Raw genomic sequence first — 288,358 nt, 5'->3', positions numbered from 1 at the left:
AGTGCAAACTAATGTGCAGAAGCGAGCAGTGAACATGTTTACACAAACTGCAGTGAGCCACACACTGGATAATCTGTGTATCCAGACAGCAAGTTATTAATGAGATTTCTACCTGAGAGACTTCTGTGATTTGACTACATCTTTATCTTTATTATCTTTATTTCAACTCACAAGAGAAAGTTGACACTAACCAGATTATTTCAATACACTGCCTCTGTGCAATTAAGTATATCTTATCATATAGCAGATGGGGTTGATGTCATTACTCGACCCAGTTCTGAATGTTTTAATGCGTTTTAATTCCGTTATTCTCTTGTCATCTCTTGATTAGAATTGCAAAAACTGATTTTTATCTATAAATCTAGCTGTTCTTATGGAACCAGTATTTACCCAGTCATTAGATGTTAGCACTGGAATGCCTCTTATTGCTTCTAGCTCACCTGCGATTGAAGGTTTGTCACTTCCAGGCATATTAAAAGAACACAAAAAACCAAGGGACAATACGGAGATAGGCAGACTAGTGTGCCATTCAATAAGCTGAATGAGCAGTGCAGTCTGGGAACAGATTGAACTTACATCCCAACCAAAGGCCGTCAGTAGCACTGACTGTCTGCCTTCACCGATGATGCATTCACTGACTGTTGTATCTCCTGGAGCTGTTTAGCATTTTCAGAAAACTGGATAAAACAACTTTCACTGAAAACAGACATGATTTAAATAAGCAAAGTACACTGATTTATGAATTCTAAATCTCTTGTTGATTGCTGGTTGATGAGCTTGACCTCTTCTAAACTGATGTGTTTTGCTCTGCTGCTCATGGACACTTGATGATGCTTTATGTAGACCTAAGATGATTATTATTATTATTATTATTATTATTATTATTATTATTATTATTATTTTAAATCAACTCTTTTGCCATGCTGAGTCACTTTCTCAACTAGCAATCAGTCAGATAACAAATATTTATGATTATAGTGTTTTTTAAAAAAAAAAAAAAATTCTTAGCTAACTTTCAGTGATTTTCTTTTTTTAAAGGAACTGATTTACAAGCGTCTGAAATAATCCGCACCCAGAATTCAAGTGCAAGTTGTATGTAACATCACCCATTTCTGCTCAGAGATATCCACTTCACTTTCTGTAGAAGAGGGGTTTTGTTGAATGAATCAAAACTGAATTGATCCCAGATCTCTAACAGAGATTGAAGAGAGACTCTTGAGCAGCCTGAGAGTCTGGCAAGGCTGATTCTTAAACTTGGCATTACCAAGGAAGAGGGACACACACTACTTGACTCACAATTCATTTTGCTTCTTCTTCTCCCATTCTTTCTCCCCCACTTCTCTTTGCTTACGATCTTGCATTTCCCGCCTATTCCTTCCTTAATTCCCTCGTTATCTTTATCTCCCCCATCTTCCAGCAGGCCCCATGCTGGGCTTTGCTGATGAGGTAAAGTGTGGGGTCCCATCTGGGCAAGATTTAGCTAACATCTGCTAGCTGGCTCCCCTCCCTCTATCGCCCACTGTTACTATAGCTGGCCATTAGATCACATAACAGACATGCAGTGCCATCAGATTCCCACTGTTACACTCTTTTGACACGGATCTCTCCCAGATACTCCCAGACTGTTTTTAGTGCTTTCCATATCCTTTTACAGCTCCCGTTCCCCCCTCCACACACACATGTTTTTCCTTCAGTAATATTATTATATAGTCCCAGTGTTGCAGCTTGTTGTCTCTCCAGTTTGCTGCCATCTTTTCTTTTTTTTCTTTGGACCGCTGGAAGCTGCTTCCCTTGCTCATATAAATACATGTTCTATATGCGATTACTCTTATGACTTTCATGGTATGGAAATAATTACTTAGTCAGCATCCTGCTAATTGTGCATAACGTTTACAGCAGTTGCTCTGTGAAAATATTATGTTTATATTTCAGCTAATATTTGTTTAGTACAGCCATATATTTTATGAAAAGCAGTTTATACACTAAAAGATTAAACAGGATGTTAGTCCTTGTGTTCATAAACAAAACTGATGAGCACTATAATCCGCTGTGGAAAAGGTTAGGGATCGATTATGGTTAAAACAAACAATGTTGACACTTGATAAGAGACTGTGAAAGTCAAAAGCTTTGCTGAGACAGTCATCATTTAAGCATTTTGGATTGCTATAAAAACTGGCACAAAACTTTACATTTTCTGACAGAACAAAACAGTCATTGTTTGTACAACAACAAGGGTTCCTGGCGTAAACATAACTATATAACCTATAGTTAGCTTTAAAGATAGAAAAGTAACCTTGGTACATGCCCAGTAGCAGAAAAAAAAAATCTAAAAGGAAGTAAAGAGGGTTGTTTAATTACCATGACACGCTGGGAGCAACAATGAGCTTGTTTTTATTCAATCTTTACTTAATAGTAAAACTAATTTGGATGTGATCTGGCAAGAAATTGCTTTAAATTTTCTTGTCATACTATAATGAAGCCTATAAAAATATACCAGCTTATCTCATGAACAACTATTAGACACTCCAGCAAGACTCAATATAACAAAAATTAGCCTGTTGTGCAAAGTTTACTGGTGTGTTACTTGATTTCTGGGTTTCAAAGTCTGAAATATTCACAGATTCTTTTCCTCCAAAACAAGAAGAAACAGACGGCGGCATTAATCAGACACCTGCTGCAGATAAATGCTCCTCCGGTGCCAGCCTCTTTTCTCTGGAAATGTGATTAGACAGCAGAGCCTGGGGCTGAGAGAGGAGAAACAGGTCTGTTTACATGTTGACGTTCCGGTGCTCACACCACGCATTTCTTTATAGATATACCATGAGATATATTGTATCCAGACTGTAAAAAGGATTAGATTAGCACAGCAGGATCCACAGCAATGCTTTTAGACCATGGAAAGATGAAGAACTAGCATGGCATGAGGTGTTGGACAAGCCGATTTGTGTGTCTGTTTGTCTCTGTGTTTGACAGGCTGCCGCTGCTACTTTAACCCCCAGCTGTATAATGCTTAGAATGAGTCAGAAACAACAACCACATGCAGTTAAGAGCTGCATTATTTTACCCACTGACAACAATAGTTCTGTTGTTTTGAACTGATTTTAAGGGAATCACTTGAATTAACTGCTACTATATGTTATAAAAGCATACAGCACACACTAGAATTCAGGTGTGAACTTCCATAGTCACAAATTAAGCTCCCCCGCAGAATAATCACAGGTGGTACAGTTTCTGTCTTTAATACTGGGAGCTGTGTTGTCCATGATTTAGTTTGTTGTGCTTTGGATGAGTTTTCATTTGTGTTTTGAAAGGTTTTTTTTTCAGTATCCCCACTGGGTTCCTGGTGTCTCCCTCTTTCTTGTGTTCACTTCTTGTGTTTGTGTCAATATTTGCTGGCTTTTGTTTAATTCCTGTTTTACTTTGCTTTTCTCAAATGTCTTGTTTTAATTGTGCTTCCTGTTTGTTTCCCTCCTGTGTGACTGGCTGCCCTAATTGTTTTCACCTGTGGTTGATTGTCTGCACCTGTACTTTGCTTTCAGCTTTCTCTTATTTGCAAGTTTGTTAGCTCCTCTCCATATATAGTGCTCCCTTTGCAAAATCATCCTGTTCTAATTCTTAGTGACATTCTCCTGTCAGATCCATCTTTTTGGCCGTTTCTTTTGATTTGTGTATTTTATTTATTTTTATACTTCGACAAGTACCCTGCCTCGAATAGTGAGATAAGGGGCCCATCTGAAACGAAGCCTCGAGCAGCTAGGTTGGACTTGTTCTGTATTTAGAAACAAAAGTATTGAACTGAAAAGGGACGCACTTTGTCAAATGGTTAAAAAAATGTCACACACAAAAACAAGAGCTAAAAATTCCCCACACTGGGAAGGGTGAAGACAATCGGGTCGCCCAGCCCTGGCCATGAGGTGTTCCTTATTTATTTTTTAGGGAGTTGGCAACCCTAGTAGGAAGGGAAATATTTAAAATCTTTAACATGTGAATAATTGTTTAGTGGATATTGATGTTCTGATTAAGGGCTACTTTAATTAAAATTTTCTTTTCTCTCCCTACATGAAATAGAACCTTTTTTTCCCCCATTAGTTAACTTTTTTTAATATGCTGTGGAATATTTAGGTCTTACAAACACTTTAATACAAGCACGCCAGGTGTAGGATAAACTCCCAAATCAAATACTAATTAAATTTGAAAATTACCATGTGACTAACTGTACTGCTGGTTCTAATAAAGACTGCTATGATGCTAATATCAGCTGTGGGCTCTGTCTTTTTGAACCTCATACTGATTCTTGCAGTCGTGTTCTCATCAACTTTATTCCCACTGTAAAGTCAAAGGTCGGTCATCAACTTCAAGTCAGAAACTATCTAGGGAACATGATGGAGCGTTTAGTGGCCACAGTACCAGATATTTTCTAAAGGAGGTTTCAGTAGAGAACAAAGCAGGTCTGAAAGTAGACTTGGACCGCAGGTTGCCAGAAAGAACTTCAAATTAAGTTTGATCCGTGGTGTTCTGTCTGCCTGTTGATTTAACAGGCAGTGGTTTGTGACTTTTGGGCTATATGTGAGTCAGCTTGATTTGAAGTTTCAAAGCTCTTGGCATATACAAAAAACCCCAACGTATTAGTAAATACATGGCTCATTCTGCCTCTTCGATTAGCATATTTTTTTCTAGACAGCTATGTAGTCACGTTTTTTTATTTTATTTTATTTTTTTTTTATTTGTTTCTTTGATTTAAACTTGTTTTTCATTTTTGTACTTGTCTGAACCGAAAGTCCCCCCTCTCTCTCTGTCACACACACACACTCACACAATCTTTTGTTACAAAAAGGGTCTAATTACAAACATCAGCTCTTAATGCACTGCGTGGTGTGCCTGTGTGTGTGTGTTAGAGAGAGCTTGAGATTGAGGAAGCTTGAGCACTACAGCAAAATATTTTTTATTCTACAGTCTGCACAGAATTCACCGACTATAACTTTCAAGTGTGAAGTTTACCTATTCAAAAGAACCATCTCTGTCCACTGGATGGTTGGTTATCAAAGATCTGGCTCCAGACTGCACCTCATTAACACAAACTCTTTTCAATCCCTTTTACACCACTCCTCCTCAGATGAATCACTGAATTTTGCTCTTCCTTTCTAATTACCTGTCCACCATTTATTGGTCCGCTCTGCTCTTTTCCTTTTGTATTTCCTCCTTCTTGCTCTTTTTCCCCCCCTGTCCTTTCCAGCTAAATTGCTTCCCATTCTTATCCTAGTCCTTCGTTAGCCTCCCTCAGAGTATCTCTTTCCTCATTTCAGATCTTTGTCACTTTCTTTCCCATCTTCTGCACCCTCCCCCACCCTGGTTTCCACACTCCTGCAATCTACCACAGCTCCACCTAGCTACAAAATCACCACTGGCATCACCGTGTCACATCTCAAACTATTTTCTCCATAGCCATATTTAGTCATCCAAGATCCTTGTATGTTTTTATCCCGTAATTTGTTTTCTCTACCTGCCATTAGTTTCCTGGTCTTTTATATACCAGTTTTGTGTCTTGTGCAACTATTATGATTATTATTTGCAGTCCAAAGGGGAAAGACTACAAATGCCTACAATACGACAAAAGGATTAAATATGACTTCTCACTTTGAGAGCGCCACTAGATCAGACCTAGTTTACCTTTCAACAGGTGAAAACAGTGTCTGCATATTAGCAACTCCAAATGCTGGTGAGATTTAAAGCAGATTTACCTGAAATCTTGTAATTATGTGAAATAGTGTCAGTGCTGCAAATTTGTGAGATGCCTATTGCATTTGTAGAATGATGAAAAAGTGTTTTGAGTCAAAATAAAATTATTCAAATACAGATCAAATGTTAAAGCTTCCAACTTACATGTATACTTGCGTGTAAGTATTGCTACATGAAACGTAGAAAATGTCATCATCAGGCCTCTTTACAGCGCGCCTTCAGCAGTAAGCTCATCTGTGGTTAACTAGCACCATCAGGTTGCGTTATCTTTCATTGTTTGCTAATTGGATTTAGGTGTTGTTAATTGTGTTCAGTGTTCTTTCCGCCCACAGCGGTGCTGGGTGAGGCAAAGAGCTGTGATTACTCACATGCCGTTAATTGTGCTGACGAGCACTGGCGAGCTTTGGTAATGATGGTAAACGCATTTGTCAATTTGTATGTCAGGTAAGTATGTGAAAATTAAAGGGGGTAAGCTGTGCATTTTTGTGTGTGCACAAGCTTGTACATGTAGAAAACCCCTCAAAAACAGCCATTCTTTATTTGTCTTCTCCAATATAATGGTACTCACCCCCCCATGCACTTATATAAAGATAACAGTTATCATTGCATTTTGATTTGTATAATTGTGGCCAGTAGCCCTCATTTGGCTATATGTGCATGGAAACATTTTTATCCAGTGGAAAAAAAACAAAACAAGTGAATACACAAAATTTAATCAGATTTATGAAAAATGCGCTCTGGCTTGTTTTCTTTTATACCATTGTGCATATGTTAGTATGTTGGCCACTTCAGAATCATTCTGAATTGTTGTGCAAATTATCTGCATCATATCATCCGCAAACTGCAAACAATCAACATCCTCAAACAGGACAAAAAGCACATGATCTGTGTAAATAATGACCAAAAGGAAGAAGCAACAAAAAAATAAATAAATAAATAATTCACAGCAGTAGTATCCACCTTGAAGATTTATTGATTCATTAATTCATTTCTTTTCTCACTGTTTTGTGCATGAAATAGTCATATACGATTTACACACTGCTAGTAAATGAGGGCCAAAGAGTCACATGGATTAGCCCTCAACTGATGAGTCAGAGTCTAAAAGTGGAGCATATCTTGAGCTACTTTTTCCTGCTTCAAAAATTAGTGGTATAGTTTCCTTAGGGATTATTAAAGTATTCTGATTGTGTTGCGACATGCAATGTTTTTGAATTGTTTCTTTACCACTTGCAAATGAAAATGTGAAGCTTTTTGTTCCAGTATTTGTACGACATTGGTTCTCCATCCTTTAACCTTTTTCCTGCAAGACACTCCCACTCTCAACTAGTCATCAGCTGCCAATTGATAAGAACCCTTTTTTTTTTTTTAATCACAGTTGAACACAAGAAGTACAGGTAAAGCATAACTTTGGTTAAAATATACAATTTCAGTGCATTAATACATGTTAATGCAACCACCAATCCTTACTGTCTTTTGTCAGGGAACAGCAAAAATGTGTCTTTTTCTTACAGTATCAAGGCTTGGATGACTGGGTGAATTTACTGCCTGTTAGTGATTACTAGTTTTCTGTTTTTTTTTTTAGTGGTCTGTATCCTCATGAATTTAACTAGGTAGAGGATTAGGTGTAAAGAGAGCTGTGAGGAATTATGTAAAACAAAGCTCAAGTGTGGAATTCACCATTCCTATGCCTACATAAGCTAGCCACATGTTGCTGTATAGTTCTTCCCTAACACTACCACACAGTTCAGACTGTAAAGTTTACGTGAATCATTAAATGCATGAATGAATGTTGAACTGATGATCTTTACCAAACCCTGGTGTCTACTGTGTTCTACAGGGTTTTCATATCATATCAAGAAACACGCGTCCCTGACAGTTTGACTACGAGGTCAATTTTACTTCCACTAACATTCATATCTGCACTTTCACAAAAAATGGATCTTGTGATTGTAATGCGTATCATAGCAAGCATGGCTGGGCAGTCTAGAAAATGTTTTGACAGCTTAATTTAGTCAGTCTGTTCTGAGAATGGCACACTGTTTGCATAATATGACATAAACAATTATGATCTTCTATGCTTTGAGCTATGTCAAGCAGCCTCGGTTCATAGAACAGTGTGTGTTATGAGGTTCAGTTTATGCTGACAGTCAGCTAATAATAGCCTCGTCACATATTCAGCATTTGTCAACTCTGAATACTAAAATGAGACGTGGCGTAAAAATAAAAGGTCATTGAATTTAGTGTCAGTGTCAAGAGGTGTGTGTGTGTGTGTGTGTGTGTGTGTGACATAAGTCAAGCTTCTCAAGTCTCTGACAAAGTTTTCTTCAGCAAATCACTCAAAGGCACAATGAATAATCAGTTTCCTTATATATATCCATAATTTATATATATATATATATATATATATATATATATATATATATATATATATATATATATATATATATATATATATATATTAAAAGAAAATTAAGAATATTTATAATATTTTTCTTGTGATTTATGGCTTTTTATCGTGTTATGACAAACCTATTAGCTCACAGTTATGGAGCAAACTTAGCATTCATTTATATTTGTTTTTCTGGCCAGCAGATTAATGTAAGTACATTATCCCCCCTCCTTCTGGTTCTGTTCTTGGTCTCTATCAGCTCACAAGGGATATAACTTGCTCTTTTGCTGTAAAAGGATGCATTATAATTCACCTACTTTTCTGCCTGCTGTGGATGAAGCAGGAGCTAAGACCAAACCAAAACTGTGAAGCTACAGATCAGAAACCCCAAAAAGTGAGCCACAAACATCTGTACCAGCTGAGACACAAAAACAACTAAGAAAGAAAAGAATGACTGCAGGTATTAAATATGTCAAATATCCAGATTAAAAGTAAAATTGTTCACTTACTGCTTAAATAAGCAGTAAGTAAATGCAAACCACATCCTTCCTCCCCCCCCCAGCCGCTTTCTCGAGTAGACTTTAGAGCAAAACAAATAAAACAAAATGCTACATTACAGCTGTCTAATTACTCATTTTAAAAAACACAGCTTCTCAGAATTTACAGGCCACATACAAATAAAATGCAAGTCAAAAATTATTCAGCCAAAAAGGTCAACATCATAGCTATTTTTTAGCCCTATAAAGCCTTTGTGTGTGTGTGTGTGTGTGTGTGTGTGTGTGTGTGTGTGTGTGAGAGAGAGTAGTATAACTAATGCCTGCTGGCACAGGGTAAATCTATGTGGCGGTGATGTTGGTGGTGAGATTGGGGTGTGAGGGATGTAAAGCCACATTTACATCACTTGTAAATGTGGCTGTAAAAATGCACACATTACTTCAGCTCTCTCTTTCTACCACACACACATACACAGTTGAATTTCTATTTTTGTGAGGTCCCTGATCCAAGCCTAATTACTATAGTAAAGGGGAAAAACATTACCGCACATGGAAAAACTTTGAGGCAGTGGTTCTCCAGGGAACACTGTACACAAAATGTCGGTTGGGGAAATTTATTATGAGTGAGTCTGAAAAGCCTGAAATAAGTTAATAAATTAATAAATATGGAGTTGAAAAGAAGTGAGATTATCCAATCTTTCTATCGTGTTCCTCATCCCTGCTTGACTCTAGTGTCTCGAGAGCATAAACACTTCTCAAAGACACCTAAACACATGTTTCTTATTTACCCATTCATGCGTACATACTAGTGGCAGTGAAACTGGTGTGCAACCACTGGGAGGTTCATGGTCTTGCCCAAAGACGCTTCACCACATGCGCTAGCTGAGTATCAGACTGTGATTAGTGGACAACTTTTTGTAACGCTTGAGCTAAGAATTAGAAAGTCATTCGCTGAACTTTGTTGAATTGTACTTTAATCCTTGAAATGGCTGTTACAAAAACCAAAATGATAAGTGGCTAAAAAAATGACTCTTGATAAGATCTTATGGTTGTCATGAAAATGGAAGAGCATAAGCACTCACAGGAAAATGCATAAAGTACACACGCGCACACACAGACACACACACCGTACAGATGGCATTCACTACAAAGGAGTCACATGTGAATCACACACACACACACACACACACACACACACACACACACACACACACACACACACACACACTGACTGTAGTCTATCCTGTTACTCATTCTAATAGCTTTTCTCTGTTCATTATTCATTATGCTGTCTGCTCAACTGTCTTCAGGCTGCTACCTCTTTCCAAACTCGATGTCACGGCTCCCCTGAGCCTGTTTAAGGATGGACTTTTTATCTAGTGTGCCCAATCAATGCTACTTTCAAGTGATTTGAAATAGGTTATGTAAGGCATTCCAAACTGGCTGATGTTTTGGATGTGGGTGGAATTAAAGCAGAACTGTGAAGAAGAGGCCTCAGTCTTTTTACTGGATGACCCGTGCATGATTTGTCATAAAGATAATGAGCACTGACACATATTTTTACATAATCGCATACTGTAATAACAGTTGTTGTCCTAATTTGTAAATTGATTCATTATTTTTTTTATTGCAACTTCGGAGGATTTCATTTTAAAAAACTTTGCACATTTTTAAATTATTTTTTAGAAATAGAGGAAAAAGATACAGGGATAGAAATTGGTGAAAAAGTTTAATTCAAAATCCTATGTAAATACAAAAATTGGGCAAAGGAATAAACAGGAAGCAGCTGCCTGTTATTAGAAAAGTGAGGACTAAGAGACTGGGGCACATGACAGGAAAGGAAAGAAACTCATCTTTGCCACTGGGTGGCTGCAGCTCAGGTGGTAGAGCCGGTCACCTACTGATTGGAAGGTTAGTGGTTCGATTTCTGGCTCCTCCAGTCTGCAAGAGTGTGGGTGTGAATGTGTATGAATGTAGTTAGGAAGAACTCAGTCTAGAGAAAGTGTGTAAATGTGGAATGTTGTATAGAGTACTTTGTGTAATCCAAGAGAGTAGAAAAGTGCTATATAAGAATCAGTCCATTCACTGTGAACAGAGTTTCGTCATGTTACTTTTGCACTGTTTGTTCCGGCACATGATGTTATTACATGGCTTGATTAAGGTACACATTAGGCTGACATCTGGGCCAGCAGTGTGTCTGCAGCTGCCCCATGGCTGCACACACTTTACATATGGCCCACATACCGCTAGGGATGGGTATCGTTTAGGTTTTATCCGATACCAGTACCAAACCGGTACTTTTGAAACGGTGCCGGTGCTTAAATGGTACTCAAACCGGTGCTTAAAGAATGGAGAACACAAAATTGGTCCAAAAACCTCTCATGTTCAGCTGTTTTTTTGTAAAAAGATAACAATGTTAGCCTTTTCTGCAGCTATAGGGCATATATGGTATCACTCTTGGCTGGAAGCAGTGCTTAAACAATGGAAAAAACACAAAAACCTCTCATGTTTAACTGTTTTCCACTTTTTCTTTGGTTATTTTAGCCTTTTTGGCCAGGGTGAAGGGAGTATCTGCCATCAAACAAGAAGACAGCCGCATGTAACTACAACGGTGTTTGCTAGTTCACCTTACATGCGTTAATTTAATAACGTGGTTAGCCTACTCAACGTAAATTACACACGAACAACATTAAGCTACTCACGCAGAGAAGAACGGGTGCTGCTGCCATCATCATCCGTCATCATTTCTGCTACACTGTGTAACAGCAGTCTGGCGAGGAAGGAGCGGCTAGCAGGTCCAGCGTGCATGTGGTGTGGAGGTTAGCCGGATAACTCGAAGCCAGTCAGTTAAATTAAACAACAGACCTTTATTCATTGTCAGCAACATAAGACCATACAAGCCAGGTCTCCACGGCTCCACTCTGTCCGTACATACATGTGTGGGGATCGGTAGTCGCCGGCGCCAGGCCGTTACAATGGTGAGGTCTGTCCTGAGAACAGAACACGAGCAGCATGTAATGGCTGCCACGCTATACTCACACACCCCCTAGGAGACTCCCCCAACTACTACAATAGTAGGGCAACCCCCCCTAGTGGTACATAACACAATAAGTGTTGTTACAACTGGCAGGGCAACGGGCCAGGACTCTCCTCTTCGGGTTTTTGGGGGATGTTGCAAACTCCGGGTCCGATAACAGGCACCACACCCGCTTGTAGATGTGCACGGTGTGAGGGCTCGCAGCAAGCTATCAAATACGGCGCATTTCTCAGCTTTTAAAAAAAACGCTATGCGTCGCCAGGTGTTTCATCGGATTCGAGGTGTTACCTCCTTTGACAGTATCACAGTATCAGCTTAAAGCACTTGTTGCAGGCTGCTGAGTTTGCATCTTTTGCTGTGAAGTACAGCCAGACTTTTGACCGCTTTGCCTTGGGCATTTTTAATCTGTAGCTCTGCCCTAAAAGATTGTACGTACCTGGACCCGCCTACTATCCTCAGAAACGTAAAATGATCGGCTAGAATCTAAAGTGTGTCACAGCTCAGGAAAAAAAGCACTGAAATAAAGCACCGAAATGTGCGCTGCTTGTCGGTCTGGTTACTGCCATCATGGCACCGGATACCAGTACCCATCCCTACATACCGCAAAGAATAACAGCCCTTTAGTGGCCTAGATCAGGTTTGCCAGAGGTGGCCCACACAGGACCACCAGTGTATCTGCCATTTGCCCATGTGTGGGCCACCTCTGGCAAACCTAATTTGGCCACCAAAGGGTCGTCATTCCTTGCGGTATGTGGCCCAGACTGGGGCCATACCAATTTTGCTATGTGGGTGTGTGTTAACTTCCCCTGTGTATTCCCAGTGCTCTTTAGTTTCTTGCTTTGTTACTCTTTGGACTTTTGGATTTTTTTGTTACTATTTATCAGCCACAACAGATTATTTCTGTTTTTTTTTTCAGTGAAAACTGAATAAAAGCTTGAATCTCTTTAATACATTCACAGAATTTTGGAGAGCACTTACACTGGGTAATACGGATAATGTTGGCCATTACAGTGTGGGGGTTTTTGGATCATAAATGGGAAAAAAGCATTGTGTTTGTACTTTCTTCTTATCTTTTGTTGTAATGTCTTTTTCTCTGCTCTTTTCCTCATAAATGTAGACATGTTCTTACGTGGAATAAATTAATAAACTGAAAATGAACAAACTTCTGCCCTTGTTTGAAATATTCAAAATGAACTGAGCTCACGTTCTCTCTCTTCCTTAACTTTTTCCTGAATATCTTCTTCTCAAACCTTTGCAGTCTTCTAATTTTCTTCTATTATCATTAAGAAATTAGAACATGCAAAGGAGCGTGGTGGCAGCAGAGTAACGATGTGCCACAACTGCACACAGTAGGAATGTTATTCCTCACTGGCATGCTCTGGCTAATTAGCCTGATTTGATTGTTAATGCACTGCCAATTAGAGGTGGCAGGCGTCACTATATGGCTCCGCTTGACAGCCCTCATTTAGAGGTGAACGAACAGCTCGGGCGAAATGAGCTCTGGCTGAGAGCAGGCAGCCTGTTACATAGACTGTCTGAATCAGTTATCACCTAGAGGGTGCCTGTGTATATGTGTGTTTGTGTAGTTTGATTAAATCTCTGACTGTCTTTCCTTTTCTGAACATATATACACTTGTGTCCTGTAATGTGTGTGTGAGATATGGTTTATCCTGCCTATCTGTCACCGTGATTATATTGTGTGTGTGTGTGTGTGTGTGTGTGTGTGTGTGTGTGTGTGTGTGCGCGCGCGCGCGCGCGCGCAGGAGTTAAAGACATTAGATGCATGTCATTCTCGACTATAATGCACTTACTGTATATGAGACATTCCTCTCCCTCCTCAAGAAACTTTTAGATGCATTTTTGTTTTGCTTGTCCGTCTCGCCCTAAACCAGTGGTACCAAAACTTTTTTCGCTGGGCCCCCCTTTGTTTTACAAGAAAAATATTCGCCCCCCTCGCGCGCACGCACACACACACAAATACATCCTCCAACCACACACACCCATATTTTGCTCCATTGCGGTTTATTTCACACCTCAAACATTTAGTAAACAATTAAGCAAATACAAGTAATCTGCAATAAATTACAGGTAATAAGGGAATAAACTACTAACTCTTTTACGCTACGTCCACACCTACATGGGTGATTTTGAAAACGCAGCTGTTTCGTCCACACGTAAACGGCGTTTCGAATCACCGAAAACAGAGATTTTTTTAAAACTCCTTTTTTGAGTTTATGTGTGGACGAGGAATACAGAGTTCCTCACGCAACATTAAAGGCATGTGCCTTTTTCCACGTCACGCTATGCGCCACGTTATTGTTTACCTGAGATGAATTGCAGAATGGCAGATAGAGACAAAATACTGTTAATCTGACTATCTTCCGGTTTTACATGCTTACATATACACACAGTTACTGTCCCTCCATTTAGAAAGGCAGAGGCGTCACAGTGTAATTATTTTACGTGTAGTTGTTTTTTTTTCCTGTGTAATAATATTCAACATTGCTATCAATACATTTTTCAAAAAATGCCTCTCTGTGCAAAATGGAATCAAAAACATAAACAGCTGTGGGAACTTTACTGTATAAAGAGCTAACATCTTCAAAATGTCAGGAGTAGTTAGTCATTATGAGAAGTGTTTGTGAACTAAAAATCAAGAATGTGGGATACTGTTTGTCGGTAATTTAAACAGCCCAGCGCTGCTCCCGACGAAGGGAAAACTAATCCTGCAGGGGAGACCTACCTCGGCACTTGTGCAGGTGAAACCAAAGGGAAGATATGCTTCACCATATTTTCTAGATCTTTGGCTTAGAATGAAGTTGGTTTGGAAACATATTCAGCGATGCTTCATCTCCTGCTTTGCGTTTGTATGGGAGCCCCGTGCTAGCAGTGTCCAAGCGTTGTTTTTTTTTCTTTTTTCCTTTTCCATGCCGGCCCCCCCCCTGCAATGGCTCTGCGTCCCCCCCTAGGGGGCGAGCCCCACACTTTGGTAAGGTCTGCCCTAAACTATCATCATCTTCCAGTTTTGATCTTTGAGTTCTACCTGCAAATATAAAAAAGCAACTTGTGTGTGTGTGTGTGTGTGTGTGTGTGTGTGTGTGTGTGTGTGTGTGTAGTTTCATGTAATATGCATCAGTGGTATACTTTTAGATTGTGACATTTTAGGGCAGCTTCTCTAAAATATGAGCGCAGATGTGTTAAAGTTCCTCCCTGTGGTTCAATATTATATCATCAGTCTGTGAAACATGACTTCTGGGATTTGTCTGGCTACTCCCTGAAATATTGCACCCCACTTTGCATTGCAGGCATCTTCTGATTTGCATTGTGATTTGCTATACAAGTGATTTTCAGCAACCGTGATTAAAGATGTAGATGTCAATAAACATGCCAGCACACAGCTGAAAACTGGTTTCTGGTGAGTTACCTGCCACTGTGATAATTTTAAACTCCACTGTAGATATACTTCATACCGTACATTTTAAAATACTTTTAATAGAGCCCAACCTAAAAACAAAATCTATCTGCAGAGTAATAGAAAATGATCAAAGACTGAAACTTTTTTTCATGCACAGAAAAACATGCATCATAACTTTAAGTATATTACAGGTTTGCCACCCAGGAGACGGCAGTGTTTTCACTTGCAAATTAATTTCATTTGCTCTCACTTTCACTTGGTGGTTACGCCTAGAAACCCCAAATTACTTGATTAGAGTGATGTAAAAAATTTGTTGTGTGGTTAAAATTATGATCTATTTACAACATTAGGTAACAACTGTTACCCAATGTGTTTAATTCTGACACTAAGGGGTGTTTTACAAGCGAAGAGCTCGGAGTGGGAGATCCTGTCACTACTGGTTTACCCACTGCATTACAGCACTGACACTAAAGGACACCTTGTGCATATCTGTGAGATGCTAGCAGCTTTGTCAGAATTGAAGTGTTTGAAGCTCTGCGAGTAAGAACCAGCTGATGTTTCTACTGTGAGTGCATTGTGCATGCTAATGAGAACTTATTAGTGTGATGTTGGAAAATGTTTATATTTCCATTTGTCAATGACAAATACCAGTATCTAGATTAGGACACACACCCTACCAGGCACCCATAGCGTAACAAAGCATTTTCATAGTGTGAGCTTGGTATGTGTAAAATGTAACAGGTCGCCTCAATGTGTTTGCATATATGCATATTGTTTTTTTTTAGCACCAGCTGTTTCATAGAGGAAACAAGGGAAAAGATACACACCATTTCAACCTGTGATTCATGGTGCACAGAAGGCACCACATTTGCATTCTCTTGAGATGGCAGGAAATGGCTTATGGAAGCTTTCAGTGTATATGTTATAATGCTGCCTACATGAATTTGAAAGCTTATGTTGCATGATCTCTTTACAGTGGCTAGATGCCATAATGTAAATATCTCCTGGGAAAGAAGGAAGTCTGAAAAACCTTCAGGAAAAAATACTAACCCTCTCACAAAAGGTGAAAGCCATTTAATGCACTCCTCTCTGGATGTGATGGTTTTCTAGTGTCTAGAGTGTGATAAAGCAAACAAAGAGGCATTTCAGAACTTCATTTTTCACAGACCTTGCAAATTTTAAATGTGAACAGTTTTGGTATTTACATTTGTGTAAAATAAACATTGCGTTTGCACTCCGTGGTTGTTACAAAGAGAGACTTTCTGCACTATTATTACCCTTTGTTCTTTGTGTTAAAGAAAAAAAAGAAAGAAATCCACCTCCTTTTTTATAATATAGTAGTCTCCTTTTCGAGGAATGCTGGCTATAAAAATATTTGGCACATGCAGACATTTCATTTCCTTCTGATGAATATCTGAAACTCTTTCTTTTCATCTTTTTTTCCAGATAACATCACCAAATGCACCCTAATCACAAAATCCACATCTTTTTTTGTCCCTGGAAATATGTTCTATTGTAAAAAGCCATGTAGTGATAAATGATGGAAGTTAGAGAATGCCTGAAGATGCGGTTATATGCACTGCAGAAACCTCCATCTTCACTAAATCGAATATAACCACTTTAAATATACCATTTATTCACGTGAATTATGGCAAAGGCCTCCATGGCTCGTATAACATGGCGGCAAAGCCTCTGTGAATTACAGGTGTCTGCCAAGCTGTCTGTATCTGAACAAAACACAGCTAATCAGAACAAACCTGACTCTGCTTGAAGCCTCAACTTCAGGAGGACACTCACGGAGGTTATATGAGCATGTCAGTTGTGTTCTCGGTCCTTCTTTCTCCTCATTACATGTATCACAAGCCCCATGTTATGCAGTATGGATCACAGCCTGTATTTATTGATATTAACTTGGGTAGAGAACTTAACAAAGATACTGAAGTCTTTTTATAATCAAGGATGACTCAAAAAGTGTGGAGCGAGGGACAGATCTAGGAATTTTTGAAGAACCTGCATCTCTTCCTGAAAAAAATTGTAAAAGTAATGTTAAAAAATAAAGTGATTCAAACTATAATAGACGAGGGGCATTGTGTAATAGTATATGGCTCAAAAGCTTTGAAATATGATCATCTTAGGATTAATTTTAGTGTAACACAATTTGATAAAACATACTTTAATTTACTTGAAACAGAGAATATTGTAGGTGCCGTCAAAAGATGTATAACACTAAATTTTCCAGCCCATTCAGTGCAAACAGTGAGAATTGATGGAGGTATTACACAGCAATTATTTATTACGCTAAGTGTATAATGTGTGCCTCAGTCATATTAAAATGTTAGCATTTTGGCAGACATTATAGCTGACAGGTGACATTTTTCCTCTTATCCCTCATTACTATCTCACCTTTACAATCACCTTGGAAACAGACAGAGGCTAACACGTAGCCTTTCCATCAAATGCTCTGTCTTTGATGACAATTTCTGAATGTTTTCTCATTTTTGCAGCTTTCATTTTTCAATTAGAAGTTTCAAAAAGTTCAAACACTCTGCAGCTACAGCTGCTGTTGCTCTGAATAAACTCTGCCGTTCACTGTGTTTGTATTTTAAGCTAAGGGCTACTGAAAACTGATTTTTTTTCCCCCACTTGCAATATGGAAATAAAATTCCATCAAAAACATTGAGCATTTACAAAACTGTGTACTTTTCAAAGATAGTAATCGTCTTTATCAACTCATTAATATGCACAGAGGTGCAGTGTTGCAGTGTTTATACTACCTTACCATTAACTCGTTCACTGCCAGCCATTGGCAGTGAATGAGTTAAACCCATTGACTCATTCACTGCAATTGATGGCTATAGACGTCAATGGCAGTGAATGAGTTAACACTGGAAAGAAGTTCCTAAATATGATATATATCCACACTGTGGGAATCTGTATTTCCGCACTGGTTGGTGTGGGAATACACCAAGTGGTTGCTGGAGGTTGGTGGCTGGTGGTGAATGAGTGTTTGTTAACTACAGGCGACTGTGGCAAACTGTTAGTGATGACAGCAGTTTTAAAGAGGGTTTCATTTTCACTGCATACAACTTTGTGACAAAATTTATCTAACAGCTGCTAGCAACTACTACCCAACCAATGACCAGAGGTTGCCAGGGGCTCATTTACACTGGTGTTACTGAGGTAACTTACTTTTTAAATTCATATGCACAGTAATGTAAAGAACATGAACTTTGACACTGACATTAACTGTCTTTTTTTTCTAATCAGTTCATTCTGTACTTTATTCAGAACCCCAAGCTATAGTGCATACTGGTTTGGTTTCTGTACAGGAACCAAGCTCACTGTGATGCTTTAAAGCTTCTGTGAACAATCTTCTGATGTTTACCAAGAGTTGTGTTTACCTCCTTCTCAGTCCTGAAATGATAAATAGTTTCTCTACATCTCATTTTTCTACAAGTTTTAACTTTATTCCTTTTAAGTATTAGAAAGTGTAGACCACAAATTAGTCTAAGAGTAAAAAAGATGATGCCTCTAACAATATAGACAGAACCCCAGGAACTCTGCCAAAGACAGTGATGTAATATATATAGTAAACTGTCTTTGATAAACCCACAGTGGGGAATATGATTGTAAAGTATGAGAATCGTTTATCCTGCATACCAACTTTTCCTCTGTGTGTGTGTGTGTGTGTGTGTGTGTGTGTGTGTGTGTGTGTGTGTGTGTGTGTGTGCGTGCGTGCTACTGGGTGGCCGTGTAAGCATTAGTCAGACTTGTGTGCACACCTCTGACTAAATTTTGGGTTTGTTCTGCTTGGAGTGGAATCTTTGTTTAACACTGTGTTTGGAGAGGCACTCTAAGAAAGATGAGAAAGAAACTAACAGAGAGAGATAAAAAGAGGCTGGGAGAGAGATAGAATTTAAGAAATATACAAGAGGGGTAGTGAAGCTGGCATCTAATGAGAGTGAGTCAGGGAAGATTCAGTTTGCGACGCAGTGGGGGTGGGGGGCAGCCATGGAGAGACGGAGCATGTTGAACAACAGGGGGCCAGAAATAATTAGCTGACACTGGTGGTTGAATGAAACAGTCTCCTCTGTTCCTCTCACCAAGAGACAAGCACAAGGGAAGTTATCATAACACATGTTTACCACTGTGGCTAGAGGCCCTGCATAAGAAGACTACACAGACAGCATCAGGACAACACTAATTGTCATTTAGGCTAACATTTACCAACATGAGTTCAAATCCCTGGTCGGCATCTTTACCAACGCAACAGCAGGAGGATGGCAGTGACAGTAGCAGAGAGACCTGAGGGAGCCGGAAGAGAAGAGCCAGCCAGGGGTTTCCAGCTAAATTAATAATGATCAGATTTGGTTGTAATCACAGGAAGTGATAAAAAGGATTTGACCTCAAGCAAGTGAAGCTGTGCATGTCAATTACCCCACGTGGAGAGATCAATGCAGGCGGGCGAAAAGAGTGAAGATTTTTGAAGCATGTGTGCATATTTATTTTATAAAACTCTAAATCTTTCTTCTCGGCACACCCAGAAAAGCAACAACAACAAAAAAGAAAGTGGCATAAAAAACACACATGGAAAAAAAAGAGCTTTCTGAAAGAAGAACCTGTTTTGAGAGATTTATTTTATTGGCATGTGTATGACTGATTTTATGGAGCCATGCATCAAAAAGATGTTCCTAGTTTTTTTCCCTTTCCACTTGAAATCTATAAATTCAAAATACTGTCAGCTAAATGTTTCTGCTCCTTTGTCAAGGTAGGCACAGAATCCCTTTGTGCAAAGCACTGCAAGACATGTAAGAGTTTTCTGTGCATAAAAAAAAGAAAACACCACAGAAAAACAAGTCATTCTAATCATTACCCAACATGTCAGAGAGGATAGTGTGTATCCTCTGATAACTGAGAAACTGAGAGAGTCTGGTGTTGTAGGAGGCTCTTAATGATTTACAATGAGACTGTTGAGCTCCGGTTACACAACATAAAATAAGTTATTTTATTTTTAAATGATTATGTTACCTTTGTGGACATATTCACAGCTGCAAGTGTGAAAAGGTTTAACTATTTGTGGTCTGGACAGGCAACAGTATAGTTGTGTATTATAGACAGTATAGCAGGTGGGGCTACTCTCTCTTTTTCCTCTAATGCTCAATAATAACAACAACAACAACAACAACCTTTATTTATAGAGCACATTAAAAGCCTTAGGCATACCAAAGTGCTTTACAAAAAACAATAAAATAATACAGTTAAGAGCATTAATATCAAATATAATAAGAACAGCAGACAATGTTCACAGTAGAAAGCCACTAATAAAATGGACTGCAGCACATAGATTATAGCAGACCCAGTGCCGCATGATAGAGAACACCAAGAATGAAGGAATAGTAAAAAGTTAATGCAATAGGTCGCAGTTAACAGTCAGCATTTAACGGGTAGAGAAGGCAAGTTCAAAAAGATAAGTTTTAAGGCGTGCTTTAAAAGAAAAAATAGAATCAGACTCCCGAATGCCAATCGGGAGGCTGTTCCATAACTCAGGTGCAGCAAAGGCAAATGATCGATCGCCTCTAGATTTCAACCGAGATCTGGGCTGAACTAACAATAACTGCGAGGATGACCTTAAAGCCCTGGCAGGGACATAAGGGTTTAAAAGTTCCTTAAGATAGGTTGGTGCAGTATTATTGATCATTTTAAACGTAAGCAGCAAAATTTTAAATTGAATACGGTATTTGATAGGCAGCCAATGCAGCTCAGCAAGAACCGGAGTAATATGGTCAAACTTCTTGGTTTTAGTTAGAATACGTGCCGCAGCATTCTGAACTGTCTGTAATCTATGTAGAAGGGTAACATGGAGACCAGAATAGAGTGAGTTACAGTAATCTAGTCTTGACGTTACAAAAGCATGAATGAGCTTTTCTAAGTCATTATACGGGATATAGTGTCTGGCCCTGGAGATGAGACGAAGCTGATAAAAACTAGATCTGACAACAGCAGACACCTGTTTATCAAGTTTAAAGGAGCTGTCAAACAAGACACCCAGATTCCTGACAGTATCAGAGAAAGAACTAGTAAGAAAGCCAAAGGCATCTTGAAGTTTGGCGCGAAGGGCATTAAGCTGAGTGCTGTTGGGTGTGTGGGCTACTTGGGCCATTATGCAGCACATCAGCAGAGGATGAAAAGAGTTGGCATGTGGCTATGATGGCAGTCGGATGCATCTCAAAGAACGGGAAAAGTAGCAGTGAGGCTGCCATATGTTTTGATGGTGGAGGCGTGACCACCTGCAAATATCAACTATGCATAGTTGACACAGTACATTGCTTCTACTGTGTTAAGAGTAGTATTAAAACTGTGAATGAGAGATGTCCTGAATGGATGACATGTGTACGGTGAGATAATTAAGGCGGGATTAAATCAAAAGTCAAATTGAATACAAACTCCCAAAGCTGATTTTTTTTTTTTTTTTTACAAAAATAAGCAGATTTTTGAATATGGAACAGAAAAAAATCAAGACTGAACAGAAAAATTTGCCTCTCACTTCAAAAGAAGGCACAATATGTGTAAATGAGCCTCAGTCTATAATATAAAAATCTGTAGCAAGGTGTGTGTTTATCACAGCTGGAACCAATTCCTGTCATTTCAGCCTTGCTGTTATCTACAGAGGAATTTGAATGTGCTCTGCCAGACGAAATAATGATCAGCCTGTGATATTTTAAACATTCTTATTTTAGAGGGTGACAAACAGGATGCTGCGAAGATTTACAAGTGAGAGAGCTTTAACCCTTTAGAGCCGATCGGAGCGGGAACGCTCTGTTATGCGTAACTATTTTTAAATCCCGGTAGCACTGCAACCACGTAAGCTAGCGCAAAAATTTTTTTTGCATATGAAACCGGAGGAGTTGTACTTACATATTGTGCCATCAGCTTGTCCTAGGTCACGGTTTCCTTCCACATAAAGCTTTGCAAAAACTGCATAAAAAGCGCTTGCAGGAACAAAAACATAATATTCCAGAAACACGCTTTGCCGGTCCGATCAGCTGTTCAAAACACTTCCTACGTTGGAATAGACGTCAGCGCGAACTTTTGCATTTCCGCCATTACCTGGCCGAAACCGGAAGTGACGTCATTTTCGCGGAAATGTAGTCTTTTTTGCGATCAGGGCCTCAGGGCCTATACTGCTCTTTTTAAAACTTATCTTTGACTTTATGACTTTCTGTGTCGTTTCTGGGATGCTTAGGACTCATATTGCACTGCTGGAAATAGTTTATTTTGATGCATATGCTGCTTTTTTGCAAATTTGCAGTATAATATTTATTTTCGTTTTTCCTGCAGTGTATAAAAATTGGTGTATTTCAAAAATAAAACTATGAAGACACTCAAAATAAATTTCCTGTGGTGGGAAACTATTTTGTGCAACTTTTTTGTATTTACAGTTTTGAGGGATAAGCCTCTTAAATTTCTCTAACTACAAATATATGTTAAAAAATCAAAAACGATTTTCAATTTTTTTGTAGTTTATTGCACTTTTTTGCAATTTATGTAATTACTATGCACTTAATGAATACATATTATTAAAATCTGGGCTATAATGGTTGTATTGATGTATAGCAACTTGAAATGCTCCCAAAAATGGCTCCACAGCATGTAAAAATATAATATAAGCTCTGGCGGACTTGGTTCTATGGTAGGTCTTAAAGGGTTAAACTGAGCGTAAATAGCACTTTTCCGAAATAAAGTCATCTCTGTCAAATGAATAAGTGAGGGGATTTTCGATTTCGGCATTAATAGCATCAAAATACACAGCCTGAAATGCCAAGAGGGCTAAAGAAGCAAGTTCACACCAGTGACTGATACTCACAGAAGTGCACACACTTGACAGATAATCAAGCACACATATACTGAGATGCTGGTAGTGCAGGTCTTTTTAAGTTAAATTTGTGAGTAACGAATGTCCCACAATGTGTCAAGTATTTACATCCTGCTTATTCTGATGACATGATCTGATGTGAACAAAATAGACACCTCGGAGAAATTCTTTCCTTAATTTCCATCAACTTAACTGAAGAAGCCATATGATAACTTGTGGTAGGATAGTGCTATTCACCTGGATTGGTACTTATGGTTGCTTCCTTTGTGTGTGTGTGTGTCTGACGATGAAACAAACAAGATATTACATGTTAAATTTATAAAATCTTTGGTTAAACCAGCCAATCTAATAACCTAGTGGCTGTAGCCTCATATTTAGCATTCATGCAAACTCCAAATTCTGATTATTTTCAGAGACATTATGGAGGCGATTTTAATCTCAGTGTAACTCTTTTGGAGAATCTGCAACTTTTTTGACAACCCAAAATGTAGTCAATATTTTTGAAAGATGTTCCATAATTTTGTTTTTCACTGCTGCTTTTTTACTGCACTTAAGACTACACTGGGAGTCTCCCATCCTGCATGCCACAGCAGGTAATCATACTGGCTTGACCTCCGTTCATATTGTCTGTTCTCTTAAATAGCAGTAAGATAAAATGGACTAAGAGCTGATATCCATCAGGGAATGGGACCCACAGTGACTTTACTAGACACTGTGGGATCATTAGGGCCTTTAGACTTGATGGGATATTGTGTTTTTATGAGCTCTGTGCAGTAATCCATTAATAGGTCTGACACACCATTAGGCTTTATTGATGTCCAATGCGTGGGCTCACATGAAAACACCATTATTTGTCATGATCAAAGTTTAACGCTGACACACAGTGATTTAATGGCGCTACAGGCTGCTGAGACCCCTGTCTTTAACCTTCAAGGGCATCCAGGTTGATAAGACATGCAAGTTGCACCAGTATACTCATATCTACCAGCTGCTGCCATGGATTATTTAACTTTATATACAACACTTTTTTGGTTTCCTCAAGTGTGGCACTGAAAGTAAATTAGTAATTGTATTTAACAACAGCGAAAATGCATCTGTTGTAGTGAGCAGAGTTACAATGTAGTTCCTCCAGCTGAAGCATTGTCTCTACATTACAGGAGAAATAATTCTCTTCAGGTTTCTCATTGCAGAGGGCCTCATTTATTAAAATGAGCGTACATCTCTTATTTGTTTAGGGTTTTTTTTTGTAATGCTGAGTTTTAACATTTTTTACAACTGTGCAGTATTCTTGCAGAACAACTTGCGTGTGCAGACTTTCTTCACTGCCCTCTAGGGAAATCTAATATGTATTTGCATTCTCTTAGGATTTTGAAAGGGTGTTGTAACATTAATAATTTCTTAAAACATAAAAGAAGAACTGTGGCTGTTTTTGATGTATCATAAGTACTTCTGCCAGATAAGCATTTGAGTGAGTTTAGAAGTGGGTTTGCTGGAAGAGGTTGAAGAAAGGTAATGTATTTGTAGTGATGACATCGTGATGGGTAACCCAGCCAAGTAAGAAACACAAAGGACATCAACTCTACATAAATTTGATTACTATTGAAATAAAACTCATCTGTTGATGATGAGGTGTGATACATTTTGGAAAGCAATTTCAAAATATCACCTGTTCCTAAAAAGCTTAAGGTGATTTTTGAGTTGAGTTTGAGAAAACTCAAAAATGCATCTTTCAATATTATATCAGGCAATATTATATTTTTTCTTCTAAGACAACTTATAAACTTCAACATGACTATTGATAAATGTCACCTAAGTGGTTAGGGTCCTTAGGTTATGTATAAAAAAAAATGTGGAACACAAAAGGTGGAAATTAGTTATCCTGGAAGGATAGCCTGGGGGTCCGGTACAGTCTTTATATCTCAGTCCTGTGACTGGCTTATCTAACTACTCAACAGATTCTACTCAGTTTACAAAGGCAAAGGAGATTCATTCATTTGCTTTTTGTTTCTCAAAGCCTTTCGTGTGTAGTCTATGAACAAATTTATAACAATACAAATCATGTATTTGAAGCGGATGTGGATCAAGGGACGGATTTCTTATGAATGTTTTAAACAAGTCTTTAAATGGAACTAATTAACTGCTGCTAATGATTATTATTGTTCTTATTGGATACAGAATATTGATTGAAAAGATTTTTGCGCTTTGCTTACTTTTGATAAACCCCTAACTCGAATTCAACGGCCAAACAGCACAGAGGACATAAAACACTGCAGACACAGAAGATAGATCTTTTTTTAGGGCCACACTTGCTGGTTGTTATCACTGTTTCTTGTCAAAATTATGATTATGATTTCTTATTTTTTAAAAAGTGCAGTGAGCTCATTTTCTTGGGTTGACAGATCAGGTGACTCTTGTCCTCCACCTGCTACATTTTATTTTATTTTGGTCTTTGTTCAAATACTTTTCTTTTGTTAAGTTTCTGCAATAAATATATTGCAGTCTTGTGTTTTTTATTTTTATTTTTTTTTTATTAAACTGTTGTTCCTACCCAAGACGCTCCTTGGACATTATTGTCTCATTTTCGTCACTCAGAAACACTCTGCACTCACGAATTTTACTTTGATGCCAGCATGCACTATTTAATGCTTGCACAATTCAACAGTATTAGTCAATGAACTGGTATCTATTTAGAACACAAACATGACTCACCAATTAATTTTATCTAACCCTGTGCAATTTTACTCTACTCTATTCATGTCCTCCCAGGATTTTGTGAGGCACGGTTGAATGAAAGATGAGCCTGAAACTTTCAAAAATCTGTTGTCCTCTGCATTTGCAGGTATCTTATAAAGTGAGATACCCACTAACCACCCCTAATCTGTAGAGGAGAGATGTAGTTAGCAGCTTTTCCACATCCCTGTAGCACCTGGCAGCAACCCGTCGGTCTGCTCTCTCTGAGCAGCAGCCCGTGGACAAGAATCGATCAGCTTTCCATCTCCATAGGCTCAACCTCGTTTCCTCATTGTTGCTGTTTCCAGTTTTTTTCTGGAAGCAGCTTAAAAACGTCCCCATGCAGTTGGAATAAGCACACCCTTACTTATGTGTCAGCCCATACTTAAATTACCAAATTACCATTATCAGATCAAAAAAGTGTGACAGCTTATACCAAGCACATGATCACACATATAATTACCTTATAATAATGCAGCAATACTGCTCTGGTGTTGAAGTGGGCTGTTTGTCTTCTGTTAAATCTTTCATGGGTGGGCTTTCTTCTTTCCAAATGGTCTGGGGGAAGGGAAACTGATGGCAGAATCTTCGCAGTGTCTTTGACGTGCACAGTTGTGTCAGGTCGTATTACTGATTAATGCTTTTTTCAAATCAGTCCTGTTTCTTTCTGGGTGCTGAAATAACTTGTGCTCGTCCACAAGGACAAATAAAGGACAGATAAACTAGTTTTATGTAATTTCTTATGAATGACAGGTCATATTTTGCATACATCACCTGCTCGGTTTAATCAGTCACTTAAATTCAGGCAATATGTCTTTCCTATATGATTTTTTTTTCTCGTTATACTGCCCCTGATCTAATCTATTTTGTCACATAAAAAATATAATCATAGAGAAGAAGCTTGATATCAATCACCTGTCTGCAGTCCTGCCAGGTAGTTAAGGGCATCCAAATGACACTGAAGCATGCTGGGACTTGTATGCTCTGTGTGGTTAAGCCCTGTTGCTCAGGGTTAACTTCCAGACACCCCAATGATGAATGACAGTTATCTATTTTTAACGGCTTGATATAGATCCATCAGCTTCCTCTGGAGAGTCCTCCTCAGCATCACTCTCACCTTTGGAGGAGATTTTCCAGGTCGCCAAGCCAAGGTGAAAAACAAAACAATGCACATGAGTGCTCAAATGTAACAGAGAAAACACACTACCGCAGACATGCATGCCTGTGGATGAATTGTGTCATACACAGCTCTACCTCTTTTCTAGTGGACATATGGAAATGTCAGCGCCTCCCACGAGATGTTTGCTAATGTCAGGACATGTGGCTGGCATGGACCTGGGCCACGCATACACTCTGTCCAGCTGTGTTGGGGACTTCTGGCCAACCCTGCATCCCCCCCTGTGTACCCCCCTCTGCCTGCACCCCCAGGAGGGAAACTAATTGTGAGTGTTATTGATTGCCACAGCAGATCTGTGCTGTCCAGCGGGTAAATAAGATGGATGGAGTTGTCAGGTTGTCATCAGGCAAGGTTTTTTGACAGCATGCCTCAGGGCGTGTACAACACAGCCCAGGTTAACTGAGGCATACACAGAGCAGTGAGGCGATGCAGTGCTGCAGCTTTGACTTTGGATAGAAATATGGGGAATGAAAGCTGTCCTCTTTTATTACACAGTGCAGAAATATTTCACAAATTGTGATTCAAAAACTTGCAATTGAGGACCACTGTGACTGAAGGAACCAGCTCAGATCGCAAAAGGGACAAATGCGAAATTTGCTCTGGTGGCATTTGTGCAGGGATTTCATTTCAAAGATTGAGAGATTCAAAGATTTTTCATTGTCAGTTCTTTACATGTATGGGGCATATAGGAGAATCGTAATACTGGTTTTCACTTGTCTTACTGTAAAAAGTAATGAAGAAAAATAAGAGACACTGGGGAAATATGTAAACGTCACACCTTGTATTAGTGCAAGATATAAATAAAATAAATTAATTAATAAATAGAGCAGTTTGTTAGTGGTAATTGGACAGTAGTGGAATGACCAACAACAGCATTTACGACAGTGGTACATTTTTTATAATGTATATATTGTTTTTAAAGTTTTAATGCAGCTATCTCTGATAGTCTACTTTTTAAACAGATTACATTTTTTTAATGTAGAGGAAAAACATTTAGAGGGAAAATGAATTCATAAACATCTGCACCTTCAGTGATTTGCTTACAGGTAAACATTCTGGGATTGAGTAACCAAGAGTAGAACCAAAGGCACGGATTTGACATTACTCGGTCTGTAATCACAGATTTAATGATAAAAGTTGGGTTCATAAACAGGTAAGCAAACAAAGTGATGAAGGTCCAATATCCAAAAACAGTCAAAAACTCCAAAAACGCGCAACCAGATATTTCTACTGTATTGCTAATGATTGAATTATAAGTATGATGACTATGCCTCACCATTTAACACGTTTTTGTGCGTCATTGCAGCAAAATTTAATCGCCTTAATTCTACACTTCAGACTGTAAACCATCAACAAATGTTTTACAGAGCTGTTAACACCATGTATACTTTATTAGCTCATGCACGAATCACCACCACATTACTGATTATACTCCAACAGAATAATGTTACGCACTTTGCATGTGCATCGAGCTTTTAGTGGTATATTAGGATTCATAAGACCTCTCCAAAAGCAAAGAGAACTGAATAAGAATCAGGGCCGTCAGTATTCTTGTGCTGCCTCTCCGCTCACCAGACTTTCCAGATTGTGTGCAAAGTAAACACCGCTCTCGGCGAGGATTGCCTCTAAATGCTGTTGAGGATTTGAGTGATTATAAAGGAAATGAATATAGAGGAAGCAGCGATGCCTTAGTTGACCCTCTCATAATGCAAGCATCCCTTTACCACAAGGCAGTTTTTCTGCTGCATTTAAGCCATTCAGTGGATAATTTTCATTTTTGAGTGATGAAGTAAAGTGGGGGGAGTGACAGAGTGGTGTAGTGGCTAGGAAGAAGGCTCTAGGGTCGAATCTACCCAACGGCCGGGGTTGTCCTACGTGGAGCTTGCATGCTTCCCCCATTCCCACCTGTTCTCCCTCCAGGCAATCCAAAGTCGTGCTTGTTAGGTTAACTGGTGATTCTAAATTGCCTGTAGGTGTGAATGTGAGTGTGAATGGTATTCTGTCTTTTTGTGTTTTCCCTGTAATGGACCAGCAAACTGTCCAGGATGTACCCTTTCACTCACTCCATGACAGCTGGGATAAGCTCCAGCCTGACTGTGACTCTGAACTGGGTAAGCAGTTAAAAAAGTGGATGGCTACATGGAGGTTAGATGGATTAAAGGTGTAGCATGACTTGATCAAGAGGCACAGCAATTAGTGTGTGGGTTTGTGTTGAGAGGCACGTCCAGAAGTTTATATTTTATGGCTCAAATACCAGTGGGAGCAAAGAATGAATGATAATTTTTTTCAAACTTGTCAGTGTACACCTGCCATTTCTCTCTGCATCAAGCTGTCGTCACATTTGTTCTGTGTATCAGTCACCTCACTCTTCAACTGCCTGTATACATTGCTCCTAACTACAGTGGTGCCAAAGAACTTCCCTTGCAGTGCAACCTTATTTTTCTGTCATATCATGTATTAAGTGGATGAGCAGAAAAGGATGGATGGATGGATGGATTAAGCATTAAGCCTCATACACATGCTGTTGTGTGCGCCTTGGGGTGAATGTATTTGTTTTCTGGGACTTACTGACAAGGTAAACTCTGTTTTATCCTCCTGACCCTGTCTGTTCAGTCTGTTTCTTGGGGTTTTCCTTGATCTTCATGATGGTCACATAGCCTGGAAAATACCTGACAAAACCACATGACTAGTGGAACTCTGTGAGCTTCCAGCTGAATCTAATTCAACACAGAAAGCACCTGTTTTAGATTATTTTTGACTGGTATTAACATGCTATAATGATACAATAAAATTTTCTCCATTAGCTCTTTCGTTACATATTTGTCTAAATACCCTGATATTAGTGTTGTTGGACTTGTTTATGGGTGGTGGCATGGTGGTTCACACCGTTGCCTAACAGAAGAGTTTCGCCATGCATGCTCTCTGCATTCTCTCTGAGTACTCCACCTTCTTCCCAGTCCAACCACATGCTTGTTAGGCTAATTGGCAATGCTGGATTTGGTTAAAATAAACCCAAATCAGACTTCCTTAAGTAGGAAGGATGGCAGGAGTCTGTTGCTCTTTCAAACAGGACTTTTAGCTCTGAGCATTCAAAAAATGCTCTTACTAGTACATCAAGGCCCTGGGGCCAAAGGACGCTTCTTGTATATCTCTTTAATCCCAGCAACTTCTGACAAAACAAAGGTATTTGGCAGCCAGGGATGAGAACGTGTTGTGATAACACAAAAGGATATATCAGTTTCTGATATAAACTGACGTGTCCTCCAATAACTGCATTTTGGGACCTTCTTCATGAACAGTATAATGGGCTTTCTTGTTGTTTGGTACCTTTTCCAAACATGAAATTTCCGATGGCATCACAGTAATGCATCATTAATTCACAGGTGTCTGTAAATTCTAGTAAAAAAAATATCGCTGGGCCTGGCTGACGGCATTGTGAGTCACAGTAGCTCAGTGATCAGTGTTAATGGAAAGACTGTGAGACAGCAGGCATTTATGTCACACCAAATGAGAAGCAGCTGTAGACACTTGGGTGAGTTCTTCATCTCGGAAATGTTACACAAGTAAAGGTATTTACATGTTCTCGTCCACCTTCTCTTTTTTGCCTTCTAGAGGGTCTCACATTTCTTTGCTCTGCACGACAGCGGCCCATTTACAGCAGAATGCTTCATTCTGCCTCAACTATCATTGGTGGTGTGACAAAAGAATTGAAAGTCAACAGATTATGTTTACTTCCAGAACAGAGCTTATCAAAGCGTCGTTAGGCTGCTGTGATGCTCCCTTTTTATATTTGCGACTAATGATCCGTGTAATATCTGTCCTCCAACCTCCCCCCCACCCACCCGGATGTGCTGTTTTCCATCAAGGCAAGGCTATTTGGAATACTGTGTGGAGTATAAGTGTGTGTGTGATCTATTTTTCAAACTATATGAATGACCCTTTGAAAGAACTGCACAATTTGGGACACAAGGACGATATCTTTTAAAGCTCAGAAAAGAGCAAAATCCTTACAATGTTGCAGCTTTAAACATTTAGACCCCATTTATACCTACTCTTAACATATGATCTGTACCTAGATTGTCTGATCTATGACATGATAATGAAAAACCTGAAAATATACAAGTATTTACTAATTAAATTGCCTTTAATTTTAAGTTAACCTCTGCAGGTCTGTAACTTTCGACTAATGCTGGATCTGGAAAAGGAACTCTTTTAATCAGATACTCCCATAGCTAAAACATTTCGATGGTGATTTGGTTAAAGTTAAAGAAAATAAAATCACTTAGACTTAGCGCAGCCTAGGCATGCTATAGTATATTATAGCCTTGTATGTTTCTGCTAATAAAAGGGGCTCATGCATATAATAGCCTACAGAAAAATACATCTGACGCGTCTTCCCACACAAATGACACAAAGAAAGATATAAAAAGAGGTGCCAGTCAGTCATCATGAAGATAAAAGTCACATTTTTCCATCTTATACTTTGGATCTTCAGGAAGGTTTGACCTCCTATCTAAATTCTCCTTGACACACTTCCATGCTCTGCATCAACACAGGCTGCTCCTCTGACAGGAGCAGCTGGCCCATGTGAGATGCCGCGTGCTGCGCTCATGTATGTGTGGAGAGGTGGATTAACATGATGGCAGGCTGTACATATGGCAGAGATCAAACAATTAACCTGCTAGTGATTGGCCTTGCCATTAGGGTGCAGTAATTAGAGCTAAGTGGCCCTGAGACCAGACTGGAGTAACAGGAGAGCTTGCTGCAGGGAAGAGTTAGACTCTCAACGTCTGTGCAAGTCTGTGCGACCTCTGGCCTCATGCTTCTTGACACATTTCAGGTTCTGCAGCACTGTTGTTAGGTGCTGGGAATTTCATGTTTTACTCGTGTTTTTCAACACCACTGCACAACTTTTCTTTCTGGACTCATATAAATCCACTATGTAGATATGTTGAGTAAAAATATGTAGATATTGTTTTGCCTGTGATGTATGCTTTGGATCTTTGCACTTAATATCCGAATATACCCTCATACTCTGTTTGTATGTAAGTATTTATCTTACCTTGTAAGTTGTCACTGTGTTCCCGCTCTGATGTTACAGAGACAAATACAACCTGCTTCCCTGCACCGAATAAAGCGATTCTTCATCTGATTCAGGTATCGATTTTGCAGGGCGCTACAAGTGTAGCTATTTTGTTCGAAGTTCTGCATTAGAAAGTCAGTCAATGGGTTGTTTAATCTTATCTAACCCCTGGGACTATAATTGATGGAAGTGTGCTCTTAAACTTAACAGCTTAAAAAGATTTAAGCCCATCCTGTGAAAGGAGCAGGATGTACATAAGTGCAGTGTGTTGCACTGTTTTACTGAATAGATATCGCCTATTTAAAGTGAAACAAGCAGCAAAGTAAGCCTACATCTTCTCAACACACACGATAAGACACTTTGGCATACATGGTCTGGTCGTAGGCATATAACTATTTATGTAAACTCAGGGTATATGCTGTTATCTTTTATCCTCATTTCATTGTTATATCCACATATTTTGATTCGAGTATACTGACAGCTTAAATTCAGTACCAGAGAAAACATGATGTACATTGTTACTTATAATCTACTGACATAAGACAGTCCAAACCACTCATCTCGTTATAAGCAAGATAAATAAGCTATATTATTGCTCACACATTTTGATGTGATTGCTTCAGAGATAAGAAGCTTTAACTGCATCTCAAGGTTTTTACTCAGTGAAAGGAGCAGGTCCAGCTGTCGTGCTTACATCACAAAACATCAAGTGGTCACATTTGGAGATGAATTGTAACCCCCGGTCTACAGAAAAGGTTTCTGGACTTGAATCTAAATGGCCTTCTTGATATTTCTCCAGAGGTCCGCTCACTCCTGGTGGATGACCTTTGAGCTGTTCTCTGTCAATGGTATGATGGGCTTTAGCCTGGCATTCTCTGATAGCTGATTTTGAATGCTTTTAGCCTTCATTCATTCTCATTCCCACTCGCGCTGTCTTTTTTACAAACACCGTTCTCATTAGAAATGCTGATATCATTTTATATCATGTTACAGAAATTACATGCACGGGTTTCATGACGACAGGGAACATCTTTACAAAACTTTATCTCAGTTTTCACATGAAAAGATTTAGCTCCATTTGTACATGTGAAGTTAGTGCACAGAGGTCCCAAAGGTCAAGAACAAATTATCGTGATCAAATTTAGAAGACATGTTTGGATTAGCTCACTTCGAATCAGCCCATCAGCATGTTAGCTGAAAGTTTCAAACTTCTGATCAAAGCGTCTTTGATGTCTTTTTCCAGCAGCAGCATTCAAAAAGACTTTTGTTATTATGTAAAGTTGGCACAGTTATATAGTCTTTGAAAATGACCCTAAGATACCCCCTCCCCAAAGAAAAATGAGGCTGCACTAAACAAATGCAATGTTTAATAAGGTAGAATGATCAAATTAATATTGACCATACTCCAAAATGCTCACTAATTATAAACATATTAGCAATTGAGGAAAACACATTATACCAAACATCTGATCCACCTACTTCATCTACTAGTAGCAATGAGATTTTTATTTTCTTTTGAGAAACGTAATCATGGCATGAAAAGGCTCCATAATTTTCCTCTTTTGGTAAGCAGATTTCATCCAGCGTGGGTACAACTTGATGAAATATGATGGATTAATCCGAGGCTTCCTCTTGTTGATATTCATATAATTCATTCATATAAAAAGTTTCCCCTTATTGTCAGTTTCATGTCAAAAAGAGAGAAAGCCTGAGGAAATGGAGATAAAATAAATATTACAGGATACATTTTGAAGTATAGCTGTGCAAAGAAGATAAAGAAATCTGAAGTGCTTTATTGCTTTTCTGGCAGATTTGATCCAGTAAGAGGCAACAGAGTTATAATGTACAGATATGACAGGCTCGGTGAAACTGACACTTTAAAGCCTGCATTAAAAAATATCCAGAAATCTGAGCTTTCATTCACTCGACCGTCATGCACGTTACATCCACATAATATTTACATCCTTTAAAATTGATAGTAAACAGCTCGTCTCGCTCCCCCATCTGCCAGCACCTTGATAATCCAAGCTGCCTGCTGCCTGTTTGAGGTGTGAGATCCCTGTTTAATCCACAAAGAAAACTCTGTTTACGTTGCTCCTGCGTGTTGAAAGGACACACATTGCCTCTCTCTTTGTTGTTCAATTTTCCAACTGTGTCACTGACCAGCTCTGGAGATTGGATCTCTGTTCTGGTTGTAATTAATTTTTTTTTGTGCTTTTGTATGATGTACATCATCTTTGCTAATGCAAATGACAGTGTAGAGGAATAACACATGCAATCAGTCCTCAAGCCTCAAAGTGGAGAAGTTTTGCAGGACAGGAATTGCCAATTAACAAATGCTAAAATTAATATAGTTTATTGGTAAACCCCAGCTAACAGTAGTGGTTTTAAAATTGCGGGGGAGGTGTTGCATTGAGAGCATTAATCGTGGGGTTTTTTTTTTTTTTGTTTTTACAATTTTAATATTATTTTTCATCATAATAATAGCATTCTAGCTTTTACTAATAAGCCCAAGCTGTGGCTCATGGTAAGTAAACTTGGCTATGATGTCTGTTGGTTTAAATCAAAGCAGTGGATCTGCTGCTAGCATGGCTAAAAAGGTTAAATTACGCCCACACTTCCTGTAAACCCCAAATATTCTCCCTTTAACAGGAAGAGTTCTAAAAAAGGATCGATACACATGCAATACAGAGGAAATTGATTTATTGTGTTTGGCCATATTGATGAGATTTAAGAGAAACATCAGCCTGCAGTATGAGAGTTTATTTTTTAAAACTTTGATTTTGTCTCCCTAATTTAAAAGAGGAAATGCAAGACTGGGGAGGGAGTGAAATAAATTAAGCCTCTATTGTGGAAAAAATAGCAAACCATACTTTGTGTATATAGACACTGAAAAGCAAGGGGTGAGGTCAGGTGGAAGTATTTCTACGATTGTGATGATTTTCCAGCATCCAAACATATTACCACAGATGATTCCTTCAGCCACAAAATGATGGAATTATATCCTGAGATGGCCGCTGCTCGGCTCTGAAATCACGCCGCACCCCGACTCTCCATGCGACAGAGCATTTCAGATACTGGAAACTGTTTGTGGGAATCACTGTAGCATGGGATGACCTTGGGATGGAAGGTATCGCATCATTTCCTCTACAACAATGAGATGGGATGGTTGCTCACCTAAGCTCAGCTGGTGTCCTTCAGCACTCCCTCCTCTACTAGAAACTCCCCCAACCACTGGATGTTTGGCACTCGGAAGTGACCTTTCATCCTGTTTGCCAGCACAATACGGCTGCGGCCCCCAACACAATCAGTGGGCTGCAGCTGCTACACTACAAACTCCCACACCTAAATGTTAATGGTTTGGTAGTTGGAGCACTTCCTGATGGAAGGTCACAGGGCTCAACTAAATATGACCTGCATTAGTGTAGCTTTTTAAAACTATGTTTTAGCATAGCATGCTATTGTTGATATGTAAGGTTAGTGTTTGTTTTGGCTAGTGACAACACTGACAATTAAACCCCAGTGCAGGCCAAAAAAATATACTTTATATACCCCTGTAGTCTGCCGACTTTTAGAACCACCTTTAATCATCGACATGACTTTATCAGTTTCTCAAACTGGACCTTGACTGGCCATTGAAACATTATGATTCTTTGCATTTCAGCAAATCTACATTCTTTTGTAGATTGGCTGCTGTGCTTGGGATTAAGTAAGTGTTACATAACCCTATTTAATCCAAGCTTTAGCTGTCTGACAGATGGTCGGCCGTTTGACTCTATGAGTCAGCGTACAACTGTGATGGCCCAACCCGGTATCACAGGTATAAACGTGTAATAGACACACCAGTCCACAACGTTCATTTTATGCTTTGCTTCTCCAAAAACGTGCAATGGACACGCATGCAGAAGTTTCATTACTGCATGCAGAAATTGCATTACCAGCAGAGGAAGATAATATATTTAAAGCTACAAAGTTGTTAGTGAGCAAAAAAACATTAAGTACATTCAATTAAGCTAGGGTTCCAATATATATGTATATATATATATACGTGTGTGTGTGTGTGTGTGTGTGTGTGTGTGTGTGTGTGTGTGTGTGTGTGTGTGTGTGTTAATAATGTCTGCTGAACACTTGTGTATCATAAAAAATCTCCCTCTGCTGTTACTGCAGCTGCAATTTCTGCATGCGTGTACGTTTTAATCTGCATGCGTGTACGTTTTAATCTGCATGCGTGTACGTTTCCTTCTTTTCATTTCTGAGAATAATTTGAAAGCCATTGCATTCAAACAGATGATTGTAAATACAGTCAAAGTTACTTGTCAACTAATGATAGTGCAGTTACAGTGATAAACATATTCATATTTTAACTGGTTTTCTTTTTGCCAAACTTGATTTTGTCATTAAAAAAATAATGTCAGTACTTACAAAGAGTAGCAAGATTGTGTGTAAGAGCTGGGAAGTCATAGATTTTTGCAACTGACCATCTTACATCTGTATTTCTGGGAGTCCCTTTCTTAAGGTGCAAAATATAGGAAGGAGAATACACTGAAAAAGAACACATCTCAGATTGAACTGAACTGAATTAAACTTAAATATTTGTATGATTGGTTATTTGGTTGCAGTACTGCCCTCTTTCATGTGAGTACAGATAGATTTGGAAAACTTAGATAATCATTGTTGTGACACCACTTAGCTATATTTGAGCTTTCTTGTTTAATGAAGCAAGAATTCTGAGTTTGCTTTGTAGAACGGGCTTCTGTTCTCACAAGCTCTGCCTCTGTAACACTCTTCTAAAATAGAAATAGAAAAAACAAAACAACTTTTCACTTTCTTTTTTCCTCCTCTCGCTCGTTTTAACCCGCACTTCCCCTCTCACGCTTTGTCTCCCTTCTTTGCACCCACCCCTCCTCTTTTTCCCTCCTTGAGGTCATGAACAGTGGTTTTGTTATCTTTTCTCCTCTCATTCCCTGTGAGTCAGTGTTTACTGGCAGCTAAAAAAAAACTCCCCGAGGATCAGTCTCTCACTGGTAATGTTTCACCTGTTGGACTCGTCTCAGGTTCCTATTACCTCAAGGAGTGGCCACAGAGATTTATGTCGACTCTGCAGCTGACACAGGTTTAGAGCTGTGTCGAGAGCCAGCTGGCTGCTTTACTCTGCAAATAAACCCAACCACTGCGGGGAATCGGCACGAGAGGCAGGAGAGCTGGCACGTGAAAGCCTTCCTGAGAGTTCTACTGTCTTGTCATTTATCACAACTAAATGGCTTTAGTTTTAATGTTATTGCTTTCTGGAGATGAGAGTTTCCTCTTTCACTCAAGTTATCCATCAGCAAAGTGACATTGATTGCTGTCATAATTTTGTTTAAAGCAATCATGATTCATGGCTGTCTAAAAGAGAGATTGGTATGAGTGATCTTTTCCCCCCTCTTTTTATATCTTTCAACAAATAGTGTCTAAATAGCAATTACACCAGCTCAGGCTCTCCTTTGAAAGCCCTTTATGTCCATGTGGTTATCTGTTTAAAGTTTTTTTGTTTTTGTTTTTTCAAGTAAAAAGTTCAGATGAATCCACTGTACACTATCTGCCCAGTACCCAATAATCAGTAGATCAAAGTTAGTCACTAGCTTTTAAAGAGTGTTCAGCATGTAAAAGCTTAAGAGCCAGATAATTCTCTCATGTTTAGAAGACCCCGACAAAGCTAAAATGAGGCTTCAATTTCGGACTCATTTGTTAGGTGGTAGAAACACTGACTCCAAACGAAAGCTAATTAGCAGTTTGACTGTGTTAGGCAACTTCTAACTACCGTGTTACATAGCTTTGCAAGTAAATAAGATGAAATTTTGCTTTGTTATGTAGATCCTTTGTCAACAGATGGTTTGAAAATTGAAGCAGATAAGCTTCAGTTCAGATTTAGTTGTGTATCATTCAATTTGCATTGTGTGCTCAAAATGTTCTTTTTAAGAGAAATCAGCAACACACATCATGTATGGGAGCCCACGTGTTGGAGCATCGTCAAGGAAATATAGCTTTATATTTAATAGCTTTTTCTCAGCAAATCAGGAAAAAACAAGACAGAGTACATGTGGTACCCTGTCTCCATTGGTACCAACCAAGGTACTTGGTTGGTTGGAAATAAAGTTTCACTGGCACATTATTTCTTTTTTTTTTTTTAAAGAATGGTTTGCACACATTTTCTTCCTTCTCTGTCAGCAGGGAGTAATAAATAACTTTATCACAGTCTCCAAAAATTGCTAAAATTTTAGTTGCACTCAAAAAAGACCACATTTCCCTGCATTTCTCTCTCTCTCTCCAGCCTGCAACTTTATGGATGACAGTGCACAGCATTCTGCAGCATATGGTATAAACCTATAATACAGCACTGCACCGAGGGCAGGACAGGTGGTAGAAAAACCTTTCACACAGGCCTTTGTAAAATCTCCAATAAAACCCAAATAACCTGTGTTAGATTTAAGAGCCGTCTCGCTTCTGCCGCCCTTTGCTCTTCTTTACTCCCCAAAGGAGAGAACTGAGACATGTAGCTGAAAAACAGGCATTGCTGATTCTGTCTTATAAAGCTACACCCCCAAACTTGTCCTGCCCCCTACCTCTTGATAGGATTGTATCGTGTCTTTGATGGAGGAGGACACAATGAAGTGGTTGCATTCTCATCTGTCTCTGTACTATAAATGCACTGCAGTCTGTTCCTTCATGGAGTGTCCCTATGTAATGATTGGTTTCTTTATGTGACCACACATTCTTGACTATATTTAAACCTCACTGTTTTAGAGACCAATTTTATTATATAGATAAATAAAGGCAAATGAAAAAGAATTATTTAAATTCCCAAAACGAACAACATGCTCTTGATAATTGTCCTTCTAATGGAATGTGAATAAATGAGGTCCGTGTCATTTTTAAATCGAATCTCAAGTGGATTTTAATAGGTTTTTTTTTAATAGAAATCAAATATTATAATGCATATGAAAAAACACAAACAAGGCCACTTTGTTAGGGACACTGGTTGGCTTGCTTGTTAACGCAAACAGTAAGCCAGTAACATGGCAGCGACTTAGTGTAGTTAGGTCGTAGACATAGTATAGATGACCTGTTGCACTTCAAACTGAGCATTAGAACGGAGATTAAAGGTGATTTAAGCGACTTAGTACATGACATTGTTCTTGGTGTCAGATAGGCTGGTCTGAGTATTTCAGAAACTGCTGACTAATTGTGATTTTCCCACACGGCCATCTCTAGGGTTTACAATGAGTGCTCAGAAAAAGAAAAAATATCCAGTGAAGGGCAGTTCTCATGTTGATGCTGGAAGTCAAAGTAGAATGGCTAGTCTTTTTCAAGCTGACTAGAAGGCAACAGTTAGTCAAATTACCACTGATTACAACCGAGGTATGGAGCAGAGCATCTCTGAACTCGCAACACATCGAACCTCGATACAATTGGGCTACAACAGCAGAAAATCACATTCGATGCCACTTTTGTTGACAAAGAACAGGAAACTAAAGCTACAATTCACATGGGCTCACCAAATTTGGACAATAAAATACTAGGAAAACATTTGCTTTTGCTAATGAGTTTCAATTTTTGTTGAAACAATTACATGGCGGGGATATAATTTGGAGCAAAAGACTTGAAAGCATGGATCCATCCTGCTTTATATCAACGATACAGGCTGGTCGCAGTGGTGTATTGTGGGGGATATTTTCTTGATGCACTGCTTAATACCAATGTAAATGATGCATGATACATAATACACAGCCTACCTGAGTATTCTTAGTGCCATGTCCATTTCTTTATGGGGACAGTGTACCTGTGTAAACACTGTAATGCAGATGTCCCACGCCTGTTGGCACACATAGTAGAATACTCAATATGTGATTTGTACTCAAGGGATCTCTGCAACTACAAAGTCTGAAATCCTTCCAGGAACAAAGCCAGGCCTTCCACATAATCCATATAAGGGAATCGGTGCACCTGGTAGCATCATACTGAGCACCTTTTGTGAGTAAGAGATGAAGGTGTCATCTGCTTTTCAGTCCTTCAAAGTGACAGAAGTCTGCCCACCCAGCCATAGAGAGAGGACGGGTCATTTTTCAGGGACAAGCAATCACTGGTATTGTATGAACTCCTTCATTTATAGTATAGTGGACTGACTGCACACCTGCTCCTTCCTTGTAATGGACTGCCATTATAATCTGAGTGACAGTGCTAATCCTTTATTAAATTAACCTATTAAAAGTGATTCATTCATGGAGGGAGGAGGGAGGGAGTGAAAGGTGATTAAGGATGTTTGTTGGGCTGAGTTGACTATGAAATGGCCTTTTTATTTTTTGAAAGATGCAGATCTTGTTCATATTTGCACAAACGTCCCTGTTTTCTGTTTGAAACTGTGAAGCTCAAGGACCTTTTGACAGGATGCCTGCTGCTGAGGGATTGGAGCAGACTGATTACAGCAGGGCCTGGACATGTGATCAGAAAGTTAATAAAAGTGTATCTTAAACTGCTCATCAGTCCTTGGAAAGTATATCTAAAATACTGCATCAGGAGATTATTGCTTATCAAACAGTGGAGGGAAAGGTTATCGTTGTATTGTGGTTTTTCGGTAGTTATCAGCAATGTATCCCAGCATGCTGCAAACATGCAAAGGAGATGGGACAGACATTGTGACATTATACCTAAACATGATGGGTGAAAGCAGCGGAGGCCTTTTCAAGGGGTTTGCAAGTGAGATGGCAGAACTGTGACTAACACGTAACCTTGTTCCAAAATTCAAGGCGAGAAAAGAAACAAACAGGAACATGCAAAAGTGGGGACACAAAGGCGTGTTTTATATAAGCATACACTCTCCCTCTCCTTTTTTTTTCTAGTTTTATGTCACTCCCTATTCTACCTCTTTCAAGGAGGTTTGTCTTTGTTCCTGAAATAGCGATAGAGAACAGTGTGGTGCGAAATCTGAGAAACTGACTTTAGACTTGTTTACCTGCATAAAATATGCAGATAAAAACACTTTTCTGTTAAGATGATATTCAAAATGATCTGTTTTTATGCTTTTTCACGTCCTAATCGCAAACAGCACGACTACTTAAGAAGATTATCCATTATTCAGAGTATTAAAAAGACCCCTGCGTCACAAATAAATGCTTGTAGACTTCGACCCAAATTTTACTGGCATTGTTTTACTTTTAAACAAAAAAGCTGTAAGAAATGAAGTAACTTACCTCCTGAAAACCACAAAATAAAATTAGTACTTAAGAAAGATTTGTTCTTTCATGTTCTGTCTCTGTTTCTATTTAGATACGGGCTACAACTGACACATTTCTGTGGTGTCTTTATTACTTGGCAAATATTTCATGTTTTGAAAGTTGCGATATAATAGCTTGACTTTTGGGATTAATAAAGTATTTTTTTTATCTTATTGCTTTTGGTGTGTAGCCAACTGCCTTATTCTGATTTAGACGATGTTTTGATGATCCTTAGCGATCCTTACCTTCACGATGCAGACGCTCCCTGTTAGCATCAACAACAATTATGAATGCAACGCTTTTTGACACTGGCATTACAGACAAGAAATTATATTTAATTTGGCTCTTTTGACCGTATCTTATAAATGATATTTAACCTCCTAAGACCAAAACTCTTCCACGGCATGCATTTTTAATTTCTCTTTGATATTTGGGCTGATTGGGACCTGATGAACGTAAAAACAAAGAATTACCAGATTTTTGTTTTAACCTAATTATTGTTTCTAAGAAAAATCAGAGCCACATATGAGGATATTTGTTTAAAATTTCGATAGAACAGTAGCAGTATAATGTCCTCGTAAGTGGATATCAGACCCTTGTAGAGCAAAATTGAGTATTTTGGTCTAAATAACCCAAAATACGATGTCCACATAAGTGGACGCCAGGTCCTAGGAGGTTAAAAGATAAGTTAAATCATAATGGCTGCTTCTCATTTTAGAATATGTACGGAGGAAGTGACAACAACTAATGAGGCCTATTGGAGAAACCTATTTCTCTGTGCCAAGCTGGCTCTCATTCAACCATAATGACTAAGATCACATCTACAATATTGATCCAGATCGAGGCTTTAGCAGGACCACCAGTCGTTTATAATCCCTCCCAGACACTGCTGCTGAACTCGCCCTCCTTTCGGTTGAGTCATTTGCCACTCTTGGGATTATATATCCATCAGTAGTATTATGTTGTGATTCTGGTAAAAGGAGTTTTGCGTTCATGTCTATTAAAAATGGTACAAAAAGTAGTGGAACTTCCCAAGTGGATTAAAAATAAAAACATTTAATTGTGTGTAGAACAAAGCATTCACTTCCCTTTTGTTATTTTCTGAGTTTGTAGTATAATGTGCAAATCAAAGCAAAATTGCAATTGGGAAAACACAGTGTACAGCCTTAGTTTTTCCTGCCTAGACAGAGAAAAACGTGTTCTACTATTATTTATCCTAAAAACACAATATTGCCAGACAATAATAACTTTTGTCCTATGACCTTTTGGGGATAACAGTAATTGAATTTTCACATAGTATATTATTTGTTTGAAGCTCTGTATTTTTCTCAGTGATTTCTCTATTGTCTTTAAACAGGATTTATATAATGTATCATTTATTATTATTCAACACCTTCATTTCTGTGCAAAGCAGAGTTCAACCTAAATAAATATTTACTTTTTTAATTAAAGATACAATATTTTGGTTTCTCAAGAGGAAAGATGAAGTGCTGCAGTTTTCTATCCTTTAAAAATACTATTGCATATTAAGTTATTGAACACAAGTTTCTGATTTATTACATTTCTTGCACATATCCACTACTGATCTGTAATTTGTTTTGCCCATTATTAGGTGGTTACTAGGCAACATGATGATGCCGTTATATGGCAAGGTGCTTAAATACTCCAAATATGTTATTTTAGCTTTATTATGTCATAATATGTCAGGTATAATTCAGGTTTAGTGACTATAAAGATGCTGCTGTCATGAAATGAAAATGTATGAGGCTTTTCTAAGCTATCATAAATATAAAAGCTACAACTGGGTCATTTTAGCTTGTTAATGTGTGAAACTGGTCCAAATCATCAAGGACCCGACCTGCCTATGTGCCAGTTTTGGTTGGTCAAATCTTGATCGTACAGAAGTTTTCAGGTAAACAGAGATTTTGTATATCACAGTAAGATATGAAGGCGCACTTTAGTTAAATAAATAAATCACTTGACTGTCACCAAACACATGGCATTAAACAATATTTGGTAACAATGTTCTGATTTTGAATGGACCTGACATTTGTAGCACAACACTGAATAAAGTGACTGGACTTCTCCTCATCCCTTAGTGGACTCGTTGACTATTGCCCTTAATTTTAAACTCTATTATTCCCTTTATCCTTTGCTTTAGCATGTGGCAGAGATTATCCAAATCTTTTAACGAACTGATCATAACTTTTATTTATTTTTCTAATGCTATTATACTTACACTAGTCCTTAATTTTAAGCTACTTCCCTGTGTGTAATCCACAATTTAGTCATGTCACCACTTAAAAACTCTCCAGTGGCCTCTCTCCTCCCCTTCATTACATGCTGCTGTTATGAATAAAAGCGGATTTGACAAGTGAAATAATTAGGAGATCAGAAGTCACAGTCAGTTACATGGAAAAATCAGGTATTGTGAGTATTTTGTTCCTTTCAACACTGTTTTGTGTTATGGTCAGAGCTCATTAGGGCCAATCTTGATCTCACACAAAACCTGCAAAGCCACCAAGGACAGTAAGTCTTTCATCTCTAGAGCCTTTGTAGCTCTACTGTAAGTTTAGATTTTATGTTAACTCAAAAAAGATATATCTAGAGGAAATACTATTGAAACATCTTTATCTGTGTGGATTACTGCCAAACTGTATTAAATAAATAGATTGAATGAACTGCAAACATTGGTTTTATGTGGTTTAAACCTTTTCTCTGAGCGCTTTTCAACAGTAGAGCAGAAAAGGCATCTAAATGTATATATAATACTTCATAATAACAAGTTATTACTCATATACCAAAGAAATGTGAATTAGTGTCGAGTATAAGCAAGTAATGTCCTATATCAACAATGGCTCTAGTTACATAATGTTATATAGGTATGTAATGTTATACTGAAATTTATGAAATTTATGGTAATAAGTGATCATAAACTGAAAACAAATTTGTTCCTGTAATATCATAATCTCAATAGCAATAAAATTGTAATATCCATGTATTTGTATTTTTATATATATATTTTTTAAAGTGGTAGTAACCTTTTAATAATAAAGGAATATTGGTTGATGCATAGTATTACTTGACTCTAATGCTTGAATTCATTCTACAGTATTGCCAAGTATTCTTACAATGTAAATATGATATTTAATGCTGTGCCTAATTATCTGGAAACAACTGTGCAATAACCAAGAATCATGTATAAACTGTAAAATGCAAAAATGCCTTTTTCTGTCTAATTTCATGTTAATAACCTATTACAAATATTGTCAAGTAATGTGACAACTGCCTGTAAACATTGGTTTGGTACTTTCTTTGCAAATAACCATGAATCAGGCCTGAGAAATGCAAAACTACATGTTTCCACTAAATGTTATTATCCCACAACTGAAAACCAATGACCAGAAAAACATTTCTATTGCTGAATGTAAATAAGAATAAATAATAAATAACAAGACCCATAAAGGGAAACAACAAAATAACCGCACGTTAACCATGTGACCATGTGACAGTTCAGCTTACTTACATACAAAGGCCCTATCATGTCTTAAATGTCATACCAAATTATTATTACCAAATCATTTAAATTTAAAATTTACTCAGATATAGCACTATGAAAACAAGATTGCTTGGATATTTATAATTACATTGTAATCACATTGGCTCTCATGATTAAGGGATAACAAATTGTTGTTTTCATTCCACTACTGAAACATTATTACTGAGCTTTAACAGTAAGTGCTACCCACTGAGATTTCCTATGCTTTCCAACCATCATCCTCTGCTTTTTATGCCTATTATTTGTGTTTTCATCATCTGTCATGCTCTGCCCTTGTTGTCTGGGATTACAATCTAACTTTTTTTCTGTGTGTGTACCAAATCCCATCAGGCAGATCGTCCCTATAAGGGAATTATCTTGGCAAATGACCGGAACAACAGATGCCACTTGGACTATAATCATTATAGTGACCCTGATGTGGCAGCTGCCTATAAGGACTGAAAATGGATTTGAGTGGGAAATTCATATTATTAACTAGAGTGGAGTGGTAGCTCCGCAATAAATTTGACTTTGCCCAATAATAACTGATGTAATATATTACAGGTTGTATTTCAGGGATAATATTTAAGTAAAGAGGCCTAAAATATCAGGGAATGATTTATAATTGAAAAAAAAGATTTTGGATTTTGGATGGTTGTTGATCATGTCATTGAAACACACAAAGTTGAATTTCGCAATAAGGCATCAAAAATGCAAATATATTTCATCTACAAGGATTTTGTGGTTTATTATAGGAGTTATTAGGCTCACATTAATTTTTATTAGTTAAGTAGATGAAAGTGAAAACAATCTGCTAGAGTTTAATTATGTTAATGATTTTATAAATAATACAATGTTCTTTATAATTTACAATTATATAGAAAATCATAATATCAGCTGAATGAATGTCTGATAAGTGTCAAAGGGCTGTATGCACCAAAACAGCTAAAAAGGATTATACATGTGAAATGTGATGCTAAAAAAGTTAAATTTGGTATATTTATAAATTAGGGGTGCAACGATACACAAAATTCATGGTTCGGTTCGGTTCGATACTTTGGTGTCACGGTTCGATATTTTTTCGATACAAAAAAATGTTCATGCCTTTTTAATTTGTCATTTATTAAAATTATAAATATATATTTTAACTCAAAAGTACAGTTTTTAAATTTAACCCTAACCCTTGTGCGCGTTTTTTATTTTGACAGCGAATGCGCACCTGCGGACCACTTATGTGCACCCCTGGTTATTTAGCTCGTCATATTGCAGCCACAGAAATTCTTTTGTCCATGAAACCATAAAGCTGCACTTTCTTTTTGCCTTATAGTCTGATTTGTCATAACTTCTCCGTTTTGTGGTAAGCTTTTCTTTGGCTGTCACTTCTTCACCCCGACCTGTCTTATTTGGCTCAGCAGAACTAAAATATATATACTGCTACTTTTACACACGGACTCACATAAGCTCAGCGATTCTCTGCGCGATCAACCTCTCACATGTTTAAGCTTGCTGCGGGAGATTTCACTTGTCATGTTTGCATAGTAAGCTAACGATTAATAAGACTATGTCAGAGGAATTGGTGCACAAATTATCATCACTCACAGATCAGTGCTGTCATTGCAAAGTGAAAGCAAAAAAACAAGCGCAAATTCAAACGCGATTTCAATATGTCACATATTGACAGTGGCTCACCGATGCCAATGACATAATTACCCAGCTACATTTCTGAAAGAATGCAAAAGCATTGACATATATTTTAACTACAATAGCCCGACGGGCAGGGCAGAGAGATTTTTGTAGCCCGACTGGAAAGATCGCTAGCTCCGGGACGTCGGGCTAGCGATTTTGCAAGCCCTGTATCTGATTGAGGAATCACTCATCTTTGGAAAAGAGAGTTTATTACAGAGAAATGTCTCTTTCCAAAATAAAAGCTATACTATCCGCTTCTTCTGGGCTATATTCTCAGCAGCATAAGGAGAATCACGTGCTAACAGCTGTCTAAATGACTGGGCTAAAGTTAGTAGCATGCTTGTTGTTTTTGTCTTTGCACTAGGATGATGTCGGCGTAAATGTGCAGTCATATTCGTTGTGTTCCCACTAGTGCTTTCAGGTTAATCTCGTTGAAATGACCTTAACGCCACAACACGGCAAATCTCCGTTAACGAGCTACCGCCGATCGCCCCGTGCATGGGGCTAGACAGCTAACACGTTAACGAGCTAACTGCGCTAACACACTAGTTCCCACCCATGTAATTGAGCATTGCATGGCACATCCAACATACTGTTTTACTTTAGTCCATGACTCGCTTACCTTCAGGGTCATACGTCACATGAAAACCAAAATAATTCCAAACGCCAGATCTGAATGAGGGTGGGGGAGGTCCATCTTGCAAGGAGAGCTTAACTTCTGTCTCGCTAGCTTGCCCTGCGCTCTTCCTCCTGACTATGCTGTCTGTGTTGAGCGCTCAGTGGATCTGCGCTGGACAGTGCAGCCTAGGCGGAGTAGTCAAACGCAGATTCACTGAGCGCTCAACACAGACAGCATCGTCAGAAGGAAAGTTGATAAAATAAATTACAAATGTTGTATTGTTCGATACATATGCGTACCGAACCGAAAGCACTGTATCGAACGGTTCAATATCGATACGAATATCGTTGCACCCCTATTATAAATACATACCCAAACACATACCCAAGAGGGCATAACCCGAAAACGTACAACCCTCAAATTCATGTTTTCAGACAGTGCTGAGGTGGCCAATTACAAGCTAGAAACACTGCAAGCTAGAAGAAAAATCCTTAAAAGAACAAAGTGACTAATGTTGACTCACAGTCACAAAACCTAGAGATAATAATGCATTTTTCATAAGTACTATGTTTATCATTTGTTACTGCAGACTTGTCCTTAAATGGAAGCTCCCATTACTTTAACAGCACAAGCAAGCAGCTTTCTTTAGAAGAGAAACTTATTGAGGAGATGGGGAGGGTGGGGGGGGGGGGGGGGGGGGATGCTTATATTTCACTTTTTTAGAAATAAAAAAATGAGGTTCATCTATAAATAACTTCCCATGAATAACTAAAAGTGTTTATGTTGTTCCTGTCATTAATAGACAAAAAAAAAAGTTTCACAAAGACACCAAATGGCACAGTAAAAGGGCCAAAAAATGCATGCATATTCAAGAAAATGTGTCCCATTTACTGAAATTACAGCCACTCGGTTTTTTAAACCAAGAGCTACTAAATTAGCAGCTTTTGTCACTGCAGCTGACTAAGCGCTGTCGGCACAACACCACCCCTGTGCCTGCTGAGGTGCTCAAGCCCTGCTGTTTTTGTTGTTCCAAGCAAATATAAACTAAACTTATTTTGGACAATAACATCAGATATTGTATCACGGCCCTTTATCTTTTTGACGCCTTTCACCCTTGCACTTTGAACAGAGTCTGATTAATATCATTATCAGGTGACTGAATATAATCAGTGAAGCTGAAGGTCACTTGAATCGTTTTAAATAATATCCCTGTTACTTGTTTGCAACTTACTATATGCTAAAATCTGTATATGCAATTGCTCGCTTACTGCATGACCATGCGTCATTGCATGAACTAAAAGTACAGCAAGTACTCCAAAGGGTATTGTGGTCACATAGAATAAAATATTGTAAGGAAACGAATGAGGGTATTTGTAAAATAAATTGCTTTGCAAGTGAAAAACTTGTGCATATCTCGGTAAGGATATGTGCAAATGTGTGCTTTAAGCTTGTGTTCCTGCTGCCCTTATACTAACAAGTCTTCCAAGTAGCTCACTCCTGCAGGTGTCAGAAGGAGGCAGGGCAGCACAGCCATCAGTGAGAAATATGGGCTGTAAGCCGGAGCTCTAGCACCATTACCGCCAGCGTCTTACTGCTGCTTTCATCTGTTAGCTCTATCTCAATGGTCATCTGGGGAACCTGGCGGCCGCGCTGCCATCAAATTGGAGCAGGGCAGGAGGAGGAAACAAAGACCATTATACAAGGTGTGTGAATGTGTATGTGTGGGCACAGGCGTGGGACCAAGAGTGAGAAATGTAGTTCTGTGCAAGCGCCGGCGCGTGTTTCTGCGTATGTGGGAGCACAATGCATCTCTGAGCGTGTGCATTAGCACGCACGAGTGCGTGGCAGCATAACAAATCAAAAGCCGTGGTTTGTCCATGAGATGCCTCGTGGCTGGAGGCTACAAAGAGAAGCTAAGGCAGCACTTTGTCTGCTCTGCTTCTCTCTGTCTCTCTCCAGTGGCAAGTTGTTTCATTGAACAATGGTAGTACAGCTGATACACTACAGGTTTGTCTGACCGCTCTATTCAGTAGAATACAGGATGAAGTAAAGTTATTTATGTTTCCGTGTGTTTGTGTAAGATCAGAGGTGTTTCAGCATACACAGAGAGATGTTTTTTTCTCCTTCGGGTACATTAATGTCATTGTTGGTGGAACATGTTGAGTACACAGAGAGCCTCTTCTTGGCTACAAAATGACAACTTAGAAAACAAAATGTTGGAATTTCCTCCCAGTTTCATTTTTCAGAAACTGCAGGGTTCACTTGTTCAGTGTAATTTTTTGTTTGAAGTTGCGACTTGAGACAAGGGCATCATTCACAGTGTTAAAGCGATCTGCTTTTGACATAGTGTTTACACTGCAACGATTTTCTGTCAATGTTTTACCAAAATGTCAACTGAACTGACCAAATAAGCTGATCATATGACGTGATTCAGGCCTTAGTAGGAAATGGTAATTGTGCAGTGACTCAGACATGACAGAATAATGGCAGCCACTGATTTTAAATGGAATGTCTACCTCTCACCCTATGACAGCAGCCCTTAAGTCCAGCACTGAAGCTGTAGTCACAATGCTACTGCTTGTTTTTGTTTGGCATCCACATTATCCCAACATCAAATCAAGCCACCGCATCTTTTCGGATTTTCCAGTTGTTAAAAACTGATAATACATGTATTTAGATAAGCAGGGATTACAGTTTAATGAGCAGTTGAATCTGATAGGCTGGTTGGTGCTATTAGTTAATTTTTACATTTTGAGTGATCGTGTGCTGCATGTAGCCTTATGTTGCTCCCAGTGATGGCATGGAAATGTTTCTTCATTAATACAAAAATAATGACATTTGAAGGTGTGAAGCGTTCATAGTGCAGATGTAAATAAAGTTGCGGTACTTTACTATCTATCTAGCACTATGGAAAGCAGTGAGCATTAACAGATTCTTTTTTGTTTTTGTTTTTTGGTTGATTTTTTAAAAAAAGTTGGAGACCACTTCAAAAGCAACTTTTTAAATAGCTCAACAAATATAAGCAAAAAGAAACTGTATCTTCACACAGTGCCACAATATGTGTGTTCTAACTAAATATACAGTTGCTGCTGAGAGAGTGAGAAAAGAAAATGTTAATATAGGACACAAGAAAAAGGTCAGGGGAGGCAGATGAGAGATTGTTTTCAAAGGTAAGGACTGTTCAGTATGTGATATTTGGCGAAGAGTAATTTTAAATCTTACTGTCCTAATTCATTTCAGAATTCTAAAATCAGATATGGGATCTGTACATGACGTGCTGTTTCATCAAATGTCTTTCAAAACAAACTGAAGCGTACTAATTTTGTAGCACTTTTATATAGTTTAGTGCAGACATCAGTTTATATTTAAGGTGATGATTCAGTGAGCTCGGAGATGATCCTGGATGGCCTGCATTTCTCTCCCATGTTTCCTCACTTTTCCACCCTTTGGTAGAATGTCCGTTTCCCCGGCTTTTTCCTCCACCCATGTTTTACTGTATCTCATCAGCTCATGGTATTTAAGGTGTGTTGTACTAATCTCCGCCAAATCCTTGTCACCATCATGGTGGTAATTAGGTCTCTGTTCTTGTGTTTTCCATTCTGTAACCCTGATTTTCCATTTGCTATCCAGTTAATTGCCTGAAACCTGTCGGTTTCTGCAGTGCTCCTAGATTCCTGTTGTCTTGAGAAGCTTGACGGATACTTCCATTTACCCTTAACTTGGCCCTCCAGCCAGTTGCTGAATCAACAAATAAAAGGACTTACCTGAAACACACCTGCCTGCCTCTATATCTTTATATTTAAAATCTAAATTTAAATGTATAAGTAGGTAAGTCTGTGTATTTTTACATTTAGAAATTGGAGGTCTCATCTACTCTAAATGATCTTGACATGTGCTCAGTGTATGTGTACGAATTGCATCAGTACTGGCAGTGGTGAGCTGGAGGAAAAGCACATAAAGAAGAGATATGGCTCTGTCTCCTGCTGTTTCTGTGTCTGTGGGAACACCTGGGTGAGAGAGACCTTTTAGTGCTGACACATGCCTCAGTGCCTCTAAGGTTGAGGGGAGAAGATATTATGTTTCTGATGTATGACTACTAGTACAAACACTCCTGTCCTGAACAAACGATGACAGAGATAATGATGACTGCTGTAGCTGCTCAGTACCCACATGTGCATCTGAAAGTTTGTCCAGACATGGGTGTAGCTGTGGGTAAAATGCAAATGATGTTCCATTTGCGATGCCACACACGGGTTCTATATGAGCCCCTCCAGGGTTAATTCATATTTGTACCATTTAGGTGTGATTGATTTGCTGCTCAGGGTACGCTTACAGCAGCCTGAGATCGTCTCTGCAGTGCCCAGAGAGCTGTTGGTTTTATGAATAGATCTGGTGTGCATTTGTCAATAATATAGATCAAAACATTTCCACTTCAGTGGCCCAGAGATGGGTTAAGGAATGTGTGTATGTGTGTACTGTATGTGTCTGTCTGTGTCCTCGTGTTTATCATAGAAATGAAGAAGAGGTCCTATATAAAAATGTGTAAACACGTTTTAAATACTTGGAAGTTTATTGTAGGGTCGTTCTTCAGCATTAGAAAGTAGGTGTTTGTGTTTGTCGTGCAGTATTTGAAAAGCAAAATACTCAGAATAGTCTGCTCTACTCTTCATCACAGTGAAGGCAGTATAGAGAGAGCAAGTTATATTTCAAAAATATTGAGGTTAGAGTCAGGCTGCTTTAGTGCTCTTGGGATCTCAGCTAAAGTTTACTAATTAGTTTAAAGAAAGGAAAATATGAAAACCAAAACTTTTACAGGCTGAATGCAGTCAGGTAGTGTCTTATGAGTTGAGGCTGTTCCAAAAGATAGAAACTACCCTAAAAACTGAGATATTCAGAAGCTGCAAAGCAACAAACAAGACATCAACATGAATAATTGTTAATCTTTCTCTTTTAAGTCTATGCAGTATGTACATGATTGCTTTCACTGGATGGTGTTGTGTTGTGGATTGCGTGGATTTGAATCTGTATCCAGTTTATTTACATATGTAAGTTTTAAAATTTGAATTCATGTGGCCTGAGTAGGCTCTTTGGTGTGGCCTGACCAATAAATGTATAAAACTTGTGAATAATTATAATAACTGCATTTAAATGACTACATTGAACACCCTCACAATCTGTTAACCAGCATCATCCATCCAATAAGCAACCAGTATAACAACCAAGAAATGGCACTCTTAGTAAACAACCACACACTTAAAGTATATAGCAATGTCTTGTAGGGCAAATAGCTTTACCTTCTAAACCCAGAGCAACATCCTCCCAAAATATAATACAATATTAAGGCCTTTGCATTTGATTATATTGCTTTTCTGAGAATTTTTGTCTTGCATTTAAAAAGTTACTTCAGTGCTCTTTTTATTGCTACACATGCTAAATACTGCTTCAACTAAGACTGCATCTCCATCTCTACTTGGCCCACATAACAGACTTCCCTCTATGTGCCTCCTTGCCAGTCTTTTTCCCAAATGCCATATGAACATTAAAACACCCCTGAATAACACATGAATCCTTTTGTTTTCCACACATTTGTAAAACGTAATTGATGAGATATGTTACCAAAGAGACACCAAAAAAGACAAAAAATAAACACTTTTCAAATTATTTTGATTCATGACCATGAAAAAAGGCAGAAGGTACTTTAGGGTCATGCTGCCAATTGCAACACTGCCATTTTCCATCTTATCAGACATCATCTGTTACTGCAAGTTGGGCTGCTTTATGGACAATATCTGATAGAGTGAATTACAATTTTTCTTTCTTTCTTTCCTTCTTTGTGCACAGCAACTTGATGACTAAAGCGCCTTTCTTCACTTTCCCCCTATTCCCGCTCTCCCCCTTTTCATTTCTTTCTCTTTGATTCTTATTTTTTTCCAGCCTTCTTTTTTTTTCGTTGTCTTGATAAATGTTACATTGAGCATTAATGTTTTAGTGCCACATGCAATTTTGATGGTGGTGCCACCATTCTCGTGTCTTTTTAGAATACAGTATGTAGACCTTATTGTGCCACGCGCACTTTAATATTCTTCCATTTTTTTCCATCTCAACAAGTCCTCCACTTACATGAAAATGTGTAAAGGGGACCATAGAGATGATGATTACTTTACTTACAAGTGTTTGTTATACTGTCAGCTATGGCACCATAAGGCAGCTTTGCAAAAGATGACATTGACACTTAAGACAACATTTGATTTTTATCATGTTCTTCTATCAAGCACCAGCATTCCTATCATGTGTCACTGTATTAAAAAAAAAAAAAAGTGCAAAGAAGTAGAAGAATGTTGGTTGCTTGCATTTTTTTCTTTGTCATTTTCAACGCCTGAGTTTACACCATAAATTTTAAACAAGATATATTTTAGGTAGTATCTACTTAAGGGTCACCACGGATCAAAAAAGGTAACCGATTCAAGTCCTGTACTTTCATACAAATACAAAAAATCACGGGTATTATTGTACCTGTACACTATGTGAACTTCATAACGTTACCGACATCTTGCATCTAAGGTTGTTTCCAACCCCTGGTTAAAAAAACAGTACGAATAACAACTGAAAACAGTCTTTGAATATTTCACACGACGTCTTTCTCCCCTGCAAGGTATGTGGTCCTCGCGAGTGTCTTAGCACGCACGCAAACACGCACACGCATGCACACAGACACACACAGGTGTCGCTTTCCAATGCGATGGATCTGCAGATGTAGCCTCACCGCATTTGGCGTGCAGCGGCTGACGTCAGGAGGAGAGCGGAGTGAGAGGAGTTGAAATAGGGGCAGAGCTGGAGCGTAGCGCTGAGAGGAAACCAGCCAGAGGAGCCGGAGGATGGCAAGCCGCTGCTGAGAGTTGGGACGCTCTACCCGTCGCTACTAACACAGCTGCTGCTACTATTACACTAGCCCATAATTAATTTGAACCCTTTAAACCCTGTCGAGAGGTGGAGAGGAGAGGAGTGGAACTAAGGAGCGCAGACTGGACGAGTCTCTGCGAGGAAATCTGTGGCATATTTGCACGAATTTCCTTTCTTTTATAATCCGTTTGCCTCGGAATACCACAGGTAAGGTGAAAGGTTTATGTACTAAGGCGGGGTGTGGGGTATCAACTCACTAAAAGGCGCATTTATCTGCCGTTTCTTTCTTCTTTTTTACAAGTTTGGCTGTTTTGGGTGCGTGACACCGCTTTATCCGCACTATTTGCATTAGGGTGAGTGTGAATGAACGGAAACTGTAAAGAGGATGGCAGTGGCGTGCTTTAATGTTGAATTAGTTACAGCTGAGGAGAAATGCATCAATAATACAGAGCTCTAGAATTTACAGCCGGGGAGATGTGTGAGAGGTGCAGCTTTATAGCGCAGGGCGATGTCAGTGACAATCTGTGACAGTTTTTAACTACACTGCCTGCTATGTCGCCTTTTGTCTGGCGCAAAACGGCTTGTGATTAATCATTTCACATGACCACATGCCACCTTTGGTAACCCCACATAACCGTGCAGAGGCCCTACCTGCACGAAAATAACAGGGCAATGTTTGATAAATGGGTCCAGGAGGACTCCTTTGCCCGGATGCGCCAGGTTTGCTCAAGCAGCAGAGGGACTGAAATGATAACACTGTGAGACGCGCACACACACCTCACATCGCTGGGCTCTATGGTACTGATTCTTGGTCCCTGAACCCCCTCAACACACACACACACACACACACACACACACACACACACACACACACACACACACACACACACACACACACACACACACACACTCCCCCTTCTTTCGTCGGCCAATTGCTTTCTTCAGGACGCTGGCAAGACTTTATCTATTAACAACCAGGGTCTTATGGAGCACGCAAAAACTCTTATATGAGTGTAAAGGGCACAGCATCTGAAACACGGCGAGCATTTCTTGTCTGATTGCGTTAAATGAGCTGCTTCGGCGCACTCTCATGGGAAAATCCTATCAGTGTCACCAGAGAGTTGGCACGGTGGAAGCAAAGCCTCCGTGACGGCCAGCGGAGTGGGAAATGAGGATTGGTCGGCGCACACGCTGCCGTAGTATAGCGTATATTGCACCGGAGCTCTCCACGGTGCTGAAAATTCTCCCGCCACTTGCTTCCCTTCTCAGTTCCTTCCACTCGTTTTTTTGTTTCTTTTCTTTTCCTTTTTTTTGCAGTCTCTTTTCGGATTTGTTGGATTCGCTCTCTACTTGGAACCAGATATGCAGCCGACATCAAACGGGTGAATTATGCTCATTCATCACTGTGCTATGTGTACAAATAGGTTTAAAGTCCCAGCCTTTCATTCTTATGCCGGCAAACAACCCATAAAACTATAAACTGAGGCAGGTAGTCTCATACAGAAAGGCATGCAAATATATTGCTCAGAGCGACCGTCAGTCCCACCCCCTGCTCCTAAATGAGAACATTAATAGCAATACTTCTTGCTAGATCTGTTTGCTCTAGAGGCTCCGATCTGTAATTTACTGTTACACATATCGTTTAGGCACAAACCTGTTCATTCTTTGCAGGGATACAAGCAAGCATGTCCCAATGCATACATGCTGACTCCGTGCAGACCTGCTAAAGCTGTAACATATACCACCAAGAAGGCATGAGGACCAGGACGTAACCAGTACTTATCACGGTTATATTAGAACAGCAAGAGTTGGGGGATTAAGGGAGTTAGCTCCGAACTCTGTCAGCGCAATTCTGCAGCTCACCTTGAGGTCAAGTTGAGAAATAATGATGTAGCCAGAATAGTGGCGCAGTCGGGCACATTGTAGTTTGCAATCTGCTATGAAACTTATTAGCTGTCAAACAGAGAGCCATTACAGCGTGGTGTCCAGCAGATTATGGCTGCTTGTTGTTGTTGTTCAGAGACAGCTTTAATAGTCGGATGACTCACGCAGTTACAGTACTGACACTGATGATACACTAGTATACATATGCACATGCACACACAGAATCTGCACTATAACGATTATGTCCTGTGCTCTCCTGCTAACTGCCAGAACCAGCTTAAAGCAGAATGTGTGCATATATACACGTGCTATTATGCAGTGCATGGCAATAGAGGTCAACAATGGCAACAGAGCTCCTACTATGGTTGTGTACCAAGAGCTTTCACACACTTCTACTGGTGTTTTGTATTATATGGTATACAAGGTTTATCCATCCTCTAAGAGTGCATCACAAGCATACAAAATGTAAACTGTAGTCAGCGTCCCGACTCGAAGTTCACACGGCAGGGCTGGATTTGTAGTAATTTTTGGTTTTTTTGCAGTTTCCAGCTTCCGAGCTTGATCGCGGAAAGAAAGAGTTCCAGCAGAGGGAATCCTTGTTGGCAGCAAATACTTTTAAATTGTGAAAATGACCAAAACCTCAGCTTTGTTACTCCAAATGACAATTTTAAGCTGTGCTTAAAAATTACTTTTCCAAATAGAAATCCAGCATATAAATGAGAGATTTGAGTGGTGTGTGATAGTATGCTGATTGGGGACTGTTAAACGGGAAAAAGTCAGTTGGCTTCTCAACAGATTTTGATTATTTAGGTGTGTACAACTGTCTCATAGCAGGCAGCAGCAGACCAAGTTAAAAAAAAACAGTTTTACTTTTTGTTTGATAAGTAACTGTGTTTTAAAATTGGACAGCATTTTGTAGATTTCATTGTTTAATTTGCTTTTTTGATTGTTTGACTGATTAACTGATTCTCTGATTTATTTGCACCTTTTTTGCAGTGAGTAGTCATTTTAATTAACACAGTCACTGCAGGCTCTAAACAATCCACAGTTAAAGAGGCCTGGATGACATTTTTGTGTAACATTTAATTAGGGCAAATTAAATTTTCTTATCACTTATAATTTCCCAGTCGTGAACAGTGATGCTTGGCATCACATCACCTGAAACCCATGCAGAGTTCATCTAATCAGGAGCAGGATTTATTATCGCTACAAAGCAGTCCCCTCAGGTAAACCATACCCACTTGACTCCCTCCATTTCTTTACACTTTGAAACTTTGGTCTGCAAATTTCCCAGAGAAATGTAATGAGCCATGCTTCAAAACAAAGGTAAAAATGCATTATATATGGCGAGTTGTACTCTCCTGGGTTGCTCCATCTGCAAAAACACTCACATTTGGATGCTTCTGACAAGATTCAACTTTTTAAACTCTGGGTCTAACCAGGGCGCTCGAAGTCTCACAGAGAGCTTTAACTGATTAAAATGAGGTCTATGACAGTAAGAATTAATATGAATGACATTGAAACTGAGGTAGGGTTGTAACTTGGTCCATTAGATTCTCTACATTTTTATTTCACATTACTGTGGCCATTGACTCACCTGATAAGTCCACTGTACTCCCCGTAGAGTGCAGGAAATGTGGGCAGCATGGTTCACTTGAAATTCCGATCACTAATGTTGAACTTCTAGAAATGACCTTTACTGCTGCATCCCATATGAACACAGCAGCTGAGCTGAGAGTATCAGCAGCGCAGCTCTGAGCAAATAGTGATTGCCGCCTCCTCTGCTTGAATTGAACTGACCAAAAGAGTCAGAGGAGAGGAAGAAATGCATGGAGGGGTTACAAAAAGGTCACCTAGCATATGTTTTCTGCAGTGAATTTATTCAGCCATCTGCCTGTCCCTTTTATGAAGCCTCCCCACCACCGCCACTATTTAAAACTGTCATATTGAATTTATTTATTTATTTATTTTTACTGAAACTTGATTTGCCATATCACATTTCAACAATGATATGATTCAAGCTGTCTAGGAATTTTACTTCGCTTACTGTAGTAGAGAACTCATTTACTGAATCATTCTGCGTGTCCAGTGGAGTCTGCAGTTTAGCATCATCAACGTCATTAACGATTAGTTATAAATAATAAAACTGCAAAGGGTTCAACATATTGAATGAAGATGACTAGTACTACAACATGAGTTCTAGTTATTCTTCAATCAGCGATAATTACATACAGAAACCAAAGTGCCTCTAAAGTGCCATTCCTGCCACGGGATGTGCTTTTTTTCTGCTTCCACTGTTTTCTGTCACCTGTTTTTCTCCCTCTTTGCTACTGCTGTATAATTAACAGATGCAGTCCTGTTAGCCCAGCAGACCACCCAGTTATGGCACTGCAGAGCCTCCTGATATCCTTTTTGCCCTTACAGCCATGTCATACATCCTGCAAGGATTTATGGATTCAACAAGTCTCCCTCTGTTTGTGTCTTTCAGACACACATGACAAGCAGGATGTGGGCTTTAACACCCAAGGGCTGTAGATCTGTTCACGGAAACTTGTCTAATAAAAAAGCCAAAAGTCAATATTAGAAAAGCAAAGTGGGACAGGAAGAGAATAGTGTATGGCGCCAAAGAAGGAGCCACTATTCATTCTCTTTCTCTCTCCAGTGTCAAGATGGTCTTATTACTACCTAACAGCCTGAAGCTCTGTCTCTTCTATAGAGAAAGAAAGTAGCAAAGAGAGAGCGTCAGACAATAATTAATTTGGAGGCAATGCAAGAGAAGCTGAGTTGATAAGGATATCTCGCGCTAAAGCACGACAACCTGCGCCGTACTCTCTCAGTGGTCCCTGTGCCTTTTCCGGTTGGCTGAAGCATTATTTTTCTGTCTGAGTGTGCATTTTAACACAATCTGAAAAGGGACATGTGGTGCTGTTTCTCTGCAAAATGAATATATTAACTTTTCTATCACCGCTGCCATATGTTTTTGTTACGTGTTTTAATTGCTTTAATGGCATCCTTATTGTTGCTCGTATTATTCGCTCTGCTGTTGGCTGTTTCCACGCTTGTGTTTGTGTCATCTTGTTTGTGCTTGGTGTTAGAGTTTTATTCATCTTTATTTGCCTTCAACAAATTGCTAAGTTTTTAACTTTTACCAGTTTTTAGATTTCACCTTTTATCACACATTCAATGGTTTATACAATCTCCCAAATCGAACAAGCAGCGCTACCTGCTACAGCCTGCAGCTGAAACATAATCAGGCACTCTTGTAAGAACATTGTTTAATAACACCTTGCAATAATAATTGTTGCAATAATAAGTTATTAACTAACTAAACTTTAATCATTTTTCACTGTGTCACACTCCTCCTTCTTTTTCTAAGGTAGTCCTGGAAAACTGGATAACAAAGTAGGGTTTCCAAGTGACGCAGCTCAAACTATAAAAGCTTGCCCAGATAAACTGCTCAGTCTTTCTTTTTCTTTCCACCTGGCAGCAATTGTTTTCTTGACATTATTATTATTTTTGTTGCATTATGTCGAATAATGTCAGATTTTATTCCACTTGCACCCTTTGTTGCATACCTTGAGCTAGTCAATTTGTCACAAATGGGGGGCTTGTCTGCGATATTCAACCCCGTTGGTTAAGGTAGAGAGATGTCATGGTTGGTCAGAGAGGCTGCAATCAAATGATACTTCATCAGTTTCAACTGATTCTTAGAAAGCTTGGTTTGGATTTAGCTGTACAGGGTGGGCCATTTATATGGATACACCGTAATAACATGGGAATGGTTGGTGATATTAATGTCCTGTTTGTGGCACATTAGTATATGTGAGGGGGCAAACTCCTCAAGATGGGTGGTGACTGTGGTGGCCATTTAGAAGTCAGCCATCTTGGATACAGCTTTTGTTTTTTCAATAGGAAGAGGGACATGTGACACATCAAACGTATTTGTAATGTCACAAGAAAAACAATGGTGTGCTTGGTTTCAACGTAACTTTATTCTTTCATGAGTTATTTACAAGTTTCTCTTTGTTCACAGCCATTGACATGTCGAAGAGGTTAACACGTGAGGAGCGGATCGAAATTGTGTTGATATCTGGTGAACGCAGTAACCGGGTCATTGCAGCAGATTTCAATGCAAGACACCCTAGGTTCTCCAGAGGCCTGGTAATGAACTAATCATTTGATTCAAGTGTATTGACAAAGGGTGATATCTAAAACCTGAAAAATAATCCCTATTAGTGCCACCTACTCCAATCAGAGACATTATCAGATGATGATAAAAATCTATAAAGAACAAGAGCTTAATGCTGCGGAAAATCATTAATCTTGGGATTTAGCACACTGTGGCAAAATAAGCATTTGAATTTGAGTTAATTATTTTAGCTCTCAGTGCACTCTTGGTGCCTGTTTTTTTTCTAGCGTGACAGCCACACAAACTTTAAAATGGATACAAAGAACATTAAATGTTACAGTCTAATAGTCTTAAAAAACATGGAAATCACTTTAGTTTGTCAGCAGATCAAAGTCAAATTCATTTTATTGATTCAATGGGTTTTCTTGGTCTGTATTTTGTGTTCTAGTAGCTGCAATTTCATCAGTGTGAAAGTGACTTAGCAGCAGATTAGAATCAAGTACAAAGACATTTATAGATTTTATGCATCACCGGCTGAATACATGTAAATTCCAGTGAAATCGCAATGCACAGTTTGCGCTATTGCAACTTAATTAATTGGTAACTGGTATTATTGGTAAGTTATGGGTCAATAGTTTGCACATAAACCATGTATTTGCCCTGCAGATAATCTGTATTGCACTTAAACCATGCTGCAAATACAGATAATTAGTAAAAAAAAAAAAAAAGAAAAAAAATATGGTGCTTTCAGTCAATTTCAGTCAAATCCCTGAACATAACCTGCTCTTGTCCAGGTAATGTGTTCAGCGTATGTTGTGATTTATTCAGGTAAAATGGAAAACTAATTATAAAACAACAACAAAAAATTGTTTAAGTAATAACACTCAAAAATAGTACATGAAATCAAACAGACTGTTACAAAACTATTGAAAATCAACACTTTCAACACAAACCCAAACAGAAACCCAAACGGAAGAATTTATCACTAACAATCTTACACTCAGATACAGAAAAACCTGGGAGTACAACCATTTGAGCCAATGTAAGTGTAAATAAAAAATATTAATGCATTTTAAAGAGTAGAAGAGTTCAAAGCTGGCAGCATATTTTATAAAGATTTAAATGAGATCAAATTGAGGCAGTTTGATGCAGCTGTAAATTTAGCAGTATGGGCTTGTGACAGAGCCAAAACCTATGGGCCAGCTGTAAGCAGGGAACACCATCATTGCTAAAATAAGCTGAATATTATCAAACAAATAAAAGATTTAATGTTCAAATGTTCCCTTTAGGCCTCCAACTGCTACACTATTAATTAGACCCTTTCTTTCTTAATTAGTTTCACCTTGACTACTGGAGAAGAATTCGTTTTAATTGTGAATCATATGAGCGGATACGACCTGTCAGCTTTTATCTGGTGTGCTGACAACCTCCCATCTTCCTTCCAAAGGGTAGTGTTTCTAACATATTTACATCACAGTCAGTGACTGACCTTACTTTGCATGGCTAGGCTTCTGTATGAATCCATTTTGGGAAACACCACTCAGAGCACCCTGACAGTTATCATATTTCTCATCATCATAAAAAAAGGTGGGGGTGGGGGAGGCTGAAAGTAAGTGTCCCCTGTTCATCTGGAGCGTCTGAAAGATAACTAAGGTTAGAGCGTGTGTGATCCTGATGCATGGCTGCCTGACAGATTGACACGTCTGGTCTCTTCAGAATCTTTTCCAACCGCACAGGAACAAGAATGAAATCTTGACGAGTGAGTCATGTAAACATTTTGGGCAAAGGCGAGTCTCTTGGTAGCTCTATTTCATGCTACATAGACATCTTTCTGAAGAATGGGTTGTTTGAAACCTGAGTGCAGGCAGACAGGCCGGCAGACGCAGGATGATAGCAGAGATTTTACAGAAGAGGAGCTTCAGAGTGAGGCAGCACTCAGAGCATCAGCCTGTGGAGAGGTTTGTTCCAAAATGGGGCATGCATCATGTGGGGGAAAAAATGATTTGTGCTTTCATAACATGATTGACAGGCGATCTTTTTTTTAACATTCTACTTTTGGAGGATAGGCTAGTAGGTTAACCAATATAACTCTTTTCATTAATAATTTCTAAAACTGTATAAATAGAATATCTCAAAATTAAAGCTGTTTAGTGACATGAAACACAAAGAAAGCCAATCCGTCATATGCAAAACATTTTACACGAGGGTGGTGAACTACAGCATGTGCTGTTCAGCATTCGCAGATGTTAATTTTTGTGCCCCTCCCACCCTTTCTTTGTAATCTTTTTTAAATACTCAGCAACTTGCAGGGAGGACTCACGCTGAGTGGGGAATGATTGTCGTTCTGGAACTGCATGTGTCATTTGTAACTGTGACAGCAGACCTACCTGGAGTGGTGCAGAGCTGGGACTGAGAGCAGGAAGGAGAGCTCAGTCTGATCACTTGAATTTGTCTCAGAGCTCAGCTAGGGGCCTTTCCCTGCTGCCATTACAAAGAGCACCAGAGAGACTGCAGGGCTGCATACAATGCTCATTTACATGCCAGTTCTGAATTTGGCTGTGTCTTGGTCTCCTGACAAACATGCCACTTAAGTCATGCTAATTTAGTCAGATTCTAGGGGCATAATAAACCTTTAGCATTGTAAATTTAACTGTACTGAGTACAAAAAAGAGTTTTAACCCTGTGTGGCCCTGGGACCATAAATGGTCCCTTTAGGTTTTCAGTTACAAGCCATTTGCACTGTGTTGAATGGAATATAGCCAAATTCTCTAAAAAAAAGTTTGGCATAATTTCATTTCAAAATTCAAGTCTGACTTCCTTAAATTAGCTTCAGTGGCTAAGCTAACAATACACATCCTCTTAGAGCCCTGGGGACCATTTTTGGTCCCCATTGACTTCCATTATAAACGCTATTTTTCACTGCAGAATTATTACCGTTAATGTCTTGGTGATTACGTATGTTTCCGCTTCGTTTTGGTCTATGAGCCTTAGAGTTGTAATTTTTTTATTTGTCCACCGGGTGGCGCCCTTGCTCCACATTTGATCCCTGCTGGAAAACAGCGGGCTTCTTGGACAGACCTGCGGGAAATGAAGCCTCATTTCCGGCGTGCAGCAGCGGCTTCGCCCGCTGATCGGGCGGGACCATTTTTTGGTCCCTAGGACCATGAGAGGGTGCATTTTTTTTTTTTTTAGTCAACAGGAAATGACGTATTTGTTGTCACGTGGTATCGGACGTGTGGGCTGGAAAAAGCAGTCCCCGGTGATCGTGCCCCGGTGATCGTCGCGACTTACCCCGGCAACATGCACTTATTTCGGCCTAGAGGAGGAGCATTTGCCGCCTGGAGACCATTTTCTGGTCCTGAAAAAAAAAAAAAAAAGGCGATCGAAATGACTGTTGGTGCCAATCTTTAATCCATCTAAAGGCCTAATTATAATAACAAAGAAATATTACTTCAAATGTTTTTTTTGGAAAATATTTAGTTTTTTGTTTTTTGGGGCTAAAAAACGGCGCTCATGTAATAAAACTGGGATTTAAAGGGTTAAAACAACGAAAATATAATTAAAACTTTATATGAATATTTCAGGGAGAAGTAGTTTTAAAAGACTGACCAATTTAAAGTGGAAAAAAATATGAATATATAATCTTTTTATTGCACTTTTGGGGCGGGACCATTTATGGTCCCCAGGGCTCGGAAGGGGTGCATTTTTAAAGGGCCACACAAGAGTTAAGTTATATCTTTGAATCAGTTTAAATGTCACGGTGAGTTGCTTCTTTTTTCCCGTCATAATAACTAAAGTGGGGTTTGTTATTGCAGCTCATGGAGCAGATCTTTCTGGGAGGATGGTGCTATTGTAGAATATTATAGATTCAAAATCACAAACTCATTGATTGTGCTCAGCAAGTCAGGAGTGTTTGAATGTTCAAATGTGATCAGTTACAGCTGCTGTAGATGACCGAACAATAAAGCCAGCGTTATGAAGATGGTTTCATGTTAGCTACTCTCATTTTTGTCAATACACATATTTTTTTATAGTTTACAATGTCAAATGGATACGAGTGAATTTGATTTTACTGGCTAAGTGGGTAGGAACATACAGCCAATGTGACTGGTTGCCAATATTCGTGCTCAAAATTATTAGTGGGAGTAAAATTAAACATAGTAACGCACATTGAAATATGAACTGCTGTTAAACAACAATTTTCAAAAATCTAGTAAGAATGAACCACATCTTATTCTTATAAACATTTCTTTTTCTGTCAACACAGATAACTATGATGAGTTTAACTGACTGAATTATTACTTTTTTCTTTGTCTGGCCAAATTCCAAATACATAAATAGGTTATGATGCATTTAGTCAATAGATAATTTGATCCACCGAAAAAAGCTATAAATGACACAAAAGAAACAAGATGCATGATTCAGAACCAGTCTGATAGAACATTATGCTCTCAAAGATTTATACACGATATTGCTGAAAATATCACCATTAGGCCCAGCCTGACAGTTTAGTTGTGCTCCTAGGAGTAAATGTTTTTGTATTTTCTTACACAGAGACAGAGAGAGAAGTGCTTTTCTGTTATATTTTTAGAAGACTAAAAAACAGTCATTTTGCAACAAAATTTGGACCCAGCTCAATTTCAAAGTTATAATCTTTTGATGTCTGTTCTTGACAAGAGAACAGCTTTAAGATTACTTAAGTGTTTATATTCAAATAAATAGACATCATCTCTCAATATCACTGAAAGAAAAACTGCTGGATGGAGATCCTTCTTGTCCGATATAAGTAGAGTGAGTTCAAAAATCAAAAGTTTGATATTTTTTATGTATGTTTTTTTATCATTTACATGAGATTTTTTCCGTATTTAAGTTGTTAAACAAGTGAGTTCTGAGCTTGAAGTGTTGTATTTAGTCACTTGCAAAATTGTAGTAAAACCTACCGAACAAGACCAAAATATTATTTTTTTAAATTTTATGGCACGGCATTTCATCAATGATTCACTGTCTTCATGACCCCGGAGTACTGAGCCTTTCATACTGTAAGCTTGTGTTTGGGCGTCCACACATACATTAAAAAAAATCTTTGCTGCCTCTCAAACATTTTAAAGCTTTGGGTGAAAATGAATATTTGGCCTTAAAATTTGAGTTCCTGACTTGTTGAACTGGCTACACCTTAAAGGCACATAAGCTGGTGCTTTTCTCCTTGTGTCTCATTTCAAACTGTGGTAGCTGGCAGCTGGACCTTTACTACACAAAAGTCATACACTGTAAAAAAGAAAAAGTTGAGAAAACTTAAAATTTCAAGGCAACATGATGCAAGAGATTTTTGAGTTTTCTCAACTTCTGCCAACTGTAGTTGACTTAACTAATATTTTCATGTTCTGCCAACTTGGATCTACTTGTTCACCTAATTAGGATAATCCTGTAAGTCTAACAAAGAAATTCTGGTTTCAATGCCATGTATTTCTGCCTTCACCAAACAAAGATATTCCTGTTGAATTAACATACAATCATTCCCTCCAAGGCCATGTATTCCTAAATTCACCAAACACAGATATTCTTGTTGAATAATCATACAATTCTTACTCCAGTGAGTTGAAAATTTACCAATATTAATAAAGAAAAATGTATGCTGTTATCGTACTTGAAAAAACACTCAAACAGATATAGAATAAAACAAAGCACAACTGAATGTTATGTAAAAACGTATTTATTTTTTTCAACAGTGCTTTCAGTATATTTCAGAAGGTCATGGGCAGTGGGGTGAATTTCTGTAAAAAAGCAAACAAACAGAAAAAAACGTGTTGCCAGTTTCTTTAGGGTGCTTTGAGCACCCCAGCAGAGACATTAAAATTCCAGAGTCCAGAAAAAAAGAAAAGTGTCCAGCAGCTTAGTCATTCACGTTCACACCCTGACTGTCCTGTAAAAGCTTAACTTAACTATTGCACACTAAATAGGGTAGTGCAACAAACAATTGCCTTTGTACCCAGACATTGACATTTTACATGGGCTCACTATGATGAACTACAGAAGTCAAAAGTTATTAGAAATGTTACCATCAATGAACAGTGAACTATCAGGTAAAATGAACGATTATATAGAGGGAAAGGGGTTGAACTACTGGGTTTTGTTTTGTTTTTTACATGACTCTACAATGCACTTGAACATGTTTAAGAACAAGTTAAACTCATGTCTGGCTTCCCCGTTAACAGTCACAGCAAAAGCTTTGTTTTTAGAGACCTTGTGCGCTGTGAGCATCGAGAGCCACCGAGTTCAAAAAAGATGCCCTGAATTGCTTCAAAGGTAAACTCATCTGCTTTGGATAATCAATGTTGAGGGCATACAGAAGGCCAAAGAGGTATGCCAAGGCAGTAGAGAGGTCTGGAATGTTATGTAGCACGATGTCCCCTTCCAACACAACAGCCTGTTCTCGCACAGACGTATCGGCATCGTCATCTTGCAGGATGGTGAGGATGGCAACTGATGCACCGTTCAACACTGGTTCCAAAATGTCAGTGTCCTGAAGAGAAGAAAAGTAAAATATGAATTATTGAAAGCTAAGAAAAATTAAAGACAAAATACATTTCTAAAGATCTTAACTTTAACCTCTATACCATGATGCTCATTTGACTCATGGAGGTTTTAAAAAGAAAAAGCTTATTTTCCTTTAATTAACGGCACAATATCTTTCACCAACCAACCTTGTGATGAGTTTTGTACAAAAATATTTTCTGCTGTTGAACACCCGCTAACAATGCCCAGGTGCTCCTCAGCAGAAAAAAAAGCAGCGAGAGTTATGACAACTGCAATCCTCACCATAAAATTATCTGGACTGCACTGAGGAAGTGTACATTTCCATTTTGGATTAAATCATCTTTTAAAAACATCTCATAGCAACTAGTTTTTCTTGCATTACTTTTTTGTACTTACTAAGCACTTCAGGAAAACCTGTGTTGCATCCTCTCCGAGGAAAATGGGCAGGCCTCTCAGTGCTGCTGTCTTTTGGTGGGACACAATGTCAGATGTCTAAAGAGTATTCAGTGGAAAACAGACATTTAAATTAGTATAGTAACGTGGTGTACCTACACACAATGCAAAATCAGAACTCTTATAGTAATGAAAATAAAATACAGATCAGGCCCAGCAACATGTAAAACTTAAAAAAACAAAACACCATTTTAACAATTTTACTTTCTTTTTACAAATTAAATAAAATACCGCCAAATAAAAACAAAGTAATGACTGATGACATTCATTTCCATTGATGTGTTTTGGCTGAAGCCAACATTTTTTTCTGTTATGACAAAGGTATACTCTCTTCTAAAAATGTCAGGTAAAGGAGCACTTACCTGTTCATCAAGTTTATCCAAGATGTCTTCCATCTCCTCACCAAGAGCTCCCTTCTTAGACCGGTATAGTTTCAGCAGGCCAGGCACAAATTTGTCCAGGGATGCATTGAACGTCCCCAGGAGGTCTTTGCTTGTGATCCGATGAAATTCTTCAGATATCTAAACAAGACAATAACCAAAATATTGCCATTTATTCAGCACAGAAAATTTCTGGGTAGCTGCCTTGTACAGTCTGCACCATGTTATATGCCTGACTGTGTTATCAACCGCAAAACCTACTTCAAAAATCTCTCATGAATACACATTTTGCACAGGAATAGAAACACCCTCCACAAAAAACAGTATCAATATGCAAATATATATTATGTTCACACTGAAATGTGGAATTTTTGTGGATTTTTACTATTGAGTGTGACCTTGAGAGGTGTGATCGTAATGCTCCAGGTGTTTTAAATACACATACACAGTCTGTGTGAATGCATGGCCAATGTGCACCTTGTCCGTGATGAAGGCGGAAATGTTTCAAAAGAGTCTCTTGACTGGAGCTTGTGAATTTGCAAAATCGGCACTGCATGAACTCCACCCCTGAAACACAAGAGACATAGTCAATTTTGCCAAAAGCACTTTTGCAATGGGATAAAACATCCATATCTAACACACAGAAGGAATCCATAGATGCAGGAGCTGAATGCATCAACAAGCCAAAACCAGAGACATCATGAAAAAAATATGTAAGGAATCATATTAACTTACATATGACCACTTGTCTACTATATCAAGTATATGATTGATAACATACATGACATGTAACATAAATGCAAGCTTGAATTCAAACATTTTTTTGTTACTATGATAAAAAAATGCAATAACTATAGAAAAATTAATACTATCTGTAACACAGTATACATCAGCAACACACAATCATTCCTTTAATATTGTCTCCTTCCCCACTATGTAAAAAGCTCTGAAAATGTAGCAATCTTATAATACAGAGCATGAAGTACAACTTTAATTTGCGTGTGACAATTAACTTACAGTACATTAGGCAATCTTACACCAGCTGACAAACTGTCAAGTCAGCTTTAAACATTACTTTAAAGTAACAGTGCTGCACCGGATAAACGGTGACTATTGAAAAAGTGAAAAAACAATATTAGACAAATATTAGACAATATGCAAGTTACTTATATCACTGTCATATAATTGGCGCACATATCCTACACCGACCCATGAAAGAGTCTCCATGACAACGCGTGCTTGGCCCAGTTTGTTGTCAAGGTTAACATAACGTTTTCATGCAAAGATAACATTGAAACTGGTTACAAAACGGGTAATAAGCTAATAAGTTTTACCATGGCAGAAGTGCTGTAAAAAGCCAGTGTGAGATACCGTCATTTAGTGATGTCTGTCTGAATTTCAGAGTGTTTAACATTAAACATTACTTTTTGCGCTGGCCACTACTCTGAGCTAAAACCTTTTTTTTTTTTTAAATATTAAACTTTATTAAGAAACAGTATACAGAACATGTATACAATCAGAACAAAATTAACATATGCCAGGGGGTGTAATACAAAGAATTACATACATTCAAATAATTTGTAATTACTACAAATGGTAATAGTTTTCATAGCCTTTTTGTTAAGTGATCCACTAATCAATTTTATGTAACATAAAACATCATTATAGTAATGTTTAAAATTAGGTTTTTTGTTACTGTATTTGCATTTGTGAAAATAAAATTTAGCTAAGATAACTAATAAGTTTATTATAAAGTAAACATCTTCTTGTTTTTGCCTTCGAAAGAAACAAAATACAACATTTTCCCATTTCACAGTAAAGTCATTATAGAGATGTCCAGCAATGAATCTACTGAAGTCTTTCTCTGAGCTAAAACCTTCAGAGGCTGCTTGTAGCCCGATTACGACACAGCGGCGCGACGAAGGCTGCCCAAATTCATAGTGGACTCCTCTAAATGCGTCCGAGAAATACGTCCTCCTTATAATAAGCATCTCTTAAAATGTTTGCAATATTGAAACATTTCAATATAATGTAGAAAAAAAACGAGAGAAAAAAGTTACGGATCGGACTCCCCGATCCTTATTGCGCATGTGCAAATTCTATCTGTGGAATTAGTTTTAATATTACTCTTTCTGGGTCACAAAATAAACTTTTAAGATATTTTCAGGCGTTAATGTAGCTGTGTAAATTGCTAATATCTGTTCAGTTTATTAAGACAACATATATTTGCAAAAGTGCTCCGACGCTTTCGGAGACGTCTGTTACCCACCAGCTCGATAGCTAGCCAAGGGGGGGGTCAATTAAGTCACTTAGATAACTTAAAAATGCTATAGTTGGCCTTTTTCAGTGTTTTACTAGTTCCATCCTCCCGGGTCCTCAGGAGGATGCAGCCTAGGCGCTTGTAGAAAATCTTAATAACACATGTAGTTAGCTTACCTGCTAGGGTAAATGGTCGGCAGCTCCAGCACCTGTCCAAAACTGCAGAAGTGAAAATCCTCAATGGTCGAAAAATTGCATTTTACATCCAAATCTAGCCACGATGGTTCAAATTTTCTTAGGAGGTTTTTAGTCTAGAACACATGGTAAACCACTATCACACAGCTCAGGTCTGCTCAAGCTCAGTTGAAAGTCCGTTTGGTTTAGTTCAAACTTGTTCAGACCACATGTGCCAGTCATCTACGGGGTTTCCCACTGGTTCCCAACTTGACTCAGAAACTCTGCTCAAAAGTTGATAATCTTTGTTATGCTGTCTAGAAAATCTTAGTTAGGACAACAATGAAAGAAATTTGTTGGGTAGACAAGCTTTTTTAGGTTGTAAATGGAAAGTTTTATTTCTAAGTCAGTTTAATTTAAAAACTTTAGTGAAATCAACAATTGCTAGTTATCGTTTTTACAGTGTATACTTACAAGTAATATACTTTGCTTATGTTTAAATGTGCATTCATTTTAGCTTCATAAACGTTATTAAACTAAACGCATTATAGCAGCATCACGAAGAAGGCATTAACTACCTGACCACAGGTGTTGTTGATGAAGACTGGAACCAAGATGCAATCAAATAATTATGTTTTCATGATTTCAAGAATAGGTCTTACTTTCTAAAGCAAGTAGTAAAGTAAAAGAGCCACTTGTTTGTAGACTTGATCTTGACTGTGATGAAAAAGATTATTATTAAATGTCCAGAAAGTAAAGCAGTTTTAATTGTAGAAACCACAGCAACAGGTAGGTCTGCGAGACTCTTTGTGCTATAAACAATATCCCTCTGTCACATAAGTTTAGGAAATCCACAAAAGGAAACAGGAACAATGAGATGGGGAAACACTACAGCTGAGATGTGAATAGATGCATTTAACTTTCAGCACCTTAGGTCTGTTTTTGTTGCAAGTCCCTCAGTAAACCAGTCTGATCTGTGCAAAGCTGCCAAAGGCTGCAGCGACTCTAAAGAATGTGTTCCTCTAAGCTTTTTAATATTCTGGTCAAATAATAGCTTCCGCACAGAGTTTCTCCCTCCTGATGAATTTCAAAATGGACCATTCAGTCCATGAGACCGGGGCTCTGTTTGCATTTGTGTGTATGTGCCCGTGTGTGCTCATGTATGAATGTGTGTAGCTGTGTGTGGGCCAATGCCAGGGGGAAAGGCAGCACATTAAGACAGTGACTGGCAGATCTCATTTGGTGTTTAATTTCACAAGGGTGAGCTCTCATCCATGTGGGCCCATTAGCCCCCGGCTAGCTAGCTGAATAATGTTGATGGTCCCTTCATGAGTTGTTTACACTGACAGGACTTGTGTGATTTTGTGTCTATGAGGCAGTGAAAAGTAACAGAGTATCTTTACTCAACTGTCACATAAGAAACTGCGGCAAAGTAATCACAAAACCCCAACATTTGCAACATATTTCACAATGTATAAATTCTTCAAGCTCCAGCCATTGAAAGCGATAATGAAATAAACAACATATTGTTGTTATGCGGCAAATTAAATATATCATGATGTGCTGGTGGTTTTAGTGTTTTATTGAAGTTATGCAGGTTTTCTTCTTGCTGTTATATATTGGTAGTTACATGTCTTGTGTGTCTTAGCCGGTTTTACTACCTGTCTATGTCTTGTTTCAGTGATTGTTTCCACCTGTTTCCCATTACCTCCTCATGTGTCTCCCATGTCAGTTACTGTGTTGTCAATTGACTCTCCTTCTTTGAGCTTATTTGAGTTCTCCCAGTTGTTCTGAGAGTATTTGGTGTCTTCATAATCTTCTTTTACATTCTTTTTATTTTGCCTCATCACTGTTGGACTCTTGCTTTGGTTCCTGCTTTCCTTTTGCTGTGCATTCTGTAATTCCCAGTAAATTCTCATTTTTACATTTTCTTACTGCATGTCTACAGTCTGTTTTTAAAAAAATGATATCTATCTTTGCAATACATCAGAGTAAGTTATTTTTGAATAAACTATGCTGTTACTTAAAGTGCACTTTGCAAGTATATTTCCTTAAAGCTCTATTAATCAATTTTTATATTATCAAGGGATCAAATGAATGTGAAAAGCATAACCCATAGCGACAATGTCAAGCCCTGGAAGATTAATTATCTGATGTTACAGGTCCTGTAATTCTGCAGACCCATTTTATCAGTGTGTTATTTTTTTCCTCATAACCTTCCTTTCATTAACTTATTTAAAGACACAAGTCACTCTTATTGGTGCAAAGAAAGACCCATCAGTCTCGACTTATAGCACACCCCTCTAATCAGTTTCATTATATAATACATTAACCGTTTTGTGTACACTTTGTTTTGCTGCTTGCAAATAGTAAAAAAAAGAAAAAAAAGAAAAGAAAGCAAAAATTAAATGGCCATAAAATTATTACTTTAAAAAGTAAAAGTTAGCTTGGATAAACTTTCAGCCACCATCTCCAGGGCATAACAGGTCAAGGTGAATCACGACTCTCTTCTAAAATTCTGCATTCAAGTCAAGCATCACTGCAGACATTTGACACCATAAACTATTGTACTGCTTGAGATGCATCATGGGTTTTTGTGCCCTTGTTACAGTACAACTGCAAACTTTATGGCCCCCTAAGGGAAATTTGTTTTCACGCTGGTTCAGCAGTAAAACATACAATAAAGCCATATTCTAAAGCATAAGTCCACAATAAAAACAATAAACCTATTACCTAAAAGCACAATTACACACGTAACAAACTGCCATGTCGCACAGTGGAACTATAAAGACACACATCAGCTGATAAGATCCGATGAGAAGTCAATATTTCCCCTCAGGGCAAACGCTACAGGAGGCTGGCACAATACTAAAAACATCAGTGCAGTGCAAGATAAACTCAGTACAATATCTTTGCAATAAATACTCATTGATGAGATAAAAAAGCAGACAGAAAGTCTTTATAAAGCCTGCATTATATTCTATTGTGACTGTGTTGACGATTAGTGTTGTTTATTGAGTCTGGGGTTCACTTTAAGCCAATTGCTATAATATTTTCCCCTCATCTGTAGAATACTGAGTGATTTAATTTGACCTGAAATGCTCTTTAGTTCACTTACTTTTGCAATCAGGGCTAAAGAAGAGGCATAATTTCAAACATAGTTAAATGTTTAAATTATTCAATTCAAATTTTTGTCATTTTTAGATGATTAACAAAAGGAACTACTCATTATTTGAAAGACATTTGAGGCCGTTATGTTTGAATTTGTCAGTATGTATGTGAGTGTGCGCATGTCACAGCAGTGAAACCGATCTTCTGAATTTTTATTTTAAGCTCCCACACCACTCCACCATTTCTTACTTCAGAGGGTTTTCTCTTTGTTGACATCAAAAGATTTTTTATGTACTTTGTAATACACATAATTATTCCCATCAGTGTGGTCTTTGATGTGTACATAGCAGCATTATGCTGTGTGATGTGTGTGCGTGCATGGCGAGTATAATACTTGTTCCACTTGGTCTGTGAGCATACATTAACATAATTTCAGGTATTTGTCTCTGCATGTACTAAATCTATTATCAGACATCTGTAAACATTTTGGAAGCACTGCAATATCAGATAAACACTCAATAAAGACAGAGTTATTCAAATAAAAAGTAAGAATTAGGGCTCACATATTTTTTTTCTGTCTTTGTGCTTTTTGCACAGAGAGGAAAGCTGCATAATTGGTACCGTGAGTTCAACTCATGTGTCTTTATCTCCTCTGGGACAAACAAACTGATATATTATCAAGTAAATAAAGTAATCAAAAATTATTTGCATACAAATTGGATTATGACAGATTAAAATCACAGGTAAGGTGTGAAGATTTGCAGTCAAAGCTACGTAATAAACAGCACAGTTTTGACATTGTTTATTTATTCACGCTGATTAAAGAACATGTTAAAGAGGTTATGTCTCATTTTCACAGTTTTCAACTGCATACTAGACATGTCAACTGTCACGTTCCTGATAAATACAGACACTTGTTAAGAGAACTATTAAACTGTGCTGCACTTATTTCTTGTAACTGCAGTTTGCAGAACAACAGAAAGAGTCTAAGAACTATGTGTGCATTGTACTTTTGCTTTTCACACAGAGAAACACTCATGGGCAGCATGGGTGTTTGGGCTGTGGCTGTGGCCGCTCTGCTGGGAACCTCGGGGTGCTGGCTCGCTGAAGGGCACAAGAGCAGCAGGCGAAGCAGCGGGGATACAGTCAGCGTGTCACGTACCTCCTCCCAGGAACCTCGCGCCATGGTAAATATCCCGTGCATTCTGCACGCACATACACATCAATGCACTAATGTACTGTACTGCGTCCCACTGAGGCCATTACCTTCACTGTCTGTCAAGCTAGAAAAAAACTTGCAGTGATGAACAGTAAATCAATCGTATCAACCTTAAATCAAATCAAGGTTGTAAAGAAAAATGAAGCGAGCCACACAGTCGAATGATAAAAAAAAAGCATGTTTGTTGTAAATCTGAACAGATTTTAAATCCTGTAAAACATTTATTTTATTGTCACTTTCTATCTCCTGCACTATGACTTGCTGATGCGGTTAACTCATTATATACATATCACTCTGCAGATAAGTATAAGAGCATAAAGGACTGATGCATGTGCATAGGATGACCATGGATGACCTTATTTTATATGTACTTATCTACACTGCTGCTATACATCTATATAATCTAGATTTCAGGTTTTTATTGATTAAAATGAATGAGTATACTCAAAGGTAGAGGAAGCTATTGACAATATGTAGGCCTGATAACAACCGATAAAAGCCATTAATGGAATGTTGACATCCAAACTGTGAGAATCTGTTCTTTGTTGTACAGTTACTATAACAGTTAGTGGTACACTAACCACCATCCTACACCTGCCTGCCATTTTCTGTCTACACTTTATATTTAAACCTAGCAATTGTTCATCTAGCCATTTACAACAAATTGGAGATGATTGCTTTAACACCCATGGGCAAGCACTTGAATGAGGTCACTTGGTTGTATCTATCAGGGCTGGTTGCAAAAGAATCATGAGTTAAAAAGGGAAATAGACACCCTTCAGAAAACTGTCTCCTGCCAGGAAGAATGATCCCTTCGATTGATTTGTTTTTTAGATAATAAACATGAAGCCCAAATAGGTTGTCAAAAAGACCTATGCACAGGCAGACAGATGGCCACCACACAGCCCTGTAGACATCCTGGTTCTTTTCAAAATGAATGATGAACACCCCCTGGTCTGTAAGTCTCACTCACTTCGGGCTATGCCAAGTTGGCACTCTGTTGTGGAATGCCATTTTGCCGTGAGGTTCTGTCTCCCAACATCACTTGATGCAAAAAACAAATTCCCAGGCACAGAATCCATCTATCTGGCCAGAACTGGAACTTAAAACGCTGTCAACTGGTGCCAGAATTGAGAGTTGACCGTGAGGTGAATCATGGAAATCCATGATTTCACAATATGCAAGTCTGCATTCTCAAAGCCTCTGGGAAAGAATAAACAGTGTCAGATTTTCACCATAACTCAAATGCCCCCAAAATAATGTAACACTTGCAATAAAGAAGGAGAAGTATGTTTGCTTTGCACCTGATCAACAAAATAATATAAACTAAAAACTTCAGATTAAGCCTTTTGATTTTTGACTCATTGTCAACTTCCTGGATCCTTACATAATAACCAAAAGACTATGCTGACATGTCCATGCCAGGGTCATAGCAGCTTTGGGACATTTACAGTATATTAGCTGTCACAAATGTGTAAGCATATGGAACTTGAGGCTTCTGCAGGTTTCCTTGGGGAACTTTTCCCTGCCATCAAAACATGCTTGGTTAACTCTCCTGTCATTATGCCCAGATGTAATCCAGTGATAGGCACTGACTGGAGTTGGTCTCCAGGTACTGAACAACAGCTGCCCACTGCTTCTTATATTTGCAATGGTTTAAATGAGGAGAATGAATTTGTCTGTCAGGATCTGACAGACAAACACTACAATGGTTAAAAAAAAACAAAGAACATGTTAGTCTAACTTGTCCATATTCGGGCTCAGATGTGAGGTACTATAGAACAGTCTGACTTTGCAAGCACATTATGTACTGTATATGTTATTTATTATTATAAACAGACTTAAATGTGCTGTTTGTGGGTGAATGTTGCCTTTATTTTGCCGTGTGGCTGAGGCTACATCAGTCTTGGTTCTGGATTCTTGTGTTACTACATACTGAAAGACAACACTCGCCAACATGCAATTTTGTAAGCGCAACACTTAACAGGACGGTTATGATTTGGTTTGGGACTGGCCTCTGTATAAAGACCATAGCTGTTAAGTGATTTTACAGCTACCGCAGAAAAAGAGAACCGTGCTCACTGGATTAAGGTTTAGGAGTAAGAAGGTTAGGCTTTGTATGAACAGGAGAAAGGCTGCAGGAAAAAGCAAAAAAAAAAAGAGAATAAAAATACTCTTCTGCTCACAATGTCAGATTCTCTTTTTGTGTTTTAATTTCCAGTTTTCATTTACATTTTGATGATGAATTGAACCCGTAGAGCTTTACTTTTTATTTTGTTGCGGTCCCCAGAGGGTTAGCTCACATTCTGCTCAGGCTGGTTCCTCATAATTTGTACTCAAAGCTGAAGAAAACCTTTCAGGCAGGCACAACATATGCAATGCTTGCCTTTATATGAAGCAATAATAGTATTCTCTACTACAATTACAGTGGTAGGGGATACTGAATGAGCTCGTGAAGCTCAGCACAACCATCTGGTAAAGAACATCAGTCAGTTTGAATGTGTCTGCCTTCTTTAAGACAGATGTCTAACTTGGAAGTCCATCAAAAAGCATAATTCCAGCTTCAGCTTTTTGAGGTTGTTTCCAGTTTCTTCAATTGAAGTGTGCAGCTGCAAATAATTGGATAAAAAAAAAAAGCAAATGCTTGCAACTATTAAAATATTTTAGGTCTGAAACTGTGCAATCTAGGTATTGATTGTGTTGGAGCCTACCTGGCCTGCCGTAGCATAGCATGAGAAAAAGTGATTACTTGTTACATATGTACAGTAAAAATTAGTTTCAATATATATCAGCCTACATATACTACAGTCAAATAGGATAAACCACAAGAAATTTATGTTTCAGTCTCTAAATCAGCAGCTACATTTAAAGATCACTTGTGTTAGTTACATGCACTCAGCACCAGTTGCGTTTTCAGCATTGATTTATCGGTTTTAGTTTGGAGGTTATTTGTGAAAGAAATTGTGGTATATGGCAGTGGAAAATCAATTACTGCACCTATTCTCGTGCACCTTCTATAAGGACTTGATTAGCAACCCTTGATTAGCATATTGATTAATGAGTCCTCCCCATAGGGTTTTTCTTGATATATAAAGAAAATCCAACTTCTAGGAAAGCAGTTGTTTATAATTGCTACTTGAAGCTTGGGGAAATTGTAATAAATGGAAGGGTTGAGAGAGTTGTTCTTGCCAGTGAGTATTGCTGGAACATAAAGCTGCTCCATCTCCATCTGATACTGAGACATGTTGGAATTTGTCAGGCTTTTTTTTCCATTTGAAAATAATCAAAGTTATACCTGTGAACGTATCACCGCTTCATAACGTGTATTGCCAGAGTCTGATTCTTTTTTTCCTTTTTCCTTTGGCTGCACTTCATTAAGCCCGTTAAGTGGCTTGTTGCTGCACTGATGAATTGCTGTTAGATAAGACAAGTCTCTTCTTTCCAAGCAACAAACATCAGGGATCATCTATTGAATGTGGATAGATGAACTCTTGTAGGAGAACAGACAGCGATTCAGCTCTCCTTTCCTGCTCCTCTCCTGGTTCTCTTTGTGTCCTCAGGCAGTATCATCGAAATGTCTTCTCATCAAACTATCTCTGTCTCTGTATATTGAAACCACGATGCTGAGCTGGTCTTCAATAATCACATTCCAGCAAAAAGTTTTGTTGTTGTTTAAAATTAGGAGTTTGAGAGAGATGTATAGAATGAAAGTGGGCGCATTCGTGAAAGATGCCTGGATAGCAACACATTTAAGAGATTGAGGAGAAAGCATATTCAAGTAGACTTCATAACGGGCACTGCTTGGCTTGAATTGCCCTGTTGTTCAAATTGCATTCCCACAAAATGTCAGTTTCTGTGGCGGCAGTGTCAGGTTCTTGTTTCGTGTGGGTGTTTAAATGGCATCCAAGGTGGAAGCATGTTGCATTCGGAGATGTGTTTGCACAGGCAAAATCCTTCTTATTCAGTTTGTACATTTAAACTTTGCAACAAAAAGTACTGAGAAATGCAAATATGAAGCCAACTGTGATACCAATACCATAATATTAGAAGCACAGTTTTTATTTTCAGTCTGCTCACAGTGTCGTGACTGCTCATTTAGTACGAAAAGCTATTGCACAGATAAAAATCCAGCCAGGTGATGCTTTATTTATTCATGTTTGTCAGAGACTCAACACGCCCCCTATTTACTGTAATGTAAATTGAATTCAATTTTATTTATTCACGTCCAAATCACAACATCGGTTTCCTCTTGGTGAATTATACTGTAAAGAGAATAATACAGAGAAAGCAGAGAAACACCAATAATCAGATGACCCTATGAGTAAGCACTTTGGCGACAATAGGAAGGGAAAAATGCCTTTTAACAAGAAGAATGTCCTCCAAGTTTAAATGAGCTTATTTCTGTGTAGCAGAGAGCTGCTGTTAAAAGCATATTAAACGTTCTTTTACATCGCTGGAAAGCAGTTTGTGGAGAAAAGACTGTGTAATTGTGAAAGTGACCGGTGTTATTATTCTTTTTCTAAGTAAACTAGTGCTAGTTTTGTTTTGTTTTCTTAATGAAGAAATCTGTCTCACAGTAAAAGTTTCTGGCCTTTGTGAACAAAGGAGTTGTGTAACATAAAGAAATAAACTTAATCAGTCTTTCTGCACACATACAGCATTTGTTGTTAGAATAATACCCCCTGCTTTTTATTCCTATGGTAGGTTACAATATAAGCTAAGAAGTACTTGAGCTTATATTTTCTCTCACATCAATGCAGCTTGCGTGCTCTCTTTTCCATGGATATGACTTGCTGCTTGGAGGTAGAGATATTAAATCCTCCTCCACCCTCTTCAGATTGTAACAGTGGTGTTTATCATACAGCCATCATTACTGTAACTCTTTTCTCCAGAAAAATGATACTTAGAAAATAATTTGTGTGGCAGTTGCATACTCTGACTCTTTTCTTTCGGGCACTTGGAATTGGTTGAAATTATTTTCTCCAATGGCTAGCATTTATTTAACTAACTGTTTGAGTTCATCACCTGTGAAAACTGCTTTTCTTGGTTATTTGGCTGAGTTTCTTCCCTGGTTTTTCTGCAGTAAACATTTTAGAGGATGCTGCGAACGTGTTACAGAATCCTTTCCTTCATAACAGCACAATGTGTCACTTTTATGAACTTTATCAAGTTACATGGGACTAGCCTAATGAAACATTTTTAGGGGAATGTTGTCTCAAAAGTATCTATAAACTGACCTGGAAGCATATGACAGCAAAGAACTGCTAATGCAAGACTCTACGTGGAATACTCTTAATAATCCCATACTCTAATATTGTCTTATATATGAAAATATTATTTATAGTACATCTTATATAATGCCAGAGACATCTGCGCTATAAGCCATAGGGAATGCAAGTCAAGCAAACAGCCTCAGGCTCGAGATGCTGAAATGTGTTGAATCCTCTGTCTCCCCTATTGTGTGTGTCTTGTGGCATTTTCATAGTCTTATCACATAATCTGCAGGAGTTTCCAGTAAAAATACAGCCATCTAATCAGCCTCTATAACCAAAGGAAAAATGGCAGAGAAAAGCATCAGATCCTCCTTAATTGAAACCCAGTGGGTTTGCCCTATTTGCTCAAATGAAATTCTGGTGGTAGTTATTTACATTTCTCCACCCACTAAAAGCATGCAGTACTCACTATTTATGGCTTTTACTTGGTTTTTACTTTGCACGATCAAATCACAGTAAACGTCATTATCACTAAATTAATTTCCCCCGAAGCTGAATGTATAAAATATGGTGGCAAGCAAGAAGAACCCCGGTGAGCCACTGTAACAAGCGGACAGTATTTTTAGAAAGAAAGACGTAGCCTTTCTTTCACCTCTATGCTTGGTTTGATTCTCTAATCAATTGATCAAACAGCAGCACTCGAGATGATGGAAGGCGGTGCTGATGAGCACACTCAATTTTATCCTGCCATGATGAGGAAGCACGTCTGCAATTAAGATGGACAGATGGCAGAGGGAGGGAAGAGAGAGGGATAGAGATGTAGAGACAGAGGCAGAGGCAATGACAGGAGCTACTAAAACTGCTGCGTTTCTCGTGAGGCTCTCGGTCTCCTGGGAAGCCAAGAAGGCCTCGCAGTTGCACGCAAGTTTTATCACTGAGCCTCATTACCAGTGACATCCACACTGAGGGACGAGAATGCAGAATGTCACAACAATTCAATTGCTGCCTCGTATTGGCTTCTTCAGAAGGGGTTTTTGCATTGGAAGACGTGTTTCCGTTCTATTTTTAAAGCAGCGTGTCGATCTTTTTTTGTTTTACCCACGTACGTGAAATTGCATCTCGAGCCGAGGTACAATTCATGCACCTTGCGCTGTAAACACCAGCGATCGGTTATTAAAAAGCACGAAGCGCACACTATAATGCTGACAACTAAAAGCACGCCCATAGTTTGCACGTACGGGTCAGCTCGATTGCATCTAAAAGCAAAATTTGAAAAAAAGTATGATGTTTTTGAGCTCGACCATTTCACACGCCAAATGGTTTCCATTTATGCCATCATTAATTCATGGTTACCCGCTTTTCTTTTTACTTTTACATATTTCTGTTCTCATTTGTGTTGCATGGCACCTAATGCTTTCATTGCTTTTGACATCCGTTTAAATATTAGGCCGTAATATTGTCACAGATGTTCTTTTCTACCACTGCCATTGCTCAGTTATGCTACAGGATAATTTTCCTCTCCTCCAACATGTTCAGCACCTGGTTTGCTTAACTTTGAAATTTGATTTTTATGTACCTCAAAGCTGAACATAATTGCTCCTAATTTCATCATCCAAACGCTAGTTTAGCATATTTGGAATGCCATGAATGAAGGTGATGAGACTAACTTAAAAGTGCATCTAAATATCAGATTCACTGATAGAACTGGGAAATAAATCACAGTTTATCCTGCTGGTATCGACTGTTCAACATCCGGATAAACATTCCACTACAATATGGTGACACCTGCCTTCTAACAGCCTGCTGGCAAGTCTGTTTCCAATTAGGGTGATTAAATTGACTCTGGTACCCAGTTTAGTGAAAGTCCTCTCGTCTTTCTGTTGTCATCTTTCAAGCATTTTCTCTCATTCCCACTCTGACTCTCCTTTCATTCTCTTTCCATCTGTTCACCTTTGTTTTCTGCCCTCATCTTTCACTTAGCCTAGAAAAGAAAAGAAGGCATGGTAACGAATGGTCTGCAAAAAGCTGCAGAAAGGGCTGTTTTTGTCTCACTCCTCCAAGCCTGTAATAACCAGTTTTGTGTGTGTTCTCTGTTTGCAGGAGAAGGGGAAAGCAGACGGGAACATTGATCAATGTGAGTACACTTACTGTGTTCAAACCAAACAGCATTTTTCAAAATATGCCATGTTGTGCTCCATTACAAAATCTTTTTTTTCTTCTTCTTCTGTTATTCTGACATACACTTTAGTTTTCTGATTACTAGGAAATGCTGCTGGAAAGTAATTCAAATCTAAATGCCTCCCATAAAATGAACCATGCAGTCAGTTTTGGGCAAAGCTATGATAATGATGTAACTGTGACATATATTGCTCCACTGTACTATACTGAAGTGTTTGAAAGCATGGCAGATTTGCATTTTTGAAAGCGTTTCAGTTGTTGTGTTTATCAAGAGATTATTTAGCAACTAGCTGAGGGCCTGACAAGCATTAGCTTACAGAATTTGGGGAAAGAAAAGCATAGTTCAAATAAAGGAAGACTTTTAATAATCATAATAATAAACTTGACTGCACTATGTATTGCCTTCCTTCGTGAACTCTAACAAATAGAAAGTAGAAGCACCTGAAGTCACTCATTCAAAATGACACCCTGTCAGTAAGCTAAAAAATATAGTTGTCAGGTTAATAATTATGGCTGCCAACCCACTTTATTCTCCTGTCAGAAATGAGTAAGTAATGTTTTGTGACTTGTGTGCTGCTTTACAATGAAGTAATTGCTCAGTTAGCCATACAAAGATCATTTACATTTTTGACCTTCCCTGTAAGCTTGGCTGTTGAGTTTTAGTAGAAGTACGGTTGAGATTTTTTCATGGGCATCAGGTCTGGCTAATCTGTTAATCTGCCAAAACCATTATTTTGATCCTAAATCAATATTTGATAGTACTAGTTATCAGCCTGTATGTTTGTGATTAGTGAAGCTTGTCTTTAAGTAACCCTTCGCGTTTACCCGGCAGCAGTTTTTGTTTTTTAACCAGTGGACTAGTTCTGCACAGCTGTTCTATCAAACTAATTAAACACAATCAATACATTTTTATGTTTGCAATGCTACTGATGATTAAAGAGTGCCACGAGATAGTTTCATCCCTCGGTACAGGTAGTGAACAAGTTGTTGCAGAGACCTCAGATTTATTTTCTGGCAGTCTGCAGTGTTTATTTTACATTGCCTTTTTTCAGTGCTTTACTCTCTGTTTACTCAGTCCATTTGAGTTGCTGGCTGAGTTGTTGTGAAAGGTGTTGTTTGACACGTAGCTGCAATGCTCATGAAGATGAAGTCTTTTTGTGTGCGTGCGTGCGTGCTTGTGTGTGTGTTACAAATGGCCCAAGCATTCACACATGATATTCTGTGCTATTGGAGTCATGGCAGTGAGATTGAGCAGTTTGTATGGAAGTTACTGTAAAGGCAATATTTCCTGGCTGACTGCTTCCTATCTGACAAGCGACTTCATCTGTAAGCATTAGGCCCATTATGATATGCAGTCTGGTTGCTGTCTCAGTTATCTGTGCCTGCTTCTATTCAACCTAAACGTGACCCAGAGGATTTTCTTCGTATTTATCTTCCACCAAAGATGTTTATTAGCTGATTTCTTTTTTTCCCCCTTGAACACTATATTATGTGGCTAAAAATGACAGGCGATTCCATATGCTGTACCTCTCATCACAGATGTTCATGTTGACATATAGAAAGCACATATTGAAAAGCAGAGGCCCACGCTGATGGCTCATTAAAAAACAAACAGTAAGGTGGTTCTAGACAAAGTTAAACATATTTCAAGCTTTAGAAGTTTAGCGTTAATTGAATGAATGTGCAGAATAGTGTATAAACCCATCCATACGTCCATCCATTTCCTTAACTGCTTATCCAGTTCAGGGTCCAAGGGGCGGTGGAGCCTATCCCAGCAGTCATAGGGTAAACAGTGGGGTGTACCCTGGACAGTTGGTTGCAGGGCACATATAAACCCATATTGGCAGAAAACGTATTTGGTATTGTCAGTGGTAGACATTTGTTCAAACACAAGTAAGAGAAATGAGACAACTGCAGACCGACTCAGAGAGTAATTAGAAAACGTGCGCACGGGTGAATGTCTCTCTGAGAAGACAGACACACCGAGCACAGGCTCGCTGCTTTATTTATAAGGCAAAAATGGGTTACATAGTACTTCCTCTTTTAACAGTCAGGGAAGAGGTTAAACATTAAATCAGCTTATCTGATCTTTCACACACTGGGATTAAAATACTGAAGTATATCATGCTTATCTGACATCACAGACATTATAGGAAAGAATGCATCATTATATCATGCTGTCAAAACATCTCAAACATTTCAGACACTTAAGTAAGGAATGCATTATGTTCTCTTTAACAATAAACTTGGTTAGCTGATTCTTCAACAATAGGCTTGGTTATGTGAAAATATATGAACACACGAAATATAAGGCACACTTGGTTAGAATATAAGGCCTACTTGATTATATTGTATTATAGAGATTTGGTTATAGTGTATAATGTAGAAAATCTCTTAACAGGTATGCAGTGGCAGGAAATTGATGGGAGCACCGGAGGATGAAAGTAATTGATTGAAGATTGTGATAATTTGTTACCAGTGCCCAGTGGTTGACTGCGGTCTCTCTCTCTCCTGAATCAAATAAATTAAATATTTACTCCTCAACAAGGTCACTTTTTAATGCTTCTAAATGAAAAACATACAAATAATTAGGATTGCATTGCATGTATTTGCTCTTGTACATTTGTACATTCAGTTATATTCACTTTTATGTGACTTATCAAAATAAAAATGGAGTTGGAGGGATTAGGGGCCTGTTTTTGACATATGTGATTGAATTAAATAGTGCCGAGAGTCAATTGGAACATTTGTAGTAGAGTGTTAGTTGTGCTCATTGATCTGATGAAGACATTATGCAAATGTATGCATTTTCTTTTCTGGATTGGCCACATCCTAGAACTGCTACTAGGTTTTGAATTAGTATGAGTGCAAGAGGCAAGCTTAAAGACATTCAGTCAGTCAGTCATGATGTACGAAACATCGGTGCCAGTTTTCTGAATGAAAGGGATGAACAGATGTTTTTGCTACAGGCAATATTGCATATGTATTTGTAGGAGTGTCCCTAACACAGTGTCAAATTTTGGGAGGAAAGTATTTAAAAAAAATCATACAAGCATGATTTACTAAGGCTTGCAGTAGGTAATTTACTTGCATCATTCATTCAAAGCTGAAAAAAAAGATGTTTTATTTTGCACCTGATGATAGTTGCTGCTGCAAGTGTAAATTTAGTTAGAATGCAGGGAAAGGTGTTGTCACTGTTGGGGATGGATTGCTCAAATCTATGAGCATGATGTGAAAATTTTAGCTCAGTCCAAGCCCTGGGTATATTTCTGGTCCTCTGGAATACTGGTATTTTGATGAAACAGAGCAGAACTCACTTTAACTGAGCGGAGTCGGAATTAGCAAGAGAAAGACGTGCCTTGCGCTGGGTATTACATCCAGCCAAGTTATGTTTTCCTACAACAAGCTGGTGGCTTTGCTGTGTTTTAGTCACATTTCTACACAGAGCTCATTAAACAATGGTAAAAGTCTGCATATCTTCCACAGTCTTGCATGCGGAAAGAATACCATTCATGTTCATTTTCACTTCTCAGAGGTATTGGATCTGTTACATACCATATTGAAATGTCAAAATACAGCAACTAATGGTACTCATAAGAAGTGGGTTAGATTTTTATCTGAATGTTGCAATGTGCAATAAACTTTAATGAATCCCTTCAACATCACATGGAATGCAGGAAAAAAAAAAATCAAGAATACTGAGTAGATTTACACACGAGGCACAGTAACAGTAACTTCACTAATATTCATATGGGTCAGCCTTTGAAGGTGAATAATGTGTATTTTCTTCTTCTGCACAGTTCAGATGTCACATAAAGACTTAGTTTGTAATATTTTGTTACCTACCTATCATACCTTCTCTGGATCCATAATGAGGTGTTATATTTATGCAGACACTGACTCTCAGACCCCACACAGTCCTCAGCCTCTTCTTAGTTTGCCTCTTTATAAAAATTTCTCCTTTGGCTGCCTCAGGTTGTTCTAAAAGCACAAACAGAGGGTAATGTTTATTTTTTTTATTTTTTTTGTAGTGCTCTTGTTAGATTGCATTGGTCGTTACTGAAATCAACTGCTGGGTTTTGTTTATAAATTAGTGCACTGTTAGTAGATTACCGGAAAACTTTAAATGCATTAGCAGATTTCTGCATTTATGGCCTCGTGTTAGTTTGCCCATCTTTGTAAATTAGGCCTATGTTGCTTAATTGGAGTTTTTGTGGGCAGGAGATTAGATTTTAGCTCTTTTCTGGTTGGTCAGTTTTTACTTTTTGGCTCATTGTAGTAGGAATACTCCCTTGTAGGACAAAATTGTTGTCTTCTGATACATTCTAATTCTTCTTCAGTTTGTTTGCAAGATAACCAGTTATTTAGCTGAATACATTAACATCCAGACACTTAATTTGTTATACCAACTTTTCACAATGAAACAGGTTGTCAACCCTTTGTGTATAAACCTACCTGATACTGTAAATACTGTAAACTTTTATTATATCTGTTTTAAGATGTTGTGGTAACCTTAACAAAACATTACTGGCTTGTCACTACTGGTCTGACTAAAGTGACCCTATCCATGACTCACACTAGCTAGGTAGTTAGCTCACAGTAGCTACAGTAGTTAGCAAAACCCTTTGCTTGATGATAAAGAATTGGTAAATTAATGTCCGCCAGAGCAGATTATACTTAGTGACTAGGGGCAGTGTTTACTTTAAATTGATTTATTGTCGAGGCCCAACACAGTCAGCACTGGCCACCACCATCAGATTGATTGTTTATTTGTTTTCAATGTAGCTCAGTAATTCCTGGTCTTTCCTTTCTGTATCTCACTCTGTTTCTCTCCCCCCCTGCAAAGAAAAAAAAAACATGCCAAATTCTTAAGAATCGCTCTAAAGTTCACTAATTGTTAGTAGGGATAAATTGGTCTTTGTACCTAACACAATGTTGTCAAGGTTAGAGATTCTTCAAATAAGCTGACAATAGGAGTAGGGATGGGTATCGTTTAGGTTTTATCCGATACCGGTGCCAAAACGGTACTTTTGAAATGGTGCCGGTGCTTAAACGGTGCTCGAGCCGGTGCTTAAAGAATAAAAAAACACAAACTTCGTGGAAAAACCTCTTGTGTTTTTATTTTTCCCAGTAATTTATTTTAAGCAAAATTATAACAAAGTTAGCCTTTTCTGTCAATAAAACATAACATCTTTGGTTGGAACCAGTGCTTAAACAATTGAAAACACAAACTTTGTCATGAAACCTGTGATGTTTAGCAGTTTGTTTTGCAAGAAGATAATCATATTAGCCTTTTATGGAGCTATACGGCATCGCGCTTGGCTGATGGCATGCCCAGCACAAGAGAAAACTCTTTCAGAAGGCGTTGATGAGGCTGGGACACAAGTATTTTTCTGATAGGGCAGATAAATTGGGGAGTGTATCCCTCTTACCCCACTACCAGGCCACAGGGTCTTGTCCAGAGGTAATTCCTGGTAGTCTTTTGTATATTTGAAACTCCTTCTGTACCTGCTCTGTGACTGAGGGGACTCTACCCGCTTGAGAAGCAGCCTGTTGAAGCTCTGTCTTCATCCTCAAACAGCTTTTCTAAGGGTGACTTCTGGACTTTACTTAGCTGAAAAACAACAAAAAAAGATGTGTGAGGTTTGCAAAATAAATAAAGATCACTTTTAGAATGTAGTGGTTGTGTTAGAAAAAAATCTGAAATTACATATTTTTCTGGTTTGTCCATGTCAGCATCATCCACCTCGCTGTGTGCTTTGGGGTCCTCAGTGGGAGGCTATGGACACACAGATAGTAAAAGAGCATTCCTTCAACATAGAAACTACATCATGATGCAGAAGGACAAGATTGTACACACACAATGAAAATACCTGCACAACTGCTGCTGTGGCATTTGCAACTGCTGCCTTCTCCAACCTGTCCCAGATGTCAGTAGCTGCCTCACCACCTAGCCTGCCTTTAAAACGTGGGTCCATCATCGTGGCCTCCTTCAGAAATTTCTGAAGGTTTTCATCCTTTAAGTAAAACAAGATATAACATAGGAGCTGATAATGAAAAAAGGTAACCCTATTTTTCATGCGCATTGACGTTGTCTGCAAATACAGTATATGATATCTTTTCTGCAGACTACCCCAGAATTTCTTTTATTGAAGAGGTGAAAACACTGTCTTCATCACATCGTCTGAAATGTGCCTCCAGCTTGGCCAGGATGGGGATGATTTGGCTGCATGTGGGTGACTTGTCACTTGAGACACACATGGTTGACGTGTACAGGACTTGCATGCACTTAATAAACTCCTCTGCCTTGATTAAATCAGTGTGCGTGAACCTTTCTAGCCTGTTGAAAAATATTCACAATGTTAAAGGTAACTGACGTAATTTAGCTCTTGCAAGTGATGCTCATGTCATTCACTTACTTGTCCTTCTCAATAGGCTTCCTCAGCTGTTGATCCAGAGCAACTGCCTGGATTGCATCAAACTGCTCCATAAATCTCTCCACCATTAGGAAAAGAGAATTCCAGCGCGTCTTAACGTCAAGAATTACATTATGTTCTGGCAAATCTAAAGCACAGATAGACACAAACATATTTTAAATTACTATAACAAAGGTAATATGAATAACAATACTTCTTAATATGTAACTTCATGCGCTACTTACTCAGGATTCGCTGCTTTTCTCTGAGCTCAAGAATGAACGTTTGAGCCACACCACAACTGAACGGATTTTGGCACACCAGGTGGAAACTGCAGGAATGTCATACACCTTTTGTGCGGCCAGGTTGAGGGCATGAGCAAAGCATCTCATTTTTTTCAAAGCAACATCCATGTTGCAGGCATTGTCTACAGTGGCAGCAATTATTTTCCCTCCCAAGTGAAATTGCTCCACAACGCTTGATATTTCTTTAGCGACAACTGGACCAGTTTGTGACTCATAAACTGCTTCAGTGCTAAGCACATTCTGCTTCATTTTGCCTTTGTAGATGTAGTGAACAGTCACTGTGAGGAAATGGTCCTGAGCAATACTGCTCCATCCATCACAGGTGATAGCGACCTTGTTAACCTGTGCCAAATTCTGGATGAGGTTGCTTTTCTCCACGCAATACCAAGCAGGTATAAGTGTGTTGGATTGATCATTCCTGGATGGGGGCTGATACCTTGGATTAAGGGGAGAGGACATCTCCCTGAATTAAAAAAACAAAAACAAATTTATAAAAAGAAAGTGTTTTTGACTTGAAATTTAATTCTTTTTTTCAGATAAAATAAATAAAACATATAAACCAGCTCCCAGAATAAACAGAAAATGCATTTGAATTTTCGTTAATTTTTTTTCTTCCAGATAAAAAATAAAAACATATAGCTCACCTTTTTATTCAAATATAGTTTACTTATAATATTTAGAGAAGACTTACAAAGCTAAGCAGCTATGAACATATTAACCTTTACAGTATTATAAAGTCTATTTTTTATGTCAGAGTAATACATCATTTTTCACCTGAATGATGGTGACTCCACCGTTGAAAATGGATGGAGATCTTTGACTATAAATTTTGTCACTGCCCTATGAATTTTGTCCACTTTTTCTTTCGTCATTTTAGCCTTTTTGGCCAGGGTGAAGGGAGTATCTGCCATCAAACAAGAAGACAGCCACATGTAACTATGAGGCTAAGATACTCACCCAGAGAAGAACAGGCGCTGCTGCCATCATCAGTTATCATTTCTGCTACACTGGCAGGGCTAGGGGCCAGACTCTCCTCTTCGGGTTCTTGGATGTTACTAACTCAGAGAACAGGCACAAAACCCGCAGTAGATGTGCTCGGTGTGATGTCTTGCTGCAAGTTATCAAATTCGGGGCATTTCTCGGCTTTTAAAAAAACGCTATGCGACGCCATGTGTTTCATTAGATTTGAGATGTTACCTCCTTTGCACATTATTACCTTTAAGCACTTGTTGCAGGCTGCTGAGTTTATATCTTTTGCTGTGAAGTACAGCCACACTCTCGAGCACTTCGCCTTCGCCATTTTAGCTCTGCTCTAAAAAAAACCCGTACGTACCTGGGCCCGCCTACTATCCTTGGAAAGGAAGTGATTGGCTAGATTTTTCATGGGAAAAAAGCACCGAAATGAAGCACCGAATTGTGCGCTGCTTTTCGGTCTGGTTACTACCGCTTATGTCAGAACCGGTTCCACAATGGCACCGGACACCGGTACCAATCCCTAAATAGGAGGCATTCAAGGAACCTGCGCAGTAAGGACAATGATAAGTTAATGCTATGATATTGCTGGGTTAACAAAGCTGCAAGTTAATATTGAGTGTTTGGGTGATCCTCATTCATTTTAATTGTCACTGAAAGTTTGTTCAGTTAGTCCAGATTAGTACTGGAATACACTAAATTACACAAGTTATTAAGACTATGGATGTATGGACAGCAGAATTTCAAGCAAGGAATAAAAAGCCAAACAAATAAACTACATTATCAGCTTAGTTTTGGGGAAAATGCAATTTAACATTTAGTAAAATTGCATTTTTCAGTTTAGTTGTGCGGGAACATAATTTTCGAGGTGTAAAAAGTCATAAAATAGTCACCTGAGGAAGCAGTAAAAAACTCAAAGAAGTCAGCAGACATATTGTGGCTTTTTTCTGCACAGGGTGTGCTGATTTTCCTCTTGAGACTAATTATCTTCTGCACTTCTGTTTGCTAAACTAGATCAGCTGTCGAAATCAGGCAATTACATTTAATTTTCTTTTTTTGCTCTCCTTTTCTTTGGATGATGATCAACAGAGCTCCTTGGGATTGCCTTCTTTTCACTATTGACAGGTTGTTTCTTTCATTTTTGATTTTTCATTATATAAGTTTACCCCCACCCCCAACACTACTACCTGCCCCCCCTTGTCTACTTCACATCATTTGATGTAATCTTCGGCCCTCTTTTTCCATCCATATACCCCTACACTTGCAAACCTGTTTGTTTGGAGTCTACATACCTCATGTTCAGACAGTGGCATTAATCAAATTGGCCCAGTTGTACAGCTGAAACACAGATGTTACTAGCTTTTGTGCAAAGCTTTTGTATGTGAAGAATTTCACAAAGTTTAGACACAAATTCTCAGTAAATTCCATTTTTACTGGTTGGTGATGCAGAAACCATCCCTGGTCAAAATGTCACTGCCTGGGAAATATGTTATTCTGTGTTCTTTTCACCGAATGTTGTTTTTGCCAGTGGGATCCATATGGGGGAAAAATTGAATATTGCCCATTTATCTTCCCAGGGAATGGTGATTTAATTTGGTCTTGAGTGCTTAATTTATGAACCTTTCCAAAGGCCTAATCAGAGTTTGTTACCGTCACAAATTAAACAATGGGAAGAGGCAAAGTAAGTTAAGCAGTCCTGTGGTTCATTTAGATTGTAATTGGGTGAGAATTAGATGGGACAAGGTTGACAGAGAGACTCCCTAATAAGCAGCAAATGACTGGGGAGGAAGTTGGGAGGAGAAAAAGTGAAAAGGGAGTGGAGGAAGCCCAGAGAAGGAGAAATGTGGGAGGGGTGGTAAAGCAAAATATGTGTTCAAAGTCATCTTCTACGTTAACAGAGTCAAGTAATCTGTAGCTTTTGGTTTAATACAACAAAACGACATGAGAGGATTTTAGCTTTGTGTTATAATTAAAACAACAGATGTGCCATTAATTCTTTGAATACCTTGAAACAATAAGATGATCAGATTTTGAGTCTGTGTTGGTGAGAGGAAAAAAAAGAGTGGTTTTAAAAAAAAAGGCCTAGGAGATTTTTTTTTTCTTACTGTTAAAAAAATTGTTGGAATGTCTGATTTAAAATTTAAGCAAATTCTTTCATCATTGTGGTCTCAAAAAGCTGTAATAGAAGTTTTTTTTTTTTTCGTATACGTCATACACACATTGCTTGAGACTTGTTCACCAATCACCAGTCGTAGGGGAAAAATGTGTATTTCCTTATTCCCTGGCTGGTTGGTGCGGTTCCTAGAGGTTTCTGGCTGTCTCTTGTTAAAATGGGTTGCAAAGAAGGTGCTGTACCCAAAACCTCTTTATTATTGCTTTAGTTGCTAGCAGAGCAGTAGTAAGACATAAAAGACATAAAGGTGCCAGATATTCACCTTCAAAGTAAACACTGTACTTCAGCACTGCAGCCAACACTTTTCAAAAGGTGTAACTTTCATTTTGAACCCAAAGCGTCTCCATTTCAGGGCTGTTTTCACAGTCTTAATATACCGCTAAGAGAGTAGCTGCTTGCTTGCGGATAAGTCTGGTTGCTCTTTAGTAGAGGTTCCCTAGTGCATTACTAAAGATGTATTTATGAGGACATGAGCTTAAGCACTTGTTAACAGACATGTTTGATATTTAATATATAGAGTCAGCAATCAATTAGTGCCTATGTCTTGTGAAGAAGGTAAATCTAACTGATGTAATTAAAGACTGCTGTTGATGAGGTTAGATATGACTGTTGTCCAGTTATTAACAGAATATCTAGTATATTTAAAAGCAGAATGGACGATATAAGCCTTATTGTCATGTGTTTTGCACTGTTGAACTAATTAATAGAAGTTACAGGTGGCAATACCCGGCAAAGTGAGTAGGAGTAGTGATAGAATTTGGTTAGCCATGAAGTATAATGCATGAGCAGGGCAGAATAAATGACAACGTTATATTCAAAGTTGACAAGAAAACCATTAAATCGCTGGAAAAACAAACCCTGCCCTCACAGAGTCTATGTAAAACTCAGAGCATTATTTTCACACAAACCTTCACATGATAACTAATATGAAACAAATAGTAATTTAACCTGTGATTGTACTGGGAAATTGTATGTGTGATGAGTTGGGTATGCAGGTGGTCAGTGCTAACAAAGATAGGACACGCAAACCAATACCAGCATGTATACAGAAACCAGTTTGGTTTAAGCTTTAAAAAAAAAATTTTTATATGTCTAATATTTAAAAGTTTTAAAAAATGTTGTGTCACACCAAAAATGGTTTTATATTTTTCAGGCCTTGTTGGACATTAAGAAAGTATTTACTTCTTTAATATTGTCTTTTCTATGAATTAACCCTAAGAAAAATATTGCCCTACCATATGTTGTTTGACACAAGAAATCATTTAAAATGCATTGAAATGCTATCCTCAGGTAGACTACACTCAGTGAGCGTTCCTACCTAATGAGAATATCCAAAAAGAATAATTTAATGTTGTAAGTTCACTGAGTTACATCGTAAATCTCTGTGAAATATGATTTCATTAAGCTGTAGAAGCAATAAAGATTACCGTGCGAAGAGTCATTGAAGGCTTAATCAAATCAATCAAACGAAACAGGCATTGCTAAAATCACACCCACCTTTATAGACTTCGATACAAATTTAGAATATCTTCAAGTAACGTTATGAGTCATAAATCTCACAATTTTTGAATGGTCATGAGTTTAAATTTGATTGGTTAGGAATCTACTTTCCGATACGATTAGCAGCTGACCAAAGTTTCACACTGTGATAATTTTTACCAAAAAGATTTAAAGCCAAAGACAAAAGGTGGATTGTAGTGCCATGTTGAGCGCCTGCAGATACTGCTGAAGGGCTTACGGAGGGCACACAGCCTCTCCAGAGGCTAAGACGGACTGACAGTGGCACTCTGAATAACACTTACTATGACTAGGGCATGCAGGCTGCTTGGATACATGCATGCACACATACACAAGCCAGATTGCAGACAGAGCCTAAAAACTGTCATGTGGAAAAAGATGTACCAGGAGAATTGGCAGGCATAGGTTTTTGTTTAGGGGCTTTTCTCTGACTTTCTTTAATCTTAAATGAGCTTGAGTTGTATTATTGTAATGTTTTCCTATTTAGTAAAATACACATCCAGCTTGATACCTTTTTGCTTGCTCTAACGTTAGAATAAACAGCTATTTATTTATTATTTCAGCAGAAATTTGGTTTTACTCATTCAATTTTTGTGTAACACTAAAGTGTCCCAGCATAGTTACTGTTTTTTTTTTTCTCCAGTTGCTTGTTTTATCCTATGCATTAATTATCAGTTGATCAATCACTAATTGTTTGTGGACAACACATTTCACTTGCAAAAGTATCTGTTAAACAAATAGTTTATTTCTTCTGGTTAAGAGTTATCCTCACTGGGTCCACAATTAGTGCATTTAGTATTATGTGTAATCGAATACTGTCTTTCTCATACTGTTTGTGCTCTACATTTTTCTCAGTGGAGGTCTACTCCTGGATGATACTTGCTGCTGCTGTGTGATTGTAAGCATCACTGCAAAAACTTCACATCTATTCTTTACCTTCATCCGTCTGATTTTTACTGCCTTACACATCAACCACGGACGGCTTTATGAGCTGAGAACAAAAATGATTGCTTTTGAATTCAGATTATATGCCTCTGTGAGTAGCTCTCTTTTCCTGTCTTTCTCCTTCTGTCTTCCTTACCTCCAAAGCACGCACACACACACATTTGTGTTATAATACTGTTTGTTTTTTTTTAATATTTTTAATGTAAAAACTATACACACATCTGCATATATTCTCTTAACTTGGATCTCAATGAGCAAGCTATTCAGAAAGACTTTGGTGAGGACAAGGTGTATTTGCATACCCCTAGGGAAGTAGAAATATTAATAAGACTCTGTCAGGTCACATTTCTCTGACTGAGTAAACACATTAATGCTTAAATAGTTTCATATCCCAACATCATTCCCAGATGTACACTGTGTGTCAATTAGAGATTATTCATTTGTGAGAGATACTATTGATTTGTTAGAATCTACCTTATGAAGTTGTTTCAGACTGGTAATTTTAGGGATAATTAGTCAAGTCAGTCTTATTTATATAGCAAATTTAAAGCAACAACCAAAAGTAGCTGAAATAAATACAGTAGAGACGAAAAGCAAAGCAAAAATTACAGTAATGATTAAAAAATGTGATAAATGAATAAAATAGTGTAAAACCCTGGGATAAAATTACAAAGAGAATCAAATAAAGTAAGTACATAAATAAAATGTAGCAATAGAAACAACACTCAAAATAAAAGAGTGGTAAGAAAATCTGTCCTTGACAAAACCACGAGGCATCACAGACTTCACTAAAAGTCAATGAAAAATATGCAGGTCTTTAAAATTGATTTGAAATTGTCAGTTGTTGGGCAGGTTTTTATGTGGCATGGCAGACTATTCCAGAGTCGAACATGGTAACAGCAAAGGCCCAGTCACCTTTCGTTTGTAGGTGAGAAGTTGGCTTTGAGAGAAGTTGTTGGGAGGATTAACTCGGTGACCTGGAGGCAAACAATTGAGTTACATTTTGGAGTTTATTCACAGAGGGCTTTGAAAACAAATAATACATTTTTAAACTCAGTTCTGTATTGCACAGGTGGACTGTGCGCTTGATCTAAAACAGGAATGATGTGTTGCTTTTTCTTCTTTGTTAGACGTCTTGCTTCTGGGTTTTGAACCATCTGCAATCGAAAATCAAAGAAGTATAATTGGATTTAATGTCATTATTTTCTAGCACGAGTCCAATTCTCACTGCACCAAAACTGTAGAATCAAATCTCTACTAAGGTATCATAAAGACTTTAAGGAAATCTTTTCAAAACAATACTATGATTACTGCAGGACAATGTTATTACTGCCAGTAACCTTGGCATTTCAAAAGATACAAAGTTGTTCAAGTTGGACTTACATCTGGTGACAAAGAGGGTATTTACTCATTTTGTGTGTGGTTGTTTCTGACACAACAGAGTTTGCACGAATCCCTCAGTGGAAAAAGTAACACTGAGTTCATTACCCCACTGCTGCATTACTGTCAGATTGGTGAATATGAGTCAGGATGATAAATGAGTGCTATGATAGCTCCAGCAAAGACTGCATGTCATTGTGGTGACCATGTTGTTGACAGTAAAATGTGCAGTCAATGAGTCATGAGGACAGTTGCTACTAGGGAGAAAGTATCATTTGTTCAATCAACAGGCTCAGGGGAAGGCCAACACCACCTCGAAAACCTTCTGCTCTCTGTGAAGTCATAGATTTCAATAAGTTTTCTGTAAATAATCTGCAGATGCTTTTTTTTAATAAGTATTTGGTTCTGCAACTTGCTTGCATAAAGGCACTTTCCATGGTGAAGGGGGATGGAGTTGGGGAGGGTGCCACAAAAAACAAAATTAGGTGCCAGGTATCAACACCACTGGGATACAATAGTTTTCTAATGATGATGAGCATCTGATATGCACTATAGCGTTGTTACTACAACATAGCATAAGAAAGACAGTACACATTTTCAAAGCGCTGATGAAATCCTTAGAAAAGTCTATGATCTGAGACTTTTGGCATTTTGGGTTGTCTATAGAAAGTCTCCACACAATTCAGGCCATTTGCTGCACCGATCGTTGTCGCCACTATTTGTCACGGCGGGGTGCGCCGATGTGTATGGAAACAGGACCCAAAAGCAGATGATGATGAGGAGTAGTAAGTTTAAACAGAAAAGTGATCCTTTATTGAGATGACGGCAGGGAAAACCAAGAAACCAAAGCAAACTGTCAAAACACTACGAAACAAAACACTAAGAGGTACTAAGACCAAAAACTATAACTATAACTGTGGAGAACATAAACAGGCAAAGACGAAAACTAAGGCTAAGGTCAAAATAACAGACGACCCGACAATAGCATGCAGAAAACAAAGGGCTTAAATACATACAAGAGGTGATCAGGGGAAGTGGAGACACATGGGGGAACAGCTGACTGACATAAACCTAAATGACAGGACCAGGAGAGGAAAGCTAAATACAATGAACAAAGAACACATGACACTGTCAGAATAAAACAGGAAACACTAAAACTAAACATGACAACACAAACTTAACAGACCTAATACGTGATGAATAATACAAAACCCCAAAACATCGAAAACCCAGGAACAATAACCAATAACTGCCCAAACTAAAGGCAAATAGGAAATAACACAAAACCTAATCACATATCAAAAATGAGAAAAATACAAAAAGAACTCAGAGCGCTGGGTCGGAGACCCAGCCTGTGACACTATTTCACATCTGAGAGATCATTATTTGAGAACTCTTATATATCCTTAAACGAACAACATATCTATTTTTTTCCCTCTGCTGTCTCGATTAATATACCTTCAAACTCACTGACTGTCTGGAAAACTGGCATAAGGCATGTGGTATGATTCACTTCACTGTGTTCATGCTTATGCAGTTAACTGCTCTCAAGTGTGCCAGCAGAGGACAACCTCATCTGATGAGGAAGGCCACAAGATGTGACTGAAAACTTTCAAACTGCTAAGTGGATCTTGTGACTATGTCAAACTGCTATTTCAAGGTCTAGAATGAATCTTCAAGCTCAGAGAAAATGACAGCGTGAAGTGGCGACATTTCCTGGCCACCTTTCAAGCCTACGCTAAAGGACAGAAATGCCACTCCAACACTGGATGGTGTGTTACTACCCTCCTGGCAGATTTGTCTCTACAAGACAGCTTTAACACATATAGGCATATGTTGTACAGAGGCTACAGGAGCAGCCAAAAGAGCTAAATGTACCTGAAAAACCTGGGCTTGGCAGATTTATCTAATAACTTATTGTCGTACAGTATCATAGCACCCTTTATGCCTCATTTGCAAGCTTGAATCCCATCTGTGACATGTATTTTCACACTCAGTTTTCAGAAGTCTCCTACCTTTGGTTTCATTGTTGTTGTTAAAAGATGATTTGTCACTTTGGAAGAAAGCTCTTCAAATTACAGAAAAACAAATTTCAGGCAAAGGTTGGAAAGCTCGGGGCACAGATGAAATAAATGAGACAACATTAAAATACTGAGTCTATAAGGAATCAAGGTGGCAATCACATCAGTGCACTTTGCCAGGGTACAATGAGATGAAAATGAATCAAATTGGCTTGAATCGAATTTAGAAAACGTTTTAATAAGGCATTTGTATTTCCTACATAATTTTCTAGATATGACAAGCAATTACCATTGTCCGGGTTTTGGCAGCGTGAGCGAGTGGGCTCTGCCAGGATTCTGCCTTTGAGGGTGTGCTTTTAGAATTGAATATGCAATTTGAGATTTCTCTGAAGCTCTTTGTCCACATCCACTCCTTTTTTGTTAGCGACAAGAAAGCACATAAAAGCGCTGCAGCTGCTGTGACAGACATTGTGATCTCAACAAACTGCTATATAGCCATGTCCCAGTGAGAAAAGTCTCCAGAAATAACCTCATAGGCTCACCAAATCATCTGATCATTGTCATAGTGACTGTATATATACAGAAATCTATTTTTAAAACTTGTTGTGATCTCAGGAGCCTTTGGAAATGCATGAAGATTAATACGAATCCTGTCATCGATGTGATTTTAAAAAAACAAGTCAGCGAGGGGAATGGCACCCATGGCTCGGCAGGTGGGTTGTTCTCAGGAATATTTGCTCCTTACTTTGAAGTTAAGTCAGTGAATAATTTATTATTCAACAAATTTAAATGTAAAACGGTTTGGCAAGCCAGTTATCAAGAGAGAGCAGTACAACAGCTGCAATAATGGTAAACCTAACAATCGGTTTCCTTTTTTTCTATTTATAAGACCTGAAGGTTAAGGTGGGGTCAAAGGGGGACTAGAATCATGCATATGTAATGCAATAAGGTCATGGGTTCTGATAGAATGGCAGAGAGAGGTCATTTTTTGGTATATTGTTAGCATTGATTAATTACTTGAGATACTATCAAGGTTTCCTTCATAATTACAACTCTCGGCCTATCAGGTGGGTAGACTCGAATCATTAGTCTTCCAGGGAATCCTCATTTCAACTTTTATACCAAAGTTCAGATTTATCATTCACAGTCATGTTTTGAAGGCTGGACATTAATAACAGTCCGTGTACAGCTGCTTCTTCCTCCATCTCACATGCCCCATTAAAGTTATATAAATTTACATTTTCTGCCATCACAATAATTTCCTGCAGATTTTCCCTGTAGCTGCTGTGCAAGACAGCCAGTTTCTTTGTTGGTGAGTGCAGTCCAGGTATTGCGTGTAATTAACACATTTAGGTTTTGCTTCCCTTGCTCTGTATCCATAATCCTATAGCTGCAGATGCTGTACTCTTATCTATTTTTTCTGCCACCATTGTGACAGGGGCTTGCTGTAATACCTTGCAATACCATGAGTGATTGTTAATCTGGCTGAATTTCTTTTATGTTTTGTGTTGCAGTGCACTTTTTGATAGATTGAGGAGCCCCATCTTTTGCATATTATGTATTTTCCCCTACAAGTTTCAGTGCTATAACAACACCCTGGAAATATAAGCATGTCTACTGCGGCTCCAAAAGTAAGCTCAAAACATACTCAAAAATATAGGAATTTAATAGCTTTAATAAAAGGAAAAAAGGGGTTTATATTCTGAGGAAATGCAAACAAAATCAAACTTGGAAACAGTATATTTAAAAAAAAAATAAAAAAAACACATGAAGAAAGACTGTTTGGACACCCAGCAGTGGCTTCACTAAATATCACATTCACATGTTTATTATTTAGCTTGCTGAACTGGGAAATGTCTGGGCGTGAAATCAATCAGTTACTGTAATAGCTGTGGTGAAGGTTCCCTCCATGTTTCAGCCAGCAAAGCTTTTAATTCATCCACAGAACAGTCTGACATTTTTTTTTTTCCCCTCCATGGCATCCCATATGTGCACTTTGGGATTTAGGTCAGAGCTCTGGGACGACACTTTTGATTTTCTATGATAAAAATATTCTTTCAGTGGGCATCTGGCAATCTTTTTTTTTTTTTTCGTTGATTACTTTAATTTCCTATGTCCACTTGACATTAACAAATTTTACCATTTTACCAAGTTTACCATCATTACTGTAAGAAAAATTCCAAACATTCCTATGTAGTGTAGGTCGTCCTGCTGTCTGGTTGAAATTCTCTCCCTTTTCTTTTTTTCTTTGACTTTCACAAACTTTCTATCATCAGAGTCATGTAGGTTTATTTTGGCCTCATCTGAAAAAAAGCTCTTCTCCTGTGCATGTTCTTTTGCAAATTTAATCGCATCTGCCTCTTTGAGCTTGTAAATGTTTTCTGCTGTATCATTCCCCCTCCCTGCCCATACGAGCTGTTCCTATTTCAAATGGTTTGAACTCATTTGTATATTTTAGTCTTTGCTGAACTTAGGAGGGAACTCTGCAGCTGTGTTTTGTTTTTTCCAGGAGTTTACTTATGGACTTCACTTTGATGGATGATCTTCCTGGTCTGTGTGCTGTTTCCATGTTTGAACGGCAGACATGTTTTTGAAAGTATGCTCAGCTGCAGTAGATGAAGAATTTATTTTCTAGTGAGAAAAAAGCTGATATATTGCATAGTAGAAGCTGCTGTGTGTCATTATCAGAGTTATATGGATGTCGCTTGAGATTAATATTGTCACATTGATGATCCAGCTAATATTATTGACTGACTAGTGGTACACAAATGTGCAAAGTGTTCATTAGTAAGAATAATGTCATTAGTGCTTGTATCCTGGGATTGAGCATTGACTGAGGCATTTTGTTTTTGTATGTACATACTATATTTCTGTGTGTGTGTGGGGGGGCAGACAAAGGTTTTAGTCTCATTGCCACAGTGTATAAAATCAAGCTGCTATGCAGTCTCTCCTGCTGTCATTTCAAACTTCATACTTTCCCACTGCTGTAGGACAGGTTTGTCAGCCCCTAGCATTCCCCCGCTGGCCTGGGGCCCCACTTGGCCTTTCTTGCCTGGTGGCAGGGGGCGCCTCTGGTTACTGATGCTATGCTATTTCTGATCTACTGTAAATACACATTATATTGTTAATATAACAAAAATCACATAACGACTGTAACTGGTGTTACAGTAAGTGCATGACCTGGGTTCCACATATAAAAGGCACGGAGTTTCACTTAACTCATTCATCGTTGCGAATTGATAACAAGCTAAGATCACATAATCGGTACATTTGTCTTCTAATCTGTAAACTTAAAATTACCCTGTCCCATATTTTAGCAATTCAGAGAACGTTTTTGTCTAATTTGGAATAAGGAAACATTATAAATAAATGTGAAAAGTTAAAATTAATGATCGTTTTCATCTGCTTTCTCAAGATTATAGACAAGAGCCATTTCTATTCAAGACAAAAAAATATAAAGAGGACTGATTCATCTGTTTTGTTTTCAAAAGGAGTTTAGGATTATTCCAGTAGCCAGTCACATATTGGTGTGCTGTTGCTCATGCATGGCATTTAGGGATTTTTTTTTTTTTTTTTTTTTTTTTTTTTTTTTTTTTTAAAACTTGAGTAAGAACAAGGGAATTCAACTGAGAAATAACAATCTGGCACCACCGTGTGTGTGTGTGTGTGTGTGTGTGTGTGTGTGTGTATATGACCTGTAAAATTCTTACAATTTTCTTTACAGCTATCAACAAGAGGGAGAGAAAGAAGCAATCTCACTTAAGAATAAGATATCTCTCACATCTCAGATGTTCTCTCAGGGAATAGGTATGGTCTCCACTCATATTCAGGAAAGGCATTTCATATTCAAACACAAATGGAGCAATTTGTGCAAATAGCATGCGTAATACTGGGGCAGACTCCAAGGTATGTGAGCGATGGCTCGGCCCTGGAGAAGAGGCTCTTCACCCTAAATGCATCAGTGACGAAACCCCGGGCCCATGGAAATAGGGCAGAGAATGAATTAGGGTGTCATTGGTTAAGGACATCAGTGAGAAGAAAGAGATAAAGACAGAGCGAGAGCTTCGTAATGAAATTGCTACTTGCCATACTAAGTAGGAGCACCAAGTATACTGTGAAATCAGATCGAGCCGGCTGCGGCTAACATGGTTGTTTTGACGTGTTGGAATGAGCTGTCTCTCAGTGAGCGAAGTGATAATTCAGCTGTCATTCTGAGGGGGAAGCAATGATAAATTTCTCAGATGGTTGAAAGAGGGCAGGGATCAGAGTAATCGACTAACTATGCTTTCTTCTTACGCTAATTAAAGAGGAATTAATGACAGACTCACACCTTCCAGCCATCTACCCGCAGTTTATGTTAACTTTTTTTCTTTTTTAAAGGAGCAGTGGCTTATTAAAAATCTTTTGTTGGCTTGAAAGGTTTTGTTTAAAATAAAGATTTTTTTTTAAATTAATTAATTCAGTAAATGTTCAAACTGTGTCCAGGAAATTTCTTTAAAGTTACACTGTAAACTAGTGCAAATCGCACACTTACATTTTCCAAGTCTCTGAAGATATACCCAGTCAGATATTTCAGCCGCACTGTTTTCTGATTATTAATGGACAAAAGATTCTTCATTCGCATAATGTTTGAATAATTGACTTTCGCATGCATTTATGGTATTCAAATTAATGGTAATCAAAGTGGGGATTTTCTTCTGGCACTTAATGTTGTGAGAACCTCCGATTTATCAGATTCTAGCAGAACATTTTTAACGATGTTCCTTGATGATTGTGTAGTTCAGCTCTTGTGTGTTGCATCAGTAATGTAATGAAAACCGGCAAGGGTACAGAGGCATAGTGTAATTTGCACCTACAAGAAATGGACAGTGTAATGACGACTGTGGAAATCAAACTCATACAAGGTTTTGCCCACGCAAGAAAATCCTGATTATATAAACTTTCATTATTCAGAGTAGGTTTTGCAGAACTCTGACCTTAATCAAAGTTTATCATCATTTTCAATTACCTTCAATGATAAGATATGCATTCATGGTAGTGTCAGCAAATGTAGAAAATCAACTTCTCGCGTTGCTATTGCAGCCTTTTTTTTTTTTCTACTTTCAGCTCTTTCCCTATGATTTGCCTTTCTCTCTCCATCTTTTGAACTGTCAGGGTTTTTAAAATGATTTTTTTAGGGACTTATTGTGAAGATCTGTGCTGATATCACTTCCAGATTGTCTGGTTGCTGATATTTCTTTTGTTGATTGTGCTGGTTTCATTTTGTGCCACTGGAAACAAAGAGGTCTTTTTTTATGAAACAAAATTAAAAATAGCAGTTTTAGCTTTCAGCTCTGTAGCAAACAGGACAGAAATTATGTGGCACAACAGAAAAACACTGGCTACTTCCATTAATTAGATTTTATTGGCTGGATATGCACTCACCAAACACTTTATTAGCTACACTTTGCTCATATCGGGTTGGACCTTCAGAACTGCTTTCGTTATTTGTAACACTGATTTAATGAGGTGCCAAAAACCTATCTCAGTGATTTTGGTCCATATTGACATGATGGTGTCACAAAGTTGCTGCAGATTTCCTCACTGCATATCTGTGACGTGAGTCTCCCATTCCATCACCCTCCAAAGGCGCTCTTTTGGACCGAGATTTGGTGACTATGGAGGCCATTTGAGTCATGTTCAAGGCAATTATCTGATGTTGTTTGATATGATTTGAGGTTTGTGACATGATAAATTATCCTGCAGCCATCAGAGGATTGTTACACTTTGGTTATAAAAGGATGGCTATGACAGCACCAATACTCAGATAAGCTATGGCTTTGAAATTATACTTACTCAGTACTAAGAGGTCCAAAGTGTCCCAAGAAAATATCCCTCACATCATTAAACCACAATCACTATTGTGAAACAGTGCTACAAGGTCAGAAATAGCCATGCTTTCATGTTGTTTACCCAAAGTCAGGTTTTTTCCAATCCTCTGTTGGCCAATTTTGGTGAATCCTTGTAAATAGTAGCCTCAGTTTCCTGTTCTTTGCTGACAGGAGTGGAAAACTGTGATGCTGCTATTGTAACCCATCTACTACTTGTTTTAATGTGTTATGTGTTCAGAGATGTTCTTCTGCAGACCTTGACTTTTAATGAATTCTTATTTGAATTACTGTCACCTTTCTATAAGCTCGAAGCAGTTTGGCCATTCTTGACTGACCTCTGGCATCAACAAGGCATTTTCAGAGACCTGCTGCTCACTGGATTTTTCCCACCCCATTCTTTACAAACCGTAGAAATGGAAAATCCCGGTAGCAGCCCCACAGTCGCACATTCAGAGTCACTTGAATTACCTTTCCTCCTCCTTCCTTGACTTTTTGTTTCTTTTTCAGATGCTCAGTTTGACCTTTAACATTTCACCTTGACCATGTTTACATGCCTAAACATTAGGTTCCTGTTATCTGACTGGATGACTTGCGTTAACAAGTGATGAACAGCTGTACATAATAAAGTGACCATATCGAGGTATCCTGAGTGTGTACATACATTACAACTAGATGATCATTCTGAAGGTATTTAATTCAAAATGACTACCCCTGTTTTTTTTCCTAACATCAACAGTAACAGCTCAGCTTTACACATAGTTTAGCATGAAATCCTTTATGTACTCAGCATGTGTCGGCCTTGTTATTTCACTCTTTATTTTATGGTATTTGATAATTGCGAATGCCCCCATTGAGAAATTGAAGTGATCTTTGGGGAAGCGCTGATGACACTTTTTGTCAATCAAAAGTACAAATTTTTAAATTTGGGTACCTGTCGATAATACTGATTAGTGAAGAAAATACATTCCCAGAAAACTCTGAAAATGTCATCTCATTTTTTGTCAAATGTAGTTCACTTGGGGACAGTGACAAAATAACAGTATAACAATATTTGTTGCTGCTCCTGATCTGTTATGCAGCTTAGGTGGATGAGGTTTCATTAGTTTTGGTGGCGTGGCTCTGGTATGCTGAGGAGATGCAGGCAAAAGCTTCCCTGCTTCTGTAATTTTACAATCCATGTTTTGTCTCTGGACATTTACTCTTGTTTCTTCAATGCTGGCTGCAAACTTGATCCATTATATTTCTTGTTGCCAGCATTAGTGAACTTCTTTTAAAAGTTTAGCAGACCATAGTTTTTATTATTAATTCTCTAATAAGAGAAGTATACTGCAGACATTGCTTGTTATTCACCTATCAGCTGAAACAGTAGGAGGTAGGCTTAAGGCAAATACTGGTGTTGGTAGTCATGCATCCCTAATAACCCTTTTTTTTTTAACATCTGGAATTGACACTTCCACAAATAAAATATAAAAATAAAACTATAATGGTGATGAAAACAACATGAAACATTAAAAATTGTTACCTAAAATCTATTGTCGAATACCTCCCACTCAAAGTCTGACACATTTGATGCAGTTGTTTGTTCCCCCTCAGTCATTTTCAAGCTTACAAAGGTTCATCTCAAAAGACTACTGTAACTGACTGTTTGCAATGATTTTTAAAATACGCTGATATGAAACACCGAGACTACAAATCCATGCTTTAAATGTGAGTATAACAGATATTCAAAACACTCAGCATTTATTCACAGATATCAAAGAATGAGAGAGAGGGTTTGCAGGGTCAGGTCACACACCTGGCATGCTTCCTCATCCTGATAACGTTCAGCCTTTTTAATCCTGATTAGCGCTCCCTTTGAGGATCACAATGGCTGTTTGGCTTCTATACGTGTCATGTCTCTGCCTTTAGGTGCTTGAAACACCTTTTATTTTTTTTATTTTTTTTACTTATCAAAATTTGAACAACAGCAGGAAAAAGACACACCAGGACTTTGTTACAGCTCTTATTAGATAAAAGCAAAAGATTATAAAATGTCCTGTATGCCTGAACTTTGCTTAGATGCTTTAGATGAAGACTTCCTCACACTCAAAAAACACTTTGTCTTAAACTGTTTACCCTCTTTTTGTCTCAGACTTTGACTAATGTTTTGTTTCATTATTTAGCCTGTTTTTAGAAATGTTAACCTGTATAAAGCTACGATGTTTAGCCTCATGACAATAAATTACTTTTAGGAAATATGAAATATTTAAACTCCTGACTGATTAGACTTTGGGTTGCAGTCTTTTTGCTCTTTGTAAAAGGTTTAAGGATCCTGGAAAATTTGATTTCTTTTTACCATCCGCATGTGTACGCGAGTGTGCATGCTTGTGTACGTGTCTGTGTGTGTCCTTTGCCCAGCTGTTTGGAAAATGATGTCAACAGACATTACTGATGAATGGAAAACCATGCTGGAGAACTGCAATGTGTCTCTTACTTAGTTTTATAGACTACTGGTTTCTGTTTTATTTGTCTTTAACAGGCTTGTGCAGTCATCACTAGTAGTCAAAGTAGAAACAAATATAATTTATCCTCTGCTGTACTGCAGTTAAGGAGGTAACCACACTCACTTAAGCCATAGATCATTGCTCTAATTTCTGATCCATGTGCACTATGGCGTCTTTCTTCAGGAAATGAAGATTTTATTGGCAGCCTTTCACTAAGTGTGGCAGCTAAGTGAAAAGCACATCAAATACAACAATTTATAAAAGATCTTAAATGCAAAAAGGCAAAAACAAAAAACTGGAATTATTTCAACCCTAGAATCTAAGTAATTTGTCAATGTGCTTTGGTCGCAGCAGATGGCCATGGTAGCCCATAGTTTGCATATAACTGCGGACTTGTCTAAAAACCCTCACTTACTCTATATCTTACTTACTCTCTGAATCAAATGATTAGTTCATTTCCAGGCCTCTGGAGAGCTTCAAGACAAGGTGAGGAGGTAATTTAGCCATTTAAATCAGCTGTGTTTAAGGATGCATCTAAAACCTTCAGGAAACTGGTCGTTGAGGCCTGGAGTTCCCCCACACCCGATTTACATCATCCGCACAAACTGGTGACACCGACCAAAGCAATCACAAAGAGTTTTATTGCAGTGTATATACCTTTTTTTTTTTTTTTCTTCTTAGCTACTTCAGCAACCTCAAGCAACCAGTGGTCCACTGCAATTGTCCCTCATGATCAGTGGTTGCCAGACATATGCTGATAAATTTCCAAGCCTGTGTAACTTGGGCCTAATTATTTGGAATTTTGATATATTTTTTTCAACTCATGTAGATCTTATCAGGGCTGGTGATGAGATCAGATCATGAAAGCAGTCAGCAGTTTCAGCATCTTATGTTGGGACTCGGGGCACAAATGCACTGATTGTATATTGATAGACTATTTACACGTTCCTTTCAGAGCAAGTGTGCCTTTCTGGTTATTGTCCAGCCTTTGTAGAACAATCTCCACAACTTAACAGGATTAGTTTGTTTTTTGACATTCATTGATGATGGCTTTCTGTCACCACAGACTCACAAAAACCCTTCAGTTCAAAAGAAATACTGGTTTCTACAGGCTATGTTCCATCCAACGTGTGAGAGAGTCAAATTACTTAATAATCCCTCCTTTTTCCTGCACTGGGAAAACACATTAAATTTTGTCCTATTAAATCAGACAGCCAAAATGCATTTGAAGTAATTCATTTGCATCAATCTGAACTTGTATCAACTTGAAGCAATAACATTGCCGCTCTGCAAAATAGAAGCTCTTTTGCTCATGGATGAGACTAATTAATGCCTGCTGTGTTCTCATCATTCTCCTTCCCCATTCATTTGGCATATTAGGCAAAATGCTCTGAGAAATGTAATTACATTCATGTATCATTAATAGCGTATCTCAGTGTTATTTCGGAGAACAGAGAATTATGGAGTTGTGCCCCACTGCATGTTTCACAAAAAGGATTGCAGAAAAGTAACATTATCTTTCAATAAAGTTATAAATACTTCAAATATTTGCCTATAGAAATACGATAGTAGTGTACTAAGCCCTGGAAGATTATGGAATAAAATTTGTCATCTTCTATTATTTGCATTTAGTAAAAAGAAAACCTTTTTTATTATAGGAAAGCCATTCTTATCAAGGATTACCGGATATGTCTACATTCAGATCTGTGCTGTCGTCATACTTGGTATTCATGAGGCTTTTTAGCCTCACTATACAAACAGTAACCTGTGGTCGCTAGTATGGAATTGCATGTCTTCCATCTGAGTCGTGGCAATTCATTATTTTTGAAAGGAATACCAATGTAGAAACACATTTGAATACAGTTCTTTCTTTCTCTTTGCAACAGCACACTTTTTAAGTGTGAGGTTTTCTCAAGGTGGATCTTGAAATTAAATAATTACCAAGTTTTGAATAAAGAACAGCATATCTAACCCTGAAAAATAAATAAATAAAGGATTATAAGGCTGCCAGAGAAAACTATATCAAGTTGACTTTTCTAACAGCTACTTAAATCACATAAGTCGCAAACTACAGCAAACAAATTCAACTTATTGTTTGAGTGCCTTCAAACAGCTTGGTTCTCCTTCTAGCATAAGTTAAGGGAGTTCCAGTGAAATGCTGATGCGTGATGTTATGTGATCTGTCCGGTGGATACATCAGAAATGTCAATACAAAACTTCAACATGTAAATATTGTGCCAGCTGAAAATCTCCAGTTTCACACACAATTGTAAAAATGCTATTGAAACAGAAGAACAGAGCAGTAATGGGGACATATAGTGATGCACGTTCCAAGTTATTCCAAAGGTGTTACACTGATGTTTAGAAATCAATGTGGTTTGCCTTCTTCTTTTGAAATGCATTAAACTAATCTATTTATATAAAGATCTGGGATTCCACTGTTAAACTCTCTTACTAAAGTTAAAGGCCTGCACTTGCTGTTGTTCAAAGGTGAATGTACACTCAAAATCTCCCTCAAGAACAATTAAGGCTATCAACACTTGGTTAAAAAAATCTGTTAATGACTCTTTTAATTTAGTTAAATTATGTAATTAAAAAACACAGAGGGTCAGCACATTTGAATCCATGACATGACTCCATTAGCGTAAGTGCACTTTTAAAAACCCGTTGCTTGGTTTAGTGTTGATTGTGGCGGCCTGGCTGCAGATGAGAAAAAAGAATAGCTCACTGCTTGCTTCAGCTCTATCGCTAAGCTGTATTGATCTCTATTGGATTTGGTCCATAACATACTCTCACCTAACTCTGAGGTTAACCCCCAAAGGCGCCTTAAAGACTCTCTGAAGTTTATAGTGACTCTTCCAGGCGAGGAGAATGAATGAAGTATGGTTCCTTCAGCGCCCAAAGGTAACTTCAGCCTAGCTCGATCACAGTGCACTACTTCCAAAGCACTGACTCCCATTTTTTTTCATTACTCTTCATAAGGCTTATGTGGGGGGTTTAGAGGTAATCAAACTGATAGAGGAGAGATAGGGGATAAGTGTAATTTTTAAAATTTTAATTTATTTTTTTCCCCCCGTCAGCCGTACACACACTCACTGTCGCCATACACACTCTATACCCCCTGGCCCAGACAACAATAACCCCAGATGGGCAATCAGCCCCCAGACCCAACTAAATGAAGTTGTGGAGAGAAAATGGTAACAAACGGCCTAAAATCTTGGAAGAAAGTTTTGTGTGTGTGTGTGTGTGTGTGTGTGTGTGTGTGTGACTAATTCTGAATGAAGCTACGTCAGACTAGGAACAGGTCCTTGCATCACTCTACGATCTCTTTGGGGAACTGCTGCATGATTTTCTACTATGGGGCGACCGTGGCTCAGGGGGTTGGGAAGCGTATCTGTAACCGGAAGGTGGCCGGTTTGATCCCCGGGCTCTCTGTCCTGGTCGTTGTGTCCTTGGGCAAGACACTTTACCCTACCGCCTACTGGCATTGGCCAGAGGGGCCGATGGCGCGATATGGCAGCCTCGCTTCTGTCAGTCTGCCCCAGGGCAGCTGTGGCTACAACCGTAGCTTGCCTCCACCAGTGTGTGAATGCGAGAGTGAATGAATAGTGGCATTGTAAAGCGCTTTGGGTGCCTTGAAAAGCGCTATATAAATCCAATCCATTATTATTATTATTATTATTATTATTATTATTACTATATTTGAGCATTGAACGCATTTTCTTACTATAGGTCTTATTCTGTAGTGCCGTGTAGCCCTTGTGTGACAAGATTCACACAAGGGCTTTTTCTGTCACTAACATTCATGCACACTCAGTCAGAAAGGTGTCAGGGGCGATGTTGGTTTCAGCATCTTGCCCAAGGATACTTTGACATGCAGACCAGGAGAGCCAGGGATTAAACCTTCAAGCTTTGGATTCATAGACAATCCGATTAATACTACTAAAACCCACTCTATCTCCAACTTCAACAACTCCCTACCATAGTAGTGGAAGAAAGGTGGCACTCCTTGCGGTACTTACAGAAGTCTGTTTATTCAAACATATATACAAATGGGAGCCAGTCCAGACCAAGGCAAAAATCTGTTACAATGCCCTTTTATGAGGTTTGTGAACCATTACAGCTCCCAGACAGATATACCTGACACCCCACTGCTCTTAATTCATTCCTTCATCCCTTAAGAATTTAGTGTGTAGAGAATACAAGCATAATTTCCATTCCTTAAATTCCCTCCCAGTGTTTGTTTTTCCCTCTTCATGATCAGAATGGTAGTTCCTGATTAAGCCATAAAAACTGGCAACCACTTTGATAACCAGGTGGAAGTGGGGTCCTTGCTAAATTTCTGGTATCTATGCACCTTACTTGTGCTTCTTTATAGAAATGTTACTGTGGCTTTCACATGAACTTTGGTAGGTGACCTAAATTAAATTTATATGCATTCATACAAAGACAATCTCGTTTTTTGCCCATTTCCTTACTGGGATCAGTGCCCTGAGAGCTCAGTCATCACAGGGACCACTGTTGCTGTCACCCTCAACATCTTCACTCACCCTTCTCTTGAGCTTGTGTTCCTTCTTCCTGATGTTGCTATCACTCTATATAGTTAGATGTATCTATGCAGCCATTTTGCTCTGGTCGATCACCACTACTATAACCAGTTGATTGGCCAACACCAGTTTGTTTGTCTGTATCTGGATGTTGCACATATATGCCCATATAAAGACAGAGAGAAAGAGACAGCTACAAAAGGTCAACCATGGGCACCGATGATTTAGAGGCTGAAGCCAGACTTGCAGCTGGATTTCTCGCTGGATTCTTGCACAAGTATGCTTACCTTTGAGGCCCTGCAGTGTTGCTAAGTCCTGCTGTGCCATGCTGAACTATGATGGGTAGAGCAGGGAGATGCCTGTGCAGTCAGACTACTCACGCCTGGAGAGGAGCCAGAGACCAGTCACTGCTCTGCAGCTACAGTTAATGGAGTGGCACGCAGCACAGAAAGAGACGTATGCCGCAAAGTGTTTGTTTGCACACTCATGCTGCCTCCATGTGCCTGTTGTAACACACATACCTATGCACACACACGCTATGCCTCAGGCTCTCACCACTGGCATTGATCAGCGCAGCAAGAGTTCTGTTAGACTGCGGAGTCATCAATGTTAATTTAACTTTTGAGTGTGTTAAAATCAAGAGCCTGCTAGTGTTTATATAATTCCACATCTGTCAGAGATATGCAAATGCTCCAATAAAGGTTCCAATAAAAATAACAGCTTCAGAACCAAATGAGCTTCATGAACAAAAAGACAAACTTCCACTGAATCTGCAACAATTATGAGTGATTGCGACAATAGAATCAGCACTGAATAATGTGCAAAATACAATGTTTTATATTATCACAGATGGTGGATGGAGGAGGACACATGACAACAAGCGCAGCTATCGTCTCCCTTTCCTCCTCTGTATATGCATGGCTGGAATCCAACTGTGAATGAACACTGAACTCAGCTAGAGTTGATAGATGCCATTTTTCTTGGCAAGCAATCGTACCTGTGCCAGTATTTCTTGTCCCTTTTATTCTTGCTCTCTCTCACTACCTCTCAAGAGAAATCAGTTAGCTTGATAAGTGATATATATTTAGCCTTGATAGCAGCTGGAGAGTGCATGCACAGCATAGAAATGCAGGTAAGTATCAGGAGAGTGGACAATTTAAGCGCATCAGGGAATTCAGGCATTGTTTTCATTAATTGCTTTTGTTGTCACTGTCACTGTCCCTCGCCCACTCTTTCAGAGTTACTCTTATTCTGTCTGCCACTAACTCACTCTCATCCAAGTTCCTCTCCTCAGTTCTGGCATGAAGGACATATATGAGGCTGACTGCTGTTACCACTTCTCTGAAACATCCCCTGTGTGGAAAATATGAGTGGAAACGTGTTTTCACTCTCAGTATGTTCCCCCCCCCTTCCTGCGTTAAGAGGGAGAATATGTTTGAGGTCAAGGAAGGCATCTCGGCTACCTTGATTTCTGAGTGGAGCTGATTGGCTAGCTTCACCTCTAATCAGCGGCAATCATAAGGTTTGATTAAAGATGTTGGATTGCCTGTAATGACGGTAAAATCTTGATGACAGAGGGTCTGATAATAATAATAACCAGGGTACTGGTGATGATGCACAACTGGTGGCTCACCTCTGATCATCTGAAATGCTTGGTGGTACCAAACTGTTGCAGAAGGTTTTTATTTGCTTCAGTGCAGCCAATTGAACTTGAAGCCACAGAATCACCATTTTCCAAAGAAAGCGGTACTTTACAATAGCATCAAGTCCCTGAATCAAAAGTAAAAGAATGAGAGAAATTGAAGGGGTTTGTGTGAACTACTTGCAGTGTAATGCACTGGATTCACATTGAATGATTCAAATTCAATCTGTTGTCATATCATGTATTGATGTTTTCACAAAAATATGCATAAGAATGTTCTCACTTTGCAAAGAAAATAAGTTTGCAAGAAAAATTACTGTCAGATTTATGAAATGTGCAATTTGGGCAATTTTGCTCTTGCCATGTAGCTGGCAGTAAATCACACATTCTAAATTGATAGGTGTATACCAAGTATTTGCAATCAGCATATTGTAGCTCTCTTGCTTCCACTTGTACAGAATAATGTTTTCCTTCAGGAGTATCAAGAAAAAACACTGAAGTTGTCATAAGAGAAAGAGAGAGGGAGAAAAATGCTGAACATTAACAATAAAATGTCCAGTAAACTCTCAGAAAGTAAAAAGTAAAAAAGCAGCCAAACAATATCCTTTCCCTTGTTTGTATCAGTAAGGCCTAACAATTTTCAGTTTGATCAACAGTACAAGGACTGATATGTTGCATGCAGAACTGCCTATCAACACTGCTTATATATATATATATATATATATATATATATATACACACACACACACACACACACACACACACCCCGTAAATGTCGGGCTATAAGCCGCTACTTTTTGCACAAGCTTTGAACCCTGCGGCTTTTAGTCAGGTGCGGCTTTTCTATGGATTTTCCATGATTTTTGTGATATCGTAAGACGATTTGTTTTGTTTGTTCCGCTGTTGTACGGCACTACGTTGCCTGGCGGAAGGATCAAGGTTCAAGAGTGGTATGTTAGTCACATGTCCGTCCGCCAGGCAACGTAGTGCCGTACGAAGTAGCGCGAAAAACAAACTTCAAAGTAGCGCTACGCATTCAGCGGGAGGCGTGGATGATGAGCGGCGATAAACTTGCGAAAAGCAAGTTATGCCCAACTCCACCGGTGGATTCTGACATCGTGGAAAAGTGCGAAAACATCCACGATCACCAACGGATTTTGAAGGGCTGGACTGCTGCATGATGGAGAGGAGGACACCGCCACGGCCCTTCTGAGGGTGTTCGACTCTGACACTGACAACGAGGATTTCTTTGGTTTTGAAAGTGACAACGAAGGAGAGAAGCGGAGAGTGGATGACGAAGCCATCCTGAGCCTGTTCGTTTCCGACATTGGAGAAGAGGACTTTGGTGGTTTTAGAGTGCAGGAAGAAGAGAAAGATGGTGAATGACTGACTTTTCTTCTCCGTGTCACTTCACCTGAGCCTAAAAGGTAGTCCGAATCTATTTTTCTGGTGTGCTGTAGGTTACTGTTATGTACTACATGTGCAAATATGTACCCATAACTTGTTTTTCAAAATATTAATAAAAGTGATGTCTCCAAACAGCCATCTCTTTCCTGACAATTCCCTTTGTGCATATTCTCTTACATATGATAAGTCAACATTGAAACACCTGCGGCTTTTAGTCAGGTGCGGCTAATGTATGTACAAAACAGGATTTTCCCCTGATTTTAGCTTGTGCGGCTAATATTCAGGTGCGCTTTGTAGTCCGGGAAATACGGTATATATATCTCTATATCGATAGATATATATATATATATATATATATATATATATATATATATATATATATATAGATAGATAGATAGATAGATAGATAGATATCTCAACACTGCTTATATATATATATATATATAAGCAGTGTTGAGATATCTATCTATCTATCTATCTATCTATCTATCTATCTGCTGGAGCGAGTGGCTCCAGCAGGTCCAGCGAGTGGCTCCAGCAGATCCCGGGAACAACATCTGAGATCTCTGTCCAGAAGAGCGCAGTCCTGGGAACAGCTAAGATACTGCGCAGGACCCTCAAGCTCCCAGGCCTCTGGTAGAGGACCCGAGCTTGAAGGATAAACCGCCCGCAGGGGCGTGCTGGGTGTTTTTTATTTATTTATTTATATATGTTCGTTGTCTCATCCTGGACTGTGGTGCATCCTGGACTCATCCTGGACTGTGGTGCTGACACTCACCAGTCCCCGGCCCCCTTCCTTCCGCTTAGCGTACAGCCTCAGGGTGCTGGACTTGGGGTGAAACCCTCCATGCATGGTAAGGAGCTTTCTTGTCTTTATGTCAGTGGCTTCTATCTCCTCCTTTGGCCAGCCTATTACCCCAGCAGGGTACCTGATCACGGGCAGGGCCCGGATCTTGTTCTTACCATTCAGCTGACTCCTCAGGACTTGCCTGACCCTCTGCAGGTACTTGGTGGTTGCAGCCTTTCTAGCGGCCTCTTCATGGTTCCCATTTGCCTGCAATGTTGCCTTCTGGTAGTTCAATCCCCTCAGTTCTGACTACCTTCCCTCTCTTTGTTACCATCCGACTACACTTCTCCAGTCCAGTCCATTCCAATGTCATTGCTGTAGTATAGCCTGGTAGTGTGGATCAGTGAATCGATGTCTCGTTCACTCTTGGCATACAGCTTGATGTCATCCATGTACAGGAGGTGGCTGACAACTGCTCCGTTCCGTAGTCGGTATCCGTAGCCAGTCTTGTTAATGATCTCACTGAGGGGGTTCAGGCCTATGCAGAACAGCAGTGGGGACAGAGCATCTACTTGGTAGATCCCGCACTTGATGGTGACTTGTGCTATGGGCTTGGAGTTGGCCTCTAGTGTTGTACGCCACATCCCCATTGAGTTCCTGATGAAGGCTCTTAGGGTCCCATTGATCTTGTACAATTCTAGGCATTCCAGTATCCAGCTGTGGGGCATTGAGTCATAGGCCTTCTTGTAATCAATCCAGGCAGTGCACAGGTTGGTCAGTCTGGTCTTGCAGTCTCAGCTGACTGTTCTGTCTACCAGTAGCTGGTGTTTTGCGCCTCTGGTATTCTTGCCAATTCCTTTCTGTGTCCCACTCATGTATTGACCCATGTGCCTGTTCATCTTAGCCGATATGATGCCTGACAGGAGCTTCCATGTAGTACTGAGGCAGGTTATTGGTCGGTAGTTGGAGGGGACTGGTCCCTTCTTGGGGTCCTTGGGGATCAGGACCGTCCGACCTTCGGTTAGCTGTGTGCTTCCTGAAGTCCACAATAATCTCCACTGTCTTCTGGGCATTCAGCACCAGGTTGTTGTGGCTGCACCACACGCTTCTTGCGACCCTGTTGACTATTTTGAATGAAACGCTTGATTGTTCGATGATCACGCTTCAGAAGCTTTGCAATTTTGAGACTGCTGCATCCCTCTGTAAGATATCTCACTATTTTTGACTTTTCTGAGCCAGTCAAGTCCTTCTTTTGACCCATTTTGCCAAAGGAAAGGACGTTGCCTAATAATTCTGCACACCTGATATAGGGTGTTGATGTCATTAGACCACACCCCTTCTCATTACAGAGATGCACATCACCTAATATGCTTAATTGGTAGTAGGCTTTCGAGCCTATACAGCTTGGAGTAAGACAACATGCATGAAGAGGATGATGTGGACAAAATACTCATTTGCCTAATAATTCTGCACTCCGTGTGTGTGTGTGTGTGTGTGTGTGTGTGTGTGTGTGTGTGTGTGTGTGTGTGTGTGTGTATGTGTGTATGTATGTACAGTGGGGCAAAAAAGTATTTAGTCAGCCACCGATTGTGCAAGTTCCCCCACCTAAAATGATGACAGAGGTCAGTAATTTGCACCAGAGGTACACTTCAACTGTGAGAGACAGAATGTGAAAAAAAAAATCCATGAATCCACATGGTAGGATTTGTAAAGAATTTATTCGTAAATCAGGGTGGAAAATAAGTATTTGGTCAATAACAAAAATACAACTCAATACTTTGTAACATAACCTTTGTTGGCAATAACAAAGGTCAAACGTTTACTATAGGTCTTTACCAGGTTTGCACACACAGTAGCTGGTATTTTGGCCCATTCCTCCATGCAGATCTTCTCGAGAGCAGTGATGTTTTGGGGCTGTCGCCGAGCAACACGGACTTTCAACTCCCGCCACAGATTTTCTATGGGGTTGAGGTGTGGAGACTGGCTAGGCCACTCCAGGACTTTCAAATGCTTCTTACGGAGCCACTCTTTTGTTGCCCGGGCGGTGTGTTTTGGATCATTGTCATGTTGGAAGACCCAGCCTCGTTTCATCTTCAAAGTTCTCACTGATGGAAGGAGGTTTTGGCTCAAAATCTCACGATACATGGCCCCATTCATTCTGTCCTTAACACGGATCAGTCGTCCTGTCCCCTTGGCAGAAAAACAGCCCCATAGCATGATGTTTCCACCCCCATGCTTCACAGTAGGTATGGTGTTCTTGGGATGCAACTCAGTATTCTTCTTCCTCCAAACACGACGAGTTGAGTTTATACCAAAAAGTTCTACTTTGGTTTCATCTGACCACATGACATTCTCCCAATCCTCTGCTGTATCATCCATGTGCTCTCTGGCAAACTTCAGACGGGCCTGGACATCCACTGGCTTCAGCAGCGGAACACGTCTGGCACTGCGGGATTTGATTCCCTGCCGTTGTAGTGTGTTACTGATGGTGACCTTTGTTACTTTGGTCCCAGCTCTCTGCAGGTCATTCACCAGGTCCCCCCGTGTGGTTCTGGGATCTTTGCTCACCGTTCTCATGATCATTTTGACCCCACGGGATGAGATCTTGCGTGGAGCCCCAGATCGAGGGAGATTATCAGTGGTCCTGTATGTCTTCCATTTTCTGATGATTGCTCCCACAGTTGATTTTTTCACACCAAGCTGCTTGCCTATTGTAGATTCACTCTTCCCAGTCTGATGCAGGTCTACAATACTTTTCCTGGTGTCCTTCGAAAGCTCTTTGGTCTTGGCCATGGCGGAGTTTGGAGTCTGACTGTTTGAGGCTGTGGACAGGTGTCTTTTATACAGATGATGAGTTCAAACAAGTGCCATTCATACAGGTAACGAGTAGGGGACAGAAAAGCTTCTTACAGAAGACGTTACAGGTCTGTGAGAGCCAGAGATTTTCCTTGTTTGAGGTGACCAAATACTTATTTTCCACCCTAATTTACGAATAAATTCTTTACAAATCCTACCATGTGGATTCATGGATTTTTTTTTCACATTCTGTCTCTCACAGTTGAAGTGTACCTCTGGTGCAAATTACTGACCTCTGTCATCATTTTAGGTGGGGGAACTTGCACAATCGGTGGCTGACTAAATACTTTTTTGCCCCACTGTATATGTATATGTATGTATGTATGTATGTATGTATGTGTGTGTATATATGTGTGTATATATATATATATATATATATATATATAATGTTCATGCCTTTTTAATTTGTCATTTATTAAAATTATAAATATATATTTTAACTCAAAAGTACAGTTTTTTAATTTAACCCTAACCCTTGTGCGTGTTTTTTATTTTGACAGCGAATAGGCACCTGCGGACCACTTATGTGCAGCCCTGGTTATTTAGCTCGTCATATTGCAGCCACAGAAATTCTTTTGTCCATGAAACCATAAAGCTGCACTTTCTTTTTGCCTCATAGTCTGATTTGTCATAACTTCTCCGTTTTGTGGTAAGCTTTTCTTTGGCTGTCACTTCTTCACCCTGACCTGTCTTATTTGGCTCAGCAGAACTAAAATATATATCTGTCTGTGAAGGTTCTCAGTCATCCAGGTCATCGTAGTCAAATATATATCCTGCTGCTTTTACACACGCACTCACATAAGCTCAGCGATTCTCTGCGCGATCAACCTCTCACATGTTTAAGCTTGCTGCGGGAGATTTCACTTGTCATGTTTGCATAGTAAGCTAACGATTAATAAGACGATGTCAGAGGAATTGGTGCACAAATTATCATCACTCACAGATCAGTGCTGTCGCTCTCTATACACAGTTCACACGATTGCAAAGTGAAAGCAAAAAAACAAGCGCAAATTCAAATGCGATTTCAATATGTCACATATTGACAGTGGCTCACCGATGCCAATGACATAATTACCCAGCTACATTTCTGAAAGAATGCAAAAGCATTGACATATATTTTTCCTTCCTACAATAGCCCGACGGGCAGGGAAGAGATAGATTTTGGTAGCCCGACTGAAAAAAATCGCTAGCCCCGGGACGTCGGGCTAGCGATATTGCGAGCCCTGTATCTTATTGAGGAATCACTCATCTTTGGAAAAGAGAGTTTATTACAGAGAAATGTCTCTTTCCAAAATAAAAGCTATACTATCCGCTTCTTCTGGGCTATATTCTCAGCAGCATAAGGAGAATCACGTGCTAACAGCTGTCTAAATGACTCGGCTAAAGTTAGTAGCATGCTTGTTGTTTTTGTCTTTGCACTAGGATGATGTCGGCGTAAATGTGCAGTCATATTCGTTGTGTTCCCACTAGTGCTTTCAGGTTAATCTCGTTGAAATGACCTTAACGCCACAACACGGCAAATCTCCGTTAACGAGCTACCGCCGATCGCCCCGTGCATGGGGCTAGACGGCCAACACGTTAACGAGCTAACTGCGCTAACACACTAGTTCCCACCCATGTAATTGAGCATTGCATGGCACATCCAACATACTGTTTTACTTTAGTCCATGACTCGCTTACCTTCAGGGTCATACGTCACATGAAAACCAAAATAATTCCAAACGCCAGATCTGAATGAGGGTGGGGGAGGGTGGGGGAGGTGCCCTGCGCTCTTCCTTCTGACTATGCTGTCTGTGTTGAGCGCTCAGTGGATCTGCGCTCGACTGCACTGTCGAGCGCAGATCCACTGAGCGCTCAACACAGACAGCATCGTCAGAAGGAAAGTTGATAAAATAAATTACAAATATTGTATTGTTCGATACATATGCGTACCGAACCGAAAGCACTGTATCGAACGGTTCAATATCGATACGAATATCGTTGCACCCTATATATATATATATATATATATATATATATATATATATATATAAATAAAATGAAAAGTTTACTGTAAGTCAATCAGTGTTTTCTTTGCCTCGGCTGCAGTATTTCTTGTGCTTTACACTACTGAACTTCTTTTTACACAGCCCCAGTGTGGTTCAGTCAGTAATTTAAATTGATAATGTTGACAATGTTTGGCTTCACTGGTGCTTCAGACTGGCCTGTTTCTTTGTCTATAATCAATTATACTGCTGATCATACTTGTATTTCCAGCTCTTCTGTATGTGTTTGCACAGCATTTTTTTACTATTGGGTTTCATATCAGGTGTGCAGCTAGCCATGGCGTGTAATGAAAAAAGAATTTGCTAAAACAAGCACTCGAAATGAACACTCCGAATACTGACTATACCCGACCATATAATGTATCAGTTGTTGAATAAAATGTCATTCCATATTGGTACATTAAAATATCAAGGAAAAGGGAGATGCGCTGTATTCATTTCCCTTGTATTGTGTTACAGTCGGCTACCTCATACCTAGTTATCAGTTGGATGCTCTTTCATATTTCACACAGTTTAGGAATGCCAAACATCCCATTTTTCAGAGATGTGGTTGTAATAACAGAGCACACTTCATTGTTTTAATATGTTGCTCACTATTAAATGCACTATATGTTAGGAGTAAAAGGGTTAAAACAGCTGAGCTCAAAGAGTCGAGGAAGCAAACATACTCCCTACTGTGTTGTGCTGTGCAGTTTAATTGGCTACATCAATAGATATGGAAAGATGTGCTTTCACTCTATGGGGCCAAACCTGGCCTTGGTTTTTGAAGTCAGTGCACAAGAGACATTGGCTGTAATGCCACCTCATAGGATAACACAAAGTGAATTTGTTTGTTTTCTAACAACAGTGAATTGCAAAGATCTAATGTACATATGACTGTATATTCAAGTACATATTGCAAGTACATATTGCAATATTTATGGATTGCAATTGTTTTATAAACACAAGAGGGTCTCATCTTTACATCCCTGCCACTCCTGGAACTAGCTTGCTAATAGAGGTGTCAATAGGAGATTTTAGAGAACAGACATGCAGCAAATGTAAACACGAGTACACAAGGGCGATTATATGAAGGAGACACATCATGAGAGCCGTGAAATCGAAGGATTGCATCATCACTTTATCTGAAAGCAGCGACACCACTGGTATGTGAGCCACAGTTACAAGTTCTGTGGTGAAATACAGTTTGACTCTGTAGGCATTGTGCAAACAGAGGCAGAGAGGGCATGAACAGAAACTAAGAATAACCTTTACTGGGAAAACTAGCAAAACAGACCTGAGACCTGAAGACAGGAAGGGAGAAACACAGGGCTTATATACACAGTGGAGTAATCGAATAGGAGACGGGAGGGAAACACAGCTGGGAGAAATCAGGGCTAACGAGACTAGGGAAGCAAAACTAGACACATTCACATAAGACATGGACCTTCAAAGTAAAACTGGAAATACACGACAGAGACTCGGACTAGACACTGAACTTAACAGACAGACACTATGACATCATGGACAGACAGAGGGAACACAGAGAAGTGAGACCAGGGCAGGCAGAGAACAGAAACCTAACAAATGGCAGATCTTAACGAAAGACATAACCAGAATAAACCAGAACATAGAATATTACAGGGAAATACAAAACACTGAGTCATCAGACTCAGGACCATGACAGTTTCAGTTGATAAGTTTATATTTAAAATGGGAACAAAAAAAAAATACCCAGCAACAAAATATCATAATCAAATATAATCAAACTGTCTATAGTAGTTTGTCTTTAATCTGCCTCTAACTCTTTCTTGCAGGATGTGAAAATGGCTATTCAAAGCATGTCATCACTCACAGGTGTCCTTGAGCAACACATTGCAGTCTGCCGGCCTCAGGCTTACTGCTCCCAGATGCCCTTGCTATCTTTTACTCCTGCAGTAAGAAATGTGAATTTAACCTTCTCACAGGGGTAAAAATCACATATCCCTCTGAAAATCTGATTACATAGAGTTTAATATGGTAATTTATGTGCAACGCCAATACTCCAGCACCGACCTTATTCGTTATTGTTTATCTCACATATGGCACCAAATGGACCACTCGTCTACAAAGTATAAGACTGATTTAAAAGAGAAATTGGGCTTAAAGCAATCCAAGTGTAGTATGTTAAATAGGTGTGCGGTGATCAGACTGATTAGACACATCAAGACACACTCACTGATCTTTCCCCCTGGTGGTTTTAAAGAATAATCACAGCTAATCAGTACAAGTGATTATTCCTCCTAATTAAAAAGTAATCTCGATGTTCTTCTTAGGCTATTTGATCAAATTTTGTAAAGGGACTCTTTTACTGGGCCTATGAGCCATGTACACCATTTTTCATTACTACACAGTCACACCGAACGAACCATTTCCACAGTTTCAACTTTACTCCTTAAAAACTGTTTGCTGGTACTAGTAAATAAAATAGGTATACTTACCTAGAATTACAAAGCAGAATTGATATATAGAAGCAAACAATACTTAAATAGAATATACAAAAACTTAAAAATAACATTTGTAAATTCCAGAAAATATAGAAGGCAAAATATAATATGGAGCTATGGCTCTACTGTCTTGTTGTTATTCATAAGCCAGTCCTCACAATATTACAGGCAAGTGCAAATATTGCTTCAGGAAAGTGCAACTCTGTTTTTCAGATTCATGTGAATGCATGTTCATGCAAGACATGGTTACCTTTTTTGCACTTCACTGATAAATTCATTTGTCCATTAGTGTTTATGAAATCTTAATTACTAGATAAGCAAGCAATGCATTTCAAGACACTAAATTACCTGAACATTGCTATCATGTAAAATCCTGTGTTTACAGCATCAATGTATCTGAGCTGTGTTTTGAGGATTTAAAAGGTGTAAAAACCCAAATCAATGTGATGTATGTGTGTCAGTTTCTTCAGTGTGTGGTTCAACGGACTGCTTTACCTGGCATTTAGAAATTGACAAACACCCTTTGACATTTTGCCCCTGTCATCATCATCAAGACAAAGTTTATGGGTAGAGGGTTGTTTTTGTTTTTTACAGAGTATATGAGGTGCAAAAGCATATTGAGGTGGTCTTAGATGTGAAAAGGCAGCAGCACTGCAAAGCTTCACCCAGGGGAAAAAGCCCTGAGGGTGATAACATCGACTTTTATCACTAGTTGTATGGTTGACTGCATCCTATATTGTTCAGGGACAAGCAGACCCATCCATCTCCATTGGCTTTCATACAGTAGGCAGCTCTATGGATCAGGGAAAGAGTATCAGCGTGAAATGTCAGGGTGATTTGGTTGGCCATTTACCTTTTTTGAGAACTGCTGTTGTTATTGTAGGCTCTCTCTTGCTGCCCCCTTTCTCTATAATTATATTGTTAAAATACCTCGGGCGAGAATGTTGTATTCTACAGACAGAAAAACACATGGTGGAGAGGAAGAAAAACTGCATTGAAAAGATCATTTATGAGCTTCTTTGGTTGATATTTTTGGGTAATACTGTTCTTAAGGTGTACACTTATAAGCAACTTAAAGATTTCTGTGTTCCTCACCTTTGCTATTTTTCAGAAGTTTTTGAAGGTCCACTGTTAGTTTTGATAAGACGTAGTGTCAATCACTAATATTAGGTGTTAATGTTAATAATATTAATCAGTAATAAAAAGACAAAAGGCATATTTTGTAGTCCACTCCAGCTTCTAATTTTCTGATCGACTTCTGTCTTACTAATGTATAGATAAATATGCAAATTAATAAGTGGTAAATAAAACTTTCTTTAAGGAAGCACTGCCATTTCACTGCTGTCCTTATATATTTCCTACACATACCATCATTTTTAAATTAGTTCAACTTGACTTGGAGTCACACACTAGACAACACAAAACTGGTTATTTCCCTGGAACAAGACACTGTATAAATTAAATTTGTTTAGGCGATGCTCAACGCTAAATTGGCAGTGGGAAACGAGAGCACAAATATCTGTTATTTTTATGCTACTTAACATACCTCTTTTATTCAAATCAGCATTTGGCAGCTCCACATAATTCTCACAGAACAATGAAGTCTTAATAATCATAGCATGTGCTATAATGAGTAATGGAACAGTCATGTTTGTCACATAGCTACAACTGCAGAGAATAACAGTGTGATATTTGAAAGGCTTCCTATTCCTGCCAGTTACTTTGATACACTACACACAACACGAAAAAATCTTTGGCACATATTTCAGAAACATTTTAAATGTATTGTCAAAAAGTGGAACGGAATAGGTCGGTGAAGAAATTTAGTGATGGAAACGTGTAGCACAGAGGGCACAATTTAAACATTTTTAGGGGCGATTAATGTTTCCAAAAGGTAGCATGTTCAGCCAGCTGTAGGATGTTTCGTAATTAGCCGGTGACTTCAGCATTAAAGCAATTTCATCCGCGAGTAAGATCCTTGACTGGTGGAAATCGCACATGCATTAGTTAACAGCGAGCCTGCTTGGACACATGCATGCATGGAGGCCCTATTGCATCAATCACATTCTAGCCAAAGTTTTTAATAGGAAGCAGAATGGCTTAATAAATAACACAAGTCAAGCGTATACTGTTACTAATGATCTTTAGATTAGCCATTATGAGGTGCAGAAGTGCTGGCAGTCACATAATTATTCTCTGTGGATGTCTGCACCATTGTACCACAAAGAAACAAGTCAGTCAGCAAAAGAAATGATACTGTTGGAGAGAGGAGTTATCAGCATGTGTGTGTGTGTGTGTGTGTGTGTGTACACTCCATGTTCAGTAATCAAACATGTTCAGTTATATGTTCCTGCATGTGCATGGCGTTGTAGGTATAAAGCTGCAGAGAAAGATTTATGTGTAGGTGTTTTGATGCAATTAGGTAATAGAATTTTGTGTATCTGCAAGGGGCTCCTTTAAATAAAACAGGCATAATTATGCATGTGTAGTTTATGAATTTTCTGCAGTGTTACAATAACATTGTGTAGCTTTGCTGAGGAGAATGACACAGGAGCAAACAGTAGCTATGGATCTGTTTATGGTCTGTTTCTTTTGTGTATAGCAAACTGCTCCCTGTGTGGTCCCACAGCACAGGCTTACAGCGGAGTGGGTGATATTTATTGAATTCATTAATTTAACAACATGAAATATGCTTAAATTACAAGTCAATACTTGCGCTTCCTTTATCGCTTTGTCTAAAACAACACAAGCACTATCAGTATGAAACACTTCTTTCTGATGATGATGAAATAAGAGAGATAAAAGGTAGTCTGCAGTGATATGGAAATAGTTTGGGTTTTACAAAGTCTTGGATTAAAGAGACTGCTGGGCTGTGTATAATTCATGAAAAATTTGTTCCAACTAAAAACCAGAGACGCATGTGTTTAGTGCAGGGAGCTCAGATGCTACCTCCAAGCTCACTGAGCAAAGTCACAATAAAAAAGCAGCTGTGTTATTTATTAGTGGTGTCACTGTTCATGTCCTTTTCAATAAGACAAGGTATTTTTAAGTAAGCCTACAAGCTCATACAGGTGAGCTTGAAGAAAATACTATAAATGTCTGTGAAGGTTCTCAGTCATTCAGGTCATCGTAGTCAAAGGAGCTTGCAAAGAAAAGCGTCTGGACTTCTTTAAGTTACTTGAAGACGTTTCACCTCTCATCCGAGAAGCTTCTTCAGTTCTAAGGTCAAATGGTGGAGAGTCCCAGATATAAATCTAGTGGGAGTATCCCACTAGGTTAAGAAGTGGGATACTAGCTGAAGAAGCTTCTCGGATGAGAGGTGAAACGTCTTCAAGTAACTTAAAGAAGTCCAGACGCTTTTCTTTGCAAGCTCCTTTAAAATACTATAAAGACATTTGCTTAAGTCTTCATTTTGGTCACTAATATGACTTCAGAAGATGCCATTTTTAACATTTGAATTGCCATTACTGTGCACTTAGCTTTACCAATGTAGAACAGTGAAAATGGTCCTGCACCTCTACCACAGATCCTGCTACCTTTAGAACTCCCAGGAAAAAATTCTCTAATACATAGTTTCCCAACCTTTTGGCGCCACAGCACATATTTCACATTAGAAAAATCAGCACACCACCAAACAAAAACGTTACAAAAAGCATATAGATAATTTTTTCCCTGCACATCAGGTATAGTGGAATTGGCTCAGTTTGTCCCCATTGTACCATTTTTGCTTTCTTCTGACCACTACTCATGCTAGGGCCTTCATCTGGGTCAGAATTTTCTCCAGGACCCAGGTGACATTGACTACTTTTTCTTTTTAAATATTTATCTATTGCTATTATGCATTGCGTTCTCGCAATGCACTGTGATGACTGTGTAATGACTCTGTGTTTTCTTCTTTGTCTTTTTCTGTTTTACTTGGAGTTGGCAACCGATTTAAATAGAGCAAGAAGTTGTACTTCCCTCTAGTGGAAGAGAATGTAAATATTCTGCCCGTTACTCACGCCGGTCGCTTAGAGTACTAATCAGGTTGAACCAAATAATCTTCCATGGCACACCTGATCATTTCTCATAGCACATACAGTGATTGGGAAACACTGCTCTAATATACCTAAAGTATATTTATGGCAAACACTAAAATGTTAAAAACAGGTACCGCTTTGGAGGTTTGAAACTGTAAATGAATTTTCATGTGAACTGTGCACACCATTACCAGTTTCATTCTGATTAAACTGATCGGACAGAAGAATGACCGCTTCTAGTAGCAGCTAGCACAACATATTTGTTGATTGATTGAAAACTACATAGACTAAAGGGACATATCACAAAAATAATGATATAATTGGAAGTTGAACATGATTTCTGCTGCCATTGTGGGTAATCCCCCAAAAATCTATGCTCAGTTTAGCTCCACAGTAAGATGGATGATACTGAACAAACTGTTTTTATGTTTACATAGTTCAACACATTTTTTTTCTTCTTCTTCTTCTTCTTCTTCTTCTTCTTCTTCTTCTTCTTCTTCTTCTTCTTCTTCTTCTTCTTCTTCTTCTTCTTCTTCTTCTTCTTCTTCTTCTTCTTCTTCTTCTTCTTCTTCTTCTTCTTCTTCTTCTTCTTCTTCTTCTTCTTCTTCCTCCTCCATCATAGAGGATATAATAACATTAACAATATTGCTCACCTTTCTGAAGTTCTTGTGGTCTGATAAGTTAAAACAAAATTACAGTAACTATTTTTCCTTTTAGTCTTGCTGCAGTAGATTGTTTTAATTGTCAGCTCCACCCGCTTTAAAATGAAAACTGTAACAATCAATTAACAGCTATAATTCTTTTAACTCCGCATTTCAATTGATTATCTTGTCGCTGATTTTATTTAAAGCACTGAGTCATTTCTCATCTCCAGGAGTGATCTCTCTATCATGCTGCTAGTGTTGTCAAGTGATGATGAAGAGAGAGAAAATAATTAAAGTCTTTTTGCATGCACATGTGCATTTCAGTGCATTTTTGTTGGAGTAGAGAAAGGTGGAAAATGAATGGGGGAAAACAGTGACAATTGTTTGTTTGTTTGTTGACAAGAAAGGAGACGTTGTGTAAAGATGCAGAAATAATAGCAAAGGGTCATATGAATTGCGAATGAGACTCTAGACAGTGAAGGGGAGGAATAGAGAAAAAGGACATTATTAAACATGAGATTGTTTTGTTTATTCCAGTTTTCCATTTTCTTTAACCCGTCTACTCTCCTCTGAGAGTCCTGTCCCAGAGACTCGTGCTATCTTTCTGTGTGTTTCTGCATTCCTTTTGTTTATCAGTACCTGTGTATCTGGCTACATCTATGTTTTTGGGCAGATTGTATACTGTCAGCAGGCTGCTAACAAAAACCGACGGTTACATATTACACTTATCCTTGTATCACTTCACTAGCTTCCAGTGAATTTTAGCATCCACTTTAAAATTCTGTTAACATATAAACCTGTACATAAACAGACCCCTACTTATACAGTAGAGCTTCCAAGGCCTTATCAATGGAGCCAGCTTCCCTGATCGGCCAACCAGGGTTTCCTAACACTCCCTCGCTCTGATTTTAAAACCATAGGTCATCGTGCTTTTGAAGTTTTTGCACCCAAACTGAGGAGCAGCATTCCTCTGTGAATTAATTGTTAATAATTTTTATATGTTAGGGTTTCCTTAATCTTTTCTCCTTCATTTTTGGCCATACAGTGGGGCAAAAAAGTATTTAGTCAGCCACCGATTGTGCAAGTTCCCCCACCTAAAATGATGACAGAGGTCAGTAATTTGCACCAGAGGTACACTTCAACTGTGAGAGACAGAATGTGAAAAAAAAATCCATGAATCCACATGGTAGGATTTGTAAAGTATTTATTCGTAAATCAGGGTGGAAAATAAGTATTTGGTCAATAACAAAAATACAACTCAATACTTTGTAACATAACCTTTGTTGGCAATAACAGAGGTCAAACGTTTACTATAGGTCTTTACCAGGTTTGCACACACAGTAGCTGGTATTTTGGCCCATTCCTCCATGCAGATCTTCTTGAGAGCAGTGATGTTTTGGGGCTGTCGCCGAGCAACACGGACTCTCAACTCCCGCCACAGATTTTCTATGGGGTTGAGGTCTGGAGACTGGCTAGGCCACTCCAGGACTTTCAAATGCTTCTTACGGAGCCACTCCTTTGTTGCCCGGGCGGTGTGTTTTGGATCATTGTCATGTTGGAAGACCCAGCCTCGTTTCATCTTCAAAGTTCTCACTGATGGAAGGAGGTTTTGGCTCAAAATCTCACGATACATGGCCCCATTCATTCTGTCCTTAACACGGATCAGTCGTCCTGTCCCCTTGGCAGAAAAACAGCCCCATAGCATGATGTTTCCACCCCCATGCTTCACAGTAGGTATGGTGTTCTTGGGATGCAACTCAGTATTCTTCTTTCTCCAAACACGACGAGTTGAGTTTATACCAAAAAGTTCTACTTTGGTTTCATCTGACCACATGACATTCTCCCAATCCTCTGCTGTATCATCCATGTGCTCTCTGGCAAACTTCAGACGGGCCTGGACATGCACTGGCTTCAGCAGCGGAACACGTCTGGCACTGCGGGATTTGATTCCCTGCCGTTGTAGTGTGTTACTGATGGTGACCTTTGTTACTTTGGTCCCAGCTCTCTGCAGGTCATTCACCAGGTCCCCCCGTGTGGTTCTGGGATCTTTGCTCACCGTTCTCATGATCATTTTGACCCCACGGGATGAGATCTTGCGTGGAGCCCCAGATCGAGGGAGATTATCAGTGGTCTTGTATGTCTTCCATTTTCTGATGATTGCTCCCACAGTTGATTTTTTCACACCAAGCTGCTTGCCTATTGTAGATTCACTCTTCCCAGTCTGGTGCAGGTCTACAATACTTTTCCTGGTGTCCTTCGAAAGCTCTTTGGTCTTGGCCATGGCGGAGTTTGGAGTCTGACTGTTTGAGGCTGTGGACAGGTGTCTTTTATACAGATGATGAGTTCAAACAAGTGCCATTCATACAGGTAACGAGTGGGGGACAGAAAAGCTTCTTACAGAAGACGTTACAGGTCTGTGAGAGCCAGAGATTTTCCTTGTTTGAGGTGACCAAATACTTATTTTCCACCCTAATTTACGAATAAATTCTTTACAAATCCTACCATGTGAATTCATGGATTTTTTTTTTCACATTCTGTCTCTCACAGTTGAAGTGTACCTCTGGTGCAAATTACTGACCTCTGTCATCATTTTAAGTGGGGGAACTTGCACAATCGGTGGCTGACTAAATACTTTTTTGCCCCACTGTAGTTTGTAACCATTTGCATGTACATGTGTATGTTGCAATGAATGTCTGAATGTATTAACATGTACTCTTAACTCTGTGTTTGAAAGAAGTGCTATACAAATAAAGTTAGTATTTGTAGCAGTATTACTATCATTATTATTATTATTTCTTTATATTTGATTTGTAAGAGAATTCCAAAATTCATATCATCTGACTTTCAGTTAAACTTCGTTTCCCAGATATCCTTTGATCACCAAAAAGAAGACCTCTTAAGCTGAAAGCATTGAAAGAAACACAAGTAGGGAAATTCATCTACTGCTTTCAGTTGTAAATGGTTTCTAAAAGTTCCATCAGTGTTGAGTTTTTGCAACATTATTTAATATGACTAAATAGTTAAAGTTAAGCTAATAGAATATTTTTTTGTTTGTTTATAATGTTGTTTTTAGAGCCACTTTCTAACGTTGGACTGCATTTCGCTCATGATTTGAGACTGCATTATGATGCTAAGAAATACTGATAACCTTGAATACTGGAAACCCAATTGTATCCCGCTGAGAAACCAACTGCACATGAATCAGACTAGATTGCAGTGTTCTGAACAGAAAGTGGACTTTTCATTAATATAACTGATTGGGTAAATTAGATTTATTTTTTTCGTGTTCAGCATTCCCCTCCACTCCAGTTCCCACCATCATGTTCCATAATTCAATTAAAAACCTGTCTGGGATAACACAATAAAACCATTGAGATCATTCCCATTGTGGTCCTTGTGGTCCATAATTAACATCCCTATCTCCTGCCTGGTCTGTTCAAAGGGAGTTAAGGGCAAAAGAAGGCCACGGGAACTCCATAAAAATGCAAATCTCAGTCACCTGCTTAATGCAAATCACTACATGGGGAACTTAAATCTGCTTTGATTTAAACGTCCTCATGCAAAATCATATTCTTTATTACAAGTGATATAGTTTGGCTTATTAAGAGAAAAAAATGCCCTTTTTTGTTACAGAGATGACACGTCTTCTGTTATTGAAGGTGTATTTCATTTCCAGTACTGATGCTTTCTTTTTAATGCAGACAAGACCAAAGAAGGCTGGCTGTAATGAACAGATAAGCACTGTACCAAATACCATCACCACAACAAGAAGATTTGTTAGTTTTGTTTATTCAAATGATACCAGAAATAATGGAAACAATCTCAGTTTCCCTTAAAAGTTTGGATTTGGATTCAAGGATTGCATTTAACCCTTGTGTGGTGTTCATGTTCTTGTGATTCTGTCATTGTTTAATTTTAAATGTTTCAAGCGTTAAAAATTCATGCAAAAGGACTTAATATTTGTTTGCTTTCCTGATTCAAAACAATTCAGCCCACATGCATTGGTGGTATTTGGTATTTACCTTCATGTGTGTGTGTGTGTGTGTGTGTGTGTGTGTGTGTGTGTGTGTGTGTGTGTGTGTTTCTCATTGAATTGATGTTAAACTTCGCTAAACTTCATTAGAAACTGAACAGATTCATGTATTGTTCAGCCCTGTTGAAAAAATGCAGGGCAGCACAGCAAGAAGGTCCTAGGTTATTTGCATTAAATTTAATGGTATTTCTAAACTGACTTTAGGTCTGAATGACTGTCTGTATCGGTGTAGCACCCCTTGCACAAATATAGGCGGGTCTATATTTGTCCCCACACGTGAAGGGAGAGTTTTACTGTATGTGCTGCGTATACGTGTATACTGTATACTGTAACTTTGTGCCTGAATTTGAATCCGTCCCAGACTTTTTCCCCATGTCATTTCCCTGTACTCTCTTCCCACCTTCCCGTCTGCACTGTCCGATCAAATAAAGAAAGAAAGACTCATATTCTGAAAATTCTTCCTTTTCATCATCTTCCAAATCTTCTCTCTCATCTAAAGTCAGTATGTTTCTCTGAGCAGTGAATATTCTTGCCATCTTAATCGATAAGCAGCCACAAAGGCAAAGCTATTTATTTGCTGTGTCCCACCCTGTAATTGCAGCTGGGACAGAATGTGTGTAAAGTCGTTGAAAAGATATGTTATGTGTTCTTCACAAAAAATGAGACAAACTAAAAGAGTGAGGTTGCTGGTTTTTTTTTTCTTTGTTTAAACTCATTTGGAAAACATGATTTAGCATTTCAATATTTGTCTGGTGACAGTTTTGTAGAGTCGAAGATGTCTTGGGTGTAAATAAAGTCCTTGTAGTGGATTGTGTTGGTCTGCGAACTCAAAGCACATACATATAGAGGATTTCCTTCTTTTTATTCTGCACCATAGTCTTTATCGGCCTCGTACACTTCTTACACACTTATTACTCTCAGACTCATCTGTCCAGTTTGGCTCTATACTATGATGGCTGACTGTATTCCCAGTAGGCTAGTCACCCAGCTGGGCTGCCAATATACACTATGGCAGCATCCAGCTGTCCAGCTTTTCTCCATGCCAGTTGGGTCTCAGTTGAGACCTAGAATGGTTGATGACTCACCACCACTTTCTTTCCGATTTTCCACCCGTCAATCCTTTTTTTCAGCGTAATGGAGCTAATGTCCAACCTCCCAGACAGCCAGCGGAGAGACTCGGGCCTTATGCAAACTTTATGATTGCGGAGACTGTTGTCTCCTCTGCACGTTGTAGAAATGATGCGTCGTTTGGCGCTGCACTTATTCTAACCCTGATTTCTACTGAATTATTGATAACCAACAAGGTCAGGGTTGGCTTTTAGTGCTCCCCTGTGGGGCAGCGTTGGGCTTAACACTGCATCTGCCCTCATAATATCATCACCAACCCAGACGGTCTGGAGCACACTCTCAAAAGCAGTTAGACCTCCACGTTACATAGTACTAGGATTCCAAATAAATTATTTCAGTAATTTTAACAAAAATTTAGTTCTTGAGATCTTTCGGTAGTGATGAGAAAGTCTTCAGCTCATGTGTTTCAGAAAATGTAGAAAAAGGACACAATCGAGAGGATAAATAGAGGGACAGATTAGAACCCAACCAAATGCAAAGATGCAAGCATGAAGTCGAACTGATCAGATGATTCCCAACTGCATGAAACTTTTGTTTAAGCCATAAGACATCCTTACAAGCGCATCTTTGTTTTTCCTGTGCGATTGCTTATATTATTGCCACTTTAGCTGATACAAAGCATTAATTTAAATAGACTTTTTTTTTTAAACTGAATTTGACTTATAGCATCTTTACCACTTTGGATTTTACCTTGATGCTTCATTTGAGGTTTCCAGTAGGTGCGGTTTTTTTTTTTTTTAACTTCACAGTTTAGAATCACTGTTTTGTCAAGTATGAAGGAATGATTTGTTGACTTGAGAGATTAACGAGAGTATTTGTGTGGGCGTACATTTGTGAATTCATCTATTTGCGCTAACATTCTGTTAAGTTCCAGCTTTATTGCAAAAATATTTTCTTTTTCTTGCCTTGTACTTTTTAATACTGAAGTATGAGCCGAGTAACATTTGTTATATGTGCATTTTTTAAGTGGAAATTCACATTCAGAAGCATACACAGGTCTTTTACAGCCCAATTTGTGTTATGCATGCACTCAGACAACAGCTCAAACAAGAAAGCATTCGCACAAAAGATCCATTAAGATTGTGCATGAATTTTAAATAAACACACTCTATTACACTTTTTGCATGACTGTACAGGATGTCTTTGTGGTTCTTTTGTCTGAACTTGCGTTTTTCTGAGTGTGTGTGTGTGTGTGTGTGTGTGTGTGTGTGTGTGTGTGTGTGTGTGTGTGTGTGTGTGTGTGTGTGTGTGTGTGTTCCTGCATACGAGTCATTTTCTCCATTGCTCTCCTCATAAGATATTTACATGGCCATCTATTATGGATTGTGATCTGATTGAAGCTGAGTGTTCCCATCTTGGCCTCTCTGTGAACTCACCAGCAAGCGCCGGGTTTTATTTATTTTATTTTTTGAAACTGTGTTCATTCTAATTTTGGTCTCCAAAGAATAACAAAGCACGAGTTAAGGACATTTGGTTTTATAATTATTTCAGATGTAAACTTTCAGGGCTACTTTGTTCATCTTGTGGTGAACTTGACACACACTGTGCAGTGCTCTGGTGAGAAGACCTTGGGTCTTGGCAATCATGTAAGTGCTACTTCAGTACTAACCAATTTGAGGGCGGTTGAGGGATATCAAGCGCAGGACAATCACCCAGCTCCTTAATACTTCAGATCCCAATCCAGCTGAGCGACAAGCCACAACACGTCTGGTTCATGGAAGCTCCTTCCAGCAACCACCGGGACCCAAAGGATCTACTGCTAGTGTCCCACAACCAGTGCTCATGTTCATGTACCAACAAGTTAGATTTGCTTTGGCAGACAGAAGGGGACCTACATAATATTAGGCAACTGGTTTTAATTTTCTTGTCTGCACAATTTGGCACAAGCACAACTGAAAACAACTGCTATATTTTTAATTTTATAGTGCACAATGCATGAACTCAGTTCCACTCTTGAGAGCAGATGTTTAAATCGGCACAAACAATGCCTACAGCATTCTTACTAAGAACAAGTGACAGGGAGCGTTCTTCTTGTTTTAACGGTGTTCTCTGTTTCAAATTTAACATCTAAATCTAAATGCAACTTGGAACCGAATATCCACATCTCCAGGCTAGAGACACATTTGTGGCCTCGTGTAAACACGCTGGCAGCTCCAACAAGCACTAAATCACTAACCCTGTCCACACTGGTCTAGATCCACCTCTCTTCCTTTTCAAAATTTCTGTCTCTCTTACTCTTAATTCTGCTGTCCCCACTCGCTGTTTCTTTTTGTCACCGCATTGTGCCTCATAAATCTCACACAGAAACACACGCTGACCGCTCAGTGGTGGTCCCTCAGATGCTTGGACTCCATTCATTTTACCAGCTGCCCTCCAGCCACCCCTCCCCTATGCTGCTTTCTCCTTGTCCGATTTCCTCAGCTCTCGCTATGCTTTCTCCGTATTTACTTCGCCCTCTCCTCTGTTCCTCCCACCTTCACACCTCGCCTGCTCATGTCTGTCACCCTCTTGCATTATCTTTCGTTCCTCCTGCTCTCAACTTTTGGGTCTATTTAATGATTTGTAATTCACCTCAGCCTCACTCTTCTCCGGTTTTCTTCCACTTTTCATTATCTTTTATCTGCGCTGCAGATTGTTCCAAAAATATGTCTTCTCTCTCTGTCCTCATCATTTTGCTCCACCCAATTTACTTCTTCTCAGTTATATGTATATGCAGAATGCTGTTGTGTTTTTAATACATCAAATAAAGTTTACAGTAAAGTATCTGGAACGAGAGACCATTGTGATACTGCTGAACCAATTGTTCCTTATAAATATATATTAGTGCTGTCAGCGTTAATCTCGTTAAAATGACGTTAACGCCATAACCGCATTAACACGGCGCATCTCAGTTAGCGAGATCTGCCCATGTGTGGGGCTAATGCATTAACGAGCTACGCACGGTGCGATCCGCGCTAACTCGTAATGGAGATTTGCCGCACCATAATATTTTTTTTCTAGGGCTCATAATCCATGTAGGTACAGTTGTGCCAAAGATGTGTAGTTAAGAAGTAAAATTAATACATAATAATAACTTAAGCAATGAGCTGTCGAGCAGTTTGTGAAAGGTGAGTAAAAAATATTCTTCTTCTTTTAAATTCCAGTCCAGTAATGATGAGAAAATTAAGATTGCATGTAAAATACCATATCAGACAATGTTCTGATCTGATCTGCACCTCCAAAAGTTAATTTGATTAAATTCTGTCAAGTTTTGAGATAACCAAGTGAACTCATAATGGAACAAAGTATTAATTCCTAAATTAGGAACAGTAATAACCAAAGCATACATCACATATTTTAATTTAGAAAGAAGTAAAAAGGTCTGCTGAGAATATGAAGCTAACTTGATTCAAGTTGCAGGTAACTGGTCCAAATCAATGAGTCAAGGAGTCACTTTACATCTCTCGGTAATCAACCGTTTTCCCTTTTTTTTCCGTTCCATTTCTCAGCGTACTCTTTCTCTGGCCCTTGCTCTCCTCCCACCTCCCGGCTCACCTTCTTTGTTCACTGCTCCTTTTTTTTTTGTTCTCCTGTCCTGCTGTCTCCCTTCCATTTTGGAGTGATGACAGCCAGCTGTCACTACCACACCAGCTCTTCTGACCACAGAGCAAACCCGACAGCAGCACTGATGACATTGCCCACTGAACGTCTCTCTCTGGGCAGTGCTTGGACCTATTTTAGATGCCAATTTCTTTTTGTTTTCTTTTATTTATTCATTAGATTCCTGTTCTTGCTTTTTTTTTCTGTTTATTCATCTCAGTGCCAGACTTGTCCTTTGCTTCTTTTTTTTCTTACATATATTTTTTTATTCCCTCTTGATTCAATCCCAAATATCAGACTGTTTTCTCCATGATGCCTCTTGGGTACCTTGAGGCAAACCATCATTTAAACATTAGACCTGTCAGTTGTATAAGAAGGAATAAGTGTTGATGTATTATTCAATACTTCTAATTCTGGTCTGTTCCGTTTGTGGTTCTGTTTTTACCTGCATGGCTCAGCAGTTATTTCAGCAGGTGTGTACTGAGGTTACTGGTGGTCATGAATGCGAATGCACTCCTCAAAAACATCACCTGTGAATATCACTGTAATCGCGCATTTTAATGTTTAGACTCTAATGGCATAATAGTTCTCAAAATTCTCTGAAAAAAATCAATTACATTATTTTTTTAACAAATGGAAAACATCCAAAAATGTCCAACTGGCTCTAATTACTGTATATTTATATAATATAAAACATTCACATGATACATTTATGCTTTGAAATCCATTTCATTGTTTATATATTCCAATGTTAAAAAATGTTCTAGTCTATCCTTACATGCTGAAGAAGAAGAAAAGAAGAAGAGTCCACACAAGCACAGAAAACATTACACATGGCACAAAGGAAGAAGATCGCAGCTCGTGTAGCTGTTGCGATAGCTCAGCCCCGATAAGAAAGGCAGTACATGTCAGGTGATAACCGATTCACAAAAGGCTGTACACAAAAGATGCTATCGTGCTTTTCAAACCACGGGAGGAAATGCTTCCAATTTAGCAAAGCACCTAAAAGACTGGCATCCAGATCTGTTCAAAGAACTGAAGGTGAATGAACAACATACAAGAAATTATACATGTTAGGTTATCCTAAACTCCACATTGCCAATTTGTTTAACCTCCTAGGACCTGGCGTCCACATATGTGGACATCACATTTTGGGTTATTTATTCTAAAATAATCAATTTTGCTCTACAAGGGCCTGATATCCACTTACGAGGACATTATACTGCTACTCTTCTATCGAAATTTTAAACAAATATCCTCATATGTGGCTCTCATTTTTCTTAAAAAAAAAAATCAGGTAAAAAAAAAAAATCAGGTGATTCTTTGTTTTTACATTCGTCGGGTCCCAATATGCCCAAATATCAAAGAGAAATTAAAAATGCATGTCGTGGAAGAGTGTTCGGAGGTTAAGACAGCTGGCAATCTTCATTTAGCTGCTCCTTATAGGGGTCACCACAGCCGATCACCCGCTTCCATCTCCCTATCCCCATTACTGTACGTCCTGCTTCACTACTATGAATCTACCCTGAGGTCTTCCTCTTTGTCTCCTGCCTGGCATTTCCATATTCAGCATCCTTTGTCCAGCATAAACACTGTCTATCCTGCATATGTCCAACTCTTTCAGCCTTGCCTCTCTAACTTTGGTTTCAAACCACTCAACCTGAGCTGTCTCTCTGATGTAGTCATTTCAGATGCTGTCCATCCTGGTCACCCCGATGAAAACGTATTTTCATTTCCGCCACCGCCGGCTTCACTGCCTGTCTTTTTGCTAGTGTCACCATCTCCACGCTATACATCATAGCAGGTCTCGCTACCATCTTGTAAACCCTCCCTTTCACTCTTGCTGCTATACTTCAGTCACACATCACGCCTGACACTCCACCCACTCCAATCTGCCTGCACTCTCTTTTTCACGCACTTTCAGTTGCTTTGGATGTATTTGAGGTATTTCAACTTATCTACCTTGACTATCTCTACTCCTTGCATCTTTGTTTGAGGCAGTAGGTACCTTCACACCCACCTTCAATTTATAAAAGAATACAGATACATTTCTTTGTAGTTCTCTGTGTTCTTCACTTTCCACAATGCTCACATTATTATTGGACTTTTTTTTTTTGTTACTTCGCAAATGCTGTTTCATAGTTTTACTTTAAGTGAATGGCTTTTTGACATACTCTGCTTTTTTTCTTCTGTTTTTTAGCTTTTGGTGGTAATTTACCTTAAATCTACTTGCCCAGCAAGAGCTGCTTTTATAAAGTGAGTTTTTTCCATAACAAACACCATGACTCAGTTGGCAGAAGCAAGTGCCCTCGCATGGCCCTTACTGTCGAAAGGCTTTGAGAGCTCTGCTTTTAAAACTTTAGCTTTCCACTCTGACGTTGCAGTGCACTTTTTAAACCATATTTTATGTTTCATAGTGAGACTTTAAAGCCTGTATACCGTTACAGATCCCCCGAGCATTTGGAAAGGCTTTTATCTTTATGTTGATTCCTCGATTTTAGTCTTGTAGGTTTGTCTTTAGCATCTTCCAACTTCTGTATCTCTCCCTCTCTTCTCGTTCTCATTCTTCTCCATTTGTGTATCAACTTCATTGTTGGAACTACAAAAACACATCTCTGTGATTTTTGTTTTATTCACATTTGAAGAAACCTTCTCTGTGAGCTCTTTTATAATCTAACAACATTAAATTATATATATATATATATATATATATATATATATATATATATATATATATATATATAGGTCCCTCATCCTATTCAGGGTATAACCTGGAAGTCCCGAGGTCAAAATGGGAGATGCCCCCAAGGGTGGTGGAGAATGACCGAGCTAAGATCCTGTGGGACTTCCAGATACAGACGGACAAAATGGTGGTGGCTAACCAACCGGACATAGTGGTGGTAGACAAACAGAAGAAGACGACCATAGTGATCGATGTAGCGGTTCCGAATGACAGCAATATCAGGAAGAAGGAACACGAGAAGCTGGAGAAATACCAAGGGCTCAGAGAAGAGCTCGAGAGGATGTGGAGGGTGAAGGTAACAGTGGTCCCCGTGGTAATCGGAGCACTAGGTGCGGTGACTCCCAAGATAGGCGAGTGGCTCCAGCAGATCCCGGGAACAACATCGGAGATCTCTGTCCAGAAGAGCGCAGTCCTGGGAACAGCTAAGATACTGCGCAGGACCCTCAAGCTCCCAGGCCTCTGGTAGAGGATCCGAGCTTGAAGGATAAAACCGCCCGCAGGGGCGTGCTGGGTGTTTTTTTTTATATATATATATATATATATATATATATATATATATATATATGACTAGTTGAATAAATTCTTGAAAAGCAAATGGATCGCTCTCTCTCTCTGACAGTTAAACATTCATACATACGTATCATATTAGTGTATACACAATGCAATCACAACACATTCTTGAAGAGTGTTTAAGAGTGTAAAGCTGCAGGTAATTGAATGTTCATTGTGTCAATTCAGTAAACATATTTTCAACGAATTACAATTGCAAGGTAACTGCAAACAAGCAAGCCCTGCTTGTTCATATGCTGTCAGGTATATTGTAACTACAGCCCAATACCATTAACATCAGATTAATGCTGCCTCTGTAAATGTGTGGGAAAGCCTGCCACGCTTCCCAGCCACTAGTTTCCTCTTGTCATTTTTATTATGTTGCCTTTACTCGTCAGTGCACTCTAGCTGCATCTGCACTATGGTAACTTTGATGTAAACTGCAATTTCTTCATTGCATTACAATCTTGTTGTCAGAAGTACAACTGTATCTCCAGCCTCAGTGATAAACACTTCAACTTTTTTGTGCGTTTGAGTGAGAAACACATTTGGAAATAAATGAAAAAGAAACACCGGAGCCAGTTGGTAGTGTTAGCTGAAAATAATTTTTTTATTCTATTTATGTAAATAAAAAGGCTTGAGAAAGTCAATAGAGAACATATTGGATCTGTACCTGCACATATGTTTTACACTGATTCTACATGCGTATATCCTGCACTCCATCTGTAGCCATATTTAAGTGCAGAGCTTGAGATAACGTGAAGAGAAAGCTCCTGTCAAGCAGGACTTTCATTACCTGGGGGACGCTCGGTGATTTGTAATAATATTGTAGCCCTTTTGAGTCTTTCTTGTATGACAAGCCAATAGTCCCCTTGATAAGATTAATTTTATTCAAATGCTGGTTGTGCATTGCACAGTTTCTGTAGCGTAGTGGTTATCGCATTTGAATCACATGTGAAAGGTCCCTGGTTTGAAACACATGGCTTTTGTCTGGGGAAAAAACACATGGTTTTATCTATATCCTTTGTATTCTTTTGTACATATTATATTTTGTATCATTTCTTAAGATGCTTTTTTAAAATATATACACAAATAAACAGCGTAATTTCCCAGCCCAATGTTCATGTGAAAAATATTTTAGTTGGCACTTCTAAAGTTGAGTTGCATTTGAAATGCTTCGAGCTTGTTAAGCGTCACATAAGTAAAGCTGCTGCGTACTACTTCAAATTCAAAGAATTTTGCATTATTAGTATTTCACTTATTTATGACTCAAATAACTTGAAATCTAGAAATGCTTTTGAATGCTGATACATTTCTACTGCTGTGCAGTAATGCTTGCAGGAATATCACTGACTTTTATTAAAAAAGTATAATTATTAATGACTTCGCTACAATTTCAACATAAGCAAAGCCACCCAGGGGCCAGACTGGAGCCTTTGGCGAAACAGTTCTGTCCCGTATGCTTAAAAACAATAATAGTTTTAATCTCCAAGCATCATCTATGTACCCACAATGTCACTCATTTTATTCCTCTGTGCTTTGAATTGTTTTCAGAAATTTTCTGTTAAAAATAGATCTGTCGCCCTGGCTCTTTTCTTCAGTATAATCAACACAAATATATTACTTTTATATTACTTCCATCCCACATAGACTGTAAATGCACAATAGGGCACAGGATTTGTATTATAAACTACAGGCTCTATATAAATGCTTTGGCAAATACTTTCTTTAAAGAGATATACAGTATGTGACTGTAAACATCAGATATTATTGTTGGTACATTGTTGGTTAGATTTGGAGTTTTTGTTTGATGTGGTCTTAAATGAAAGCCATGTTTAACATCCATCCATCCATCCATCCATCCATCCTTCCATCCTTCCTTCCTTCCTTCCTTCCTTCCTCTGTCACTTATTCAGGTCTGGGTCACAGGGATAGTAGTCTAAGCAGCAAGCTGAGACTCAGTCACACCCCCCCTAGCTACCTCTTTCAAGGGACACTGAGCCATATCCAGTGTGTCCTAGGGCTGCCCTGGGGTCTCCCTGCAGGACATACCTGAAACCCTTCACTAGGTTGAACAAAGTCGGCATCCTAGTAAGATGCCCTAACCACCTCACCTGGTTCTTTTTTCCCTTTTACACTTTAAAGAATTTTGCAATAAATTACTTCTTTGCAATGTGGTTTTATGCCTTTTTACCTGTGGAAAGCCAGGGTGAAATACCAAATTTAAAGACGGTAATTACAAACCTCATTAGTACATCTTTAATGCTCAACTGAATTATCTACTGAACTATGCTGCAGTGCTTTATAACACCGAATAAAAAGAATGAATTCTTTATAAGCCCAGCCCGCTGATATTTCATTGTTCTTCGTTAAGAATCTTGCTCTGGCCAGAAATGTTCTACCTTCAACACAGCGGATTTAATGACAACAGTGTAACTGTATAAAAAGAGCATTAAGCAGGGAAAGCCCAATACACAGTGCACCTTTGTGCCTCAACTTTGCAGCCTCTTGCCCCGCAGGGGTTATTAGTCATCTTGGCTATAGTAGCAAAGCCGTCGTGGGTGCTGGGTCTCTGTGCTCCCGGAGCCCTGCAGTGAGGGAGGTGTAGGTGTGGTGTCAGCAGAAAATACAGTATTTATTGTAGAGAGATGTATAAATAGAGAGATAAATGCTAAGAGGTGAGAGTGAGATGAGGCTGAAGATGGATCAAAGGGATTAAGATGCTGATGATGATAAAAGGATGGAGTGTACATGGGAAAGCTATACAGCTATAACTAACTGTATTTTTAATAATGGACATATATTTAAATACAATGTGAGGGCACAGCAAATTTCACACATACGTGTACATGTGCTGGCACACAAACTCTGCCTTTTTTTTACTAGAAGACTGAGATTATTCTCCCCACACTTACATGCCTGCTCAGACCAACTGCAGAAAAAAAACCTGCATTTGAGAGCTTATTTCATCCTTGGCCATGTTGGCATTAATGTGGAAATATAAGTGTGGCAGCTGAAGAGGACTGATGCGCAAGACCTATATTGCTGTAGTTGTAGGTGCAGCAGTGGGAGTGCTGCTGTAAATAATATAGCAGACTGTGTGAATCTGCTTCACTGAGTCTCAGATCAATCAATGAGAACTCTCTGGACCTTTTGGTGTACTTTTTTTTTTAACAACAGACACATGCAGACATGTAAAACACTCACATATCCTTATATCAGCCCTCGGGATGTTGGAACAGATGGTGTGCAGGTAGTAGTTGTTGTCAGTTGTTTTCATGAACAAAGCGTGACACTCGGCTAGTTTGTATTCAATGTAGATTGCTGCTGTGTGAATTTTTAAAACTATATGAATATGGATGCAAAACCAGATTTTTACATACAACCTAACACATAATTTAATGAGGTTCTGAATTCAGTTAAGGCATTTCATTACAACAGGGCAATATTTGTCAGTAGAATTGGAAAAAGATATAGTCGCTCTCATTGTAAGTGTAATTAGCGTTTATAACCCAGTATGTAGAATTGTAGTGATGCTGAATATATGAATTAAAATAAATTGATATCCCAAACAATCATTCTAATTGGTATTTTCTAGATATCTTTAGAATTAATTATTAAGGGATGGCCACTGGGTGCATCAGAAACTTATCCCTTCACAAAAAAGCCTTTCCTCACTCATAAAAGTTTTTTTTTATATCCCATGGGAAGGCAGCCCACAGGGTGGGAAAGAGATACCTGCCATACCATAACGAATGTGACAATGAGATTGACGGCTACCTAGCGTGAATTCCTGCTCACTCTGGTCTCACAGTAGTTTTCCTGTGCTGTAAGACATTCTCTCACATGGCTCACTAGCTATTTATGTCCTTATGCATTTGTCAGTTACTTTGTGTTTATTTTTCTGCATTCATTTTCATGCACTGTGGGTAGTCACTATCCATTTCTCCCAGACAAAACATGTGCCGGCCTTAGTTGAAAACTGGCTATTTTATCATATATGCGCTGTTTGATGAATTTGTTTAAGAGTATGTGTGGAAACTGTGGCTTCAGCCCCCACTGTGATGCTGAAAATGGCTCAATGAATACAAAAAAAACCCCATGAATTATCCAGGAGTAAAAGAAAAAAAAGTTTCAGACAGAAGAGCAGAAAAGCTAATCAAGTTTTAACATCAGCTGCATAAGAATGCAAGCAAATTGTCACTCAAATGGGTAATTTTTTCACCTGCCCCCCAAACTACCCACAATTATCTAAAAAAGAAGAATATTTCTCAACTACCTGATATGTTGAGGATCATGTACGACCAAATGTACAAGCAGCAGCAGGCGCCTGGCTCTTGAAGGTCTCTCTTTCAAGAGATCTGAGGTCCTTAATGGAGCAGGTGCACGTACAAGGGAATTACAAGATCAATAAAGACCTATCAGCTGAACTAGCCACACAAGTCTTGTGACATTTCCTCCCAGGATCATATTGAATATACTTGTCTGTGGAGGGCAAGTCAGCCTGCTCCCTGTGCTGTTATTGTCTGTCATAAAAACATATCACTCAATTATAATATCACTTTGCTTTATTTCCCTGAAACATACCTATGCAGTCTACTAATATGAGAGACAGACAATTATTGGAGCTTATTTCCATCACTGAAAAAAAATGTTGTTGTTGTTTTTGTTTTGTTTTTTTTAATTCAATTAATATCAACAGTTGCCTCAAAGTGCTCTCTATTGCAGCGGTCCCCAACCTTTTTTGTGCCACGGACTGGTTTATTCCCGACAATATTTTCACGGACCGGCCTTTAAGGTGTCGCGGATAAATATAACAAAATAAAACTATTACCGGTACCGAGAAAAATAAAATTTATTCATAACACACATGAAAAGACCAAGGAAAACAGAGTTAACGATAAAAACGATAACAAAATAACGCTGAAAACCGATAAAAACCCTGAAAACCATACATTTCACACCTGAGCCTCAACTCTCGCGGCCCGGTACCAAACGACTCACGGGCCGGTACCGGTCCGAGGCCCGGGGGTTGGGGACCGCTGCTCTATTGTAAAGTAAAGACCCTAAAATAATATAGAGAGTGGGAAGGAAAAACTCCCTTTTAACAGGAAGAAAATCTCCAAATTCCGAGAAAATAACTTGAAATTTAAAGTTAGCACTGCCAATCATTAAACTCTGTGAAGGTATGTAATTTCTGGTAGCATCAGCATCAGCTGCTGGTTTTAGAAATGATGAAATCCTTGTGTCACTAGCTGAAAATAACTCAAAATTGTGACATAATAACTTTTTTCTCCCAGTGGTATAAATAAGCTCAAATACAAGAAATGTAGTCCTGTACTGCTGAAGTAATAGCCCACTAGCAGTTTCTCATCTATGTTGTCACTGTAGAAATGTCTTCTATATGCTTAGCCACCTTATACATGTAGTATATTTCAATTTTCCAAAAAGAAATGTCATTCGGCAGAGGAGGATGTCCACACTCTCCACAAGATAGCAACTTGTCAATCACACGGTAGCCACGTCCTAAAGTATACCATGCATTATTCAGTGTTACTCTAATTAGGACCATCATTTTTTTTAACTGTAATAACTGGCTAATTAGAAAAGTGATTAATTAGGTATTAAATTAAGTGAGAGTCAGTCCCATTTTCTGCAGTCAATGGAACTGCCCCCTGCTGGAAAAAAAAACAAAACACAGGTTTAAGACATATCTAGGCTCGTTTCAGTTTTCTACCCCTCCGGTTATGGTCATCTTTTATATACTGTCTATGACTAAAGAAGCTACTTACATGTCTCCCAGCATATCATAAGCGACCTCAGAAGAAGTGACCAGAACATCTTTTTGCGTAATTAGTTTTAAATCTTGCAGCAATCTCTAAAAATAAACTAAAAATAGGGGACGAACAAGAGAAACACTGAGTTGGGGTGTGATAAGTAAGCACCCTTAATCACGGCGTCCTTTAGTTTCATCATCAGCCATGCCTCTTCAGAAATCACAGGAAGTTTCTCCTCCATTAGTGTTTTGGGATGCCACAGATGTATTCAGGGTTCATTTTTTAATCTTGGATGACCTTGTCTAAGGAGCTTGGAAAGAGTTGCTTGAAGACGTTTCACCTCTCATCCAAGAAGCTTCTTCAGTTCTAAGGTCAAAAGGTGGAGAGTCTTTTGAGAGTTTTAGACTACGATGACGTGGATGACTGAGAACCTTCACAGACATCTTGGATGACCTTGTAAAAAAATATGCTATCAAAGTTTCCTGATACAAGTTTATGAACACGGAAAAGCCTATAACTCTTAGCCTCTACTTTTATGTAACTGCAGTTTAAAGCAGGCTGCTGTGCGCTGCATCATGGATAGCAGATTTGATTTATGCTGAGGGTTGTTAACTCCTCTTAAAAGTTTGTTGGAAAAGGTCTTTATGCTTACGTTTGTTGGAACCGGTCTTTAAAGAAGCCTTTTAATGAACGTCCACTTCTAGCTTCATAGATTTAGATTTATAGTTTTAGCACTCAAATAGCAACCACATGATATTGTTTAACTGGCACATTAGTCATAATTGTAGCCTCTAGTTTTCTTTGTGTTCATATGGTGATGCTGTCTTTGCGTTTGGGAGGTGGCTACATGCATTTAAGCCTCATTTTGTTGCTGTGTAACATTTAAGTTCAAGTGCCATACCTCTCTTTCAAATGTGGAGATCGCCAAGGTAATGACTAACCTGCCATTTAGAAAGAGGTCATGGAGGTAATGGAAGATTTGTACCATTTAATAGAGAACAATGGCTTTGACAGTGAGTGTAAATTAACTGTAATTATTATCGAAAGTTACTTCGATTAGAGGTTTTTACTGCAGTTGTTTCATTGTCAGTCTCAGACACGAGGGTTTTTCAGTCTGTGTCAGTCTTTGGTCCTTTCTGAATTATCTCAACAGCTATTAGAAGGATTACCATGAAAATGATCCATGTTTGCCTAACGTGAAATGGAATTACAACATTAATAACAACATAGATTTAAACGATTCCCATCACTAGGGCAAATTTGTCCTTTGTCTATTCTTCTTCTCTGTGAGAAAGATAGAGAAGCAAAAGCTGATATTCAGCCTAGACAGGAAGGCTTGATCCTTTAATTAGCTTGTCGCATGTGAATTGAAACTGGGTTATTTGAACTTTTAGTTATATGAAACGAGACAATATGAAATAAAATGTCAAAAGATTAATCAATACTGAAGTCAGTCGCTTGTTGCAACCATGTAATGTCATTCTTGTAGTAAAACAAACCAAAAAAAAAAGCTTTTATCTAAAAATATGTCTCAAGATTTAGACATTTGCAGTTAGATAAAAAATATCTGCCATATTGTTTACAAACTACAGCAATAATTATTGGTAATAATCTGTCTTTGAATTTACATAGTTGTTACTGTTTAATGTCAGCATTTGTTAGAGTTTTATCGAGATTTAGTCCTGATTGTCTGAAGAGATGATTAACATGTTATATCATTACCTGAGAGCAAGTCTGCCAATTTCTGTGCTATTAAAGGCTGTTTCCTCAAAACATGTTTGGGAAAATGGGGCTTAGTCTAATTTTGGATGCTCTCTTGCTGCTGAGTTTTGGGGGCAATATTTAAATCCAGCCTGAATATTGAGGCATCAAAGTGCTGTTGCTGACATTTGGTGTCATGAACAGTTTTGTTCCTGGATGACTTTATGCTTATTATAAATAAATAAGACATAATAATACAATATGGATTACTTAAAGCAGACAGTGGTCATTTAGATTAATTATTCTTTTTAGACATTTGTCCTTGTTATTCTGTTTATTTATTTGATTTTCAGTGTATTTATTTATATATTTTTTTTCTTGACCTCATTGTTTGTTGATGTCTCCTTTTGATATGAAACAGTTTTTGTTCTGATAAAAACACCACGAGGTTTAAATGAAACTGTCGATCAACCTCATCTACACTGTGTTGCTGCCACAGGCTAAAGACGGACGAGTCGCTAACATATCTAAGGGGACAAATTTCCCTGGCTGATCGACCAGATCTCAACCCCAGGCTTGTGTGGCTGTGCAGAGTGGAGGCGAAATTTATTTTCAGTTAATGCGCAAGAACCTGTTCAAAAACTACACTTTTCAGACACAGTTCTGGGAGATGCTTCACCTGAGATTCTCAGTCTGTGTCTGTGGTTGGTTTTTCATGTGCTGTGTCTAATATTTAAAATTATCAATACTGAAGGTGGGACAGTAAAGACAACACCCAATCGCAGGAAACACTTCATATCTTAAAAATAGGTTGTTTTTAACCTTTTGACAGTCTATTTTTTTTTTTATTTCATTTCTGTTTTACCATAAGATTTGTGATCTTGTAGAATTTTATGGAGTCTGATGTGGAAGCTGGATGAATCAGTCCTCTTGTCAAGTGTAGTATTACCCCTAGGCCAAAGGACAAATTTAGAGCTTAATGGGGGAGGAAGGCAACAAAAGATGCGCCTTGAATATCCATGTAATCTAAACAAAATTTCCCTCTGCTTGTTTGCATTCTACTTTCTGTACTAAAACAAGAAACATCATTTTTGGTACAGTGCAGTTAAACTGACAGGTTTGTGCTTATCTGTGAGTATCTCACCTAACACCGAGGGCCGCTGCTGTCCATTGATATTCCAGCTTGGTGTGCATGTCAGAATAGCTTTGTCCAACTGTGCAGAACAGGGGAGACAGTGTTTGACGGCGCGTCTCAATATTTAATTATCTACAGCTGCTTCAGAGCAAACAGATTGATCTGTAGGATCAGCAGATGTGACTGTACATTTCCTGGACGGCACAACTCAAATAAACAAGTGCTCCATCCACATGCCCTTTACATGCACATGTATGCTACACTCATGTAACACTTGAATTAAAAAGACGGCGGCACTTTAGTGGCTCGATCACAAAACGGAAGCTGTCTGCTGGCAGGGAAAAAAGAGAAAACTCTTTGTGTCTGTATGGGTTTGTGACTGCAGCATATTTCCATGGATCAAGGTGGTTTATGACATTGTAGTGCTGCAGGCAGTGAGTCCCACATCAGCAGGGCAAATATTCTTCTAGTCTAATTACTAAGAAGCTCTTACAGTGTCCCTCTGTCTCTCCAAGGAGAAAGTATCAAAAAACAACAAACTAGCCTCTGTGGAGCTGGATTAAATACAAAATAAAGTTTATTGTGATTGCCTTTAAATGTTAAAGGAATTTAAAGAGCTTGAGAGTCTAGCCTCAGGTATAAATAAATTGAGGCATATTTAGTTGCTAAATAGAGCGAGGGCTTAGACAGAAGTACTTTGCTTCCAGAGTGAAGTGACATATTCTGACTTTCTCTTTCTGTGTGTGTGTGTGTGTGTGTGTGTGTGTGCGCGCACTCGCTGTGTTCTTTATGCTAGTGCGCTCTGCACACACATTATATACCTCACTGTGGATTCAAATTACCAATAGCTTTTTCAAAATGATTCAGTAAGGGCTGAGACTGACAAGATTGTAGCTTTTCCCGACAAATGAAAAGGCAGTCAGTCATGCTGTGCTTCCAGTTATGCTCTCATCCACTTAGGCTTGCATAAAAGGGGAATAAAGGAGGAAACTTATGTTGGATTATCATAAAATGTCAGGGAGATAAGCCAAAATAGTCTTACCACCGCATCCCAGTCGCTTATGTTCCTATGTAATTATCAGCAGTGCTTCTCGTAAAACATGCACAGGAAATCTGTAATTATAGTGGACAATGTCTGGTTTCAGTTTCTCTGAGGCCCAGTTTAGAAAGATATTGACAAAGAGAAAGTGAGGAAACAGAGACACATACACATGCAGTGAAATAGAGGGGGGGAGGGAAAGGAGGATGAAGAATAATCAACAAAAAACTGCAGTGACAGGATAGAAAGGCTTGAAGCAGTATGGTCAGCATGGTATTGTCTTGGCACCATAAAAAAGCTTCGTCTTGTAAGAGCCATTTATATGTACTGTGCCAGCGGCTTAAACAGGAAGGATTATCAAATGACATTTTTAGCCTCTTAAGCAAGCCACAATTGCAACCAGCGTGGTCCAAAAGAGAGTGAGACAAAAGAACTTATGGTGAGGATGAATGCGAGTGCTACGAATTAGCTAAATGTCAGACAGCTTGCGTATTGTAAATGTAACTTTTGGGCACTATTGTTTCTGTTGTTTGAACGGCAGCTGTTCATGTACTCTGTTCTCTGAACAAAATGGGAAAAGAAGAAAGAGGACGGAAGGGGAGAGAGCTAGGGGAAGATGAAGAAGGAAGAACCAGCGCCAGTGGATAACAGCCACTGGATGTTTGTTGCTAAGCATTTAATCTCTCATGCTTGGAGAATACAAACGATCTTGTAATCGTCCCCGACCTTGACATGAACAGCAAGGTCGCAGGGGAGCTGGGATATTTTGCATTTCCCACAGATGCTTTGCCGAGACACGCAGAACAATTAGTAAACTGGATATTGAGTCTCTCTTCACTCTCTCCATCCCCCTCACACTCCCATCGGGGTAGTTACCTGGCACGCCCCCAAGCCGCGACTTAGTTTGAATCCCAATACTTAATTATGATAAAGAAGTAGTCAAAGTAATGTCAGGTCAGGCTGCACCTACCTGTGGGCTGTGCTTAACTGCCAATATCGAATATGCTTATTACTGATTACTCCACCAGTTATTTTCTATTAATTGATTCCAGGTTTAGACAAGAATATGTCAAATGGACAGAAAAAGGTGGTCACACATTTCAAAATCCTAAACTGCTACTATCACAGTAGTTACTGTGATTTATTTGTTCTGTTAATCATTATTTTTGTTCACATAAGGTTTAGTAATTTCAGCAGCATTTGTGTGTGTTCGTATTTGACCATGTTCCAGTGTTTGCAAGCACAGAAGCTGGATATTAGACAGTGACTATAGAGTGTATGTTTGTTTACATACTAACACCTAAAAGTGAGTAGGAGGGTGCCGGTGTGTTAATGTATGTGTTTGTGTGTGTGTGTGAGCTTGTGTTCCTCTGTGCATTGGCCCCCAAATCTCCTTAATGCAATTAAGGGACTTTTGTCCTCCGACAACAGCGTATTACCTCTATTATTGAATATGCTGAGAGTTGAGATATGATTATACTGGAGGCAAATTCAATTTCTCTTTTCAGCAGTTTGAATATAAGAGCGTGGACTGGGTTCTTTTAAGTTAAGCCAGTATGGTTTTTAGCCTTATTCAAGAGAGGGATAATAAAGTTGACCCCTTCTCAGCATCCCTGACTCAACCTCAAAACTGCATGAACACATGTCGTTTATTGTTTGCCCTGGTTTCCATGGCAAATAAGAGAGCTTGTTGACTTCAAAGGTAAACAAGAGGCACAAAATGCTTGCAATTTTAATAGGAGAAACAGCAGGATCAATTAGGGCTTTTAAAGCTTTGCTTTAACGCCAAAACTTCATTTTTGTGAGCGCTTAGAACAGTGATTTAACTGATAAAAACGCCCGCCGTAGGCCTGTAATGGCTGCGGGACTCCTAATCTCCTACCACTTCTTGACATTTTTATATTTTAACAGAAACCAAAAGGATGGTTCAGAAGTTCTTATCTTATGCTGATCTCCATAAACTGTGCTTTTGGATATGCAAAATCTGTTAGTACCAGTAGACAAAATGGAATTTCAGATTCATCTGCATTCACAGGCACTGACTAGCTGTCAGAACAAGTTTTGGCTTGAATGTCTCCTGCCTACACTGGAAGTCCTATAATGTTCTTAGAGGCTAATTCTGCCATGTAGTTTCCCTCTGTGGTTTTCCAAATTGTTCTAATGGTGAATGAAGCGGTCTCCATATAAAATAATAACTCAACTCATATGGTAGGGATATTTGGATCTGTCCTAAAGTGGTTCACCTAATTTCTGGTTGATAGAACACTTTTAGTTTCAGTGGGAAACGTCTGGTCAGATGTAGTAAAAAATTTCATGCGGAGTCCCACAAGGATTGGTTTTAAGCCCCTTGTTATTTTCATTATATATCCTTCCTTTAGGCCGTATCATTAGCGGTTTCATAATTATTTCCTAACATCTGTATGCAGATGTACATCTCCTTTAAACCTTGGGAATTCGACAAATTATCCACTCTAATGGACTGTCTTAAGGAAATTGAACAATTTTTTGCAGCTGAACGCAGACAAGGCTGAGTGTTTAATTCTTGCTCCAGAGAGTATCAAGCCCCAAATTTGTTAATTGGTCCTTTCTCAGCCTCGACAAAAGCTACTGCTCAGAATCTTGGAATAATTTTTGATCAATCTCTGTCTTTTGATGCTCATATCAAGTCTCTGACCCGCTCCTGCTTTTTTCATTTAAGAAATATTGCTAAACTTAGGACTATTGTCACCAAAGGTGAAATGGAGATGCTTGTCCATGCCTTCATCTCCTCCTAGTTATTGTAACACACTCTTTTCCTGTCTGTCTAAGGCTTCCTTAAATTGCTTTCAAGCGGTCCAAGTAATAAATTCTCCCATATCACTCCCATGTTAAAATCCTTGCAGTGGCTTCCGGTTGGGTACAGATATCAGTTTAAAATCCTCACTTTTACATTTATGTCTTTACGAGGAGAGGCCCCCACCTATATCACTGAGCTTCTTCAGCCCTACTCTCCAAACCGAATCCTTAGATCCACTGATAGTGGTCTTCTGACTATTCCACGGACCCATTTGAAAATGAAAGGGGATCACGCTTTTCAAACCCTAGCTCCAATACGGTGGAACAGTTTACTTCCCCCGCTACACACCATTGACTCTGTGGCTTCTTTTAAAACATGGCTTAAAACACATCTGTTTAGAAAGGCATTTGGGTAATGTTCATGTGTAATATGTTGTTTTGTTTGTTTTATATTCCCATGTGAAGCACTTTTTAATAGCTTCTTGTTTTAAAAAGTGGTTTATAAATAAATTTTATTTATTTACTTAATTACTCAAAAAATCAAGTCTCATCTATATCAAATGTTTTACTCATTTTTGTTGTAAAATGCTTTTATTTTCAAATAAAACTACAGAATGAATTTTTATCATCTTGCAGATAAACCCTAAAGTTAAGCCTCTGCCAATGAATTCAACACTGTGGGTGCTTGCGTAGGAGAGTTTCATGTTTGCCTATAATTAATTGGGCGCTCTCACGACCGCATGAAAAAACATGTAAACTCTAGGAGGGATCTGGCATTTTTATGTTTAATATATTCCCCTGGCATTTGCCAGATGAGGTTGTGAGGCAGCAAATTCCTTGCTTGTACCTTTTAGAGAATCTCGTTTTCACTGTAATAACCCCACGGAGCATGGGCCAGAGGTCAGGCTCACAGAATCAGGAAACATCAATCCAAGGTGGAGCATCTGGCTGAATCAGCAGCTTTTTGACTTCCTTTAAGTGCAGATAGATTAAATCAGTGAGAAGAAGAAGAAGCAAGGTGCCCTAGGCAGTGAGTGGTTACAGTGGTGATGGCTGTGTGCATTTGTCCCTGCACATGTGTGTAGGTCAGGAGATGACACAAGGAGTTGTTATAATGAAGAGGGTGAGTAGTGAGTGCATTTGTGTTAATAGGCAACAAAATAGCTAAGGCAGAATGTGGAAACTCTACTTACATTTTCAGTGCCCTTATATGCTCAAACACACCTTGGTATGTTTGTATGCACATGTGCTCGTGTATGTGCAAATGATTACTGAGAGGTGTTAATAAGGGCAGCCTGCAGTTTGAGCTGTAGAGAGTTAGACTGGGTTTAAAAAAAGGTTTATCCTCGTTAGCACCGTGTGATAATTGCCATCACGTTTGGAGGTGTTTGTCATTGGTTTACGGTTTTTCTAATTTTGGTGCCTACTGTATGATCCATGCAAATGTGTTTTCCTTAATACATATTTGATTAGTTTTATTCTGCACCACATATGTAATAATTTTTTTTAAATGAGAATTAATGTCTTTTTTATTTTGTTTTGATTCATTTATTTGAAAACATATTTGATTATCTAAGTTCCTCAGAATCTCACACTACATGAGAACTGTCCTTGAATTTTGGCCATGTTATTTTTAAGCAGCAAAAATCTATGAGAAAGCAATACTCATGTCTTTGTCTGTCTGTGCTGGAGAGACAAATCTATTTCATTTTTGCTTTTTGTAAATTCAGCTGATCTCTATCTCTGCCCTTGTAACTCTTTCCGATTTATATACGCAAGTAAAAATTGCCTAAGTTTCCCCCTCTCATACGATTTTATGAAGGCATACACTCTGGCTTTCTTTCTTGATATAAAAGCCCTTTTCTCTCTTGCTCTTCCAGCCCTATCTGATCCGGATGGAGACCCCTGTCGGAGGACCTACTGTGGACGGGGTCGACAATGTGTGCTAATGGCAGAAACTGGCCGCGCAGAGTGCGTTTGCCAGGAAAAATGCCGGCCCTCCTTTGTGCCGGTGTGCGGCTCAGACGGCAGATTCTATGAGAACCACTGTGAGGTTTACCGCACCGCCTGCCTGGAAAGAAGACGGATCTACGTGGTACACAGCAAGGACTGTTTCTTTAAAGGTACAGATTTAGTGCTACACTGCTACACTGACACTGCAGAGGGCTGCCACACACTGTTAAAAAAATGACTGAAGTTATATATTTGAAGTTATATTTATAAAAAAAAAAAGTCTATTTAACTTGGATATTCTATTATAATTAATCAAAATAAATTACAAAGGCATTTAGGATGAAGAAGATATAGAGGAAATATGTGTGCCCATGCTGTGATACTGCAGCTGTTTGTCAAAATTATTTTCCCCCCAAAGTTTGATAACAAACAAACTAACAGCTTGCTGCATGTATTTGTTTTTCAGGGATATTTCAATTTTACGTCAGTCTTTTTCACATATTTCACCATCTGTTGTTGCTTAAAAAGTCTTAAAGTATTAGGTTTTGTGTGTACCTTTGGAACAGTGGGTTCTTTGTTTTTTGCAATAATTTGCCTTATCCAAAGTAACAAATAAGAAGGTCACAAAAAGTGTATTTGATATAAAAATTAATGTGGGTGTTTAATGAGTCAAAATGTTATGTGATACTCTGTAACACCTTGTGTTAAATACACTTTGATTAAGTAGTTACAAAAACATTTCTATATAAAGTCATTCATAGTTTTCATATTAATTGAAGATGTGTGATGCGTGTGAGTTTGGAAACTTAACAGTCCCATGTTATAGAATGTGTGAACAAGTTAATGAGCCTCCCATGTCGCAGCGCTGTGCCTTCCAGGTTTCAGCTCAAAGAACCGCACATCTTTGTTTCCAACTCGCCTCAGCACAAAGCTAGTTTTTTAGCTTTGGTAACTCTCTGAAGCTTTCAATCCAGCTGTGCTGCTACTTCCTACAACTCTCTTAGCCTGCGCTCACTCAGTTAAAGGAAGTGCAGCTGATCAGGCATCTCTCTCTTCACACTGAGTGATCATTTCTCATGTCAATATAGCCGAAACGCCCACCTGCTGTTTTTAACTTATGTCAGGATTTTAGCAGTGCATAGATAAAAGAAAAAAAATAGTTTAAATTAACAGGTTACTATGTATTATTGCATATGAAAATATTGTGAAAAACTTTTTTTTATTTCAAGTTCATTGCACATTAAGTGAAATATGTTGTCGTTTTTTTTTATTTTATTTTAGTTTTAAAGATCATTATTAGAACACATCAAAAACAAAAATCTGGTATCTCAAATTATTAGAATATTTTATTTTCAGTTTCAGTAAATGAGTTAAATGTAATCTATAGGGTTAAATACCATGGTATTGTCGACTTGTTCAGTACACGCAACAACAATGACAACTGATTTGGGTCCAGATGACGATACCCTCCACAAGCCACAGAAGGTCACTGCTGAAAAGGCTGGCTCTTTGCAGAGCGCTGGATCGAAGCATATTAAATGAAAGTTGAGAGCAAGGATAAATTGTGATAGGAAAAGGTGCCCAAGCAGCAGAGATGGCTTTCCAAGAAGATTCAAATTAAGAACATGTGGCGCTTCACAAGGACTGGACCGAGGTGCACTAACATCATCAGGAAAGTGGCCTCAACTGTCCCTAATATTACGACACTAATCCATAGAGAAGGAGGAAAAGGGAGGAAAAGAACTTTTGATCAATGGTCCAAAGTCCTCTTATCACATGAAAGTAAATTCTGTCTTTCTAGGTCCTAGAGTCAGCAGAGGCACAGAATCGAAGTCCAGGCTGAATTTCCCACAGTCTGTGGTGATTTGGTTTGCCATGTCATCAGCTAGTGTTGGTCCGCTGTGTTTTATCAAGTCCAAAGTCAACGCGGAAATCTACCAGGATATTTTAGACTACTTCATGCTTCCATCTGCTGCAGATTTCCCTTTTCCAGGATGACTTAAGGCCTGCTCACAGTGCTGAAACTGCTACCAAGTTACCTGACCAGAGCCTCTTTTGATTAATTTTAGGAAATACCCTAATGATGAGAGATACTAGATTTCTGATTTTCATTAGCTGCCATAAACATCAAAATTAAATATTACACCTTACGCAATGAATAGAGAATATAAGTTGTTGGGGTTTTTTTTAATTTTAATTAACTCTCTCCAGGCACACCCACTTCCCCATATTCAGTGGTTATTTTGCTCAAAGTCCTTTCTGTGGTCTCTGGTTGCCACAACACTTCCAGTGTGAAAACTCTGGTCTACGTTATCATCATCAACAAAGTCTCACAATAATACAGACTCAGAGACTTGGACTGGAATATACATTTATAACTGAAAGCCTCTGTTTTAGATATATATATATAGAGAGAGATATACATGTATGAATAATACATTTTCCTGCTGACCCCATCCTCACCAGTGCATTGCTTAGCTTTCACGGCAATTCATTAAATGATGGTCGGCACTTCAGCTGCCATTTATTGAAGGTAATACGCCGATAAGGAATAAGTACTTTGGACGACCCCACTTTAAAAGCTGAATTAACCCTTAAAGACGCTTGTGTTCATTATTGCTGCCAACAACTGAACATTTGTCGTACTTTGCTTTCTTGTCCCTTCACACTTAAATTGGAAGAAGCAAGCAATTATGATGATTTTAGCTCTACTGCTGTTGGCTTTTAAAGTCTGTTGAGATTAAGTGAAATCAAGTGAAATTATTACATGGGCATATTATTTTTTTCCTTTCACCTGGCTTTTTTGTGTAATTTCCATTGTTTTCCACTGCTTACACAACAACAAAAACACTGTTTCACAGCCTCTGTATCTTTGATGTCTCACTACATCACTGTGTATGGCACATGTTTGATCCCTTTTGCAAGTGAAAATTGCCCTCAAATGATATTCTAATACCCGTGAGGGGTACATATGAACAGTCTGAAGGCTACGCTTAGGTTTTAACTTTGATTTGATGTTGAAACATTTAAACAAAAATCGTCGCATTGACAAGCAAAGCAACTGTTTTGTAGCATGTTGCCAGCTGTCAAGTTCCAGTCACAAACATCAATCACTGTGAAAATTGTGCCGGTTTCTGTCAGCCACCGATTCAGTTGAGATGAAAGGACGAAATCATCTGTAGTTTGGCGCTGAAGGCTGTGGCTCGGGGTCGAGTTTTTCTGGGAAACAATAGCGATGCACTTACACTGGGACAAGGACAGTAGGCATTTTCATCAGGTGCTTATTCATCTCTTCTGTCTGGTCGACTTGGTTAATCATGCTCCTTTCACTACAAGTCAGCTTACTTATTAGGCAGTTGGCCCTAATCACAAAGACTGGCCTCTAAATCATTTATAATTGCACCCTAAAAACTAATTTGATGATCAATCTAATTGTGGAACTTTAACTGAGTTTTGAGTCAGAAGGAAACCAGTGTTGAGCAGTGCAAACATATCATTAACAGGTTTATTTTGCAGCAAATCCTTTCATAATTCTAAATTTTATATGCATTCAATTAGATTATGAAAATGGCCATCCAAACATTTTTCCATAGACGTTTATGCATTATGTGCACATGCACTGACTCAGTCTGTTCCTTCTTTCTCCTCACTACATATCCATGCACTCACAAATCACCACAAGGTTACCTGGGATCACTGGTTCCCTATTGTAAATCGTTTAAATCTTCACTCTTGACTATCTCTCATTAGCAAAATCGCACTCTCAGCATGAACAGTCTGTATTATTATCCAAAGGCAGCCCACTCACTTTATTATGACTTCGATTTAAAGGTAACGGGGCTGCAAACCTGGTGGCATAGCCTCTTTTTTCCCAGTTTTCCAGGTCAGACTAGTATTAAGCATGTTTTATACTCCCTCGGGGCGCTAATGTTAAAATAGAAAGCAAAGCTATAGTTATTTTTGAGCGCATGATTTCATGTCAACGCAGCACAGAAACACAGACGCACAATAACTCACACAAACATGGCAGCACTTTCAGGAATATCACATTAGGGAGGCAAGGATTCCTTCCAGACATTACCATGCATAGCTAATCCACATTAGGGGCGTTCAGTTGGCACATTAAGCTTAAACTTGATGTCTGAATGCAACCCAGCAGGAGATTGGAAAATTGTGGAAATCGGTCAGATGTTATGGGAATCATGTGTGTGTCTGTACATGTGAAGTCAATATTGCACATGACATACAAAGAAAACATTAGAAGGCACGTCTCTCAGTGGTGTGCTACAGCCATTATTCATAATCACTATTTGTACAGAGCACTGGAAAGAAGCATCCCTGGCGTTGATCAATAACGCTTGAAAACAGCAACACATCCTGTTCTGGTTTGAAGCTCTGCGTCGCATCTCCAGCTGCAGAATGAGACACAATTGACCATTTTCCTCCATTTCTGTCAGGATTTCACTCGGCAACTACCCCAGTCCTCAACGGTTAATGACAATAGGATAAGACAACAATATTATACAGAAGTACGATAATAGTAATATGTGTCTTTCAAATAAAAATGAATAGAGAAAAAAAAAAGATGAAGCTGCAAATGTGCTCATACGCCCCCCCCCCCCCCCCCCCCACTCAGAGAGTGAGTAAGACACAAATGGATCTCTGGGGACCCCAGAGCAATGTTTTAAGCCACTGACTTTTTTTTTTTTTCACAGAATAGGGTGGGGGTATGGGGGGTGGGGGGGGGGTGAATTTGCTTTCAAATATGATAAACCTAAAAGCTCAGCTGTGAAAGCCTATTTCTTTCAGCTCAGGGCTAGGGTCAAAGTCACAGTGTCAAATATAGCAAGTAGTTATGCCAGCTTTCGTCTCGTCATATTTGCATGACTGTGATTTTCTCCGCAGAGCTGGTCCAAAGCTCTTCACTTTGGAAAGGGAAAAAATAACTGACCTTTCCTTACTGCCTTCCACTTACAGAGCTCATTTTGTTTATGCATTAAGCTTTTAATAGGTCTGCATGCATAACCAATGGCATCCGCTGCTACAATTACACATGTTACTTTAAGCTAAAGTGGAGAAAAACACACGCAAACACACACTGACACACACACACACACACACACACAAAAGAAACCAAATAATTAAACAGATTTTTTTTTTCATTTTATTTATGAGACTTTTACTAGAGTTTCCCAGTTCATCTGCAGTTGCCTGTTTCAGTCACTTACCTGAAATTTGTCATGACTTTAATGAGATTTTACCTTTGTACTCTTTAAAAAGTTTTGTTGTTTTATGTTTGGGGGTACAATTGTATCTTGTAACATCAGAAGTTTCTATGAGCTTCAGAGAAAAAGTTGACTTTTTTCAAGGAGAGAGGTCAACTCTCAACTCTCCTTTGGTTTTATGTTTTTAATTAAATTTTTATCTTATTTTTTCCTCGGACAGTGGGGAAAATCAAGGGAGAATGTTTAATAGCTCAAACTACTGTATACCTGTTGTGGCAAACAGAGTTGCACAGGTGAAGGAGTTTACCACTCGGCTATCTGAGGGTACCCAGATATTCTCTTTGATGCAGCTTGAAGGAGGCTGCAGCTTGCTTCTGGCTTGATACTCAAAAGTGTGTGGTAAAGGATTTGACTTTTTTGACAGACGGCAAAGGTGATTTCAGGGCAGGAAAAAAAAGGATAATAAATGTCTGGATGGGGTTTTTTGTTCTCCCCACTTCTTTCTTTCTTCTCAGCTGATGATTTAATACATATTGGCTAAAAAAAATGTGTATTTGTATAATAACATTAGAATAACAATGGGATTATAAAATGCCACACTCTGAAGTGAATTGATAACTGTTACATACCAGTAAAAGGGACACAACAATGTTTAAACCAAAACCCTATAAAGAGATTTTCATTCTTTCACCTTTTTTATGATAACTTTAATTCTGTTTTCACTGCAGCACTTCTAAGATTAGTCTGAGCTCACTTCAGCTATCCATTTCACAAAGACCCCGCTATAAAATTACCACGGAAACCACAAATGTCTAACGTACACAAGGGAAAGTCAGTTTGTCTGCTCAAGTACGGCAAATAGATAATCGGCTTCAAAGTCAAAACTTGCTTGACGCCAAATGGCTTTAGAAAGGGCAAACTGTCAATTAAAAAGATTGATGTACCTGAAGCACTCAAACTTAATAACCTATTTAGATTCAAATTACTAAAAGTACCAGAAGTCATAAAACAGGTTTTCAGTCTGTCATCTGTTTTTTTTTACTTTTTTTTTTTTACTTTTTCTTTTTATAACCATGTGATAAATTACACTCTTGTCAAGTGATTGATCTAATAAAAATGATAACACCTTTTAATAGAGTGGCAGTGCCACTCTTTCGCTGATTTTATTTTCAGAATGAACTACATATAGTAGTGCATCAGAGACAGCTCACCTTAGTTTTCCCTGTGTTTTAGATATCTGTTTATTTATTTTTGGCTAATTTGGAAAAAGGAGATTACTTTGAGACAGAAATGTTGAAATCTGGAAGTGATTATTAAAATAAAATTACACTTGGCATTCACTTAATTCTTTTATTAAGTGCATGATGTATAAATTCAATTACATTTAAAGATTTTTAAAATCTCATTAGCTTTAGAAATCCCTGAATTTCTGAAACAGGCACCAGAAGCACAACATGTTTTCTCTTTCTTCTCCTGTGATGAGTGCTGGACAGAGAGTCGGCTCTTTTCTGACCTTGCCTTTGATTATGGCCCTTTCCCTCTGAAACGATCCGAAAAAGAACTAACACACTTGATTCATCGCTTTCATCTTCCTGATGAGTAGGAAGCTTCTAGAAAAGGCAGTCCAAAGAGACATCTGTTTTCACCAGGTTGTGTATGCCACTCCACAGGGAGGTCTTTAATGTACCTGGTTTGACCACTCTATTATGGACAAGTGTCATTCTGGTGATTCTAAGTTGTGATCCCGCTGACTCTTAGATCAGACGAGCAATGTGGTAGCTTTCAGACTGAAATTAGTGTTGAGTCTCCACTGGGTCTTAGTCTCCACTGGGTCCACTAAGCCAGGCGGTTCATAACATTAGTTGCCAGCCCTCACTTGAAATTCCTTGTGGGGAGCCCTGACCCCCCCCCCCCCCCACCCCCACCCCATCCTCTCCAGACTGGACACCAGCCAGGTTAAAGTTGATTGCAGAGCTGCAATGATTAATTGATTGGCTGACTGGTCAAAAATTAATTTGCAGCCATTGTGATAATAAACTGCTAGTTTGAGTCACTTATCAAGCAGAGGGGAAAAAAAGGCAGACATCCTCATTTCACCTTTTGAAGACATCAGTACTGAAAATAGTTCTTCAGTTGCTTTAACTAGCCACTTAAATAAAGATTCTCATAAGGGTGCTGATTGATTGATATTTTAGCAATCATCAGTCTTCTTGAGATTCACAAGCTGTTGCCAAATTTCACAAAAAAATGACAGCTACAGTGTTCTTGATATAATGAATTGCTTTGTCTTTTCCTCTCTCCAACCTCCCTTTTAGCCATCTATCAACTACCCGTGTTTGCGGTGTCTCTAACTTTTAGAGCTGCCTCAACCACTCTGATTACTCTTCATCATTCGGGCTCATTCAGTGGCAGCTGTGGTTATTGCATTAGCCATCAAAAGCTTCCCCCGTTTGTCTTTGTACTCCCTCTCTCTCCCTGCAGCCCATGGCAGCACCCTGCCTCCACCGTCCATCTTATTGCTTGCTAACCCTCTACCCCTTCCTGTGACTGCTGCTATCAACTTAGTCACGCAAACACACAGTAGTTTGATCATTCTCACAAGAAGGATCAACTTAACTTGAGCTCCAGGGCTGCGTCTTTAGTTTTATACATTAATCAAGATTATATAGGGTTAAAATTTAATGCCATTAAAGATGAAAAACCAAGTGTAATTGCGGGATGTTCATGACATCTTGTTTTTGTCTTGCTTTCTTTCTGCAAACTCTTTGTTGGATTTAAATTAATATAATTTTCTTTGGTTTATTAAAAAATGGCCAAACAATTGCTGTATAGTAATATCCCATAATGAAATGTACTTATGAGCAATTTGTTGCTATGTCACTAAAGCAGGCTGGAATCTAGAAATTATGTATTGCTGATTCTGATACTAACTCTCCAAGGTTTGTTTTTCTTTGTACATCCATACACTTTGTTTAAACTGCTTATCCAATTCAGTCCCTGTGTGGGTGTGGAGCTGGCCTTCCTTATCGTCACAGGTAGAGCGCACTCCACGCAGAACACCAGCAGGTTCGAGCAATGAACCTTTGTGCTGGGAGGCAACAGTACTGACCACTGTCCCACTTTTCCTCCAACAGTATGTTTGTACTGTCATTAATGACTGACCTACTTGGGTGGTGTGAGCTAATCAGTTCATTGAATACATTTTATATTCATTCCACTGAACCCTATCAACCTACATCGATCAATTCTACATTACAAGGGCACATTTTAGAAACCCAAACTCTTTAACTGAACTGCTCCAGCAGGGATGTAAAATTGTCCATGTCACATAACAAAAGCTAGTCTGGGCTATGTGTAAAACATCCATTCACATACACAAAAACACAAACTATCACCAGCAGGGGTTGCTTTGGCAGGACTTTATTTTAGTTATGGTTTGCTTTTACATGTATATCAGCCAAATTATATCAGCCTTATGTCATCTTGTGCAAACACTTTTTCGTCATTTTGTCTTTTCGCTGCTGCATTCATTCACCTCATTTAGTTGGTCAACAGTCTCCCCTGCGAACAAAGGAGGTGTCTTTTGACCACTGGTTTACCCCAATGTACTGGTGTAGGGGTAATACCATCGACACTCAACCAATGCTGTCTGATATTCCATAAAACCTTCATGGTGAATCAGGCTACACCTGCTGTGGTTAATTGGGTATCTTCCTGTAATTCAAGAGATTTCTGTCTGTCTGTGCTTTTGTTGCTTTGTCGGCCAACACCTGTGACATGATCAAGAGTTTAGCAACCAAATTTGGCACACAGATCTTAGGCACCTGAAGGTTCTTATCTATATCAGGATATCAACAGGTTGCCAAGCAACCACCTGTTAAGCATCTTTTTTTGTTAAGCAACTTTTAAGCATCTGTGACATCATATCCTGCATCCTGTCTTTTTCATTTCACAGCTCCAACATCCGCTTTATAGCCACAAAAGTGTAATTTTGAGTGATATTACATATAGGGGATATTATATTGTCTTCACGATGTCTAGCAACAGACTAAAAAACATGAATGGTACCATTTTCATTTCATGGCTATTAGCTCCAATAGGCCAAATAATACTGTAGTGTAGGTATGTATTAGTACTAGTAAATAATTGTAGTAAATAATGGCTTTTCATATTATATATGCCAATTTAAAAACTAAACCCAAAACTATCATTGTTTTGTTTCATTAGTTAACAAACATAATGACAAACTCAAAGAAAATTCTTTATCTGATATTCCAATAATTTTCTGTTGCAAGTTACAATTATTTTTGCCTAAACAGTCGTTTGGATGAATATGTCTTGTTTTTGTTCCTGTATTTTGTGTTAATTTTGCATTTGTTTTAATGGCAAAATCAGCTAAATTAGTACTAAATGTTCATTATAACATTATAACATTCTTTCATTAGTTTTAATCATTATTGATTTTTTTTTATTATTTTTGCTTTATTACAAGCTTCATCTTTAATGTTTAGTAGATGCTCAGGTTTTTTTTGTTTGTTTGTTTGTTTGCTTGGTGGATTGTTTTTTGGTTTTGGCTTTTTATTTTTCACCTCTCTTATGTAGATGCCTACTCATCCTTTTACGTGGACTCTCTCTCTCTCTGAAACACACACACACACACACACACACACACACACACACACACACACGAAAATGACGGTACACGCTTCTGTCATGACAAAAAAAAAAAAGCAAAAAGCAAAATAATCTCTTATGAAAGAGAATGTTTATTCATGCCTAAGAGATTTTGACATGCTTGTCACAACACTGCCATTGCCTCTCACTTTGCCTTTTCTGTGGTGCGCTATACTCCACAGCACCACAATGGACCTCTTAAATCACTTGCCTGGCTTTAGCTGCAGACGTGTGCTGCTCAGCCTGGCACATGCAGTATGGATATATTGATAATTTAAATCCGAGTTGGGAGTAAACAAATTGTGATGGGCATCACAATTTGAAATTCTTTTTTTTTTTTCTTTTTTACTGCTTCTCACCATAGATGTATAACACACACACACACACACACACACACACACACACACACACACACACACACACACACACGCACACAGCTTTTCCCTCATTTTGCCTTGTTGAAGTAATTAAAAAATCCCTAATGTGGGTTTTGTTCAGGGAAAGCCATTTTGGCATTCTGTCTACATCTTGTAGCATTAACAGGTGGCACTGCATCATTTTTGGAGCTCATCATCGACATGGTCTGTTTTTATTACTGTTCCTAACACAACTTTTTAAGAGCTGTTGGCAAATGGCTCTGAACAACTGAGAAATTAGAAAGTGACAAATGAATTCATTTGGCCCATCCCCTTCAATTCAGCAATCCTTTCATCAGTTTAATGGCTGTATAAATGGAAAACACATATGGCTGCCAGTGTTTCTAGCCCCAAACTTTGAAACTTGTCTGATCTGTTTTTGATGAAGTCTCGTTTCATTTACTAACAAGTGAGATGAATATCTTTTGCTCCAGTTTAGACATCATTTTAATGTCTGTATGATAATTAAATATCAGTTTAATTCAAATAACTCTTCCTAGCAATATAGTGCCATTCATAGTACACACACACTGCTCTCTTTCTGTGTCCATGCAGATCTATTTCATTCCCCCTTAAACAGCCTGCCCTCCCCACTCTTCCTCATAGACCACTTTCCTCTTCTCTATCGTTCACCCTCGTTTTTTTTTTCTTGTCATGCCCCCAATATAGTGCAGATGGGGATTTGAGTGACTCTGTCAAGCTTTTAACTGCGTTCCCGGTCTGTGTTAAATTGGTTCAGAGCTTAAGTAGAGTGTGAGCCTGGAAAATAAAAAAATAAAAATACAAGAATCACCTCGAGGCAAAGTGACCCTGGGAAGAAAAAAAAATCATATACACTCTTCATTCTTGACAAACACAAACACTCGCACACACAAACACAAACACATACAGAGACATAAACTAGGAGTGTAAAATGGATGTGTGGCTTGGTTCACTCCTAATCCATTGCAGTGAGTGCAAAGATCTTTACCTTCACGTGGAAGTATTTGTAGCTGCTTCACACAATAGGACAAGGTCGTCGGCGTGCCATAAAATTAATCTGGTGGGCGCAATGCTATCACGTGATGGATAATCTGATTAGACTTAAAGTATTTGATCACTTCTGTGGACAAGTTAGCTCAGATAACTGTCTGGGGACTGAACTATAATGGTTCTTAACTCGATTAAGATATATTGTTACATGAATTTATATAAATTTCAGTATTATTGGTGGTTAACACATTCACTTTACACGCACAAGAGCTCTAATTTGAAACCATGAGGACACAAACATAAACACAGAGAGTCACAAGTGTACTTCGATTGCCGGTCCCAAGCCCAGATAAACGTGAGGATTGCATGAGGAAGAGCATTCAGTGTCAAATCGAACATGCGGCTCTATCGCTGTGGTGATCCACTGGGAAATAAGGGCGCAGACAAAAGTGCGCCAATTATCACCAGACTACTTACGTTTGTGCACAAGAAAATTGCAAGCTTTTGTTTTTTTACAGAACCACTTCAGGCAAAGAGACCCTAGAAAATTTATAATGTTAAAAATAAGAGTATCATGTAATGAGAGCAGCAGTTTCATAATCAATGCAATCCCAAAGATAAAACTTCATCCAGTCTCACAATTTTTTTATGCACTTTGTAATCATTTCCTGATTTGGACTGTAATAATGACAACTTACAATCAGCATTTTTAGTGCAGCGTGTGACTCATTTTCCTACTTGCTCCTGTGCTCAGATGTAGGTTATCACATATTTACGGTTACGTTTTCTCAAGTTCACATCAGTTCTTTCTACTTGAATGATGCACACAAATGCACAAAAAGTGTTAATGAATTATTTTTTGTTTACTACTTTCTAAATCTAAAAGAATACAGGTGCACATTTCATCCTTTTTTGGAGGATGCACTTGCTTTTAACAGAGTTTTTACAGGAGGTCCTGTTACAGATTTTTAAGCATCTGGACAGCGATCTTGCTGGAAAGAGATGACTGAACAGTGCCTCCACTGCCTTGTAACACGAGTTGTCAGATTATATACTTCCACCCTGCCAGTTGAACAGTTTGACCAGAGGGCAAAGAACGAGCCCAGATTGACAACTAGCGCAGCTCAGTGTGCTGCACCAACTGATTTGCCAGCTCTCGAGATGACTGAATGATCAACTGAATGACTGCCCAGCTTCTAGCACAGCCCTCTATTTCACCAAGACACTCAAGCTACTTGCCCTTTGAGTACTATTCTCAATGCAAAGACTGAAAATGTGCTCCCTTAAAAAAGGAAGAAGTTATATCTCAGAATCGTTCCTTTAAAAACAAAAAAAGAGTTCTGCAACGCATGTAATCCCAAAATATTTGAATAGTTAAGATTTCATTGATTTGTTCATTTAGTTTGAAATAAAAGTAAATGAAATATTTCAAGTGGACTTAACCTGGTACATGTAATATATAATATTACTGGTATTTTCAGTGTTTGAGCCAGTTGTTAATTTAAATATAATGTGTAATATAGGTGACGCTTAATAGTAAACAACTGCATTTAATTTGTAGTGATCCATCTACATGCAAGCCTTCCACCGAAACAACCTAAGAGATTATATTTAACAAAAGCCTCTTTTTTTGGATTTTGCTGCATTGAATAAACATCTGTTCTGTTTTGCTGACACCCAAATTTGTGATAAAAATAAATAAATAAACATACTGTTTTGAAAGCAAGGTGGCCTCGCATGCCGTTCTCCTTTGGGAGCAGCAAGCTTTCCACCCGTACATTTTTCATGGTCATTTCATCCGATCAACAAAAGTAGCTTGTGTTACCCTGATTTATTGAGTGACACTGTGCCCTTGGTGCTCATTATTAGCATCTCAGTACCACGGGGCCTATTTGCATCATTGACTCACCATTCTACCATAAGTCGCTGACTATGGAGAGTGCTCTAATTCTAAGATCCAAAGGGAGTAACAACCCCAGCAGCTGCCTCGGGAAAGTTATCAGTCCGTGTTATTGTTTTCAAGCTCATCCCACAAGATTTCCTCAGAGAACCGGAGCAGTATGGATGGATGCTGCTGACCTTTTTGTTTTAGTGCCTATGTTACAGGTGTCACTGCTGCTGGCAGGGAATAATAGTATTCTTTTGAGGTGATACTCCATCTGGTTACAGTCCCACTGCTGTGTCAATACCTGATGGGATGATGAATAGCCCTTCTGCTGATAAAGAGGTTGTTAATTCATATCCGATGTAGGCTTGGTTAGCACGGGGGGTCTAGCCTAGGGACCCTTACTGGATACAGAAGCTCTGATCAGCCGTCGAACCCCCAACCTGAAGTTCCAAAGGTGTGTGATTGCATCCCATTTTAAATCATCTTTCACATCTCTTTAATTCCTTTTAGATATATAATTTGTTTTGTGAATCGCCCAGCATGTCTTGCAGCAGATATACTGGGTAATTGTGTTTCCCTTTAAGTTATAAATCTGACTTTTATCAATCAAGAATGTTGCAAAAATTTTAAATTTGTTTGTTTTTTAGTGTGTTAATTGAGATAAAAGACAAAACATGCAGGTCTGGCAGCGAGGGCCGGAATATTTCAGTTGCATATTACTTGTGCACAATGCTGGTGGCTTTGTGGATGCAGCATTTGTGAAAAATGTCTGTGCAGAGTGAAAGAAAACTCTGATGAGCTTCAAGATGCTTCTACTATTTGCTGCAAGCTCTTGAATCCTGATGCGCAGCAGATTATATACCAGATAATGAATGTAAGAACAAAAATACATAATTGGAGTATAAATACTGTATATTTTGTAGTTATTTGTAAGTTCAGTGTTTCTTTCTTGGTTTAGCAAGCTTTTAAACCTTAACTTGGAACGAATAAATACATAAACAAATAAATAAATACATAGTTTTGCTTTTATAAAAATCCTAAAAGGATAAAATTCAAGCTCCTAGAACTAATGATTATACTGACCTTTATGTTCAAATGTCTTTGCGCGTTTCCAGTATGTTGTCCAGGTGCAACCTAATTTGGAAGAAAAAAAACTGCAAACCTCATCTCCTACTCAGGTTTTCCATTTTGTTTAGTAGGAACACATCATGCCTAAAACCTGTGCTGTGATTTAAATAGAGAGTATTCCACTGGTATAAATAAAATACACAACCCCTGAAATTCTCGATGCACTCCCAAATCCACAGATTTCCTCACAGCTTTCTCTTATTATTTCAAGTCAGCACAGTTCACAGTTGATTATCTATTTTGCTGAGTGTCAACAACAGCAGCACTTCATTTAAAGTCTAAGGGATAGAGAGAATTTATCTTCCAAATCAAATCAATTATGCAAACTGAAAGAATACATTCTTGAATAAAATAGTGTTACTACAAAAAGTGGGGGAGGATTAAAAACATGTATTTTTGCTGAGAAGGCCTGCTTCAGACATGACTCTGCTGCTTCTTCATTCACCGTGAAGAATCTAGATCTTTCATATTCTTTATATGACATTAGATATTTAGTCTGTGGGTGATTGAATTGTCAGAGCCTCATTCATTATCATGCAAAACAGTTGCATTATTCAATTGTACTGCGTGGTAATGTGAGATCTTCTCAGTGATGGCTATCAGTTCATATCAATTAGTCACTGCACTCCAATGGAATTACTTACAGCTGGGTGGAAGAGGAGGACTGCTTATTACTCATGACACTAATTCTGCAGTTTGTTTGTTTCCCTCCTTTCACCGCTCGCTCACTCGCAGTCATTTTCTACATTTTAAACATTTGTCTGAGCTCCTGATTAGAAGGTCCATGTCACGCTAAAGGCCACTTCATAAAACATTTGTCTGCTCAAGTGGTCCACACGTGACGCTAGTGTGACAAATGACTGTCTAATCACTGAACTCCTATTCCACATAGTTCACTGCTAAATAATTTGTTTGCGCAGACCCTTGTTTAGGATTTAACACAGCTCCACTTGCTTATCCCTTCAGAGTGTGCGTGTATGTGTGGAATTAATAGCTAAATTAACATTATTTCCCTTCCTCGAAGACAGGGCCTACTTCTAGTGCTGCAAGCTAGTTGCGATCCTCAGTTTTAATGAAGAACACCTCTAGTGTTCCATTTCAATTCAATTCAAAACAAGGAGGTCCTGTTACAGATTAAACAGAAATGCAATGTATTGACTAGAACATAATATAGAGTTAAGTTCATGAGTTATGAATGTATGAGTTACAAATATTTGCAGTGCTTCCCCTTATGCCATATTTTGTTTCCCATCATGCTGTTTAATTTTTTCCATTGTTTGTTGTTACCTCATGCAATGATGGCAGTTCCCCTGGCAGACGATAACAGCGACTCTACGGGAACACTTCAGATGTTTTAATGGTCCTGTTATCTTGTTAGATGTAGTTATTTGGATTGTGGCCGAACCTGGCGCCTGCTACCTTATCTGTGCAAAAACGCAGGGTGTTATTGTTCTGTGTGTAAGCTTAGGTTCACAGGCAGAGAGGCTGATAATTGAAATCCTGAGTGGCAGGTCACTTTCATGGTAAACAAACACTTCATACTTGAGCTTCAGTAATTGCTTTTGAAGAGTGGCTCCCGTGTTATGCTGGAGAAAAATATATATATTCACGACTTGCAAAATTACACACACGCTGAACACACATAGAAAACAAATCCACACGCAGCTCTTTCCTGCAGGATCATTTGCCATGGAACAATGCACTAGTGGTTGGCCTGGGAGCTTCAATGACAGGGCAAATACACTCTTCCTTCCCTAACTAACATGCACACTGGATTCTGGGCCCCAGAGCTCAAAAAGTGACTTCCATCTCTGCCCTCTTTTCTAGCGCAACCTGCGCAATGGAGCAACCACCCCTGCAGCTACACCCGTGTCTCTCTCAGCTTCTTCATTCACGTGTCCCCAGAGCTGCAACCTAGCTCTCCAAGCCCTCCACTCATTCCTCTTCTTTTCCCCCTGCTCTTCTCCTTTATACTCCTCTCTTTCCACTCTTTCCTCCTTCTGTCCTCACCAGTTATTCGCTCATCCACTTCACTCTCCATCCCCAAGGCTCCATTCTGCTCATCCATGTCCTTCTCTTTGCTTTTCTATAAATTTGCTCAACTCTTCTTCTCTCTTTTATACCCATCCATCCAATCTCCCTGTTTTCTCTCTGTGCTTTTGGTTTTATTTTAATAGACCAAACCTCAGTGGATAGTGTTCTGAATCACATTTTCAGCCTGTCTTCAACCTGTGCCTTTTTAATCAGGCCTTGATCTAACATTACTGATTCTGAGCTTTTCCTTCAAGAAATGTTTGTATTACTAAAATTTAATTCTGCCTCAAGTGATGTCTATTCCTCTGACTTTTCCTCTTGTGTAGGTCTCTAGTCTACTGATGATATTCTTTTATACTTTTTATATGATTTCTGCTCTGTACTTTCATGCACAGTCCTTCTCCTTTCCTCATCCTTCCTATTTCCTTTCTTCATTTTGTATTCTTAAACCTCTTAAACCTTAAATTCTTAAACATCCTGTTTGGTATTTTTAAGCTAAACAGTGATACATAATGTGTTCTATGATATAAGTTACATGTTACATTGGACATCTTTTATTTGTGACTTAAAGTGAGCAGAATGAGAGCAAAATCTAGTATTGTACTTTCTCAGTGTTTTTCACAAATCCATCCCTAAAATATCGCTCTTTCTATCACTGCTTTCACAAGAACCTGTGTGTGTGTGTGTGTGTGTGTGTGTGTGTGTGTGTGTGTGTGTGTGTGTGTGTGTGTGTCGGGGGGGGCTGGTTTGCAGGCTTTGATGGAGTTCTATTAGGGTAGATATGGCAGCTTTCTGGAAGAAAATAGTGTATATTTAATTCAACATTCAAATAAAGAAACACATTATTTATCCCCAAGGGGGCAATTAAAAGGACGGAGAGCATCAAACATGCACAAAAATAAAAATAAAGTCAATATACTGTAAATATATGCTGTAAATGTAAACCAATTTAACCATTTTATATTGACATATCAAAATATATTGATATAAACAGGAAACTATTCAATTCAGCTTTTAAAAAAGGCTGATTTACTACCCAGCACTAACCTCAGCTTGCATTTACTTATGTATTTATTTTTTGTTACTGACACCTTGAAGGGAAGCCCACTTAATGGCTGTCCTCTGTTAAATCCCAATCCGTCCTCCAACCAGCCTGCAATAATCTGTCTAACACAAAGAGACACTCCATCCTTTGGGGTAGTGTTTCAGGCCACTGCGCTGCTTCTCCAAATAGTCACAGCTGCAGAGAAGTATAGTATTGACATTAACCTGAAATATCATTGTTTGAGTAGTGAATTGAGTTAATATACTGTGAATGAGTACGGCTAAGATGTCTTATTGAACATGAGCAGATTTGGACTAGCGCGCACTGACTAGAACTAAGCATTTGCTGCAGGGCCTCGAGAGACTACATAATGCATGGATAATAATATACGTTACAAAACCATTTTTATGGGTTTAAACGGAATCATTTTTTATATGGATTAAAGTGCACTAGGTTTTAAAAAGTACATAAACCACCACATCTGCAGAAGTGAACATATGCTGTGATGCAGTAGATAACATTTCAGCCACTCCTCAAAAAGTATAATTTTACTGAGCTGCTGCCAGATAGTGGATAGGGTATCATTAGCCCTAGTTATGGATTCAGTGTCACACATTTGAACCTGCCAATGTCAACAATGCCAAATGGGTGCAAGATGACCTAAATAAGATAGCTATATCGTTAATTAGCTGTTTTTACCCAGCGTGGTTTCTTTTTTCCTCTTTCTTTTTTGCGTACACACTACTTATTTAATCTTACTGGACTTATTTTAAGGTGTAGTAATTAAACCTTTAAGACCTACCATAGAACCAAGTCCGCCAGAGCTTATATTTTTACATGCTGTAGTGCCATTTTTGGGAGCATTTCAACTTGCTATACATCAATACAACCATTATAGCCGAAATTTTAATAATATGTATGCATTAAGTGCATAGTAATTACATTAATTGCAAAAAGAGTGCAATAAACTACAAGAAAATTTAAAATCGTTTTTGTTTTTTTTAACATATATTTCTTGTCAGAGAAATTAAAGAGGCTTATCCCTCAAAACTGTAAATACAAAAAAGTTGCACAAAATAGTTTCCCACCACAGGAAATTTATTTTGAATGTCTTCATAGTTTTATTTTTGAAATACATCAATTTTTATATACTGCAGGAAAAACAAAAATAAATATTATAGTGCAAATTTGCAAATAAACAGCATGCGCATCAAAATAAACTATTTCCAGCAGTGCAATTTGACTTCTAAGCATCCCAGAAACGACACAGAAAGTCATAAAGTCAAACATAACTTTTAAAAACATTAGTATAGGCTTACAAAGCCCTGATGGTAAAAAAAAACTACATTTCCGCGAATATGACGTCACTTCCGGTTTCAGGCAGGCAATGGCGGATGTGCGATAATTGATCTATTCCAGCATAGGAAGTGTTACGAACAGCTGATCGGATCGGCAAAGCATGTTTCTGGAATATTATGTTTTTGTTGCTGCAAGTGCTTTTTATGCAATTTTTGCAAAGCTATATGTGGAAGGAAACCGTGACCTAGGGCAAGCTGATGGCATAAGATGTAAGTACAACTCCTCCGGTTTCATATGCAAAAGAAATTATTGCGCTAGCTTATGTGGTTGCAGTGCTACCGGGATTTAAAAATAGTTATGCAAAACAGAGCATGCCGGCTCTGACCGGCTTTAAAGGGTTAATACCCCTAAATAAGTTCAGTAATTATTACACCCCAAGTAGCATAATGTGTTTTTTTTTTTTTTTTTAAGTTTCTTTGACAGCGCTGGGGCTTCATACTCTCAGTATGATCTTTTAAGGCAATAATCCGGCCTGCACGCCCCACAGTAGTTCTTTAAAGCAGTCAGCAGGGAAGATGTGCCCCTGACTGAATGCACAAGGTGCTTAATTACTCAAACAGGTGCTTGCTACTCAGGCAGGATTGATGCTTCAGGAGCACTCAATTAATTGAAGCCCATTATCAATAACAGGTTGTGAATCATCCCTTAGATCTTCTGATTTAATTTTTGCAACACACTGGGATCAACAGTGTTAATTAGAGATTTACAGGAAAGTAGGGACATCAGAAATAAATGTGAGTATCTGGTGTGATTAATTTATCACATATTCTCAAAACAACGACTCGGTGCACTTTTCCTTGTCCCTGGTTGAAGCTTAAATGAGCAATTCATATCATATTAAGAGGTACTAAACTCCATGGCTCTCTTGAGATGGTATACACATGACAGACAATAGCAGATATTAGCAGGTATGAAAAAAATGAGGTGATAATGTCCTTTGTTTTAAAGCTAATTACGTGTTTACACTGACCTTCTGTGGGATAGGTTAATATAAAATGATGTGCACACACAGGAACTTGGAGCCAGCATAGACAGCCTTGTATTTGCATTCACAAATTTGCACAAAAACACACAACTACACACATTTTTCTAATGCGATTACCTCAGCAGACGTTTATAGACTCAGTTAATCTAACAGCAGGAGCGGTTCACCTTTCCATATATTTGTGTTTAATTCCAATTAAACCTGGGCTGTGGACAAACTAATTTTCTAAACCAATTACTCTGGAAGCAGATAAAATACATACGCAACCTTTGGACATTTTCACCGAGAAATTCTTTAACAAAAATAAAACCCAGATATAAAAATCTCCTGGTAAACCAAACCTCCTGGTAACATGTCTGCAATAAACAACTGCTGACAGTTGTCAGATTTATATGTGTAGGAGGTGCAGCTCTGCCTGACAGCCTGCAAGTCAGTCTTTCTTAGGCTAAACAGATAACAGAGGTAAAACGAAATGCCCTCCGGGCCCTATATCAGTAACTATTCAATATGGCTTAGTAGATACAGCTGTTGCAGGAGAGCCTTTGCAGCTGTTCTAACAGGTTCTGTTGGGTTCCTCCAGTTTGAATCTGGTGAAATCTACACAAGAGTGCTTCTAGACATAGTGTGTATAGTTGTGTGAAAAAGTCTTGAGTCAGCCCTCATTTCTTTCTATTTTGCTTGTAAAATGGGGAAATAGGTGCAGCATTTTATTGAAAAGTGCAAACATACATGGAAATACAGCATAGTGTGGAGGATGTCATAAGGCCTTGAGGCAATCAGATGTAAAACACAATATTTATGAGTGTTTTAATTTGTAAATTGGTCATATTTGACCCGAACACGACAGAAAGGTTAAGACAAAAAATGAGCTTTTACAAAGTGAATATTCCATATGTCCATCTGTATTCTGCATCACAGACTGGACTTTCTTAGACACGCGTTCTTGCAGTTTTTCTATCCAGGTGTGCTTTTACTGCAATGGGAGTGTGTTTGTTGTCAGTATTGTAATACTGAAACATGCCATTCGGACACTTTCCAGATGGTAACGCTTTATGGGTCAGTATCTCGTGCTACTTTTCCGAGTTCATAATTCCATCAGATTGGAAAAGATCCCCAACATCACTGACTAAAATACAGCCCCGGCCCACGACCTCTCCCCTACATACAGTATAGGTGACAATTTGAATGAAAGAAATCAAATTTGGATTCGTCACTCATGAGACAAGTTGCCACTGATTTGCAGACCAGTTTTAATGTATTTTTGGCATACTGTACCTCAGCCTTTTCCCCCCTTTCCTTTCCTTAAGAATGGCTTCTCGACACCACGCTTCCACTAAGAAGATTTCTGATGAGATTTCAGCGAACAGTAGATGGATCCATTGAAGCGTCAGATACATCTCTCAGGTCTTGTGTCAGGATGAATTCATACTGTAGATTCAGTGACAAGTAGATTAACAAGCTAAACAAAATTTCTCTTAAAAAATACAAGGACTGAATTGGAAATTAGTGGAAAAGTAGCCAATGGCCAAAGAAAAAACTTTGAAATGCCTTCAGAAATCGTACAGAGGTGACTCAAGACGTTTGCACTTTACTGCATTTAAATTTAAATTTCTTTTGATTTACATAGATTTCTCACTATTTTGTCATATAATCAACTTAAAATACGGACAAAAGCTTTAATATAAAGATGGTTTTGTATATAAGATTCTCACTTTGCTTTACTTTTGGAATGCATTCAGTGTTAAGATTTAGTTCTGCAGTCACTTCAGTCAACAATGTTTAATCCTCTACACACAACCACTCTGAAACATGGCTAACATGAGAAAATATTGTAGCATAAATGACTTTTAATGCCATTCTAAAACCTGGCAGTATCACATGAAAACAATTTTACCTCATATGCTGATTGTACCGGAGCCCTGGATCAACTCACATTTGTTATCAAGACTTGTTTAAAATTTCAATGAATTCACTGAACATACTATTTGTACACAATTCAGTATTTTGGGGTCTTTACAGTTTTATTAACCAATTTATTTGGGGAAAGGCTATGACTTTTTTCAGATTTCAAGACACTGATTTTTTTAAGACACACCTTCAGAATCCTAACTCCTAACCTATCACCACCCCTGGAGAGGACCCGCAGAGCCCCTTTAGCTACAATCCTTTGATCTACAAAGCCAAGAGCATCCTGAAGCAGTGCCTTTCCCTGCCATTGGACTCCTTCTGGAGAAGCCTAACCTCATGGTGCAGCTCCCCTGCTGGTGTGAACCATAGATCTGCTGGATGGTAGATCCAGGGCTTTCACCTCAAGGGATAAAGGCGGATATTAATGTGGACACAAGTCCTCACATGTGGGTTTTTATGTTTTTCAGTGTTCTAATATTTTGTGTTAAGGAAAGGACTATTGCAAAATGTATGTGGCCTTTTTGAAAAAAAAAATGCTGTATTTAACCTTTAAGCGAAGTGCAGTTTAACAGAAATGTGTGCCAGAGAGTAAGCTCGCTCACAGTGTCTGACAAATTTATAACAATAGATCCTTCAAATAAACACAGACTCTATCAAGCTCATATCCTAGCTGAGTCAAAATAATAACTCTCTGTAATTACTACATCTGGTTTTGTAGATACCTTTTAATAGAAGCAATAAAATTGACCTCTCCTTGTGAATATATAACAAAGTGGTAATGTTCTTTTTTTACTATGTTTTTTTTTTTTTTTTTTTTTTTTTTTTGCTGTGGGAACAGCTGTAAATGAGAAGAAAGAAACACTTTCTGGAGTGCATAAGAGAAAAAACTATCTGGTGTAGAGTTGAAAGAATGACAGCAAACCCCATTTATCCTATAAACACATAAAAATATGTATTCCTATATCTGTGTTGTGAGATATATTTATTTGTCTTTTCTAATGGAGCCATTGCTATGTTCAGAGACTGGTGCACTGCAGTCACAAAAAACCTTTGTGTTTACATGGTTGCTTACAGTATCAGGGGCAATGACTCTTCCATGACTATCCATTTAAAAACAACAACAAAAGAAACAAACAAATAAACAAAAACTACATGAAGAATAAAGGTTTTGTCCTTTTCCACCTTCAGGCTACAAGACTGGTATTGGGTGTCTGAGTCTTGAAGTACGGAAAGATCGACATGAGAATTTAATCCCTTCAACAGAGAAAATTTCACGGCCTTTGCTGGTGCAGTGCTATGTTTCTTCCATGTAGATCAATACAATTATAAATAATCTCTGACAGGAATGTGAAATATGAAATAATGTTCAAGATAGGCCAAATGTTCCTGAATTATTGTATTCTGGCTTTTACTTTTGATACGAAACCATCTGCCTGAAGTTGTATTTATATTATTAATCTAAAAGAATACATTATTGTCCATTCATGTGTGCTTAAAGTCACACTAGCCAGTAGATAACAGAATCCTAGCAGGCACTACACTTATTTTGTAGTCATGTGAAAAAGTTTTAACATATTTGTATTCAGTCGTGTAAAAAGCAGTAAATACATTCTTACTGCTTCAACAGAATTATCATTCTGTTATGTCACTGTCACAGCTAAACAAATGCACTTGATTAAATGATCGTCAGCAGGAGCAGAAGTTTTGCCCATTTGCTAGTCTGGAGCATTTAGTGCCAAAATCGTCCCAGGAGTGGACGTCCACCTTATAGCATTCAGCTGAAAAAGAAAAGAATCAGGTGTTGAAATGGCCCAGTCATAGCCCAGACCTCTACCTGATTGAAATGCTGTGGTAGGGCCTTAAGGGAGCTATGCATAAATGAAATCCTGCAATTCTCAGATATGTTAATATCATTTTATGTGAAGTTAATAACCTTACAAAAATATGGTCACAAAACAACAAACAAGTTGTAATGACAATATATATATATTTTTTTTACAATTCATAAAAAAAAACAAGCACAAACGCTCTTATGTCAGTGGGGACGTCCTCGCATTTCTTTACTCCATTACCCTCCCCAAAGCCTCAATTACCGCAAAAGGTCAAACTTGTCATTATGTAAAGAATGTTAATTTCCCCTCTGAAATGGCAAATTATTGTATGAAACAACGTCTTTAAAATACCAGTTTACTAAGGTCACAAGAGGAAGGGAAAGAAAGATAACATAGCAAGAGAGTAACTGTGCAGAGCATTTATGACACGTCAGAGAAATCTACCCCATTTCTGCAGTATAGATCAAATAGACTATATTCAGACTCTGGAACTTAAAGAATTTCGTGGTACGCCAAATACAAAATGGAAAAGAAAAAATGGGTGATGGGTGAAAGAAAAATAAAGAACGGGTCACATTACATCGACAACGGTGCACTTTGCAGCGCTCTGTTTTCCCACGACTTTGTGGTTCTCAAATTAGGGCAACACTTTTTCGTATGTGGAATCAGCAATCCTATCTCTCCAGGAGTCCAGTGATTTGAGTTTTATCTGTCAGTCAGCCACTTTGTAGCCTGTCATTAAAAACTGCTTTGGAGGATTTGTGAGTGATCAGTGAGTGTTAAATATAGAAAAGAAAAAAAGGTAACCATTTGCAAGTCTTTGTCATGCAGTGTCTTTGGATCACTTTAAAATATTTGGTACATTTTTTAAAATTAAGTTCAAACGCTCATGAATAACCACTCATCAGCCATTCTTTACTACTGTATCTGTCTGTTCTTCACTCTGGAAAGGGCACTGTGAACCCACATTGCAATGGTCCACTTCATAAATACTCTCAGGGCCACCAATGAAATGCTTCTTGTCACACAAAACCTGTGAGAGAATAGTAAGCTCACCACAGAGGTAGCCTTACAATAATGTTGAGACCAAATAATGTGTAGTCTCTGGGTGTCTCTTATCTTCTTGGATATATGTTTTATTATCTTAACCTAAGTTAACCTTTAACCCAGGCCTCTGTTTTAATGACAGCTCTACCAACCAATCAGATGGCATTTTATTTCAGCTAGTTTCATTCAGGCATTGGGAGAAACCAGCTCTGCTAGACCGTCACCACATGAACACACCATGTTTGTGGCTCTAGCCATGTCCTGCATGAAATTGTACCCTTAACTACCTACACCCATGTGGTTGTGTGTGTGTGTGTGTGTGTGTGTGTGTGTGTGTGTGTGTGTGTGTGTGTGTGTGTGTGTGTGTGCATGTGCATGCATGTATGTGTGCATGCAACAATTTACATGTACAGCCTCATTATAGCAGTTGATGAATAGATTTCCGCTTGGTCGGAGGAGGAGGCTGTGGAGGTTCCCGCCTGAGGATTTTAGACACAGTCTCTCAGAGCTCCAGATACTTCCTAAGGTATCTGGTGATGGTCTCTGACTATGCAAACACTGTTCATCATGATATGCCTGCTGGCAAGCTGATAGAGCACTGGGGTAATATTTGGAAAGAGGTATTCTGGACAGTCTTTGCTTTGTATAAGTGTGTGTGTGTGTGTGTGTGTGTGTGTGTGTGTGTGTGTGTGTGTGTGTGTGTGTGTGTGTGCGTGCGTGTGTCCTAGAGGGCTGCTGTATTGGTTGCATTGCTGTGTTGTTTAGCCAATACTTACCCTCAAGATGCATCATATATAAACTCATACTTACAGTGTAACAAAGTACCTTGAAGCAACTGTCGGTGTAATTTTGTGCTTTATAGGTAAAACTGAATTCAATTATTTTAGTATGTTGATTAGCACCAATGCAATCGTTGTAATTTAAATTATAAAAGTTTCCTTCCTCTATATTTATGACAAGAAACCAAACAGTAAGCTGTCAGGTAAACATGAGTGACATCAAATTACAAATCGCAATGTGGATCCTGCAAGTAATAACGAAGGTTTATATAGCAAAGTCATTATGGAATAAGAATGCAGCTTAATTAATAAATTGTAACAAAGACATAATGAGGTATAATAAAAATCTCAACATTTTTTATTTTAATTTTAGGCTTTAGAAACAAACACCCATCTGAGTTGGCTATCCTGTTTTTCATGCTAATTCTCCACATTCACAATCTGAATTTTAAATATTTGAAACTGGGGCTCACAGAATAACCAATTCTCCACATAATGTTATTTCTTCAGGTCATAGTTCTGATATTCAGGACAACTAAATTATTTAGTTTCTTATAAATTAATGCTGAAAATCTGCCAAACATGTTAATTTTTTTCACAGTTTTTAAGGCCTATTATTATTTGAATTTTAAGGATATTCTTATTCAGACACTGAGACCATTGAAACAAAGATGTTAGAGGGTTTTTTCCTCTTTTTTTTCTCCAGAGGAGGGCTCTCAACCTCTCAATTCTCTCTGGACATTGCATCAAAAACACCTTGTTCAGGTGGATACTTTTTGAAGGTTGCTGTATCTTAATATTCCCCCCATTATTCCCCTATCTAAAGTCTGTGCTTTCAATGAACAGCACAACAGTGGTTGTGTTATAGGATAGCAGCTGGCTCTCCACATGATGAAAACACTGAGACATGGCTTTGATGTGCTAAACCTCTGTTTCTTTGTGTTTCAGGTGGGTCGTGAGTTGGTGTGTGTTTGTGTGTTCACTAGCTACTGAAATCCCAGTGCTCCATTTTGTTGGTATTGTTATGTCTGGGATTGAATCATATTATTTCTTATTAATGCAAATGACTTTCTTTTGTATGAGAGACATGTCTCTTCCTTCCAGTCTCACTTTCTGCAGTTTTGATTTCCACATTATAGCCAATGTGATATTTAAAAGACTTATAATTAGTGCCTGAGGAAAATTCATTATGTAGTTACAGGGTACAGTAATCAGTTTGCTTTTAGAGTCATATTTCTTCTCGTGAGTGATGTTTTGAAATATAACATACTTTTATACATCAAATAATAATTTTAAGGAATGTCAGCTCTGAATAATCCAGTTGTCCTCCTTAAACTACATGTATTTGTCCTGACTGTAAGAAGTTAGTCATAAGCAAAAATGTTTCTGCTGTAATAGTTAAACTCTAGAATTCTCTATATGTTAATATTGTCCTCAGTTTTTGGTGTTTTGCAAGCCTTGTCAGCTAGTTGTGCTCGAGATTTATTGCCTGTATTTGGTTTAGATTGAAACAAGAAAAAAGCCTGCAGTTCACAGTGATTCACTACCATCATTGGGTGTCAACCCAATTTCAAATGGCAATGACTTTACCTCTCTAAACTTACCAAAATAAAGAAAATCACCCAATTAAATATGCTCTTAAGTTAGTCTGAAAAGCAAATAATGCTGCTTGTTGATGGTTATGGTTATTGTGTTGAACCAATTCCAGGACTCGGGAGAAAAAAGTTGAACAAAAGACAAGCATTTTTTAGTGCTAAGTTCAAAGAAAACAATGTTCCAAGATCCAGGAATAAGCAGAGAACAAAGCCAGGGAATGAAACAATCTAGGAAACACTTACAAAGAACTTGGAAACATGCAATTCAGAAAGTACAGGGAAGCCAGAGCTAGGGAACACACAGCTATGTAAACCTGACATGCAAAATAAAGAGGAAGAGGAAACCGATGAGAACCAAAATACAGCTAAAGACAATCAGGAAATTAGTGAGAGCAAGGGCAGGAAGAAAAGCTGCACCATGATATAAAGGGAATCTAAACCTATTAAAAGAAAGAAAGTGGACAGAGAAGAAGGTAGACGAAGATGAGAGATGTGGAGACAAAAATGAGGAAATACTAAAAAGACACGCGGAGATGACACAGAAGGAGGAAGCAAAAGTCATCATTAACTAAAGCTGAGAATTGAAGGCATAAATAACAAGGATAATGAATTAACTTAAAGAACCTTTTCAAAGCATCAAAGAATAAACAAGACTTGTTAGAACTTGTTGAAGAATTAACCAGAAACTGAATCCAAAGTTTATCTGAAATTCAAAAGTAGAAAGAGTCCTGAACACAAAACCTCAAAACCAAAAAGTCCTGGCTGTCACATCACTCACGTCTGAAAAGATCTTTAAACTCCATTAAAAGTGTAGACTCATGTTCACCTTCTCCACTGCACACTCACAAAGCAGCTCACCTCTCCATCACATCCTTGAGCTACATTGTATCTTTTGGTCCCTTTGAACTCAAGTCATTCTTTTACATTACCATTTTTTTTTTCTTTTATTAGTTGATCATTATGTGGTCAGATAAATTAAGTCAGGTTAAGTTTTTCAGTTAAAGGTTGTCTGCACTTTCAGTGAACTAAATAAAAAAGCTTGATGTACTGAATGCTTCACTCGGTATAAAGTCTGTAGGTAAATGCGAATAGCAGAGAGACATAGCAAACTCCAATCTAAAAGAAGACTGACACAGAACTCACAAAGTAATGTGTAATTAAACGAAAATAATGAAATGAAAAACCTACTTTCAGCTGCTTCTTTGTCTCAAGGGGTCACCACTGCGGGTGGGGTTGCATGTTTGATTTATCAGAGTTTTATGCTCAATGTCCTTCCTGACAGTGGCGTGTCTAGAAAATTTTTGTTGGGGGGGCCAGGTAGGGGCACAGATTTGGAGAAGGGTGGCAGATGTAATTGGCAGATAATGTTTAAAAAAAAATTCTACCAACCGTTAACCATGATTCAATAACCCTGTAAACCTAATAACCGAATGCACTTTTAACTCTTATTACAATGAGATTTTAACCACTATGGTGCACAGTTTTTAGATACTGCGTTGATAAAGTACAAGAGATACAATCAGTGCTCTGTCAGTGTTTACTCAGCATTCAAGGACGGCAATATTTGCATAGTATTTTTACTGACATATAGTGCACATATGTTTTGGGCAAAAACATTTTTGAATATTAAAATACGAACATTTGTAACAAACAATTGACAAATTAGCCAATGCCAATGCAAAACTTTATCTGCCTGTTAAAAAAAGAAGATAATCTTTTCACAAACTGGTGTTTGATTTTGAAACAGGAAAAAGTGGGGAAACAACTGAAAATACTAATATTTGAATAAAACCTGAAAGCAAGTAAATACTTTCTATGCTGCCTTATGGTAAACTTTGGTAATATTGAGAACAACACTGGCTGATGATGAAATACAGTCAGCTGGCATGGTGACACTGCCAGTATTAACCTGCAGGGCTGGACTGGGACAGAAAATCGGGCATTTTGACTACAGACCGACCCACCAGGTATTAAAGCCATAAAGACTTTGAATGAAAACAAACCCTGTTGTGACAGTGATGTACAGTCTTGTTGGTATATGTATGATTTCTATACATTTTACGTCAGATAAAAACTTTGGTTGTAAGATTTAGATAATTGTTTAATAAAAGCTAAATATTTTAAATGAGAATAAGAAAGAAAAGTATTTCTTTGTGCCCTCCTCTCCCTGTTAATGCCCTACCTGCCCCCCTGGAAACACTTTGCTAGATCCACACCTGCACAGTTACCAGCTGTCAGCTGCTTAGAAAAGGATCCTGGTGTTATTTGTCTCTCAGAAACAGTTCATAACTTCAACTCATCCATGTGACCTAAAAGGTAAACCTGTTTCTCCATCACCTGTTCAGCTCTGATGATTCAGTAAGGACATCTCCTGGTTTCATCTTCATGTTTCCCTCTCACCACATATCCAAACCGATATCATGACCAGCAGCTTTACAGCTGTGGCTCCAGCAAACATCAGCTGATACTAGAAATTAATATTAAATAAATTCTAACAACAGCTGATCAAGCTTAAACGTGCTGCTGTTGTTTAGCGCGACATCTGCTGGTTTCCTCTTTCTGGCGCAAAGTGGGCGATAAATAAACAAGAGAGAAAAGCCGATCAGCTGATCATTGATCAGTTTCATGATTGAAGTAGCAACAGGAGAGGCAGGGGAGAGAATGAGAGAAGAAGAGGCAGCTGTGCAGCGTAAAGACAGAATAACTCCAGCTTTGTGCCTTTTTCCATTCTAGCTAAAGTCCAGGACAAACTGCGTCTCTTCTCAGCTCAATACGAAACGTGTAATATTTTCTCTGAATGAGGGACTATTCCATTTTTTTAAGGAGCCGTTGGCAACTCTACTAACTAACCTTATGAATAAAATAAAGTTCACTATCAGTAACATCATAGCACCCACCCAGCTGTATATAAACTCCGTCAAGCTGGCTAGAACGCAGTACGAGTTATTGCAACTGACAGTAAAAAGTCAGCACAATGAAAATAAACTCCACCTAAACTTGGTTTATATCTGACCCAGATAGACTGCAGGTCATAACTTCTTACCTGAAGTTCAGTTCACCTGACACTCGGACTGGCGGCTGCCTCGGGGCTCTCCTCCTGCCTCCCCTTCCCTCATCCACCTGCTGGCCTCTGTGGAAGCCCCGCCATAGCCACCACCAAACAACTGAGTTATTTTTACACATTCACCAGCATCTGGCCAATCCACCACCTCTCATTGTTCATGCCGTTACAAAAAAAATAAAACAAGTCACTGGGGATATGCCCGGTATGCCTGATGGCCAGTCCAGCTATGTTAACCTGCAACCAAATCTGCAGCTCCATACAGCAATGTTACGACTTAGATTATATCTTATAACTCATAACTCTTATGTTAGCTGCCCTCAGTAGCCTACTGTCTGAAATATTCCACGGCTGCAATAATTCTTTAAGTGTTATTTTTTCCTTGGTATTCTAATTTCACCAAAGTTTACTAAACTCAACAAACTTAATATTACTTACCGGGACATTTATTCTGTCTTCATTTTCTTTCACCGAAAAATTGTTTCCTGCAGTGCTGTCTTTCGTGCTTGGCTCTCCTACCTTTGCTAACGTGATGCACATAGCGCAGAAGCCGATGCTGCATTCACTTACACTCGGATATCTGAGCGTCACCGTGAAAACATAATCGGACATTTGATATTTGATTGAATTTTATTGTTTTGCCTTCGGGGTGGCACCTGGGGTGGCCAGTCTGGTTGGGGGGGTGGCCTGTGCCCCCCCAGGCCACCCCGCTGGACACGCCATTGCTTCCTGAACAAGCCCAAAGGGAATTTGTGCAAAACAAAACTGTAATAATATAATATGTAAAGTGGTACTTTTTAATCTTTCACTCAATATGGTTCATAGTCTATTGGTTTAATAGAGGTTACTTTCCCAGAATCACTTATGAACGGACAGTTACTGTGTTCTGCAGATGCCAAATGCACAATAGTGTTAACTGTCAAAAAGGTGTCTATTTGTCTCCTTTATTCGTAGAATTATTGCTACCTGAAAGTTTTTCCTTGGCTAACAGATTCCCTTTTTTTTCTTTAATAGCTGACAGTCAATCTGCATATATTCATTGCAATTATATGGTAATTTCAGAGGGAAGCCTTGCATTCATAAATACCGCTCATCAATCATACAGAGACATTTAAATTTTAGATACTAGCACTGTTGAAGAACATGCGGCTTAGTTATAAAGTGCATTTCTTTCTACACATGCATGGATTAAACTGAGAAGTCACAAGCAGTAGGCTATAGAGACTTTTGTTGAAAAAACATATTTACTAGTCTAGATTGTTTTATCTGACACATTCAATTTTCAGTCCAAAGACTGACCCAAGAAAAAAGCTATTTCCCTGTACTTTGTTTAGACTGATACAATCGCTACAGTCATTTGGTGTCACCAACTTCAAATGGCATGCTTTTACTTTCCTTAAAGTTACCAAAATGAATGAAATTTGAATTGTCCAAGAAAGTGTGCTCTTTAGGTCAGTCTGAAAAGCAAATCATTTTATTTTAGTTGTTAATGATTTATGGTTGTTGTGTTGGCACCATCTAATTTTAGTTCTGGCAATGCTAGCATCAGTACAAAAGCCTGCTGTCACACCACCCAGTCCCCAGTTGTGAAATGAACTTGAAACTCAGGCAAAACTGCAGAGTCACACTCAATCCTCCAATATAAGCAAAAAAAAACTTTTGCAAATTCTATTTCAGAAGAAGTATCTGCACCTAAACACACAATTATTAATTTCCTGTGAGTGACTTTCCTTCTCATTATTTTCTTAACTCTTTTCATTGACTAGGTGAGGGGAAAGGGTTCTTAAATAACGAAACATTAACTGAAGAAATAGAAACGGTGGTCAATAGAGGTTCAAGGAAGATATTTTTTCTTAGCATGAGGTTAAGTACCAGTTTTTCCTGAAGTTGACTTGATTTTTGAAGTTGTGTTGGTTGACCTTTTTATCACTCAGCATAATTTACTTTAAAATATTTGGGTATTTAATTAGGTATAGATATGTTCTCAGAACCAGAAGTACAAGCAATGCCTGAATAGAGTCATCAATCAATCAGAAAGAAACAAAGTGAAATCACTTTCAGAACAACACTCTGTTGTTTAATAACATGACAAAGACTTTGAAAGACAGCTTTGAAAAACCAGGCAAGTTCAACAAGTGCAGCTTCCCTCAGACATTTTCAGATTAGGATATATGAGAAATTAGCAGGCTGTGCTAAGCTAAAAGAATAATTGGATCACTTTTTTTATATATATGAATTTATATGTGGATATTGGCAGTGAATACACAACATTACTTATAATGATACCGCAAATAAATTTGTTAATACCACAAAGTTTTATTTTTCGTAGTGGGCTTTTATTAGCTAAATTAGCTAAGCTAAGCTCAACAAACACTTTGCCGATATCTCTCTAGAGTTTTTTGTTTGTTTGTTTTTTATTAATGAAGTCTGAGTATTGTATTTTAGTGGTTTGTACTTCAACTGTGGTTCTTAAGCTCAAGACACAATAAGCCTCTAAACATGTAGCTGGACTTCTTGAGGAAAGAGCAAACAATTAACCCAAGATTGATGTCAGTTTCCCTAACAAAGTGGCATTGAAACTGTTTACCTGGGCTGCAAATTAAATCTTGTGCATGCAAACTTGAAGCATTTAGAATGGATCACCAGGTGCCCAGACATCTGTGAGATTCCCTTAAGGGTTAGAGTTAGTGTGCATGAGACTCCATTTGTGTGTTGGTTTATTTGCATGCAAGCTGAACACACATATAAATTTGAATGTGTGACTCTGTGTAGAGTGATTTGTGTGTGAGTGAGTAACTTGCATTATTTACAAGGAGCCGCAGAGAACGGTTCTGTCATCAGCCTCCCAGCACTAAAGCACACGTGGAATGTCGACAAAGAGCAACAGGATGAAGAAATAGGGCTGGAGGCAGGGAGGTGTTGTTTGAGATGCAGGAAGTAAGTGAGGACTGAACAGAAAAAAGACATATTCAGAGTGTCTCTCCTCCTGATTAAATCATGAAGTGGCAGCTCAGCAGTTGCAGGCAAATGCCCAATCACAGACAAGCACTGCAGCACTCGAAGGAGAAAGAAATCACATGCGCTTTAGCAGGGGAAATTACAAGTGGGTGGGAGACAGATAAATAGAAAGATGCTGTGAAAGGAATGTGTGTGTTTTTATTGGTCTGATTTCCAACAGTCTCTCATCTAGTAAAGTGCCACTCTATCAAAAGCAAACAAATAAAAGCTAATTTATTTTCTCTCATCTCGCACACATCCCAAAAACTGTAAACACTGTCGTACATTTGCATTTTGACTACACATTTATTAAAAGTCAATTTATTCTGGTTTTTATTGTCTTGCACTGAAGTCATTGGAGGCGATCTTTACTTTTTCTTGTGATAATTAAACTGTGGCGAAGTGGGGGAAAAAAGATTGTGTATCTATTTTATTATTGGGAGACATCCAAAATAATGTTTATCAAGCAAACTGGTATAGCAGAAGATGATGCTGAAAAGGGGTGAATGCACAGTTAATGTAATGTCTGTATTTCTGCATGTGTAATGCATGGTCAATTTTTCTTTTTAACCTTTATTTAGCATTACACTCTCCCTTGGGAACTGTTTGGTGCAATCTCAGTTGAATCCACTAAATAGCTCCAGTGGAACAGGTGGATGGATAAATGCCTTACTCAAGGACACCTTGAAAGCATTGGTTAAAGATAGTGTGACTATTACACTTTATGTCCTGCTTCTGGACAATGTTTCCTGCTCTGCCCAGGGAATTTAAACTGAAAAACATTCTTGTGACAATCTTGTACTCTCTTCTACTCTCTGTATCTTACGCGTAACACACATGAACCAAACAAGTTTATCCTCCCTTTGTAACTTTTGTTTGGAGCTAAAAAATTACAGCAGGTGCTTATAGGTTCAGTGCTTGATCCCCCTAAAAGCAAACTGCCCTTGTTGATGCCTTCAAGGACACTATAGAATCAGAGAGTTGTATTTCTGCTGCAGAACAGCAAACTGTGTTGCAGTTTGTCATTGTATTTGATTCTTCAGCTTTTAGTTTGTCAAGTGTCCTTGAACGTTTCAACAGTGATTTCAAAAAGATGAAGCTGAAAAAAAGAGTAAAGGCAATATGCTGTTATTAGAGTTGTCTGTATGAATGTGCTGTTTACACCAGTCTGCACTGCAATGAACTAAAATGGAGTGGTTGTGTGGAAGATAAGGCACTAAAAACTTTATTGAAACTAAGATTTTTGATGGGAGCTACATAAAAAACACATGAATTGTAGCCTGTTGTGTTTTTACAGATGTTTTCATAAGGCCACATTGTATCACACATCAGAGTCATTTAGGCTGTTTCAGATTGTTGCCTCGGGCCTTGGTCTGGAAACTCATTAAGTGTCGTCACAGACTAGCCAATCGCTGGCATTCAGTCTGGTGTTGCATTTTCGATACCTCAGATTGCTTGGAACCCTGGCCAAGTAGGCACTAAAAAAGTACCTGGTACCAGCTGCTACCACCTACAGCACTGCTCGACTGCTAAAAATCTAGTCGAGCCATGCCAAGTCGACCCAAGTAGACACTAGTCGAAAAGGGCTATAAAATTCTCCACTCCTCATGGTGTCCGCAGCTAAGATGAGATAAAGACCGTACCCTAGTATAGGCTAATAAGAATCCACCAGTCTTCTAAGAGGAGTTTGTACATCAGTCAGCACAGTTTCCTCAGTCCTGTTTCCAACTCTCTCAGCTTTACATGTTCCACCGTGTTCACTTTTGTTCATATTTATTGAATGTTGGTGTGGAGGATACAGCACTATTTAACCCTGAACTGGCAGAATATTGCTTAAAATTCTGGACATGCTATGTTTCAACAATGTTTTGTTTTTTTCTTTCTTCTGTTCATAAAGCTTGTCCCTCTTAATCATAATCTTTTTAGCCATGATAGCTGTCTCTACTTGTACTGTCCACCAGTCTATCATGGATTCTTCCAAATAAAATGTAGTCTAATAAGCCACTTGTGGTAGTTCTCATGCAAGTATTCAGAAATGAGAGATTATCACCTGAATCAGAGAGAAAATGCCATTTATTGATCTGAAAATGTTAAAGAGTAAGGCCTTGTTTTTACACAAGTCCTGTGTATTTATGCATCAGTAAACCTATTATAAGATAGTGCTAACCCTGATTGTTCTACATGCTACACGACTTAACTGAAGCAGCGCAGACTCTAATAAGTTTGTGATAGTGGGTGTTTTTACAGTGCTTTCCTTTATGTACAACTGTTAACACGTGCACTTATCAGAGAGGCTTCTCAGCAGGAACCAAAATTGATATGCAACAAAATTACACATCTGACTTCCCATCTCCAGTGAAACGTGGTTCACAAGGCAGAGTACTGCCAATTAAGTTTTAACTGGTGTCAGCAAGATTTCCAGTGATCTTGGGCAATAAGATTTTCTTACTTTGTTGAACTCAGAAACTTTTTTTCCCACTTTCATTGCCACATATTACAAGTTCTTACTCTTATTTCTTTAAGTATTAAGTCCTTCCAACTGTGAACTCCACTGCTTTGATTTATCTAGCATACTAAAATATCTTTCCTCTTTCTAAAGCACCTTAAATCTGTTTGAAAAGGCAGGAATAATTTCCTAAATCTGACACAACATTAATATCATTAACCAAAGATTAGATACACAGCAGAAAAAAATATCCTGTGTTATCGTGCCATTTGGTTCAACCTAATTAAGTGAAGGAATGAACATTTATTTTTGAGCAAATGCCAAGATAATTTGATTAGAGCTGCAGAGAACACTGTGAGTACTGAGTGTAAGATAATCTATAAATGTCTGTCTGTGCAGGATATGAAATTAGATCAAATTGGCAGCATTATTTTTAGGTATCTAATTAAAGCGTATCAAGATAGCTGTTGATTAATTATAAGGGAAACAAAATGCACCGACATTTTTCTTTCTAATAACTTCAGATAACAATGGCATGAGAGGTAGAAGTGTATTCACATGATAAAATGTGAGAAAAATGCCTTTATGTAAGAGTTGTGCGCAAAAGATCCAAGTATACATCCTACACAGATATAATATATTAGTCAAAAAACAAATACAAATAAGGCACAAAGCGTTTCATGCCTTAAAATGCAGCTAATGTGTGACTCGTTAAAGCTTTTGGTTAGATAATTATTAATATGCACTTCTGTCTCCCACCCCTAAAGACAATGGCAGTTAATCCATTGTTTGGTCTTGTAATTGCTTGGATTTTCTTGCTGCATTATTCTTTAATTGTTCCCTGTCAGTTGATTATTCTACATGATGAGAAAGCTCCAGATACCAAAGAGTTTGCCGTAACCGCCCATCATGCCTTGGTACACTGGCACCAAAGCAACTCCTTAGAGCAATGCAATGGCAGATCTAGAAAATTTTTACATGAGGGTAGGGCTGTTCGATATCGGATGACGATATAAAAACGTCTATCGTTTAATTTTATGCTATCGTTTGTTTCGTGGTGTCGCAAAATAAACTGTTTACGGCAATATTTTTTTATCCTTTTGATGGTCACTATATTAATTTCTTCTTTCTCTCTTTCTCTTATATTTTATATAACCACACTACCCCTGTTTTATGCGTTGTTGTTAGCAACAACGACGGTAACACCATCGCGTGTCCGCTTGTTTATGTTCCACATAAACCTTTCACAATAAAGCTCAAGATCCTGTTGAGACTTTTCAAAATAAACGTGAAAGAGCAGGTTATTTACAGATGAGAAGTAAAAAAGAGCTGCCCGAGATTCACATAATTTCCAGAAAATGTGACATTTTCATCGGGATGATAGAATTCTTATATCGGGATATGAGATTTTGTTCATATCGCACAGCCCTACATGAGGGGGCAAAGGAGGGGGACGAAGTCTAGGCAGGGTGAAACATAACTCCTCAGTATGTGAAAATCCCCTATATGTAAATGGAGTCAACGAAATATCCACCATAACACTGTAACCTGGGTTGCATTCAGCGGTTGAGAGGAGGCGGCAGAAACACTCAGCAGGACAGTCAAAAACTCACGACCACACTTGTACTGGGAATTCCACAGTGCTTGTCCTTTAATAAACACGCTCTTCACCAACCTTACAAGGCTCGATTGAACGGCTGCTGTCTTATCATACATGAAGCGAGCAGTGTTCATACAATCTGCAACATTACTTTGAGTTAGGGAGGTAAAGATATGAGGTCCATCGCAGTCCATCTGTCCATGTGCAAGCACGTTTCTCTCACACTCAGAGAACAGTGGCACATACATTAACTTAGGTTGTCTTAAAGAGACACCACATAACCGTGACTTTTACAACACTTTAAAACTAACGATTATATCATTATCTCTTCTAAGAAAACAAAGGCAAGGTGATTTTTTACAAGCTTTCAAGTAAAAATCTTTGCTCACACATTTAAAGTACAATATACCTGAAATTAACATGAACTTAAGGCAACTAATGTATATCACATTAATAAATCAGAAATAAATCACACTGTGCACTTATTATTTATAATTAAATTATAACAAATTTTAGTTGTAGTATTAAATCAATGTAGCTGATTCATGTGCAATGATTATTTTTATAATCATTTTCAGTTAAACTAGCAATCTAAATTAATTGAATCTCCGTGGATTAATTGCTTCATCAGCATTACACGTTTTAAAAAAACTGTGAACCTGAGTTCAAGGATACATCCTTGGTTAATTCCGCTTTAGTAACATACCATCCACCTATCCTTTCTCGTCCGCCTATCCTTATCAGGGTCATGGGGAGACTGGAGCCTATCCCAGCTACCACCAAGTGAGAGGCAGGGTGCACCCTGGACAGGTCGCTAGTCTGACACAGGGCTATATTATCTTAAAACTCATACTCATATTCTAATTAATTATGTGAGTTATTTATTACTTAAGTATCACGGTACATGAATCTCAATAAAATAGATTTTTGACATTTTGCATTTTTTGTATGGATTAAACAAACAAGTTGTAACAAGGGAATTGGTAAGTTTTAGTGGCACTGGCAAACAAATGTTGAGACACAAGCTGATTCCTTATTTTTCAGGTCTCTGTGTAAAGTTAGTCAGTTGCTGCTAGAAGCTACACATCCTGTATACAGATATTATCTATTTATTATTTTATTATCAGTTTTCTCATCCGTTGATGGCCAGACAATGTAAATATTTATGTACTTAAGACATAGCTTAACAAATCAAGAAAATTTGAACATTTGGAACATGTACTCATCTAATGTCAGAATATAAAAATTATTTACACCTTTTAAATCGCAGCAGTCTTGATATGACTGAATTTAATTACTTTCTTTTTGCTGGTGTTTTTTAAAGAGACTGAGCTTAACCACCATAAATCATTGTGCACTGGGGCTTTGGTAATTAAAGAAAGCACAGTGATGAACTGTGTTTCTCTTATGCTCTCAAATTCGTCATTGCTACACGTGGGAGTAGTCCAGGGTACACTGAGACACAGAGTACTGTACTATGCAGTACTGTACATGTGACCAACTGGCCTAAATGTGCTTCATATTCATATATGAATAGGTTCTCCCAGTTAATACTCCCATGCTTTTTTGTGTGTTTCTTGTCAGTAGCTCAAAATGACTCAAGTCTCTTTTATACAAGAAACACATTCTTAACATAATTCCTTCACATATACATTTATTAATTCAGTCACTCCCACACTGAAAGTTTAGGTGGCTCTTATACTGTTTGGAGCTCGTTTCTAACTTTCACTTGCTGGTTTACTTACTTACTTGTCTTCCTCAAACCCATTTGCCTTTTTTATATTCAGTGTGAAAGCAAACTATTGAGTTTTTATGGTTACTTTATTTAAATAGTCAGTCTTATCCCACTAAACATTGAATGTCGAATAGACACAAAGGTCATGTATATATTGGGTCTGTCGGTCCATGGCCAATGGACAAAGTAGGTCCACAATTTGGACGTCCAACTATGACCCAGCCTGGACGTCAATATGACGTGACTTTACGCAGTGGGATATGACTAATAACTTCCAGTATGACTGCCTACAAAGGCCAATTTCGTAAACAGATCTTAACCACGTAGCTCTTTGCCTCTCATTCACTCCTTAAATATATTATAATGTATTCTGTGAAGGGGAGGAAAAAAAATCACATGACTTGAGTAGAGCAGAAATGTATTTGAGAGCTGCAAGACGTGACATAAAGTAAATCAACACATGGGAGCTCAGAGGCAGCTCATTCTGTTGTGGATATGGCGCCTTGGCCCAGCATCTAGAGGGCCAAAAAGCCAATGGGTATTTAAATAGCTGTGGATCACAGGCTTTGAAACATATCATTCCAGCTGACAATCTGCCGGCTGAAAGACCAGCTGCCCACCGTTTTCATGTCATGTCACAAAGCCGTTCATCTCCGTTCATCTCTTTTATACTCCATGGATCCATGAGGAGCACAGTTAAGAAATTTAAGAAAACTAAAAGTCACCATTTTAGCTGCTATTCTCTAAGGAGACAGAGTTGAAACAGGCTACATGTTTCTAACTGCCCTGTCCAGTAATAAATTTACTCTTTGGTCATTTCCATAAATAGTTTGGTGTCCAAAAGGTCTGAATAACTCTGTCCATCCAGGTCACCTCATTGTTATTGGTTAACTACATAAAACATGTTTCTTTTTTCCCCTGTTTGGTTTTGAAAGCTTCTCCCCAATGGTAGCAGATGAGTGTAACCCAGATATCCTTACATAATGAACCAAGGAGGCAGTGTGCAAACAGGAAACCCAAATCAACAGACCCATAGAGGGAAATACAGTATATGTGTTATTTGTTTGTGTTTTGTTAATTTCCTCCTTCATTAGTTCTGTTTTGTGCTTAATGGCCTACTGTGCCACTATTTCAACCTGCTAGCAGAGAAGAGAACACCAGTTGTAAACCTCTAATGAGTCCGTATCGGTCCACTTCCACTGCCAGTGTACCTTGGGGCAAACAGCTTTGTCAAATGCATCGACCTCTTGTTCTGTTTGATGTATTTCATCGCCTTCTAAAACATAGAATATTACGGTCAAAACAATATGTCATTACCCAGAAATTTCCCAGAATATGATTAAAATGATTTGAAGAAACTCAATTTCCTAATGTTCCAGTAGGCATGGTTACTAAATTCATAAATACAAGGCATCTTAACAAGCAAAACCTTACCCAAATGATAGGCAGTATGCTCTGTTGCTAAACATTTCCTAGTGTTCAGCTCTTTGTACTGTTTTTGTACAAATGTACAATCCAAACCGTTTCTACTCTTGGTGCTTCAGATTAAAAACTTAAATATACCTACAAGTTCCTCTATTGTAACGGACTTGTAGGTAATCCAATACACTACTCACGTCTTTGTTAGCGATTCTGTTTTTCAATAAAACAAATCAATTTAACAGGATTTGGGAACTTTTGGTTAAATATGACATGCAAGGACTGTCCCACAGTGAGCTGAAAGAACTGAAGGTGACAAACTCTCGACTGTGTATAGTAACACCTCCAAATAGCATATCTGTGAAGTGCAGCATGGCTCAGCAACTTGCAGCCTTTTGTCCCATGATCATCACTTTTATATGTTCAAGTGCATAGTGTGAAGGATGTCATAAGGCCTTGATGCAATCAGATGTAAAACACAATATTTATGAGTATTTTAAGTTCTGAATCAGTCAGATTTGACCCGACAAGACAGGAAGGTTGTTGCCAGTTCTTAATTGTTGCCATTTATTTTGAGTTCTTAAAACATCATCAAACATTAATTTCCAAAAGTGGATATTTTAGGGAGAAAGATGAAATGTGAAATGATGAACATTTTGTTGGTATAAACTATAAATCATGATTTTATTAAATGATTGGACAGGATTGGAGTCAGGATTGGATTCAGGGCAAATATCACACCGAATTGTTTTATTATAGTACTTATTAGTACTATGGCAAGGTAAAGGTATATTTGCTGGGATTAGCCAAAAAAACAAAAGTCTTCTGAAGTTAAAAAAAAAGTGGCTACAGTCTTTTTTTCTGTGACTTTTATTGTGGAAGCCAGTCACTGAAATGCTGAACAATATCTAACCTACAGCATTTGTTTTTCAGTGGAGTATGCAATCAGCTGTGCCCAATGACCCAGCAACGAACTTAAAGACTGAAAAGAGGGGACAAAATATCTTTATGTACCAAATTACTGTATAGTAATTATTGAGAGGAAAATAAATGCCCATGTTATGAACTGATTGCACTGTCTCTCATTAGCTCAGGGGAAAACATACTCATTATAATTGAGGGCTGTCATAAAAGTTGAAATGAGCTCTCCATGTTTGCTTCATTTGATGGTAATGAAAATGCTATAGCTATTGCATGACTGTAGAGGCTCAAATATTGCTAACCAATTCATCTAGCCTCTTGGGAAAACAATGCTTATACAATGACTTTTTATTAAAATTAAAGGCACATATTTCCTTTTTTTTGTTCGAAATGTCTAAAGCAATTAATTCAAAATAATAACCTTAAATAGTCCGTATTTTAAACAAAGAGCTAGGTTTAAAAAGAAAAAGTCTGATAAAGTACAACTATACACTGTTTTATAGTTCGTTGTCATGATTGCACTTTTAGCAGCAGTTGATGTCTAGCGCTGAAGCTGCTACGTTTACACGGAAAAAGAAAAGACAGAATCTCCTGTCAAGAGACTCCCACACGAAATACTTCAGCCTTTACCACTGCAGGAAAGTTATGACCTAAAGAGGAAAAAAAGAAGAACGAAAGATGAAGTCTTCTCAAGGCATATACATGCACAGACAGAAATTAGATGAAAGGAAAACTTAGATAAAAGGGATGAACCTTTTTTCTCGTTCACTGAAGCAAAAGAATAAAAGAAGTGTTCTCACTGTACATCCGTGTCTCACTCTTGTTCTTTCCTGTTGTTTTTTAAATGTCAGTATAATCCGGCATTGATCTACACATGCATGTGGAAAATTACTCACACCTGCCAACTACATAGTTGATGAAACTTAGAAGGCACGATACATCCTCATTGCCATTAGACATTTGAAGTCTTTTTTCATACTCAGTGCTACTTCTGAGTGTTGAGTTGGCCTTGAAAGTTGTAAGTTTCCTATAGTTTTATCTGCATGCACCACTCACTTTGCTTTATGTAGTGCGTTTCTTTCTTACCTGCTAACTAAGTATTCTTAACTGTGCAAGAAATGCTTTGCAATCTTTAATTTTAATGACTTGGTAAAGACATCCAGTGATGTTATGGTGCTTGGTAGCATTAATAAAATCAGACCTGCTTGCTTTGTCTGTAAAGATCGAAAAAGACGGCCCAGTGTTATTACTGCCACAAAACTTAGGCCATGTCCACACTAATACGTTTTTGTTTTGTAACTTTGTAATTTTGCGTTATTCGCAGCAACAACTCCACCTCATTGTTAGTCCATCCACTCAGTGCTTTTCCTCAACCTTTCGCCGCGATATTTCAACGAGCCGGAAAGTTAGAAAACAGCTGACAGAAATGAGGCAGGTCAAATCGTCTTGCCTTTCACGCATGCACAGTACTGGATCGTAAGCGTTTTCGGCCGTTTCAATGTGGACGCACAACTCTGTGAAAACGACTGAAAGCGATAGTGTGGACGTGGAGCGTTTTCAGACGAAAACGCAGTTTTCAAATTTGTGTGGACTTAGCCTTAGAGAGCCTTAAGATTAAAAATCAAGATTCTAATCATTAGCATGTATAGAGGACATACACACAGGAACTACTTTCACTTTCTTCTCTACAACTTAAATGTAGTCATAAAACAGTAATGGAGATCTTGAGAACCAAGAGTTTGTTTACTTAGCAGCTTTCAACTTTCTACCTCCCACTTTTTCTTTCATTCAGTCTCGTAAAAACTCTCGCCTCAAGGTCACTGCAGTATTTGGGGAGGGTAATGTTAGTTCAGGGTTGTCTGTTGTCAGTGGGGTTCACTTCGGCCACATATACCCACAGGCAGCCATTTCCTCCGGTCCCCCCCTCATTCAGGCAATTTAAAATCTGTATACTCATGGGATCATCAGGCAGCAGCTTGCAGGCCTCAGCAAGGGCTATGAAAGGGCTTGAGATTACTGTAACTTACACTGCAGGTGTGGGTGATAGAGGAGGATGGATGGTAAAAATGTAATCAACGCCTAAGCTTGTTCCTAGTCGCAGTCTATTAGCATGAGCAAGGGCTTAGTAATTATTTTCGTGGACTAAATCCGCCCCGCTAGGACTGAGGGTGTAAGTGCAACTGTATTTATAGTCTCTTTGTGCCATTGAGGATGTGAATATTCTTTGTGCTGTTGCTGTTCTCTATGTGTTACATGATAATTATGTATAGAAATATTCTTGTCAGATAAGTTATAGGCAGCTTATAGCCAATCTCCAAAGCAGGAAAACATACAGTAAAGTACTTATTGAGCACGCCAACATGTCTAATTGTTACCTGTTATTAATTCTGAAAAGTTACCATTACAAATGCAATTTTGCAAATCCAAAGGTATCCAGCTGCCTCACACCTATCTGAGTGTTTCCGTAGAGAAACCTGTGACTATAATGACTTGTTTTTATTAGTAGATTACAGACTTGCTCATTAAATCTCTTTACTTGTGATCAGATAATTAACACTGCTCTTGATAAATTGTGGTCATCATTATTGACTGGCTTCACCTGTAGTTACTGTATATTGTTAGTAGAGTGCCAAAATAAATCTTCCACTCACTTTGCTGCCTTTTTGCAAAAGAGGCATTTGCATTTTCAACATTGTCCCTGCTTAGTAAATCTGACCCCAAATTGGGTCTAAGTTGATCAGGAAATCACAGTGGAAACTGTGATGACAGTTTTGGTGTTTATCCAACTATTTGCTCAGGTGGCACCTAAAAAACAAAACACATATCGTTACAGCGACATTATCTCACACACACACACACACACACACACACACACACACACACACACACACACACACACACACACACACACACACACACACACACACACAAATAATAAAAGGAAAACTGTTAACTGAGTCTGCTTGGGATGGAAAATCATCACTAACGTTGTTGCTTATTCAAATACATCCATGTCAAGCAACTTCCTGCAAGGAGTGACTCATTTAAAAGAAAATGAAATCCTACCACTTGTAGACTATGAAGACACTAAATGATCTCTGAGTTTCCAGTCTTACCCAAGGCACAGAATGGATGAAAGTCATGAAAGAAGAGTCAGAGTTATCATAATAAGAGTTGTTCTATTATTTCACTCATGATGATTCAGCTGTTAGCTCTCTGCTGCTTTAAAACGAACTCTCCCAGCAGCTGCTGCCATTGTGAACAATATGCAGCATTCAGTATGAAGCCTTATGAATTCCAAACTATCTAACAAAACAACCAAAGTCATTAGTAAAGAATTTGTGTATCCACATTAATATTTCCATCGACACAATAACTGAAAAATCATCAAAACCAACAACCTGCATATCTGAATAAAAAAAGCACCTCTATGCACTTCACTTTGTTAATTGACTAATTAGAATTGTCTCACAACCTTGATTTCAGAAAGAAAATAACAATAAAGCCGTACCTGCTGCTGCACTTTAACGGGGACTCAGCGGGCTTTTTCTAAACACTAATTATTAGAATAAAAGCAGCAAGAAAAGCAATAATGAGAACAATTACTTTTCTACGCTTTTACGTGTTTCGCAACAAAAACAAAGCCAACGGGGAGACGGTTGTTGGACCCGTATACTGAACTTTGCATGTGCCTGTTAGTCATACCGTGGTGGAGGGGGCTGGGTGGTGTTTGGTAAGTGATATAGAGCTGGTGTGCATAATGCTGATGTGCAGTTTGAGAAGCCAGTTCCAGATGACAGGCTTGCAGACAGGCAGGCAGGGACTGAATGCTACTGTACTATTTCTCCTTTACCGCTTCGCCAATAACTTTGGTGTTGCAATGGGTTTCTCATTTAGTAGGTGCCAAGCTGCACAGGCTCTGATAAGACTTCCTGAGCACACACTGATCCACTCTGCTAAATGTATGGTGAGGCAAACTGACAGCTTCCCCGTACTCAGGAAATCTAGAAGCATCATTTTAAATCACTGCAAGTTATGTATTAGCTAAGAAATGTAGGAAGGACTTTAAATGTTAAATCATCGCTTTTTACTGATTTGATACTGGATTATTGCTCACGCTGTCAATAACTTCTCAAGAACAGTCCCATATGGGTTATTAATTCTCAAATCAACAAGATCCGTGGTATGTGATTCATGGTGAGCTGTGACAGCCTACAGCTGATGCTATCAGCTCACTCCTCCAGTCCCTAATCGTATTCAAACAGACAGTGAGGTCTTCATAACTTGACAGCTCACACTCTTACTCTGCTGATCATTCATGCTGCTGTGTTGCTATTGACCCAGGTTGCTGCAAATTCCCTGCACCTCCTGTAACTCCTCCTGCTGCTGTGTCTAGATAGATGCAGAGGGAGCTGCTGCCGAATAATTACTGGTGTTGTGCCATGATTTCATACTGAAGGAGTTTTATTTTAAAATGGGATCCATGGGAGGGTTTCAGGGTGACCAAAAAGAACACAAAGGCTTGTCTCAGATTTGCCAAAAAAACATCTTGATGATTCCCAAACTTTTGGGAAAATAATTTGTGGACTAAAGAGATAAACCTTTTTAGAACGTTTGAGTCCCATTGCATCTTGGATGACACTAACAAAGCATTTCATAAAAAGAGCATCATACAAGTTAAATATGGTGTTGGTAGTGATGGCCTGTGTCCGCCATCAGTTCATATCCTGAAGCTCAAGCACCTCTGAATGTGTCAAAAAAATACACATATGAATAAATAATCCAGACATAAATCGAAATGAGATGCTTTGACATGACCTTAAATAGGCTGTTCGTTCTCGAAAACCCTCCAATTTGGCTTAATTAAAACAGTTCTGCAAAAAAGACTGGGCCAAAATTCCTCCACAGTGATGTGAAAGCCAGTTTTCACAAATGCCTGATTGAAATTCTTGCTGCCAAGAGTGTCACAACGAGTTATTAGGTTTTGGAGTACTTTTTTGAATATGGCCAAGTAGGTTTTGTACTTACACAAGTTATCTTCATCTAATATTGAGTTTGTTTTAATGATCTGAATCAGCGGTCCCCAACCCCTGGGTCATGGACTGATACCGGTCCTTGAGCTGTTTGGTACCAGGCTGCAAGAGTTGAGGCTCGAGTGACATTTATGGTTTTCAGGGTTTTTAGCGTTATTTTTGAAATCGTTTTTAGCGTTAACTCTGGTTTTACTGGGTCTTTTTCCGTGTGTTATGAATAAATCTTCTTTTTTGGCACCGGTACTGGTTTTATTTTGGTATATTTATCCACGACACCGTAAAGTCCAGTCCATGAAAATGTTGTCAGACATAAAACAGTCTGTAGGTTGGGGACCACTGATCTGAAGCATCTAAGTATGATAGATATGGGAAAAAAAAAAAAAAAAAAAAACTAAGAAAGCAAGAAGGAAGAAAATATTTTTTCACAGTATTGGTGACCACAGTGTTGGTCATAAAAAAGAGGAAAAATAGAGTACGTTTAAATTAAAAAATAAATAAATATTAAAAATACTGTTTGATGCTCATTAAAATGGAGAATGTTAAAGGTTTAAGAGTTTAAGTGTAGAACTGCCACAGAAGAAATTCTAGACAGACTACGGAGCTCACACTAAGCCGATTTAAACAGCTGCCAATAGCGATTATGCAATATGAGACTCTCCTATGACTTGTGTCACCCCCTCTGAGATTGGCTCTGCTCTTGTAGACCTTTCTGCCCTCAGGAGCAAAGAGTGTCCATCATACCCGTAATTATCTGGAAGGGAGGTCCATCACTATTGCATATTAGCAGCACACAGACGGCATGGCAGTAAATAATCCCATCATTTCACCCAGAGGAGGTCAGGCAGACATAAATTTAACACAGAGCAGTTTTACATCCTGGAGGGCATTGTAGGGAGGTTTCATCATCAGAAGGATTGATGTCTTGGATTTCCCCTCCCTCCCTCCCGCTGCCTTTCAGCCAAAGCCAAGAACTCATCCAATGAGTACAGGAGTAATTTTTTGGTTTCTTTGATTAATGTACATCTGAATTGCACTCAGTTTTAGGACTGCTTTGGACCATTTTAATTTCTCAACTGGAATTCTACACAAAATGTTTTGTCAAGCAACTCTTGACAGCAGACCAGCAATGACTCAGTTCTTATGCCTGAGATGCTCAGCACTTAAGAATTGTATAAGCTTTCATGGCATTTATGGGCTCAATTTGTATTTCAAGAGTTTTCTTCTTTTTATAAAATGAAGACAGCAAGAAAGCTTGATTCTTCTAATTGTAATTCCTTCAAACGTGATATACTGTTGTATTGTGTTTGTGTAATTACAAGCAAAGTGCTTCTACAAAGCTTTTGAAATACTTAAGTAATTGAAAATTAAGAGAAAAATGCAGAAGACCAACAAATGCAGTTGCAAAATATATAGTGACTTTTCTGAGAAAGTCATTGAGTTTCCTTAGGAAACCTATACAATGAAAAGCATTGTACTGAAACGTTGTACTGAAATGCAGTACTGTACAAAAGTCTTGAAATGAGCCACACCTTATTTCTTTATTTTGCATTTAAGGTGCCAGATTGGGTTTTGTTTGTTTGTTTTAAGTGCTTTTGAGCAATAGTTCTCCAGGCTGTCTCAAGTTTTTCTTTGGACTCTGGCTGCCTTTTCACAAATTTTCAGTCCAGTCCTTGTACATGATCATTTTCAGAACAATGTTTAGTTTATTTTAGTTTCCTTGTTCTTAGCAAAGGACCAGTTTTAAACTGTATCTTTAGTCACTTTGTTACTAGCAGCTTCTCTTAAAAAACTGAACAAAAAAAACCCCAACATTTTTATCCTAATTTCTTTAATTGAATCGATGAAAAATGCCAACGTTTGACAGGGATAAAATAGTTGAAAAACACATTTTTCCACCACTGTCCACAAGGTGTATAGAGTGTCATTTAAAAAATGAGGAAGCTGGAAGTGGGCAACGAAACAGGAAGAGATGCAGCTGGCCATATGACTTGGTCTGTCTGGTGGAACCTCATCAGAAATGGTCTAAGTTGAAGCGTGACTGCCACCAAGCCATTTTTAAGAAAGGAAAACAACAATACAACAACTGGACCGGAAATCAGTGACAACAAGTTTTATGTAGGGATTAATCCAAATTTGAGGTTTTTTGGTTCAAATATTCAATATGTACGGCGGAGGTCAGAAAAGAGGTACAACAGTATCTACAGTATCATCATATCAGTATCTACTGTAAAACACAGTGGAGGCCATGTCATGGATTGGTGCTGAATTTCAGCCTTTGGCGTTGGGATCTTGTCAAAACTAATGGAAATATAAATCCTGAAAACTATTCAGATTTTGATCCATCTACAACACTGGAAAATATATGATTGGGAACAGCTTCATATTTCACTATGTCGAGGATTTCAAACACACTGCCAGAGCAGTAATAGCATGCTTGGATAGAAAGAGACACTGTGGGACACTGTCATTCATGGATTGGCCTCCCCAGAGCCCAGACCTGAACGTTCATCTTACGAATCATCTTAAGAGAGCAGAACTAAAGGCAGCTAACATCCAACAAGGAGCTCTGAATGTCCTTCATGAAGTCTGAAGAACTATTCCTGAAGACTATTTAATGAAACTAAAGGACAGCTTGCCTATGAGAATTTAGGCTGTGTTAAAGAATAAAGGTGATGATGGCTGTGGTCATATTGACGTTCCAGTTTCTTCTTACTGTATTTCCATGTTTCCATATTTCAGTAAATCATTGAACCTATTTCCAATTTTCCTTACAAAAGGAAATAAGTGGTGACTCAAGATTTCTTTTAACAATACTGTATTTTGTTACACTCTCTTGCTGCCCCCTTCCATCACATTTTTTTTTGTGCCTTTTAGAGTTATCACATCTTTAAATATCCATGACATTTTGTCCTCTAATGCAGCGCTTTCAAATTCCCTTTTGAAAGAGAATTTCTTCCTTGGCTCTTTGTCTCTCTGTTTGTTTTCCCCTGCTTGACATTTATAAAGTAAGCGCTTGGAGGATGCTGTGAACAGTAGAGAGTAGCTCCGTCTCCGGGACATTGAGCGTCCATGGTGCGAGCAGCTTCGGATCACTCACTTAAGCAGCTAACATTTCAAATGGACAATAAAGAGAGTCCTGGTCCCTCTAGAACAATAAAACAGTGTTAGAGTCAGGGGTGGATGCACTGTAATACAGACAGATATTTCTCTGCCACAGCTGCAGCTGCTGTGCTCAGCAGAAGGGGAAAGGCTGAATCAAAGGACGCTCACTACACCAAAGAAAGGGAGCACGATTCACTCCAGCATTCAAGTTTACTTCAGGTGTAACATTAATTTTCTCTCCATGTATCAAAGGTGTATTTATACAGGGAGTGCAGAATTATTAGGCAAATGAGTATTTTGTCCACATCATCCTCTTCATGCATGTTGTCTTACTCCAAGCTGTATAGGCTCGAAAGCCTACTACCAATTAAGCATATTAGGTGATGTGCATCTCTGTAATGAGAAGGGGTGTGGTCTAATGACATCAACACCCTATATCAGGTGTGCAGAATTATTAGGCAACGTCCTTTCCTTTGGCAAAATGGGTCAAAAGAAGGACTTGACAGGCTCAGAAAAGTCAAAAATAGTGAGATATCTTGCAGAGGGATGCAGCAGTCTCAAAATTGCAAAGCTTCTGAAGCGTGATCATCGAACAATCAAGCGTTTCATTCAAAATAGTCAACAGGGTCGCAAGAAGCGTGTGGAAAAACCAAGGCGCAAAATAACTGCCCATGAACTGAGAAAAGTCAAGCGTGCAGCTGCCAAGATGCCACTTGCCACCAGTTTGGCCATATTTCAGAGCTGCAACATCACTGGAGTGCCCAAGAGCACAAGGTGTGCAATACTCAGAGACATGGCCAAGGTAAGAAAGGCTGAAAGACGACCACCACTGAACAAGACACACAAGCTGAAATGTCAAGACTGGGCCAAGAAATATCTCAAGACTGGTTTTTCTAAGGTTTTATGGACTGATGAAATGAGAGTGAGTCTTGATGGGCCAGATGGATGGGCCCGTGGCTGGATTGGTAAAGGGCAGAGAGCTCCAGTCCGACTCAGACGCCAGCAAGGTGGAGGTGGAGTACTGGTTTGGGCTGGTATCATCAAAGATGAGCTTGTGGGGTCTTTTCGGGTTGAGGATGGAGTCAAGCTCAACTCCCAGTCCTACTGCCAGTTTCTGGAAGACACCTTCTTCAAGCAGTGGTACAGGAAGAAGTCTGCATCCTTCAAGAAAAACATGATTTTCATGCAGGACAATGCTCCATCACACGCGTCCAAGTACTCCACAGCGTGGCTGGCAAGAAAGGGTATAAAAGAAGAAAAACTAATGACATGGCCTCCTTGTTCACCTGATCTGAACCCCATTGAGAACCTGTGGTCCATCATCAAATGTGAGATTTACAAGGAGGGACAACAGTACACCTCTCTGAACAGTGTCTGGGAGGCTGTGGTTGCTGCTGCACGCAATGTTGATGGTGAACAGATCAAAACACTGACAGAATCCATGGATGGCAGGCTTTTGAGTGTCCTTGCAAAGAAAGGTGGCTATATTGGTCACTGATTTGTTTTTGTTTTGTTTTTGAATGTCAGAAATGTATATTTGTGAATGTGGAGATGTTATATTGGTTTCACTGGTAAAAATAAATAATTGAAATGGGTATATATTTGTTTTTTGTTAAGTTGCCTAATAATTATGCACAGTAATAGTCACCTGCACACACAGATATCCCCCTAAAATAGCTAAAACTAAAAACAAACAAAAAACTACTTCCAAAAACATTCAGCTTTGATATTAATGAGTTTTCTGCACTCCCTGTAGTGGGAAAGAGCTCATTAGTTCTTTAAAATAATCAGAATTTAATTATCATCTTTCAGTTAAGAAGCACTGGCACAAAATCTAATATAACACTCAATCTTTTTAACATGTGCAGCAGCAGAAATAACATTGTTTAATACTTTTGTTTCTCCCTGTATATGTACTCAGGGGACCACAGTAAGTCTGAGCAAAGATAGGATTGTTCTTACTGTATATGACAAGATGTAAATCAGCTTGGTGGGGGATGTGTGTGTTAATTTATTTCTGTCCTTCCAGCACAGGGATAAGAATGACAGTTAGGTGATGATCCCTCATGTCTGAGCCATCTCACGCCTCATTCCCCTTGAAGGAATAACATTGAACAGGGATTTACCCAAGACCTTGACTTGACTGCCTGCATGCAGAGAAGAGTGTGCATTGTCTTTCTTTTTTTGTACAGCTGTGCGAGTCTTTGGTTTGTAATAAGTAGGAGGGTCACCAGCCTTAAGGGTGTGCGTGTGTTTCTCTGGCTTCATCTTTGCCAGTTTTATGTGCGACGCATGACGCGGTCCTTCCAGAAATAAACAGGAGATAACTGAGATTTATTGGTTTGATTATTTTCTATAACTTACTGTTTTTCAAACTGACCTCTTCCACCAAGCGTGACTGCTTGATAGATGTGCTTGATTAACAGAATTGAGTACTACAAATTAGAGGCCACAGTAACCTCAAGTTCCAGTTTCATAACTTCATATGTTATCACTAGCTCCGGTACGCAATTCATCAAAGCAGGAATGACCCCCAAACTGTTGTTCCAACAAGCTCCAAATTATCTTTTAAATTTTTTTTTTATGATGCACTGGACATCAAGAGCCACAAGAGCAAACATTCCCAAATGTATACTCAAGCTTGACTGAGGTTTATTTACTACCATGTTTAGTCATGTGTTGCGGTCATTCATCCTTAATCAGTTTTCAGGTTCAGGTATTATATTATGTTATGTTAAGCTTTTTTCTGTTTTTCTTCACTAAACAAAAAAGAAAGCCTTTCTCTTTCTCTTGCGGAAGAGACTTCATTGACAACAGAAACCTTCATTTTGTATTCATACAAATAGAAATATGCTCTTCTTTAATATGCACCTTAACACTGCAGAACACTGTGCTTTTCCTGCAGCCCAGTCGAACCTGTGTTAACTTTGCTGCAGTGACTGCTGGGCTAACAAATGTAGACATGCTTTGGCAGTGCTATGCCCTGCTGTGGGTTTGACATCAAAAGGAGACGCTGGGAATAAACTTCTGAGTCTATTAAGCCCATCATGTCCCTTAATTTTGCATTTGTTAGCATTCGTGGCTGTTGAGTTGTCGGAGGACATTAGGCGGTGAGATCCATCTCTATATACTCTCAGAGGGGGATCTCCTGCTCTGCAATAACTGGGGATGGATGTCATATTCAGATTTAGTTATATAAAAATTTTAAAACATTTTTTACTGTGCTTCTGACTTGCAAGTAGCCCTTACTTGACCTTACCTTCTCATAGCATACTGCCAACAGATAAAGTCACGTGATACACAACCAAAGGAGGGTCACAAAAATAGCAAAATAACAACATGATCTTATTTTTTGTCTGTTCTTTACTCCAAACGTTTCTCACAGCAGACGAATAAACACAGGTTGCATGATTTCTTTGTGGTTTCTAAGTTTTTGTTGCACATCATCATTAAACAGAACCTTGCTGAGAATTAAAAAAGGCCTGGTTTAAAGCATGAGCTTTAATCCCTTAGAAAAGCAGTACAAGAAGCTTGAGAGGGTCTAAATGGGAATGTGTACCTATTGTTTTCACTTGGATTCAAGGATTACTTGTAATTAGTTGGACCCCTGCACAGAAAAGCTGTCAGACAAATTATGCAAACAAAAAACGAATTTTTTTTTAAATGAGTGAACACTCAAGGACACATGTACGGATGTACGAACAGACACATTATCTGTCCCATTTGCCTTCCTTTCCTCTCCTCCCACTCGGAAACACGCAAACACATTAAATCCAATTTGAAGCTACAATCCAAAGGCTTCGGCTTGTGCAATTGAGGTTAATCAAATGTCTTTTTTTCCCCCCCATATTTGTGTTCGTTCTTCTAGGCAATGCATGCACCATGTCAGAGTACAACAAGCTGAAGAGCATGCTGCTGGATATGCAACCAAAAGCGCTTAAGGCTGGGGAGCAAAATCAGAAGAGAGACATGGAGGAGAAGAGAGCGCTGGTGGACACCATGTTTAAATACCTGGATGCGAACCAGGATGGCCGACTGATCAGTGATGAACTGGAAAAGGTGAGTGTCAAATGAATCAACACAGCTGTGTGAAAGAAGAGATAAATGGCTGGGAGTGTTTTGTTTGCCATAAGTGTTTGTAACAGTTTTTGTTTGTGGACTTGTCTCCAACAAGTATTTCCAGTTTAAATGTATCACTGTGCAAATTTACAAAAAGAAAAAGAAAATGCTGGCAGATTTTTTTAAATAACGTTTTTGTTTTTTTTTTAATTCTATTAAATTATATATAATGTGATCCTTTAAATAGAAGCCTGTATTGCTTACAGTGGGTAATTAGTCAACCACATTTTTATCTTCATCTACACCAATGATCAAGACAGTGTGATCAAGTTATAAGTGAGAGTGGCTGGAACATTTAGTCATCTTGCTTAACAATAAGAAAAGCTGTCTTCCCACCCGGGGCTGATGGGAAAAATTTGGCATTGATATTTGACTCAATTAAATTACCGTGAGTGTCATCTGGTATCTTGAATTGGGCATCAGAGATGTGTGTTAATTAGACTCCACCTAGCCAGTTCTATGATATCAGTGACTGCCATTGTGCCAATATGCAGTAAACCATGTTAGCCATAGTTGACATCAGACTGGAGCAGGAACAGATGTTTATATGTGCATTTTAAATTTGCTGTTGCTCTTTATTATTATGTGGGCATCCAAAGACAAAGGTTGCATGATGCCAAAGGAATATAAACTCAGTACGGGTTAAAATGAATTCTCAAAAGTGCTTCAGCTCTTTCCAAGCTCTTTAGACTTCAGTAATTATTCTCATGTTATCTCACTGTGGCTTTATATTGCAACCAGAGTGTTGTCCAAGTTTAGAATTTCAGTGACTTCTGCCTTTTGTGACAGATCTGTATTGAGGGAATTATTAATGCTGATATATGTCCACATGAAATCTTTAGATTGGACACTCACATCCTGAGGAATTCATAAATTCAGTTTCGCAGAGATAATGCTTTTAAGAATCAAAGATGAATCCCAGTCATCCCTCCAGACTGTCTCCAGTTTTGGATCTGTCTATTGTCACAGATGGTCTTGGAGGGTAAAATCCTGTCCTTAGGTTTGAAATATTTAATTCAAATGCCTAAGGACAGAGTTATCTGTGACAGGAAAAACATGGCTGCAGTCAGCTGCAGGCTGGCTTATGAAAAAAAAAAAGTTTGGTATATCCATTATTATGCCATGTGACATGTCCAGAACCATATAAAATCAGCTGGAGATAAATGCTAAGCTGGAATAGCTTGGAATGGCAGTTTACTTTTTTCCATTAGATCTTGACCTAAAAACATATTTTACAGGAAATTTATTATTATTATTATTATTATTATTATTATTATTATTATTATTATTATTATTATTATTATTATTATTGTATCGAACTGTACCTTGATATATTAAAGCAAATATTGACTTGCTCTTCTCTTACAAGGGTCTCAGCTCACAGATTTTAGAAAAATAAAGCCAAAATAACTAAATAAATAAATAGAATAACCACATAAGGATTCAATTTCCAGAATTTACTGTCCAGGCGTTTTTGTTGTTGCTGTTATAATAAATTCTAAGCACATAAATATTGGCACTAACTAAAAAGATTAGGTGAGGTGTCCTACATAAATGCTACATAAGCAGTCTAGCTTTCTAGCATGGGCCAGCATCTGATAAATATAGAGTTACACTGAGAAGCATTTTTATTCTCTTATTTCTAGAGAAGAAACAACTTTTACAGAATAAGCGAGGCTGAGTTTTTTGTTTAACTTCCTAAAAACTGCTAAACATCACCCACTCAAAGATGGTTCCCCTGAGAGTGAAGTACTGCTACTACTGCAAAAGAGGACTCATAAATGACAGCGAATGGATGTGAGAGTGGTGAGTCTTCCCAGGGGAACATCTTTGAATTAACTCAGGTGCAGCATGCAAGAGTAGCAGGACCAGATACTCTTAAAAAGGAAAGGCAATCAGTATAGCACTAACATGACGGATTACATATTTAATCCACTACCTTTAATGAGAATGGAAGTACACTCAGGAGTTGTGAGTCTGATTCTCTTGTATATAGTACATTTGGTATTTAATTATGATGAGAGACAGCTGAACAGTGCTGTTTTGTTTTGTTTTTTAAATATGGAAAAAGTGGCAATTTCTCTCCTCATAGCACAGCAAAGTCAAAATAAAATCTTCATTAAAAAAGGCTCTATTAGAGGTTTAATCACTAATATATCACTTTTATAAAAGTAATAACCAGTGAATGTAAAAAGTATTGTTTTAATTAAATAGAGGATTCTGTGATTTTCCCCTTCAGTATTTGAAACTAGGCTATTAAAGTGATACAGAAAAGTTCAATTTGTACAGTATCTTTCCTTCTGAGTATGAATAATGTGGTTCTTTCTTACTACACATAGCTTAGGATCATAAAAAGATGTAGGCAAGAGAGAAACAATAAATAAAGCCTATAATAAGATATAGGACTATGGCACCTGTGTATAGATGTTTCCTTTTGATGACTGAATGGATGTATTCTGTGTTGTGTGTGTGTATATGTGTTAGATCTCCATGAAAGAGCACCTGGAGGACAGCCTGCTGGAGTGCACCATGCAAGACCTGCTACGCTATGACGACTACAACAACGATGGCCATCTCAGCCTCCACGAGTTCTACACAGCTTTCCGTAAATATTTTTCTATCCTTTTTTTTCCCCTTACAAAAAATGCACAGTTAATCTGTTAAAATATGTACGTATAATACTAACATATAGCGACATAAGCCATTTATTTGTTAAAAAAGATGGCACAAAAAATATGTGTAAGGTACGGGTGACGTACTTACTGTTGGTACATTTTAGAATTTCACAACATCACAATTCAATCAGCCTCTCCACAGCAGTTCTGAGGATAAAAGATTTCCTGGAACAGATAAATTGATAATTGCATCTGGAATCATCTGGAAGAGCTATAATAGCCTTTGGGGTTTAGGCTGAGTGGCAGCTGAGAGCATGCAGGTTCCACTTTATTAGGACCAAAAATCACAACTCCGTCACTAATGTTGCTATAGCACCGGCATGAAAATTGCTAGACACAGAGGCAACCTGCTGCAAATCTTGTTCTCAAACTCGCTATCTAATTTGATCATTGTCTTATCTTGCGTGTAAGTTCAAACTGTATTGAACTATGCTGCAAAATGGTAATAAAGTTGATGAATCCAGCAGCTAGTTATGGCAGGTGGCCATTTCCAAAGCTTTACCTTTGGCTTGTGCGGGTCCATTAAGCTCCACCATTAATTTAGCCCCTTAATGACTGGTTTAAGTGGAAGTCATCCTGCTATTATTTGGTTACAGTCCTTTCACCTTCCAGATGGGCAGTGAAAAGCCATTGCATGGTATTTATCTACCTACAGGTTTGCCTGCAGCATTTTAGGCCAGGTTAGTCAATGCATTTTATGTTTGACAAGCGGCTGAAGAAGTGGGCAGGGACCAATAACACAAGCTATTGATCAGATGACACTCAAGGTTAAGTGTTGGGCTGCAGAAAGGCAACACCGAGGGGGAGCAATTATGTTTGAGTGGCACATCTGGTGTTCTGGATAATGTTGATGGTGTTAAATTGTGTGTGTTTGCATGTTTGTGTATGCGTGTGTTTCTGCGATGCAGTCCGAGGTCTCATTAGTGTGGGTAGTGTGGGAAACCAAAAAGCCAGGAATCACAGGTGTGTTTAACAGGGTGGGCATTTACAATATGGACGCAAGTTTGGAAAAATGAAAAATTAACCTAAATGATGTGAGAAGGATTTTTTCCCCGCATTGATTTTCTTCCATGCAGCCAAATGCTTGATCTCAGGGCGAACATTTTAAATACAAGCCTTAGTCATGTTTTGGGGATCATATACCTCAAAGCACTAGGTTAGAAGGCATATTCAGGAGTCTTTCTTTGGTTTTCATGGTTCTCTCTGTTGGTGCTTTTCTTCTATTCTGTAGCTTTGATGTAAAAATCACAACCCTTTGGCCATTTTCCAAGAAGCCAACTCGAGCTTCACTATTATTCCCACAGTCTCTGAACTTGTTCTGTTATGAAACACAGTGTGTTTTTCTATTATTTTTATTATTTTGCCCCTCCATGTTGCCTTTGCCTTATTTAATGTATAAACCAAGCAAGTAAACCACCATTCAAAGCTCTGTCCTGCTGTCAGATATTTTTTTTTTCCACCACAAATTGAATAGAGGGCAATATGTGCTTTGCTAATACTCCTTAGATGATTACATTCTTATTGATTTTACCCTTGTACTCGACCTTTTTACAATCCCAGCAAGGTTCTTTGTGACCTATTTTTTACTTTTCTTAACTGTCATTGCGTCCTGTGTTAAGTGGCTCCCACTTAAACACCTATTTTTGTCTCCAAGGGCATAGATTTAGAATTAAAATCAAAGAATAACACTGATTAGATTTACTGATGCGTTGTCAGAAATGAGAAGCAGCAATCACATCTATATTTGTATCATAGATAGTGCTCTTATCCAAACAGCACAAACATGGTGCAAAACCTACTGAGGTGCATCATATGAAAAGGCAGCAAAAGATACAAACCAAGAACTCAGGTAGGCAGAAAACGCAATTAGGGACAACCGCACTTTCCAGTATTTCCAGTGGTTGTCACCTGCACAGATTTAACATAGGTCATTTAACAGTTTTGAATACAAAAATGATGAATAGCTTATATTTTGCCCCAAATAAGCAGTCAGCCTGCGACATTTGTGGATTTTTGGTCTTTGGTCTGTTGAGATAGACACTGCGACTGATCAGCAGTTTCTTGTAAACCAGGTGTTTAATCATTCACGAACATACTACAGTTGACTATTTATTAATTTTACATTAATGCTGAACCACAATAACTCAGTTTGATTCATAAAGTTAACAAAGATAGATAAACGAAAAATGTTTTTTGTATCTGCAAGTTGTGAAATTTTAAGAGCAAGCAGTGAAATCCAAAACTAGATATATATTAAAACATACCGAAGTGAAAGTGGTCTGTCTCATAAGCACTTCATCTTTGAATCTATCCTGTAATTTACTGCATTGTGTGGAAGCTAGCTTTACTCTGTGTCACTAGAATCTGCAGTTTTTGTCTTCTTGATTATTGTGTCCATGTCCCGTTAATTTCAGTTGCCTGTGCATGGACATTTGACAGAACAATGTCCAGCGCTGGTCAAGATACCCATTGCTTTTCTCTGAAATCACTTACAATTTGCATATTATTACTCATGGTACCTTCAAACACATCTCTTTTATTGCTTATTTTGCAGTTCACACCATTAATTCAGAGGTTTTGCTCAGAAGAGCCAGAAAAAGAATGACCTCTTGTTCTGCTTTACTGAATAATCAACATTCTCTTTCCCATAGAGCATATTGCGGGACAGAGATAACAGCATAATGGCTTTAAATTATCTCTGTAGCCTCCTAATGGTTTAGGGTTTCAACAGGGTTCTGTTTCCCAACATTTATTACAGTGTCAACATTCTGTAGGAGTCGGTTGCTTGTACACGTGACCTTTGTGTCCAAATTAAAACCACTGTAATTACACAATAATAAATGTGCAGGAACGTGCCTCGTGGACTGTGTCAGTGATGCGCGTGCCAAGGTGATTCACATTACCTAAATGTTCGGTAAAAGACAACACAGTGCATTAGAATTGAAACTGCTAAGTGAGCAGGCTTATTGAGAGATATCTGTAGCCTGCAGATGTAATATATGTGGACGCACAAGGTCAGAGCTCCTGTGAGGATACATGTGTAGTATATAGAGCTGCCCTGGGGTGAGACGTGGACTGCATGCGCATTATGGCGAGTAACCTTTTGCAAATGTGGAGACTGGGATATCTATGCTGCAATTTTAATTGTGCCATTTCAAGCTATTGTGGTTTTCAGTATAGGTTATGTCGTACATGGAGTCAGTAAACTGCATGCTTTTTAACTGAAAGGTAGAACACACTAGTGTGATATGATAACGTGTGGATTCTCTACGTTCCTATTCATTTTAGAAATTTACAATATAGTGCAACCTTTGTGAATTGCGTAATAATAATTATTAATAATAAATATATCTAGTATTTTTTCATCAAAGGCTGTGTTATTTAAAGCTGAAACTCTCAGAATATCATGACAATCCTCCAATTTGAATTTGCGTTAATAGATGAAAACTTAAAAAGCAGGAATTTTGGAGGTCCTTCAGTCTGTGCACAGAAGAGCATTCAAACAGCAGAGAAAGATAAACAGTAATGGACAGGAACATGCCTCTGCTCCTTTTTCAGCTGTTTGTTTATTTTAAGTCTTCATGACTGACTCTCAGTCATCAAAACAACAGGAGTGGACCAGAGGACTGATAGGAAAGTGATGCAATGTGTGAAGGAAACAGCAATGCAGCAGCTGAAAGACAGCAAGATGTTTTAAAAGAAAAGATGAGAAGTGCTGACACTGATATCTCAGAGGTTTGTGACTATATTGTACCTGATCAGAGGAGTAGCCTAAACTTCATCTTGCTTTTTCTGTTTGTTTGGTTGGGGGTTTTTTTTTGGTTTTCTTTACAATAGAAAATGCTGGAGGCATGTTGGTATGTAGTGCATGCCAAGGTTGCCGAAGCTGAAGGTCATGTAACTGTATATTTACAGAGCCATTAGTCATTGAGGGACAGTGCAACGAACCACTGGTTCCTTTTTTTTTTTTTTTTTTTTTGCGAAAGTACACAGCTGGAAAGCTTCTAATTAGGTCCAGGTTGGTTTTCTGTGGTTCATATTGCTTCTCCATGTTTCTCCCACATGCAGTTCTTTCCCTTTAAGCATTTACTCAACTGTGAGTATTTGTTTTCCGTGACGCCAACTAAGAGTGGAATTATGCTGTGATGCTGGGCTGCACTGGCAGGGCCACTCAGCGGCTCTGACTAATTAATCAAAGGAGAGAAGTTGAGACAGAGAGGTAAAAAGAGAGTGAGAAAGAGGAGGATGGCATAAAAAAGAAGGGAGGGGAGAGAGCATCATATGGGGAATTGGCTATTCTGAGAAGGCTAGTGGAGGAACGATAGTGGAAAGTGGTACTGGTGAAAAAAGAGAGACAAAGGGGGAGAAAGCTCCTCTTTGTCGCCGCTGGGACAAATAAGAGAAAGTGAAAACAGAGGTAAGAAAATGATTTGGTTGCAATTGAATATGTAAGAGACTTAGAACAGCCTTGCTAAATAAATGCAGGTTAATAGGTTGAAGAAGGAACTTTGTACAACCTTAGCAGGTGTATTTTGGTGAATTGCACATGTGAAATATGTGTGACCCCATTAAGGGTGATGTATGAATTTATCTGTATTCATTTATAAAATGGCAAAGCCCTGAAAAATGACCCATGGAATTGTGTTTGTATCCCACTTTGTGTGAAGCTTGCATTAGATAGATAGATAACGAAAAAAAATGATTTAATGTTAGCGCAGCAAATGTGAAAGGGAGGTTAACCCCAAGAGTTTAATTAAACCTAACACATCTCAACGCGGCTGAATAAGAACAGAGTTTCATGTATCTCAAGGTTATCAGATTCTTTATTTAATCTGTTCATTTTCAGCTGAATCAATACATTTTGTTTGCTCTTAATCTGCACAAATGATCTCGCTGAGATCGGATGTCAGTTTTACACGTTGAGCCTGTTGTTCTCTGACAGCCGTGTGAGTGAGCGACCTCCAGCTAAGCTGTCAACAGCAAAGTGACTTTGAAGTGAAGGTCTTGGAATAGTCTTCAGCACCCACACACTCAAAATTACATCAGTCTTTCCTCTGCTTTTTATTGTGTTTTTGGCCATTTTGTTTGCACCATGTCCTTCTCCACTTCAGTTCTACTTACAAATTCCTCTTACCTAGTTCACATTGCAGCCTTGTAGCAGTTAGTGAAATAATCGTGAAATGTAATCTATTGATTCGTGTTCCTGGACATGATTTTCCCCTTTTTTGTGCACAACATCTGTCATGGAGTCTGAGGGAAGTTCGATTCGTGTCCATGGACACAAGGTTAAGTGTTTCCAATTTTAAAAAGCTAAAACATTCACATTAGGACTTTAGGGGCCTGGTGGAGGCGTAAGTCAGTCACCACTTGCACAAGAGACTGCAGATCAAATCCCACACAGGATTTTTTTTTTACACTTTCTTTTGGTGCATTTACACTTTAACTGCATTTTCCATCCCCGTTTTCTGTTCACTTATTTTTTGGATAGATTTTGGCAACAGACGTGTGCAGTTAGGCTTAGTGAAAGATCAAGGTTCAAATGCAATGTTAAGTTTTACTTTTTTACTTGCCTGGGTTACACATTCTCTCAAAGGGGTCTTAAAGGATACCTACACTTTTGTTATTTCCTTTCCTTTCATTTCCTTTCATTTCTCCTGGCCAGTGTCTGATACCTCGTTACTGCTCACTGAACCTTTAAAGCTAATTGCCAGTGTGTATAAGGGCCTTTTTGGTGACTTCCAAGTGTGCCGTTTCTATTTCTGGGTAATTACCCAGTGTCAGGTAGCTGCAGTAACAGGTAAGAGACAGTTGAGATCTTGGTTCTACTTTTTATGTGTTGCACTGAGAGAGATCTGTTTTGAAGATTGCTGTGGCTTAACTTTGCATCAGTAGCAGCTTGCATCTTAATTAGATCCAAGATAGTCCAAAAGTGAAATGCTAAAAGACACACAAAGTATGACTAGACGGGGTGGAGGTGTGTGCATGTGTTTGGGTGTGGGTGGCTGGCTGAGTGGGTGTTTGTGGGGGATAGCATCTTGTGGGCCTTAGTTGTAGCATGTTACTTGGATCTTTCAAATCACTGTTGCTGCACATGTTAAAATACATTTATCCTAGTTATATTTAATAGTATATTTATATAAAACTATATTACTATAATAACACTATATTTAATACTGCTAACCCATAACCATAGGCATTCACATAACCACATGTAAATATGCATTTCATATACACCGAGAGACCCACAGTCTTTACAGCCAGTGGTCATCCAGCAGTGTTCCGAATACAATAGCGAGAGATGCCCAGTTAGTTGCCATGGCAACTGTGGTTGTCTGTTTAATCTCCAAGTCATTTATTTAGTGCAACACTTACCCACTGCAGCTAATTCCCAGGAGGAGAGGAGGAGAGAGGAGGGGAAACATAAAGTCAAAGAGGAAACAAGCAGAGAGAAACATAAAGCCAGAGGAAGGTAGAGTAAAGTAAGCAATTTGAACCCTGCGCACGATCAACAATTAAGGATTAAACGTGTGCGGTGTGAGATACAGGACTGCATTATCCCCAGGTGCAAACGCTGCACACAGGTGGACATCTTAAGCACATACCAGAGACGAATAGATGAGCCGAGGAAAAGGCAACAGTGAAACATAAAAGAATATTCTGATGGAGTCTGTTGAGGCTCCTTTATACAAAAACAGCACACTGTGTGCATCTAAACACAAAAATAATAATACGTGAGTGATGTCCCCCATGAATAACTAGAGGCAGTGGGCCATCAGTTTATTTTATGGTATTATAAATACACTTAATGTGCACAGCATCTGAGGCACTGTGAAGCACTCTTCAGTGAAATTCTCAACTGAGACATTCATGCTTTGTAAACATCTGCCAGACTTGACATAAATACTGTCTGTGCAGTGCTTTGATAGAAACACTGATTGTTGTACCTGTAAGTAAAATGTAACTTTGACTTTGATGGAGTGGTTTTAGAGTTACTGGAGGGTTGTTTACCTGCAGTTGATGAAGTGTGATGGACTTGTCTTTTACTCCTGGTGATATTCACTTTCTCTTGTTTTCCTATCCCAATCGCCAAATAATGAAATAAATTAGCAAGCAAGCGGTATATTACACATCATCCAGGTAGGATCTGTTATTTGCCATCATCTCTCTACTCTTTAAATACAGCTTTATTGGAGAAGGTCAATACTATTGTTGTGTCACAGTGTTCAATATGGAGTTGGAGCCACGAGTTTACCATAAGGAATAGCAGCACTAAAATGGATTATCTGGATCATTTTAGTTTACAAAATATATAGAAAAGCTATGCAGGAATTATTGTCATTATTGACTGAGAACCTTCACAGACATGCAGGAATTATATAAAACAAGTACATAAAGCAACAGGAATACTGAAAAAATAAGTAAATAAAACTTCACAGCACTCACACTTTTTAAATTAACTTTTATTGCTGCACTACTAACTAGCTGACTGGAATGATTAGGCTTGAGTTGAATAACAAGAATGAAGGAAATCCAGTACTCTGCAGGGGCTTGGAATGGAAATGTTTCATACACTGATATTTACATTTGTACAATTTGGCTGATCTTATTTTAATATGCTTGGTTATTTTGTAGGTTGATTTTTAAATCTTGATCAGCAAATGGGAGCTGTGACCAAAGGCTGCTGACCTTTAGCCCCATCCCCCCCCCCCCCAAAATCAAAAATCCATATTAAGTCACTTTAAAGCCTAAACCATGAAATTAATTTTTTTGAAAATGGATATGTGAAGTCTTTATTATATAGATGAATGTATAAAACAGGAATGAATATTTGCATATATGAGTTTCAGTTTGGATCATAGCAAATATGTAGCAATTTATTAAATGTATTGTGCCATTTATTTTGGTTTTTCATCAACGCAGTCAGGCTTATAAGCAGCAAACATAGTCATTTCAGATTAAGCAAACTTTAGTGTGACATAATATTGCTGCTGTTATTGTGGTTAATCTGGTAGAGTTCATCTGAAAATTACTGGTGTATAGCCGAAGACTGCAGAGTCCATCACTTACAAGCAAAAGGAAACATGTCAAGTCAGGAGTGGCACCAGGATTACACTTGTCAATTCTTTCTAGATTCATGAGGTTGTACACCAAAGCTTTGTCCCCTAAAGTGTGGGGTAGAGTTCTGCTGAAAGAAACTGATAGTATTTGTCATCATTCTTGACGTATGTACCAAAACAACATTTACTCGCTGTTTGCTCCATTCACCAGATTTGCTTCATCCATTTTCACAAAACAAAATCCATGTTGAAGGATCATCTTTGTGGTGCACTGGAGATCCAGCACAAATCACAGAACTGCAAGGAAACAGAATGAGATATAACATTCTATATAAAACCTGTTGTGCATGAAGAGATGATCCTGAAAGGGCAGAACAGATACATTTAAATAAGGTGTGTTTTTATAGCAACTGTTATTATTATAATTATTTTCTTTCTTATTGACCAGATTCCAGAATCTTATGAATCGAGATGTGGCAGCATCTCCAACCAAATTTAATTAGTTGGTTTCAGCCAATTAAAAGTGAATATAAGAAGTGTTTATAGCTTAATAGTTGCTAAACTGGAATAACCTGCAGTAGCGCTCTTACATCTACATTGCATTTGTCTGTTCCACATAGATTATAAAAACTGGATGTTCTCTGAGAGATATTGACATTTACAGATATGTAGCGAATTAATAACTTAAAAAGATGAAGCAAGTTGAAAGAAAGTCAGTGTGCCCAACAGTGATTGCAGTAAAAATTAAGTTACCATGACACATGGATGATGTATAAATTTGTAATATTAGCAGATACGTTTTCCCATTTTAAAAACACTAACCGAAAATCAAAAGCTGAGGTTAGTGCCTCGTCTACTCATTAAGATGACGCAAAAATTCATCCACAAGCAGCTGAATTTTAATCTTCATATGAACTATTATATGCTATAACTGTATAGTTCAGGTATATGTTTTTTTTACTAATTGTACATGTCAATTTTAATCCAAGCTACTAAACTTACCAAACAGGATGTCTTTGATGAGAGAGCGAAACCAAATGTTTGCTTTGAGTCTGTTAAACATGCTGCAGTTGTCACGGTGAAGAACAAATTGCACGTCTACTTGTCAATCGCTTGTTTCTTTGACTCTGAGTAGTTGAGTAATCTGGGTCTTCTAAGTGTAGCTAATGTTTTTACTCAAGGCTAAATTTGCAAGCAAAAATCCCACAGTACATGTAGAACATCATATAAGAATTATTAAGATGTGACTTCCTATTGGTGACACACTCGCTGTTCTACCAGACATCTAATATCTCTCATAATTACACATGCTGAATAATCCCATCCGACACTGCCTATGTCCCTGCTTCTCAATTTCCCTCATCCGTCTATCCTTCTTTCATTTCCACCACTTTAATTTCATCGTTATGACTCTAATTAGCCATAGAGATGTAAATCCACGCTTCGCAGGGCCTTGAGGGGTTTCGGTTTGACCTATTACCCTTCCCGACATTTCTTTTCTGCCCCCTCCCCATCCCCATTTCTTATTCCTATTTTTTTCTCCTTTCTCTTTCTTTTTGCAACCAATGGGTCCCGAGGGCAGCAAGTGTGTTTCAGCGCACCGTAATTCACAGGCAGCCGCCCCCTAGGCTGTTAGTGGCACAGCATGTGGTCTGCTTTTATCTCTCTCCTCTAACTCCCACTCGGGCGAGGAAATAATTCATTATCATGCCTCCATTGATTTGGTATTTCTCTAGTTTCTTTAGTGGAACAATCCCCCTTTTCTTCCTCTTCTTTTTTTCTTATTTTAACACCCTTCTTCAATTTCAAACAAGTGTGCATCTTCACCAGTGTTTGTTTAACTCTCTGTAAGTGTGGGTCTGCATGGAAGTGATGATTTTTCTGTTTTTTCTCATCTCTTCAACAATATCCCCTCAAGCATCCACCTTCATCGGCTTTGAAAATCTTCTCTCAGAACAAAGGAGGTAAACACGGCAGAAAAGGGCAAAAACTAGGGGGAATTATTTTTTTTTGCATAAAAAAAGAATATGGTAGCAGAAAACAAGACAACCCAACAAGGTAAGAATAGGACCATATAATCCGTCGTGGTTGGATAACTTTAGCTTATGGCTACACTGCTTCTGTGTAAGAAAGCAAGGAATATTTCCCGTAGAGAGAGCATTCTTCTCTTTGGGTTAACATCTGCTCCGTGTAAATCATCAGCAAGTTGGTCCAGATGGTGTGGTCATAATGTTAAGGTTATGTTTTGATAAAAGAGTTTTCTCCTCTTTATGTATATGATGGGGATGAACACAGGCCAGCGCTGAGTGACGTCACTAAGCTGAACCCAACAAACAAGACAACAAACACTCTGATCTTATAAGGGGATGAAAGAAAGTGGAACGGAATAAAGTGGGAAAAGAATTAAAGTACAAGTGACTAGATGTGGTTGCCTCAAGCTGAAAGCTTATTTCCAAACAACTGAATCACATTCACACACACATCCGAAGCCCAAACAAACACCTAAGGGGTTATTGGTTATAGTACCCCCATATTCAGAAGGATGAAATTGTGTTTGGATCAACCTAAGGACTACAGCTTTAGATAAGTTACAAAAACAAGATGCAAATGTTAACCTGGTGATTCTGCCTGCCTACATGTGTTTACCTGGGAGGAAGGAGAAAATAGGATTTGGGAAGAGGCCAGGAGTGTCAAGAAAAGAGAAGGACAGCTAAGATTGGGAGGATTTAGAAGAGCAGGTGATGTATAATTGCATGTTTGCACATGTTTATCAAGGCTTAGAGGAGCACAGAGGTGGGCTGAGAGAGGTGCATCGTGAGGAGCAATCAGGGAGTTGAATGGGGGTGCAGACAAAACAAGTAGGTAATACATAATTTTGTGTTTATAAGAGTTTGGGCCAGACTGGAGGAAAGATTAGGAGGGTATAAGAGTTTCGAGATTGAAATATAAAGTAAAAGAGCAGCAGAAGTGAAAGGCTAAAGCAGAAGCACAACGGACTACCTGGGTGTAAATCTATGTTAACTTTTGAGACCATGTGCTCTTTATACACATTCCTACTATATCACTGACATTTGAGAGACACCCGCCAGAGAGGACAGATGCTTCTCAGTGCTGGAAGCTGAACTATGACAAGCACACAAGTACAGTAAATACACTTACAGGGACAACAACCGTCAAAAAAATTTTAAAAACTTCCGTTATACACATCATCTTTCTTATCAAGACAAATGAGTTGCAAAGTGCTGTGTGTACAATTCTGTGCTTGTATAGAAGGCGATTTGATAGAAACACCAACTAAACCTGGCAGATCAGTTTCTTGTTTTACAGAGAAGTTTCGATTAGTTTTCTTGCAGTTTTCATAAAGCCACACTGAGGTTTCCTGAGCCGTTAAAAAGAATTACAGTTCTCCTGCATGGCACTCAAGCCAGCAGCCAATATAATTTAGTAGCCTTCAAAGTATTTCTAAAGCCAGAGTTTTCATTCAGTACGGCTTGAAAGAGCTGCTTTGGCAGCTTCAGAAAGGTTATATAGTCAAACTTGTGCAAGTGCAAGAGCGAGGTTGATAATAGGGGAGCAGGTATTCCCAAATCTCCAGAGTCTTTATTCTCAAGAGTGCGGTCTGATTCTCCGGTTTAGTTCAATGCTGCACACTCCCAGCTGAGTGTTAGTACACAGTATCTCCTGTGGCAACAAGCTCCTGTTCAACCCAGTCTTCTAAAACAACATGCGCTGAGCTACCTTGAGGGTTAAAGCTCGGAGGCTTTTTCATACCGAGATGATGCAGTGGTTTTTTTTCTTTTTTTTGGTGTGCCAGGCTTAATCCAAGTTACAAGCAACACGCAGATGGAACACCTTGAAGTGTAGATAAACTACACATCAGGCATCCAGAAAGAAATTCTGAAGCTTTTAAGTTTGATGCCTTGATGTCATGGAACAGAGCCGTGACATTCAGGATTGCAGGAGGCTGCAGAAAAGTATCTGAGGATTTGGAAGGCCCACACCAGCTGGGAGGTAGAAACATAAAGAGATCAGAATGTAATCTATAATTCACAAAACATTGGGCAAATTAGACCCCACTTCAGCCATGACATAATTGTTTGTTTACACGAATTCTCTCCAGTCGAAAGCCTTTATCTTAAGACGGGTATGTAGGAGAAAGTTATCTAATGATAGTGGACTGCCTGAGATAATGATCTCAATTGTTTATCTCTTTTACATGAGAGCTTTTTGAGGTTTGACACCTTTTGTGGCTCATTTTTGTACCCTGCATCGGAACCTTTTAAAAAATATGCTGACTGCATTGTTTATTGCCAGATGAAGGTCTGGGACAGATTTGCCTCATTGTCTGCAACTCATAATGGACTGCAAATGCAAAATTGCCATTGTGACAAAGATCTGAGTCTGCTGGCAAAGCCTTTGTGCTGACACCCATTCTGTATGATGTGCATTTGGTTACCTGTATTCTTAATGTGACAAGCAGTGGAAACATTATTAATACTATCTCTTGAAGCAGAAAGGTCAGCTGATATCAAATTTTTACAGGAGATGGTTGGAAATGGTACCCATGTCACTTTAATCAGGCAATTCCAACCCCCAGCCTTTGTGCTGCCCACATACAATCTAACCATTAAAGATGCAAAAATTTAGCCTGAAACTTTCGTAGTGATTTCCAAAGCTCCTGTCATGCTTGGAGGATCCATAATAATTTTGAAGTTCAGCATACGCATGCTGTAGACAAAATTTATTCGCCCATAATTCATTACACGGTAGAAGGAGAGAGAAAGACGGAGGGGGAGTTCTCCAGGGGAAAATATGGAGCAATTAATCAACTTCATCAGCTCATCAGCAGCTTTTTAAAAACACCGTTAGTGGTTATAATGGAGCCATGTTGCGCTACCTATTTAGTTCAATTTTCTGCTAATTAATCAGCCTATATTACTAAGGTATAAAGGAGGAAAATATAGTCAGGTACAAACCACCTGCAATCTCCTTCTTGGTTCATATATCAAAGGATCAGCACATGAATGAAGACATTTCCATAAAGTAAGTGTGTGTGTGTGTGTGTGTGTGTGTGTGTGTGTGTGTGTGTGTGTGTGTGTGTGTGTGTGTGTGTGTGTGTGTGTGTGTGTGTGTGTGGTTAATTTGCAAAAATGCATTAAATTCTAGTGAATCCCTTTTTCTTTTTTCTTTTTTTTTTTACAATCAGCTGGTCTGTTGAGTGGTCCCCAAGTTGCAAAGACAAGGGACCATTAAGTTTTAATGAATGTTTATGTAATGAGAGCATTATTTTTATTGAATCATCAACACTAGTTCAGAGACTTATAATAAATGTACTGATATATGTATATACAGCCTTTAGCATAGGCTGTAATCATTTAGCCCAAACAAATCTAATCGTGTTATGTTACTACCATAAAATAAAATGAGCGTGGTTTCCTGGAACTGGAAGAAATGTGAAAGGAGTGTCCTGACGGTAAATGTGATACTTAAGCCAATGCTGAGCTACATTAATCTACAAATATGGAGTCATAATTCTGAAAAGTCATGCTCTTGTCTGTAGATAATAAAGAAACCTTAAACCAAAGCCAAAACTGTTTCCATTAGTATTCATAACAGAGGCAACTCTGAAGGCTATTGCTAATGTGTAGTTTTATTCTTCAGAGGCTCTTGATTCTGTGTATGGAGTTGCTAAATTGGAGGAGAACTATGATAAAATATTTAAAGTGACAAGACTTGTACCCTGCTTCTATGGAAGGAATGGGATAGGCTCCAGCCCTTTCATGACCCTGATATGGATATTTGGAAGAGGATGCATGGATGGATGGATGGATGGATGTTTTACTGAAGATGCAAATGAGATTGTATTGGGAAATTCAATACTGGTGTATTACCCTTAAATGCCACATATAACGAAATTACAGTATGCAGTATGGGAGTGATATTTCAGACTCTACAGGCCTCAGTTTGCATGTAAAATGTTAAAGTTGATGACAGTGCAATTAGAAAAAGACTGGACAAGTATGGCTTGTTTGGAAGGGTTGCCAGGAGAAAGCCTTTCCTTTCTTAAAAGAACATGGGCAGCACACTTTCAGTTTGCAAACTTACAAACCACAAAATCTCTGGAACAAGTCCTTTGGACAGATAAAACCAAAGTGGACATGTCAGGCCATAAAGCACAGTACCAGTGGGTGAAAACCAAACACAGCATATCAGCACAAACACCTCATACCAGCTGTAAAGCATTTCTCTGTAAACAAAAGGTTTGTAGAGACATGTGTAAGGTAATCTGTCCAACAGCTAAAGCCTGGCCTAAATTGGGTCATTCAACAGGATAATGATTCGAAGCACAGCAGCAAATCTACAACAGAATGGCTGAAAAAGAAACGAATCAAAGTGTTACAAAGTACTGAGTTCTGACTGCAACCTGAGTCAAATTGTGGATGTTGTTTTTGAGAACACCTAACTTACACCAATCATTCTTGTGATAGTTTTACTCACAAAGTGTTACCGTTAATCACAAAGACCACTATGTGACTTGAATATGTGATGAAGTAATATAAAGTATGGATTTTGTATGTGAAGTGAGTGTTGCTGCAATTCTAAGTAAATTTGTGGAAGCAATTATGCTTTTTTGTGATGTGAGAAATGATACAAAGGTTGGTTGATGTCCTAAAGTGGATATTTTACCATGATGCAGGATGCACCCATATTTTAGACTAATTGGTAACCTCAGGGGTGTCAGTTAAGCAATTCAGCTACAATTAAAACAGTACGCCATTTCAAATCATTATACCGTATCGGTTTTTAAAATGCATTCAACTATATGAATAATTCCAATACTATAATACTATTTGAATATTTCCAAGTAAAAATAGAATTACTGGAATTCACAGAAATGCATATAGACTTCATGTACATAGCCGACTTTCTGTATTTGATATGCTCAGTGATTTATATTAAAAAATGTAGTAAGTGCAGCAGCATAATGCCAGATAAGTGTTTCCAATTTGTCACACTGCAAAACACCATTAATTTAAAATGAACAATGAGGAGAATATAAATGAGCTCTACCTCTTCATTTGACAAAGGGTAGTGACAAATAAAAGAGATACAGTGTTTTTTCCTGATTATTTTCTTTGTCTTGTTAGATGCAAATTCTGTTTTTTTGTTTCACTTTTTTTAAAAGAACAAAAAAACTACATATAAGAAAAAAAATGCATCTTTTTTTTAGAATGTAAAAAAAAAATTAAAATATAGTGTTCAGTATGCTCTCTTTACTTCAGTCTTAATCAAAGAGTCCATTGACCTATGTGGAGTGGTTTGTATGAAAAGATGCCTTCATGGGAGCTTTATGAAAACTGATGATTGGGCTTTCTTTCCTCCAGCCTGCAGCTCTAATCACAAATAATACTGGTTAATGTTTGCATTTGTATAAAATGCATAGACTCTGTAATTCCGTGCATGCACATTTAAAAACATACTTTTCAGTGTTCTTGTGTATACCCAGATTCACACAGTGTATCTCATTCTGCATTCTGTAACTGTTGAGGTGGACCTCCAGGTCAGGTCAAGCTGTGGCTCCTGCAGTGCAGAGTTCTGCTGCAGGCCACTAATCTCGCTCACCCTCCTCCTTCACAAGGCTGAAAAGGCTTTAAAACGAGAAAGACCACTTAGCCAGCTCTGTCAGAAAACTGCCAGTGGTTTACAGTAAGAGGCATAGCTGGGGAGGGGAGAGAGAGTGGGTTGAGAGGACTTTCCTTCTTCCATAAAGATGAAAGATTATCCAGATTGTCAGAGATTGTATGCCACTATCAGATGAGGGTATAGCTTTAATGAATGGGGTCTCATCCGACCAAATGAAGTATGGGAGATTAGCTCAAGACTGTCAGCTTGTTTCCATTAAGCCTTTCCGAGCAGGATGGATTTTTTTGGACTTTGAAAGTTAAAATGCCCTCGGTTTTATTAAACGAACGTAAAATTTCTTTCCGAGTTGTGTCTTAAGACTTTTAATTCTTCGTACATTTTCTTCTTGAAGTTATGCAAGCCACTTCATGCTGTTTGCCTAAAAGCAAAAATAACAGATGTAAATATGTAATAAAAATGTGATGGATAAATAAAACCTGCACATACAACAGTTGTATTAGTATTAGTTTGGCTTATAGAAAGCTTTGACTCCTCAAGCTCATAGTTATAGTTGAAATTCAATTACAACATACAATACAGTATTTTTGAAATATGAACTTTTTTCTCTCTGTTTAGACTGGAAAGCAATGTCCTCAGTTTTATTAAATTTTATTATGCAAATGTTTTTCAACACAATTTAGTGATGTCAAAAAGTGATGATATCCTCGACCTTCAGGGGTGATATCATAGAAAATATCTGATTCACTGTGGCGACGACCTTTACCTGCCCTAACAAGGACAACCTTGTGTGGATGTGGTTCTGGTAGTGGAATGAGCTTTCCAGATATTAAGTGATTGGTTATTTAAATCCCAGCCCGTCCATGAGCTCAAGTGCCCACAAACCAGACACTGAAACCTAAGTTTCTTTCACTGGCAGGCAAGCACGTTGCATGGTGTGCCAGTGTGAAAATGCAAAGTGTTTCACAGAATGTCTCTTGGGTTAAAAGCTGCTACGTCATGGCAGATCATAAGCACTTACATTACCTCACTGGTGTAACCTTAGCATCCCGAATGAAGAATCCCCCCACAAGCAACAGAATGTATAGTATATATTAAAAAGTAGGGATTTGTGGTGTGGGCAGGCCAAGCCTTAGTAAAAAAAAAATGTCCATGAAGCCTCCAGACAGGCAATTAATCTGTTTATATTCCTGACAGGTTACTCCTGTCCTTAGGGGTTGAACAACACAGTAAAGAGAGTTCTGTCCTTCATTAGCAAACTGATGGCAGTTCATTATTGAGTTTTGTCCTTTGAATATCACCACCACCTTGCAATGCACACAGGTCCTCTATAGCTATGCTCACCTTATGTATGGACTCTGTAGTTGGCAGCCTGTTCCTGCAAAGCTGTCCATTAAAGAATGTGGGGGAGACAATGGTTTCCCTTTAAATGGTCTTGGAAACATGCTGTTCCAGAAGGATTTTGGAATTTCTCTTATATAACACTAAAAAATTTGACTTTTTTGTTAATATAAGTATGCAGACACATTTCTAAAGTATTCTAAAAGTATTTCATTATGCACTCCACACTGTATATAAATGCCACTTGTTTTGCACATGTCCAACTACTAACCTCTGTGTATTTTATATATTTTATTTTATTGTTTATTTAATTTGTAAAATAGGTATATATATATACACACACACACACACACATGTAGAAAAACATATTTAGTATACACATCCAGTAATGCATACACTCTTATATTGTACATATATTTATTACTCTCATATTTAGCCATTCTTATATTTTGCTTGTTTTATGTTATTGTATTTTTGCACACCTCTGTTGCTTGTGAAGCTCGCACACAAGAATTTCACTCGCATGTACTGTACTAGTGTACCTGCACATGTGATGTGACAATAAAAGTGATTTGATTTGATTTGATTTTTGTTCAACCCACCGTTCCTTTTTATTTATTTTTAAAGAGATTTGACTGACCCGTTTCTGTTCTTGAAACCTCAGAGGTTTTTTTTTCTTCAATAAACTTAGAGGTAGTAATTTTGACAAACAGCACAGCTTCCAAGCAGCACATACCTCCCATTACTAAGAGTCCTGCTGCTGTGAAGTATCCTCAGCTCTATTTTTTAAATGGTTATGCAGATGCAGAAGGAAAATTGGCACAGCCAGATCTCCTACCCAACTAGCTCTAAACATATTGTTTTTAAATGCTAATTCCAACTTAGATTTCTACTATGCTTTTTTTGTTCTGTTTTTTCTTTCTTTCTTTGATCCTAACAAGGCTAGTTTTTTGCATAGTTAATGGGTCCTGTTGGAAAAGAAGCACTACTGTTGCTTTGCTAGTAAGTTGAGAGACAAGGAAGCACTTTAACTGGAAAGACAGGGAAGACAAAAAGACAAATTAAAACCTCTGAGAAGAGGAAGAAGTGATACGGAAAGGAAGAATGACAGGCAGCCATAGAGTCACAAAGACATCAGGTAGGTGAGGCGCTCTGAAAAAGACAAAGACGGATAGAAATAGCCAAAGATGCAAAGACAGCATCACAGAGAAAATGAGGCGGTGGGTGGAAGAGAGAGAGCGAGAGAGATGGGAGAATTTAGAGAAGCAATGAGGAGTGGCTGCGGAGGATTCCTCTATACCTGTGGAGGAGATTAAGGGTCTACATCCAGCGTGATTAATGAGCTGGCCACTGATTGCTCATCCCCAGTCTCCCTCCCATGAATAATCACCACGCCAGCACTCCCAAAGAGAAAGCATGAATTTCTGCATGTGTATATGAGAGAGAGGAAGACAAAGTGCTTGTGTGTACATTAGATATGCAGCACATCAAGAGTATGCATATATGAGAGACATTAAATGAGCAGTATGCATGTACAATATGTGGAAGAGATGTGATATACACAGAATTAACTGAGCGTGCATAGTTATGTCTATATATACACAACATAACTCAGTGTGTCATTGTGCTTTATATGATGTATTTACTAATAGCTGCAGCCCACCTGCAGAGAGCAGCCCTCATATTGAATGCACAGTAAAGCACCAAGATCATTTGTACGCACCGTGGGCTCCCAGTGGGAGATCTGGCTCCCTACTTGCACTGTATAAACCCACTGGTGTCATTATGTTTGGAAGACATTATTACAGTTGATATTGAGGTAGCTCCCCTTATTATTTGTGGTGTATTGTGTGGGGGATGCTGCAAATGAGTGAGGACTGATTAATTGTTATATATATATATATATATATATATATATATATATATTGTGTGTGTGTGTGTGTGTGTGTGTGTGTGTGTGTGTGTGTGTGTGTGTGTGTGTGTGTGTGAGTGAATTTAATTTACAATAATGCGCATTTAACTGCTATTCTTGTCACTGAACCTTATTACCTACCTGTGTTTTATAAGTGGAGCTTAAAAGTTTTCATTGTTATAAAGATTTACTTAACAGCTCTACTTACCTGTATTTGTCTTAGTTTGTGTAGTTTAATTATACAGTGTATTTTTAATGCTTACATTTAAAATAGATAAATAATTTTTTCCCATATTTGGGAAATTATTTTGTTATAGTGGTATATGATACTACTAGCACTACTAACAATAATAATTATTTCAGAGTCAACTAAGCAAAATAGAATTTAAGTTGATCATTTTCTGCTAGACTGATATTGTATTACAGAGTTATTGCAAAAAGTATGAATTTATTTATTGCTAAAGGTGTCAAAGCCTTTTTCTCAATCATGCTGCAGAAGATAACAGGTGGCAGCATGTGTCACTCTGATTGGAAGTGCACTTCCTGTGTTTATAAACAGTTTGACACACAAAAAAACGATTGTGCTTTCTTGCCCGATGGTCTAAGATTGCCTGTTGTCATGATTTATGATTGTTGCCTGGCAACAATCACTAAGAAAATCCATGTTGTTGTCTCTAAAAAAAAAAAAGAAAGAAATAAAAAAATAATAACCTTAGTGCTTAGTTGCTTTGAATCCTTCAAGTTTCTGTGCCTAGTTTGGCAACTTTGCAAGAACATGTAGGAAGTGTGAAGGCTGGCAAATCAAGCCCACTTACTGTAGCAGCTGCTTTTCACTAAGCGATGAGCCTAATGATTAATGCCTGAATCTTAATTTACCAAATGAGTTCGAATGAGGATATTTTTTTTCAAGAGGGTCAAATATGAATAATCAAGTGTGTCGTGCATGTATTTGCATATATAACTCATGACAAGAGGACAATATAGTTGTCATGAGTGACACGTTACCCTGCTCCAAGGCAAGTAAACAATGACTGACACAGAGAGAGAGAGAGAGACAGAGAGAGCACTTTGCTTTTTAAGGTATGAAGAGGCTCTGTGAGTGAAAATAAATACATTTATGTTTCTACAATGTGAACAATGCAAAACTGTTTGATTAACACACATTCTTAAAATAAAGTGAGTGTAAAAAACATATATCATCACATTTGTTGCTAAGTTGGTTGTGGTAGTGTGATGGTCTGGGACTGCTTTACTGCTTCAGGATCTAGGGAACTTGCTTTAATTCTTGGAACCATCAGTTCTTCTCTGTACCACAAAATAATGAATGAGAATGTCCGGTCATCAGTTCATGCAATGAAAGTCAAGCACACTTCCACTGCAGGACGGTGATCCAAAACACCACCAACACCAGCAAGTCCACCTTTGAACGGCTGAAAACAAGAATAATTAAATAAAACAACAAAGGTTATGGAGTTTCCTAGTCAAAGTCCAGACTTGAATCCAGTTGAAATACTTTAACATGAGCTTAAACAGGCCGCTCATGCCCTAAAACCCTCCAGTCTGGCTGACAAATGCAAAAAACGAAGGAATCAAGAAGGGGGTAGATAATTTTTTACGGTATTCTCTGCACTCATCGGTGGCCACTTCAGTCGTTTGCCTTCAAGTGGAGAAAAATTTAACTTGTGGGACCCTTGTGTTTAGTGTCATCAGCTGTTCTTATGGCCGTTGAAGTTGCCAGATGTAATGGACTTTATATGGCCTTTGGTCGTTATGTCAGTTTGAACTGCTTCCTTTGTGGACTGATATTGTAAATTCCTCTCCTCTTCTTTTGGTGCAGCCTTTTAGATGTTGAGCTATTTTTAATTCCAAGCTCTTTTGGTGCAGCAGTGTACTGTGGCCATTTATGTACCAAAAGTTCTGCTGATTTTCAAGGGATTTGTTTAGAAAATAGATGCTACCAGTGCACATAGATAAATAAATAAATAAATGGACAGACACGAACACTTACTCAAGGAATACACCTGGTGCAAATCGATCAGGTCACTCCTGTGATGTCTTTTGCACAGCACCATGTATTATATATGGACTCTTTTATTTCAAAAGCTCACACTACTGGATACTCACTGCTGCTCTGGTTTCTGACTTCGTACCCTCTTTACATGTTCCGTGCAACTTAACATGGCTTCCATAAAAATATCAAATGCTATTTTAAGCAATGCAATGTTTCAGAAAAGCACTGTGGTGCATCTGGTATACACTGAGTTGAGCTAGTTGTGGAATTAGATCCAGTGTCCGGATCAGAGTTGGAAGATGACGTAACCACAAAGATTATAAAGTTAATTTCATAGAGATTTTTTATGAAACTGTTTGCCTTCCTTCCCATCCATCCATCCGTCCGTCTATCCATCCATCCAATTTCTGTTTTCTGTTTTCCTCCAGTGAGCCGCTCTGTGCACTTCTTTTCAACAGTAGCCTTTCGATCACCAGCCCACAATAATTTCTACCTCCCACTTCTGTAGATATCATCGTTCTCAAGCTTGTGAAATACTGACTCTTTTGCCTTCTGTCATTTGATGAGGTATTGTTGAAGTCTGTATTAAAATTTCACTCGGATTGTGCTTTGGGCAAAGTCTAAAACTGGGTGCACTCTTTTTAAAGTCAATGAAGAGACTAAATTTTAGAATGGTGCATCAAATTAAGGAGATTCAGTTAAGATAATCGCATTACAGAATATTCTGTTTTCTAATAAAACACTGTTGAGAATTTCATGTCACAATAATTCAAAACGTTTCATCATTTGATTCTACTCTAATTTTAATAGTGCTCCCTTTTACTTGTGTGAATGGTGTCTAGGTCAAAACAATGAGGAAATAAAACTGAAATGTAAAAGGACTTTCTGATGTTTGGTGGGCTATCTTGTTAGCAAGTCATTTCAAACTAGAATGCGTCATAACATGATTACAGTTTGTGGGACACTGAAATTTTGAGGCTGTTCAAACAGTGGTTTGGTACAGACGGGTGGTGGAAAAAAAATCAAACCCTTGACCTCTAAAGTGATGGCGTTATGCTCTCTGTGTACCATTGGCCCACTCACTCGCAGAGACTCATAGAATCATGGCACACAGACACGTGGTATGTCATGGTTCAGCGTCTCATTTCACACTTTAAATTAGCTGGAGGAATGTGGAATATTTTCTCTTCTTACCTACACTTAGCTACGTAGACATTGTTTGAAACACAAATTAAGTAATCTAAACAAAACTTTGCATAATGTGTGTCTGTCAGCTTATTTTGTGTTTCCTGGCCTACTCGCATGGCTTCTCATGTCCCACTCCTTCCCCTATAACCCTGATTCGATATGTCTTTATCTTCTTGCTGTGCACCTCACCACCTCCACTGTTCCATCTTCGGACTTATCCTCTAAGAAAGACATTCGACTTCTCTGCTTTGTGGCCTGATATCTTAGTGGTCTCATAGAAGTAGGAAGGGACAACTCTCTGAGTTGCATTGTTGAGCTTGCCCTAGGAGCTCTTCTACGTGCTCAGCATCAAATTGTTCTCACACACACGCACAATGTACAGTTTTACATCTTTAAATTCATTGCCGTCTTTCATCGTAGATTTTTTTTACTTGGTTTTCTATTGGCATTTCATCTCAAGTTCCCTTGTTTCTTTTCACATTTGTTTTATTTTCTGGTTTAAACCCTTGTTTCTGTATTTGTTTCTTGCAGTATTTGGCCTCACTCCTTCTCTGTTCTCTCACTCCTTTTATTTTTTTTATTCATGTATATCCCTCCTGAGCTTGATACAGGAAACTTCCCTGTCAGCTGATCCATAGCTCGGTTAGCAGGGATGATCGATCAGAGGAGCTCCTGAATTCCCCAGAGTGTCAATTACTAACTTACATATACGTTAGGAGCTATTTTGGTAAAAAGGAAGGGAGTGTAGGAATCATTAACTAGCTAATGTCATGACAACCTTTCCCAGTCAGCCGGGGCAGAGTGGGCACTGCCTGTGGATATGCAATTTGTCTGGGTCATTTGAGAACAGGACAGAGCATGGGAGGCGTTTTTTAAAACTGATTTTTATAGGGTCCCACAAAAGGCAGAAATAATGTTCATAGTTAAAATAAACATGGGTGTAATTCATTATCCTGGGACTGGATGTTTTTAAAGTGCACTTTGAAGTGGCAACTGAGGCTTAATCGTTGGCTAGATTTTTAGCTCTTTTTACTTCAAGCACAAATAAATAGTTATATATTTTCCTCCCCAAGGTCAAAATTGACATTGTTCTGAAATTACAAAATAAATGAAAAAACAAAGAAAAAAAAGCTTATACATTGTCAAACTCACCAAAATTTAAACTATAAAAATAGTAGAAACACAAAGTTTTCTCGCTTTGTTCCACATTTTTCCATTAAATTCAGGGATTGATTGCCTGTTTGAGTTTTATGCAGGTAAAGATGAACATGTGATGACATAGTTAAGGTTTTTAAACGAAATATAGATGTTGCATTAAGCAACAGTAAGCAACCAACAGCAAACTGTGCTAATATGTATTTTTTCTAAGGCACAGCCCATATTATTTCTGTATTTTTGTTGGAAAAGTTTAAAAACTATTTACAATCTCAGTGCATGCAAGCAAAATGATTCACTTCTGGCTACCTTACCCAGAATAAGGGCATGTCCCAGATATCTGCGCTGGAGTAAAACTATTAGTTTTATACATGTATACTGATGATAGTACAGAGATGTACTGGGCCATATTTCACAAAGCAGGTGTAATGTAAACTCTGAGTTTGTTAACCTTGAAATTAGGGAACCTCTGGGTTTCTGGATTAATCAGTCGCCAGTGTAAGAACAGAGACTGTGATTACATCACAGATTTATTATCAGCTCAGAATCAAATCAATAGGCTGCATCTTTCTAACTCTGTAACTCTGTGGACAGAGCAGCTAAGTTGTAAGCCAATTCCCTAGCACTGAAACATGTAGTGTCAATCACTGTTTAAATAAAGCTTATATATATGAAGCTTTAGACATATAACATACTAATCAACTACCAACCACTCGTCATGTTGGAATGATTGACACTGATGGAAAAATGTCTGTCACAGTTGGCGATTGGAGATTATGTGAACATTTGAGGGAATATTTGTCTGAAATGACTAAAACTGGACTAAATGTAGTTTAAAGTGGTTTTTAAAAGCAGGCTGCAGACAGTTTGATTGTATTCTGACTGGATTTCATGTTGAAATATGCTGGCATGTTGTAATACACTTATTAAATCAAGCAACATTTTAAAAGGTCCGATGTCTGAAAATTCAAAGTGAAAACCTCAGCATATTTTCCACTGAAAATCCCCAAAATGAGTCTTGCTGGGTTTAAATAATATGGCAGGCCAACAGAAAACACATCTTTTCTGTTCGATCGATATTTCTCTTTGGTTTCTATTGATACACATTCATGTTCATTAGTCAACTGTATTAAAATGGAGGCTCTTCTCTCTTTTGTTGTCATGGTGAGTCGTGTTATCGGAGCTCCATTAATAATGGCTTTCTTTCTCTACTCACGGATGAGTTTAAGTCAGGGTCAACATACTTAGAATTGATTGAAACAACTCTGTTGAGTCTTTCTGTTTATAGCTAGGCTCTGAGTTTGTTCAGAGTGTGTTCTGTAATAGGTCCATGGTCTGATTCAACTCCATAAACAGGCTTAGGTCTTGGAACAATACACCTCACCTAATATGATCTAAGATGTATTCTACATGCAGGTCAAAAAAGAAAACAGAAATCATAAAACACAAAATGTAAAACACTGACCCTTTCAGCTATCAGAACTTAGTGACTCTGATATTCAGATTTATCTTTCTTAATCCTTTCTTAATTTAGCAACTGGTGAAAGAAAAAATGTTTTCTTTTTTTAAATTTATATGCATGCATGTTTGCAGTACCTATCCATCCTAAATTATGAATTTTGTCACGGAAACTCAACACAAACTCCATTTGCCTTACTCACACGTGCACATTGGATGCCTGTGTTGAATGTAGTGCGTTGTCCTCCTGTAGACTAGTCCACAAATTTAAGAAGGCTCACTAAGGGTATTGTCTTCACTTCACTTCACTTCATTTTAAGCATATGTTGTATTGGAGAAAATGATGTTTAAATATACTGCTTTATCCGTATCATTACCTGCTCAGTCTTAGGGAGTTTGGGGGCCTTGATACATGAATTTGGGTCCAGTTTAAATCAGATTTTCCAGCAGATGTTGTGCCTGAGTATCACATTTCAGTTCTAATGTTGCTTTAGTTTTTACCTCTCAGGAAGAAAAGGCTGATGGGATATTGTCGTCACCCCAGCATGCAGGCTTGGCATAGACACCCAAGTTTGTTCAGGCCATAACTTGAGAAAGAAGCACCCTAGGATTTTCAAACTGATATCATGGGTTCAAGTTCAGGTGTTAATGGCCTCCAACTCAAGGTCAGAGGTCAGGTTTTCTAAAAATCTTGTGAATGCAATAAATCAAGAACAAGGTGACGTAGGGTTTTGAAATTGATACCTTAGGTGCATCTAGTATTTTATTATTATTATTATTATGTTTTGGTACTTCATTACCTTTTTTTATGTACAGTGGTCCATCGCTATAACGTGGTTCTCTCGGCCCCGCTGTTTCGCAGATCTATTTTGGTGCAATTTTGCTCTTCCTCTTACAGCGCACATTGTGTTGTGCGTCCTGATTGGCTGTAGACCACTGTCAATCAATCTCATGCCGTGTCTCCTGCACGAATGCATTCAGCTTGTCAAATTTACATAAATCTTCTATCGCTAGCAGTGTGACTCTGAAGTGCTGTACGGTATGTTTGTAAGTTTTTTCCCCAACAAACACAATAATGTCGACGAAACAGGTGCCTTTGGTTTCTATAATACTGGACTTATTTTTCTACAAAGGTTTGAACTTTGAGAGTGTTTAAACAAGAGAACAGTGTGAAAATGTTCTAGCCTGTCTGAGAAAAGTGTATGAAGTGTGTAGCGAGGGGTTTTACAGCCTTAAAGCATCTATAATAATTGTAAAAATTAAAGCTGGCTACTTCGCAGATTTCACCTATCGCGGGTTATTTTTAGAACGTAACTACCGCAATAAACAATAGAACAATGTATAGACTTATTTTGTGTGCATCACTGTATGTATCGTTTGTACTGAGTGATCTTGGGCAAAAGAGATTTAAAGTCTCTAGAGTGCTGTGTGGGGTTTTTTCTGGTTAAATTACAGTCAAATTAAAAAACAAAAGTAATTCTGGGGTCTTATAATGTGAAACCGTGGCTCTGATCCTGATCTGATAAATTAATTCAGCTCTGCCTTTTAACAAGTCCCTGTTAGTCGATGTGCAAAAGTGACCATAGTAACACCTCATGCCAAATGGTCTGTCAACACAGGGGGGACCTGTCTGATCAAGCAGCTTCACAAGTTGCTGAAGGTGTTGTGAATGAGGAACAGCATTGCTTTTCAAAGCAAGAGTGCTGAAAAGTGGGGTCTGCCTGTGAACATAAAACCAAAGTTGCAATGTGTGACTGTCATCTAAAGCTCATTAAAGGTGTCTATTTCCTTTAACTCTTCAGAAGCCAACTTTCAAGTATCTAAAGACTTTAATTACAGCTTAAAACATTTAAAAAAAATTCATTAATGACTCATTTCCATTGGAAAATGACATTAAAGCAATCATTATGATTTGTAATTATTATTATACACCAATTTTTCCCCTTGCACACAAAGGCAGAGGTTTTTCTGTCTCTTCTTGGTCTCTTGACTGTAATCTCAGCAGGTTGAGTAAGGATGGGCTCAGAATTAATTTCACGGTGTCACGATTAATTTCACAACTAGTCCGTCTTTCATAGGTCTTTTTTTTTACCATGGTGTTTCTGACAGACATTAAAAGTGATGACTAATATATCAGCCGCAATGTTAAAAGTTTAGATTGACCTCATATGATGATGTTTTGACAGAAACATCTAAACACAGCCGCCGATTTTGGATTGACGGTGCATTTTCTATTTGATTTGGTTTGCAAACAGCAAGGTAACTGCCTTGCTTTAGGGCTTCGAAGGTTATCTTTTCACCGCTGCCATATTGCTTTCTGACAGGATGGATTGAAGGTATTCATTCCAAAACGAGATAAAAACAGTGCTATCTAAAATTCACCAACCTATACCTGATGTAGTCCTCAAACAGAGATTTAAGTACACAAACACAGCATACTAGTGCAACCAGTTTTCTTATTTTCCCCTCTTCCTCAGTACGCAGTTAGTTCTTATAGCAAGAATTTGTCTGTGGAATTAAACTGATTACAAACTTGGAGTTAACAGCCTCAATATGCAGTTATGCTGAAAAGAAAGAACATCCTAATCCATTTTATGGTTTTATCTATTAGGACATATCACGTCATCTGGTCTTTATTAAATTTCAAATTATTTAAAACCAAACTCTAGTGGACAACAACTCGTGACAAATAACAAAAACTGCCAAAATGAAGAAATAGAGTCTGAAAAACTAATACACACCGTGATTTAGGAGCTTGTGGAGACGCCTTTGGCAGCAACAAGTTGCAGCAATTGTTTTTTGTATGATTTTATCAGTACCTCGCATTGATTTGGAGGAAAATTTGCACACTTTTGTTGTGCACAGCTCTCTTAAGGCTACAGGACGTCAGCCAGGTTAAGGTTTGGACTTTGGCTCGGCACTTGCATCACCTTGATTATTTTTTGTTTTTAGCTGATTTGCTGCTGTGTTTGAGGACCAGATCTTTGATATTATATCTTGATAAGGAAATCTACGAGTGTGTGTTAAGTCAGTTACTAGACTACAGTTTATTGCTTGTATAAACTGTAGCTGTTCTGCACATAATTCATATTAATTACATTTCATAAATGAACATGGAGACTTTTTAACTCTACCCTTAAATAATGTATTGATGGTTGCGTCTGTCTTAAGAGTGAGCATTCATTGCATAAACACACAGCAAGCTACACAGGTCTTGCTTCCAATGCACTGTATTAAATTCAGTGTGAGCAGTGGTCTACTTGAAATTCACTGTACCACCTGAAATCACCCCTCCAAGCCATGTCAGATCAATGCATTTCATCCCTCATCTGTCCACATGTCACTCAAAGCCTGTTCTGCCACCCAAATTACTGATCTGCTGAATTATAACTTTGTTGGACCTGGCAGTGTACTGTACCCAAGGCATTCTGAAATATCACTGACAGACCGAGCTGTCAGCATGGATATATCTATCATCTGGAGAGCTATGTGAAACAGACAGCTAATATCCCGGGGTCTTTTACAACAGGGTTTGTCACAGTCGGATTCCAGACAGCAAGTTCCCCAACAAACATTTCAAAGTCTCTTAGCCATCTCGTTGAAGTCTGTTTGGACAATGAAATATTGTTCCTGGTGGATGTCAAAATGGCGATTTGTTGTGATGCTGGCCTCACCACTGTTTTTCAGTCAGGAATTTAGGAGTGTTCTAGTCTTTTTCTTCATGTAGGTCTATGTGTTATGATGCTGCATGTTATGATAGATTGAATACATGGAGAGGAAGCTGAAGTTAGGAAACTTTAATCATTTTTTTTCTCTACAAGCATTCGGATAGCTGTGATAGCAAAATGTCAGGTGTGTAAAAATATGTCATCACACTAAGTTTAGTTTATTCTTAATCAGTTCCTCAACATTTTTTTGGATCTAAAAGAAGCTCCATGGCAGGCAGATACTTTCAAGTTTGTAATGCTTCACTAATTTTAGCAGCTGCAATAAATAAATGACACTACTGTCAAAGTCAGGCAGTAACGCGCTGAATAACAATTACACTAGAAACCACTGTTAGATGCCACAGAACATGAAAGAGAATATCCATAAATCTATTGTTCACTAATATTGGTAGAAAAAGTAAATGAATTGCAATGGTGTCTAAATAAATGTTGCTTTTACATAGGTCAGGAAGTCTAATGGACTCAAATTATTCCTTATATTTAACTATATTAACTACCTTATATTTAGCAATGTTTAACAATTAAAATATGCTAATTAGTCTGTAATATTATGTGATTGCATTTGGTCTTTAGCGTCATCAGGGATTCCAGTAATAGTATTTTTTGTGTGTTTTCGCATCAGTGTATCCTCAGTGTGATACCCTTTCTATAACTATTTCAGTGCTGCAAAGTCATGTAACAGGATCAGTTGATAAAATCGTGTGTGTGTGTGTGTTACACATGAGGTGATTAGCTGATTGTTGCTCTCAGTTGGCTCCACTGAGATTTTTGTCAGGTATCTGTGTTACTTACATTTATTGAATTGTTTCCTGAGCCAGTATTGACGTGGGATCACGTATCATGTCAGTTGTGACTCAAATGAATTGCAGATACACATAATATCTTTTGGCAGCAGGCATACATGCATCAACTTTAAACCGATACAAAAACTGGAAAGCAAATGATGAGGTGGTGTGGTGCAATACAGGCCACACAATATATTTAATAGTTTAAAATACATGTTTCGTGTTATAACATATCCCATGACCCAGACTACATTTAAGACAGTACAAAGTATATGATGAAGCTTTTGGATTCAAAGTCTTACTGGGACCATGTAGATTTGGTGCCTGGCCACACATCTTGGCGACAGATACTATTTATAGCGCCAGCGGGAACAGAGAAGAATAATTCTTAATTTGCCGTAAAGGTGAATTGAATTGGACGGCCATTTCAATGAACATAAATTTCCCTTAATGAGAAGAATGATATTTGGCTGGCTGCGTGTCCTCTGATATGTGGCCTTTCTTCATACTGCATATCCTTCACAGCCGGACAGCTGTTTATCCTCCTCGGTCCACTTGTAATGAGATGAATGCTTAGAAATGTGTTCAGCTTGGCTATAGTTCCAATTCATCAGCACTCATTCAGATTTGTGATTTTTCTCGTTATTTCTCCATCTTCCCCTTTTTCTCAATCCTTTCTTCTTACTGTTGTCTCTTTCTCTGCCAACCGCAAATTATTTTCCTTCATGCTCTCATTTGAACAGAGGTTGTCCAGCTGAGCCTGGCCGAGGACCAGCGAATCAGCGTCTCCACAGTAACAGTGGGCCTAAGTGCAGTCCTCACCTGCGCCATCCAGGGGACGCTGCGCCCACCAGTCATCTGGAAGAGGAATGGCATCATCTTAAACTTCTTGGACCTGGAGGACATCAATGTGAGTTCATGTCTTTTTCCTTGGTTGATGTAATTATTTGTGGTTGTTGGTGCGCAACTGCAAACTACACAACTACAAAGTCAAGTTGCTGGTTCTTTATGGCTATAAGCAGTTAAAAACTGAGGTTGTTTGATTTTTATTGGCGGATAAGGTTTTGTACATAAACTGCTTGTGTAAGTCAGGTATTATATATGGAAGCCGTTTCCACCACTAAAAAAAAAAGAATCCATAAGTCAAAATTTTGAGTTGTTTTCTTGAAATTTTGATTTATTAACTCGAAATTTCGAGTTAGCGCTGCCAATCAGTAATCTATGTGAATGACGTCATTTCCTTGTTACCCGGAAGCTGCAGCCCTCAGCTACAAATGCTACAGCTAAGCTACCAGTATTATAGCCAATCATGAATGCACAGATTGCTGAGTATTTTCAGTGTTGCTTCACAAATGATGAAATCCTTGTGTCATTAGCTGAATCACATGGAGTTGCTATCAGCAAACGTACTCTCAAAAGTGCCAATTTGTTACAATCTGGTTTTGAGTGCGCATTCCTTTGTGCCATATCCTTCCGGGTAACAAGAAAATGACGTTATTCACGTAGATTACTGATTGGCAGAGCTAACTCAAAATTTTGAGAAAATAACTCAAAATTTTGAGAAAATAACTTGAAATTTTGAGTTATGGATACTTTTTTGTTTCTTTTTTAGTGGTGGAAACGGGCTTCCATAATTATAAGCTGTTGTAGTAGAAGCAAGCAAAAATTTACCACCTACTTTTCATCTGCTTTGTTTCTTCTGACCATAGATACAAATATTTGATTCTTCAACTGCCAGTTAATTAAATGTCTTTACCATCTATAGTTGCCAACTTTCTGTTTGCTGTGTATCTACTGTTGAAAATGAGGTTGAGAGTTCTATGAGCGATCTGTGTAAATATAAAAACATATTAGTAAAACTGTGCTGGTTAAAATTCCCAGGCACTCATGAGGAAACTCTCTACAATTACATAAGTCCTGTAGTTACTTTATAAAACATATTTATCAGTCTTGACATCGACTTAAATAGAATGCACACGCACAACCTTAAAGCATGTGAGCGTGTTTGTCTGCCAAAGGTTCTTCTGAGTGGACCGCCTAATTAATATTTGGTAAACTTCAGCAGCATGGGGGCACAGTCGGGGGGCTCTTCACATGGATTGAAACCAGAAAGTCTATTAACACTTTTTAAAATTAGAAAATCACATCGCTGCTGTAAAAGCGTTAAGAGTTCTGGGAGTTTTTCAGTTAGTCTCTAATCACTAGCATATTGTTTTCTTTTTGTATTCACACACTGCTTGTGATACTTATAAAATGCTCATCGGGGATCTGAAATGATGGAAGGTGTGCAGAGAATCCCGTGCTCTTCATTTAACGGAACCTCTTATCACGCGACCCCACCTAATAATCCACCAGCATCTGAGAAACCAAAACAGGGCAGGACGGGGACAAAAATCAAGGAGAGGAATTAAATAAAGAAAACAACGATTCCCTCGCACCCTCCATGAAATGGTGCAATTATACCTCGCTCAGTGCTTAATGAACTATGTCGCCATGCTCCTGTTTAGACACATCTGCACAGGTGACAGCGCAGTGCCGGCCTTGCTTTATCCACAACCGGATCACAATTCACTAATTGCATGTTAATGAGCAGCCTTGTTGGTCCGCTGTGATGATGAGCGGATAAACAATGTCAAGTGTTGAGGTGGAGACTGGAGGAGAGGTGATGGCAACAGAGGTCCCTTGGGGTTTTTGACCGGGCATAATGAATTTTCACAGAGCACAGTGATCTAAATGGTGGGAGAGGAAGCTTGAGTTTGTTTGGCTTCCTTTTTAGTCACTCAAATCAAACTTGAAGCTTAAAAACTAAATCCCAGAATTAATGAAAGGGATAACCTCTGCGTGTGGAGCTTCTTAATATTTTGTGTTATTCTGCACACACTGGATGTCGGTGCCAGAAAGAACAAGAGAAATTGCATACTTAATGCAACGTGCCAAGTTTTTGTGGCCAACTGGTCAATTAAGCTAGTTTGGACAGCCATCTCTGGAGATTAAGTGACTTCCTGGCTAAACGAAAGATAAAGAAGCCATTAAGTAATGAAAATGTAGGCATCCAAATAAATTAGTTCATAAAGGGCTAAAGGTAAATATTCAAGTTTATGCTAGGATTTTGTATCTCATTGATGCAGGGTATATTTCATCTCAACATGTGCACATGTTCTTGCAATTTATACAGGACTATAATAGAAATCTATGCATTTAATATCCATATGCAGGGCAGCTTTGAATAGATTTTCCAAGGCAAACTTCCCTTTAAACCTCATATGTAAGAACAGTTAAATTGCATCAAAAAAGGGCAGGGTGTTAGAAACAAACACAGATCTATTGTCTTTTTGAGACTTTTTATTTTTATTGTGTAGCATTTTGTACAAGTTGATTTGGACCACAGTGGTTCTGTGAGGTGACCAGCGAAAGGAGGGACGGGACATTACTCTCCTGTCGAAGTCCTTTCAGCACACCTTTCTCTCCTGTTGAGCTGTGCAGAATGGAAACAGGATTGTTTTCAGAAGTTTTATTTGATAGTTTTTGAAGTAGTCCTGCTCTCTGGCATATATAACCTCATTGAAACCAGAAAGCTGAGCCTCTATCACAGTCAGTCTATTCTTCTTCTTTTTTTTTTAGCTTTGCCCATATTTTTCTCTTTCCGTTGAGCTTCTTTCTCAGTGCTTTCACCAGCGATGACAAAAAAGGCATTTCACATTTTGTGCCCCCAAAAAGTAACGCACTGTGTATATGGGTGGATTCAGTTTTCAGTTCATATGAAGTGCTGCGATAGGAAACTGATTATTGGGAAATGAAATTAGCTATATTTCATCAAAAAAAAGTTAATAGAGAGCTTCCATATGCATATGCATTGCTAACATGTATTAAACAGATATAGAAGCAGATACTTACTTCTACTACTACTATAGTACTACTCGGCTCTATTCTGTATATCAAGGTAAATTAATGATGATTATCATTAGAGAACAAACCAAAGGAGACTCTGATTTAGTTTTGCATGTGAAAGGAATAATTTCCGCGAGTGATTTAAGATCTATTAATTTGAATGTGGCCACTGACCATCTTTCTGTGTAACTCTGGGACTGCTCTTATTATTCAAGTGTGTAATTTTCCTTGAATAGTAATAAAACCCTGTAATTTTTCTCCAACACCTTTTTTTAATTCTGTGTCCATGTGTCATCAGCACATTTCACAAACTCAAAGATTAACGGCTAATACAATTACGTTATGATGAGGTTTGCAGGCCAGGTCTCTCCCATTTATTCTTAGGCAGTAATAGCACCAGCTACCCAGAGACAATGCAGGCTTGGTCATCACCATGTAAATGTATTAGTCAAAGATGAAAAACGGGGTTTTAATTTATTTTACCTTGGACTTGAATTGTTTCCTCTAAAAGAAAATCTTATATTTAACCATTACGATGTCTGCCCAGTTGCACTACAGTCAAGTGGACCTGCAGAGCATTGCATCAACACATGTTAAGCCTTATGGTTTACATTTTAGTGCCTAAGATCACTCATCTGTGATATGACCCGTATCACAGATAAATGTGACTTACTTTGAAGTTTACAGCCAACCAAAACATAATTTCAGCTGACAAACTGAAGATAAAATCCAAGGTACTGAGTCAGTTTTAGGAGACCGCCATCCTCAGTCCCTTGTTTTTTTTTTTTACTGTACTACAGTCCTACTTTGCAGTCCGAGTGGCCCATTCAGTTTTAATTGTCCTTGCCAGTGTAGCGCTGTCTCTTCTCTTAATTGTAAATCCTGAACTTGAAAGGCTGCCTAAGTTCCTCCATCTATCTTACGGGAAAATCATTTCACATTTTTCCTGTCACAACGCCGCCCCCTTGTCAGGTCACATTAATTTCTAGAGCCCTCAAAAAAGGAAAAGAGAAAAGGAAGAGCTGCCATTTGTGGTTTCCATGTCATGACAGAGCTGCATCAGGACATCTGCTCTGCCACTTGGTGGGACAGCAAACTATTTAATGCCTTAATCCACCCTAAGCTGTGGCTGGAAACCCCCTGGTGACTGTCGCATGCTGCACCAACAACAACCCGCTCCATTCATCAACCTAATGGGCTTTATATTTTTAACCCTTGCCATTTATCAGGCTGAGGCAGTGTGATGAGGGAGAGAGGAGGATCAAATTCCCTGTTGCCTGCTTCAGCTCAACAGGGAAACCGTTGATTCATGGTCTCTCGTCCTTTTCGCATCACTCTTTTTCTCTGCTGTCTTTTCCCATCACTCCCTGCTGTTGTGTGCCTGCTTTCTCTGTTCCCTTCAAGCATCCCTATTTATTCTATCAAGATACCTTCATTTTTCCACCTCACTCCCCGTGGATGTTTTCTGCATCCCATTCTTCACCGGTATTCCCTCTCCAACACCTCCCACTCTTCTTTTTCCATCTTTAATTTTCCTCCCGCTTCTTCCTTACTTTTCACGCCCTCTCACCGCATTTGCCTTTTTGCCTCTTTTCTCACTTAATTTTACTCATCCATCTCTTCCCTCTATCTCAGGACTTTGGGGACGATGGCTCCCTGTACATCACTAAGGTGACAACCATCCACATGGGAAACTACAGTTGCCATGCCTACGGCTATGAAGACCTCTATCAGACACATGTGCTCCAGGTGAATGGTCAGTAGTAGCTCATTTCTTACTTACAGTGGTGATGTGGACAAAATTCTGGGAAAAAAATTGATGGCATTTAGTGTTTGGATATCATCAGGAAGTTGTCTTGCTGGTCTCACATCAATTTAGTAGCATAACAATGATTCCAAAAGTACAGCAAAGGTTGTAATGAACTGAAAAAACTTTGTGTGTTGCATCATTTTTTGTCTGTCTTGTTAGTCTGTTTATCTGGAGCTAGGGCTCACCATCGAATAATGTTCCCAATAACTAATCATTCTGTTCAGGAAGCTATTTAATGAAGATTTATCTATTCCAGTGTTTGTCTAGCAAACGTCAAACAAATAAAAGTGTTTGCCGGACGAAGAACAAAAAGCAAAAGATATCAAATTTAATTTCATATATGACAAAAAAAGGCAAAACGCAAAGATGAAGTGTCTTTTAAGTAGCATGGTTCATACAAGAGCTTCGGGAGACAAGGGCACACGGAGCATTGCATCAAAGTAACTCTTGCCAAAGAGTAAAACATAATTTCATATTAGGCTGCAAATGAAATGTGAGTGCATGCAGCCTATTCAGCTGATTCTGTGCAGTGGATAAAAGCTACTTACGTTGGTATTCATTTAGAAACCAGCAGAAACACAGAACACCAGTGAAGTTATCAAAGCGCTGCCTCACTCATAATAATTACCGAAATTAGAGTATTCGTCTCTGCTACTGTTATACTTTACTCAACATCTCTCGAAAGAAAAACCTGCGAGAAAGTTTAAAGCTCCACACCTGTAGCACAACAAAGGTGACCCCCTTAAACTGTGCTTTTGTTTTTGAATCTGAATGTATTCAGCCTCAAACGCGGAATACAAATGATTAAACTAAGCCTCTTCCGATGGAGGGATCACAATGGGTCCTTTTTTTGTCTTGTTTTTGTTTTGGTATTTTTTGTGGAATCGTCGGAAAAAAGGAGGGAGGGGGAGTGATGTGAAGGGAGTCATGGAGACAGACAGGGGGACTGAAGGGCGAGTGATCAGGAAAGAGCAATTACCAAATGTTTGTGTTAGGGATTCAAGGTATTTCAAATAAGATATGACAAGGTGAGATAAGGTGCATTGGAAATGAGCCAAGTGCCACATTATACTAAGTGGGCGGTTTGTATCCTGTTGTGCTTTCTTTTCTTTGGTGAGAGGAATGATGATATTGCAGCTTTAGTATTGGTGAAGTAGCCGTGGCCGTACCCTGTAGTATGACAGTATAAGAGAAGTATATATGAAATCTTTGACATTAATAATGTCAAAAAGTTAAAAACATTAGTAATGTTGAAAGAAGAGAAAGGGTTGGTTTAGTTAAGTGCTGTTTTGGTAATGAAACAGAACAGTTAACGTCACATACAGACTATATTATAGATACTTTTGGCAAGAAGGAGTTCATCATATGTTTGTTTTGTAGGATGATAAGGCAGGTCATTACAATGTTGGATTTGAGGTAGACAAACAATACTGTGCAAAAGTCTCAAGAAACTCTTTTTAACCTTTATACTTTGTGAGGAAAACAACACAGAGATTCGGTGATTTATTCAAACGTCTGCAAACATACATGGAAACACAGTATATAAGGCAAAAAACAGAGTTTGGACAATTGTAAAGAGCGTGGAAGTCAATACCAAAACTTGGAGGTCTTTAGGAATTGTTCTCCAGGCTTCTTAAAAGACATTCAAAGCTCCTCTTTGGAAATTGGTTCTTTTGTGTCAATCTATGACTTGTATTGTTCCACTGTGTGTTTCCCTATCCAGGTATGCTTTTACTGCATTGCCAGTGTGTTTGGAATCACTGTCATGCTTAAAAACAGAAGCTATTGCTAATCAGATGCTTTCCAGATGCCATTGTATGGTGGATCAAAATCTGATGCAGATTTTCTATATTCGTAACTCCATTAACCTTGACAAGGTCACCAACACCACTGCCTGAAACACAGCACTGAGACCATTTCTAGGTTCTAGAGGCATGGGCGACCAGTAAAGAGATCAAGTGAAGGGCCAGATGCATCTGTCGGGTCCTTTGTGAGGTCTTTGCTAAAAAATTTTCATGTTTCTTAAGAACATGACTTTCAGATACTGATCATCTACTGAAGATGATTCTTCAATGCGTTGTGAGGACACACTACACGCCATGCCAAAATATGCCAAATATTTAGATATTTGAATTACCTATTGGCCAAAAACACTATTTTTTTCCTGTCAGACTGCTTTGTCATTTTTCATAGATTCAACAAAAGAAATTATGTTCTTTTACAACAGGCTGCAAAATAACAAGAGTGCCTAAAGATATCATTTAAAACTGGTTCTTGGCTACATTTTCTGGATGCGTAGACACAACACTGATTCATCCCTCGAGTTACTTGCCTTTTTTGAAAGATTACAAGAACGTCTGGCTCTTTGAAAATGAAAAGAACCAAAGGGTGGCTCAAGACTTTTGCACAGCACTTTAAACACAGGAACAGGAGAGAAAAAGAGCTATAAGGGGTAACATTTAAAAAAATGAGGAAAGCTGAATGGGAGAGGTGAGTAAGCTCCTGGAGGAAGGGTCTGTCAGAATTTGACAGCTGGCCCACGGTGCAAAATGTGCAAAGCACAATAATCCGAAAACAGCATCTTACCTGTTCATGTAAACTGTTACTTCATATTTCATTTTTCCTCCTCAATTTCTCCACATCTATTTACGGCTCTTTCTCCAAAGCAGGTGGTAAGTGACACATACGTCCGACATCTATTTCTTGCAGGATTCAAGCTGTAATAAAGCAGCCCCAGAGCTCTTGGATTCTTGTTATTTGTGAATATATTCCATGCTGTGGTGAGACAAATTCCTCTCTGCCCACTGTGTGTGTGGGTGTTTGTGTTATATTCCCCCAGGAGTTACGGTCTACCAATGAAACAGTGTGTAATTATGTTTTCACTTGCCGCTTTACTATTTCCATTTGTATTTTTGGTTTTGTGTATATGCGTCCAGTCCCTCCAGTGATCCTGGTCTATCCAGAGACACAGGCTCAGGAGCCCGGCGTATCTGCCAGCCTCCACTGCCACGCCGACGGCATCCCAAATCCCAAACTCCTTTGGCTGAAGAATGGCATGGATCTGCAGCCGAGATCCTCCAAACAGCTCTCTCTCATAGGTGAGTTTTGCAGTGTTTTGCTATCAGCATATTTTTTGCTTTAGCGGACTCTGTGTGTCACAGCTCGGTGGTAAAGTGATTTCTTCCAAGTGCACAATACGCAGCAACAACAGTGTACAATGGAAAAAGCATAAATCTTTATAAACCACCACAATGTATAAGACTAATGAAAACAAATCTTGAAACTCAAGCTGCTATTTTATTTAAGCAACTTTTTTTTATTGAAAAGCCAGTGGTTCCACTTGTCCACAGTAATAATTTCTCATACACTTTCAGTTTATTTGCATTCTGTACCACTGTGATGAAACCATGATTGAAAAGAAATTCAGCTGCCCTCTTTCACTACATCCTTTTGCTCCTCTGACAATGTAAACATACTTATTATTAGATGGTGAATGAGATGGGAGATTGAAGATAAAAAGAAATACACTGTGTGACAGAAGACGGCAACAACTTATTTGGGCAAGAAGGCTTTTTTGTTTTATGATACACTCTCAATATCAGAGAGAGGAAGCACAACTTCCCTTTTTACGGCCTAGTTCTCATTAAAGGAAAGTTTATTGGCTGTGTGTGGGTCATTACCTATGGTAATAGCCTGTTATCAACCCTTAGACACTCAAACAAGGAGGTTCTGCAAGGTTCACCACCGTATAAACACTGCAGTAGCTGCTGTTTCAGATTTACCAACTAATATGGGCAGCAGAAAGGGGCAGCAGCCCTATTTAAAGTGATCATTTGTACTTATTCAATAAACAACATCTAGGTAAGTGAAAAGAATAGCATGGAAAAGCAAATTATGTAGCGCAGAGTTCCTTTTTTTTAAATCTGGCCGTGGTTGGGGAGAAAGTGATCAAAGCACAGGAAGAGTAATTCACCATTTTATTTCCACAACGCACTTGTATTGATGGGAGTTTAATAAAGATAATATAAAGTGTTGCCCCTATCCTCATTTTTTTCATAGGTTTCTGTAAAATTTGAACAACGCACTGACAGCTGATAGTAAGAAGTATTGATTGCGAGCCACAGTTGAACTGTAAAGGAAGTACTGCAGTGCTGAAAACACTGTTAGAACACTGCCTCATATTTTCTGTCATTTAGTTTGTTGTCAAACAGGAAACGCAGGGAAATCTCAACATGTGAGATTACAGATAATTCCTCTGACCCAGAAGAGTCAGTGGATTGTTTTTTCTCTTTTTTTGGAGTGTGTGTGTGTGTGCGCGTGTGTGTGTGTGTGTTGGGGGGGGGGCAATATATTTCTGTACCACCTACCTTGTTGGTCAAGGGTAGCTTACTTAAGCTGCATTAATTGAAGAATATATCTGAATTGTTTAGCAGCATTTATAAGGCTACAGAGCATCACGATGGAAGCCGATAACACATTAAGTGAGACCACTGATGAATTACTATCACTGTGTGTGTGTGTGTGTGTCTGTGCAGCCTCTCTCGTGTCATGTAACCTTTTTTAACCCTTTAAAGTCGGTCGGAGCGGGCACGCTCTGTTTTGCGTAACTATTTTTAAATCCCGGTAGCTCTGCAACCATGTAAGCTAGCGCAATAAATTTTTTGCATATGAAACCGGAGGAGTTGTACTTACATCTTATGCCATCAGCTTGTCCTAAGTCACGGTTTCCTTCCACATATACTTTTGCAAAAACTGCATAAAAAGCACTTGCAGCAACAAAAATATAATATTCCAGAAACACGCTTTGCCGATCCGATCAGCTGTTCGTAACACTTCCTACGTTGGAATAGACGTCAGCGCGAACTTTTGCATGTCCGCCATTACCTGCCCGAAACCGGAAGTGACGTCATTTTCGCGGAAATGTAGTTTGTTTGTTTTTTTACCATCAGGGCCTCATGAGCTTTTACTGGTGTTTTTAAAAGTTATCTTTGACTTTATGACTTTCTGTGTCGTTTCTGGGATGCTTAGGACTCATATTGCACTGCTGGAAATAGTTTATTTTGATGCAAATGCTGCTTTTTTGCAAATTTGCACTATAATATTTATTTTAGTTTTTCCTGCAGTATATAAAAATTGGTGTATTTCAAAAATATAACTATGAAGACACTCAAAATAAATTTCCTGTGGTGGGAAACTATTTTGTGCAACTTTTTTGTATTTACAGTTTTGAGGGATAAGCCTCTTAAATTTCTCTAACTAGAAATATATGTTAAAAAAGCAAAAAACGATTTTCAATTTTTTTGTAGTTTATTGCACTTTTTTGCAATTTATGTAATTACTATGCACTTAATGCCGACATATTATTAAAATTTAGGCTGTAATGGTTGTATTGATGTATAGCAACTTGAAATGCTCCCAAAAATGGCTCTACAGCATGTAAAAATATAATATAAGCTCTGGCGGACTTGGTTCTATGGTAGATCTTAAAGGGTTAATTTACTCTTTCTTACTTGAGGTCAAGCAGTTCACTTGTGGTGTGCAAAAATGTAATACAACAGTGAGTTAAAAGGTGCTTTAAAGCCCAATAAAGCTAACAGGAGCTGCTGAATCAGGTGACATGTCCTGTTCACCTATGCAGTAATCCTGCGGGGAGCCGTTTAAGAAAATGAGATCGCTTCAGCTTAAGACAAAACCAGTCACATCATCACAGGCGCTGCAAACATGCAGAGGATATAAACACTCATTTAAGTGCTTGATTCAGTGGTTTTTAATAAGAATTGATCAGAACATCAGTATGAATTAGAAGTAATTAAAGTGCTGTCTCATTCCATGAGACGTTAGAAGTGCTTTAAGGCACTGTCACTTCAAAGCATTGCACGCATTTCCTCCGATAAAAGAGAATTATTATCAGAATCCAAAAGACATTTCACTAATGTGAAAAGCTTTGCATCAATGTCTGTGTTGTTTTTTTTCCCTAACCCACTGGCCATGAATTAGAAGGTTAAGATGAAGAACAGTTGTTGTTTTTTTCTCTTTTTTTTAACAAGCTGTGTGCGGCATTGTTGTTTATGGATTCTATAGAAAGACCTCCATTAAAAATGCTTTAAGTTTTAGCAGGTGGAACACATGGTATCCTGTATATGTGAGGGAAAAGGATGGTACCAATGTTTGATGTTATCTAAATGTTATGTCAGGTGATGTATAGAAAGGGGTGAAAATGAAAGCTTGCTTTAATGTTTTTATACATCCTGGATTGTAAGAGCTCCACTGTGACAAATCCCCCTTGTGTGATCAATGAAGTACTACAAGTACTACAGGAAGGATCAGAGTGCAGCTCTAGATCACAAAGCTACAGCATGCCGCAGGAAACATCAGAGAGCTCACCTCTGATGTTGACTTTTGTCTCTAAACGTCACCAGCATCACCTGTTGCTATCGATTCAGAATATGATTCTGAAACTTGAGAGCAACAGTGTTGTGCTGCACGTATGTACGGGAAAAAACTGTAACTCATGTATGTGCAGCAGCATACAACCAGTAAAACTATTATAGTAAATAAGTAATTAGGTATCTTAATTAAAATAAATAGCAATGTGCTTTACTTTTTTAAAACTTTTTTTAAACAATAAATTTGAAAATTTAACAATAATTATATATTAGCAATATAAAATATAGTGCATACTGGTTAATTTACCACTACAGAAATGTAAAAAAAATTTTTTTGGTTGTTACTAGTACTAGAGCTGGGCCATATCATACCGTTCACGGTAATACCGGTATAATGTTGGGCAACGATTAGAAAATGAAATATTGCGATAGAATATGGGTAAAACCCGCATGCGCAGTGCCTTTGTTTTCATACGCACATGGCGGAGAAAGCATGGCGGCGACGGACAATGAGAAGAGCGAAAGCAGATCGTTGAATGAAACGGATGAACCAGAACTGGTTTGTAAAAATGCTCCAACTTCAGTGGTGTGGAACTGGTTTGGCTTTCATCCGTCAGATACACAACAAAGCACTATTTTTGGTAGAGCATGCTAGCGGGCCGTCGTTATTACCGTGTTTTTTTGAAAATATGGCACACTTAAAATCAATCCTTTGATTTTTCTGAAAATTGACAGATTATAATCCCGTGTGCCTTATGTATGAATTCTGGCTGTGTTTACTGACCTCGAAACGATTTTATGTGGTACATGGCGCTCGAAAATCTGTCAAATGTTTTAGTACGACTTTGCTAAGCTACGAACCCGCAGCACTTTGATGGATTGTCGGAGCATTACGGCTATCGTAGGCAGGAGCCTCGCGGAGTGATACGTACTGCGCTTCAACATAATATTACTGTATTGTGTGTGTATAACCTCTTTTTAAGTTTTGTGGATATTAAACATGGTTATGCTGAGGATATGTCGGCCAGTTTCCACTGGAAATGCCTTTTGGTTAAACTGTCAGCAAGGAATTTGCATTTGCACTGTTAAACTTTTATATAACTTTAATGCACATAAAAAACAGCTGCTTGGTTAAGTAAAATACATTGATGTTTGTTTGTTTTTTGCACTAATAAAGTTGAGGAGTTGTAAAGTATTTTGTCTAGTGTCAATTATATCGTCAGTTATATCGTTATCGCAAATTTTCAAATGTATATCGTGATAAATATTTTTGGTCATATCATATTTTTGGTCAAATTAACCAGTACTGTTAATTTAGGACACCTGTTGTTGGATAGTGGGATAATAAATGTATATTATTTTGATTGAATACTATTAAATGTATTCATCAACCACAGCGACCAGATATAGACCAGAAGAGAGTCTGACCAAGTTGTACATGCTGCTACAATGTAGCTACAATGTCTCTGATTTCATTGAGATAAAAAATGCCTGTGGACACAAGAATATTGATCAAACTCTGTGGGGGGGTTTATAGCTCCCAGGTGTCTTTAGTCTCTTTTCCCCTGCACCTTTGATGACACATTACTTGCATTATTATTGTATTTGGTTCATTGTGCTTCTGTTAGATGCACGACCACACATATATTCATGATTCGATCACAGAATTTTAACACAGTGAAGATGTCGAATTTGTTGAATAAATTTAAAAGTTTGTTTTTAAAAAATAAACACTCTGAATATGGTTGTAGTGTATAGTAGCTTTGCATCAGTAATGTGTATACCTGTTTGATTTTGTTTCCTCTCCTCTTTAGCGAACGGTAGTGAACTCTTTATTGGCAGCGTCCGCTACGAGGACACAGGAGCTTACACGTGCATTGCCAAGAATGAAGTGGGAGTGGATGAGGACATCTCGTCTCTGTTTGTTGAAGATTCGGCTAAGAAGACTCGTAAGTCCTACAGAGTCACAGTTCACTATTTATGTAAGAAGTCAATATTTGAATTGATAAGAGTTACTCTAAAAGAAAAGCTTAGAAAATAATATTTTGGAAAAAATCACTCCCGACATGAAAGTATTGTGAAGGGTGAACTGAGGTACTGATGACACTGAGATCAGAAACAACACTGGTCAATTTGCCTGTTCGCCTCCCACTGCTGCTCATGTGGATCCACTACCTGCAAGGTTACTGTAAAAGAAAAGGACTCTGCTGTTTAAGCCAGCAGCCAAGTATATTTTGATTTTAAGCTTTTCTACTTGTTTAAGCCTTGGACAGGTGGTGTGATAAGAACTCTTATTGTCTTTGTGCTCACAAAGCGTTTTGATTGTGCTTACAGTTACAAGCCTGCCTTCACCTGGATGCACTGTCTATACTGCTGCCTCTTTGAATGTTCAATAGAAAGGAAAGGCAGGAGCTTGATTTTGACGAGAGCAAAATGCTAATTTTGAACAGTTTTGGGGTTTTTTTTTGATGGTGCACTTACTAATTGTTGAGAAATCTAAGCAAAGTTAGCACAGCGATACCTATTTATACAGACTAGGCTAGAACAAGACTAACATCATCCACAATAAACGATTGTCAGATCATCATGTATAATGAAATAAAATTCAGACATGTAATAAAGACATAGCACAAACAAATTACAGTCATTTACCAACATGTGGACAGCTTTATTATTTAAAAAAAAAAATAAGCTTGCTCAAATTTGTCCTGTGCAGACAAGCGTCAGCAAATGCTCCATGCATCTCCTAAATTTTTAATGCAGTAAGTGGTGAACCTAATAAGCACCAAAACTGCTTTATGTCAGCTGACAGTGAGCCAATTCCCTATGCCTTCAGATGGTAGAAAAATAAAGAAGGAATCACCATATTCATATTAGACCAACAGTGAAGCAGCATTTCAGCAGCTGCACTTTAAAGCCACATTTCTTTTGCAGTAGTATTAAGATCAAACCACAACACTATATAGCTATCGTATCGTATCCACACCAAAGCCACACATGGCTGAAACCCCAACATCACCTCCATGGTCAAAACTGATTGTGAACAACAGTAAAAACTGAATCATAGACAAACGGGTGTTGACTTTGTTTCCACATAGAGAAGAGGTTGCATCAGAGCATCATTAAAGTGAGAAGTACAGTAAAGACTAGATTACTGCAAACCATATGTAATTATTCAGTGACATATGGATTGTCGATGGCCCTGAACAGATGTCCACAGAACACCTGTCCAAATACAAGAGACAGACTAGTATTACTAAGCCCTGTTTTTAATAAACACCACTTTTAAGCTTAAGTTTATGGTTTTGTGCATCTAATTTTAATTGGTGGCATCATATCCTTACAATTATCCCTTCCCTGTCCATGATTTCAATATCATAGACTTATGAATGCTCTTATTTTTTTAACAAGAAGTTGATTACCTCAGTGGGGTAACTAGACGAATGAAACTCAAAAGGCTGTGGTTTTGAGTCATATTCAAGGTGAGATGTTTCATCTCTTCTAACTGTTCATATAACGTGATTTTGTTTTCTCATTTTATTCTAATCAATAAAAAAGATAAGAAGGTAGAAAATAATAAGTAAACTCAAACCTTCTCTAACTCGAAAAGCTAACAACAATGTCTAAGCTTAAAATTGAAGACATAACTCAAACTGACGTTGTGGTAACGTTTTTGCAAACTTTTATTTTGAAACTATTTTTCAGCAATGACTAGACACTGTGAAAACATCGCCAACGATGTTTGCTGAGACAGGGTGGCACGGATAAAAGATGAATGTCAGGCACAATAATCTTCTATTTGACCCCATTCTTTTTTATAGTAGGAAACAACAGATTTTATGGGCGACATCAAAAACTCCACGCCAGAAGAATACAGTAGCATGTAGGTTTGTGTCTGTCTGTAATGTGTTTTCCTGAGGTTGATTCACTGAAGTAAAGAGCTGCTCGTGGGGAATAGTTCAGTCAGCCTATCCGGGAACAGGAACAATATACCAGAAGTATTAGCAAAATAATCATGTCTGCAGTTAAGAGATCCCCCTCTGTGAACACACACAGCAAAGCAGTCACTGTGAGATTTTCAGACCACTTTTGCTTTTCAAGCACTTTAAAGAGTTTTATTTTTGTTCCTAATAAACAAAATTGCTGTTTTCTCCTATTAATCTGTACCTGAAATACCATCATGACAAACTGAGAACATTTTGCAAATGTATTAAAAATTAAAAACTAAATTCTACAGAATAAAGTATTCAGACTCTTAAATATAAGAGTTGTGGGAGGCTGCTTCAGTAGCCGTTACCGCTTTGTGCCTTCTTGGCTAAGTCTATGGACGTTTGCGGTTCGCTTAGTCCTTCCTTCCTTATCACAACCTCTCAATCTCTCAAGTTAGATGGGTGGCGTCTGTGAACTGCCACCTTTAGGTCTTCCCTCAAATATCTTATGGTGTCTTTGAGTTTTGACCAGGGCACTTAAGGAATGTCAGGTGTTTCACTCAGACTGGTATCTATCAATTTTGCCTTTACAGCAGAGCTGCAACATGAAGTGCTTCTGAGACTGCCATCCCTTAGGCAAGATCATTTATCTCTGTGAACACTTCTGAAACACTTAAGACTGACCTTTTTGTTAGTCCATAAAATTGAGTTTAAATCAATTTAAACATTTCAGTTGGTACTGTCAAGGGAAATAGTGAGGTCAGTGACAAATGAAAGGCAGCAGATTAACTGTTAGGGTCCAAATATACTTTATCTAGGACAATTAACTTGTCCAAAATTAGCTCTTTGTAATATGAACTCAGTGGGGGTTTTATGGCTTTGAATGGGTCTTGAGAGACTGACAATATCATAAGTCCTTTGACAGAAATCTGTGCATTTTCTTGTTATTTATGACAATTTCATGCATAAATATGCAAGCTGATCATATTTCTTTGCCTAAAATCTCTTTGGGGTCATCTAAAATGTTTCAATAAAGGGAAAAGCAGGTTTTATGAGGTACTACATTTTTTTATGGAGTAATCTCAGTTTTAAGCAGGTTTAACCTATCAAATTAAATACTTTAGCTCTCTGTAAAATTTTAGTCTTTCATTATGTTGCATCATTTGACATGTTAGCAATACCTAAAAAGAGCTCCTGGGTCAGAGAAAATTAAACAGAATAATTGATACCACGTCTTCTCTGAAGACAAGAGTTATGTCTTGATCTAAGAGGAAGCATGACCTGTCAACAGTAGTGAGGAACATTTTGTATCTGTCAAACATAGTATTTTGGATCGACATGGCATGACAGAACTTATCTCCTGTTTCTGAAGGCATTTTGCTGGGTTGGAATAATATTTTTCTCTCCTTTTTTTCTCCATTTCCTTTTGCTCAATGGCTGATTGTGCAGTTGCAAACATTCTGTGGAGAGAAGAAGGTAATACATAACACTTCTCAAAACACTTTTGCATTCTTGTGAATAGGAAAATGTGATGTGCATGTTTGTAGCTCTGCAGGGCCTGCAGCTGGCTAGCTATGACTTACCAAGATGTTTGCCCTCCTGTCCAGAAGATTCAGAGTTGTTTTGTTTCCAGCAAAACTTTTCTTTAAGTTTTCCTCCCTTGCATGCTCAAAGTGTTTCATCCTTTTCTTAGTGTGCTTTCTAACTTTTTTTTTCAGGACACCTAAGGGGAACATTTGCACAGAAGCAGGGATTTTATGTATTTTACAAATAATACCACAGACCCAGCATGGTCGCTGCAAGAAAAACAGCCTTGTGATTTTCAGCAGTATATAAATCCATCCTGTATTTATGGAATAAATATTATTACCACATCAGCATTACCACAAGTACGTGCATTCTAGTAGCAGCGCATTGAAAAACTTACTGTGGTTTAGAATAGAATACGAATCAAATCTGGGTTTTTGTATACATTGCTACAAAGTATGTTCACCACAGGACTTAAAGAGTCAGAGTGGTTTAGAATACAGTGTAAGCTCTTGAACTGAAGTATTTGTATCTTGTTAACAGTGGGGGTTGTAAGTGAGCAGATATTTTTTTCCGCTTTAATGACTCATGTTGCATGTTTATGCTTCATTTTTTAAATTGCTTGGCAATAAAAATGGTGTGATACCTCACAGTACTTTTGTGCAAAAAGCAATATCCTAATAGTCTAACAAATCAATATCAACCACTAGTTTTTGTCTTTGCATACAGCTTGCATTTATATATGAATGCAATGTGTTTAACACATTTATTAGACCACCACCCACTGAAACGTTTATGCCACAGTTTCTTTCTTTATCTTTAAGTTTATGTAATGGTTAAAAAAGTGATCAAATTGACAGATTTATTGCTAAACTATAATTATTTTGGGGCTCTATAATTTTTCATAATTGCTGTTTTTACAAAAAGCAGACAGAATAGTAAAGCACATTATTTTTTGATTAAGATGCGACTTTAATATTTTAGTGATTTCTTTATGCTTGATTAATTTCTTCTAATTTATTAGGTGGTCTAATAAATTTGTTAAGCACTGTATATATGTGTGAATAATGATATGTGAAGGACTAATAATTTGTTAGGGTTAGGGAACATAGGATTGCTGAGTCCTTGCTATGTTTTTAGCTGCTGTTTAGACTTAGCAGAATACATGTGAAAAATTGTGTTTTTAATTTATGTCTCTTGCTGTATTAGACTGTGAACAAATTGCCTTTGTAAGCGCTGTCAAACAGCTGGCAGTCACATACTGCCCATCCATGCTAACATGCTAACTGGCGTCTTGCTGTGTCTCCTCTGGCAGGAAAATTTAAATGCCAATCACAAATGACAGAAAAGATGGGAGCTGGATTTTTTAAATTTGTATTTCTTCCCCTTTTTTTTATAAAAATTGACAATATGTTTTCCTGTCCGCTTGTTTTGACTTTTAGGGCTAAGTGTGGGAAACATGTTCTACGTGTTTTCTGATGAGGGCATCACTCTTCTTCAGCCTAGTGAATGTGAAATACGGAGACATTTGAAGCGGACAGAGAGGATTGTCGCTACCTATGTAAGTGCATGTGAATTTAATAATGAAATAAATTAAATAAGAAGAAAATACACAAAAAGTGCCCATTAGCTAATGAGTGACCTATAGGTGAGTTTCAGGCTTCCTCTATATTTTACTAAATAGATTTCAGGATGGTGGTGTTTGTCACTGCTGAGCAGATGTGTTTTAAAATCAAATTACGTGTGAGGTAGAAGAATGCCACTCAGTGTATTCTCCATCACTTTTTTATAGTAGGTGTGGCATGCATTCATCATGCCATGGTAGAACATAAAAGTATCTCACAGTCAGTAAAAAGGTATTAGTTTCTTACACCATAATACAAAGAATGACTATGAGGTACCAGGTGTTTATATAAGGGAAACATGCAATTATCTTTTAAAATCTCGGGCATTTTGTCCTTTAACTTCAAGATCTTTGAGTATAGGGAGTAAATCAGGACACCCTTTCATTGTTCTGAAACCAGAAAAAACATCAAACAGAACAAACAAACTAAACATCTCTGTAACTGCCGTCAAAATAAAAACATAATGCAGCAGTGACTTTTTTTTTTTTTTTACTTGACCACTGAAGAGAGAGGACCCCACACACTGTAAAAGGGTCCTGCCGTCTCCACATGTCTAACCCTTTGCAAATTTGGTGAGAAAGAACATTAATTCTGTGGATTTGTTAGCTTAAAGGCCAGTATGCAGGTCTTAGTAACCCATCTGTACTCGATAGCACTCCACTAGAAACTCAGGGCAGGGTTAGGTTTGGATTAACAGCCTTGCCTTTTTTTTATTACAGACTTTCATGTGTGATACTTCAATAAGATATTTAATATTATATTTTTCTAAAAATGTGTTGGATTTACATGTAGCTAATAAGCATTTACTTATTTACTTACACAACAGCATTGTGCAGTTGCTGCAGATGTATCCTCTAGAGGTGGGTTTTGATTATCGATTTATCGCTTGGATAATGTGATATTGATTCATTAAAATCCTGAATCAATTTTTAAATATAAATGTATTTTGCCCGAAACGCCAGAATGTCAGGTTAAACCTCCCAAAATTTCAACAACTGTGTTTACGTCTTTTTTTTGCGCTGGATTCTGAAGCTGCAGGTTTTATCTCTCTCCAAACGATATTGACTGAACCAGAAGCAAAAGAAGATCCAAACTATGCTTCACATTTCACTTCACATAAGCATCGTCATGAATTCCGTCTTACTTTTGCTGTTTTATTCCACAATAAAATCACACTTCCTGCAGAGCTCTCCGTCTCTCTCTCTCTCTCAGGAATAGTTTCCCATCTAAAAATCTCTGTCTTCTGCATTATTCACTTGCTTATTATTACACACCAGTCTACCGTTGTGTGCAGCGCTGTCGGCCACTGTTTTTCTTTTTTTTTAACTTTTTTAAATTACGCAAAATTGCAAAATGCTTAGCTGTGTCTTTAATAAAACCTCTGTAACTTTGCTCTGCTTCACTTCAGCAGCATCAGGTAATGTTCAGATGTTGATTAATGCTTTTCTTTCGTTTTTGTTCTACTGCAGAATATTTTTAAGGCAGCTATCAAATCTCCTTCATGTTTTTCTGTGTTTTATTCTCTGTTACTTTGACACAAAGACATCTGCTGTAATGCGTACACATCTGATGAAGTCTCACAAGTGTCAGCTTTCTTTTTATAGATATAAAAATATGGATATGTACTGATAAGTGATCAGAATTACAATATTTCTGACTGTCTGAGGCAAAATTTCCCCGAATCGATTAGATTCTAGAAATCAGTGACGATACCCAGCCTTAGTATCCTCCTGCTTGTCTGGCACAAGCAATCATGTCACATTCAGAATCTGTTAAATCCTCTTTCATTCCCATTCTAATGCTCAGTTTAAACTTCAGCATGTCATCTTGGCAATAACGACATACCGGTACCTACCTACACTGACTTACTGTCATGTGATTGGCTGATTCAGTATTTGTATTATTGAGTAGTTGAACAAGTGTAACTAACAAAGTGGCCAGCCAGTCTACATCCTATTCCCAAACAGCTCACCAGAAATCTCATCATCATCATCATCATCATCAACTTTATTTATAAAGCACTTTAAAACAACCACAGCTGACATAAAGTGCTGTACATTGGAACTGTAAAATAAAATTACATGAGATATAAATAAAAAACAAATAAAAGAAGAGTGAAATCATTAATTAAATAACTACTGCATTAAAAAAGAAACTAAGTCTCACTGAGGTTAAAAGCCAAGGAATAAAAGTGGGTTTTAAGACGTGATTTAAAAGTGGACAGTGAAGGGGCCTCTCTAACATGCATGGGCAAATTATTCCATAATTTTGGAGCCACAATAGAGAAGGCCCTGTCCCCTCTGAGCTTCCTCCTGGATCTCGGTACCTCCAGGAGCAGCTGGTCAGCTGACCTGAGAGACCGACAGGGTATGTGGGGATGAAGAAGCTCAGAGAGGTAAGGCGGGGCAAGACTGTGTAGGCATTTAAAAACAAACATAAGAATTTTAAAATTAACTCTAAAAGACACAGGCAGCCAGTGCAGAGAGGCCAGCACAGGGGTTATATGCTCTCTTTTTCGAGTTCCTGTTAGGAGTCGTGCAGCCGCATTTTGAACCAGCTGCAGACGTGAAAGCAATGACTGACTGACCCCCACATAAAGTGAGTTACAGTAGTCCAGGCGGGAAGAAATAAAAGCATGGATCACTGTTTCAAGGTGCTGCCTCGAAAGAAAAGATTTTAGTCTTGCCAGTCGCCTTAAATGATAAAAACTGGACTTCACCACTGCTCTGATTTGGTTGTCCAATTTAAAATCACTGTCCAACTTAAAACCAAGGTCAGTAACAACAGATTTAAAATAGACTTCCAGGGATCCTAAAACAACAGAGGAGGACTCACAGGGACCACTGGGTCCAAACACCAACACTTCTGTTTTCTTTTTATTAAAATTTAAAAAGTTTCGAGCCAACCAAGCTTTAATGTCATCTAGACATGTCAAGAGAGGTTTTATGGAGATGGCATCCTTGCGTTTTAGTGTCAAATAAATTTGGCAGTCATCGGCATAACAGTGAAATGAGATCCCATGCCTTCTAAGGATAGAACCCAGAGGCAGTAGATACAGAGAAAAGAGCAGTGGCCCTAAAATTGAGCCCTGTGGGACACCACATGACAGAGGAGCAGAAGACGATTCGTAACCGAGAAGGCTGACAGAGAAAGTTCTATCTGACAAATAAGACCTAAACCAATTGAGTGCAGTGCCACCAATACCCACTACATCATGTAATCGAGAAATTAAAATATTGTGGTCTACTGTGTCAAAGGCAGCAGTTAGGTCAAGCAAGACAAGAACAACATGGTTACCAGAATCACATGCCAGAAGGATGTCATTAAAAACCCTTAGTAATGCAGATTCTGTGCTGTGAAGGGTTTTAAAACCTGACTGAAAAACCTCAAAGATTCCATTTTCATCTAGAAAATCTTTCAGTTGACTAAAAACAATTTTCTCTAAAACCTTGGAGACTAAAGGCAGCTTGGAAATAGGCCTATAGTTCGCTAAAACTGTGTGATCAAGGCCAGGTTTCTTAAGCAGTGGCTGTACTACTGCATGTTTGAAATTTGCAGGAACCACACCAGAAGACAGACTGCTGTTAATAATGTCAAGGACATACTGTTGTATACTAGGAAAATTTTCTTTAAAGAATTGTGGAGGGACAGGATCCCGTGGGGAACCTGTGGGCTTAATATGGCGAACCACATCCTCTAAAGAGGAGAGCGTCACAAGCTCAAACTGAGTGAAAACAGCAGCGCAAGGGACAGAGACAGAGGGGTCAGAGTCAGGAGCTGTGATAAGAGCCCTGATGGTGACAACCTTTTCAATAAAAAAAGTTCAGAAAATCATTGCAAATCTCAGGAGAAACTTCCAAACAGACATTCAAAGGAGTATTAAGAACAGTGTCAATGGTCCTAAATAACACACGTGGGTTATGACAGTTGGAAGAAATAATATTTGCAAAATATTCCCTTTTTGCCTCTTTAACAGTGTTCTGGTAGCGATGCCAGCAGTCTTTGAGAATTTGAAATGATACATGCAGTTTATCCTTTTTCCACCTCCGTTCTGCTCGACGACATTCCCTCTTAACAGCACGACTGCTCTCATTAAACCAAGGCTCAGGTTTAGCCTTAAGCTGCCTGGTTTTTAAAGGAGCCACAGAGTCCATGATTTTTTGACAGCAAGAATTAAACCAGGAATGTAGGTCTTCTGTGTCAGAGGAAACAAAGTCAGAAGGCCCGCCGAGCTGATTAAAAGCAGCAGAAAACTGCGCAGCAGTGGCGGGGTTAATAACCCGACAGCACCGAGTAGCAGCGCCAGGTTTAACTGCGGTATATGTCAAACCAACGTTGAATAACACAGGCATATGATCTGAGAGTGCACAGTCACAAATCTCCAAGTCAGTGACAGGCAGACCATATGACAGAACAAGGTCCAGTGTGTGTCCGTGCTCATGTGTAGGGCCACGTACGGACTGTACCAGGCTAAAAGAGTCAATAAGGCTTAAAAAGTCCTTTACCAGTGGCTTATCAGGACAGCATACATGTATATTAAAATCTCCAACAATAAGAACACTATCATAGTTGGGCATAATCCCAGCTAAAAAAATCAGAAAAGTCGTTTATGAAGTTCTTATTGTATTTCGGGGGGCGATAGATGACAGCGCAGAAAATCGGGTTTGTACGACTCACCTCAAATGAGGTAAGTTCAAAGCTGGAGAACGAAGGCTGTAGAAAACACTGCTTACATTTAAAATCCTTTTTGTAAACAGTCACTGTGCCTCCACCTCTGCCTGACGTCCGTGGCGAGTTAAAATAGCAACAATCCACAGGTAAAAGTTCAGATAGAACACTGGACTCACCAACACTCAGCCACGTCTCAGTCACACACAGAAAATCCAGATCACGGGAACTGAAGAAGTCCCGAAGAATAAAAGTTTTGTTTAAAAGTGATCTGGCGTTCACCAGGCCAATCCTAGCGGGAGCTGGAGTTGGCGCTCGGGGTTCAGGGGGTCCAGAAACCCGCCGCAGCGATCTCAGATTCCGATAATGTTGACAGCGGAGGTTTAGCCTGGGAGGGCATGGGCAGCGAGGCCGAGGAGCATGATCATCAAAGCCGACCACAGGCACCAAACAGGCATCAACAGGATCCAGAAAACGCCGAGACGCAAACAGCCTTGGCAAGAATCCATGCACTGGTCGGAAAACAGCAGAATAATTCTTTAGGTAAACCTTTAGCTTTACCAAGCGACCGCTTCGTTTACCCCGGCGACGAGGACGCTTTCGCCGGGAAGGTAGCGTGGGAACCCGGTACAGGTAACCCGGGGTTTCCGATGCAAATGGGGGCAGGGGTTGCTGCCCACCAGCTCCAAAGGACACAATATTTTGGACCACAGGTTTGAGGTCCAATAGTGTCTGGCGATCATACCTCAGCAGAGACTTTGTTTCATGGATGACACAAATTAAAAATAACATAAACAGGAACAAACTTGGCAGTGACAGACGAGCAGCCACACACACCGGCGCCATCTTGCCACGTGTGAACACAAAGTTCAAATGTTGGATAAAACCTTGAATTGCATAATTTAAAATGACAAGCAGTGGATTAACACTAATCATCGATTCTAAATTCAAAATGCCATTTAGCTTTTCATGCTGTTTAATATAGATGCTCATCTTTTAGTAAACAATGTCAGTAAGTATATAGTCAAGCCAAATTATAAAAAGTAAGTTATATTTAATATATATTGTAATTATTTAATTAATTTATTCCATTTTTTTAAGTCCATTCTATAGTTCTTCATTTCAGTCCAGTATGAAATTGCCACCTAGATCAAGGCCATCCTTCCTCCTCCTCCCTCTCTGATGTCATTGGATGACTCCTCAACTGACTAAACGTAATAGGATTACTCATGTCCATTAGTCAACAGCTCACAACTACAGAGCATATAGACTATATACCTGGGGTTTTTAATCCACTAGAGAACATCCTTTTCCTCGAGCAGGGCGCTTTAGATGGTAAAAGTTCTTGTTCTTTTGAGGGATTTGGGTTTTACAGTAGCCTGTAATTGTATTAGAGATCAATACAAACTCAATAGGCCATGTGTTAGCCAGTTCCTGCTATAAACAGCAGTTTCTCCACTTTGGTGAGGTGGAGAGGAGGTGGCAACTCTGGGAACACAACCTCTGTGTGTGCATTAATGATTACATCAGTATAATGTAAGTGAGGGAGTGTGTGCATAGTTGTCTCGTCAGCAAAGACGGTGGACTACAGGGCCTGCAGGGGACATATGTTGAGTCAGTCGATATTTGAGTGAAATTACTGCAAAGTCTGCCCTCTAAATGTTAAGGATGCAAACACTAGTTTTCTAAGAGAAACATCCAGAATGACTAATAGTTATTACAGATGCCATTTAGACAATCATTAAAAGTATAACTGAAATAAAGCAAGCAGTAGTAAAGATATGCACCTTAATATGCTAAATAATGTGCTTTGTATTTTTTAATTTAAATAATATTGTTGTTATTGGTATAGTCAAGACTTAATTGTCAGTTGTCAGAGTAAATAAAAGCAAAAAAATGCAGTTGCCAGCTCCTTATAGGTGTAGATTTTCAGATCTTTCTTATGTTTTTGGACTTTTCATTTAGAATTGTCAGCTGTATTTCAGAAGGTTTGGCTTCTGAAAATTAGATTCTTTTTTAACCATTTTCTATTATTTCATAAAAGGGACATGGTGACATTAAAGGGGAAAAAGAAAGTTTTTTTTTTAACCTAGCGGTAACCATGGATGAATAGTACAATAAAAAGCATCACAGTGCCGATCTTAAACACACCAGTAAATCCTCCCAACCTTTTCCCTCCTCTCTTGCTCTTCTCCTCCTCTCCTCTGTTGGCTCTTCCCAGGAGGAGATGTGCCCTAAAGGTGAGGGGGTGTCACCTCAACACTGTGTGTGGTCCTCAGCAGTCAACATCAGAGATAAGTACATCTATGTGACCCAGCCCCTCCAGAGCCGAGTGCTGGTGGTCGATATTCAAGCACAGAAGGTGGTGCAGGTGGGTGGAGCAGGTTATAAGACAGGCCTGTCACAACACACCAAAGACAAATATCCAACATGCTAAAGGGTCATTTTAATTTGCTCCATGCTGCTAACTGCTACAGATACTAGTGCTGATGTAAGCTTGGTAATGTAGGGAAAATAAGGCCTGCACAGTTTCTCTAAGCCTGGGCTCTGGTATGTTTGATTACAGTCCAATCCCCTTAGTTAGCTCAGCATAACTGATCCGATCATTAAAATCACCAAAAACTGTTTATGTACTATTTAAATGGAATTAAAACAAAATGTAAGTCTAATATTTTTTTCCTGTAATACAGAGTCCTACATGAGAAGGTCTAACTTCACTGCTATACAACAACATGTCACTTTTATTTTCGTTTTTTACATTGTGTTCTGCGTGGCTGTAGACCATTGTCAGTCAATCTCGTGCCGTGTCTCCTGTACAGTACAGAATGCGTTCAGCTTGTCAAATTTTTCTACAAAGATTTGAACTTTGAGAGTGTTTAAAAAAGAGAGAAAAGTGTGAAAATGTTCATGCCTGTCTGAGAAAAGTGCATAAAGTTTGTATTGGGGGGTTTTACAGCCTTAAAACATCTATGATAATTGTAAAAAAATAAAGTTGCGTACTTCACGGATTTCACCTATCGCGGGTTATTTTTGGATCGTAACTCCCGTGATAAACGTGGGACCACTGTACAAGTATTTGCACACAAGTCATCAGTAACAGTTATCGTGGATTATCTACTTACTGTACATATAGAGCTGGCAAATCATAATGTGATGGGCATTTATTCAGTCAACACAGTTGACATTCACTTGTTAAAAATGTGTCAAAACCTTTTGTCTGCCTGTCTTGAAGTATACTATATTTCTATACTATATGTCAAACATCAAACTGTGAGACAAACCGAGTTCAGACTTGACACACTACTGAACTGCAACCAATGTAAGAAGCTACATGCAAGGTAAAATAAATCAAATGCACTTCAAGGAACAATATGGTGCCCAGGTGGGTGCTAGCTGCCTTACCATTTATCTTGCCTGTAATGGCTGTTTAGAGATTAAATCCCTCAGGGGTCCTTCCCAGGGTCAGCATCATTTATACTGAGGTGCAGGATGAGAGGAAATAGGCCTAACTCAAGAGGAAAGAGGTGAAAGAAGAAAGGGAAATGAACTAAAGTCTGGGATAAGAAAATGAGGGAACCAAAGATCCAAAACTGTTATCTGTCTTATCTGTTCTCAGTAGTCACTTGATTGAGTCTGGATATGTTTTTATTTCGTATTAAGATGTTATTTTAAACCATATCAAATATAAAAGCATATTACTGTTTTGAGCATTCTGACACACATCTACAGTAAGTGGTTCTTGAAGCTGTGATCAGCTGCCTGCTTTCCTTGTCTTTTTTTTTTTTTTTTAACTTCATCCAATACTGTAAAACTGCTTTTTTGTCCTTTGCTCCCAATACCCTGCCTCTTCCACTCCCCCTCTCTTTCTTGAAGATCCTCTTTGGCCTCTGGGTGCAGGCGGTTAATGCATCCTCCTTTTCTTTTTTTCTTTTTGCTTTGTTATCTCAAGATCTCAAGACATCCTTTGTCACAAGACACATTTGTCATTTCTTTTAAGACAGGAGAGATGGTGGCAGGCTGCAAAGCACAGGCAGAGGGATACGGATGAACGATATGTGTGTGTGTGTGTGTGTGTGTGTGTGTGTGTGTGTGTGTGTGTGTGTGTGTGTGTGTGTGTGTGTGTGTGTGTGTGTGTGTGTGTGTTAATCAAATAGGAAATTTAGAATGATCGATTCATTCTAATCTTAGAAAGGTGTCCTAACAATGTCTCACCTTTCAGAAACATCCCAAAAAGCATAAGTGAAGGAAGTCTTCTGTGCTCTGCAACAAAATCCTCAAACCTGTCTCTAGGATCTGTTTATATTGTCTGTAGCCGACAGTCAGACAGCTGAGCTGTAGGCAAAAGATTGGAAAGGACTTTATCTAAAAGAAGGAGTGAAGAAAATAAATATCTGAAGTATAAACATGCTCTCAGTGGAAGAATAACTGTATGAAATGGGTGATAATATGACCTGTTTTCTTTGATACCAAGTAACCGCTGCCAATGATTTGATCTGAGTCTCCTCAAGATTTACATGAGATGGTATGTATATGTCTAAATGGCATGGTATTTAAATGGTATTTATCAGAGGTGGGACCAAGTCATTGTTTTGCAAGTCTCAAGTAAGTCTCAAGTCTTTATCCTCAAGTCTCAAGTCAAGTCTCAAGTAATGTCAGGCAAGTCAGAGTCGAGTCTCAAGTCACTGGTGTAAAAGTCCGAGTCAAGTCACAAGTCTGAAACTTTGAATTTCAAGTCCTTTCGAGTCTTTAAAAAAAAAAAAGAAAAAATAATGTTGCAGTTATGCTAAATGTAAATATTAGACCATGTAATTTTAAAATCTGTGTTTTTCTCAACACATGACAAAATAGTGAACTTAGAAAATATACACAAATTGTGAAATTGCACCTCTTTAAAATGCAGCTCAATTAAACCTAGCTCCAAGAATAATTTTCACCGACAGTTCTGAGATAAGCTGCATGTTATTCTTGGATGCGGTTGTAGGACCAGCTTTAAAATCGCATGACAAAAATATCATACACATTAAAAAAAACTGTATCACCAACGTAGCCTGGACAACATTTGCTAGTTAGATGAAGTCAGCTATCTCATCGTAGCATATTTATATGCATATTTATAATCATACGGTTCTTGGAGTGAGTGCATACACTCATGAAGTTTAGTAACTTCAGGTCACTGCAACAAGCCCAGGTACAGTTTACCGACGGATGGGTACAGGACCTTGAAATGCACCGTGTAGAAAGTAAAGACCATCGTACGTATCATAAGTTTACCAGTCTCACAAATTGTCGTCATAAATACACATTCCTTAACCGTTTATTAATAGGACCTTTGAGCTCAACGGTAATTAATTAGTAGTGGAAATAATTTCTGGTACCCATCACAGAAATGTAGCAGTGACAATAATATTGTATGCTGTAATCGTACTGGGCAATTAGTGATACAAAAAACCTGTTTTATCCTGTGAATAAAAGTATATGTTTTTGTCAATGTACCATAATAACAGAAGCGAAACGCAATATTGTGTCAGGACAATTCACTATTTATGCACAATAAACAAAGGAGCATAGCGCGACAATTTCTGTTCAGCGCCAGACTTGCTTGTAACCTATATCACCAATTATGTTATGAAAATGACGTATTAAGTACTAAAAAACACTGACCTTCGTGTAAATGCTTGGAGCAGACTAACCTGTGAGCTGGAGTGTTCTGGGATGTTATATTTGATCTTTGAATGGCTGCGATCCAGGCCATCCGTCGTGTCTTTGTTACTTCGGAAACATGGCTTGAACAATTTCTCTTCAACGACGTAATCCGATAACAACCGATCTCTTTACCCGTCGGCTTCCCGTGGCTGTCATGCGACCGGCTATTGCAGTTAATAATACAACGGCTTCTTGACATTTTTGTGTTTCTTTTTATCGCTGTATAACTGATTTTAATTGAAAGCCTGCATGCGCTAGTACCGCTTGCCACGAGTTCCCAGAATCCTTTGCGGTTCTACCCGTGAATGACGTCACATTTTCAATCTCTATAATATGCATGTTAAATTTTATATTTGGGGTAAAATATCAAGTCTTTTCAAGTAAACCGGTTCAAGTCCAATTCAAGTCCCAGGTCATTGGTGTAAAAGTCCAAGTCAAGTCACAAGTCTCAGAACATTTTTTCAAGTCAAGTCTAAAGTCATAAAATTAATGACTCGAGTCTGACTCGAGTCCAAGTCATGTGACTCGAGTCCACACCTCTGGTATTTATAAAGCTTATAGGTAAGAAACAATAGAGGTGTTCTAAATATTAGGTGTGATCAAAAGGTTTTGCACACAATTCAGGAAGGCCATGTAAATGCTGCAGCAGTAATTTTTGTAATTCAGGATTGTGTGTTTACACCCACACAGCCTAACTAAAATAAGAGACCAGATCATTAAAACAAATGTGTATGCTTTCCTTTAAAAGTCCCCGTGCAAACACAGACTGGCGTTGTTAGTTCAGGGACTTCACACACACATAAACGCACACTACTCTTTTCCCCTCAATATTTCCTTTTGTGCACGCTGTCGGCTGCTTGCCTCCTCATTTCAGCTTGCCAGATTCATCACAGCATGCTGTGGTCAAACTTGTCATGTCCTGTCTGTAAGGTCTTTAGACATGCTCTTGTGACCACTTCAAGGTGCACATTTGTGATTTGCACCATGGAGTAGAAGCAGTACCTTATAAAAGAATCTCCATCAGCACAGACTGGGTGATATGCTGTGGTCATACTCGTAATGCGTCAAAAGGAAAACATTCAGCACAAATTACAAAGACATCTGGGTGCATTACAATGTGCCTGCTTACAGGCATTTAAAATATTTGTTTTTAACAAAAAAGTCTTTGCCTGATACCTAAATTTCAATTATTACCCCATGAAATGATAAACCATTTCAACAGCTTCACTTCTGAGTCAGTGGAGATGCACTAGATCCTTCAAATGTGGTAACTTTTAAAGAAACTTTAATGGGAATCACAGTGAAATTTCAATCAACTATGGGTCTTGCTTTTTTTAAAGATGATATCTGTCTGAAGTTTTCAATGGTATAGCCTCAGAGCATTACCATCCACAGGAAAAAAAAGAAAAAGAAAAATATTTCAAAGCAGAAATAAAGGAAATGCCCAAACTGCTGATTTTATTTTTGGGTGCTTTATCATTTGCTTATTATAGTGAAAAGTTGTGCACTTTTTAGAAAGCCTTCATATGTTTCTGAACCCTCCCATCCAAAAATTCCCAAAAGACACCAGGATGAAGGTTGTAAACATGTGGAGAAGCTACAACGACAGAGGCTAGCGTGGTTTTCATGCTGTTCCAAGCAAGAAAATGGCACATTTGTTACCTTTCCCAACAAAGGGATCTAACCTTGACTATGATGTGTCAGACCTGTGCCAGCTAAGCCTCCCATTGGGTCCAAAGACAAACAGCACATCTGCTAATTAAAAAGAACGCCAGATGGCAAAAACCTCTGTGTAGTTACTTAAATAGTAAGTTTAAATTCATTTTGAGGCTGCAGTAAATCAGTTGCACAGAGTTGTCGTTTAAGATTTTTGATTTTCTAAACCCGATCGATCATCTTTGCTCAAGGAGCTGAACAATATTCTAGTTTCCTGAATGATAGAAGTGGTCCTCTATGGCATCCATATGCTTTTGTACTTCTGTTTTAGTGATGGATGCTGTCAAGTGACCTACAGGAGATCATCTACAGCACAGATTCTATCTAGAATTAAAAATTTACTTTGTTTCAAGTTTTTTGCTGCTACAGCTCTTTGACATCTAGCCAGCTTAGATTGTTATCACTGTGTTTGGGGTTTTCTTGGAAAGACATGCAGAAAAACTGTAAAATGTGTCAACCTTTACTATATCTTTTTCTTTTGTCATCTGCCAGTGGAGCCACTGAAAGGCAGCCCTATGAAGTGTTTTGGAATCAGTTCAGATTGCAGTCCACATCTCTAACCATGCAACTCTACTAATAGGTCAAAAATTGGACACATATATTCTGAACAATAACTACTGAACAATATGCCTGATTTTTTTTTTTAAATTGATTTCATGGAATTTTTAATTGTGATTCATGGAATTTAACCGCTGCCACACACATTTTGAATAATAATATTTAGTGTGCTTGCCTGAAACAAATACTTACTGTGTTTGTTGGTCTTATGATATATCTACTTGTAATGTTCACTTAATCATCTATTTTTATTTTATTTCTTTAGACCAAAGTTCTCTTAACCAAAATTGGGGCAGACCAAACCACAGAAAAATTACAAAATCAGCATGTATTATTGATATTTCATTTCCTGTGGAGTAAAGTTCAAAACACCTAAAAAAATCAAACATCAAAATCCCATTTTGATTGAGAAAAAGAATGTCAAAATAAAAAACAAAATGCTAAGAAAACAAAAATAGGACGCTTAAATGTATATCTGAGATTTACCATCGTAACCTTTTCGTCTTATCTTTTGTTGGAATCAGAGCACAGCAGCGTTGGATGGTTTTGGCTCTCAAAATCGATCCCTTTTCTTTAAGTCAAAACAAGCATACCCCAAGTTCTTTATCCTTAAGAAAATAGTGTGATCACTTCATAAACAAAGAAGTTTTTTTATATATATATATATATATCTTGTTGTAAAAACAATCATTTAAACAAGTCAGACCTTAAGACCACCGTTAAATAACACTTAAGTATGTTGGGCTTTTAAATGACTGCCTTCCAGGTTGCTGCATTTAGGCCTTACCCCATCTTTACCTCTGCTTCTATTATGTAGAAACCAACACACACATACATCTGCTCATACTATACATAGGCACATGCTGAGTTGACACTTGGCTGACCAGTGCAGAACAGAGGGCTGGACCTCCCATTACTGAACAAAAAGCTTGTGGTCTCGCTCCACTGGTGAGGGTGTCAGCAGCTCCCTGTCCACCCAGCCAGAAGCAGGGTAATGGATTGTGTTACTCCTCATTGTTGACATTGCAACAGATCTGAGGTTTAGTATATTCCCATCCTCTCCCTTCTCTCTCGTTTCAATTCTTCTTTTACTGCTTCCCCTTTCTGCTTTCGTCACCTGATGTGTGTCAGATACCTTAACCAAAATCTCTTCAGCAGTGACATTATACAGGTTTTGTTTACATCTGTATATCCTATCTCCTTTGCACTCCGTCAGTGGCCTGACGTGATAAGAGTTTTCTGTTGACTCTATGTGTTACAGAGTGGATTTTCTGGTCAGCAAGTATACTGCTCTGTCACAAATCCACGCATCATGTGTACTGTATAGCTGTTACGTGGATTCAGTTAGTTTTGATCAGATTATACTGCTTCTAAAAAATCTGACCTGTTTTATCTCCATTGTATTCAAGCAAAACGTTTAGCATGTTGCTAAAAGCGTCTTAAAGGTTTGGCAGTTAGCAGGATTTAAGTGTTAAACAAGTTTTTCTTCTTTTTAGTATATTTGCAAAGCCAATTTTTAAGGGTTTTTTAAATCCTACTTTGTTCACATCTGTGTTTGCCATCATAGTATGTCTACTATCCACACCCCTTTTTGCTGGAACAGCACTCTATTATTATAATCTCAGTGAAACATTGTAAAGCCATTTGAAACACATTACATCCATAATATGATAAAACATTTTGGTTGTGAAAACAGCGATCAAAAAAGTGCGCAGGATACCTTTTATCACAGAGACTGCCTTGTAAAACATTTGCTGGGAATGAAATGAAAGGATCAGGATGTTCTCTAAATTGTCTTTAATCTGATAATTAATAGTTTGTTTGTTTTTGTTATATTTGTTTTGCCCCTTCTGCATTTTCTACCACCATGAGCTATTCTCCTTTCCAGTAAAGAGGACTAATTTCCCACAATTATTTCTTTGTCCCACACTCTCTTTATGTCCTGCAGGCTGTTGCAACAGACCCTTTTCCAGTAAAGATGCTTTATGACAAATCACATGACCAGGTGTGGGTCCTAACCTGGGGGGACATGGACAAAACCCACCCAACACTTCAGGTAAGTGTGAAGTACTTTGCAGCAGTTACTTTTGATAGACAAGCTAAATGGTTCAACTTAAATTACAGCTCTGGGAATGAGAGGGAACTGGATATTAACTATTAAAGGGACACTTAAGCATTTTGTGCTTTGTTTTGTCTCCTGTCTGCAAAAAAAGACAGGCTATTATTTTGGATATCTTTCTTTAATAAGGAACAGGGAGCTCATCGGTGTCGCAGGCTCGCTTGTTAATCAGTGAACTGTAATCATCGAACATAAAACAAAGCTTAGAGCAGCTATAAAATTACAAAACAGACCTGCTTTTTATCATCCGTCTACACTTGCTTTTTGGTGGTGTGTATTTCTCAACTCTTGATTCGTTCCCTGGGAGAGTATAATCTGCGTTAGCTGTAAAAAGTTTACCAAGCGAGGAAAAACCTGGCTTATAACTAATTGAGCACACTTGTGTGCCAGCGTCCTTTGTTTATGTGATAAGTATTTGTGTGACAAAAACTAATCTATGTATGTTTTAGAGCATTTACCAAGCCAGCAAAACAGCAATTCACAGCTGTGGTGTTGTCGGCTTGTGCCGAGCATCCCTTTGGGCTGCTGGTGCTGGAGGCTTCACAATTGAGAAATGATCACAGGTGTGGTTGTATTTAATCCACCTCAGGGGATGGGTTGTGACAAGGGAATAGGGAGGAAGATGCAGAGAGGGTCGAGAAGGTGGAGGGAAGAGGGAAGAGACCAGAACTGGCACCGATGGAGGATGATGCTGTTTTTAAAGGGCTGGTATTTTTAGGTCTGCCTGTTTTGCATGTGCATCGGTGGAAGATAGTGTCATGAGTAAAGCTACCAAGGGATCGCACTGTAATCTCTGTAAATGACAATAACATGTTTATTGTTCTGCTTTGTCTCTTTGGGTGAAGGGACCGCATTGTAATTAAGTGCGGCCCTGTTTTCTGTCTTTATGATTTGGAGACGTTTATAAGGATTGTGCAATAATGATACAGTCAAATTTACGTGTGTTTCACTTATTTTCAGTATAGATTTTTTCCCCTACTCCAGTTATTTCTTAAGCTCTCAATTTTTTGTGAAATGGTTCTATGAATAACACTTCTCCAGGATACTGTAATGGGTCCATTTTACATCATTATTTTTAGTTTTAATGTTAGATTCTTTCGGATCACAAGGTGCCACTACGCTTTGGCATCAAAAAGTAGTGAAAAGGATAACTGCCTGTACGTGGGTTTTAACAGTTTTCCACTGATTTATAATCTACATGGCCAGACTCCATATGTGTGCATAGATTTCCAATTTCTTCAGGCTTGCACTTCTTCACAGAGTGTAGGTGCATAAGCTGGAGATGTGTTTTTGTGTAGTTATTCCGTTTTAAGGGGAGCACTCAGTGGTTTTGAACTTCTATCAGAGTTGTAATCTTAAAAACAGCAGAAAATTCTATCAAACAATGTTTTTCATCACAGAAGAAAACATGGTTCTCCCTATTTTAATTTTGAAACAAATACAAAGAGCAGCTTTGCATAACAGCTGTGCAGAAAATGCATTTTTGTTATTTTCATTTTGTTCATTTCCCCCTCTTCCTGCCATGGTTCAGAAGTAATGAATAATTAGTGAACAGGGTAGGAATCAATCAAAAAATGCAATTGCAGACAAACTGCATAATGGATTGGAGGCCACATGGATCACACCACAAATAAATGGTCTGATAATGTCATTATCATTTGGACTGAATGTAATTGACCTGTTCAGCAGCAGCCTGTCGCTACCAGAGGCACCGCTTCGCTTCGGCAGATCATACATGTGTATGAGTGCGTGTCTCTGCTCGTGCATGTTAATTTGAGCACTCGAGATGTGCGGCTGCACGCAGGTGTGCATTCATCTCAGTGTGTGCGGCATTTTTAAGAAGCCAAGTTTGAGGATGGCTCAGTAATTCTGCAGAAGCACTGAAGAGAACGTGATTGTCAATTCATTAGGGAAGACAAATGGAGGAATCTCTGCCGGGCATAGACAGTCATAGCCTTCCAGACTGTCAGTTCATTCTGTGTTAATGTGCTAAGAAGATATTTAAAACACAAATAGATTTTGTTTTGTTATTTTTGGTTTTGTTGCTTTTTGTTTGTGTTTTCACACACAGCAAAATAGCAACTTTTTAGCCTGGGCTGGCCAAATCAAATGAGTTTTTTTATGCTCTTAATAAAAGGTATTTTAATCCCCCATCCACCAAACTTTACACTTTGCACAATGCAGTCAGTTCTCCTGGCAATTGCCAGACTCATCCATTGGATTGCCAGATGAAGAAGCTTGATTTGTCACTCCATTAAACATGTTGTTTTTAATTTTCCAACCTTAACCAAGCTGCTATTTTAAAGTCTCTCACATATAGGTTGCTTGCTGTCGACCCAGACCATGACTTTCCCCAAAACTTTACATACACCCACTACCTCTGAAATAGATCCGCCACCCTTGCCACTAACCATAATGAAGCTATTTTGAGTCTGACTGGAGGCTTGAGCTTCTTTGCCCTCTCCATACTTGCTTCCTGTCATCTCTTTAGAAGTACTGTCAATTAAAGTAATAAAAGAGGATTTTAATTATTGCAGCAGTGATTCATTACTGTCGCGCCCATAGGGGCATCAGTTCAGAACATTCTGACATATCTTTCTGGAAGGCAAGTCTAAACATATTTTGCTCTTTAATTTGATGGTTCTTTTATTAAAATGTATATGTTTTTTAATTTTCTCAATGCTCATTTTCGCTAAATTTGTATCATGTTTGTAAGAGAATCTCAAGCAACTGTTTCATATTAAAAGAAGTTGACATAAACAATTGTTTGTGTCTTACAAATGTATGATATAAAACACAGAGTCAAAAAATGCAAATCATTAACTTTAGCTGTTCTTGCATGAAGCATTAATCATGATCTTCTTAGTTTCATTGGACCCGGGGTGTGCTTTATTGCTCTCCAGGAACAACTAGTAACTCTAAAAGAGTGTATTAGCAAAGCACAATGAATGCAGTTGCATGGGGTAATATTAAAATGCCTCATAAAATTTATTTAATTAGCGGAAAAATAATGGAGTATTTGAAGAATGCCATCTAATTTAGACATCACGTAGCTGGAAAAAGAATGAAAAAGAAAAAAACTACACATGGCATCTGCAGAGTGAATGTTGTAGAGAGTCAGAAGCTAACCAAGAAGCTACTTGGTTAGTAGCTTCAAAAATCCCCCTTAGGTGTCAGATAAGCCAGCAAGGCAGTGGCCGAGAAAAACTCAACTGGGCCTTAGTCTTGGTCTTGAGTACATGAATATGAAATCGAGGGATGAAGAATAACAAAAGGAAAGCCACTGGCATTAAGTTGTAAACACCTGCAGCCCACAAACCACCAGAGTTGCCTAATAATACATGAGTAATAGTACACTGAACCTCATTAACTCCCATCATTGTATTCTGCAACTGTTGTAATGACTTTTTTTTAATGAGGACTTGTTTCATGTCTCGCAAGCAATGAGAAACAGGCTGATCTGTTTTGTTAAAAATGGATGAGATATTCAGCAGAGTGGGGGAAAAGAGAGCACTTCTGAGGGGTATTTCTGTAGTGTAGCAAAAGAAACTTAAACTGCTATTTTTATTTCCTTAGATTTTATAGCTCTGACGAAGAAATGCAGTCTTCCCCCCCCACCGGGCATCAGGTAGAGGTTTAGCTTCGGAGTTGAAGGCGTAGACATTTCGATTTAACACTTAGCTCTTTCTAGTTTAAAAAATATTCTGTATGCTCTCCAGCAACATTTTCCTAGGTGTCTAAAGAGGAGTTTGCAAACTGAGAAGGAAAACAAGCAGATTTGACCTGATCATGGCAGCATACATGATGAAGCATGTCTCATGGATAAGGTGGTTTATCAGGACTGTATCAAAAGTGGAGGCGCTCTCCGAGCACCTTGGAAGCATGCTGATTCAGTGCCAGCTGTATGACATGAGAGATGGGGCTTTTATTGTGGTGTGTGCTTCTTAGACAACCATCACTAATCAAGATGCTTTACGGAGAACTGAGATAGGGCCGTGCTTCACCAGCTCAAGTCTTATAATGTAGATGTTTATCTGTTTCACAATATATGAGGCTGTCACCCGAACAAGCTCTGATTCTTAAGACCTGACATATGAGCCTTACAGTAATTCCTCTTACAGAAGATAGAAGCAGTGCATTCTGACAAAGCTTCACAGTTTGGCTAAAAGCTGCAAACTAAAGTAAGCATCTGTGTTCAGACATACGGACACGTAACCAGAAACATACATACAACCCTACAGTCAGACATTCATTCTAAGGTGCACACTTCCATACATACAAATCGTTGCCCACTATGGCCCAAAATAAAGGGGAAACGATTAAGGGAAAGCTAACTTATACAATGTGATTGTATAAGTTAGTCGTGCAAAACAAATCAGAGACTGAGCTAACCTGATAGGCTGAGGAAGACTGTGGTTGTGATGATTACCTTTGGTTTTAAAATTAGAGTGTGCTACAGTGAGGAGACCCTGGTTACAGGGTAAGAGAGGCTGGCTGCAGTGATAAGGACTAAGATGCTCTGCTATGTAAGCAGGGACCTGTCCATGCTGAGCTTTATATGTTAATAACAGGATTTTAAAGTGGATTCTGAATTTTATTGCCAGAGAAGATTAGCAAGAATAGGTGTGAAGCAAGTATACGGTTACTTTAACAGTTGTTATGGTACAATAATCACACATCGGAATCCTAAACAACTCGTTAGAATGTTGTTTCTCTTGGTTACAATAATCTGGTTTAAGATCATGTCAGCCTACATAATTCCCATTACGTTTAGTGAGGCATATCTTGTTATAGTGCAGTGCTCTTTTGGGAAACCATGACTTCTGGAATCCATGTGGATATTGCTCTGAAATTACAACCCAACCTATTTCCAATTGTATGCTCAACAGCAGCAGCAAAGACAGTGAAATGTAACACACCATTCTAAACTCTAATTAGATTTGTATGGTTGCATGGAAAACAGTTTTCTAGCAAGTGTTGTTTTAAACTGTGAATTGTATAGCTAAAAGGTGAATAGTGTATATTTCCAAAATCTTAGAAATGTTTAATATCAGTGAGTGAATAAAATTTAAAAAAAATCTCAAATAGTCCTTAATTAGGAAAATTCCGATTGAAGACCGTGTGAAGTTCGGCTTTTGAAGGATTACGCTGAAAACATTCAAGGGTTTAAACCACAAAAATAATGTATTTGCATTGGTGTTAGATAGTAAATACTGTATTCATTTTACATTTTTCTGGAACTGTCTACAGGTTATTCCTCAAGCCAGTGTGGGTGAAGTACATCATGCCATACGTACAACTTTTCAGAGGGTGAACGACTTCTTCATTCCTCCAACTAACCTCATCATCACTCACGTGAGGTAAATCCGTACCCATTTAGCAGCCTTTCACCTTAAAACAGGTGACCTTATTGCTCTCGCTCATCGTAGCTGTCCCACTAAAGCAAAGGAGAAAAGAGCAAATGAGAATTATAATGAGAACCTCGATGTGTATTAATCACTGCACAAAAATTCTAGAAAGGCTATTAACCTCTTCTGTGAACTTTGCCAATTTAGGTTTGCCTTTGTCTTTCTCACAAATGAGCCCGCGGTTCACAAGATTGATCTGGAGACCCTTCACCGTGTCAAGACCATCAGCCTAAAGAACAACAGCTGCATCCCAGTGAGCATGGCCTACACACACCTGAGTGGCTTCTACTTCATCCAGTGCCAGACCAAGAGCCTTCTCGCCCCACAACAGCTTCTGATCGACAGTGTGACAGACGCCGTGATTGGGCCAAACCTCAATGTCACAGGCCAGGCTTTTGTGTCACCAGACGGGCGCTACATTGTGACACCTGACCCACAGAGCTCAAAGCTGATAGTACAGACAGTGTCATTCCAAGGGGAGCTGAGTCTGAACCAGGAAATAGACGAGCCTGTGGCGGTCTCTGATCTTGTTTTTCAACCTTCTTTCACGGAGTCCAACCAGCATGTGGCCGTTGCCACCTCGGGCTCAGGAACGGACCTGCTCTTTGCCGATCTGTCCTCAGGCCACATCGAGGTTCTCCGGAGCCTCAAGCAGCCCCTGGCCCCCCAAGCCTGGCCCTGGGGAGGCCCTAACAGAGTGGTTGTCTCCAGTGGGTTGTTTGGACAATATCTGGTGACACCATCAGCTGAGTCCCTCTTTGTTCTTAATGGCAAACAGAGAACGCCGCACTGCGAGGTGTCAGACATCAAGAGAGGCAACACAGTTGTCTGGGTTGGAGAGGTATGAGTGACAAGGAAAAACAAAAGTGAACAAGATTTAGAATTAGGGGGAAAACGGAAAGATCAGGCCAAATTACCTATTATTAAGATTTATGTGAACATAAGTTGTGGACTCAACCCTGGGACTGAGCAAGAGAGAAACCTGCCTGGGTTTGTTGTAACAAAAGTACACGTAAAAATAGAGTAATTGAGAAAATATTCCGAAAATCTGTTGTGATATTTATATTGGGAGAAAGTGTCAATGCCGTTCAGTGCAACAGTGATCTATGTGCACTTAACTATACAGAATTGTACATTATTGCACTTCCTTCCATGTTATCACAGCAAATAGATACCTGAAGAGGGGTTATAACAAACTATGAACTATGCACAATGCTCACTTTTTTTAGACTAAAAAGCTTTCCAGTTTTTGTTTATCTCAACAATGTTTGTCGTTTTCACCAGTGCCGCATATAATCACCACAAACTGTCTGTCCCGTCTGCCTTTAGTGTCCTGAGTGCGTGTCCTGAGTCCTTTTAAAAGCTACCACCACCATCTGTTTACTCGCCTTTGTCATGGTATTGTACTGTATTCTCCCTCTGAAAGCTTTCATTCTCCTAATGCTGGCAGAGGTTGGCTTTATACACGTGTAATACCCTTATTTACATTGTCTGTCCAAAGAGCTCAATTGGTCCGTTAGCCGTCGACAATGGATGTTGCATTGGAAGCCTAGCCTGAAATGAAAAGTAGATCTTTTGGTCTCTTGCAATGTTATAATCTGTCCCCTGCTGTTTCACATTTATTCTGAACCTGCAGTACAGCTCTGAGCTGTGAAGCCTGAAAATGCCACTTATACCACTTAGCAGATTCCCTCAGGGTAATGACTCCAGTTTACACTGACCCATATGCTGAGGCCAAGCCAAAGTAGCATCAGTGCTGCTATCTGACAGGCTGTGAGCATTTGTAGATCTCCTAAGAGAGCCGTGCATCAAGATCAAACAAGTCAGGTAGACTAGACACTTCTCACTTGGTAATTAGTGAGAGAAAAAACTTTCTGGAAAGAAGTCACGCATGTACACAAAAATAAATTCTATATTTCAAAGTCTTGCAACCTGTTTCAAAAGTAGGGATACATTTTGACAGCAATATGTACTGTATTAAATAGTTTTCCTTTTTTTCAGGAATATTAATTGTCAAATTGCAAAAAGTACTAAGTGTGTTTATTACTTAAACACTGTATTCCTACTTTTGAACTAAAAAGGCTAGAGTGTCTGTCTGAGAGCAGCAAGTGAATAAACACCAGCAAATCTCCATCTGTCAAAATAGCAGATATTTCCTATCTGTGGTTGAACTGCATCATCTTCTGTGTAACTACATTTTCCACTTGCACTAATCATCATAATGATGATCCATTAGCAGCAATATAGCGCTGCGGCTTCTCTGCAGATGTAATAATGCCATCAAAAATTACTGGAACCATAAAGTCTCTTATCATTCCTGGCTTTTCATATTAGTGCCAGTCTATATATGAATGCAGAGCTTGGACAGCACTTTTGATGGTTTTTACATAGTAGATGAAAATTGGCTACAGTTTGGGGGTAATTACTTTTTTTTTTTTTTTTTGCCTTTGTGAGACTTTTAGTAAGCTACTTTAGGAAAAGCACTTATGTGATGTTATGTGGAATATACAGAACATAAAGTTTAAAAAAAAAAATAAATCAAAAGTTTTTCAGATCTGCCAATTATGTAAGGACAGTCTGACTTGCCACAGAAGAAAAAAATAAAAATCATTTATTTGACCTAGTCGCACAATGCTTCTACATTTGATACTGAATGTAACTAAAATAAGTATCAAACATGAGCTTGGTGTGAAACAGTTGTTCATTCATCGAGTCACCATGACAAGCAGTTCTATTACATTTCAGGCATATTTTCATACAGTGAGTTTCAAGTGGTACAAGTTCAGTTTTGTCTCACGTCAACAGCTGCCTCAGGGTCTTTGTGCCAGTTTTTATAATCAGTTATAAAAACACCTGAAATTGTAACGTTCTCCCACAGTTGGCCTGCTTGTCTCACATATTTAACAGGTGTTTAACATGACCCTCTTCTTTTTTAGAGACCTTTTTTGGCAACTATTCAATTAATTTGCTCTGCATTTCTCTCACAGTATGCTGTTCTTAACATTTGATTAATTCAGACGCTGCTAATACAAAATCAGGACTTGAAGCTGTGTTCTGAAGATCTTTGTGACAGCGTAGATTTTACATTTGTGTAGGTAAAAGCATTATTCTTTGCACGAAGCCCAGCGTGGAGTTGCTGGTAATTAAATCACGTTTAAAAAAACGAACAAAAACCAGTACTTTACAAAACAGTAGGATCAATGCTTAATCACGTGGCAAGAGGAATATTTTTGTTAATTTTTTGTGAATTTAAATCTTGTACATGTTGTCATCACAGCACAAATGCTCACAGCCTTTGAGATCCAACAGTTCCTGACCTTTTAATGGCAGGCCGTGAATATTAAAGACATAATTAAACGTCATTTACCAAGATGTCAAAGACCAGCTTGAGTGTGAAAAAACTACTGTAAATCCAAATGGAGTCTTGTGGTGTATCTGCAACCTAAATGAAATAATAATCATTTTTCCTAATACGTAGTTGTGCCTGTTACTCCAGTCCCCAATGCGATGCAATGTGTAGGGTAGAACACAGGAACGAAGCAGATTCGTCCTTCTTGTTTGTGACTTCGGTATTTGCTGCTAATCTGCCATGAAAACCGTTCCGGCATGAAAGTATGACTGAATTAACTTTCTGAAGGCAAAGATTCAATGATGTTTCCTAGACCACTGTTGCACTGAGGAGAGAAAAATATACGTATATATATATATAAATATATATCTGACATACATTTATGCTATCATGCTTTTAATGGAAATTTCTTAAATTTTTAATCCAGTTTTCTGTCTCAAAAAAAAGAATAAATCTGGCTCTGATGCTTCCTAAAGTCACTATCCCATCCAAAGTCACTTCCCAATGGCTCTAATCAAGTAATAAACAGTATTTGACAACTCTTAACACATGCATGTAATGAAAATAGGCCTCCAGTATGATCACGGACCTCTTGGTGATCTCTCACAGTCACATACAGTTCACAGTTGCTTGTATAAAAGTCACTTTTATGTCTTCTCATTGTCATGTCTTTCAGCTTTTCTCTTAAGGTCGATTGAGCAGTAAAACATTGCTACTAGAGTCAAGGAGAGCAAGAACAAAGAGACTGCACCTGCGCTTGCTGATATAACTACATAACTGGCTCACTTATGTTGTTTGTTTGGATCTACCTTCAGTGTCACATGACTATTTCTGTACCTCTCCTTTAACCCTAAAGTAAGGGGCTGAAGAGCTGAACCGCTTGGTGTGATAGACATTGATAGGAACCACTGTTGTAGATATCATTGTTCATGTTTAGAACACGTTCAGACATGACAAAACTGACTGTACAGTTTTCTTTATGCATTTTGTGTGTTCTGGTTTATGAGGGAATTGTTTTGTAAGAAAAAAATCGAAATAAATATATAGTAAAAATCATTCAAGTGTGTTTTCACTTCATTACTGTTAGAAATTGGGATAAGCTAGCTAATTAATTTGTCTATTGCACTAATTTGATTATTTATAGCGCTTCACAATTCCCCCTTTTTTAAATCTTTGTCAATATCAATTTGGGGGTTTTTTTTTAGGGTTTTTTTTTTTTTGCATCTAACCTGGTTTGCATGTGAACATGGCCACAAATTTGCTGGTAATTAGAACTATATTCTATATTATTCTGTCCAAGTGCCAAGTATAAAAAATGAATTACATTACAAATAGACTCAAGCATTCTGAAATCCCATTTGATACCCATTTTGGGTGTTTTCTGGTCATTCGATGGTTATCAAATCAGATTATTTGTAATCACACATTGCCAGCAGCTGCTAGTAGGCTCAGTACGTTGCTGTCATCTCATTCAACAGTGGTCACTTCATATTGCTTAACAAATGTGATCACTGAGTGTTTTCACTTTAAAGTCTGTATAAGGCGGCAGTGGTTGCATGAACTATGAGACATAAGTTCAAGATCCCCTTTTTTCCTTCTTTTTGACCTTCTGTTTCCATGATTGCTGAAGATTTTAAGTGTGCTGCTTAACACGTGCTGAGGCTGGTAGTAGTCACGGAAATATTCATGCCAATTCACACATCCAAATCAGCTGATTCAGTCACATATATTAGTTCACACATATGAATGTCGTATATTATGGTTCTAGTTAGCTGGTTGAACATAAACAAGACAGTGAATCCATTGTAATCTGTGGATTTTGCAGGTATCACATTAGCAGTGCTAATGATATAAGTGTTCATGCACTCAAAACAATACACAGTGAGATAACAAATCTGAACAGTATGAACAATGCACTTGTTCTTCCTTGTTTTCATGTCCAATGTGTTGAACTTCAAATGTTATAATCATTGAGGCCTTTGATCATCTCAAAGCTGGTCATAGGTAGTGTTACAATCTTACGTACAGTACAGGTTCATGGGTAAACGCCATGTTATTCAGTCTTCAAATAAGACCACCAAAACACACACCTATTGTTTATCTGTCTACCTTGAAAACTTTGTAGCTAACAAGGTTAGACAGACTTTAGCACTGCCTGTGACATTCACCCCGTCCCTGCCCATTTCACAGCCTTTTTATGGCTCTGCCTGTTGATGAGGTGGCATCGAGCTGGCCTTCACTCTTGCATAAGATCATGAAATCTATTGTCTTTCTGTGCTCAACCCGCTCCAACAATCTATGGCCATTACTTGCTACACGGTTTTACAGAGAGACGTTGTCAATATGCTTTTCATCAGTGTCAAGAGTGACAGAAAGGGAGGAAAGACAGAATAAAAGACTTCCTGGAGCCAAACAACAGTGAGTTAAGTGAATCTGATCACACAGACAATTACCATCCTGTTCACACCTGCTTCAATTTCCTATGAATCAGAAAAGAAAGGAAGACACCATCGTTTATCCGACTAAGACCACAAGAGGATTATAGCTCGCAAACACATCTGCAAATAATGAGGATATGAGGGAATTTTCTTGATATTTATAATCTGATTCCAATATTGTCTGATTTCTAAAATGCATTTTTAAAAATATTTTAGCTGCATTTAAATATCAGCAAAAGTATAAGACCACACAAATCTAATTAGTAGCTGCTTTTGATTTCACTGAAACAGCAACAATAAACTCTCAGTTGCCATTTCAAGTGACTTGTATCTGAAAAAAGTCCAGATAAGACTTTGTCTTTGGACAAACATACGTGTGTCTCTGTTGTCTTCCAAGCTGATTACAATCTGTTTGCAAAAGACATGAATATCAAAACAAATGACCCTCCTGCAGTCCAGAGGTTGAGGTTAATGCACCTGGATCTGAATCTGACGTGTGCAAAAAAAAGAAAGAAAAGAAACCAGGAGAGTAGGTTACAGTGCTAATCAATTTTGTTACAGGAATAACAGTTATACAAACAAAAAGCCACTACTTCATTATCCAGTATATTAAAATTTAAAAGTATAAATTGGTTTAGGTACATTGAAACTTCAAGACCTTTTGCTCTATAGCAGGTTTCAATGCTTGTTCTGTATCATTTCAGATGCCTCATCACATGGACCCATGTTTACAGCGGTATTAACAACAAAGAAAATAGACTGACAGAGCTTACACGTTTACAATGAATTTCAAGGCCCAGAGGGACACTTGGAGCTCAGTTGAGTCAATACATACACTATTACTAAATGCACAACGTCATGATAAAATTTGTTAAATAAGCAGAAGACTGAAAAGATGACATAGCAGACTGGTGCAAAAAAGTAAACTGTGTGTAAACTGGAATGACACTTCAGTGTGGATTGATCTATATTTGATCAAATGGAAAAATCTGTTCAGTGAGCTGGATGACTGACAGAGGAAAAATTGTGGGTTGCCCTTTAGGTTGAGTAAAGGTTCTAAAAACGTCTTGGAAAGATGGATGCATTTTACACCTTTCAACATCTGGTTAGGTTCTGGTCAAGCCACCTCCGTTGGTGGTAGGAGATACAGTCTCACTGAGGAAAGATATCTCAGTCTGTCCTAAATGCTTTTTGAGGCAATTCAAATAAACTAAGTGAAAATTATAGAAGTTACAAATACTTCTACTTAAAATAATCTGTTTTTAAGCAGGATTGAGTTTATAAGAAAAATTAACTGGCGTCATAGATGTGCACTGCATATTTTGCACATTTTTTGCACTTAAATGTTTCAAATCAAACAAATTTTTAATATTAGACAATGACAACCCAAGTAAATAAAAAATGCAGTTTTCACATGATGATTCCATCTAATATGCGAAAAGGGTATCCAAACTTACTTGGCCCTATGTAAAAAAGTCATTCCCCCTAATCACAAACTAAGTGGGATTAACCAAATTTTTGGAAGGCTGAGTTCAATTTTACCAGCCACACCCAGGTCTGATTACTGACAGACCTGTTAAATCAAGAAATCACTTCAGCAGAGCCTGTCTGAAAAAGTGAAGGAGGGTAAAAAGATGTCAAAAAGCAATGAAACGGGCTACAGTCTAAAGAAAAACATGAAAAACAAAGTCATTGACATTACTCTGGAAAGGGTTAAAAAAAAAAAGAAGCAATTTCTAAGGCTTCGGGATGCAAACAACTCACAGTTAGAGCCAATTGCCACAAACTGAGAAAACCTAGAGCAGTGAGGAACGCTCCCAGGAGCCAGCCTACCAAAATTGCATCAACCACTCATCCAGGAGGTCACAAAAGAAACCAGAACAACATCTAAAGAACTGCAGGCCTCACTTTTCTTGGTTAAGGTCAGTGTTCATGGTTCAACAATTGGAGAGAGACTGAGCAAAAATGGCATTCAGTGGAAGAGTTACAAGGCAAAAAACACTGCAAAAGAACACAAAGACTCATCTTCCATTTGCCAAAAAACATCTTGATGAAGACTTGAGGGAAAATATTATGTGGACTGATGAGACAAAGGTTTCTGAAACTTTTTTACTCTGGTTAACTTTTTCTAACATTTAAATTTGTTTGGTGATCTGAAACATAACGTGTGACAAATATGCTAAAAAAATAAAAACTCTGAAAGGCGTCATGCTTTTTCACTGCACTACACACAAAACTTGCCACTCTGGTGTGTCAGTAATATAACAGATTTGACATATACCTACCATTACCTCTGGCAGTAACTTAAAACTCAGTTCAAGTAAGTTGTGGTACCATAACTTAATCTGTCTTGTATAACTAAACCCAACTATTATCCCAATTTTAGGATCAAATTTAAAATTTGGCCTTATGGTGGTGCTGGATGAACTGTTAGGAGATGACAACAGCTATGAAAATTTTTCCAAGAGCAGACATAAAGCAGCCCTACTGGGATTTGCAGGTCAGTTCAAGTTCCCAAAACATTGGCATGTAATGGAAACTTCTTTGAGTCCAGATGTGGTGCTTACATCAGTCTTCTCCAAGCAGGTCCTCATCTTAGAGCTGATGGTCCTCTCTGGGAGGACCAGAGGAGGCGAATGAAAGAAAACATTTTAAAAACATGCAGTGGAGTTCTGTAAGAGGAGAGATTGGAAGGCAAGCTGTAAGTTCACAAATATTTGGGTACAGAGGTTTCAGTGTGGAACATCTTGATGGTACTCGACATGACAGGGACTGCAAAAAAGAAAGCATTCAAGTCCACCATGCAGGCACAAAAGGACAAAGGATCTCTAGATGGCTTTAGATCAGGATAAATGGTCCATGTGCCAAAGCTGTTGGTGAACAAGTCAAGGCCTGATCAACCAAAGGTTCCTGAGTGTATGGTGTATGATGTATGTATGTATGACGTTGCAAGTCCCTAAATATCTAAAGACCTTAAGTACATCAGTCAAGATGTGTCTGGTCACAGCCTAGGATTTATCTTTGTCTTGACTACGTTCAAAACTTTCTGGCAGCAAACAAACCCTGGAGATATGCCCCCACTGTCACATGCACAGGACTCAAGAGATCAGAGTTCACAGCAAGTATTATACAGTAAAGTAATACATATATACAACAATCACAAGGTAACAAGGGAAATTGTGCTCCAGGGAGGAAGGAAATCTACACATGCGATCCATGGAATCCAGGATTCTGTGCTCAGGAAACAGATGGTAAAAATCTATAGATGCAGAAGCAGAGAAAAAACACACAAAGAAGCAGGAGCCGGGGTTTTAACTAACTGAGTAGCTCAACGAAGACTGATCCTCAGCCAATACCTTAAGTAGTGACTTCTTGGCAAGGTCATCAGAAAGCACAGGTGTGTTCGGCCTGAGGCGGGATTCGGTGAAGAGTCCCGCCCTCAAACACAGACACAAACAAACGAGTACAGAGAGACAAGAACGGAGAAAGACAGAAAGAAAGAAAGAAAAACAAAACCTGGAGCTGACAGCCAAGGACAACTGAGGGACTACGACACCTACATGTACACTGAAACAATGAAACAATGTATGATAAAAATCTAGTTGAATGAATATGGTTAATTTGATATAAATTAACTGGGCTCATATTTCAGACATTTGGGATTTTTGCAATATAAACATTGCCTGAGAGTCTTTCTAATCACCCTAAGGAATAGGGAAAAGATGACTTAAATAGTCTGGGAAACTGTCCATCTTGCTAGAGTATGGGAAAGATCCTGATCACATCACAAAGTCTACATCTGTTACAGTGTTACACTGTTTCACATGAGCCTCGGGAAAAAAGTAATAAAATCATTTTACTCCTGTTTATGTGCCATGCACAAGGCTAAACTAAAATCAGCATTTAAACTGTGCATGCCTCCTCAGGATTAACCGGGGCTTGATATGGAAACAGTTTAAGTATATAGTTAATATTTGCAAACAAAGAAAAGCAAATTAAAAATTTAGTTGCCAAAGCTACAAATCACTATAACATGGTGAAATAACTGTAGTGCAGATATTTACAATCATGATTTTCGATAAAGATATTTAACTTCTTTATTCTTCGTTTTAGTTGTTTTATATTAAAGTCTTGGATGTCTCTTCCTATGTGGCAAAGTCATAATCATCAATGTGCCTTCATGAGCTCATGAGGGCCAGCAAACCTTAAATTGCCTCAGCAGACTCATCTGGATGAATTTCATTCACACTAACAAGATTGCAAACACCCCACAGCAATCCCACAGGAAAACAGGCCTGGGTCAAATATCACTCAAATATCACCCCACTGCATGGGATCAGACATATTTGTTTGCCAGTGAATGGTGGAATGTGGTAGATGTGAGTTAGAACAATCAGATTTTTAATTACATAGTAATGCAACTCATGTTCATTTTACGTGCAGTGAAGTTTGTCAGTAATGTCTCCATGATCCTGCCCCCATGCTCCACAAGGATCCAGTACTCATCATCTCTTCCTCCACTTGGTCCATACAACAAGATACCAATGAAAGTTCTGTCTTCCTCAAACAACAAGTGTAACTTGAATAAATAGATCTAGTGATTATTACAGCTTTCGAGAGAGTCCACAGTCTGAGGTTTATTTAAGCTTTTTATTTTATTTTTTATTTTTTCTCCCCTGTCCCATTTGGTTCTTTAGCCATCAGAATTGTTGTCTGAAGACCAACAAGGATACCCAATGGATTTACTTTAAGATAAGATAAGATAAGAGATAAGATACAACTTTATTAATCCCTCGGGTGGGTTCCTCTGGGAAATTCGATTTCCAAAAAAGCACAGCACCGACAGAAGTTACAGAGTTATACACACACACACACATATATATATATAAATACAGAGACAATATAAATAAAATATACGAAGGGGATAAATAGAATAAATAGGAATAAAAATAAAAATACAAGTGAATTGCACATTTCAAGTATTGAGTCTATTGCACCGTTGACTATTTACAAAAGTATTGCACAAAAGGTATTGCACAGTGAGGTGAAGAGGCACTACAGCTTAGTTGTTCCCTCCTTTGTCCTCCTGTTTCCCCTCCCTCTCCCCTCCAGAGAGGAGTTAAACAGTCTGATGGCGTGTGGGACAAAGGAGTTTTTAAGTCTGTTAGTTCTTGTCTTTGGGAGAAGCAACCTGTCACTGAACAGACTCTTCTGGTTGTTAATGGCCGTGTGCAGAGGATGCCTGGCATTGTCCATAATGTCCATCAGTTTCTTTAATGTCCTTTTCTCTGCCACTGTCACCAGAGTGTCCAGCTTCATGCCGACCACAGAGCTAGCCCTCCTGATCAGTTTCTCCAGCCTGGATGAGTCCTTCTTTGCTGTGCTGCTCCCCCAGCACACCACAGCATAGAAAAGTACTCCAGCAACCACCGACTGGTAAAACATCCTCAGGAGCTTCCTGCAGATGTTAAAAGACCTCAGCCTCCTGAGGAAGTACAGTCGGCTTTGGGCTTTTTTATACAGGTACTCTGTGTTGCATGACCAGTCCAGTTTATTGTCCACCCACAGCCCGAGGTACTTGTTGACCACCTCCA

At 38.5% G+C, this 288,358-nt stretch overlaps 3 protein-coding genes across 9 annotated transcripts; 1 reads left to right on the top strand and 2 right to left on the bottom strand.

Moving 5' to 3' along the window:
- Positions 1-53,894: 53,894 nt before the first annotated feature.
- Positions 53,895-281,330, top strand: fstl4 (follistatin-like 4). The gene is made up of 16 exons (XM_080867745.1): positions 53,895-54,135; positions 73,880-74,039; positions 81,385-81,418; positions 152,297-152,539; positions 205,439-205,629; positions 208,174-208,294; positions 238,384-238,550; positions 243,164-243,284; positions 246,275-246,436; positions 251,539-251,673; positions 255,103-255,129; positions 256,623-256,741; positions 263,695-263,844; positions 271,399-271,506; positions 276,820-276,929; positions 277,125-281,330. Exons 2-16 carry the CDS (start codon positions 73,890-73,892, stop codon positions 277,822-277,824), a joined length of 2,538 nt encoding a protein of 845 aa, XP_080723871.1. The 5' UTR covers positions 53,895-54,135; positions 73,880-73,889; the 3' UTR covers positions 277,825-281,330.
- On the bottom strand, positions 65,221-70,189 carry LOC308386864 (uncharacterized protein). Of its 3 annotated transcripts, none has more exons than XM_080866673.1 (5): positions 69,745-70,189; positions 67,707-67,875; positions 67,291-67,449; positions 66,872-66,967; positions 65,221-66,461 (listed from the first exon to the last, which is right to left on the bottom strand). In XM_080866673.1, the coding sequence occupies exons 3-5, from the start codon at positions 67,321-67,323 to the stop codon at positions 66,174-66,176; spliced, it is 417 nt and encodes a 138-aa protein (XP_080722799.1). In that variant the 5' UTR covers positions 67,324-67,449; positions 67,707-67,875; positions 69,745-70,189; the 3' UTR covers positions 65,221-66,173. The 3 variants fall into 3 exon arrangements, with proteins under 3 accessions (XP_080722799.1, XP_080722797.1, XP_080722798.1); XM_080866671.1 differs by having other exon boundaries at positions 67,754-67,875; XM_080866672.1 differs by having other exon boundaries at positions 67,786-67,875.
- On the bottom strand, positions 83,451-88,275 carry LOC308387589 (uncharacterized protein). Of its 5 annotated transcripts, none has more exons than XR_013969971.1 (5): positions 88,124-88,275; positions 87,336-88,026; positions 87,173-87,241; positions 85,309-87,076; positions 83,451-83,973 (listed from the first exon to the last, which is right to left on the bottom strand). XR_013969971.1 is itself a non-coding variant. In XM_080867748.1 (5 exons), the coding sequence occupies exons 3-5, from the start codon at positions 87,546-87,548 to the stop codon at positions 86,993-86,995; spliced, it is 366 nt and encodes a 121-aa protein (XP_080723874.1). In that variant the 5' UTR covers positions 87,549-87,802; positions 87,882-88,026; positions 88,124-88,275; the 3' UTR covers positions 83,451-86,992. The 5 variants fall into 5 exon arrangements, 3 of the variants coding, with proteins under 3 accessions (XP_080723874.1, XP_080723875.1, XP_080723873.1); XR_013969972.1 differs by having other exon boundaries at positions 83,451-85,443; positions 86,895-87,076; XM_080867748.1 differs by having other exon boundaries at positions 83,451-87,076; positions 87,336-87,802; positions 87,882-88,026.
- Positions 281,331-288,358: the final 7,028 nt, after the last annotated feature.

Source organism: Rhamphochromis sp. 'chilingali' (genome assembly GCF_963969265.1).
Source record: "Rhamphochromis sp. 'chilingali' genome assembly, chromosome: 19".
Taxonomy (NCBI): Eukaryota; Metazoa; Chordata; class Actinopteri; order Cichliformes; family Cichlidae; genus Rhamphochromis; species Rhamphochromis sp. 'chilingali'.
This window is presented reverse-complemented; position numbering and strand designations above follow the sequence as displayed.

What these genes read in the sequence shown, in the direction of transcription:
- fstl4 (XM_080867745.1), top strand. Translation starts at nt 73,890, where the DNA reads ATGGGCAGCATGGGTGTTTGGGCTGTGGCTGTGGCCGCTCTGCTGGGA. An exon ending in CAAACAGCTCTCTCTCATAG is followed by an intron (nt 246,437 to 251,538) that starts GTGAGTTTTGCA and finishes TCTCCTCTTTAG; the next exon opens with CGAACGGTAGTGAACTCTTT. An exon ending in AAGCACAGAAGGTGGTGCAG is followed by an intron (nt 263,845 to 271,398) that starts GTGGGTGGAGCA and finishes TATGTCCTGCAG; the next exon opens with GCTGTTGCAACAGACCCTTT.
- LOC308387589 (XM_080867747.1), bottom strand. Translation starts at nt 87,548, where the DNA reads ATGCGCATGAAAAATAGGGTTACCTTTTTTCATTATCAGCTCCTATGT. An exon ending in CCACAGCAGCAGTTGTGCAG is followed by an intron (nt 87,242 to 87,335) that starts GTATTTTCATTG and finishes GTGTGTCCATAG; the next exon opens with CCTCCCACTGAGGACCCCAA. An exon ending in TGGACAAACCAGAAAAATAT is followed by an intron (nt 87,077 to 87,172) that starts GTAATTTCAGAT and finishes GTTGTTTTTCAG; the next exon opens with CTAAGTAAAGTCCAGAAGTC.
- LOC308386864 (XM_080866671.1), bottom strand. Translation starts at nt 67,864, where the DNA reads ATGCAGTGCCGATTTTGCAAATTCACAAGCTCCAGTCAAGAGACTCTT. An exon ending in TGGATAAACTTGATGAACAG is followed by an intron (nt 66,968 to 67,290) that starts GTAAGTGCTCCT and finishes AATACTCTTTAG; the next exon opens with ACATCTGACATTGTGTCCCA. An exon ending in AGGTTTTCCTGAAGTGCTTA is followed by an intron (nt 66,462 to 66,871) that starts GTAAGTACAAAA and finishes TCTTCTCTTCAG; the next exon opens with GACACTGACATTTTGGAACC.